The sequence below is a fragment of the Natator depressus genome, chromosome 4, assembly GCF_965152275.1.
Source record: "Natator depressus isolate rNatDep1 chromosome 4, rNatDep2.hap1, whole genome shotgun sequence".
In the NCBI taxonomy this organism is placed as follows: Eukaryota; Metazoa; Chordata; order Testudines; family Cheloniidae; genus Natator; species Natator depressus.
This window is the reverse complement of record NC_134237.1, coordinates 15,928,254-16,163,849: the sequence shown is the minus strand read 5'-3', so window position 1 is coordinate 16,163,849 and position 235,596 is coordinate 15,928,254. Positions and strand designations below refer to the sequence as shown.

At 41.5% G+C, this 235,596-nt stretch overlaps 1 protein-coding gene across 2 annotated transcripts; it reads left to right on the top strand.

Moving 5' to 3' along the window:
• Positions 1-40,926: 40,926 nt before the first annotated feature.
• Positions 40,927-213,055, top strand: ANTXR2 (ANTXR cell adhesion molecule 2). 2 transcript variants are annotated; one of them, XM_074950469.1, is made up of 18 exons: positions 40,927-41,033; positions 41,634-41,800; positions 44,891-44,962; positions 48,281-48,352; positions 53,685-53,766; positions 54,966-55,073; positions 55,181-55,249; positions 56,205-56,285; positions 80,114-80,174; positions 81,854-81,949; positions 86,272-86,341; positions 112,920-112,998; positions 119,735-119,830; positions 128,943-128,984; positions 132,450-132,545; positions 138,536-138,703; positions 142,612-142,692; positions 211,173-213,055. In XM_074950469.1, exons 2-18 carry the CDS (start codon positions 41,661-41,663, stop codon positions 211,209-211,211), a joined length of 1,452 nt encoding a protein of 483 aa, XP_074806570.1. In that variant the 5' UTR covers positions 40,927-41,033; positions 41,634-41,660; the 3' UTR covers positions 211,212-213,055. The 2 variants fall into 2 exon arrangements, with proteins under 2 accessions (XP_074806570.1, XP_074806571.1); XM_074950470.1 differs by lacking the exons at positions 40,927-41,033; positions 119,735-119,830 and having other exon boundaries at positions 41,505-41,800.
• Positions 213,056-235,596: the final 22,541 nt, after the last annotated feature.

The window sequence follows — 235,596 nt, the reverse complement described above, 5'->3', positions numbered from 1 at the left end:
CCCTTCATGCCCACGTACATTTCCCCCAGCGTTTCCGCCCAGGGGCTAGCAAGACTATTCTCAGCAGAGGATCTCCACTGCCTTTTGGATTGAGCTCCACACCCAAAGCAAGAACAACCGCAAACCTATGGCAGGCCTACTAGAAAGAATCCCCTGGATGTAACCTCTTCTCCTCTGGTTCTCAGTACCGGTCTCTCGTCCGCACTGAGGTCCGGATGGAACGGACTGAGCCCGATCGCAAAGGAGAGCGGTGTGCATGGCACACGTGTCTTCATTCGCAGCCCCATTGTGGCTGGAAGCCCAAGTCCCTCCCCGTTCGGAGGAGAGAGAAGGGACCGGGGGAAGGAGGGGGAGATGCTCCTCCTATTAGGTCATCTTGTCCCCCCCCCCCTTGCCAAGGCAGGAGTGTTGTCTCCTCGATAGTGTCTAAAGAAAGCTGGAGGAATATAATGAAAGAGAGAGGGGTGTGTGTGTGTTTGTGCAGGAGAAAGAAAGAAAGAAAGAAAGAAAGAAAGAAAGAAAGAAAGAAAGAAAGAAAGAAAGAAAGAAAGAGAAGGAGGGAGTGGAGAAGGAGGAGAGCCGCCCTGGTGCTGCAGGGGGAGCCGGGGAGCCAGGGACCCCAGCCTCTCTCGGGACGCTCTGAAGGGAGGGGGGAAGCGGATCCCCCCGCTATCTGCCCATCCCTGGAGCGGGCAGAGGCGTCAGCCCGCAGTGCCGCGAGCCCTGCAGCCACCACCGCCCTCCCCAGCAGATGTCCCCGCTTACCTCGCGCGCCGCCGCCCGCTCCCGGGGCGGGGACCCGGCTCCTGCCCCCGCAGCCGGGCAGGGCGCTCGGGGGCCGGGGCTGCGGGTGGAGCCGCCATCCGGAGCCGCCTAGTCCGCAGGGAAGGACGGGATGGGCAGGAGCCGGAGGGAGGCCGGGGCGAGACTGGACAAGGAGCCGGGGCTTGGGTGGGGGGTGGTGGGGAGACGCGCCCAGGTCCCCTCCACGGTGCGAGCTGGGCGAGCTCAGGGAGCGGATGGCGAGCGGGGAACCGGGCCAGCCCTGCTGGCCACGGGGAGCTGGAGGGGCAAGCCTCCGCCTGAAACAACTGCCCGGCGTGGGGCCAGTTTTCTCCCCCTCGAAGAGCAGGAGCAAAGCAAAGCAGAGCGAGCCCAGCCTCCCTGTGCGGAGGGAAACAGAGAGGCACAAAAAGTTGGACGTTGTCGCTTTTCAGTTGCCTCTTGTCTGCCCCTGTTATTCCTACATCGATCTCTCGCCCTCCTCCCCCCAACCGTACCACACTGTCCACAACAGTCAAAGCGTCTGGGAGCACAACTGGACTCTTCGGTGCAGTGCAACTTTCCTCTCCTTTAGCCTCTGCAGCATAAATGTTCCCTATTTCCGATGGAGGGCAGAAGAGGAAAGACCAAACAGAAAAGGCTGCCAAGGGGGGATGATTTATGCATAGCAGCACACTTGGCTTCCAGTGTATTTTGGAAATTTCTTTTATAGTTCCACACTCAATGATTTTGCTAATGTTCTTTTGTTTAGACCGAAAGCTGAGACCTACCTGATTAACGTGGGAACCTATAAATTAAGCCGAGCCAGTTGTAGTGTAGTGCTAAGGCATCTGAAGAACCAGCTGGAGTTAGTACTGGAGGTTAAAAGAAAAAAAGACTTCTCCTTTGGCATAGGAGAGAAATCGACACCAAAATGATTTAGTCACAGATCTGATATATGGGCTTGGGAAGGGGAAACCACCACTTTATTACCCTCCATGCACAATTTCGTCCCTCCTGCAGAAATGTGAGCTAGATGTAATTTTATACCAAAGGCAATACAATGATGCCATGGTTTTCCCAAGCAGTATTGTGTCCAGCAGTGCTGTATTATGTAAAAGATCTGGCATAATACTTAGTGGCACATCTGCTAGGTGTGGATGGCATTCATTAGCCAAGACTTTCTACTAAATGACATGCCAAAGTCCTGACAGTAATGCCCAATGCCAATCTGCTGCCAGTCCAAAGGCAAGCCCAATCCAAGTATGGCTTCTTTCCACACTGGCACTAAAAATATAGGAAACAATAGGTTTAGATGTCAGAGATGAAAGTGAAGCTGCACATGTGAAGCACCAAACAGATGTATCAGAAAAGGAAATAAAGTTGCTAAGTATCATTTAGTAATGCAGCATATGGGGGATATAAGGACTGTCCATGGTTGGGAAAGGAAAGGGTTAACACCCTTCATAGTCACAGTACAAATATGTTAGTAGATAGTTTTGATGTCAGACAACAGTAACAATAATCCTGATACTGGGTCTCATTCCCCATGAGGTCTGTGCCCCGACAATCAGCACTAAATGTAAGTGCAGAGAGCCTTCCAAAGAAATTGACTACTTCAGTCATATTGATATCTCCTTGTCACACCTCTATTTCTGACATTGGTATCCAGCATGTTTCCCAGTGTTTAGTGATTGTTGTTGTTGTTTAAAGGTAAGGAATTCAGTAAAGGAATACAGATGTTTACAGACTTCATTACAACATAGTTGTACACTAAATTACATTTGCAGGACACAGTCCTTAGATTGTCCATGTGGCTAGATCTACTGGAATCAGATTAAATAAAGTTGTTCGTCTGTTTAAAAAATCTTTGTTTGTTTTGCAAGTGCCATTGCTCAGACATCTAAACGTGGATTATTGTCCACTTTACTATCGGAGGCTGCCTATTTCCCTCTTCTTTCAGAGACTGACTCAAAACTCCTTGATATCAACATGAGTCTTCCCATTGACTTTAGTGGGTTTAGAACTAGGCCCCTTGATCACTTACATTCCTTCTAATTGTGGCAAATGACACTGATATGGGGGGTAAGATGAGTGGCTTCCTGTCCACTTTCCTTCTTGGGTGGAGTTTGGACAAACCTTAGTACTTGTTCTTGCTTACAGGATGGTTCTTCATAGTTTGGAAATAAAAACCAAGTGGAATTAAAGGAAGATGTTTTGCCTGTGAGCCCTCTTGACCACTGTGTCCAAAAGCTATGTGAGGGCCAAACCTAGTAGACCTCACAAATCCAGCATGGAAAATAAAGGTTTTGGGGAAGGAGCTGGGTCAGACTACACGTCCATCTAATCTAGCATCCTGTCTCCAACAGTGGCCAGTACCAGCTACTCCAGAAACCCTGCAATCAGGTGCAAGAAACCCTGCAATCAGCAATTATGGGATAACTTACTCATAGAGAAAGTTCCTTTCTATCCTCCATCAGTTAGTGGTTGCCTTATGCCCTGAAGCAGAAGAGGGTTATATCCCTTCCGGTATTTTTTTAAATTCCTTGATAATTAATGTAATTCTAGATGTTCCTCATATCCATATGTCTGTCCAACCCTTTTTGGAATCCTGCTGAACTATTGACCTCTACAATATCTTGATGTTCTCAGTGAGATCTCCAGAACCCTTGTTTGCATTCTGCAAACAGAGGCCCAGGACTGAGTGGGCATGGCGTCTGAACTCACATCTAGTGGCTTGGGGATGGGGGTTGGAGATGGGGGTAAAGTCGGCAGCTGGGGCAAAGGATGCTACTGACACACAGGCTTTCCCTGTTCTGTGAGTAGAGACAGTCTCCAGGACTATTAATATAGAAACTTTCAAAAGCTCTACACCCACTAAAAAGAATTAAGATATCCTACAACCAACTAATTAAAACAAGACATTGAAAAACCTGCCCCTATGACAGCCTCACAGCTGACGTGGTGAGCAACATGGGACTTGATATAGTAAGGTTGGAGCCTAGGTGAAGGACACAAGGTCTCTTCCCATTAATGGTATTTGGAAATTACAGTGACATCCACTTTAAGAGCCCTGTACACTGACAGAACTGTGTAAAGTGGCTTTAGTGTAAGTGAGAACCTATAAAGCAACAGTGGCTTGCTGTGCCAAGAAACTGTGACTTTAGGGCTAGCCCGGAGATGGTGACTTTTCCTATCAAATATAGGCCTTGCTATAGTTATCCTTGCCTTTGTCATCTCCCATCTGGATCACGATATACAACTTCCTGGGGGTAGTGGGTGTGAAGACATACAACCTGTGCCTTTCACACTCTATGGGCTAACTTCCATTCGAGTTGCAATTCAAGGTGTTAATGACTAACTCTAAGGTCCTACATGCCCTACAACACGTTTATTTAAGAAACCACTTTGTTCCCTATGTCCTATTGTTACAGTTGTGATCCTCCCCAGTGACTTCGCTGACTGTTCCTGGAACTCTGCTTTCTGATACCATCAGTGTAGTGTTCTCAGTTGTAGACCCCAGTCCTTGGAGTCTGCTGCTCTGACTGGCCTTTTCGGTTTTCTTGTCTAATCCAGATTTGCACTGAGCATGATTTCATTTCTGTTTCTGTTCTGTTTTTGTCCTTCTTCTGGTTAGCTAGTTGTCCTAGATCAGGTAAGATTTTATAAATTGCAGGATACTTTATGAGTTAGTTTTTAGCTCTTCATGTTTTCAATAATTATTGTGCTGCACTTAGGTATTTTCGTTCTAGGTGATATAAAATCAGCAAATAAAAAAATACAAAGGCAATAGAGCCCATGACAGCTTAAGGACAGGAAATAAATGAAATAATAGGTAGAGAAAGACTTAGGGTATGTCTATACTGGAAAAAAGATGACCGGGTCAACTGATTTGGGCTCATGGGGCTCAGACTGTGGGGCTAAAAATTGCTGTGTAGACATTCATGCTCAGGCTGGACCCTGGGCTTTAGGACAATCCCCCCTTGCAGGGATCCAGAGCTCAGGTTCCAGCCTGGGCCTAAACGTCTATACAGCAATTTTATAGCTCCACAGCCCGAGCCCTGCAAGCCCAAGTCAGCTCACCTTGGGCCAGCTGGGAGTGTTTAATTGCTGTGTAGACTCACCCTTATTTGTTGTAAACCCAACCCTGTAAACCCTTATGTACAGACTTAACTTTAATATGTGAGATGTCCCATTGGCTTCAATGGACCTACTTTTGTGCTTAAAGTTAAGCAAGTATGCAGGGTTGGAGAAGAAAGATGGATGAATCAGAAGACTTGGGAAAGAAAATAGGGTGACATTCTTTGGACCAGAAGTTTCATTCCTCCCTACAAGATAATCAGTGATGAAAACCATCTTATTGCTCTCCTCTTCCTAAGGGCAACAAACTCTTCTCAAAAAGAAAAGGAGTACTTGTGGCACCTTAGAGACTAACCAATTTATTTGAGCATAAGCTTTCGTGAGCTACAGCTCACTTCATCGGATGCATACTGTGGAAAGTGTAGAAGATCTTATTATATACAAACAAAGCATGAAAAAATACCTCCTCCCACCCCACTCTCCTGCTGGTAATAGCTTATCTAAAGTGATCACTCTCCTTACAATGTGTCAAGTTGGGCCATTTCCAGCACAAATCCAGGCTTTCTCACCCCCCCACCCCACACACAAACTCACTCTCTTGCTGGTAATAGCTTATCTAAAGTGACCACTCTCCTTACAATGTGTATGATAATCAAGGTGGGCCATTTCCAGCACAAATCCAGGTTTTCTCACCCCCCTCCCCCACGCACACAAACTCACTCTCCTGCTGGTAATAGCTTATCCAAAGTGACCACTCTCTTTACATTGTGTATGATAATCAAGGTGGGCCATTTCCAGCACAAATCCAGGGTTTAACAAGAACATTTGGGGGGGGGGGTAGGAAAAAACAAGGGGAAATAGGCTACCTTGCATAATGACTAAGCCACTCCCAGTCTCTACTCAAGCCTAAGTTAATTGTATCCAATTTGCAAATGAATTCCAATTCAGCAGTTTCTCGCTGGAGTCTGGATTTGAAGTTTTTTTGTTGTAAAATAGCGACTTTCATGTCTGTAATCGCGTGACCAGAGAGATTGAAGTGTTCTCCAACTGGTTTATGAATGTTATAATTCTTGACATCTGATTTGTGTCCATTTACTCTTTTACATAGAGTGATCACTTTAGATAAGCTATTACCAGCAGGAGAGTGGGGTGGGAGGAGGTATTTTTTCATGCTTTGTGTGTATATAATAAGATCTTCTACACTTTCCACAGTATGCATCCGATGAAGTGAGCTGTAGCTCACGAAAGCTTATGCTCAAATAAATTGGTTAGTCTCTAAGGTGCCACAAGTACTCCTTTTCTTTTTGCGAATACAGACTAACACGGCTGTTACTCTGAAATCTCTTCTCAGATGCTCATGGTCGTATATAGCTTTGGCATTCTGCTCTCTGCATGTGTGTGGAGCTCCTATAGACATTCATTATGGAAATTATATTATAAATGGAGTTCTGTGCTTCTAATGAGAGCAGCATACCAAAGCTGAGAACTTCTTATGAGGATCTAAGAGGTGAATTTTGCCAATAATTACCTGACTTCTCTTTGGGACTGATTCTGCAACCTGAACCTAAAATTCCTATTGAAAATTTTGTATAAAGACAATTTTTGGAAAAAAATTGATGAACATTTTCAATCTCAGTGCCTAAATTGAGGCACTCTGATTCATATTTTGACTCCTAAATATAGGTGGCTTGATTTTAAAAAGTGCTGAGCACTCCTTTATCATAAGCGATAGTGAGCCCAAGAGCAACGAAAGTCAGGATGATCTTATTAATTACTCTTACTATCATCTTCAAGTTTTAAAAGGCTACCATGACCCTTAAGCATAAGCCTGTATGTTTTGGCCAGAGATTTTAGGGATCTATATAACTGTAAAGACTTTTTGTGCCATCATAGTATATTTTTCCATTATGGTGCAAATCTGATCCATTGAAGTCAAAGGGAGCTTTGCCAATGACTTCAATAAGAGCAGGAGCAGGTCCTATAACAGCCTTGTAGCAATGCTAATTATTCTTTTCTCTTATAAGGCCTGATCCAAAGCCCTGTGAAGTCAGTGGAAAGATTTCAATTGACTTCGATTGTTTGGATCTGGCCCTTACAGCAGAGTAATTGCTCTTGCCCATTTCTAGGTAATTTATCACTGTCTATTTTTCCATTTTTCTATTTCTTTTTTAAAAATTATTAAATTAATGACTATTTTTGAAATAGTCCGGGGCAGTCTTCCTTTTAACTCACTTTACTTAAGAATGGGCACCTTTTGTGGAGATTATGAAACCAGGCTTGGTAGGGTGCGATTGGGGAAAAATTGGACGGAAAAAGCAACAAAGAAATTTGAGACTCTTCAATGAGAACGCGTGGTTCTTCAGTGCATACTGTGAATGGATGCAATGGTTTTATTTGTTTTGACCCTGGTTCAGCAAGGTCCTTAAGCCCATGCCCAACATTAAGCTGGTGAGCACTCCCATTGAATTTAATGATTCAAAACCAAAAGAACTACTTGATTCAAGTCAATGGGCAACTCACATGCTTAATGTATCTTGTTGAATTGGGGTGAATCTCCCAAGTGGACTGACTCTATGCCTACTGAATATCTGATATAATTTCCATTATCGTTAATGGGAGTCACATGTATCAATGAAGGAACAGATTGCTTAAGCTCTGATCCTATGGACACTTACACATGTGAGTGATATTATGCACCTGAGTTGGCCCACTGAGCTCAGAGGCCATTCATGCACATAAAGATCCTGATGTGCATAACTCTTTGCAGGATTGGGGCCTAAATTTGTGAACTATTTTGAAACATTAGCTTTCATTTAAAACATTTTAGAGGGATCTAACTAACTTGGACTATGTTTCTCTGTGTTATAAAATAGGTCAAGAGTGATTTAAATCCATTTTGTAAATATTGTACAGTATGTATCTTAATGATCATCCTTGACAATTAAACACAAACTTTCATCTGAAGGTCTCAAAGCACTTTACGTACACAAATTAAATCTCATATCATTTCTGTAAAATGAGAATTATTATCCCCAATTTTAGGGTAGGTAAACTGAGGGACTGAGGGAGTTGAGAGATAAAGCAATATTCCTAGAGCGATGTCTCAATTCAGGAAAATACTTAAGGATGTGTTTAACTCCTATTGGCCTCCGTGGGGCTTAAGGGACTTTTTTCTCAATTGTGGCTTGAGTCCAAAGCAGAGTTGGGAATAATACATCCATGGAGTCCTTTGTTCTAACTTCTTGCTCTAAGCACAAGATAACATTCCCACCTAACTCTTGGTCATCAAGAAAAAAATAGTTTTGCTGTTTGATATAATAATTGGTGTGAATGCCTTGTAATTCATAAAACTATAATTTTTTTTCTTTTTAATTTGCTTTTCTTTGCTACATATTGCTTGCACAATGTTTTGTGTGATCTAATATTCTTTGTTCAAAACTGCAAGAAATCTAAATAAAGACTATAGTATGTTGCTGCCGTAAAGGCATCAGCTAACATTTTCTATGGCATATGGTACTTCAGAAGCCATATGTATCACTGTTTAGTGATTCTGGCAAAGAGGCACAGAATGGTGAAATCCAACTGCCAGAATTTCTGAAAACAAATATGTAAATGCTTCAGTGCTTTTGTTATTCATAACATACCTCTAACACAGCACATACAATATGCTGTTCATTCTGTAACTAGTACAAGTTTTCATTTTTAAAGATTTTTCATAATCTGTGTCCCCCCCCCATTCCTTTACTCCCTTCTCCATAGCAATTAATATTAAAAAGCAGTTTTAAAAAGAAGTTATTCAAACCGATTTTGCCTATTTGTGGGGCTGTGACACTGTACCCCATATTCTTCATAGTGATATTGTTATTATATGGTTATAGCATAATTATGATGCATTTTATGCAAGATAAGTCATGTGGGGTTTCATTGGAAAAGTTATGATTTTCTGAATATGATTACAGTATTTGTGTGCATGTATCATTTTTGTATCTGGAGTTATGAATATTGACTATGTATCTGTATTTCAAATGTAGTTACACCTGAGTAATACCCACTAAACAATTAGTCTAGATAGCTGGTTGGGAAGGGCCTATTCAGGGCAATAAGCCATTAGGGAGAACAATAGGCCTTAGGAGATGCTTATCTCCCACCTGGTGAGCCTTCCTGAGAACACTGACAGACAGCCTGTAAGTGAAAGCTGCTATGACTCTACAAGGACATGTGATCAGGCCACACAATGCTGGACTCCACCTTGGGATGTCAGTATTTTTCCACAGACTGGTCTGGGAACCAAGCTTTGGAACAAAGGGTTCCCGCCATATGCAAAAACTATATAAGGCAGAGAGTGACATCATCTGTGGTTCTTTACTCCCCACACAAGACGAAACACCTGAGGAACAAAGACTGAACTAGGGGAAGTGCTGGCTGGAGGGCTTTGCAACTTGTCACAGCAGTACAGTATGAGAGGAGCCCAAGCTGGTGGGTCAGGGGGCCCAGTGGTACCCCAGTTCCAGGTGGCACCCTGGGGAGAACCCATCACTGGGACATCTACATTTTTTATCTGAATTGTATGTCTTCATGTTAGTCTAACTGTGGAACAAAGGGACAGTGTTGCAATCAGTTAACGAACACCCATGATAACTAGGAATAATGGAAGGAAATCAAGAAAAGAAAATTATGTGTTTACTATGCTGAAAAATTCTGCACAGTGAGCTGGGACTAGTCAGCCAAGAAAAACTGTCTCATCACTTGATTCATTTAAAACTACTAGGCTTGCAAAGCCCATGAGAATAAATTTCCCCTCTGTTGATACTCACACCTTCTTGTCAACTGTTGGAAATGAGCGACGTCCACCTTGATTGCATTGGCCTCGTGAGCCCTACAAAAGTCATTTCCCCTCTCTTGATATTCATCCCTTCTTGTCAATTGTTGAGAATAGGCCACTTCCACCTTAATTGAATTGGCCTCCTTAGCACTGACGCCCCACTCAGTAAGGCAACTCCCATCTTTTCATGTGCTGTAATATTTATACTGCTTACTGTATTTTTCACTGCATGCATCCGATGAAGTGGGTTTTAGCCCACAAAAGTTTATGCCCAAATAAATGAGTTAGTCTCTAAGGTGCCATAAGGACTCCGTGTTGTTTTTATATTCCAGGGAACAATCACTGCGGGGGACCCAAGGCCCTGAAAGATCTTTTCAAGAAGTGGTCCAGAGCTGCAAAATTCCTATCAGAATCTGGAATCCCCCCCTAAAATCTGATTTTTGCAGTTTGGTCATTTGTAGAGAAATAATAGAGGTGCAGCCAGAGATGGTGCCAACTCTTCTTTCAAAGAGGTGCATTGACATTGATATTGACATCATTTTTGCAAAATTAGGAGCAGTCTGTGTATGGCCATTAGATGTATTACACAGCTGCTGTAATTATTGGCACCATGTTGTGTGCTGTTTACTTGTATGGGTATAACTTGTAGGCAGCAGCTGTACCTAAGAAAATAATTCAACCAGAGAGAGAAACTCACATCAACCAGAATTTATCAAGTTTACTTGAGATTTTGCTCTAACTAAATATTTAAGAACTTTGCTATTTAATTCCAAACTGGAAAGGCTTCCTGCTGAACAATGTTATGTGGCCTGAAAATAGATCTCCTTAAAGCATAATCAGAACCAATAGGATTAGAATTAATTCCCTGCAGTTTGAGCCAATGTCTAAACATTCCTTCATTGGCTGTTTGTACTGAATAGGATTTTAGTATGTGTAGTTTGGCTGTGATGGTACTAAGCCAAAACAGCATATCCTTAGCCCTGTGCTTATGCTTCTCTGCCCTTATGTGTCCAGAATGAATGATTTCTGCCATTTCCAATCTCAGTGACTGTAGAACTGCAAGTACTTCACCTTTAAAAATCAAATCATCCCCCAGAACGCTGTCGCTCGTGCTGGACAAAAATATTTTTCTTATGGCCAACAAACAGTGATAGTTTCCACCAGTGTGGAAAACTGCGGTTCCTGTTTTATTGCAACTGTAATGTACAGGAATTGGGTAGTACCCTTTTCAATGGTTTGGGAACTGTCACAGGTGACTGTCCCCTTTAAGGGGAGATGGGCACAGCCCCACCGGTGATGCATCAGTTGCCTCCCAGTTGATGCTGTGTGGCTAGTGAGACAGGTGATAACCTGAAGAGCACTTAGTCCTTATAAAGACCAGGAAGAGTTCACTTGTATTGTAGAATCTCGGGGTTCAGAAAGTTCCTAGCAAAAGTTCTTGTGTTAGGGTAAGGCTCTGGAGGGGGCTGACCGAGGGAAAGGCTTCTGCTTTGTTTTGGGTTACTTTATGAGCTGTGTTTGAATAATAAATTGGGCCCTGAGGCAAAGGCCTGAAATACATTTGGGTGCGGCATATGTTGCTCCTTTCTGGACTGGTGAGACAGCCCAGGAACTTTCCAGTGGGCCTTCTGTCTTCCTTTGAAGAAGCTAACAGAGCAACTATATATATGTAACTGGCCTTGTGTGTGTGTGTGTGTGTGTGTGTGTGTGTGTATATATATATATATTTGGAACCCAACTGTATCTGTGTGGCTTCCTCATTCATAATGTTGTGTAGAGAGCAAAGATACACCAGCAACCCTTAGGTCTGTCAGGTTCTTGTCAGACACAAGTAAACTAGGCATAACTAGAGGTAGTTGAAAAGTGGGAAAATATTTTGCAAAAACTTTTGAAAAATGTGTTCTTTCGGTAACCAGTTTCTGAAACTTAACATTTTCAAAAAACGGGAGGAATTTTTCACAAACTTTCACTTCGGCTGACAATGTTTGAAACTTGAAGGGTTTTTTGAACATCTCTAGGCCTAACGAAATAACTTGACATCCCAGTTCACTTGTCCTTGTTGTTGTCAGACCCTCCCAGAAAGAACTTGTTCAAGATAACAGGCCCCGCTCTACTCTTCTGTAGTTGTACTTAACCACAGTATCACATTTCTACCGGCATGATACCATGCATTGTCATTTCAGAGGTGCTGCTGCAAGGTGCTTTCCCTCCCTCCATGATTGCTTTCATGTTTTTATGGTCAGACGCACGGTAACTCTTCTAAATGCATTGTTAGTAGTGCTTACAGCTGAAAGATATTGCATATAACTGCTTTCATCTGTACATAGCGCATTACTATGAGGTGCAAGAGATCTGACTGCACAAACACTCACTTTTTATGGCAGTGTAAATAAGGATTCTGTTTAACTATTAAAATCAGTGGATTTACAGAAGTATAAAACTGGAGTGAGGGAAAGAGTATACACTGTGAATAAAAGATTAAAAGGAAACATTGAGTCTTTGTTACTAATCTCTTTTCCACCAAGGAACCAGCCCTCTCAACTAAAAATTCCCAAATGCTGCCTGGAACTCAGCAGGGCGGGACAACAATATAATCTGGGACAAGTTGTGGAACCCTCTCTCATATTAGTGAGCATTCACTCACGCAAGTAGTCCCAATCACTTTGGAGTCATTCTGCCAGCATTAGGGAGGAAGTCATTTATTCAGGGACTGGTTGCTGTTTCTAGTTTATTCTAACTAGCAGGTGACAGCTTCATGGTGAGGTGTTCAAGGGACCTGGGTTGGGATTAATAGGGAAATTGAGCATGAGGTGGAAACAAGCCAAAACTCAGCATAAAGCAAACAAAAAATACCCACAAACAAACCAGCAGAGAAAGCCATTATCAGTTCCCCTAGCGCCACACAGAAAATAGTTCTTAAACAGTGATAAGAAACATGAAAAACAAGAGGAAAGCCCAATGCACTAGCAAAAAGCAAACCTCGCTCATCGTGATGAAAAAATTAGACTAGTCAGTTAAATACTTCACATTCCAAAAGCTGCATGTTGCCAAAACAATATCAGAAAATGAAAGGGAGTGGGGGGAGTAAGGCAGATGACACGGTGCAGTTACCGGATAGAACATGTTATGCTAAGAGAAGGATGCTAAAGAGAGCAATCCAAGGAGTTCATTTTGAAGGAATCACTTCTTGAACGGGGGAGGGGAGCATGCTGTAAAATAAAGGCTCAATCCTTTATTATTCATGTGAGTAATTCTCACCTGAGCTTTCCTAGTGCCTTGGTAGAACAGGAACATGGGATTATGCACAGAATAAAGGTTGCAGGCAAACAATCACTGATTTGCACAGAGTATATGTTTTAGAAGGGGTGTAGAGGTAGCCAGAGTTGCCTGCTTATCAAAAAGCAAAGCGGAACTTGTCCCAGAGAGTTAATTGGTGTGTATTATACCAAGCAATTCTCTTTAAACAGCAGCAGATGGTGCAAGAGCAAGTTTGAAAGTAGCCACCACACTTCTTATTGGCTGAGCAGCTGATTCAATCACAGACAGGGAGGACTGTGAAAGAAGATTGTTAGAACTACTGGTGCATCTGGGTTATAGTGGTACCATTTGGACTGTGATTACAGGATCAAGAGATTAAAACCAAATACACACACTGACACACAGTACCTTATGTAAGTGATGGACAAATAGTAATGGCTCATATATTTTAGGGGGAAAGAGTCCCTTAAATTTGAGATGTATCTCAATGAAATGTCTTGTTCTTGCTTGATTACAATGGGGACTTGTGCTTAAAAACTAATGATACGTCAGACCCTTTTTAACACATACACTGTAAAGAAAAAGACTCAAGGACATATTCTCTCTCAACGTATTTTTTGGAGCAGAGGCAATTACCAGACTCTTCATGTTGGGGCCTGTCTCAGCTCAGCGCCTCTGGCCCTCCATCTGAACATTTCCCCTAGCTGCTTTATACATGAATCAGTGGGATTTTTTTCTAGCAGCTATTTGTGATTCCTACTGCGTGCAGCGCTTACTGGTTCTACAAATCCGAGATCAGACTTGAATCCCAGTCTCCTGCATTTCCATAGGAACAGGTAAAAGACTCCTGTGAGTCTGTATTTTATTTTTACACCTAAGGTTTTAGCACATTTCAGTTTTCTGCTTTACTAGTTTTTGTTTCAAATGCACCACGCTTGGTCTTATAGTTAAAGTGCTGGGCTAAGATGCAGGCGATCGAGCTTCTGTTCTTTGCTCTGCCACAAACTTCATGTGTGATCCTGGGTAAAACACACAATCTCTCTGTGCCTCAGTTCCCCCTCTGTACGTCCTACCTCACAAGGATGTTGTGAGGATAAACCTATCAATCTGTGTGGGGCCCTTATGTACTAAGGTCCTGGGAACTATAAAAGAACCTAGAGAGAAACCCCTAATGCTAGTTTCTTGCAAAGTGAATTAATTCATTTCATAGCTGATGTCATGGCTTGCCCTTTCATAGCTTGCCCTTTGTCCAGTTGCAGATAGTATTCTTTTTTCTGATAAATGCTCAAGGTCTGCCTTGCCTTCAGGTCTCGACTTCCTTCGAGTGGAGGTATTTGTCAAAAGGAATGGAGGAAATATTTTGAAACTACAGAGCATTTGCTGTGTTATGGGAGTGGAGAAGTAAGAAAAAAAATCTCTCTTGTGGATGTTCTTTCTGATGAAAGTAACAGTGGTTGGTACTTTTCTTTGCTTTACCTGAGAATTCCCATGGGAGCACGCAAGGTTGTCATGACAGTGAAATTTTAAACAAACATAAATTTAAAAAAACTTCTGATTATAATATCTGAGTCCTCAAAAGCTCAGCCACTTGTACGTATGGCTTTGGTACCTTATTTGCATTCACTGCTATTTGCATTTGTGGGAGAATACTTATATTAGGATGCTGAAATTATAGCTGTTTTACAGGAGCATGTAGAAGCTCAAACTCAGATCAGAGCTGCATTGTGTGCAAGGGAGAGTCCCTTCCCCAAGGAATTTGCAATCTAAATAGATAAGACATAAACTGAAAGAGGTGACGTGACCGGCCTAAGGTCACAGAGTAGGTCAGCAGCAGAACTGAGATTAGAACCCAGGTCTTCCAAATGCTAATGTTCAGACTTATCCACCAAGCCATATTGCCTTTATAGTCTAATCTTTAAGCAAATGGAACAAGGCATGAGGACATTTTAGTACAGCTTTTGACACTGTCCCATGTGACATTCTCATAAACAAACTAGGGAAATGCAATCTAGATTAAATTATTATAAATTGGGTGAACAACTGGTTGAAAGACCATACTCAAAGAGTAATTATTGATGGTTCGCTGTCAAACTGGGAGGACACATCTAGTGGGGTCCTGGAGGGGTTAGTCTCGGGTCTGGTACTAGTCAATAGTTTCATTAATGGCTTGAATAATGGAGTGGAGAGTATGCTTATAATATTATGGATGACACAAAGCTGGGAGGGGTTGCCAGCACTTTGAAGGACAAAATTAGAATTCAAAACAACCTTGACAAATTAGAGAAATGGTCTAAACTCAACAAGATGAAATTCAATAAGGATAAATGCAAAGCACTACATGTAGGCAAGAAAAATCAAATGCACAACTGCAAAAAGAGGAATGACGGGCTAGGTAATATTACTGCAGAAAAGGATCTGGGGACTATATTGAATTGAATATGAGTCAACAATGTGATGCATTTGCGAAAAAGGCTAATCTAATTCTGGTGTGTATTAACAGGAGTGTCATATATCAGATATGGGAGATAACTGTCCTGTCCTACTCAGTACTGGTGAGACCTCAGCTGGAGTACAGTGTCCAGTTCTGGGCACCACACTTTAGGAAATATGTGGATAAATTGGAGAGAATGCAGAGGAGAACAACAAAAATGATAAAAGGTTTAAAAAATCTGACCTGTGAGGGAAGGTTAAAAACACTGGCCATGTTTAGTCTTAAGAAAAGAAGACCGAGGGGGGAACTGGTAACAGTCTTAAAATATGTAAAGGGCTGTTCTAAAAAGGATGGTGCTAAATTGTTCTCTAAGTCCACTGAAGGTAGGGCAAGAAGTAATGGGCTTAATCTGCAGCAAGGAAGCTTTAGGTTAGATAATAGGAAAAACTTTTTAACTATCAGGGTAGTTAAGTTCTGGACGAGGCTTCCAAGGGAGGTTGTGAAATCCATATGATTGGCGGTTTTTGAGAACAAGTTAGACCAGTGGTTCTCAAATGTATTTGACCGGGCCCCCCTTCTTTGTGTCTGTAGTCATTTACGCCCCTTGCCCCCCGTTACATATACCACCACACAGCTGTGAAGACAGAGTGGAGAGCAGCGGCTGCTGGCCACATGCCCAGCTCCGAAGGTAGCACCGTGCCAGCAGCAGCACCGTAATAAGAGTGGCAATGTGCAAAGTGATATTCGTCAATATCACTTATCACAGCAGACTTAGTGCCCCATTGCTACCCTTCCTTCTGCACTGCTGCTGCCACCCACTGCCTCCAGGTGAGGGACTGGGGCGTGGGGAGAAGGAGATCCTGAGACTGGGCTGCCCTCCTGGTGAGGGAGAGCCTGAACCCGGGTGACAGGACTCTGGCTGTTCCCTTTTCCCCACCTCTCAGGTGTGTACAGCCCTTCTGCACGAGCCCCAGCCACCTGGGACTGTCAGCCAGAGCTCTTAAAAAAACCAAAAACACACAGCTCGTGCCTCCCTTGACACATTCCCATGCCTCCCTTGGGAGACCTGCCCCACAGTTTGAGAACCACTGGGTTAGACAAGGACCTGTCAGGGATGGTCTAGAGATACTTGGTCCTGCCTTATCACATGGGTTGGACTTGATGACTGCTCCAGGTCCCTTCCAGCCCTACATTTCTATGATTCTGTGACAGCTGAGTTCTCTTACTGCCCTGGCCACTCACGTACTGCGTGACATTGGGGATTGTTGGGGGAGTCTTACATTCCCCAAAGACCCCACTACTTTGTGTTGCCTCACATTTCGAGTGTTGAAGGGTTCATGTTTGGTCCATCCACCTGGAAACAGTCAGGGCACACCCTGACCGTTGTGTAGGAGCAACACATTGCTCCGTCCAAGGACGAGGACCAGATATGAACCCTGGGAAGTTAATTAAAGGACAGTAATCGTGGGAAGCTTCCTTGGCCTGGCCTCAAGGCCTGAGAATTAGGATTGTAGTAGATAGAGGCTGGAAAATAAGAATATTAATCAAAGTCATGTATTCCTTTGTTGTGTCTTTTTGCGGTGGAAGTAGGTAATGCGCAGGGGGGAGAAATATAATAAAAGGGAAGGTGGAAAGCTGACAGGCAGCAGCCCATTTCAGCTGACCAGCTTGCTTGCTTGGATAAATCTGTGTTCTGTCTCATCATTGAACCGCCACAGAGTGTCCAGCTAGATACTCAGCTCTCTCTAGTGGGGGAACCCAAAATGTGAGACAATACAAATGAATGGGCACTTTTGGAAATGTTGGCCTTCATCCACTTTGCCTCCATTTGTAAAATGGGAGTAATAAAATGCCTCTTCACAGGGGTGTGGTGAGGCTTAGTCGGTAGGCCCAAATCTTCATGAGGAGCCAGAATAACATCAAGAATCTGCAAAAAGAGAAGGAGTACTCGTGGCATCTTCGAGACTAACAAATTTATTTGAGCATAAGCTTTCATGAGCTACAGCTCACTTCATCAGATGCATGCAGTGGAAAATACAGTGGGGAGATTTTATATACACAGAGAACATGAAACAATGGGTGTTACCATACACACTGTAACGAGAGTGATCAGGTAAGGTGAGCTATTACCAGCAGGAGAGAAAAAAACCCTTTTTTCAGCAGTTGACAAGAACGTGTGAGGAACGGGGGGCGGGGGGAATAAACATGGGGAAATAGTTTTACTTTGTGTAATGACCCATCCACTCCCAGTCTTCATTCAAGCCTAAGTTAATGGTGTCCAGTTTGCAAATTAATTCCAATTCAGCAATCTCTCGTTGGAGTCTGTTTTTGAAGTTTTTTTGTTGAAGAATTGCGACTTTTAGGTCTACAAGCGAGTGACCAGAGAGATTGAAGTGTTCTCCAACTGTTTTTTGAATGTTATAATTCTTGACATCTGATCTGTGTCCATTTATTCTTTTACGTAGAGACTGTCCAGTTTGGCCAATGTGCATGGCAGAGGGGCATTGCTGGCACATGATGGCATATATCACATTGGTAGATGTGCAGGTGAATGAGCCTCTGATAGTGTGGCTGATGTGATTAGGACCTATGATGGTGTCCCCGAATAGATATGTGGACACAATTGGCAATGGGCTTTGTCGCAAGGATAGGTTCCTGGGTTAGTGTTTTTGTTGTGTGGTGTGTGGTTGCTGGTGAGTATTTGCTTCAGGTTGTGGGGCTGTCTGTAAGCAAGGACTGGCCTGTCTCCCCAGACCTAAAGGTGCCATCCTTTTCTTTTTGAGGATACAGACTAACACGGCTGCTACTCTGAAACCTATCAAGAATCTGGGCTTTCATGTTTGTAAAACACACTGAAAGACTCGGAGGACTAGTGCTCCAGGAATAGAAAGTATATTTTTTGTTCTCACAGTAGGACGCGGTGAGGATAAAACTTCCACACAACAGGCACCAGATCATTGGTGCCCACTTTCCAATTTGTGCCACTCTGGCAGTGCAAAGCACACACCTTGGGAGATTCTGGCTAGTTGTATGTCCAGTGTAGACGTACCCTCCGAGAAAGCTTGGAATCTGGGCCCATACAGTCAGTCATGGCTAAAACAATCTACATCTTTCAATCAGTGGCATGCTTTCTACAGGAGACCTCTCACCACCACAGAGTGTCTTCTCACACACAGACAAACAATTTCCCTTCAACTATTAAACCACTGTGTCCATGGGAGATATTGGCTGCAGTTTACAAATATAGCGCCTGATTCTGCCACCTGCACATTGAGTAGTACCAAATTTTGAGAGCTGTCTCCCTGAAAACTCACATAGTGACCTACTGTACAACTCAGTGTGCATAAGAGTGGCAGAACCAGCCTCTCAGAGCTTGCTAAAATGATATGTGGCCCTTATCCTGTGTTCCTGGGAGTTCGGTTTATGCAGTGATGGCAGATTTGGACCCCTGGCATCTGATGAGTTTTACTTAACCGGCTAAGAGAAAACAGCTATGGTATATGCCTTTCCAATGAAACCTAATGCACTACATTATTTTTGTTTTGTATATTCACACTGTACTGTAACAAATCCATACCCTGTTATGTTGCCTTCTATTGTTAAAAAAAATAAAATGTACCACTTTAAAATATATGCTTCGACAACTCAGAAAGCAAAAGCAGTCATGAGATGTCAGTACTGTGAAAGGAAGCTGTAGTAATTCATAGTGAGCTAACTCTTGAAATGACAAAGAGCAATGATAGCAGAATTTGGTCCATATACGACGATGCACGATATGGGAAATGTGTGAAATGAGGAACCAGTGCATGTTTTCAGACTTGGATTTTCATGACTTTATTCTTACCACAGTAACTGGTAAGTTACATCATTTCTGATTGTCATGAGTTGTTCCTCTTAAAAATCCAGAACTTGTGCTTAAATTGTGGCTACATTTTCATGTGTTGCTATAATGTGTATGGTGTATTTTCCCCATTGTAAAGTCCCCTATGGCTATCTCATCTCATTGCAGGGCCCAATTTTCTACTGGTTTCCACTGGTATATTTTCACTGAGCTACAGAAGTGTAAAACTGGTGGGAGGGAGTGGAGATTTAGGCCCAGTGCATTTTGCTCGACATTAGCCTGAAGTTATTTCTCTGTAATGAACGAGGATAAAAATATTCAAAGGCACTGAAGTGACTTAGGAGCCTTAGGAGCCTTAGGCCTACACTGTGGGCCTATAGAGGCAGAGTTATGGTGTCCTAGCTATGCTGGCATAACCCTGTAGCGTAGACAAAGCCTACAGTGGTGGAAGGGGTTTTTCCGTCACTGTAGAAACACCACCTCTCTGAGTGACAGTAGCTAGCTTGACAGAAGCGTTCTTCCAGTGACATAGATGCTTCTACAATTGGGGATAGGTCAGCATAGCTACAGTGCTCCAGGGTGTGGATTTTTCACACCCCTGAGTGCAATAGCTATGTCAACCTAAGTTCTAAGTGTAGACCAGGCCTTAGTGCTGTTTTCAAAAATTGATTTACAGTGGGGCTTAGGCTCCTAGGTCATTCAGATGGTTTGGAAAATTGTATTTGTTTATGTATATTTTTCAAAATACGTTCTTTGTGGCAGATAGCATCCTGATCTTAAGAGAACTGCAGCACTGTAATTCACACTCTTATCAGCCTCTATCACTCTGATTGTAATCTCTAATGCTTTTTTAAAGGCCATCAAGATGTCCTGTATTGATCCGATACATTTAATAACTAAGTGTCTGATCCTGTGAGATGCTGAACGCTCCCTGCGAGGTTCGACGCAGGCTCAAATCTGAGAGGAGGAAAGATAAGAAGTATGGTTTTGGACACCTAGCTCAAAGAAATGGTGGGATATCGGGGGAGAGATTCGAGTCTGCTCAGAGTGACAGAAGTCAGGAATGGTGACTTAGATTTGAAAGTCATTATCACAGTAATGGTAACAGTGACAAAAGGAGTCGATAAGTTTACTGATGATGGGTGTAGTGAGAAAAGAGAAGGGATCAAGGAAAAACCTTTGGATAACAGCAGAGAAGTGGCCCACTGAGGTAGGAGGCGAACAAGGAGAGGACAATTACAGAAGTGCCTATTAATTTCTGTCTTGTCCTGCTTTTATTTATTTCTGTCATTGTATTATTTATCTGTATAAAGGATTTTAGCATACAATTTCTATTACAGACTGTGATGGATGTTAGATTCTAAGACCCTACATGAAGATACAGAGATATTCTGCTGACTCATGATGACCGAGAGACCAGAAGGGTCTCATTAGCTTCAGTCCAGTGTTTGCATTTCTCTCTCGACTCAGAGGGGAGACAGAAACTCTTGTGTGGAAAAAGATTAGAAACAGCAAGCTCAGCGACAAGCTCAGGCTAAGATTTGTATCTTATTCATAAGAATAAAGGGAGAACACAGGTAAAGGACTGAGTTTTGAACACTAACCTAGTATGTGTGTAGAGCAGGTAGGAACTCAGCTTGCTCACACAAAATAAACTATACAAAATAAACTATACAAAACTATACAAAATAAAGTTCCATTGTATTCTTTTGTTATATATTTCCTCTAATGAATGTATTGAAAGACTTAGATGTTGATTAAAGTAAATGATTAAGTACCAGACAAAGACAGCTAGAGTAAAGAGCTTCATAATGCAGTTCTTCAAATGCACATCAACCCTGGTTTGCAATTTATACATTGCCATCCAGAGTAAGCTTCCTTAGGCTTAGGCTCCTGTGCCTTGACTACAAAGTGAATTCAGAGAGCTGGAGAGGAAAGTAACAGACTTGATAGTCAGGATTTTGGGTATTCTTCTACTTTCACAGTCCATGTTTCACAGTCCATTTTCTCTTTCTCACACTGTCTCTCTGGCGACTGTATCCCTGCTAAAACGTTATCACAACACAGGCAGACACACAGACTCACCCACACACGCCTGTCACACTTTCTCTGCCCAGATGGATGTAACTAAATGAAGTTGGGAGCCCTTGAACACAATCAGCACTCTCTCAGATAAACGAGGATGAAAGAACGGCGATTTTTGTGAGGGGGTTCACAAAAGCTTTTCAGGTGATTGGCAACAAGGTGAGAACTCTTAGCTGGTGACTCAGCTCTGTGTTTCACTCGTGGTCACTAAGGATGAAATGGCTTAAAAGAGTAGGGGGTTACATAATCAATTTGTAGCAGGTAATTGCCGCTAGGTATTCTTTACTTCCTGTAGTAAGGATGTGTTGATGTCTGATATCAGAGAGTTGCCACATTTCACTCCAGAAGTGGCTGCATTTCAGTGGTGAATGAAGTGATTCTTGCATCCAGGCTGCATTTCAGTTTGTCGGCACAGTGATTTAGAACCCTTCCCGATGAAATGTGCTATATGGAGTATATGTACTAGGAATTACCATTGTCACTGTGTCACTGATATAATAAGGCTACGGTAATAGAAGGTGCAGAAGGCTGGCTTTGTGGACATCTGTATTCAGTTCTTGGCTCTGTCCTAGATGTCCTGTGAGCTCTTGGGCACATAATATAATCTCTCTGTGTTTCAGTTCCCTGTCTGTAACCTGGGGACAATAATACTGCTAATCTCCCACCCTGTGTCTGCCTTGTCCTACAGAGCTTATAGTCTATGTAGACAGTGATTGTCTTTTAGTGTGTTTTTGTACAGGGCCTTGTACAATGGGGCAACAATCATGGCACTGTAATTATAATACCAGTGACAAAGACTCCCATACGTTCCTTGCAGGAGAAGCCTTATGCTTTAGTTTAGCTGGTAAATAGGAGGCCAAGGACATTACATTTTTAAGGGGCACCGCTGGAATATTATTGGGACCACACTGGTTACTCATCTATAGGTTAGTCCCAAGCTATTCTATTTTCACTGCAGAACTTCTGTCCTTTCTCCAGGAAGGGGTATCTGCGTTGCTTCAGTTGTTTACAGCAAGTACCTTTAGGTCTTAGATGCGCATCTGCCTCTGAATTCTTTATGCTAGTGACCATAGAACCCCTCTTGAAGTACAGTCGCAGTTGTTTCAAAGGGTTTTTGGGTACGTTTAGGAATTGGAAGATCTAACTGCACAGAAAAAGGGCCAACTTTTCTGGAAAAAAGAAAGACCACAGGTAGGGAACTAAGATGTTTGTTGGGCTGAGTGGCTCGGTGAAAGCAGAGAACAGCTGAGGAGTGCGTCCATCAAAACCTGTCTTCACTTGAGCTAGCCTTGCTTTCCTCTAGTTGAGATGTCTCAGAGCTCTCCAGGTGAATGCAGCTTTATTTACTCTATTTCTGATTCAGAGGCTGGAGCTGCCAATTTCTTATTTTGTTCAGTTTCAGCAGTGGTGGTGCCAAGCACACCTGCTGAGACACATGGATCTTCTGAGAAACATGATCACCCACATTTGAAATAACTATAGATGTCAAATTTTACTGTGGTGATAGTCTTGAAAAGAACAAAAACAACAACAAAAGCTGCTTCTGCAGAGAGAGTGGCACAAACTTCTGAGAATAGTCAGTGGCCAGTTGGTGGAGATAAGCTGCAACTGACTGCACAGTCACCGCCATTGATTTAAATGGGGCACCGCATGGATGCAGGAATCTGCTGGCATGGATCTGAGTGCAGGATTGGGTGGGTCTGATGTCAGCAGATGAGTTTTCCTTCTAGGATGCAGCACTAAAATGGCAGTACACATTCCATCTAGGATGTGTAGAACTGGGACCAAAGATTCTGATGCATGTAGGAGATGCTGAGCCCACAGCGGGGGCCTCTGGCTGGGTCTACACTACAAACGTAGGTCGACTGAAGCCGCATTAAGTTGATGTAATAACATGTGTCTACACTACCGAGTCCCTTCCGCCAACCTAAGTCACCTGTAAAGTTGACGTCTGCACTCCACCTCTGCGAGAGGTGTAGCGCTTGAATCGACACCCGTGTGTCGACTTGGGGATAGTGTAGACACTGTGTCGTGTAATTGAATGAATTGGCCTCCAGGAGGTGTCCCACAGTGCTCCGCTGTGACCACTCCTGAGAGCACTTTCAACTCCACTGCACAGCAGCCAGGTACACAGGAAACAGACAGGGGAACTTTTTTGAATTTTCATTTCCTGTTTGATTGCCGTGGAGAGCTCACCCGCACAGATAATCATGGAGACCCAAGGCCGCAAACGCGCTCCAGCCTGCAGTACACAGGAGGTGGTGGATCTTATTTCTGCGTGGGGAGAAGCGTCTGTGCAGGTAGAGCTCCGATCCAGCAGAGGAAATGCTGACATCTATGCCAAGATCGCACGGGGCATGGGGGAGAAGGGCTACACCAGGGACACGCAGCAGTGTCGCATGAAAATAAAGGAGCTCCGGCAAGCGTACCAGAAGACAAGGAAGGCGAACAGTCGTTCTGGTTCTGCCCCACAGACATGCCGCTTTTACAAGGAGCTGCATGCGATGGTCGGCGGCGACCCCATCTCTACCCCAAAAGGCATACCTCCCAGGAGGAGGACGTTGTTGATGAGAAAGAGGAGAAGGAGGAGAACGGGAGGCAGGCAAGTGGAGGATCCATTCTCCCCAACAGCCAAGAACTGTTTTTAACCCCGAAGCCCATCCACTCACAGGATCAGGTGACGGCCGAGCGTGATGCCGGGGAAGGCATCTTTCCAATCTGACTGTAGGGGCTAGATTCTATTATTTTTTATGTTTAATCTGAACAAAAGAGGAGGTATAGTGGGTATTGGTAGCCACTCCAGCTACGCAAAGGGTGCTCTCCGAAAAAGACAGTTTATGTGCACAGGGATGGCCCGGGAATCCTCCATGGAGATCTCTAGGAAGCTTTCATGGAGGTTCTCTGCAATCCTTTGCAGAAGGTTTCTGGGAAGGGCTACCTTATTTCATCCACCATGGTAGGACACTTTCTCACACCACTCCGGTATTAACTCTGCTGGCATCATGTGCTGCAATGCTGTGTGGTGCAAAGGACTAGGTTTGTACCCAGATGCTTGCAGCATCTGCTCCCATGCTGCCACTGTTACCCTCAGGAGACTGGATCACCTAGGGGAAATGGGGGAAGTTTTCAATGCAAGCCCTTGAACCGCGAACAATAGAACAAGTAATCCACCCACCTTTGGTGAAATCTGGGTCACACAGCCATGCTTTCCCTAATGTGTCATGGCTGTGGTTGGAAGGGATCACTGGGTATTGCAAGCAGCATTGAAAAAAGTGGGGGCATGGCTTCCTGTGTGCATCCCTCCCCCCGAACCCGGTGCCACCTTTGTAAAAAACAAACTATTTGGGGAGCTTTACACTGGTGCCTATCTTCAAGCCCCATCCAGGTTGCTAGGTGGAAGGGGGCGTTTCTCAAGTTCCCAATTGTGCTCCCAATTATGTCTTTACAAAAGTAGCAGCACAAGACCTCTTGCCCATGCCTCCTGGCCTTACTCACCATGGCTGGAACAGCAAACCAACTCTTGCAATAGCCAGCGGTGGTGATTACCTGGTGGCTTGCAGTGAAGTGCATTAAGAGGTGTATTTTTAATAAAAATAATCAACCTTGCACCAGAAACAATGTATGCACTGTCAATGGTTCCCTTGTGCTTTGTATTCCTTGAACCAACAGACAAGGTTTCAGCTGAATCCTCCAAACCGGGACAGAGACTTTCCCAGATTAGAAGGTGGAAAAAGAAGACTTGGGAGGACATGTTCCATGAGTTAATGCACACCTCCGAGAATGATAAGGTGGAGCTCAGAGCATGGAGGGTTTCACTGTCTGAATACCTGCCATGGACAGGGAGGACAGGAAAGCATGCAGGGAACAGGAGTGTGCCAAGCAGGAAGAGATGCTGTGGATTATGAAGGAGCAGCCAGACACGTTGAGGCATCTGGCTGAGGTTCAAGAAAGGCATCTGGATGCTAGAGTCCCTCTGCAGCCTATGTGGAACCTGCGGCCATCATCGCCCAGTTCCACATCCTCCTCCCACAAATGTCCTATGAAGCAGGTAGGTGTGGGGAGGGGAAAGTTTGGTATCCCTTGCACTCAACACCAGGGGAGGGTACAAGGACCAGAAGGTACCCATTCCCACACCTTTGGTTGTTATTGCAGTGCATCTGCAGTCAAGCTTTCCTTGTTTCTCCCCTCACAATGTTATCAGCCCTTTTGCCCCAGGTTATCTTACTTTTCTTTGCAGTCTCGGTATGTTTGTGTGCATAATAAAACAAAAAGGGTTGAGGAGAAAAGGCTCTTTATTCATTCAACACATGATGGTTGGTGGAGGTGGAGTTTACAGAGGAGAAAATGCAATGGAGGGGATAGTTTGGTAAGGAATAACACAGATAAGTTTCACATTACTCTGGTTCATTGCTGAAACTGGTTTTCAAAGCCTCATGGAGACACAGAACTTGATGGGCTCTTCTTATTGTCCTGGTGTCTGGCTGCTCAAAATTGGCTGCCAAGTGATCAGCCTCAACCCCCCACCCCAGTGGAAACTTTTTGCCCTTTGGTTCACAGATATTATGGAGCACACAGCAGGCAGCAATAACAATGGGGATATTGCTTTCACTGAGGTCTAACCTAGTAAGCAAACAGCACCAGCGACCTTTTAAACATCCAACAGCACATTCCACCACCATTCTGCACTTGCTCAGCTTATGACTGAATTGGTCCTTATTGCTGTCCAAGCGGCCAGTATACAGCTTCATAAGCCATGGAAGAAAGGGGTAGGCTGGTCTTGCAGAACCACGATTGGCATGTCAACATCATCAATGTTTATTTTGCGGTCTGGAAAGAAAGTCCCTGCTTTCAGCTTTCTGAACAGACATGTTCCTAAAGATGCACGCGTCATGTACCTTTCCCGACCATCCCACGTTGATGTCGGTGAAATGGCCCCTGTGATCCATCAGTGCTTGAAACACCATTGAGAAGTACCCCTTTCAGTTTATGTACTCCTTGGCAACATGGTGCCAAGATAGGGATACGCGAGCCGTCTATTGCCCCTCTGCAGTTAGGGAAACCCAAAGCAGCAAAACCATCCACGATGTCCTGCACATTGCCCCAAGTCACTACCCTTCTTAGCAGAAGTCTATTAATGGCCCTGCAAACTTGGATCACAACAGATCCCATGGTAGATTTACCCACTCCAAATTGACGCCCCACTGACTGGTAACAGTCTGGCGTTGCAAGCTTCCACAGAGTGATCACCACTCACTTCTCCACTGTCAGAGCTACTCTCATTTTAGTATGTCTGTGCTTCAGTGCTGGGGAAAGCTCTGCACACAGTTCCTGGAAAGTGGCCGTACGCATTCAAAAGTTCTGCGGCCACTGCTCATCATCCCATAGCTACATAACAATCTGGTCCCAGCAGTCAGTGCTTGTTTCCCAGGACCAGAAACAGTCCCCCAACCGTGTTCAGCTGATGCCCGACTGTCACCAGCAACTGCAAATTGTTTTGCTCTATGGCTTGCAGCAGGATGCGTTGACGTTGCATTGTTCTGTGCTGCAGCTCCTGTTTCAGCTGTGTAAATACTGCAGGATAAGGCGCGAGGTGTTTGTAATGCTCACAACAAGAGTGTACAGCTGAGCAGGGTCCATGCTTATCATGCTATGGCATCCACGCAGGTAACCCAGGATTTCCAAAAAAGGCTTGGTTTGTTTACTCTTGATTTCAGGGAGGAAGGGAGGCAGGTAAGTGCATCACGGGAGGCTAATGCAAGGTCCCCGTAACCACTTGTGACAATGTTTTGGTCCCATAAGGCATTGCAAGCCCTCCCCAAAATTCCATTTGGCTATGTGCACTGTGGGATAGCTACCCACCGTGTAGTCCTCTGTGCGTCGATGCTTGCACTGCTAGTGAGGACGCACTCCGCAGACACAATGAGTGTGGTGTGGACATGCAAGATCGACTTGCTTAAATCGGAGGCTCGCTATTGACTTACATAAAGTCGACTTAACTTTGTAGTGTAGACATGGCCTCTGAGACCCACATAGCAGGTGGCTGCGATGGGATATACAAACCTCACGCTGGGCAACACAGGGTTAATGATCTAATGTGGGAGCAGGTGGCCCTGCCCCACCACACCTGTGAGAGATGCCAGAATTGGAGGGAGGAGTTTAAAAGGTAGAAACCCAGCTCAGTTGGGGGCAGACCAATGAAGAGCACAGGTCTCCAGTCCTCAGCTCCTGGAACAAGGGCTGGCTAAAGGCAAGAACTCCTCAGATGACTGGTTACCCCCTGCCCTCAGATGGACTGTTACAGATACCCTTGTGACGGGGTGGTGCCTTTACACTAGCCAGTGAGCCTCGTTGGGCCCACAGCTTTACAGAAGCCTTCTGAGGGAAGAGAGCTTTACCATATCTCTGGGATGATTGGTTTGCATTTATGTCTTTTGTGTTTATTGATAACCCCCTAGAAGGGATGGACTATTCAGGGCTAAGCTGGGGGGCTGAGCCTCTTAAGACTGGACTGGTATGGTGGAACACCCAGACATGGCACAGGAGAGGCCTGGATAATGCTGGGGCTCAGTCGAGAGCCAAGGGGGTGCCTTGGTGTGGGAATTCGGGTGACCGTGACCCCATAGTGCTAGGCACTGTATTTGAGTAGTGCCTAGAGAGATACCCCAGCGGAGACAGCCCCATAGTCCGGGGTCCTTTACAAACACAGAGCAAGAGACAGCATCTACCACAAAGAAGTTATAGTCTATAGGCAAGACATGCAAAGGGCAGGAAGAATTATCTCCATTTCATAGGTAGAGAGCTGGGGCACAGAGCGATTAAATGGCTTGCTTGATCTCATGCAGGAACCCAGATCTCTTCAGTCCAAATTTAATGCCTTAACCTCAAAAATCATTGTCCTCTTATAGGTAGCCATCAGGGGCATCCTGGGAGGATCATTCTTGATATCATGACTTATTTGTTTTCCTGTCCATCTGTATTAAATTAGTTGTTTTGCTCTATTAATATGAAAACTGAGATTATGAGTGAATTTTAATGTTAATAAAATATCGTCTTACTGAAATGACAATATAATGCTGAAGGTCTTCTGCTTTGAGTATTACTGAGCAGTTAATTTTTCTGTCCCAAAGGCAATCGGTCAATATCTTGTATTTTATTTCCTGAAATCTTTATCCCTATATATGTGTATAAAGCCTTCCAGCATCTGCCTTTGTGATGTACTTTCTGATTTCCAAGGCACTATTGCAAAGTGTAAATGTATCCTAGTGCTGCTTCAGCTGATCATCTCTGTATAAAGTCACCATCATTCCTGTCTGTGTCTTAGAATTGTATTTACTCACCGGCTTGCAGCACTAACTAAAACAGATTGTGGAACCATGCTTTTAATACCATTCAGCACTCTTTTCTAGAGCCACCTGGTCCCGTAAAGAACAGATTTGTATGTGCCAGGACATGCCAGCATCGCTTGCTTTATAACATACACTAGATTCTTTTAAAAATGGTGACCATTTGAAGAAAGGGTCATGAAAATGTGATGTTAGTCTATTAAAATGTGTAATAACTATGTGGCTAATTGTTTTTCTGGGGGCCAACACAGATACAATAATTGCACAAAATCCTGCTCCTCTCATTCACAGGGTTATTGGAACTGCTCACCTGAATGTGGCATGATTTGGCCCATACTATGTATTAAATGCCTGAACTTGTTCTGTCCTATGTCTGGAAACAACCAAAGAGGTATATTAGTACATTTATGACACAATTTACTGCTGTCATGTACTCTCTTATAAGTGGTGGTGTAGCAAACAATGAAAAGGAAGACTGGTTGTGGTAAGAATCACTATACATTGTGTAAACCAAAGTCTTCTCCTAACAAAAGCACTTTAAAGTTTGATGGGGTTTGCAGCACCAGTTGCTAAGAGACAATTGGATCCATTTGGAACAAATTTATAACACTTTGTGAATTAGGATTGTCTCCACATGCAAATTAATCTGGAATAAGGTAAAGCAGTGGTTTTAAAACTGCGGGTCACAACCCAGTACTGGGTCTCAAAACGTAAAGCACTGGGTTGTGGCAGCTCTGGTCAGCACTGTCGACCAAGCTGTTAGAAGTCCTGTCAGCGGTGCTGCCTGGCTAAAGCAGGCTAGTCCCTACCCGTTCTGACACCGCGCTGTGCTCTGGCAGTGGCCAGCAGCAGGTCTGGTTCCTAGGCGTGGGGACCACGGGGCTCCGCGTGCTGCCCCTGCCCCGAGCACCAGCTCAGTACAAGTGTTTCCACTGACTTCAACAGACTTTGGATCAGGCCCTAAAATTCTGGCCACATTTGGTAAAATCATGGCCACTGAAAAATTTCTGCTGATATTATTATGTTATAAAACTGAACCTTAGGTAATTAAATGTAGGTGAAATTAACCCCTGTGCAAAGGGCATATACACAATGTAAATCCCACTAAGCCACATTTTGAGGGTTTAAGTGGAATGTAAGTGGCATACGTGCCTTGTGTTGGCCCTTTGTACAGGAGTGAATTTCAGACACTGTAAACATAACTATAACCTTGTTGGTATCTGTGTGTTTTATGTGTCTTATTGTACTCTACACTGTCAATGGAAAGAGTGCTCACAAATTGCATCAGCAGCAGCCCTTGTTTAGTGTTATTGCTAAGCTTTAACTTATTTGTAGTTATTTTGTAGCTGTAACTTCCCAGTGATTGTGTACTGGAAACAGGTTGCACAGCTGACATCTGAAACAAAATTAAGAGTCATACGAAGACAGGACATTGCCACAGCTCTGGCGTAATTAGGACTCATCATAATCCAATACAGGAAATTGGCACATCTGCTTTTCAGGCTGTTGATCCAACTGTGTTGCTGAATGTGCGCACCGGCAATGGGAGTTCTGATGCGTCTTGCTGTGTTCTGCAAAGCTGTCTTTGCATAAATATTTACATAATTTTCTCCAAACATCGGTGTAAGCAGTTGTTTTTAACACTTTTCCTCCCATGTGTAATGTTCGGTTTTTCTTCCCTGATCCTGAGAAAGAAGTGTTGACTTTATGTTACAGTGTGTCTCACTCTGAATCAGGTTAAATAAACACTGGTAAATTTTTAACCAATATACTCAAAAGTAGAGCAAAGGTTCACATCCGGCTTTTTGATAACAGTAATATGGGCCTGATCCTCCTTCTGTTGAGGTCAATGACAAAACCGCCAATGAATTCAGTGGATGCAAAATCAGGGACTGCTTTGTATTTGAGCCCACCTCTGTTTCCTTTTTCAGATCCCTCTTCCTTGATTTCAGGAACGCATTGCCTTTTTTATGAAATAGATCATTCCTCTGGCTATAGGGAGTTAATGTCTATTGTTCAAGGTTTGCCACCTGGCATAGCCAACTGTCTGCTGGGGAAGTCAGAAATGATCATCACAACAATATTGTCACAGTTAAAACAATTTTTTTTTACGGCTGGATTGTCCCTTCACAATTTGCTCTGGGTCATGAGTGGTCCCAGGAGCAGCAGACCAGGGAGGGAGTTGATATTCTCAGAGTCACAGTTCCTTCCCTGGTTCTGCCAATGGGCACAGGTCAGAAGCAAGTTACTTCCTGCTCTGTGTGTCGGCACCTTGGCTCTTTCCTTTCTCCGCCTCTGCCCAAACATTCTCACCTCACCTGAGCAGAATGGAGAGTAGCAGTCCCACTGAAGTGGCTTTCCCCCTCTGCTGTGAGGCATGACCTGCAATGCAGGTAGCCCATGTAGGAAAACAAGTGGGGCCTTCTGCTTTCTTATGCTTCTGTATGATATTGTAAGGACCTATGATAATGTGGTCCTTGCCAATTTTGACCATCATGGTTCCATAAAGATACCATATGTGCCTAGCACAATATTAATGTGCTCAGAAGTTTCAGATTTGCAGAGTCTTTGTTCGGGTGATTTCAGAAACTTCTCTAGTTGTCCAAAAATATTGCTAATATTTGCATTCTCTTGTGCATATCTTGCTTTTAGATAAGATCTCCCCCAACCTGCATTTTCAAGGAGTAGTACAGACTGCAATACACAATGGTTCCACTTTAATTATTTTTGAACGGAATGATTACTGAGGAATTTTGAGTTTGCATAAGGACTCAGATTTGTCTAGACAGATCATTTCCATCTGGATGATACGTGCAATGCGCACAAATAATTATTTAAAAGTTCCTGTTTTGCTTAACTCTACCCTCTTTATTTTTGGTTTGGTAAAGAATAGCTGTAGGCAACATCTATAACTGAAAAACAAAAGGTTTCTATTACTAATCATCCTGTCTGCTATTACACTTTTATAACTCATGCCGTTTACTTAGTTTCTGTTCTCCCATTGCAGGAGATGAGACTCTGACTTTCATCATTGTTCCTCATATCCCATGATGGGACAAGAGGGGTATTTGGTACAAGGTGCCTGGAAACAGGTTCTGTTTTGGTCGCTAAAGGGGTCCTGTATGTGGCAGAACTGGTCTCCAGAGGCTACCCCTGAGGGCAGCATGGAGCTGCTGGAACAACTCTCCAATGCTCACCCCATATGCCCTGCAGCTTCTGTGTCTGGGGAAATGAGGGTGTGTGGCTCTGACTATACTTGCTTGCTAGAATGTCCCCTCAGGTACTGCTGCAGCTCACTGTGGGTTAGAGCAGCCCTAAGGCTCCTCTAACTTACATCCAGGGTTGAGCAGACCCCAGAAAGCCCCAGAATATGGGAAGGACCAAAAGTGTCGGAAAGCCCCCTGTCTCTCGCCCTATTCCCATACCAAACAGGGATCAGGAAGAATGGAGAATCTGGCCCTTGTGTATATATAGTTAGTTACAATTATGATTTAATTCAGAAGCCAAATTTCCCTCAAAAAAACTTTTGCCTCTATTTACATATCCTACAGAGAGTGAGTTGTCTCACTGTTTACAGTCATCCTGGAAAACAAAGTGCAATCAACCAACCTTCCAACATCTTGGCTAGAATTTATATTCTATAATTAAACCAGCAAAAAATTTGTTTTGCACTCGCTTGATTTTGGCTGACCATGTTAAACTCCCCTCTGTTGAGCCAACCTAGAAGCTGTGACAAAGGGGTGTCTTGCCTTGTTCAGTAGTGTCCTACTGAGCCATTTAAGGAGTTGTGTTGACATGTATCTAAGGATGGGTCCTTGCTTAGAGTTGGGACACATGAACACTCTCAGGATGTTAAAATGTAAGGGGCATCTCTAATATTAGGGGTGAATATTTCTTTCCAGTTGCTTTTGTTTTGGGGTATGTCCACTTCAGTCTCTCACAGACTGCTGTTTATCCAAAGGTCTGGCCAGTTATCACCACTCATCCCCTATGGGCCAAAAGGAAAGTAAGCGTTTGAGGTGGGCCATGGAGAATCAAAATTAGGGAACAGATTGTGTTGGGTGCTAATGGGGAAAGTCGGGGGGTGGGGGAAGGGAGGTGGTGTATCTATCTGTGGTGTTAAATGTTGAGCAAGGAGAAAAGATATTTCAAATGGTACTATTTGCCACTTCCTGTGAGGTAAATTTTGATGCTGATCTTGTGATTGTTTATGCATTAATCTTACGTCTGAAAGCTTTTGCTGCTGCTGCTGTTGGGTTATTTTTCTTAATGTCATTTTGAAAAGCCCCATTTTAAAAGAACATTGGTTTCCCTGTTCTCCTAGATCCAAACAACATCCACTGCACGTAATAATAAAGATCTGTTATGAACACTTTTCTCTTAGATTAATTTACCATAGACAAAATGTGATTCCTTTGCACTGAAGTAAAAAGATGACTGATCATTTCTTCCTTCGTTCAACAATTAATTTCATGTTTAAATTCATTAAACACATGCCTAACTTTAAGCATGTGAACATCCCCATTGCCTTCAATGGAACTACTCATGTGCTTAAAGTTAGGCATGTGGTTAAGTGTCTTGCTGAATCAGGGCCATACTCTATTAAGTGTACAGTGGCAGTGATTAAATAGAGATGTTCAAATCTGTATTGTCAAACCCCGCTAGCTAACAGATATATTTTTTCTAAAGTAGGAAACGGCATTGTAGAATCGTTAATGAGACTGATAGTGCTAGAAGAGAGAAAAAAATCACTTATTCCAGTAGGTTAGCTGTCTGATGCATGAGTAGGGGTACCAAGATTTTAAGTGACCTCATCCTGGTCCTGGGACTATCAGGAAAAGGACAGGAGCTGGTGCATGTCACTGATGCTCTCCCCACTTGTTGACAAACCACTTCATCTACATCTTGGCTGATTGTGGTTATTCCATTCTCCTGGCAGTAGAACGACGAAGAAACATGCAAATCCACATTGCAGGAGAGAAGTGGCTCATGAATAGAGAAAAGTGAATCAAGTCTGGATAAAACATCCATGAACCCTGATCTCTTTTGCCCAGATTTTTTAAAAAAAACCAACACAATATTTTGGAGATCTGAAAAAGTTCAGTTCTCACAAGATATCCAGCCCTGTTTTGTGGACGTATGGAGTGAAAGCCTGCCCATATTTAGGTAGCACCAGGTTTTCACTCATGAGGTTTAGATACTTGAAAAAGGGTATGGTAAGCATCCAAACTTTTGGTTCCTTATCTGAATGGAACCTCCAAACCTTTTGAGTTTCACCCTTCGCTACTCACAAGTGGAAATTAAACTAGCAGTTTGGTGGTCTCTTGCTAGTTATAAGAACATAAGAATGGCCCTATTGGGCACTTGTATTTCCATATAACCCGCATCCCTGTGCAGCTCCACTCAAGCCTACTTCTACAGCTGGGGTGCCGTAGGTCAAGAGTCGAGGCTGAGAAGTAAAGGGCAGCCAGCATCTTCCCACACTATCCCAAGTTCTATTTGTCTTTCAATGTCATCCACATCACTTTTTAAAAAAAGATTAAGCTTTTCTTCTTGCCTATAAGGAACAAGGGGAAGAACGACATTTTAAGTTGCTTTGTTAAATCACAGTAATTTCAGATTAAATCCCTGAGTGTTTAATAACCTGGGGCCATACTCAGAAGAGATGTGGAAGGTGGTATAAATTGGAATCTCATATCCTAATTAAGGTTCTTTTACACTCACTTAGTCTCCCTTAGATTAATTTGTAATCTCTCTGCCTATGTCTAAAAGAGTTTAATTTACACGTTGAGGAACAGGAAGAAAGTGTATGTTTATTATTTATTACAGTTATTTATTTGTTTATGCTTGAAGGCACAACAGACATCAGGGCTCTGTTGTGATAGGCACTCTACAAACAGTAAGAGAAAGTCCCTACCCCGAAAAGTGTACATTCTCAATAGACAAGAGAGTGAGGGAAAGGAAGTATTATTATCCCCATTTTACAGATGTGGAACCAACGCACAAAGAGACTGAGTGACTTGTCCAAAGTCACACATGAAGTCTGTGGCAGAACTGGGTCCTGAGTTCCAGTCGAATACCTTAACCATCCTCCTTCTTCACTTTAACATATACCTTTTTCGGGCTCCTTGGCTTTTAAGTTGCACAATTTAAGATTCACTGAGTCTTCAGTAAACTGGGTGTAGGTAGCTATAAGGAAGTGTATCTTACATCACCTTTTGCACCACTCCTGAATTTGGCCCCACACGCATATTTATTCTGATGACTATGTGTTAAAAGCCAGTGAGGCCAGCAAAATTTACTTAAATTGCACTGAATAGTATGGTGTTCAAAGAGATAAATTAATCTAACTTTGAAAGCATGAATTTATTTGTGAACTTCTAGGTAATTTCTAGAAGGGGGGGGGAATTTTTTAATAAATTCTGGGAATTGAAAAAGAAGTGCTGGTCATTGTGTGGGCTGTAAAAGGAACCAAAAGAATAAATAACCCTGTGCTTTTCTTGTGTACACAGTAAACAGCCATATGCTTGTCTTATGTACATAAGTCGTCATCTTTGTATCATCTAACCACTTCAGCAAAACTTGTTTGACTCATCTGCAAAAGAATAAAGGAATTCCCACGCTTGGAAACAAGAAAACAGCATGGGTTTAATAAATATTCACTTGGCAGACAAGGTCAGTATAAAAATATGGATAGTCAAATGCATTTGAAATAAGGTTTCCTGACAGACTGGATAATATGACAGATATACTACAGGCCAGACCAAAATTCCTGGGCCTCCAGGCTGGGTTCTAGAGTACTAAAGACTAATTTTTCAGCATTATTTTGATTATAAGACTTGACACTCATTCTCTGGTACATCAAATGCTAGTTCATAATGCTGCTGGAAAGACAAAGGCCAGACTTGCCTCAGCATTTCTTAAATTTAATTGATTATAAAGCAGCCATCTATACTTATCTAAAACTTGTCTTAGTTTTGTTGGTTATTTGATAAATCACAGGCTAGTCATTCCTTAATCCTTTTTAAAGTTCTTGTGTGTCTATGGGAAATGAGCAATATAGTTTATTTGCTCTTTGTCTGGCAAGCTCAAAAGCCCTATAAAGTTCATGGGGCGGATCCTGAGGGAGAAGACTAAAGAGGGGGAAATCGCCATAAGGTTGCCTTCACTCAGTGCTGTCCTTACTGTTCAAGAGGAGGGGGGGTTTACCATCTTCTGTGCAACAGGCTGCATATCTGGTCCTGCGATCTATACAGACCCTGCAAGATCCACCCCAATCCTGAGGGATCAGCAGTAAGCCTTGTCTGCCTCCATGCCAGGTGTGAGTCTCCAGTGGTCCTTCCCCACCATGGCTCCAATGGGTATATTAATATTCCTGTGGAATTGTGTGTGTTTGTGTGCATTCCACTGGCCTTCTGTGCTGCCCCATTGGCTATGCATGGAAGATCCTTTGTGGGTCCAGCGCCAGCAGTGGGGACAGGTCAACTTGGGGAGGGATCACTCCTTGCCTGGATTCAGGGGTCATGACTGGGCCAATTATCACTATCTTTTATGGTTTAATGAATGTGGGCTCTTATAGATTGCTAGTGGCTCTTGGACCTACTTCTGAAGTCAATGGCAGTTGTGCATGTTTATGGGAAGAGATTATTGTGATACTAAGGCTCCATTCTATAATTCTTGTGCAACCCAAACCCATTGAAAGTCAATGGCAGTTTAGGGTATACGAGTATGACAGGATTGGGCCCTGAGTGTGTGTGTATAATACATATATAACTATCCATAAAGTAATATATATATATATATATATAAAACTTTATGGATAGTTAAAGCTATTTTTCATTATTCCATTTTTTAATTCCTGTCAAATATAGGCACTTCATTCTGTACTGCTGCATTTGTTCTCAAGCCAAAAATAAACACACACACACACACATGTAATAATGTCGGTACGTATTTTTCCCCCATGGTAACAGGGCTAGTTTTGAGATTGACCTATGGCATATAATGACACACAAGGAATGGTGACAGTAACCTGCAAAAGTCGCTCTTTTAATAAGAAATGACATTTGTTAAAATGTCTGTAGTTCATAGTTTCTGTATTCCCTGATGCCGTCTTATTTGTTTGATCTCACAAGAGTGAAATTGTGTTGTGATCCCCAGCAAAAATACAATTTAAAATTCTGTGTGAAGTCCCACTATTTTGACTATCAGTTCAGTGGGGAAAATGGTTGTGTTAGAAGTGTCAAGGAAATGATGGATGTTAAAGACATCCACTTTGCTAGCTTATGGTTGGTGTGATTCTTTTCGTATTTTACCATGTATGAACAAGAAAGATGTTAATTAAAAGACGAGAGATTCAAGGAAGATAAAAATATCAATCCATAATACAGTATATTTATCTCAAATACATCTCAGTGACATTTATCTAAAGACTCATGTTGTCAGGATTCTCTTGAGTTATATCTCCGTGTTTGCAAAAAGAACAGGAGGACTTGTGGCACCTTAGAGACTAACCAATTTATTTGAGCATGAGCTTTCGTGAGCTACAGCTCACTTCATCGGGTGCATGCAGTGGAAAATACAGTGGGGAGATTTATGTACACAGAGAACATGAAACAATGGGTGTTATCATACCCACTGTAAGGAGAGGGATCACTTAAGATGAGCTAATACCACCAGCACACAGCACAACGGAGATCCCATTGTGAAAGCATGCAGTTAGCAGCCCTTTCGTAATAGCCGCATCTAGACTCGTGAGAGAGAAGCGTAAAAGATGAGGTTTTTCCTTTGAACATTTTTCAGGATTACAGACAATACGCAATTGTTCTTGAACCGAAGATGCACAATGTTTCGCAGGCTAGGATGAAAGTCTATTTATCCTAAGGGTGGCCCTGTGGTACAACAGCTAGGACATTGGCCTGGTTGCCAGGAAACCTGGGCGTGAGATTGTATGCTGTGTCTATCGCGGCACTGCACACACAAGTTCAGCCTAGGTGGAGGCAGGGCGTTAAGATACTTTTTGGCTTTGGCATTTCAGGTTGATCTGGGGCTGAACATTCCAGCAACCTTGCCTGGGCTCTCTGTGGACAGGTCTGCAACCTGGAACAGCCACAGCAGGGCTTGCAAGCGGTCTAACAAAGGGCACTCTCTGCTAAGAACATAGCCAGCTATGAGGTTTCTATAGCCCTTGTATAGCAGGGCAGTAGCAGAGGGAATAATTCCTATCCTGGTTCTATTCCTGGCTCTGCCCCTGATCTACTGGGTCATTTAGGGTCATTTAACTGCCCCGTGCTTCAGTTTCTCCATCTTTAAAATGAGCATAACAATACCTATCTCTCTTTGTAAAGTGCTTTGAGACCTACAGCTGAAAAGTGCTACATAAGAGCTAAATAGTACTAAAAGCAAATTATGGGTTAAAATCTGCCATCATTTAGACCTCCAGAGTTCCATTGAAGGCAATGGTGTTACAGGGGTTTAAATGAAACCAGAATTTCCACCAATGGTTCTTAATCAAAGAGAATCTTCTGAGTTTTAAAGGATGGAAAGTATAAAACACCAAAGGGCCAAGTTACATGTGAAGATGGATTATAATGGGGAAATTAGGTGGGATTACTAATTCTGGACTAGTAATTGTAGCCTAAAGACAAATGAAAGCCTCCTGAAAACCCAAATAGAACCAGTATCACAGAAACGGAAACAAAAGGGTCAGGGTTAGAAATCCAAGCATCAAACATGTTAAGTGTAAAAATGTTTTAGGATCTTGGGAACAAATGGAGCTTTTAGATTGCCAGTAATGTCATATCGATATGTATATTTCCCAGTATGTACAAATGTTCCATACAAATTCAATTTCACAATAGCCACAAGGCAGTACAGCCTACTGCTCATCAAAGACAGAGGTTTATGCACAAATGACTTATTTGACAATAGGTGGAAACAAAATCAGTGTGGTAAATTGCTCCCAAATAACATCTGACATTCTCCAGCAGGCCACTCATTTCAGAACAATTGTCAGGTGGTTCAAGTCATTGGGCTTTGGTCTTCCATCATATATTACCATTGAGGTGTACAATATTCCCCTACAGCCGCATGGTATAGCTTATTGACTGAATATTCTTGTATATGGAATTTAAACTGAAGACAGGATTTTGGTCAGTTTATTAAACAGGTATAGCAAATATGATATTAAAAGTCAGTATTATAGTGACCATGCTTTTTGGGGAAACCATCGTTTAATATTTTAAGAGGGAATGCTCATTTTGGGCCTCATCCAAGGACCACTGAGGTGAATGGGTTTGGGATCAGCCCCTTTACGTCTACACTAGGGCTACATTTAATGTAGTAAACCCGTACAACTTCATTGACATCAGCAGCATTACATCTGCATGCACCATGGTTGAATTTGGACTCCTTCTTGCATTAAAACAAGTCTGTTAAAATGAATTTGGAGATGCATTAAGGCAGTGGTGTTCCCGAGAAAATGAAAGCTGTAATTTTGACCCCTTAGGCTTAGTGATCATAAGGGGCTGTGACTGAATCTCACAAAAATGAAACAAAGAATTAGTGGTTAGATTAATCTATTTTTAATTTTACAATAACTTTAATTTACCCAATACTACTTGTGATTTGGCATTGTCATATGCACAGAATTTTCCATCCAGTAACTCACATGTAATGTATGCATGCTAGCCTTTAGATAATATTTTAGGACTATTAATCATGTTTGCACTTCTGTAAAACTCTGAAATCCCAGATGGAAAAATCTAAAAGGTAACATTCTTGTGGTACAAAACAATGCTTTTTACAATACCTCATGTTTGCGGTGAATCCTTTAGCTTATGGTCCAAAACAAATGTTTGTTCCACATTTAGCTGCGCAAGGTCCATCTACTGTACCTTATCACATTTTGGTGGTTACAGTTTGCAGAGTACCAAGGATACAGTTTTGATCTACTCTAGCTAATGTGTAGTTGAAATAATAAAATAATTAAAAATTGTCTACAGAAAATTCACAAATATGACATGGGAGTTGTTGGAACAGTAGTAGAGAGAGAGAGAGTGTGAGAGTGTGTGTGTGTATTCTACATCTACAAAAGTGACTAGCGATTTAGAGATGAGCGATCAATTTTTGGTTGAATCCTGGTTTTCAGGATATGCCGAACACCCACCCTCTTAATATTGGGCCTCCTTAAGATGTCTTAAATTGTGCACCCAAATATGGAGACACCAATCCATAAAAAGTTGGAATTCCAGTCTTCCACTAGTTAAATCTGATCTTGGCAGTTGGCATACATCTGCTCTGATACGTTATTTAAAGTCATGAGTCTTCTTGCTGAATAGGCTTAGATCCTGTGCTGCCAGGACATCATCCCTTCCCTGAATGTAAAGGACTTAATAGTCTCTGGGACCAAATTTCTACCCTTCTAAAAGGCAACACTATTTTAAAATGCCTGAAAAAACAAGGTTTTCTTTAAATTAGGGGTTTCATAATTAGTATGGGTTTAAAAAATTTCCATAATATAAGTAGCATTGCCCTCTCCTGCAATTTTAGCATGGGTCTCCTGGTAGTCTCATGCTGTTCTCTCCTTTAGTCATTGTAGAACATGAGAATCTTACTGTTCATATTTGAAAAATAAGTTCCCGAGCCTCATGGCTGCAGAAAAGAACTTGAAAATGTGAATCCTACAGGCTCCCAAATCAAAAAGAAAAGAAAAAGAAAATCAGTTTGTTTTTTTAAAAAACTCCATGATTTTTTCATGCTTGGGTTTGTCAACACCTGTAGTGTTTTCTTTAAAATGTATGTCGGGAGCATCCAGAGCTTTGTTACTGTAATAGATGCCCTTTGCTATTAGAATGATTGATTGATTTTTATTTTAATCTCCAACTGTTGCACTCTTGCTTGAATTTTTCACAGCATGGAATTGCACTGACAGCAGAGTGAAAACCCCAGATCTTTTCTGTGCAGAGCCACTTACAAATTGCAGTTCCCATTACAGTTAAGCTCTGCTTTTAGGCCCGGGTCTTGCAAGGTACTGACCACACTAGGACCTGCCCTCGCCAGCTACTTAAGCACTCCCTTGCTTCAGTTTGAACACTGTTTTAAATGCTTTGCACGATCAGGGCCACAGGACTCAGCACCCAGCAGGATGGAGCCCTTAGAAAAAAATGTTCTCTTGAGGGTGGGGAAAAAATGACTTTTGTCAGGCTTCTGCTTTACTTATGGCACAGATTTAAAGAGAAAACCAAACCCCTGACTCTGGGCTTGTGGGAGGTCTAGTTTCAGCCTGATGCTGAATGATAAAAGCAGAGTCATACATTTTTTTTTTCTTCAGCCCGTGGTTTTATATTTTTTGAAATCTGGCCACTGAATCAAAGCCAGGCGCCTCGGGGATGAACCTGGAATGACTCCCTTGTAAGTACATGTGTGTGCGAGAGGCTCAGTCGCTCCCTATCCCCACCCCTTTCAAAGAGACACCCCAGGAGGGGCTGGCTGCTTTTTGTTTGTTTGCTTGGTTTTCTCTTCCTTTCTTCCGAGGTGATCGGTGATCGGTGCCCGGGGAGGGCGGGGAGGTCCCCGGGCGAACGGAACCAGCGCTAGGGCACATGAGTCACATCCTGAGGAGGCCACAAAAGGCGGCTCCTGGCCAACAACCCACCCCCGAAAAGTTTCAGCGCGGTTTGTTGTGGGGAGGCGCTTCGCTTTGACTCCGGCGTGGGGTCGCCATTGCGGGAGCGTGTGGCCAGGAACCTTGCCGAGCCGAGGACGCGGGCAGCGCTGCGCACCCAGGGAGCCCGGCCTGCCAGCCCCGCGCCAGGGAGGGAAGAGGAGGAGCGCAGCAGCTGCCAGCCAGCGCCCCTCGTCTCGGGGCCGGGGGGGGGGGGGGGGGACACGAGGACACAGAGGGATCCTGCCTCCTCCGGGATCCGCCAGGAGTTTTCTGCAACTCCCTTTGTCCTCCGAGCGCCCCGCGCTGCCTGCGGCCGCCGGACCCAGCTTCTCTGCTCGTTGCAGGGGCAGGCTGCGGAGAGGAGCGGGGCGATGGTGCCGAGCGGGGACAGGATGCGGCCCCGCCGGGCGGCCCCGCGGCTGCTCTGGCTGCTGCTGCTGCTGCCGGCGGTTCGAGCCCAGGACGAGCCTTCCTGCCACGGAGCATTTGACTTGTACTTCGTGCTGGACAAGTGAGTGGGGGGCGGGCAGGCGGGCTCCCCCCTCCCCCAAGGGCACGGGGCCTGGGGAGAGGGCGTGGGGGTGTAGGTGTGTATTGGGGTGTGTGTGTGTGTGTCTCTGCGTGGGGTGTAGGTGTGTATTGGGGGGGGTGTCTCTGCGTGGGGGTGTGTGTCTCTCTCTGCGTGGGGGTGTAGGTGTGTATGGGGAGGGTGTGTGTCTGCGTGGGGGTGTAGGGGTGTGTGTGTGTCTCTCTCTTTCGGTGCGGGTTCTGGGACAAATTGCACAGTGGGGGTACTGAGAGCCACTGAACCAATCGGTAAATCCTGGGTATGATGAAACCACTTCAAGGCAGGGAGTGCTGCCTGACCCCCAGTACCCCTAATTCCAGCACCTAGGGGTGTAGTAGAGGTGTGTGTGTGTGTGTGTCTGCATGGGGGTGTAGTTGGTGTGTATGTAGGTAGGGTGTGGGTGTCTGTGTGGGGTGTAGTTGGAAGGCTTGTAGCTCCATGGGATGTGTGTCTCTATTTGAGGATGTGGGTTGTGTGTGTCTCTGTATGGGGGTGTAATTGGGGCATGTCTCTCTTTTATGAAGGTGTAGCGGGAGTCTCCCTTTGTAGGGAGTGTTGTGTGAGTATAGGTGGGGTGAGGATGTGGAGGTAGGCTTTGTGGGTGTGGAGAATAGATGGGATGGTCGGGTTGTATCTCTGTGGAGTATAGGTGGTCGGTGGAAGTCTCTGTTTGGGGTTTGTGTGTGTGTGTCTGTCTGGGGTGTGAGTATCTGTATGGGGGTGTAGTTGGGGTGTGTGTATAGAGGTTGGGTTTGTGCCTGCCTCTGTGTGTGGAGTATAGGTGGGATGTTGGGGTTGTATCTGTGTGCGGAGTGTAAGCGGGGTTTGTGTGTACGTATCTGCATGGGATTGTGTTGGCAGGCAGGGGTTGTGTCTGTGGGTTGTTGTAGGTGAGATGTGTGAGTGGCGTTGTATCTCTGTGTGTGGGTGAACAGGTGTGTGGTGAGGTTACGTTCTATATCGTGTGTCAGTGGGTGATAGCAAAATGTGGTGAACAGTGGAAGAGGGGTTACGGGTTTAGTTCTCTTGAGATTACCACAGGGTGTATGGGGAAGTGACTGTAGATGGTTAATTAATTCAGTTTGGCATTGTCTTTGGAGGTCTGAATTTCCCTGTGCTGGAAGGCGGTGAGGATATCTGCCTTATGGCCTTCTGTGAAAGAGAGGAGGATTCTCTTTTGCCAAGAGCAGTCTGAGCTCTTACTGGAAAATGGCTATCTGTAGAGCTGGTCAAAGAATGGAATGTCTGTTCCATGAAAATTCTGATATTCCGAAATTTGTTTTCAGTCCAAACTAGAACAAAAAGCCAAAATTTCCCACAGAATAAAAATTCTGCAAAAATTTGATTCAGAGCCATTGAAATGTTCCATTTCAATAATGTCAAAATACTTTGTTTTGTAAAGTAAACCTTTTTTGTTTCAATAATGGCAAAACATTACAATATAATACAATATTAAATACCACCCACAAATGTAATATTAAATTAATATTTTAATACCATATAAAAGCATCTGTGTTTGAAGATCATGGTTTGAAAGTAAACACAAAACAGATGGAAATTATTCAAGTAGAGAAAGAAGAAGAATACCTGTTGATTGAAGTTTCAGGAGAGAAGCTGAATCATGAGAAAGAATTTGTCTACTTGGGGGAAGTACACTTGGTGCCATCGGAGAGAGATCTGGAGAACTGAAAAGAAGAATCCAGTGTGCATGGGCAGCAGTGAAAAAAGGAGGCAGGAATACTGTAGAACTGACAACTGAGTAAAAAACGACAGAAAAGTGTATGCCACATGTGTTTGGTTGGGAAATGATGGGCCTTACAGAAATGGAAGATAAGAAGATACAGGTAGTAGAAAATAATGTACTGAGGAGAATGGCGGGCACGTGGAGGGTAGATGGAGTGTGCATGGAAGAAATGAGAGGGAAGATGCACTTGGGATTCTCCGTGATCAATAGGCTGGAGAGTGCAAGGCTGAGGTGGGCTGGACATGTGATAAGAATGGGAGAACGAGGACCAGCAAACAGAGCGTGGGAGGATGAAGATCGCAAGAAAGGATGTGGAAGACCAAGGATGGGATGGAAAGACTCTGTCAAGAGAAGTTTGAAGAGAAAAGGACTGGAACTCCAAGACCTATGAACTTGTGCCAGGGACTGGAGGGAGTGGCAAAGAATCATGAGCTCCTCTGACCTTCTGAACCTGGGAAAAGGAGTTGAGATGTGTGAGAGAAGTGAAGTGATAACAGCATAAAAGAAATGAAACAATAAAGTCAAAATGGAACATTTTTACTGTATTGAAACATCTCAACATTGTAAGTTCTCTGGGGTAGGGACAAGTCTTTTTGTTCTGTGTTTGTACAGCGCCCAGCACAAGGGGCCTGGTCCATCACTAAGGCCCCTAAGTGCTATAGTAACATAACTATTTTCTCATTTTGTTTCGATAATCATCATTAAAAGTGAATCATTTCAACTTTTCCCATTGAAAATTTAATTGTAACTGACACATTCCCACAAAATGTTTTTTATTTTTGACTAACTGCGTTTTCTGACCGACAACTGTGCCGTAAACTTTTTTTTTGTTTTTTTTAGACCAGATCTAGTTATCTGCATCTCCTGCCATCCCCTTTTTTGGGGGATAAAGTTTGTTCATAGTGTGCTACAGGCAAAATCGTAAGGTAGAAAGGCGAGATGCAGGCCCTCAATTTGCAAGAGTGAACATCTCTGTTTTAATCTGTGGACCTGGGCATCCCAGAGAAGCACATTCTAACAAAACTGACGTGCAGTTTCCTATATTGTGCTGTATGCTAAATGTATTATGCTATGCAGTAGATTGACAGATTATCACAGGAAGATGATGTGGCAGAACCCCCATGAACCTGCTGGAGATCATTTGAAATAATGTAGTAATGTATTATGGCAATAGCTATTCCTGCCCCCTTCCCCTGAAAAAATTAAATGGATGGAAGTATTTAAGTTATAATCTTTGTCTACTTTCCCTGAGCTAAAACATACTAACCTGTTTTTTGTTTTCTTTTCAGATCTGGGAGTGTAGCACAGAACTGGATTGAGATCTATGATTTTGTAAAACAACTCACAGACAGATTTGTGAGGTATGTTTTCACTTTGGTAGCTTCTGCTTTTAATTGATACTGGGGTATGTTACAAAACAAATCTTTCTGGAAGGTTATCAGCTGTAAACCCTTCATAAGCATATAAAGCATTTGAACTCTAATGTTCAGATAAACTGGACGATAAACTCTCACTTTATGATGTCACCATGTTTGGAACTTAGTAAAATGTTAATCTGCAAACATCTTTAAATATTGGATTCTTAATTTGTTGTTATATCTGATTTGATTATTTTTTTTTAACATTGCTTCTCCCATAAACAACATCAGTGGATTCTGATATATTCTTTTTTGCGTCGATTGTTTAGTGTTACCCTAATTTTAGAGGTCACGATAAAGATATCAGGAAATTTAAAGTGAATATGTGATCCAGCCTAAAAGTAAGGGAAAGCTTTTGCTTCTCAAGTGCAGGCATGTGTTTAAAGTTTGCGCCAGTTTAATATATGCATTGTATATATGCAACAAACTTTACTGATAAATAGCAATTCTTCTCCTCTGACAAATGTTGCTGTTACAAACTGGCTTGTTATATTTTAAATTAAGAATTGGTGTAATGAAACACCTTCCTTTTAAAAAAAAAAAACAAAAAAAACCTCACAGATACAGGATGTTATGGGGGTTAATTTTTTCTAGTGGAAAATGAAATGCAGTAGTCAATTGTAAGCTTGGCCAGCTAAAGAAGAGGATGTGAATAAGGGTTGCGTAGTTAAATATTGCTTCCATCCATCTTGCTAAGGTCAAGTTTTATGTAAAAGAACCCTGGGTGACAAAGTTGAAAGTCATTCTGGAAGTTTAAAAAAGAGAGAGAGGCCTTGGCCATTCTTACTTTCAGCTAGTGGTGGAAAAAAGGGTGTGTGTGTTCATTACAAAGCCACTGGTGCATCCTCTTCTGCAGCCAAGTGACACTCCCTTTCGCAACAGCTGGATTAGAATGTTGTCTGGCTGGATCAGCTGAAGAACACAGAATATATGAGCCTGATATTCTAAATGATTTACACTCCTATTAAGGTTTCAGAGTAGCAGCCATGTTAGTCTTACCACAAGTACTCCTTTTCTTTTTACTCCTATTAAGGCTCTTTTACGCTGTCTGAGTAGTGTAGAGTAGTGGTTCTCAAAGCCGGTCCGTCACTTGTTCAGGAAAAGCCCATGCCAGGCCGGGCCGGTTTGTTTACTTGCCACGTCCGCAAGTTTGGCCGATCGCGGTGCCCACTGGCTGCGGTTCGCTTCTCCAGGCCAATGGGGGCTGCGGGAAGGGCGGCCAGCACGTCCCTGGGCCTGTGTCGCTTCCCGCAGCCCCCATTGGCCTGGAGCAGCGAACCGCGGCCAGTGGGAGCCGCGATTGGCCGAACCTGCGGACGCGGCAGGTAAACAAACCGGTCCGGCCCGCCAGGGGCTTTCCCTGAACAAGCAGCAGGCCGGCTTTGAGAACCACTGCTGTATAGTGCCCTTATTATACATGACAATCAGACCATCTCCTCCCCCCCCCCCCTTTTTTTTTTTTAAATTAAAATATTAGTTGTGGAAAGAACAACAGAGAATTGTTTAGTAGTTGTCTGAGGCTGTTCAGTTCAGCATGCAGTGAAAACATTGAACAGGGTCATTCTAAAAATTAGATGATACCAATGTGAGCTGTTTTCCATTTTGATTGGTTGGCAGGATGTAGGCCTGCAGCAGTAATATCACTCATTTATTTCCTGTGTTACATGCCTATGACTGTGTATGTCTGTAGGTATATTGCTCCCACACATCACTCTAGAGTCTGAAGGCTTGGATAGTGAAATGAAATAAAGGATGCTTGCTGAAGAGGATATTTTATGTGTTTCTTAATGACCAATTCAAATAGTCAAATCCATTCGTAACTTTGAGGTAACTCAAAGGACTCACATCTCAAATGAAAAGATCCCTCTTCTGATCTTCATTATCTGCTTATGTTATCCGAAGTATTTCAGACTGGAAGCATTGTATTGTCTGTTTGACAACTGCTTGTGACAACTAAATGGACTTAAGGGCCTGAGTCTGCTGTCTTTTCTCAGGAAAACGCCAGTGGAAGGATTAGGCCAGTGCCTTAAATCAAAGTAACATGTAACAGATCTGTCACATATTCACATTATATTTCTCTGATACGTATGATAAAACAAAATTTTTTAAAAATTAGTAATACACATGAACTAAAATATAATCAAATTATACTGATGTTTATCCTTATTAATGTTAACCTAATACATTCGCATAGCCTCACAAATATTATGAATCTTATAACAATTTTCAATGTATATTTCTCTGATACATTTATAAATTAAAATGTTACAATTTCAAAAAGGAGAGGTGAGATGCTGTTAGAACCCATTTTACAAATGTCACTGTCTTGGCCATCAAAAGCATCAATCAGTCTTAGGGAGGGACCAGTCTTCAGCTGATGTCTGTTGTATAATTCCTTTTAACATTAGTGGGAGCTAAGAATATACATCAACGGAAAAGACTGATCCTTTATTAAATTCGTGTTTAGGTCATATTGCTGATTATCGCATACATTTGCCCAATAATCCTTTTGAGAGAATTGCTTTTAGCTATTACAAATATCTTTGAAGAACATTGGAACCTGCTCATTGAGAAACTGCAGATAATGAAACCTTGTTTTAAATGAAATAGCCAAATTCAGACCTGGAATAAGTGGGTGCTGCTACTTTTAATATTACTAGTGTTGTGCCTTCTTACCTCAGGTATGAATTTGGCCCAAAAGTCTTAAATTGTGTCAGGCCCAAACTTTTAAAATGTAAGCTCGCTTTTGCACAGGTCCATAAATGCCCATAACAACCAGTGCATGTGCATAAATTAGAATTGCACATGTGCAAAAATGTGTGTGTGCAAATCCTCAAGTTGCATACGCACTCATAGTTGGGTGAGTACAAAAATCTGCGTGCATGCCTTAAAAATTTGAAGCCTCATTATACTGCAATATGCAAACTGCAGTTTGGTGCATGAATTTTTGAGGTTAAATACCTCATTTTAACCAGTGTTTATCTACAGCCTATGATAAAGCAAGAAGGAAAACAATAATTTTTCTTCTGCATTTTGCAGAACACCAGTGGAAGAAAGGTATGAGCGCAAGAAGTAAACAGTTCATGAATTCCCTTTTTCTTCTCCACCTTCTTAATTTGTAGTTTGAAAGTGTATGCTTTGGAAATAAGATGATGAAAATAATGCTAATAAAGAAAAGCAAAAAAATGATGAATGGATATAACTGTACAAGGCTCTCTTTTCATTTGTCTAAAATGTATGTATTTTTCTTTTCTTTAAAAGCCCCCGGATGAGATTATCCTTCATAGTGTTTTCCACCCAAGCGCAAGCCATTATGCCATTAACTGGAGACAGGTTAGTTCATTATTCCTTTTCTTTAGGGCTTTTACTAAATCAGATAATGTTAGCAAAATGATTGATACTTTCAAGAGGTAGCCAGTATGGAAATGTCAGAATCATAAGGCAGCAGTTCATGTCTGTGTTTATTTTTGTGAACGTTCCAATGGATGGTCCACTAGGTCGGAATGAGTCAAATGATCTAGGTTCTTTGTCTCAACTCTGCCATTATCTTGATGTGTGATCACAGGCAAGTCACGTCCCTGTGCATCAGTTTCTTCATTTGCAAAATGGAGATCATGATGCTTAATTCTTTTCAATGCCATATTCCTTCCTGAACACTGACCGTCACGACTGATACAGTAGTTCACACTATTTTGAATGCCTAGGCGGGATTTTGGCATCCCTCCACATAAGCACAAGTGCTGTTTCAGTGAGTCGATGTACTATGTTCTCAGTCATGTGAAGGAGTTAAAACATATTTTTCTATGAAAATAAGCTCTAGAAAGGAGAGTTCTGGAGGAGCACATTTTGTTGTAAGTGAGTGCCTCTTCCTTTCATTTCTGTCATCCAATATTTCCTGAGGCATCGCTGCACGCAAATCGTGGAAAAAAAAAATCACCCTTTTGTGATTCACTGGGGGTTGCGAAAGAAGATGAGGAAGATGGGTAGTAATAACAGGAACTGTACATACATGACTGATTAGAGAGATTTTTAATGCAGATACACTTTGAACAACTTTGATTCTAAATATAAAGGGGTCGACAGTTGAGAACAGCTCAGCATCTTTGACTCCCATTGGCTCCAGCAGAAGATGAGGGGCTCAGCACATTGCAGTATTTGGGACGTAGTACCATTTAGTGACACAGTATCTTTGATTTGTTATGAACTGTGCTTTGTTACTTGCTAATTCACAAATCTCAGTGAAGCACAATGAATTTCCAGTCATTCGTTCAAGTCAGTGAAGCTTTACTGTATTTTAATGAGCTGAGTGCTAATCCTTTACAAAGTGAAGTTCATACTGATTTTTACAATGTATTTCAACTGTATTGACACGCCATAGAAGTAAAAACCTGAAGTTAAAGTGAATTTTGTGTTGGTGAGAAGTGCCATATTGACAGCCCTGGAGACTAAAATCCTCTTTAGCCACAGAAGAGTATAATTTTATCAAAAACCGGTGGCTAGGAAAAGCACATGATACAGGCATCACAATATACTTTGTATACTCCTGTGGCTGACTGTGTGCTGGCAGATATAACTGTAGTTTCCATATACTAGCTTCTGCCAACTATAATTAGTGTTTGACTCAGACCTTTGGCCATATGTATGGTGTGATCCTGCTGTCTTCACTTAGGCAGAACTCCATTTGATATTACTGAATACTTTCATGAGTGAGGACCACAGGATCAGGCCCACAGTCTTTATGTATGCTTTTATGGTACTTGCCAGCATGGGCTTCTCTCCGTATTCTGTTGCACATGCATATGATGAATACACGCAAGTCCCAACCCAGCAAAGCATTTCTGCATGTTTATCTTTACACTCATTTATTTTAGCACGGAAGGTCTGCCAAAATGTAGCCAGCCAGAGCAGTATATAGACTGTAGACTCTAGAAGGGAGTTTTGTGGGAAGTTTGCATTTATTATCTGAGCAAAGATGTGTAAAAAGCACATGTAGGTAGAGAGCTTCTCATTAATTTATGTGATTCAGCTGAGGAGGGTGATGTGTAGGGGTTATTCTAGGTTGTGCGTGGAGCACATTGTGCACAGATGTGGATTAAAACTTTACTGTTTTTGTCAAATGACACATCTGTTTTCCTTCAACAAGTATGTGTGCGCTTCCTAATACACCTGTTGGATTATAGCAGTTTTGTGGCACAGCTGCATTTTGTTGGAGAAGACGTTGACAATCCCTCATACACATTTTTGGGTGATGTACTTATTGGGACTCAGAATGTACTCCCAGAGGCCTGTTGATGGTGATGTACTCAAGCTATCCTGATTAATAATGTGAGATGCCAGCGTGGGATGGTAAATAAATATGAAATTGGAACTGGCCTAAAAGAACTTGGAGCCCCAATTCGAAAAACTTTAGAGATTTTTATGCAAACTCAGGCTCACAAATTAGAGTAATCCTCTGTCGAATTTAACTTGTGTGACCTGAGGCTCGTGCAGCAGACAATTCCAGCCAACACTGACCTCTGCAGTATTAATTTCCCAGGACAAAGCCTTTCGCTAGCAAGAACTGGCATTCAGCAGTTTCTTCAGCATATTTTTTCAGATGTGCTCTCCATCGCTATCAAGCAACATTTTGTTCCATCTCTTTGGGCCTGTCAGAAATACAGTTGTTCACACTAATGCCAAGGAAGTTGGTCTGTGCTACGTAGTCAGTCTGTTTCTTTTTATGTGACATATCCTTGTAGGGGCTGCTGACACCATTTTCAGCACGATATCAAGGCAGGGTCACATGGCACGGTGTCAGAAACGGTATCAGTAGCTGTTGGGTTGTCTGGACTAGGGCTTCCAGTGTTGTCAGCACCTGTTCAACTGATAAATACCATGTAATAATTCAGTCCACATGAAGAGTTGCATAGCTACACTAGACCAGCGAAAGAGGGAAAGCCAAGGTGTGTGCTCAGCCAATGGCAGATGCTGGTATGTTGTAGTTTATTTTACATTGGGGCTCAGTGCTTAGTACTATTGCATCATTGGACTGTCTAGACCAAATTCTGAATTGAGTCGTATACCACGCAGTCCCAGTGACGGCAGTGCTATCAGGGCAGAGTTTGGCTCCCACGTGAAAAGTGTTCTTTCAGTCTTACGTAGGACCTGAGTCAGCCACCCTTACTCATGTTAAATAGCATGAGATAGACCTCATGAATAGACCTGTTGAAATAAATGGGCGTACTTCTGGGAGAGTACAATTCACCATGAGAAAGGGAAGCAGAACTGGGACCACAGAGAGGAAAGACATGAGGTGAATGGCAGAACTCCCATTGAATTCAGTAGGGCCAGGATTTCACCGATGGTCCTTGACCTGAGGAGTTTACAATCTAGGTTAGACAAGACATGATGGAAGACTTGTAAGAATGGTGTTATTTGCTTTATGCTGCTTGTGGAGGAATTATCTAAGTAATTATGAAGCGCAGAAGAAAGAACAGACAGGGTAGCTATTATGGATTAAATGTGCCTTTTCTAAAAGACAGAGGTGTGATGCAGCACATACGTTGAATTGAGAAGAGATGTTATATTTGTAATCATTCAGCCCAAACACAGACAGGCTGCAAGTTACAGACTGTAGGGAACGGATTAATTTCCGCCGCCCCCCCTCCAAAAACACCTTTTATGTGACTTAAATCATAAGAGAGGCCTGCAGAGCTCTATAATTCATTATTATGATTATTATTTATTTGTACAGCAGCAGGGCCTGGGGACCCCCACCAGCGATCCTAGCCCCATTATGGTAGGCACTGTACAAACACATAGAAAGACACTCCCTGCCCTGAAGAATTTACAATCTGGTGGCTACAGCAACAGGTACAGAACTGGGGAGAGCCACAGAGTCCTGGATAATTCTGGGGGTACAGGAGTGGGGGGGGAAGGTGATGGTAGCATGAACCCCCTTGTTACAATGCCTGCTTTGGTACTGGAAGATAGATGGTGACTTGCTCCCTGCTGCTGCAGAAGTTACAATTTATGTTGCCAAAGATTTCACCAGTACCAACTGCAAAAAGAGGCCTGGAGGTGCCAGAGTGTCCTGTAAGGCCTGGTCATGAGACATACTGGATAAAACTGAGCTGATTGTAGGAGAGCTATTTTTGCAATATGAAATCTGTTTCAGAAACTGGAACTTCAGTTGTTGTTTGTTTCTTGGCAAGCAGACATTAATGCCTGTGGACATGCTGCCACTCATTTCTGGCAAGCACGAAATATGTGGTTTATAATCGGCATTCATACATAATCAGTTTCAAGTTGTTTCTATAGATGCTGAATGTAAAATATTTGGATCAAACAGATTGTGTTGCTTTACGTAACTTGTTCTCTTCCATCTATTTAACACAGAATCTCTTCCTTTGCAATTGCAACTGTCAATATGGATATCAGTTGCTGAATGCAAATTGAAATTTACATCTACATATTGTACTTCTGGAGTAAAGCTTCTAAACATGGAGAAACTTAATCAGCGGAACAAATTACGTGGCATTGGCATTCGGGCCGGGTGGCATTCCAGTTCTTTTTTTTCTTTGCCTGCCTTAAGGAAGGGTTTCATGCAGTCTGAAAATACTTTCCTAGCCAATCCCTTGCTCTTCCTCATTGTCATCTGTATTTGTTGCGTTCTAGGCCAAATGACCATCTCCTTACTAGGGCAAATGCCCATTGACTTCATTAGAAGTTTGCCCAAGTGAAAACTAAGAACCTGAGGCTATGGCCTTCTTAATGTAATCCTTTTATTTTTGCTACTACTGACTGTATTCAAAATATTACTTCTACCTACTTGCTTCTACAGCCCCATCCCCCTAGTATCTGAGCACCTCACAGTCACTGGTGGATTTATCCTTTCGGTTTTCCAGTAAAACAGAGAAACAATGTTGTCCCCTTTTTACAAATGAGGAACTGCAACCCATAAAGGTTAAATGACTTCCCTGAGGTCACGCATGAAGTCTGTGGCAAAGCCAGGAATTGAACTCAGCTCTTCTGAATCCCAGTTAATTGCTTTAACCACAAGAACATCCTACAAATGCTGAAAGAATGAACAGATTTTTTTTATTTAGTAAACAGACTTTGATTAATTATTGTAATCCTGTTTTAGCACCTTCTGGCTCATGAATGACCTCCTGTCAGTATTTATGAAGGTATATCATTCCATTGTGCTGCTTGCAGAAATCAAGTTGTGGATCTTGGTGGAGTTATTTTTTAATTTACGTGTGCCTGGAAGCTAAGTACATGCAGGCAAGCAAGCTAAGTAACCTTCAAAAAGTATGACACTGTTGCCAGTGAACTGTTTTAGAGTTGGTACGTGGACTTTTGTTTGCAGTATAAGCTCCACCTGAAACAGTCCCCTTGGATCTGACTCTTTGAGTCACCAAAGCATAGCGTAACTTAGGCATACCGTATTTGTTACCCCAGCACAGCTTTGCGATTTTAAATTTGTCTCTGCGCAATGTTTATGAGCTGAAATGATTTTTTTTTTTTTTTGCATGTTTTAAAATTTCAGGGTCACATTGTAGCCCTTTTGTACAATGTGACATACAGAACATCAAACCTTATTCATTTTACCAATTGTCAATATGATTTTTAGCATCATTTATTGATTGAACAACCTTTGGTCTTGTTTTCTAATTATTCGCAGAAGCATAATCGAGAAAGGCCTTCAAAATTTACGGAGTGTAAAGCCAGCTGGTGATACATACATGCATGAAGGATTAAAACTAGTAAGTTTTAATACTCTTATAATTGAAATAAAAGTGTGTTCTCCTATGACTTGAATGCCCCTTTGAAGTAACAACAAAACAATACGCATTTAAAACATTTTGTATGCATTTTTTGTTACTGGATCTTACATCCAATAGTCTTTAAGGGCCACATCCCAAGGTCCTTACTCAAGCAAAGATTGTCCTGGTAGGAGGAAAAAACCCATGTAGGGGCTTGGAAATCCTGTGAGGTTTGCCTTATGGAGGTTCGTTTGTATTGTTTCCGAGAGGCAAGAGGTGGACCTTAGTTTTCCCACATGGAATAAGTAACTAACACTGTATAACAGTTAAAGAAATTAGTATAGTAAATAACCACAAACAGCTTTATATTTTATTATTATTACAGAACATTAATAGAGCATCTAAAATTTTCATGTTTGTTTACAAACATAGATAAAGACACAGGCCAAAATGTTCCATAGGACTAGTGGTTTTAGCTCCCTTAATTTTTGGGTGTCCAATTTGCAGTGTGGTTAACTCTTGTAAATTTTATTGTGAGTCTTAGAATATTTGATGTTTAATTTAAAGACCCAGGTCCTGGTGACCAGGGAATCTGTGAGAATCTAACATTTCATCAAAAAGAAAAAGTAAGTTTCTAGCCATCCTGGTTGTGGAGAAAAGTTTGACACTGTGACGTGAGTGCATCCTAAGGGCTGAAAAATTAGAAGACAAATAAAAAGAACCCCAAATTTGTTGTTTAAAAAAACCTTATTATTTTTAATCTGATTTCATTATATTTTGCGGGCTGTCTAATGATTTTTGAAGGTTTGGAGTTGGCAATATTGAAAGTGAGACCCCTTAAAGGGACATGATCATCAGAAATGGCAGAGTATGAAAACCATACCGCTTTAAATGTGTGTCAGTTTGAGGACCCAAATACTGGGGCTCTTAAAGTCAGTAGTAACTTTGGAAAATGTTGGTCATGCTCCTTCTCCTAAACAAATTACAATCCAAGGCCGTGGTCTAACTCCGGTTTAAATTAATGAAAGGATGATAGGTAGAGGGGAGACGGGATTGTTTTGAAGAGGTGAGTTTTAGGGATGGATTTGATCATTCAGTCTTATTTGGATTATTTCAAATGGCTGCATTCATTTAGTAGAAGCACCTTGGTTATAAGTTTGGGTATGACTGCAAACTGGATAATTGTTGTTCATTTTCAGGCAAATCAACAAATTGAGGGTGCAGGAGGCTCAAAGTTCTCCAGTATAATAATTGCTTTGACAGATGGTAAATTGGATGGTCAGATCCCCTTGTATGCAGAAAAAGAGGTGAGTACTGAACTGCAACTGTCTGTTACATTCTGCTATGTTTTTGTATGTGTGTGTAGCCTGGTGTGTAAACAGTGTATTTCTTTCTTCATTCTATTTTGGAACAGGCAAACAAGGCCAGAAGTTTAGGGGCTAGAGTTTACTGTGTTGGGGTCCTTGATTTTAAACAAGATCAAGTAAGTGCATTGTTGTTGTTATTACTAATTAATGGTATCTTACAAGTTTTTATAAGGCAGCCATCGCTGCGGTAGATGAATGTACTTTACTTATGCTGGAACACTGCAGTATGTTCTCCAGAGCAGGAAGTAGATACTTAGACATTTGCTTATTAATAGAAGTAAAAAGAATGAGTGGATGCCACCATTCTATTACAGAAAAGATCTCTCAGAAATTAATTACACTTATTGATAGGCGCCTGAACCAGATCATTTAGGGAAACTTTCCATTCAAATGTTAACCAGCTTAGACCACAGCTTGCATGAGTACAGTGACTATAGATAAGCTTTGAGTTGACAGGGGACAATAGTCTTTGCTTTGGAAAACAAAAGGACTATTGTTTTTTTTCCCCATCAACTGAAGATTTATCTATAGGTCCTGTACTCATATAAGCTGATCATTTGCAGAATTAGCACTACAGAGCGGATGGAAATGGAGTAGGAAGACTTGGACTTTAAATGGAAAAGTGTACAGAAGGAACCTTGTACAAAGGGTATGCAGAAAGACTTCGTAAAGTAAGAGAAAGCAAACAGGAAAGCAGAAAAGTTTGCACCACCTCTCTCTCTTTTTTTAGTTTTAGTGCCAATTTTTAATTCCACTCCAAGAAGAGAAGTAAAATGATTGTCTGAAACGGTCTGGATTTAGGGATCCTCTTTACTCTGGTTTTGTTTGAATTTGAGTGGTTATCATATAGTGGGATTAGCTGCATATCATTTTGCAGCAAGTGCTTCTGGTCAGAAAAAACATAACTGCTCTCTTTAACTGTGGGCCAGAAGGTCCATGGGATCCAGGATTTTTATTCTCTTGCTAAATGATAGAGCCTGTTGGCTTTTAGACCTTTGTTTAGATTTTCAGGCTGAAAAATATTGTGCAACATGTTTGGTCTGCCAAGTTATTTGTGTTTGTTTTCCAAAGCTTGAAAAAATTGCTGATACAAAAGAACAAGTCTTCCCTGTCACTGGAGGATTCCAAGCGCTTAAAGGCATCATTAATTCTGTGAGTATTATTGAACACACGTTCTCAGAACTTTTGATGGATTTTTGAAGGAATTTCTTGATTTCTGTGGTGGCTTGGTTTTTGCCAGGAAAGCAATTACATTATAATTAGCTAGGTTTAGTCTAAAGGCCTGCAAGGAACTGATTGCCTCCTGAGAGGTGCCGAGAGCCATCAATTTTGATTGATTTCATTGAGCCGAATTGGGCCCTAAATTAATAGTTCCCAATCACTGGTATCTGCAATATATTTACCCTTCTTACCTTACTGATGCATTTCCATACATTGTTGTTGCCTGCCATCCACTGAATTGCATGTGGTCTGGCTCAGTATAGAGTTAGCACAATGCAAGTTTAGGTGAGTTTTCCTAATTCAAGGGGACGAAGTGGAAACTTTTACAGTTAAGGGCTTAGTCTGGTGAAGTGGTACAGCCAATCAAAATAGTTTGAGAACAACTGGTTTTAAAGTATTCCATAAGCTAGTTCTGGTACTAACCAGAAATTAGTAAGAATATGCAAGTATTCTGGAAGCATCACTTTGTTTTTCTTACAGGGGGAAAAAAGGTGGCCAATCTTTTAGTTTGGTTTGTTACTCCTGCATTTATGCATTTCACCAAAGGGTCCCGTTAATGAGTGTGGGTGAACGAACTGATTTGCAGTGATTTATTTGAAAGGGATATGAAGGGATGAAACCAAGAGAAGTGGTTCATGATTTTGATGTGGTCAGGGGCGAGGCTATATTTTAGTTGGTTCGGTCAAGTAGGCATCTTCAGTTATATGGACCATAACTTATGTGTTTGGTTTTAGAGAAAATTCTGTGTATTTTGGATAATTGTCAGAGCACCAGTGCCTCAAAAGATGATGTTTGTTATTGTTATTAATTATTTGTGTTGCGGTAATGCATAGGAGCTCTGGTCATGGACAAGGACCGCATTGTGCTGGGTGCTGTACAAACCCAGAACAAAAAGACTATCCCTGCCCCAAAGAGTTTACTATCGAAGTATAAGGCAAAAGACAACAGATGGGTGCGGACAGACAGAGGAGTAGAAGGAAACAATGCGACTGTTGGTCAGCGGGATAGGCAGTAATCTCAAGCTGGTTTAAGCTCCTCCATATGTTGTTCGATACAGCTTTTATTCATAAAGGAAAATAGTTCAAACTGAATGTCAAATGTAAGGCTATAAATATACTAATGAATGAAGCTCTCTTCCCAAGACAGACCCCACTGCTGTTCCCCACCCCCCGCCGCCCTTTATTTTAACAAAGGACACTACTTATAACTAAGTTATGAAATCGTGAACTTGTCACTACTCTTCCATTGAATAATGTGTTTTTTCTCTAGAAGTTACTGGTATAGATTAAACTATTTTTTCTTCTCTTTGCTGACGATGTATTGTTTCAGAAGATTTTTCGTCCAGTCTAAAGAGATGCAATCAATCTGTTCAGGCTCTTACTTCATCTCCCTTAAAAGATAATAAATCCATGTGGCAAACTGTTCGTCATTATTTTGAAGATTTTAAGGGACAGTTCCTCTGCTGATGTAAATCGGCGTAGCACAGTTAAAGTCAATGGAGTTAAACTGATTTACACCAACTGAGTGTTGGGCCTTAATCGTTTAATGTCCTTGGAAACCCCATGACCTAAAAATTTATAAGGTTTTTCAACTTTATATGGCAAGATTCAACCTCATACATACAAGGAGTGTCAGTTTGCACCTCCTGGTGCTAGCAGGGGCTGCTGTTCCCTTGTAAGAGGCCAAGTGGTGGTTCCACCATGCTCCTCTCTCAGATTTTGAAGGGTAGGGGAAGTATAGTTTCTCTTAGGCTTTCCTTAGGAGCCCAACTTGTGGAAGGTAAAATTAGGATGTGTAGAGTCATTGCATCCCCTAGCTGTTTTGGCCACCCACTTTAGCTGGTCAGTGACCCCCACTTTTGAGGCTGCGTTTGTTGTCTGTCATACCCCTGGCTGAGATGGCTGAGAAGAGGGTCTGCGTACCTGCATTATTTCACCCCAAGAACTATCAGCCACCATGGACCCTGTGCCGTGGCAGAAACTGATGCACACTGGGGTGAATTTAATCTTTAATTTTTCAGGATGGGATTTCAAAAGCACTTAAGGAGTTCATCACCAAACTCCCCTTGAAATTCAGTTCCCGTTAGTGCTTGTGAAAATCCCATTCTTAAACAATGATGTAAAGAGTGCATCATCCCAGAAATACTGTGTGGGATTGACTGACTGACCTTTTTAAGGAAGATCTAGTCTAGATCATAAACACATGGACTATTCCTTATAAGCTGTAACTGAGTGCTTGAATAGCGTAGATTTTTATGTAACAGACAGCAGTTTGAACAAATGTTTCAGGGCTTAGCTAATTGCTTGTGTGTTTCCATGAAAAGCTTGTGTTGTGGCTATTCAGGTTGTCTGGAAACACAAAAAAGGGCTCATTTCAGCTGTTTGTTGGGATAAACAAAAAAAAATCTGGTTGTTGATTTGGTGGTTTCCAGGAGTGTTTAGATTTTTAATTTTTGTTCTTAAGGTCCTGAAAATTTCTGGCTTGACAGCCACTGGCTCTAACTTCAAGGATTTAAATGCTTTGCGAAGCAATCTGAACAATCCATTTTCCCCCTGGACAATGTTATCCCTATGGAAGCTGGACAGTGGGGCACTGTCAATGTCACTTGCTCATTTCTAGGGCAGTGATTGAAACGTCCATAAATTGATAATGGGTCTTTGGCTAACTTTTTCCACCACAGGGAAAGACTCCGGTAGTGGGGAAAGGCTCTGACAGAGAGAGGCAGTGGGGAAGGGAAAGGCTGCGGGCAGCTGCCGGGACCTTTCTCTGGTATCTCCCCACTGCCAGAGCCTTTCGCTGAAGCATGTAGCCACCCACCGCTGTGTGGACACCACCTGCCTTTCACTGTGATGTGTGGCTCCGTGTACTCACCATGCTGCCACCAGTGGTGTGCAACACAACACAGACATAACCTAAGAAAAATTCTAGCCCAAATCTTGAAGTTCTTTCTTAGTTTTTACTTGCTCCAATTCCCAATGAAGTCAGTAAGGATTTACCCATCTGTGTATTGTGCCACATTTCTTTTGAATAATATCCCCATATACTGTATTTGAACAATTTATTTTATTTATGCATACTTCTGTGTGGTGGTAACTCACATGAAGTTCTGTAAGCTTTTCTGGCATTGTTAATATCCAGCTTTACAAAGTATCAAATGAACAGAGTTGTCAGAGTAAATAAATCTATGCAGAAAGTCTTGTAGCTTAAAAGAAAAATGCTGAAGGCAAGTTGGTTACCCTATCAGGAATGGTTTACTGATTTAGTTTGGCTGATAATTATATGGAAGTATGGCTTCATGAGCAAATGGAATAAATAAAGTGGCAATGTGAGATTTAAGAGTTTAGGAGTGCACAGTTGCTTTCACAGTGTGATATTTTGGGACCATATGAGGAGCTCAAATCTTTTCTAATATGGATGGGATTTAATTACGATATTTCTTCTCCATTAAAGCACCATTCAGGAATGGCCATTTAGAGTGTGATAACCACATCAGTGTTCTAGGGACCAGTGTTGCAAGCTGCTTAGCACCTCTTGTGAGGCGCTGACCATCTTGAACGCCTGTCGTCTTCCTGGGGAGTTGAAGGATGGTGAGCGCGTTTCAAGGAGATGGCTAGTACATTGGAGGATCCGTGTCCTGATTCAGGAAGCATTTAACTTAGAACACTTCAGTGGGACTTCAGTATGTGCTTGAGAAGTAGTCCAGGTCCTTTTAAAAAAAAAAAAAAATAACCCCAAGCAAAGCTCTGTAGGAGATCATGGTGCCCATTTCCATTAAAATGAATCGGAATTGAGTATCCAGATCCCTTAGATGCAACTTTGAAAAATCTCAACCACAAGTACAACTGTTCTTCATGAAGTCGCATAAGAATCAAGCTTGTTCTAAAAAAAAAAAAGTTGTATTTCAAACATTCCTATTTATACACATCTGGAAATTTTACAGCTTTAGCTCTATTTTCTTAATGGGTTCAATTGATTCTGAAATGAACATTGTTGTGGAAGCAGTCTACTGAGAAGAAGCAGCAGGCTCTAGTGATTAAAGCACAGAGCTGGGAGCCAGATGCGCCCTACATTTCAATCTCTTTCCCTCCCTTCCTCCCCCCCAAAGCCTAGTATTCCCAAAGAAGATCTTGTGCTGGAGCTCCACAGAGTTGGGGTTCTGCAGGCTTATGGGGCAAGCAGGGGAACAGGCGCTCACTGAGATGTCCTCCCTGGCTGAGCCTCTGTTAGTTTAGTAGATAATCCAATTGTAAATCAAATCTGTTTGAAAACGGAATTCACTTTGCTCGGACCATCTTCCCTGCTGCCGGTGTACTTACTGGGGACTCCACTCCACTGCTGTATTGTTCTTCCAGAGGGGGATAGGTGACAAAGATCTCAAAGGAAGGGGGCCAGCAAGGAGGCAGCAGTCCTTGGACATCTTGGCCTGCATGGGAGTGGGTCTCTCCCTGCTTGTTGTTCCTCGGGGCCCACATGATTGGGAGGCTGCACCCCAAACCTTAAACCAATCTGACCTTGTCTAGATTTTTCTCCGGCTTGCAGAATGGCTCACGTTTTGAGTTTCGCCGGCGTTTGTGGAATGTTCCATTACGTACACTGTGCACAGTTGAGCATGTGGTCTTGAGATCTAAATTGCTTGAATAAACCTGGTTCTGAAAAACAAAATAAACAAAAGGGTCCTGATTCTATCTTCACATGTGCATGCAGAACTCCCACTGATCTGGGTGCAGTGAGTGGAAGTTGCATGGCTCTTTCTGAGAGCAGAATTGAAACAGAGTATGCTTTTAAAAGTGGCATTCGTTTTAAAATATGGATTTCTCTTTAGTAACTTCACTAAAGTATGTGACCAACTATAATTAGACATCACTTATCTTTCATATTATGAGTTTACAGTGCATAATGTGGGAAGTAAAATATTCTCTCATGTTTAAAACAACCCCAAACACTTATCAGATAAGGCTACAGGAACTTGATACTTAACAGACACTACAAGGGAAACAGCTTAAAAAACCCCCTCTATCTGAAAATTTTTCTGCTGTAACAGGTGGTACCTGAGATTATTATAACTGAAGGAGATTAGAGAGAGAAATATTTGTCTCTGTTGTTTTAATTGATTATTTTGTGTATAGTCAATTTTACTGTTTCCCCTGTAGGGTAAGTTCGAGGCTTTCATACAGGAAGAAGGGAGAGAAAAACATAGTTTGAAAAACAGTCCAACATGATTGTCAAACCATATGAATTATTTATAAACAACTTTTAACTGAATCTTTTAAAACTGAATAGATTCTAAATGAACCGTGTCCATTTAGCATGGGATGAAACCCACCCCATTAAGAGAAAATTGTAGCTTTCTCAGAAAACAAAAAAATTAGGCTTGAAATGCAAAATTAAGATGACAATTTATATATATATGTAATAGTCTGTCTATATACTGCTCTAGCGAAGCTGTGCCTTGAGTCTTGCAGTCAGTTCTGCACACCACACTACTGAAATGATATTGACAAATTGTTCAGCAAAGAGCAACAAACATGATTGGGAGTGGGAGAGCCTGGAGGGATTGATTTATGGAGTGTTGCTAATAGAGTGAAATAATGTGGGCCAGATTCTCATGCCGTTACTCTCACTGGGTGGTATTTTACTCTGCCAGCGGTCCCTCTGAAATTAGTGGGGCTGTTTGTTGGGTAGTAGGTAACTCTATATGCACCACGCTATCAGCATCTGGTCCTGTTAGCACTTCTTGACGATGGGCTTGTCTACACTGGCACTTTAGAGCGCTGCAACTTTCTCACTCAGGGGTGTGAAAAAACACCCCCCTGAGTGCAGCAAGTTTCAACGGTGTAAAGCACCAGTGTAGACAGTGCACCAGCGCTGGGAGCTACGCCCCTTGTGGAGGTGGGTTTTTTTTGTTTTTTGTTTTTTGGATGGATGGATGAATAAAATACCATTAGTGCTGGGTTTTTGTTTTTTAATCAGTAACAATGGAAAAAGGCATAAGAACAGATCTTATGCCTGGACTGGTAAAATTGCCATGCAATTTTCAAGGCTCATATATACCGATACACACACAATACTGTATTTAAAGCATCTTTATTATAAGTTCAAAGGTATTAATGCTCCCTGAGGCAGAGATCTGGTTTGCCAACTTTCTTTTTGGAGGAAAATTTTATAGGCAAGTTATAATCTTGTGAAAAACTGGGTTCATACTGGACATGCTGACAGCCCTTAGCTAAAGTGGTGTTAGCAGGCACTGCTATAAAAGCTTATGGCTTAATTGTAGAAGCTCTTTCTGGTGCAACTCTCATTTATTATGGGGATAAAGCCTGATCTGACTGCAATGACCAGTCAATAAAACCCCCGTCTATAATTCACATTCACTTGAATAGCAGAAAAGGATATCTAATTAATGCTTTCAGTCAAACTCTTCCTCATCTTATATCAATAAATGGTTGTGTAAGAATACATTTCTACCATTAAGTTATAACCTAGATTAGTGAGAGGATCTGAAGGAAAACAGCTGTGTAAAATAATGCTTATGCAGCCAAATTATATAACACCTCTTAACATGTGCCTTGAACACTTCTTTCCTTACACATATCCACAGTTGTTATTTTAATTATTACAGTAGAACCTAGAAGTCCCAGTCCAGATCGGGGCCCCCATTGGCACGGTATTGAACTCTCGGTGAGCGTTCCTGTTCCAAAGAGTTTACAGTCTAGATAGACATGATAGAGAAAGGCTGGGAGGAGAAACAGAGGCACAGAGAGGTGGGGTTAGTGCTCAAAGATAGACATCATCAGTGGCAGAGCTAGAAATAGAACTCAGGTCTCCTGACTCCCAGTTCTTAAGTCTTGTGTGCCATGGAGACATTTACTATTTAAAGTCTCACCCCAAGAGCACTTGTGAAACACCTCACCTTTGTGCACAAAAGTGTTCCCACGAGTTCCAAGGACCATTTTGACCAGACTTGCTTTTAGCTGGACTAAGAACTGTTTCCATCTAATCTGAATTGTTTTGGTGCCAAAGTAATTGTAGATTAGTGAATTTCCACTGTTGTCCCACAATCACTTTGCCAGATCTGCCCAGAATCAGCTGACGTGGGCGGATGTGCTATGATCTATAGGATGGGTAGCCTGTGAACATCTCAGGTGAAAATGAATGGTTCAGCATAGCCTTGGTGGAAACACAAGTAGTTTTAAACTGAATCCGTATGGCTAGTGTGACTGCATTGAACCATTTGTGTATACACGGTTTCTAATCCAACTGGTTCAGTTATATGCAGTTCAGTTCTGTAGTACAGACACAGTAATTAGAGACAAGGTTGTTTCAAGGTAGTTGTCACTTGTGACCAAAGCCATCTCACCCCAATACAGGTGAAAAGCTAGTGCCCTTACTAACTTGTCCACCTAGCTCCTGACTGCAGAATTTATTTAAATAATTGCCCTGTTTTTCTAGTTGCAGAGAAGTAGAAAGCACAAGTTTTGAAAGAGGTCAGTGACGTGCATGCCGCTAAGGATAGCCTTGACGTTTCATAGCCCTGAAACATTTTTCAAGAGCAAAATCAACTTAAAGAAACAGCTGATTACCAATTACAAATCTTCCTAATTGGAACATTTCCTGTAGAAGGAAAATATGCTTGGTTTCTGTACTGGGAAGCCAGGAAGCGAGCAATTAAATGTTTAAACTTTAAGGGGCAGGGTGAAGAAAGAAAAGCAACAAGTTGTCATTAAAAAAATTATTCCGATTAGATCAGTCTCTTCCTTAATCCACATGGATGGTCTAATACTCTTGCTGCACTTGGTGCAAGCTTTAGAACTAACATTGTGCTATGGTTTTCCATGTGATTGAGATGACGAGAAGATAGTTTTGGGAATTATTGTATGTAGTTGTTAAAGAGACTCAATGGCCTGGAATCGAATGCTTTCTGCGCTACTCTTCAGTATTGTACAGCCCTTAATTTTACATTCTCTGACATATTACAAATCATATAATGTTCTCATGTAGAACAGTGAGCTTGATAAGCCAGTACCATAACTGACAAGCTTCCAATTTTTTTTCGTGTGTATGCCCGTTGCGTGCCTTATGATTTGGATTTGACTTGTCAGATATCCCTAAACTGTTATCAGTTACATTACATAACTGATGCTGTAAACTGTTTTCACAAAATGAAGCATTCAGAAGTCCATCTGAAGTATAGTTAGAGTTTCCTTAGTGATGAGTTGTTTTTTAAGGTTAGACTTCCCTTAAGAATGTTTTTTTAAGTTCCCTTCTGCTATTGAAGCTAAGAATTTGTCATGGCCTTTGTAATAAGTAATGTTTCATAAGTAAGGTTGTTTTTTTAATTTGGAGGAAAAGACTGATTCTGTTAAAATATGCATCCCTTATGACCTGCAGTTGTGTAATCTATAGCTACTCTACTAAGTAATTGCAAAATGAGGCATTGCTTAGACACTGTATAATTAGAATAACCTCACTAATATTATGATATTACATCACTGGTTGTTTTATGCAGTCCACTCTTCCCATGTATTTTCTTTTTTTTTCATTTAGGTGGGGGAGGGGAAGGCAGCCTTCTCCCCCACCTTTTTTAACTTCCTCTTGGTTTACACGCTACACTAATGTAACCTCAGGAAATAGCTGTAATTGTATTGAGTATTTGGTGCCCTTTGAGAGTACAGATGTTTGGCAGAAGATAAAAAGTAGGTTCCACAGTGTCTGTGATTTCTGCTGTTGCTTTTCTACGGCTTCACTTGAGTGCAATGTCAAAATAGTGTTTCACCATGAATACACTTGATAAGTTTCAAATTAATTTGGATTGAGCGTCTAACATTTAGTGTTGTGTGGCCATGTTGCCTGATTGCTTTCCACACCGTATTTGCACAGTAGGTAATAAGTGGCAAAGACACATCCTGGGGCACAAATGGGAGATGCTGGGGCTTGTTTTAGCACTCTGCTGACATAACTGAGCGCTGACTATCCCACAGAAGTTACGCAGAATTTCACCTTGCACGGGCTGCAGTGTTTGGTCTGGCTCTCGCATTTTTAAAAGGGAGCTAAATTCAAAGTGCTAGGCTCTTGGCTTTGCAAAATGCTACACTGAAGAACCAAGTCAGATCTTTTGTTTTCAAGTGATTAACAATTATTTGGCATGGGGAAGAGCGCAGCCTGGCCAGAAACAAGATCTGCTGTAAAACGTAAGGCACATACTTACACTTACAGGTCCCATGGTAAATTAGGTCATGTAATCCACAGTACTCATTTACTCTTATGATCTACAATGAATTTTTATCTTTGAAGCCAATTTTGGCCATGGCAAGAGAGGGTATAAGTCCCATTAAAGTCGAGAAAGCAAAGTAATTTAGAATTAAATGTTTATCTTCCCTTTGGAACTCCAGGGATAAATTTAGAGGTGCACCCGCTTATACCAGGGCTGAATAAAACAGTAGGGCCCTGATCCTGTGAAGACATATTCACTTACTTAACTTTACACATCGTGAGTAGTCCCACCCAAGTCAATATGTAAAAGTCCATAAATCTCTGTAGATTCAGGGCCAAAGTCTCCATAGGTGAAAGGCTAGTATATTAACCCATTGCTGTGTGTTGCACCTCTTCCCCCTTATATTTAATTCTCTATTCTTTTCCCCACCTTACAGTTGTGAAAATATTATTTCAACTAAGCTGAAAAAAGTCTGCCAGTGAGGCATTCTGTGACTCATGTGAAAACCACATGGAGACCTGGGTTAAACACAGTCCCAGTTTAACCAGTCAGTGAGAATGAGGCTGAACCATTTTAGAACCTGGATTAAGCACATTTGTAAACTTGGTTCTAACATGGTTTGGCTCAATCCAGTCTGGCTTGTCCGACGCTGTGAGAGAAAACTGTGTAGCTGGAAATGAATTTAACCCACACTAATTCTGTATAGTGAAGCTCCGAGGATTTGAATTTAACAGCCTTACTATTGCCTGATGTTTCAGCGTGGGATAAGATGCTAAGAGAGATTTGCAGCCGTTTAAACATTACATTTTTGGATTGCGGGGCAGGTTCTTGGACAGCGCGGGGGCTTTGTGCTGCAGGCAGGTGATTGAAACAATGTAACAAGCCATAGGAGGGTCACCCTCAACTAGTAGGGATGCTCCAGTGTTGTAGAATCAACACAATGACTCCTAGGCCAACCTCCTCTATGCTGGCAGCGTAGGGGGCGTGGCTGGAGAGAAGGAGGTGTGCTAAGCCTACTCTGGCTCCTCTTTCAGTCTGTTGGGAGCTGATGTAGCTTAAAGCAGCCTCCAGGCTGCTTTGACTTATGCCCGGCACCCAGTGATTGCAGCGAACTGCGAAGGCTCCCTTTTGTACCACCTTTGCACCACTCCCCCTGCCTTGGCTGTTGGCAGGTTGGATCCTGGCCCCTTCCCCGCCTATGTTTTATTCTCCTTTATGGATATTTTCTCTGTAATATGTGCGATGTACCCTGAAACATGTTATCACGGAATCAGTCAACAAAGCCATCAGTGTATGGATGAATGCTTTGTACAATGTGGGCTCGGGACGGGAAGCTATGAAGAGGGTTCCAGTTTAAATTCTAAATGTCTTGGCTTCTGTGCATATGCCATACTACGGACGTGACCGAAGCACTTCTCATAGTTTAATTTGGTTTGTATTTTGTCATGGTTCATAGCGCTGCTTTCGGTATGGACCCACTAATACTCAGCTGTGTTTTGCTCACTGTTCGTATACATAGCATTCCTACAGAACACCCTAAACTCTGCTTTAGTGGGTTGACATTTTCTTATATTGATCACTCTTGGGAATAGTGTACACGGGTAAACTGGCACTTACCGTATTCCTTGTGCTTTTTTTGTTTGGGCTCAGAATTGTGCTTTTGCAGGGAACGGACACAAGACTGGCTAGGAGGGCGTGGTAGGCAGCACTCCAGGGTCCCTAAACTGCAAGTGCAGTGAACAGGAGTTAATCGTTCCGTGAATATGTTTTTGCACACGGATTGCTGGGCGTGACTTTAGTGCAAGTTACTATGCTGCAATGTCAACATAACTTCACATGCATATTTAGGTTATTTGTAACGAGTGGTCATTTTTTTTCTTTCAAAAATTGATTGTGAATGTACAGCAAGAATATAATTGTACTTAAGATGCATTAGTTATGTTGTTTTCCACACAGTTTCGCCTGTCAAGCTGTTGGCTTCCTTTGAAAACAGTAATGGCCAGTCTCCCTGGGGAGCGGCTTCCATTTTCCAATGAGCGATAATGAAGACAAATGGAGGTGTAGATTAGAAATAAATCTGCAGTGAATAACACCCACCCACCAGGAATCTTGAAAAGCTTGCATTGTTCAAAATATTGATGTGCTGAGTGTGACTAAAATCTCTCCGAGCTCTTCCTCCAGTAATCTGTGGTATGCTAATCTCTTAATTTAGGGAAACAAATCTCTTGTGTGCCCATCCCATTTATTGTTTTCAAAACATTAAATAGACTTGAAAATTGATACGGTTGCTCTGAAAAGAATCCAGCTGTGTTTGATGACCTGCCCAGAATCCTGAACTCAATGTGTAGTTTTATGGGAGGAACAGATGCCAGGAGAGTTATGATTTATGGTGCTAGCGGCTGCCAAAACTTTTGAACTGCAGACTGGGGCTAAGCAAAATCAAATGATGCCGTGAAATGAATTGACACTTAACATATTTTGTTAATTGTCAATGTACAGTTATGTCGATCACAAGTTGTTGCTAATGTACTGTTTTCTTAAGGGCCCCTGAACATGAAATGTGTTGAAACAGTGACAGGAAAAGATATTTTTAGCAGGGTGTGTAATACCATGCAGTACAATCACATTATGTAGTACCTTTCATAAGAATTTGTACCTGAAATACTTCACAGCTTTACTGCAAACTATCTAGTTGCTCTGTTACATGTATAACGGCAGCAGAGGGAGAGAACGTTAAGAGGAACTAGCAAAGGGGAAAATAGTTGTGTTTAGCTAGGATCTGAAAAGAGAGAAGCCTCGGTTCTCATATCACTTACCCCAATATACACTGATGTCAGTGCAATTATTCGTGATTTACGCTGGTCTGAGGGGAAGCGATAGTAGCAGCTTGTTGCAGACAACAGGGGATCCAGAGGAGAAGGTGCTTGCCCAAGCAGTGTCAAGGCTGTGACAAGACTGAAATGAGGCAAGTGTAGCACAAAGAGGTGGCTGAGAGGGGAGTTCCTAAAGGCTAGAAGCAATGGTGATCTCTATTTTACTTGGCTGCCTTTTCATAGCTCGTCAGTTCAGCTTCTGTTTTTATGCAACTGCTAATATGATTATTGGTGTAGGTGTTTTCCCCCACCCCCAGCTGAAATATTTTTTACCAAACATGATACTGTTTTTAATTTACTCAGCTTTAGGCTCCTCTGGGTTCAGTGTACAGGGTCAGGAACTGACTGTGTGTCTGTCAAATGCCTCTGATTGAATTAAATCCTATATGAATGATGTAGAATGGCTAACCACTGTGCTGCTTTATAAAGTGTACAGTGAGGTAAACACGAGGCTGCAGAACAGGGAAGGGTTAGAGCAGAAACTGTGAAGAGCTACACACTGCAGACATCCAGTCTAACTACTGTACTTATAAACCGCTTATTTGGAATCCAGTTCAGTAGAAAGGAATTGCCCCCAAATTCAAGGGCTGACATAGCTGTTGGGCTTTTTTCAGAGGCTTTAAATAATGTCTAGTTGTGAACTTGCACGGCGCTTCAGATATCCCTGAAGGAGCTGAACCTCTCCTGCACATAACCCTCCTCTGTCTTGGCTGCAGCTGAAATTACTTGAGAACGAGACGTGATAAACTACGACTGTGGAACTTTCAACTTATCAACTTTCCAGAACAGAAAAAGTTTCTTAAAAAGAGAGAGAAAAAACTAAGCAGTCGGTCACAGTTCAAAAGAGTCTGATTACCAAAAGCCTATGTATTAACGAGTTAGTAAACCCAGATCAGACAAGCTTGTAATAATATTAGATAGATTATTCTATGTAGTGGCCATACAAGGGACAGTGTTTCTTAAAATTGAGCGCATCCGAAGTACTGCACTTCTATGACAGAATTGGGTGTGCACCTTAGTCTTGGCATATGACTTTAAAACCCTGATCCAGCAAGGCACCTGAGCATGTGCTTGACTTTAAACCAGTGTGTATTCCCAGTGAAGTCAGTGGGACTGTTTACACGCTAAAAGTTAAGTATGTGGTTAAGTGTTCTGCTAGATCAGGACCTAAACGCCCAACCTCCTGGCTGAGAGGCAAAATTGGACTGAACCATAATAGCACGACTGAGGCCTGGTCTACAGTAGCAAATTAGGTCACTATAACTATGTCTCAGAGGGATGCAGGTAAACCAACCTAACCCACGGTGCAGACAGTGCTAGGTCGATAGGAGAATTCCCATCATTCAGTCCTGATGTAATGTTATTAAGTCAGTGGAGTTACAGCAGAGATGAGTTGGTGCTCATGTGCCCGTGGGTTATCTTGCATATCTTTACTCTGATAAACTGTATGGACTCAGAAGTGCTTAGCCCCTTATTACTAATAAACACTTCTGACTGTGAAAACTGTTTTGTAGATTATCCATTCACTTAATGGCCATATGTGACTTCATGAAAGTTCCAGCTTTGTTGCCTCGAACTGTCTCTTGAGATCTCTGCAGTATCTCTCTCTTGACGCTGAACATGTGATGTATTGATGCTGTTTGCTTTTAAGATCGCAGTGATAACGCTGTTCTTTAAAATGACAGGTTTCAGAGTAGCAGCTGTGTTAGTCTGCTAATATTTAAAATTCTTTAAAATGCATCCTCTGGCTGCTGGAAAGGACAAGGAATTTGCTGTTCACCTGCTCAGCCAAATAAATTGTGTGTGTTTGGGAGAAGGGCAGGGGATGTTCCTACTACTCCCAGCTTCCTGGCTTTTGCCAGATGTGTCTCTGTGTCGGGTTCTCAGATACACAACCTCTCTTTCATGGTTTGGGTCCTTTTCTCCCATGAATAGTTCCTGTTGCTGATTGTGCTATTGCTCAGAGTGACACTGATGTGATTCTTTGTTCTGATTTACAACTCTGAATAGCTGTGTGAAACTGATCACATCCTTGTTAGTCTCACTCTGCTTCTTTTTTTGTGAGATCGGAGGAGGAGCAGCGGAAGTGCTTGTTGTTATAGTTTGCAGATTCAGGAAGACTTCCCTGCATTGGCTGACATTGGAAGGTTATCTTCCAGCCATCGAGGGTAGAAACGTAATCGTTTTCAACAATGAAGATTTAATTCTGCAGAAGTAGATGGTTTTAACTGCTCACTTGTCATGGCACGTTTATTGCTCGCTGCTGGTGAATGTTCAAAGCCCTGACCATTTTCATGAAGGACCCAATTCTCATGATAACTAAGGGCATGGTTTCTAAAGCGCGCTAATTGGTCCATGCAGACCCTACTGGTGTGCACTAAAGGTTCCTTAGTGCACTTTAATGTAGTACTGTTGCAAACAGCACTATGTTAAAGCACACCAGCAGGGTCTACACAGGCCAGTTAATGCACAATATGTTAGTGCGCTTTAGAAATCACACCCTTTTAGAGCATATCACACCCCCCACATGTAGATAATCCCTACGGCTGCTTAAAGTGGGTGTAAACTACATTTACCCTCCCTTTAAAACCCCTTCACATTTACAGAATGGTGCAACATGTCTAAATGAGGATCAGGCCCTTTAATTGTCTTGTTGCCCTGCAAAATCCGACTGCTGATCAGACCTGGTGATGTATTTCCTATCTTCAACCAGTGAATGCATGTTATGTCCCCACAAGTGGTGGTGGTTATATTGAGGCAGCATCCGAAGACTCCAGTCAGTATCAAGGCCCTAGTGTGCGATAATCTGTCTGGACATGCATAGGGTAGCATGATCTCTGCACTCAAGAACTTACAGTTTAAAAAGAGATGGGGGGGGGGAGAGTGATCAGAGGGGTGATGGGCACAGGTCTCGTTCGTGCCATTTCTTTTTTCTTTTCTTAAAATTGTACATAAGGGAAAAGAAAACGTTGCATTATGTGCAGGAAAAATGAAGAAGTTAGTTTGTTGAGCCATGGAAATCCCCGAATTTCCTGAAATTTTAGCTTATGCAGAAAGTTTGTGGTATAAGCTCCCCGCTCTGATATTTGTAGCCCCTACCATCCCCTCCACTTCGATAGCAGCCTGTGCCCCTATATTCAGGCCGGGGTACAAGAGCTGCATGTACGTCTGTGGAGTACCCTGGAGGTGCTCCTCCAGATCCTAGAAGATTTCCATGAGTGGGGACAGGGCTGGAGGGAATGGGGCTAAAGGGAATAGTGAGTATCTACTTGATTCTACACTATGGGCTATGGGAAAATATGTGTTTGTGGGGCAGCTGGCAGTCAGGGAATTCCTTGGAAGCAAGGCCTTTATGTGCAGGGGAAAATAGGGCTCTGTATTTGGCATGGAACTCTGGAAGTAGAATAGATGACATCAGCTCCTTGAGTCTCTCCCCTGCATGCAACTATATCAAGGAAGTTTACAGTTGTTTGAATTTATTGTATGTTGGCAGAGTACTTATTCAAGCAGAGTCCTATTCAAGGATGACCTTATATAGTAATTATGTCAACTTGAATTGTGTGCAGTGAATTTGTAAATAATGAATTTGCAGCACAAAATCATTCTGCTTCATTGTCCTGAGCCAGGAAAGAATGGAATTCAAAATTACGGATTGTCTTTTGACGGTGGCATCGCAGTGTTGCGGACCTATTGCACTTTCTGTTGTGCCTGAGTTTTCCACAACAAGTGAGTTTCAGAATAGATTTTTCAAAAAGGGGAATGAAACTATTTATCTGTTCATTTGCACGTTACACTCTTTCAGGTAAATTGGAGCAATGGGCGAAAATGCAAAAACACAGTTCAAGTCATTCACTATGGGGCAAATCCTGCCCATCCTCCTTGGTCCGAGAGAATTCCAGATGTAGCAAAACCGTCGTGGTTCACCTGCAGGAGGAATTTTCAATAAGCACTCTGTGTTGGCCAAACTCCCCTCCTTGTGAAGTCTATGGTAAAACTCCCATTGACTTGAATGGGAGTAAAGTAGGCCAATGCTGGGTGCTTTGGAAAATCCTACCCTATTTGAGGTGGGAGGAGGATTTGGGTGGACTGCTCAAGGCCTGTGTCGGGGTTCCCTGTGTGGGGAGGTGCAGGAGTGTTTAGTTGTGGGACAAGGGAGGGCCAGTTAAGGTGTGGGAGTTCTGTGTGGATCTACTGCTAGCATATCCTCTGTCCATTGATATCCCATATGGCTGGGGACTACTACAGGCTCTGGCCTTCAGTGAGAGCCCTGCAGGGAGATCTGCAGCCTGGCCTGTGGGGGAGGATGTATTTCTTAAGGGGCTAGGCAAAGTCCGTTGAAATCAATGGGAGTAATTGGGATTTGGCTCAGGTTCCCCGTGCATACCTAACAATGGATGGGGCACCAAGGAGACAAATTATCAAACCTAGTTTGGATCAAAGAGTTTGACAGCATTTAGATATTTTTTTGAAAAAGGAAAGGCATGAGCATTTTAGTGAAGTGTAGGTGCGCTTTGTTGACTTCTTCTTCCTTCTGCAATGTTATTTCATAGAAGAGAGAGAACCAGAAAAAAGAGTGGGGGACAGAGACAGAGGAGGGGGGGGAAGAAAGGATAAGACATTCCCATACATCCTTTTAAGGGGCAAATATCTCTCTCTCTCCTGAGTGTGACAGAATTAGTGTGGCTTGCCTATCTTTGAAGACATTTTCTTTTTCCCATTATGATGGCTAGTCCAGTTGCCTTACACTTAGATGAGCAGCCCCGTGAAGTCATTGGCACTGCTCATGTTCATGGGTAGGAGTAGCAGGATTTGCCCCGTTACCTGGATGATCCTTCTCACTTCCACTCTGTGGAAGATGGGGAATCTGGCCCTGTGTGTAAGTATTGCTGTGAAGGAATGACCAGATTTCTGGTAAAATGGGAGAATTGAAGCAGGAAGGGAAAACTTATTTTTGAGGAAAGACAATAGGCTGATGTTTCTGTTTCCAGTGAGGTCCCATATGTTTGTAATATCAAATGATTACAGGGCGGTTTTTTCTTTTTTTTTAAATTCTGCTCCTCAGGGGTGTGTATGTGAGGTGATTGTTGCTCCACAGAAGGAAGTTTAGGGATGATAAAGTAATTTTCTGTAATGCTGTTAATTTTTTTTGCACAGGCCATTAGGGACTGAAGATTTTTGAAGTTTGGGAACAGCCTAGTTTGAATGTCCTAGAGACAGCAAGGTTAAGTACCTTTACATTGCAAGTCAAAGCGAGCCATGCAGGTTTTATCCTTTAGGAAACCACTTGGCCTTCATATCGAGAGTTAAGAAATAAAGTTGAGGAATCGTGCACACCCAGACGTGTCTTTGCCAAGAACTTTTGAAGCTCTTGGGGAAGAATGGGGGCTTTCTCAAGCCAAGTGAAAGAAAAGAATAGTTTAAGTTATGGAAATTTTGTGTCAAGGCAACTGTTTACTTCTAATGACAGTATTAAAAAAAAAAAAATCTTTTCACACTTGGAGTCAGATTGTCCCAGCAGGACATCTACTGTTGGAATTGTGAAATAACTGGTGCCAAGGGGGTGAATATAGCCTGAATTCTTTACTAACACTCATTTTTTGTGCCTCAGATCTGATAAATCTCTCTAAGCCGTATCTTTATCCATATCTGCTTTTGTGCTTTTCGGTTTTAAGAAAAAAAGGAAATTGGCACATGCAGCTATTTTGTAATTGTCCCCGCTTGGTCCTGGGTCTGGAATGCAGCAATAGAAACCACCAGCAAACAGGGTGGAGTAATAAAAACAAAACCTAAAAGGAGGTGTGAGGGAGGGAGTTTTTCTGACTTAAAGGTGCCATATGCACAAGCACACGGAGAGAATCTTGACGAATTGCTGTAGGCTGGGATTTTCAAAAGTGCAGTATGATCACCTGTTCTGTTCACTCCCTCTGGGACACCTGGCATTGGCCGTTGTCGGAAGACAGTAGGGCTGTTCTTATGTGTTGCCCCAATCCTTCTCCCATTGTTTCTGGTAACAATCCCCTTGACTCTTATGAGAGCAGGGTTAGGCCAATACTGAGCACTTTTGAAAATCCGACCTTTAGTATACAAGGCCCCAACCCTGCAAACAGTCATACATGTGTTTAACTTTAAGCAGATGAATAGTCCAATTGACTTAAATAGGCCTATTCATGAGAGTAAATTTCCTTATAAGAAAAAACAGTGCTTTTACCGTGAATTTTTAACTGAAGGAGTACCATGCTTTATTTCATTTCCTCACTTTTTTTTTTCTAAAAGAAAAAGGGAAAAATGCCCATATTCAATAATAATCCCATTTAAATGGTCTCCACCTTTTCAAGTCCACACCTGGGTGAGGTGAGTAGAGTTAGTAGGAGGCAGAATGTGCCCAGAAGTCACTGAGATGAACGGAGTTGGAAGTGTTCGCACGCTTGCTGCTGCTATTGTGGGACCAAATGTGTTTTTAATTTGATGGCTCTGTATTGGAACAAGAAAAAAAGAGACCCAGATTCTTCCCTGTGCAACAGTCACTTTGCACGGCATCACCATTGCAAAGCCTAAAAGCCAGGGTAGCCAGCAAAGAAGGATCATCGGTGATGAGACTCTTCTGATGGTGTAGAGCCAGTGTTGCTGTTCCTGCATCACTCTGCCTGCCTGAAGCCAGTTTAGTGGGTGTGGCAGGGCCTTTGGTGTGCTCTGACAATCCTTGGCTGCTGTAACAGGTCTCTTAGGACCACTGGCAGCTGGCATAAGCTAGAGCAGCTTTTTGGCTGCTGTAATGAATATTAATCATTGAACAAAACTGGAGCTCTTCCTTGCCAAATTTACTGTTACACAACTGTGAAACCCAATTTAAATGTATATTGGATTTAAGAGGATGAGATTAACTGGCTACACACTGAGAAAATTGCTACATAGTATGGCTGAGTGAAGATGGCACCAGACTGGGATTCAGGAAGGCTGGGTTCAATTCCTAGTCAGGCAGAACTTGGGCAGGTTATTTAATCTACCTGGTGCCCCTGTTGCTTCTCTGGTACCTGGGGATGGTACCTCCCTAACTTACAGGGCTGTTGTGAGGATAATAAAGTCGATTTATTGGTTGTGAGGTGCTTAGATACTGTAGTAATGAGGGCCACGTGTGTAGATAGATTTATCTCTTGCAACATATGAACATGTTGGGGGCTCGATATGTCGCTCCCCTTCCGTGACTGTAATCCTGCTTAGCCTGGCAGAACCAGCTTGTACTTTTGACTGACTGACTCTTGCGGTTTCCACTTAATCTACCATTGAGTGGTCCAAAAAAAAATATTAGGTGTTGAGGAGACTGTATCTGAATGACGTCCACCCGACTTACACAATGTAGCTGTGTTGGTCCCAGGATATTAGCGAGACAAGGCGGTTGATGTAATATCTTTTATTGGACCAACTTCTTGTCTCTCTTGCCAACAGAAGTTGGTCCAGTAAAAGATATTACCAAATCCACGTGACTTGGCAGGCTCGTTGTATGTGGTCACAAAATTGGACCCATGTCAGAGCTAGATTTATGATTCAGTTAAACATAGGATTAAAGACTCAATAACTACAGACACTTTTTTATGGTCTTTTGGATGCCTATGGATGGATTGGCACGGTGTCTGCTCATGAGCTGGCTGGGGCTTTGTCTCATGGAGTAAGAACTAGGGGCTGGTCTACACTGAAAACTTACATTGCCATAGCCACCTCTCTCTGGGGTGTGAGACCTACCCCTCTGTAGACGCAAGGCAGGTGGAAGAATTCTTCTGTCGACCTAGCTCTCAGGGAGGTGCACTACCTTCAGCAAAGAGAGAGCCCCTCCTGTTGTTATAGTGTCCACACTGCATAGTGGCAGCTGTAGAATTTTAAGTGTAGACACAGACTAGGCAACAGTGGGTTTATATGACTGGACTGTAGAGAACTTCCAGGACCATTTCTTTTGCAGGAAATTTATCTGTGACTGTGATAGATACTGGAATAGTGTCTCATGCTCCTTGACACAGTGGCTGATACCACTAGGAAGTGGATTTTTCAAGCCCTCGCCAAGTGGTCAAGAATGGTTGGTTTGCATGCTGTTTTTGTGTGTGCCAAAAGAGAGAAAGAAAATAGTTTGTCATTCCTGAGATAAAACCCTGTTTGTGGCAAATAGCCAGGAAGGTGGGTTATGTGTGTCCTTTTCACAAACAGGCAAAATAACCGTTGATCTCTCATGATCCACAGCCTTTGAATGATGATATTTGGAGCTCAGGCAGATAGAAGGAGTAAAAATGTTGAAATTTGTCTCAATGTGGCTGTTATCCACTGATAACTTTTTCTCCTGTATGGATTAATGTTCTCTTTGAACATGCTCACTTGGGTGATTTTTTTTTTTATCATCCTTTCAGGGCATGTAGGAAAACCTGTGTTTCCATACTGTGACAAAGTTCCTCCTCTACCTTGGTGGGTCTTGCGCTTATTGGAAGATTTGCTCGCCTCAGAGATTCACAGCAGCCCTCAGTTGGGCTGTTTTCGTGAACCCACAGTCCAGGTCAACTCCTCCTGTGTCTGACCAGGAGTTGGGAGATATGGGGGGAACCCGGGCCCACCCTCTACTCCGGGTTCTAGTCCAGGGCCCTGTGGAATGCAGCTGTCTAGAGTGCCTCCTGGAACAGCTGTGCGACAGCTACAACTCCCTGGGCTACTTCCCCATGGCCTCTTCCCAACACCTTCTTTATCCTCACCACAGGACCTTACTCCTGGTGTCCGATACTGCTTGTACTCCTCAGTCCTTCAGCAGTACGCGTTCTCACTCTCAGCTCCTAGCACCTCTTGCTTCCAGCTCCTCGCACGCATGCCACAAACTGAAGTGAGCTCCTTTTTAAACCCAGGTGCCCTGATTAGCCTGCCTTAATTGATTCTAGCAGCTTCTTAATTGGCTGCAGGTGTTCTAATCAGCCTGTCTGTCTTAATTGTTTCCAGAAAGTTCCTGATTGTTCTGGAACCTTCCCTGTTGCCTTACCCAGGGAAAAGGGACCTACTCAACCTGGGGCTAATATATCTGCCTTCTATCACTCTCCTGTAGCCATCTGGCCGACCCTGTCACGATACCTGTCAACCCTTAAGCCTGCCTGTTTGTGACAAAAGCAATCAAAATGTGTGACAATGACCAGTATGTGTAATACCTGTGTTTTCTTTGCATGTCTTGCCAGAATTGCCAGAAAATCCTGGTTTTTAAACTTTTTAAAGTTCTGTTTTAAGGATGCTTTTTTCATGGTATGAATTAAACATTTAAAAACAGAACACTGGAAAATCAGATTCCATCCTGTAGAACTTGAAGGCCTCTGTTCGTGAGTCATCAGTAGTGTTGGAACGCGTATACGTCACACGCCAGCACTGATCTCTACCACCTGAGCTAAAGGAGAACAATTATTCGGTTGTGGACCAGCTACAAACATTTTGACAGCAACTTACACTAGTATTTGCTAGACATCAGTGGAATGCTGGAGACTGGGAATCTTGGGTTCTGAGCCGGACTCTGGTGGGGTGTCAAGGTTCCTTCCCCACTCTGAACTCTAGGGTACAGATGTGGGGACCTGCATGAAAGACCCCCTAAGCTTATTCTTACCAGCTTAGGTTAAAAACCTCCCCAAGGTACAAACTTTGCCTTGTCCTTGAACCAGTATGCTGCCACCACCAAGAGTTTTAAACAAAGAACAGGGAAAGAGCCCACTTGGAGATGTCTTCCCCCAAAATATTCCCCCAAGCCCTACACCCCCTTTCCTGGGGAAGGCTTGATTATAATATCCTCACCAATTGGTACAGGTAAACACAGACCCAAACCCTTGGATCTTAAGAACAATGAAAAATCAATCAGGTTCTTAAAAGAAGAATTTTATTTAAAGAAAAGGTAAAAGAATCACCTCTGTAAAATCAGGATGGTAAATACTTTACAGGGTAATCGGATACAAAACATAGAGAATCCCTCTAGGCAAAACCTGAAGTTACAAAAAGACACAAAAACAGGAATACATATTCCCTCCAGCACAGCTTATTTTACAAGCCATTAAACAAAAGAAAATCTAACACATTTTCTAGCTAGATTACTTACTAACTTTACAGGAGTTGGAAGGCTTGCATTCCTGATCTGTTCCCGGCAAAAGCATCTCACAGACAGCCCAAACTCTTTGTCCCCCTCCCTCTCCAGATTTGAAAGAATCTTGTCCCCTCATTGGCCATTTTGGGTCAGGTGCCAGCGGGGTTACCTTAGCTGCTTAACCCTTTACAAGTGAAAGGATTTTGCCTCTGGCCAGGAGGGATTTTATAGCACTGTATACAGAAAGGTGGTTACCCTTTCCTTTATATTTATGACTAGGGGGAGTGTTGACTAATGGTTAACATGGTAGTTGCAAACAGCCTTGCAACAGGATAGCCAAACTTTCTATAGATATGCTAGGTGGCTGAGTTGGGTAAGACTGAGGGCTGCCATCGTAGAGACCTGGGTTCTAGTCCTAGCTCTGCCTTAATGATCTTGTTTTTTAGCCTTGTCAGTCAACCTGTTTGTAAAATGTGGGATGATACCTTATCCTAGAAGTGAGTCACACACAAAGCATTAGTTAATAAAAAGGACTCTGAGATGCACAGACATATAAAGAGCAGTCAGTAGAGGTGAGATCAGAAACTTTGGTCTTCTGGCTCCCAGCTGAGTGCACCTTCCCCTAGATTTACGAGCATTCTGTATGTGAATCATTCTCTCCCTCATCTCTGGGTGAGCATTGGTTGATTTATTGGTGTAGCAGAAAAGGCTGCCTGGTTCAACTGAAATGCAGAATCTCCCATAAAATCCAATACCCTTGAGAGCTCTGGGCATTCCTATTCTGCTCTGCATGAGGATTAATGCCAAAACTTGGTATATGTGCTTTGACACTGACCCAAAGCCCATTGAAAGACTCCCATTGACTTCACTGGGCTCTGGATCAGGCACTTTTGGATTGTACGTTAGGATTAGGATCCATAGGAAATAAATTTAGGAAGCTACACAGAAATTCCAAGGCCAAAACCAGACATTAATATTTGTTCTGAATAGAGTCCCAAGTTAACATATTAGTCCCTGTGGTACAACACTTAGGAAATATTACAGAATAAACAGGTGTGTAAGAATTTGCAAGATCGGGTCCTTATTTTTATTGCAGAAACATCCATCGTGTTCTCACAGAGCACATACATGTGAAATCAGTACATTTTAAAAAAATATATGCATGTGACAGGGGACCCACTGCTCCCATCCTCAAAGGCAGGGGAAGAAAAGGCTTCTCTTCCCAGCGAACTCCCTTTTGTCTGGGCCTATCAGACTCTTTCTCTCTTCTGCTTCTGCCCCCACTGCACTTTCTTCCTGTGCTCTTTGATCCGGTCTTCTTGTTAATGGACCAGTTAGCTCATTAGCTGCCCAATCACGATCCGACATGGTAATCAGGAACTCCTCTCCTTAATCAGGCCCTCCCTGTGGCCTAATTGGTTTAAACAGTGACCAGAGTGTCGGTTGCGTTGCTGATTCCGAGCACTGCATTTGTGAAAAACATGTGCATTGTTCATTCTTGTCTCACTGGTTGGTGTGATCTCAGTTGCTGATGGTGTATTTCAAAATCTTATTCATATTTTGATATTCTCTCCTCTCCCTCCCCAACCCCCAATAGATACTGAAGCAGTCATGCACAGAGATTTTATATTTGGAACCATCAAGTGTCTGCGTGGGAGGTAAGTGATTAGAAATGGAAAATAATATACAAATAATTATGATAGTGCTGTTTTCCTCTTTGTGTAAAATGTGTAGCTAAAACTCCACTAGACAGAAAAGGAATTAAGGAAGGATTGGATTCTTCCTTCTCCCTCCCTATTGGGATGGTTGTTCTCGAACTCCTCCACTTGTAGCCTAGGATAAATGCAGTGTAAGAATTTTGGGGGATGGACAAACAGCTCCCACTCTCAATCCTGTGTCTGGCAACTCCATGTTGTCCAGTGAATAACAACATTGCTCAGTTTGTCACTATCATTATTAGTAATTATTTGTATTGAGATAGCATCTAGGAGTCCAGTCATGGACTAGACTCTGTACAAAGCACTGTACAAACACACTATAGTCATAGTCCAGAAACTCATGTGGCAATACATTGCACATTCTCTAAACCACCATGCTGGTCTCAAAGCCATGCATTTTACTACCCAATTGTCCACCTTAAAGGTATATGCAATTTTCCATATCAAATGAAATGGATCAAGTTACATTTCAAGTCACAGAAATATGTTATGTAAACAAATACTGTAACCCTGTAATTAGTCAAAAGAAATCAGAATTACAGTAAATCAGTTTCCTTCACTAAGAGACTAGCAGAATCTGTCATAGAAGCTATACTGTTGTTCTTGCATTCAGGGTAATGATATATTCACATGTAACTCCATGTACAGCTGCAATGATCATTTTTGATTTTAAAAATCCTGATAAGTGTAATCACATACATTCATCATAATTTTCACTATGCCATGGACTTATGGACTTTCAACTTTTTTCCACGTGATTCTGAAAACAGCAGTTTGCTGATTTTGTATTACTAGAAGAAATATATGTTAAAATGCTAGAGAATAATTACACAAAATTGCAGGCCAGACTTGAAAGGCAGTGCAAGTGTTAATTTCCCCTGAGTCTGACCTATTCCTAACTTTTTTTCTTTGCCTCTTTCTGATTTCACAATCCACATATGCTTTGAATTCAGGCAAAATAAGGTTATTGCAAAATCTTGTTGTTCTGTTGTTTTGTGTAAAAAAAAAAAAAAAAAAAAAAAAAAAAAAAAAAAAAAGATTACAAAAGTGACTGGATTATTTGATTCCGAGCAATGGTTTAAATAAGTAAAGACTCTTTAGTCACTCAAAGAGAACTTCATGATCACCGTCCAATTTTCAGAACAAATTCAAGCCAGCCGATATCTGATGCTCTCAAAGGGCCTGATGCAAAGTGCATTGAAGTCAACAGGAGTCTTTCCACTGACTCCAAAGAGTTTTGTCTCAAGCCCATATACCTTTATATTGTAGGGCTCAATAAGAACTTGTAGGCTTGCTGTGCTTTACATAATATCTTGTTTGTGGGGCTGAGACTCATGAAGTTGACCTTTCTATTGCAGAGCATGAGGATATGGCCTCGCCTTAGTTGCTAGGTGGTCTTATGCATTTCAAAGTCCTTTAAGCATGGAAACTAAACTACTCTCTCACTGCAGACTGGTTCTCTCTAGGGGAAATGTGAGGCACAGTGGGGCACTGTAGCAAGGCAGCATGAGTAGGTTTGCAGTGTTACTGCCTCTGCGGTTCCTGTTTTGTAGCTAGATGACTTGTATAAACCGGGCATCTGCCACGCCCACTCAAGGCTGATAATTTTGTGTTTTCAGAGGAGTTTCATGTTGTCCTCAGAGGAAGTGGCTTCACACTGGGCAGAAGACAAGATAGTGTTACTTGCACCTACCATGTAAATGGCACCACCATTAGTAAGTATGAAAGTCTAAGATAAACTGCAGTGAATCCAGGATAAATCACCACAAGTGTCTGTCATATAAGTTTATTTTTACTGTTGTGAATTTTCTCTGTCACTTCTCTATTTTATGCAAATCAGAAGGGAGGAGGGATGAAGTGAAATAATAAAGGAGGGTACTGGGATGGCTCACAGGACTGGTAATGGGATATAAGTGTTTTTGCCTCTTGGTCAGTGATTTTGAATCCAGTCCAGGTTGGTATTAACGGCAGGCTGTTGTTAATGTTTAGCCGTCCAGCAGCCTGTAGGAAATAAGTTGGTGGTGTCAGTCTAGCTCCTAATGGGCAGGTGTCAGCAGAGAGGCCAAGGAATGGGCCCACATTCTCAGCCCAAGAGGTGGTGGTTCCAGGTCACACTTGAGTTACATTGGTGGCTTGTGTTGTCATTGTCAAAGTGTCACCTGTTTGAGGTACACAGAAGCAAATCCAGTTCCATATAAAAACGCTGGACATCCCTGCCTGGCAGTGGAACCGCTGTGGTTCTGCTCAAGGAGGTGGCTAAGCCACATGTATTATGCAGGAAATGCCTGCCTCTTTTGGCACGGGGTCCAGCATAAAAGTATTAGCTTTATTAGTATAAGCTTAGTACTTATTCCAGTTCAGGAAGCAGACTAAGCTATACCAGAGTAAGGCACCTTTACGCTGATGTAACAGTGTTCACACTAGGGCTTTTACTGCTATAACTATTTTGTTTATAACAAAAAAGCATCGCACTCCTAACTGAAATAATTATGCTGGTAAAACTTTTAAGTGTAGACCAGGCCTAAGAAAAGCAACAAGAGAGAGGGAAAAGGGTTTTGCAAAATGCATTAGTGCATACAAGTTTTAACTGATTGTACATCAGGATAGAACTACATGGGTTATATAATAATTATTTCACTTTTGATGGTAAGAGGTAATGGGAACATTGTAGTGCAAATCTTATGCACAGGTGAGAGTACATAACAAGATTAACAGAATGGTATGAAAATTATTTTAACATTGCCATAATTTGTGTAAAAATAATTGACATAAGTGACCTGCTGGAGCTCTGCTGTGAAATTCCCAATAATTATAGCAAATAATTAGATCTGTGCATGAAAGTTCTGCTCAGCAATTTGAAAAATGAACTCTACACAGCCATAGGGTGTGGATAGCAGTGGCTTAATGTGCTAGTTTCACCTCGAGGATTTGTGTATAAAAAAGGTGATTGCAAATAAAAACACCTTTCTGTGTGCATGTTTCAGTACCAAGGGAACAGTTTTCTACATTATATTTTTTGCTTTTATTAATATTCATAATTGGCCAGATCCAACAGTGTTTAGTTCTTACTCAGGCAAAACTCCAGTTGACTTCATTGGGAGTGATGCCCGAGTGAAGGACTGCAGGAGTTAATCCATAGTCAGAAAAGCTCTTAATGAGAGAGCGAGCAGATTTAATTTTACACAGCTCTTAGAAACTTCAGTTAAACAAATATCATAAGGGAAAGAGAATGTAAAATTTCAGGAAAACACTCAGGGCCTGATTCTTTGTTGCCCTTCATCTTGTGTGGTCATTTGCACCAGTGCAAAGGGAATATAAAAAGCTGCTGTTTTGATTCAGTAATGTTTTCACCCACTTTGTTCTGGTACAAATGACTACAAGTTGGGCCCTCCTAGTAAACATCCGCTATTTTTGGTGTTCGGGAACCAAAGTGAATAGCTAATGGATTTTGCCTTACGAAGTAAATATCCTTAAAAATAAACCATGATTGAGAAATGAGTTAAGAGTAGGCGTATAGAATAAAACACAAGGATTTTGAGTAGTTTCTAGTTTATACAATGCACTCACTTTTCCCCAGATTCCTATCTTACTGTACACAAATGTGTTTCCATCACATTTGTTCCATTCTTCAGGATATGAGGTCCTGATCACATGTGTTTGTTAAAGATCTCGCAGAACAGTTTGTAAGAGTAAATGTGCTAGCCCAGGTGGTCTGGCTAAAGTCAAATGGGGTAATTACATTCTGTCTATATAAATTGTCCTTCAATTTCAACTGAATATGACATTCTGACTTCCTGTCATAAACTTGTGCTGATTTGCTCTGACTGTAGAGTATAAATAAGTTGCTGTGATCTAGGTCAGAAGTGGCTACCATTCAGAGGAGGGTGGAGTAATTCTTGCACATGTGACTACAGTATTCTGGTAAAACGCAATTATCCAGAAGGCTTGGGGAACATCTGAAACATTTAGATCATTGTAGATGCAGAGGAACAAAATTGACTTTCTTTATTCTTTATCCACATTTCAGTTTTGGGAGAAATATCTGAAGGTTTTGGAAATATGGGTACTTTGGATATGAATATTTGCATCTACATGCAGACCAGCTGCCTAGTGGTTAGGACTCCAGTGTTCTATTCCTGTCTCTGCCACTGACTTGTTCTGTGACCACGGGCAATTCACCTAACGTCTCCATGTCTCAGTTTACCCATCTAAAATAACAATAATATTACAGACTTCCTCCATTTTAGCATTTATTACTAATAATGCTACTACCAACATGCAGTGCCAGAAGTGCTACTGATGCATGACATCAGATGTTGTTAGCTCTTCTAGAATTGTAGGCCAGTAACATTAGGCTCTAGGGGCCTGATTCTCTGATGCACTGCACCTTGTTCGGTCATTTACACTCTTGCAAAGTGGATGCAAAACACTACTAAACCAGAATGATAGTATTTTACACCCTGGTGTAAATAACACCACCAGATACAGGAGTGGCTTGGTGGTGTGCTGCATGGTGCTGCCACGTTGCCTGGGGCAGGGTAGTTTTGTACCAGAACACAAGCAGAAGAGAATGACAAAAACCTAACGTGGGCTGATGGTGCTTTGAGCATGGGCAGCAAGAAGAGGAGGAAGACAGCCCCATGAAGGGTACTGAGTGAGTTTCCTCCTCCCAGTAAACTCCCACTACCCGTAAGCCTAATGAAAGGGCGGGTGAGAATATACACTCGAGTAAGTGTTGATCAGGGTGAACAGTAGTGATAGAATTGAGCCCTGTTTGTGTTGCACACACACTGTCTTCCTACTTTGGGGTTGCCTGTAGGACTGACCTGGGGGCAAACAATAATTTTGTAGGATTGTTTGGTTTTAGATGTTCGATTTGGTGGGTTTGTTTTCTAACATTTGCAAAGAATTATTACCAAATGACTACTAAACTATAAAATGTAACCTTAAGACAAAAGCATGTGGCCATGTGCTAATTACTCCCCCACCCCCCCCGCCATTGCAGCTAGCCCCGTTCTGGCATGAGCAGTTGGTGCAGAATGTGCCACCTACAGATGTAATGTGCGTCTCCCACGACCTAGCAACAGCTTTCTCAACCGTTTCTAAGCCATTTGCATATCTGGCTTTATTGATCTGCAGGGTGGAATTGCCTCAGAGCTTACTCCTGCAGATAGGTGGTTTCCTGATTGTGTGCTGAGTTGTGCCTTTAAGGCCCAGTCCCAGTATGGCACTGCCCAGGGTGAGTTATGAGAGGGACTTTGCCTCCAGCTGTCAGACGTCCTCCCAGAGTCCTTTGCTACACATGATGGGAGAGCTCCGTTTGCCCTTTAGAGAGTGTTGCATAGGCCAAGTGTGTATGGGGGTGGGTGGGACAATGGCCTTCCTCTCTGACCTCTCCCACCTCTTTTGGGGTATCTTGCACCCCAGGGGATGAGTGGAAGGACTGCAGTGTTTCCCTGCTGCTGTGCAGGGGCTTCTTGTGTCCTTCCATTACCCTTTAGCACCTGCAGAGCAAAGCCTGACATTATGGTAGTTAACCTTGAGCTATAGATAAAAATGCATACTTTGTAAAGCAGCCATGCTTTGGCGAGAGCTTTGGGATCCTTCAGAATGAGAAACGCTACAGAATTGTAAGTCATTGTAATAATGGTCATTGGCTATAATGGATAGAAATTAGGAGTACAGGCCTGCTTATAAGAACCCGCCCTTCATCTTCTAATTAGTAGTGACTCTGTCAATATTATTAAAAACACTTTCTCACTAAACCCCAGTTCAAGACTGCACTAAAGCTCACACTTAACTTGAAGCAGTCACTGGCACTTAAAGTTAAGCCTAGGCACAAGTGTTGTCCTGTGGATTTACACACAAGTGCCTTCCTGAATTGGGGCCTGAATAACGTACAAGTCAGGGCAGCTTTGAATCAAGCCAATATCCGAAATTCATTGAAGAAAACTAGATTGCATCATATTCAGACATGTCAGCTTCCCATGTAACTACAGTGCAATATGTTACGCTCATGTGATGCTTTCTTTTTCAGATGAAAAACCAGTAAGGGTGGAATCCAGTTTTATGCTCTGTCCAGCACCTGTCCTACATAAAAGTGGCCAGTAAGTACTTGGTGAAAGCTTTGTTCTGTATCTATATCCACTGATGTGGAATTTAATTGTGTGGGGTTTTGTTTAAAGGCAATTCTATTTTTCTTCCTTGTGTTATTTCCCTGGTGTATTTTCCAGCTTTGGAATGGGCTTTAAATAGTCAGCTGCGTCCAAACTGATTTGGACGGTGCTTTAAAAATGAATATTCAGCTAGTTTATTAAACCTTGAAAAGGTCTGGCTTGTCATAAGTTTTATGCAGATTAGCTACTCTTTAATAGGACTTAAGATGCTTTCTTCTGGATAATCTTTGGGCTCATTGTTAAACCTCTGACATTATCAGTGACACTTACAAGCTATTATTAAAATTATGTGTCAAGATATGTACCATTGCTCAACATGTAATGATAAAAGGAGGCACTAATTTAACAACTGCAGCAGGCTTCTAACAACATCATGGTCTAAACCAGCCTTATTCTAGATGTCACTGGCTGTACGTTATTTCTACAGCCTTGAAATCTCCACCTCCCAACTTCAGACATGCCCTAGGCTTTTAAGATCACTTTCGCTTAAACTTAATTTCTTTTACTTAGGTTTTCTGTTTAATGCTACCATGCTCATCAGGAATCAGAACTGTGTGGCGATTATAATTAGCTGTCAGGCCTTTACACTGTAAGGGGGGAAGACTCTCCGACCATTAACCCTTAGAGGAGAACAACTGCTACAGTAGGAAAGAGGAGTTTGGGATGAGCTTTCTGTTACTAAGCCAGTACTCGGAACAGTAGTTTACTGCCTTAGGGGGCTTCGCTGGCCCTGTAGCATGTGTTTAAAATGTTTCCCTGAATCAGGATGTGTAAGGTGCTGGCTTATCTGCAGCCCATGAAGGATCCACTGTCACACCCAGAGTCTCTTTCTTGGCACGGTTTTACTTCGCAAGCACAAAAACACCCTGGGCTACAGCTCTCAGGGGATTTTCCCCTTTGCCTTTCTCAGCCCCTCCTGTTTCCGGACCTTTGGTAGGATCCTTCTGTGCTCTTTTAACTGAGCACTGCCTGCCAGGGCTTTCTCCTCTTTTCTGCATTACTCCAGCTTCCCACTGCCTCCCCTCCCAGGGGACTTTGGCAGCCTCTCCCAGGGAACTTCTGCCATGCCTGCCTCTGGCAGCTCTCCTCTGCTTACTGACTGCCTGGCTCTTTTTAGCCCCAGGTACTGCCCTGCCCTACTAATAGCTGACCATTGGATGCACATCTGTTTTGTGTATTGAATGGTGGTTTGGAGGAGAAAAGTTGCAAATGAGTAAACTAAAATACTTTCAAGGGATGAGCTGCAGTGGAGGGGTGAGAGGGAGCTTGCATTATTTTATAATGGTGGAGAAATGTTGAGAATTAGGTTATGGGGAGAGGGGATGAGTTTGTAATCCAGTTATGATGATGTCCTGGCGATGAAATTTGCTTTTTCATGTCTGTATGTGATGTTGATGTGTCGTAACCAAGATGTCCGTTTGTTAGAGCAGTTCTGCTTGGATATGACTCTAGTGTAATTCCCACTGATTTCAGTGGAGTTTGGCTGGCATATCACTGGAGTAATGCGGCAGCCAATAAGGCCCTGAATCTTCAGCCATAGCAAAACAGATTTTGATCTCGGCTAAGATGAATTGACATCATGCAGAGCTATGAGAAAACCAATTTGATCATCAGGAAGGCATAAATTAATCGGGTTTAAAAACTCATCCCCTCCTCACCATGCATAGTAAAACTGGAGTAATGCAGTGGTAACTCAGGCCCACAATGTAGCATAAACACAGGAAATCCTGAACTTGTAACTAATCACCACCATAGCTAGTACTAGCCTGACACTATGGCAGTTGAACATGAAATGCACAGAATATTTATCGATCGATATTAAAACACAGTGTAAAGTATTTGAACATGCTGTATTTTTGTTGTTCAGGAAAGGGCTTGTTGGGCTGTGAAGTGTCACAGCAGAAGACAACATGCCATATTGTAATTGCAAGGCAAACAAAGTACCTAACTGCAGGGCAGTTCTTTCCAGCAGCGTTCAGAGGAAATACAAGCTGTAGATTAAAATATGTACAGATTCGACATAGCACCACTTTGGAAAAGTTATCCAGCTATAACATGTACGTCCAAAACACTGCATGGAAGAAAAAGTTACAGGTTTTGGCCTAAAGATAAGCAGTACGCGGCAAGTCAGAAGATTGACAGCTATGAAAGAAATGTACATATTTGAACTCTTGACTTTCCATTGGCACAGCTCAGACGGTTGTTGGATACCTCCCAGTAATTCCTTATGTAGTGGATCTAATATTACTTCCTAATATAGCAGCAATCTGCATGCTGTCTTCTGGAGTTCTTTTTAATGGAATTAGAAATGTTATATAGATTAAGTACAACAAAATATCAGACTAAGTTCATTTTGTAATTTAACTTGCCTTGAGTTGTTTCCTATGTGGATGGGGGGGGAAATACAGTAGTTTCCCCCTTCATTTTTCCTCTTCGGTACTTACACAATCTTTAATTTTTGTAGGCTGATGTATTAAAAACGTTTATAAGTACGGCAACATCTATACGGAGCTTGAAGAGGCAAAAAATTCTTAAAATAAATCCATTTGGTTGGCAAACCACTGGTTTTATTGGATTAATGCCAAACATATTTCTGTTCTCTCTATATCTGGCTGCTGGCTGTAGTTTGTTAGATACCCACAAAATACTGCCTGGAGATTTATAGTGTGGCATTTCTGACAAAGTGGTACATTTTTAGATAGCAGCATGAAGCAGGGTGATGTGGCAGTGTCAGCTGATGTGGCAGTGTGCATACAAAATTCCTCTTCATCACAGTTATAGATGGTATGCAAAATGATGTGTGTACCCAGATAAACTTTTTTTTTTTTTGGTAGGTACCTGGTGTGCTAAAAGGAGATGTGACTTGGGATTTTTCTGTCTGTAAATATGAAGCACTGTGTTATGCGTAACTAAGAGCTCAGGGTGAAATTCACACCTGGGCAGAAGGCATGAGGCCTGTGCACCACTTAAGTCACCATGAAAACAGCTAAATTGGGACTTAAATTCACTGAGAGTGAAATTCACCCCTGAGCAGAGGAGGTCAGCAGAATAGGTATGAGTTTTACATGAGTATTTCTGTTTGATAATTCTTGTTACTTTTTCATTTAAAAGTGAATTGAATTGAAAACAAAAACTGATCAATAACTCAGAGCAGTTATAGAATCTACATTTAGGGCCAAGGTTGCCCCTGGTGTAAACTAGTGGAGTTGAACCATTCATTCCAGATTCACCAAATTGGCACAATTTATATGGAGGTATAAATTGCCATTTTCCCTACATTGGATTCTCTGTCCATAAGGGACAGTTTTAATTCCTGTTGAGGACTCCATAGGAGCCCATCTGGTGGAGTGCACTGAACCCCATCTGTCCTGACTATGCTTCCTTCCCAGGCACCGTTATCCATATTTTGCAGTGTGCTGGTCCCTAGTGGGCCTCCTGGTGGGGATGGAGGTTGCATTCGCTTTGTGACACAGAACCTTCCCTCTCCCCCAGCAGATTTGGGGCTTTCAGGGACCTGTGCCTGAGTTTGTTAGCTGATGCTAATATAAACCCTGGCTGCTTCTGCCCAAATGTCTGACCCTTAGAGTTTTTTAAAAAAAAATGATACCCAATTACATTTTTAAATAAAATATTTGAAAACCATCTCCCCTTCTTTTTAACTGCCGAAGCCTGAACTTAATTTTCCATGATTCTCCTTTTGTAGCTGCAGGATATCATAAGCAGCTAAAGCAGAGCAGAGATTTTCCCTTCCTTCCTTCCTTGCTGTAGATATTTCTGATGTCATCCATCCTTGCAGAGAAAACCCAGAGCCTTTGACTCAGCTTCTCGAAGGCTTGCACAGGAGGAACTGATGTCTGTTTTAAAATAAATTATTGTTATTAATATCTCTTTTTATTTCTACTCCTTTAATAGGCAGGTTTTCAAATGCAGGCTTTGAAAATATCTTTGTAGTTGTACCCAGCACAAACAAAGGGTTCCCATTCTTTGAAGTCAGTGGCAAAATTCCCATTAACTTCACTGGGACCAGAGGCAAGACCATATTTTTCTACCTTTTTAGCATCTTAAACAGCTTTTGAAGTCATCTCAACTCAGCTTCCGCATTTCAGCTGATGTGTATGCAGAGGAGATGGCAATAATAAGATCAAATAACTTTTAAATTGAAGCAGTGCTCCCACACAGTACCGTATTTTATTGAAATTAAACAATCTGAGTAAATATCTACTGACATAAAAGTTCAATTTCCTGGTTTACATGAGTTATGTATACTCTGGTTTCTTGCTGAAAGATTACAGTAATAGATTTTGGATGTACAAGCTCTTCAGGCTAAAATCCTGCTTGGTTTACTCATGCAAGTATTGCTGTAAATAGGGCAAGCAGGATTTGGCCTGTGCAGTGAATTCCAGGCTTTTGTTTAAATGGAAGTAATTGAGAGGTTGTAGAGTAATCGTTGCAATCAAAATAGACTGGCAGAGAAGTACAGGGCTTCCCATAATGCAGCTGCAGCATCATTGGCATGCTTCCAGAATGGATACTGTGCTTTACATATTCTGCATTTAAACTGACATAGCGTATTTGTACTTAGCTCATGCCATAAAGTGAAATCAGAATGTAGGTCTCAGTTCAGCAAGGTATTTAAGCATGTGCCTAACTTTAAACACATTGAATAGTTCTGTTGAAGGCATGGTGTTGCTCACATATTTAAAATTGGTTATGTGCTTAAGTACCTTGCTGAATAGGGACAATATGCATGCGTGCATGCATGCTAATAAGTGTGTGTGTGTGGGGGGGTAATAGTGACAAAGATAAAAGAAGGGATCTCTGAAAGGTCTGATCTTATTTAATAATTTTATTAATGATCTTGAAGTGGAGCTTATTTATGTAATTCTCAAAGGACTCTGAATAGGAAGGTTTTGTATATGAAGACAGAAAAAGATTACAGTGGCATTTAAAGACTTTAGAAACAGTAGCAAAAATAAGAAAACAAAATTCAATTTGGGAAAATGCAAGCTAATGTGTATGGGATGAGATAAAGCAAAATACAGATGTTCAGTTGGTGGGAGAAACCGAAAAAAGCAGCAATATTGAAGAGACTTAGAGTGATGGAAGATGGCAAATTATATCTGAAATTACCCGGCAGCCCAAAAGGTCAACTCCATTTTGAGTTGCAGGCCCAGAGGCACATCATATTATGGAGAAGTGAAATGATGATAATTCCTCTTGATACAGGTCTACACCTGGAGATTTTGCATTCAGTTGTGGGAACTTCATAATCAGAAAGCTACTGACAAACTAGACAGATTTCAGGGAAGAGGCAAGGGATTGACCTGTGAAGAAAGGGGATGTAACTAGGAGTAATGGGGATGTAACTAGGAGTAATGGGCCAAAATTAAGAAAGAAGAGGTTTATGATAAATATCAGGACAATCTTGTGGGCAGCCAGAGTTATGAGATTGGCATTGCCTAAGGGAACTGGTGGAAGCTGCATCACTTGGTACAAAACACTGATAAATGTACAGAAGGGAACTAACTAACTTGAATTTTCAGGGAGATACGTTGGCTGATGTCCTAGGTGGTTTCCATCTTTAAATTATTTGGGCTAGATTCTGCCACACCCTTCCATTGAGTTTCCTTTACTCTGCATATTCCCATTGATTTCAGTGGGATTCCTTGTGGAGTTAAGTACTGTTCAGCATAAGTAAGTGGCAGAATCTGTTTGCTTTTATGAACAAAGCAGAGCACCAAAATTAAGATACATTTAAACGTAAACTGGTTTATCTGAATGTAGGGGCAGCCTTAGTCCTCTTGCTCCCCTGAGCTTATGGAGACCTAGTCGCAATGCAGAGATAACATGGGCTGACTGCACTGCATGCTGTGGTTATAATGACCTGACTTGCTCTGTCTTCAAGTGATGTTGGCTTCATTTCTGGGTCTTATCGCTTACAATGTCCTGTCCAAAATGAATCGCGGTAGTGGTCTAAGACAAAGGGAGAGGAAAATCCAAGTAAAGTGTTGTTGTGGTGGGGTAGGAAGGTAAAAGTTCGATTGTATGTATCCCCAAAATTGTACTTCAGTTCCAGTTTTGGAACATCTTTCTTACATTCGAACCTTTAGTCTGAAAAACACTTACATAAAGAGGCATGCAGGAGAGGGAGGCTTTAAATTGTTACAGCTGATCAGTTTGTTTTTAATATATAGTGACCAGTTTGAAGATCATTGGAAGGAGCACAAGATAGGATACTTTTCCTGGTAAATAATTGTAAAGGTATTTTGTACAGGCATCACCCCAGTAATTAGCTAGAGAAAATGAAACAAATTATCAAGTAAGTCATGTAAAACACAGGAGGTCATTGTATCGCTGGGGCTCTTTTAAAAAACTTTTATAATAGTTAATTGTCCCAAAAGGGCAACAAACGTGGTGGAAAATGATTTTGCGTGCTGCTAAGATTGCGTGAACCAGCTAGTGCTCAGCACTTGGTTTGATATTTTTGAACTGCAAGTACCAATTGAGAACATGCTTTTAGTTGGATATTAACCAGACTCCCCGACAAGAGGAGCTTGTGTCATTGAAATCTTTGTTCTTCCTGTTGACAGCAGCTGCTTCGTTTGTTTTTTCACTCACTTGTGAATGCTAGGGAAGCTCAGAAGGACCTATGAAACAAAAACAGCATTGTGCAGCCTTACACTGCCATTCCTCAGGTCCTTAATTTTAATGTTTCTTTCTTTTGGGCCATCCCTCTTCCTTCCCTTGACCATTTCTTTGTAATTCAGTTCTGTCTCAATCCTTTCATATAAAAAATCACAGAAAAGAGTCAGAAAAAATCTGAGTTAAATAATACAGACAAAAAGCCTGTACGTTAGTTATAGAGGATTTCAGAACATAGCCTAACTGGGATTTTGAAGTCTAATTTTTTTCCCATTTCCAGAGTACAATATCTTACAAATTTCTAAAACTGTTTTCTAGGATGAAAAAACGAATATTCTACTGGCATTTTCCCTTGAGAAATTCAATGATTTCTCCTAATTTCTTTTGAACTGATTGGGAAATAAGTCCTACTTAGTCTTATTAGGTCCTTGATGGTTAAGGACCATCTTGCTTTTCCTTTTTGCAGGTTCCCCCATTTCTCCTGATCTTTGTTGTTTTTCCTTTATTTAAACAGTTTGTCCTCAAACCTGGACCGACTCATTTATTTTCTTTTCTGTTTTTGGCGGCATGTGACAACACAGACAATCATATGTATTTTCTCACCCTCTGGTCTGTAGTGAAAGTTTGTGGGAACGTGCTACTTGCATCCCTGAAGCACAGATTTAAGAAAGAATTAACTGCTCTGAGCAAAAGGTTTACTGGCTTTTTGCTCTGAGTCACATCTGTAAAAGGCCTTTCATTTCTGGGTTGTATTTTGTTTAAAATTTCTCTGAAATCTATCAGTTTATTACAAAATTAAAAAAAAAAAGATGAAAATCAATGCAAAAAATTAACTTCACAGTATTCTGGGTAAATATTGAGGTTAATATCTGGGGACAGGAAGCCAGAATAAAACCAACAAATAGAGAAAAGTAAGAATATTGAAAGTAAAAGCAGTTTGAGCCTTTATCTTTTTATTTTCTTTTTAAAATAGTTTACTACTGTTACGCTTGATATAAGGGGCTTCAGTACAAAAGATGTAAGTACTGTCGACTCTCTTAGCAATTTTTTCAAATGGTCTCTTCTAAGGCCTGCTTTCGCTCCTGCAGGCCTAAAAAATAGTCTCTCCACGTCAGCCTGGTGGGACACTGAGGATGCAGGAAGCAGCCTGGTTCATAAACACATCTACCCAGTGATCCAAAACTTGGGTGAAAATTGGTTTAAAAACAATGAAGGATAGCTTTTGTAAAACCTGGGAATGCTTTGGGAAAAATTGGTAAAAACGGAAAACGAAGGGCTTTGCCTATCTAGCGTTTCAAAAAATGCAAATTTACTAATTATGAAAGGAGCCAAATTAATAAACCAAGTTATTAATATTATTATCTGGTATTGACTTAACTTCTACAGACCTCAACTTAGATTGGGGTTCCATTGTGCTGGTCACCGTGCAAACACAGAGTAGAGACAGTCCCTGCCTTGAAGAGCTGACACTCTACATTGTCAGGAGAGAAAAAGGGTGGGGGAAGGGAAGTCCCCATTTTACAGATGCGGGAATTGAGGCATGGAGAGATTTTAAATGATTTTCCCAAGATCACACAGGGAGTCTGTGGCAGAACTGCGAATTTTACCTACATCTCCTGAGTCCTAGTCCACAGAGTAAAATCCTTTATGCACAGAACAATTACAGCTCTGCAGTAGTCAGTGATGCCAACCATATAATGCACCAAACTTTGACCCAGGGGAGTTTAATTATAGGGGTGAAAGGGGCTTTCAACCTCCATGACTATTCAGCCTCTCTGGTATGGAGAATTGTGCGTTTTTGTGGGTGTGAATGTGAATGCTGCTTCACTAAGGGTTTGTCTATGCTGCAATTAAAAACCCGTGGCTGGCTTGTGCCAGCTGACTTGGGCTTTTGGGGATCAGGCTATGGGGCTGTTTAATTGCAGTGCAGACGTTCGGTCTTGGGCTGGAGCCTGGGATCCAGGACCCTGCAAGGTAAGAGGGTCCCAGAGCTGGGGTTGCAGCTCTAGCGTGAATGTCTACACCACTATCAAACAGCCCTGCGAGCCCGTGCTCCATGAGCCTGAGTCAGCTGGCACAGTACTATAGTCTCAGCCCAGCTCTAATTGCATGTGTAGACATACCCTAAGAGCTGGGCTGAGAATATAGTTAAGTCCTGGAATAGGCTTTCAGGGGAGGTTTTGGTGTCCCCGTCGTTGGAGGCTTTTAAGAACAGGTTGGCCAAACACCTGTCAGGGATGTTCTAGGTTGACTTGGTCCTGCCTCAGCACAGGGGGATGGACTAGTTGACCTCCCAAGGTCCCTTCCAGCCCTACCTTTCTATGACTGTATGATCAACTTGTGTCACAAAGGGTACCCAATAGCCATTAGGTGACAGTGATTTTCCCTCACTATAGAACTGGGCAGGATTGAAATTGGTGATGGAGCGTTGAAAAGCTCTGTATCTCATTTGCCGCCTCTTGAGCTGCCCAGTTCCTGCCTTTGAACCACTTAGTCCCGCTTCTTCTTTCCCTGTTTTTTTATTGTATTGTTTTACACCATTCTTCAAATAAGAAGTCCGGCTGATTTGAATGAGTCTGCATACCCCTGGATTGGCATGTAGGTAGTGGTACATACTTCCACACTCATGCCCTGGGAGAGGAAGGCATCCCTTTGCAGGAAGGGTGCTTCAGTTCTATTGAAATGAATGGGAATTAAGCACATGCTTAACATTGAGCAGGTCTTTTAAAAACTTTTCTGAATTGGGGCTACAGAACGCTGACGTGGTGGTGGCAGCTCCTAGCTTTACCTGGACTCCCTGCCACTTACCAAGGAATGGAATGATCTCGGTGATTTCTGAACTCAGGGGTTTCTGTAAGAAGCTGAGGCCCAGAGCCTATTTATGTACCTCACTCCCATTGAAACCAATGGAATTTAGACACACTCTGAGGATTTGGCCCGAGTTCTGTTCTGACACTATTCTATCCTCTATGGTCATAGCTTCATTTTAATTGAAAACACTTGAAAATAATATAGTGAGAGTCTCTTTAAAATGAATTTATTTATTGCCATCAACAGTACCTGTCTGCTACGTTGAGCACCTTGGACATTTATTTAAAGAAACAATGCAAGAAAAACAAAACCAGCAGAAAAGCTCCCGCAAGATTCCACCTCAAACCCATTCCAGTAACTGGGGCCGTCTCCACCAAACCTCTGTGCCCAGTAAATGAGCTTTCTGTAAGTGGAAGCATACAACTCTCACCCCACCATTGCTTTGTACTTCCCTTTCTTTATAGTTCCTTGAAGCCTATCAATGAAAAGTGTTGGTATTTTGAGCCCTGCTTCCTGATTTTGAAATCTAGTCTCGGGTGTTGGCATGCAGCACCAGATTTAAGAGGAAGAGTAGGAAAATGTGTGATGTAAAGCCAGACACAGCTGAGATGTGTGCACGGGGGTACTTGATACTGTGACTGCTTCAGTCTGGTTTTCAGACAGTTGTCCTCATTGTCCGGCTATTCTGGAAGAAGGACAGGAGACTGGATGTGGTTTAATGAGGCTGCACTTTATTCCTAAATGTCTGGAAGTACCCGGCAGATAAAACCGGACAATGGAGGTAATTCCATAATCATTTACATATAGCCGGGGGGCTGCTGGCAGCCCTTGCCCTTGCTCATCTTGTGAACCCACTGCTGGGACCTCGCCAATCCTCCCTTCGAATGAGAGTTAAGGGGGGAGGGGGACTGTAAAAAGAGGGGGAGATTGACTCAGAGGTGGACAACACCCCCCCACCCTACCCTCGCCATTTCCGGACCTTTAAAGAATCCTGCCTTTAAATCCTTTCCCAGTCTGTTCTGTCTGATCACCGGATCCATTCCCCATGGAGTACCCGCACTGGACAGCTGCCCCAAGCTTACCTAATGAGTCGCGATATCGTAACCTAACTCCCCATTATACCCCCAACCCACTGCGGGGAAGGTGAAACTCCCCCACCTCGCGTTGGCCAGGCTGGTGGTGAGGGGAAAAAATTCTTTTTCTGCCTCCTGAGAAAGGAGCAACTAGCATAATAGCCACAATTGTTCGTGATGAAACCTGGCATTTCAATTACTTCCAAGCGGGGGAGGGGTGGGTTCTGTTCAGCCTGGTCCAGGTGAAAAACAAGAGGGCTTTTGCTGCACAGTTGTGGGCATAAATAGCCCCTTTCTCTTCCTGGCATCTAGGTTGGTGTCCCCACACTGACCAGGTATGGAGCTGTCTCCATGTAGCAGGCAGCCCTCTGGCTTCCCCCCCAACCTCTTAAAGGGGAACACACCTTTTCCGACAACCCAGACAAAAGGGCGCCACCTGCTTAATGTGCGGTGAGGTCATTCACGGTCAGCCAAAAGGTGTTCCATAAACTAGCTGGCAGGGACAGTTGCTGCTGAAGGAGACTGGCTTCCCTTTTCCATCCCCTTGGACCCCTCTTGGAAATGAAGCATGTCATATCTGTGCCCCATTCCTGCTTTCAGTCACACTAGTCTGGGAGCCAGAATTTTAAAATTGCTTCTGAATTTAATCTCCTGCATAACAGCAGCATGTTACATTGGCCAGTCACATTTGTGGTAAGTTCATTACACAGGCAGACTGCCACAGTAGTGCTTGTGTCTTCTGGGCTATGTATAATATATGCTGAACCAGAGCAATCCATCCTTTATAAAGTTTCTGACTTGGCTCTGCTCAGTAGAACTTTACCTCCCCATTACTTCAGATTACTCGAGCAGTAGACACTTTAACAATTACCTGTAGATGTAAACCTCCCATTTCTTCCTCCATATATTAGTGTATTATTTAAAGTGTAGTTGTAGCCATGTTGGTCCCAGGGTATTATAGAGACGAGGTGGGTGAGGTAATACCTTTTACTGGGCCAACATCTACTGATGAAAGAGAGAAGCTTTGAAGCTCACACAGAGCTCTTTCTCAGGTCTGGGACAGGTACTTGTCTCTGTCTGTATTATTTAAAGCAGTAGAGAGACCGCTTCTTTTGTGTCCTTAAAAAAACACCAAGTGTACTGCTGTTTTCATGGGATGTTAACATGTGGCAACCATTTTGTTTGTAAGTATTCAGTATATCACTATCACTTCATTGCCTTGTGGTTTTGCTTTGTTTTCCTTATTTTATTTTTTTTCGTGTGGGTGTTAAGAACTCCTATGAAAAGAAGAGGAAGAAAAAAAAAGGGCTGCCACGTAATGTGACTGATGTTTAATATGTTTGCCTAATTAACTTTTGGCTAAGGATTCTAACCCATTAAATAGCTAGTTAATATATGTTTCGAATAAACACATCTGGTCCTGCAACGAGTGAAGGTTCTGCCTGTGTGGGGGTGACAGATGTGGCAGTCTTTTCCCCAGTTCTCTTTTTTAAATAATTAACACCACACTGGTGAAGTAGCCATAGACAGACCGCCTCGAAGCCAGCTGTTTAGTCTCAGAGCTGTATCTATGGACATGTGCCTCATCTCATTAGTCTGCTCTGTCTATTGCGTTCCCTCTTCTTTGGCATTTCAACAAACATGTTTAGTTCTCAGAAACATTTAAAAAAAACAACAACTTTGGATGCTTGGATTTTGGTCTGAAAGGCAGCAGGGAAGGAGGGAATATACATCAGGCCACCCATGGGGCAGATAGGCCTGGCCTCTCAAGCTTTGGAGATTGTTTGGAGATGCCAAACAAAGGGCATTTGAACTAGTCCCGCCCAGGTGTTTCATTATTTGGAGTTGCTGAGATGGGTTTGGAAACAACAGTCTTTGAAAGACACAATGTCTTGTGTTAGTGTATTTCTTTGTTTGATATATGACTGTACTGCCTGGAACAGTTGGAAATTCTTATCAATTTCAGCAAAGAGAAAAACTAACATTAGCTGTATACGTAAGGGATTGGACTTCGCCGGTCAAATGTTCTTTGATTTTTCATATCTCCATGTTGGTGGTGGTTTTAAAGTTCTTTTTCAGTAAAGGGTGGGAGGAAAAAAGGTCACTTGCTGGTCTGTTTATTTAATTTATGTATATATTTTGCAACAGGCTAATTTGCACAAAAATAATTTCTTAAAGTGAGATTTAAATTCATGTTATCCAAAGGGCATGGTAAGATTTATTCTTACTTTCAGAGGTCCATGAACCCTGATCATTGCATGTCCGTACCCTAATGGTTAACATGCAGCTGTCATTAGTTCTAGTGATATGGGCTCAGTCTGTGACCTTTGTTTTGTAAGACATCAACAATAGCACAGCTGCCCCTGCATAACTGGGATCTCAAACCTGCAATTTGGCAAGAAGAACAGAACAAATTGGATAAATATACATAAACGCATTGAGAAAGAAGGAAGAACAGAATGAACCAGTGCATTATTCTACAACTTGTTTGATGGGGATGATTTAAGTAGGCATATGGTATAGTTAATGTGCTTTCAAAAACATTGGCCTGATTCTTCACGCAAATATGTAATATCTAAATAAAAAGAGAGCTGATACAGTATCAGTAGTTCTCTTGAAGGAGACGTAGGAATGTTTGTAGAAGTGTGTGTGTGTGTGTGTGTGTGTGTGTGTGTGTGTGTGTCGGGGGGGAAATGGTGGGGATGTTACATAGATTTAGATTCCCACAGAAAGTGTCATTAATTTACTTTTGAGATTATGCAGTTGTTTTCTCACAACATTGTATGCTTAAAAAAGCAAGGAAGTAATAAGTTAAGGCAACCATCACACCCAACATGATGCCCATTTCTAAGCTTTAGTTGCCAATTGTTATCGTAACGCTAGACCACAACCCCCTTAAAATCATCTTTAAACCTACACACTTTTTCAATTCAACCATACTGTCACCTTTAACACACACATTAAAGAACTGAAAACCACACGGCAATGCACATCCTTAATTTTGACCTTCTAATGCTACATTATTTAGTAACTTAATGACAATGGTAAGTTAAAATTAGTCTTCGTATTTCAGCATTCCAGATGGAGAGCGAATTCAAAGCAGATTATATACTCCTTTTTTAGCTTATTAAAAAAGCACTCATATATATTTAAATTGTGATGCTTAAAAATATCAGATCAGCTAATCATCACACAGTACTTCACAAAACTATACAAGAATACTATTCAAATTTTATATATATATATTCACACACACACAGATATATAATTTCTATATGCATTGCTAAACACATTAGGTAATTATGGATCAAATTCTCTGCTTGTATAAATGGGTGCAACTCATTTAGCGCTGCACCAGTTAACACTCGCAGAGCATTTGACCCTGTGCATTTAAGAGGCTGGAGTTAAATGTTGTGTGTTTGTTTTAGCTTTTTTTTTTATTATGACATGTAACATCTAAACAAGAAGGGTGAGGATGTGAGGTTGGAGATAATTAGTGTTCTTTAGTGGGCTTATTTCTGGAGTAACCATTTAAAATGACAATATTCTGAATACCCCCCCAATTTTTTGCCCTGGTTGCAAAAATGAGAATTATGAAGAGCACACATCAAATATGAAGGATGAACCTCAAGGAATAAACAAGATAGGAAGTTGGTTGTAATCTGTTGTTTTGGTTCAAGGACCTTTTTGAGTCCTATAGGAACAAATGACTGAATGCTTCCTAGGAAGTGCTGAGCATTATCTTTTTTTGAACTGTTGAACTCCTGCTTTGCTGGATTAGCAGTGTTAATGTAGCCTAAGTGCTTTTTACTTTGAGTCCAGTTTTGCCCACAGAACAAAATCCCTCATTAACTTCAGTGGGAGCTGCTGAGTGCTCAGCACTTTTAAAAATCAGGTCATTTTATGTGCCGAAACCCGGGTGTAGGCACACATTTGTGAAAATCTTAACCAGATTGACCACATGTATTGTCAGAGCTGCCTATCCAAAACCTACCCTATCACCTTTCCTATAGAAAAAATTATCAATACAAATTGATGATTGGTAAGATTGTCAAGTCAAGACATGGTTTCTTGAGCCATGGTCTAACAGGTGCTTCCTTAAGGAAAGCAGGCACCCTGCTCTACATAAGGGAGGTGTCAACAGCCTCCTGTAAAACTGGTTTCAGCACTTCCTCTCTGACCCTCACCATCCATGAAGTGGTGCGAACCAAGATCATAGGTTGTTGTCTGAAGTTCCCCATTTACCTTCAGAACCTCATTGGGTGAAACCTTGCCAAAACCTAAGTAGAGAAGACATTTGATTTGTCCCTTTCAGGCACTGTTTTGCTGCCCTCCAGAGCCAGATAGTTCATACCTGCATGAACTATCATTTCCAAAAAGGAACATGAAAATTTCTCATATTAAGAAAAACTCGTCTCTGTCACTGACAGTCCAGCAGCTGGAGCGATTCCTCGATGTGGGTCTCTACTAGAAGCTATGGTGCGGGTGCCGAATGCCTTGAGCAATCCTGCAGCGTATAATTCAAAACCCCTTTTATTCTGGAATCGGTCATACTTGGCACATGACTTCGGTCACTAGGGCTTTAGCTGCCTTTTCTTTCAAAGGCCTCCTGTACCATGAATGTTGAGGACAAAAATTTGGAAGAGGGTGTTTGTGTCATCAGGCGCTCAAGTTGTGCAAACCTCCCCAAAAGCAATTTGGGAGATTAATTTGAGCTGGAAGCCAACAGGGAGTTTTTTCTGAGGGCTGCAGGATAGGACCTAATATCTATTATAAATATTAACTTCTGAAATATTTTAAAAAGGACATTTAGTTTGACAAGATTAGATTATAATGGGAAATATTCACAGATGGAAACATCTTCAGTGAATTGTATAGGCATGCTGGCTGTTAAAGACATGTGGATCTTATGTTAAGATCACTAGTAATTTCTAATGCAGTCCTTCACTGTCCTCACTAGGGCACACAGTGTTCCCAATGCATTAGGAAAGACTGCATGAGCAGAACTAAGTGCTTAATATTATGCAGTGGCCATAGAGTCTTGAGCTGAATTAATAGACTGATTTAACATAATAATGACTCTTCATAGCATGGCACTGCAATTTCCCATGATTCCATGAGATCAGAGCTATTGCACTGCTGTCCTCCAATTCCCTGTCTTAAATTCACAAGTACTGCCAAGCGGGGAAGTGTTTAAGGACCTTTGAACTTCTACCAATTCCACCAGTATATCAAACAGTCTGCAGTGGAAGCTTGGTATTGTTGGGACTCCACTGGGGACACAAGTTACACTTTGGTAGTGTTTTATGCTCTGCTCAACTAAGGGGGTGGGAAAAGACTGCATTCCGTTTTTAATTCTTTAAACATTACGAAATTGAAATCATTGGCTTTGCATATGGGGTAGGTAGTGTTGTTTTGGGAAAAAGTCAATATTAATTTTTATACCCTCAGCCAGTGTCAAGAATCTGAGCAAAAATATCACCATTGTAGAATATTAACCATCTGCAGTACTGTCGGTGCTCACTATTGAGTAAAGTCTGTCCCAGCCTTCTCGGACACAGTAGAAAGATATCAAGGTACTTGCATGGTTTGAAGCACAGCTCTGCAGGAGCTCACTGTGCTCCGCTGCACCTGCAACTTTTGGAGCTGCAGCAGGGGAGCTGCACCAATCACTCCTCCTCCTCGAGGCAGGGAAGTGAGACAGCAGGAGCAGAAGCTTCTGCACCAGGAAGGAGAAGATTGGCAGCCATTCAAGAGCTTGCAGAATGGAGGAGTATGCTGTTACCTCACAAGCCAGTAGATCTCTTGATTGCACAACCTGCCCCCCCGGATACACTGTTCTTCAAGTATCGCTTTGACTCTTGCGTCCTCTGGAAACGTTGCTGTTTATTTCCTGCATCATGTGCCTATGCAGTACCTCCTTGCAGTGGGACCATGATTTGTCCCTAGTTTCAGACAGATTAATGGAAATTTCATAAATAGTTCTCTGAACCACTGCATATTATGGTCACTAGGGCACACAGTGTTCCCAATGCATTAGAAGAGACTGCATGAGTTTTCAAACTGACACCCAAATCCATACTAGTATTTTTTGACACAAACATTGAACAAGTAGTAACTCTGAGTTGTACTGCTCCAGGGCAGACGAGGGACCACAGTGTGATTCAAGGAATCAGAACGTGGTCCCTGATTCCTTACTTGTTCCAGGAAGTAATCTGCTCCAGCCTATAGCTGCTGCTGATTTCCTTTCTCTAGGTGTCAGGCACCCAATATTGCAAAGGCTTCAGTAGAAGGTATGGGTGCTCAGCTCTTCTGAAAAGCAAGCTGCTAATTCAAGTGCCTAAGCATAGGTTTAGATCCCTAATTAATCTATTCAAATTTGAAAATTGTGGTCTATAACAGATTCATGGAGCTGGTTTTATACAGATATGAGACCATATTTTCTCTGTAAGAAAGTGGCCTTTAACCAGTTGAAAGGTGTCAGACTCAATCAAACAGGGTAGTATTCGTGAGAAATGGAATCTTCCAAATATATGTTCCTTTAGAAACAGTGTTGGGGTTTTTTGGGTGTGTATGTGTGAGGTTTTTGTGTGTGAGAAGGACAGATGTATTCAGAGATTTAAAATGTCAATGGAGGGGAGTGAACTGAAGGAGACAACAGCCAAGCATGCAACTGATGTGTTTCTTTATAATGGGACCATTTTGTGTGTGTGTGTGTGTGCGCGCGTGCGTGCACATTAAACAAAAACATTTGACATACGTCCTCATCCTGTGATTAGATCCACCCATGTGGACTCTTGCACTATCAGGGATCTGATTGTGGGGCTGGGACCATAGTACTGAACAAGATTACTTGTCCTGCTAAATCGACCGCAGATCACTCTCCCGTCAACGCCTAAGAGAAATAATAACATGCTGTCATTTAGCTCAGCCAAAGCCTTCCTCCATCCCAGTGCCTGGTTCTGAGTGTGACACTCTCTCTCTCCTGACTTCTAATATCAAATATAAGGTAGAACTACATGCAGTTCACCGGAGGTAGTTGCCTTAACAAAATCCCCCCTTTTTAATGCATAAATCTATTCCCCCCCCAAAAAACTCTGTGCAGCGTTTTAGCTCTTTTAATGCTGGCACTTGATTCCAAAATATCTTTAGTCACCATAATTTTAATAACTTTTTGAGCAGTTGCCAGTTTAATTTTCAGTGTGTGAAAATTGGAGGTAAATTATTTATTACTTCCAGCAAATGTCTTTCATGATTTTATTTAATTTTTTCATCTTTTTTAATGGATTGTAAAATGGCAGTCTTTTATTGGATACTCATAAAGTAAGGAGCAAATGAATACTTTGCAAATAGGTTACTGTGGATTGAAATGTCAGCAATATTTCACAGGATATGAAATTCCTCAGACCAGAGCTGACCTGACATACGGCAATGGGCCATATTCCTCCTGTGTAACCATAAAACATAGCCGGACGCAAAGAAAAAAAAAAAGTTGTGACTTCTAGGACTTTTCAAGTTGCATTTGTTGTTCGTTATTTAGAATAGTGACCAGTGGTTATGACTGTTGCAGCTGAAGTTGTAAAACACTTTCCATTATAAAATCATGTTTACCCTGAACTGCCTGAAAAAGGAAAAAAGAGTCTTTTCGGCTGAAGTTTTCCACGTGTGGTATCTGGAAAAGTTCTGCTAAATCCTCATCGGCTATTTTGGAGCACGGGGGTGAAAAAATATGCCTTTTCCCATTCTAAAACAAGCTCAGAAATGTGAACTATTGGGAAATTGCACCCTGGACATACGCAGCAAAAAATACGGTTTAACCTGTGAATACGTGCACACCTAGGTAATTGTACATCCTTATTGGTTCAGCGCTTACAAGCTCCTCAGGCCCATCCCCTTGGGCAGGTGGCTAAAGGAGGAGACCATTAGACAGGAGCAGCACTGCTGGATAAGTATCCCACTTAGAGATCAGGGGAATCAACTGTTGTTTTTTCTTAGCCTATACATATAGATCCCCAGGAGCAGAGCTTGAAGGAGCCCAGCAGCTCCACCACCAGCCTCTAGAGGCTCACTCCAGCAACCCCACTGAGCAGGCTGTGCATGGGGAAGCCAGCTGGCTTGCAGTGAGCCAGAGGAAATGGCAAGCAGGGCTTGAGGTCCATGGTTGGGGCCAGTGGACCTCCATTTCTGAATCTCTGATGATTGTCCCTTGGGACTGCTGAGATAAAGTTGCGGTGGTAACCTTATCTACAGTGCCGGACTTTTTGTGATTTTTAACTAGAGCAGACTGGAGTGACTTCTAAGGTTTTCAGAGTTTGTTTTTGTTCCCCATTGGAATGAAAACAAAACCTTCCAAATGTTCTTGCAAAAATGGAATCCTGTCCAAACGTCCACTTTCAATTCAGGAGGAAGTGTCATGCAGGCTGGTGTTTTAGGCCCAGGTTAAAGTCCTTGCCCTTCCAAATTCAGAGCAGAGTGGGATGTGGGTCTCCTATCACCCCAGGCGAGCTCTGGGCTATTGAACGTGAGAGTCTTTTGCGCTCTTTCAGCCCTTGACCCACAAAAAGATTTTCCACAAAATGTTTCAGCTTCAACAACACCAAATTTCATTTATTCAAAAATGTTCCAAACAGCTTTTTATTTTAACTTCAGATCATTGTAGTTTTTTTCACTGTTTCCATAGTTGCTTGTAAAGATTGTGGGACAGATCCTCCATTGGTGTAAATTGGGTTACATCATTGATGTCAGAGTTATGCTGATTTACACTGTCAGAGGATCTGATTCTGTTTTGTTTCCTTTTTTAAAATTTAACAAACCCTACTTGTTTTGATACTACTTTTGTCATCAGTATGTTATTTCTTCCATTGGTTTGTTAGGGAGCTTCTTGTCCGTTTTATCTGTGGTCATGTTTGGTAAATGTCTATATGTTAAGTGAGTGGTGTTTGGCAGCTATGAGATTCCAAATGTCTAGGAAGAAATTCTAAACCGTACTAAAGTAAGGAGCTTAGCGTATTGGGCTAAATAAAACTGTGCATGTCAGAAATAAACTTTCAAAGGATGTAACTGTCATAAGTTGATATTTGAATGTACAGCTAGTTACTTGGGCGCACTTAGATATCCTTAGATTGCGAAGACACAAAAGCATAGACGGTCCTCCTTAAACGTTTGGAAAGCAGCTAGCACACTGTAGGTGCTCTCATAAATAAATAAATTAAATATTTGTTTGAAGATCAGTGTATCTGTTCAGATTTACAAAACCACTTGTTCTAGCAGTCAGGCATTTGCAGAAATGTTACGTGGCAGTTTAAGTCATGTGTTCTCTTAAGCTTCAGTCATGTGCTCCCTGGGACGAAACCTTTAGTAAAGGTCTAAATTCTATAGCCAAGATTTTCAAAAATTCAATAATGATTTAGGGTGCCTCAGCTTTGGGTGCCCCAACCTAAGACACCTTTAAAACAGTTAATATGTCATGTTAATGTGTGTAAATCTTTTCTCTTGGGTGTTTGGGAGGGGGTTGAAGGTATAGGTTGATATATTGTGAGATCATCATCATCATCATCATCATCACGACAGTGGACTGGCACTGTGTGTTTATGGCCAAGCACGTCAGAAATGTTTTCTGGATTGTGAAGGGCATAGGCAGATACCAAAAATCAAAATAAATACAACATTGCTTATGTCCCTCAAACATGACAACTGCAGGAAAGAAATTATTTTGTATCTTGACATGTTGATAGTTTTGAGGATGAGACAGTTATCTGTCTGAGTTCACTCTGTAGCTTCAAGAACTGAAAGAATATGATCAACTCCTCTGAAAATCTTGAATGGCTTGTCCCTGCAGCTGTATATCAAGAAGTAAGCTGATCTAGAAACTGGTTCTTCTGAGTTGGTTAAATTTGATTTGATAGCTGATGTGTTCAGTGAGCCTGTTGCTTGAGATTTTTGTCAGAGCATTTGACAGCTAAAGGTTGGTGGAACATGCAGCCTGGCAAATGGCACTAGGAACCTGATCCTGCTCAGATTGAAATCCATGGGGATTTCACCTTTGGGCCTGACATAAATGTAATCTATACCTGTTGTAAGGATACGACCTTGCCATGTAAAGAGACTTTATTGTAAGTGGAAATCAGATCTTTTGTCTTCAGTACGGGAGAAGGATTAAGTCGTAGATAGTGTCAATAGCAGCCTTGTCAGCAGTGTCCACACAAGAATACGGGGTGCTCTTTATTTTAATAACTGGCTTTTGGTTTTGTTTTGTTCTGAGTAATGTAGGCCATGACAGGAAACCTAGATTATGCTCCCATTCAAGTCACTGGAAAATTGTGTCTTTGACTTCATTTATCCCACTTCTGAGATCCTGTTTCCAAATCACATTTAATAATAAGTATTTATTCATGTACCGTGTCAGTTGTGCGTGAGATGCGTGGTGCAGTCTTCTGAAACCAAGCGTAGGAGCCTGAAACTCTATCACTGACACCAGCTGCTCACCACAAACCCTGTGTGGCCTGGGGCAAATCATTTAGGGTTAAAATTTGCAAAACTGGGTGCTTTCAGTTCTGCTCCTAACTCTATTGATGCAATTAAGGGATCTTATTTAGGTAACTAACATTGGCACCCAAGTTTGATGATTTTGGCCATACCCTTTGCCTTAGTTTTCCTGGTTTGTAAAGGGGTAGATAATAATCCTTGCTTACATCTCAGGCATGTCGGCAGGACTAAGTCGTTAGGCTGAACTGCATGTCCCTCATCTTCTCTCAGTGAATTGCAGTCTGCGTGCCCCTGTGCCCCTCGTGGTAGTAAGCCTGCTTGGAGCAGGTACACAGAAGGTCACCATCTGTATACTGCTAGGCCTCTTGACCCTGCTGACATGGGTCACAAAAGGAGTGGGTGGAACCAGAACCCTCTGGAGTTGTGCTAATTCAGCAGGTTCCCTGAGCAGTCCCTTGCTGGCAGGGCTGGAGTTTAAAACCGCCATTCCGGGTGGAAAGCAGTGATTGTGTTGCTGCCCATTCTCACTCTGGGGTATGAATCCCTGCTTGAGCTCAGCTGCCCCAAAAGGCACGAATGGATGCCCTCTGCCCCTAGTATAAAAGTATTAGCTATTATGTAAGATTTTTTCGTATGTCCTGTTTGGTTAAAAGGAGTTTCTTGATCCACAGCGTGTTTCTTGTAATGATTGGAGAAGCTTCTGTACTCTTCTAGAGTATTTCTGCCATCTTCAAGTTTCCTGTGGTGTTCAAAGTGCTGACTAATGTAACCAGAACAGAGCTTCACCTATTCATAACAACACTGTGTGACCCTACCATGTTCCAGCAGATGCTCGTGAGGCTCCGAGCTAGGAAAACGTGCCTCAGGAATCACAAAAACGTGGAAGCTGCAAAAGCCACCACCTGGAAAAAATGTTAAAAAACCCCATAAGAAATCTAGGGAAAGAACTGGCCCTTCCAATTACTTGTAGATTAGAGGCTGATTTAAAAAAAACCCAACACCAACAACATGCATTTCCCCACAATGCAGAGAAGGGGAAAAAGACTAAATGACTGAATGTTGCTTCAAACACTAAGTTAGGGCAAAGTTTAAGGGGTTTGATTATAGTCTTTAAGGTTGGGATTTTCAAAGAAACCTAACAGAATAGAATTAGGCACCCAACTCCCAATTCAGTATGTTTATGAGACTGTCTCTCTCCCCATGTATTACTACAACAACTGAGCTCATCTGAGGTGTTTGAGCTAACAATACCCTCCTTCAGGTTGTTCTGCAAGCTACACCTGTTTGCTCTTGAGGAGAAGAGAATGTTTGTGTGTTTGTGTGAGGGGTTTTCTGGGAGCAGAAAAAGGGAGACTAGTGTCAGAAGGGTGCCTTTGAGCTGGGAAAATGTTGAGGGAGGTGCTTTTCTGGTTGGATATTTACAGGTGTTGCCCATGTCTAGGAGCCTTGTTTTGTGGTGATTCTAATAAAATAATTACATATTCATGTCTTTGTAATGAGTTAAGAGTTTTTAAGGTAGGTGTAATTATAGAAGTGAATAAATAAAGAAACAAACATTACCAAACATTAGATACACATGCAAAGAAGAATACATCTGCAAAGATTCAGTTGCTTGCATGATTTAGTTTCTGATGTGTTTATTTTCTAGTAGCTCAGCTGAAAAAATTAGAACCTGGATATATTACTGAACTTTCAGTTACTAGGGTTGAAGATGGCATTCTGTCATTTTTTTCCCTCTTATTGTCATGTGTGTCTTGGACTGCCACTAACATATTGAACAAATCAGCTACCTTCCAGAAAGTACAGAATATGATGAAATACCATTAGAAAGTTTTACTGTCGTAACACACACGAGTTTGGTAGGAATGAAAAAGTTGGCAAGTCCCAGAAGGGAAAGACTCAGGTGAAAAAAAGAACCAGGAGGTATTCCAGGCTCACATTCAAATTTTAAAAATAAAATACATAGGAAAATCAAGCAACTGAAAACAGTTTGAATCTTTCACCCATAAATCTATAGGATGCAGTAAAATTTACAATCACAGGCATCCTTGCAGTCTCCTTGCCAAATCCAGGAGTTCTCAATCCTTGCTCAGTCAAAACTCCTGTTGATCTCAGTGGGAATTTTGCCCATGAAAGGACTTCAGGATTTGTCTTAAAAATAGTAAAGAAAGAGTTGAGAGCTCTAAAAATGTAACTTAAACAAATTTCTAATGTCACTGAAGATTAAAAAAAATATTTTAGTGGGTATATTATAGCACAGGTTCTCAAACTTTAAAATCCTAGCGTGTTATATGTAAAACTCAGAGGCATGTGGAGGACCATCTTTGGAACTTTGATCATTGTAGTTGCATACTAATACTTCATTGTGTTGCTATACTTTAAACCAACCTGCATATCTCCTGTGTGTGGCCCCTACTGGTTCATGCATCACAGTTTGAGAACTGCTGCTATAGCGTCTCCGGTCTGTGGGTGAATCCCTGGCCCCAATGAAGTCAATGGAAGTTTTGTTAATGATTTCAGTGGAGCCAGGATGTCACCTTATAGAGTATTAAACCAGTCCAGTGGCTTGACTACTTGAAGATTCCTGGACCCATTCTATTCTGTTGTGGATGTCTATTATATTTAAAAACCAACCAATCAAAATTTCACAACAGGCCGAGCATAAACTTCTCATTTAGAGAGGTCACTATTTGAAATGGACGGTGAACACTTCAGACATTAGTATGGGCATCAATTTCACCTCAGAATATTATCGCCCAATGTCTTAGCTAGTCAGAAGTCAGCCACCGTCTCATTTCAATAGAAGTCCCCTCAGTTTTGTAAATGTCTGTGTAAGAAGCCAAAGTCAATCTTAGGGTGATGAGTGAAACAGATTGACTCACTCATGAAGACTGGGGATGTTGACTTGATCTCTGCTGACTGGCCTCTGATCCTGAGTTAGGTTGATTGGGTTGTCTCTTATTAAAATTTTGTCATTGATAAACACTGTCACTAGACCCTCAGCTGATGTGCCAAAATAAATTAAGATGTACTTCATTTTTTTCCCCAAATAGTAAGACTAACAGTACTTATATAGTGCTGTATGTAATCAAAACGCTGTACAAAAATGAACTAATTAATCTGCACAACCTCTCAGGTGAGGTAGGTATGGTAAATGTTGTTCTCCCTGTTTTATTGATGCTGAAAGGTGAAATGGCTCACCCAAGGTCACCCACCACAGCTTTGATTAGAATTTAGGGCATTGTGAGATTTACTTCATTAATGCTTGGGAAAAGCTTTGAGACCAACGGATGGTATACACTGTAAAAGGGAAAAGCATTCATGAATTAATAATTATTTTAATTACTACTACCAAAAAGTTCAGTAAATGTTGAAGAGGCAAATTGTCTGTTACGCTCATGAAACATAACAGAAATTAAAGCTGTTTCATGGGTGTGTAAATAAGCAAAATCTGGCCTGGAGTCTGTATGTTTTATAGCACACGTCTCTGTGGAACTAGTGCTTTAAATGGGCAAACAAAGCGAAAGGGAAAAAATGAAACACGGTGTTATGGACGGATAATCTTTTCTCTTGGCATTTGTGCTCAGTTAAAAATTCACAAGTCAGAAAGGGCTTCCCTGTGCTGAGGATACACATGAGCACTTATAGGTTGAATTCTGCTCTCAGTTACATCTGTGCAACCCCACTAGGGTTACAAGGCTGTAAAAGGACCTGATCCAAGTCACTGAAGTCAACGGAAAGACTCACATTAACTTCAAGTGGGCTTTGGATCAGCGTAGTGGAGAACAAAATTTGGCTCTGTATTTTAATGTCATAGCTGGCATTTAGGATGGGCAAATTTCAAAAGGTTCAGGGGGGTAATTCAGATAAACATCTGGAGTTTCTCTGATCACCTGTCAGGAATTTGGGCCAGTTTCAACAAAACACTAAACAAATGCTTAACTTTAAGCATGTGCCTACTCATCAGAACACTTAGGGTGATATCCTGCCCCACTGAAGTCTATGGATATTTTGCTATTTACTTCAGAGGAGTCAGGATTTCATCTTTGTGCTTAAATGTAATTACATGCTTAATTGATAAGTCAGGGTTTTGGCTCTATACATTTATCCAAATCTTAACCAAATTCATATGTGATATTGAAATCCTTCTTGGAAATCCTCATAGGCTTTCCCATGAAACTCCTAGCGTTTTCTCTGGTTTGGATCAGAAATAGTATAAGAATTGAGTATTTCAGTTGTTTTTTTCCTAGAGTTGTCTAGAATTGTGATGTATGGGGCAAAGGGAGGGGAGGAGGGATAGCTTGGTGGTTTGAGCATTGGCCTGCTAAACCCAGGGTTGTGAATTCAATCCTTGAGGGAGCCATTTAGGGATCTGGGGCAAAAATTGGGGATTGGTCCTGCTTTGAGCAGGGGGTTGGACTCAATGATCTCCTGAGGTCTCATCCAACCTTGAGATTCTATGATTCTATGAAAGTGTAGAAAATTGGAAGGGGATGAGAAAAAAAAATGATCCAGACTTTTCACTTGCATCTATTTAGAATGATGCATAATATAAAGAAAGATATTCGGGATTTTTATTTTATAGCACAGACCATTTAAAAAAATAAATTGAGTGGTAGAAGCAACTTAATACCTTTTTACTAAAATCTGAAACAGAAACCAGCTGAGACAAATTAGTTAAGAGTTTCAAATTCAATATTGACTAAAATGCTTGTGCCAGAATAAAAAATGATATCTATGAAGAGCAGTATAAATGATTAATCATTTTAGTCCAATGAGATCTATATTTCAAAACATACATACATATTGTGAGCTTTCTGAATCATATGAAACAAAGACAGAGAATTTTGAGTCCTTTCTGTTTAATATTCACCATATCATTTTCTTTTAGGATTAATTTGAAAAATGTAAACTACTTAATATTTGTATAACTGTAATATCAGTGTGCTATTTATAGAAAGTCTTGGCCACTTATAAATAGCCAGCATTGTTAGCCTGCTGGTTACATATTGCTAGATATATTTTTATTGAACAGGGTTTACAGTATTATTTGTAACAGTAAAACCCTAAAAAAGTATGATTGAAGAGGAGTTAATATTTTATAATTAGGTAGGTCTGTTTACCAAGGATATCAAGCTGGTCTTCAAATATTAACCCCTGTGAGGTAGTTAACTATTAATATGTCCATTTTACTGTTGGGTAAACTGAGACACAAAAAATGAAGTGCCAATTACCAAACTTTGGTTACTAGAGTTAGACAGCTAAATCTATATCCTAATTGAATGGCTAAAAATACTGGCAAATTGTAAGGAGTCAGGACTATCTATAAACAGTAATACAACATGTTAGCTTTAGAGATGTCCACATCTTGTCTCCCATTCTCCTGGTCTACCACGCTTCCTGCTCTATTTTAACGGAACCTGACTGATGCAAGATTCCTGCTTAATGTGTATGTGCTGTGATTCATGTATATTTGTTTGGCTTTTTTTAATTTCCAGGACACTAGAAGTTTTGGTGAGTTTGAATGAAGGACAGTCTTTGATCTCCAGCTCATTAACAATCACTGCTTCGGAATGTGTAAGTCAATGACTGACAGCATTTCATGTAGACGTTGAAATTGTGAGACTTACCGTTTTATCCTTGCATAACTTTTTGGGTGGGAGAATCTCTAATCAGAGCAGAGCCTATTAATAACGTGTGAAAAGGCATAGCCGTGAAACCGTACTTAAGCACAGATGCATATATCTTCTAAATCATGAAGTGTTGTGAAATGCATGTTTATGTTCTTCATTTTATTTTTGTGCACACAAGCAAGCTTTGCTGATTGGATGTGCTTAATGAAACGATTGGTATTTGGCAGATTTTTCTGCAGTTATAGTATGTGAAATGACTTATTTATTATTGCCCATTAAGGTGGCAGACAGCTATATTTAGTTAGCATTCCAGTCTACATAGGGTTGCCAGCTTTCTAACTGCTGAAAACTGGACACCCCTGCCCCGCCTCTTCCCCAAGGCCGTGCCCCTGCCCCGTCTCTTCCATGAGTCCATGCCACCTGACCCTCACTCTTCCCCCAAGGCCCCACCTCCTGCCTCTGCTCTTCTCCTCGAGGCCCTGCCCTCTTCTTGCTCTCCAATCCTAGGAAGTTGGTGTGATGGAGCAAGTTAGCTCTGATTCATGAGACTTAGATCAGCATGAGAAGTTTAAAAGAAGTGTGTGTTCTTTGTCTTTTGGAAAACCTTTTTTCTTATACTTGATTCCTTTCTACAACAAAACTCCACAGAAAAATCATGTAGAGAAACCCTCTAGCCTTAGAAGCGTTCATTAAATGTCTCACCTGTTCTGTAGGTAGGCTTTCCACACGCACCTTCTCAGGGACTTCTTTATTTTTAAAAGAGAAAACTGATTGCATGCTCAAATGAAGCAAACCTAATGAACAGATTCAGTGTGGTATCTGTTTGCAATTGTGTCCTAGTACTTAGGGCTTGTCTATATTAGAAAAGTTGTACAGTCTTAACTAAATTAATTGGAAGTCTGTACAGTTAAATAGGTGATACTCCCTAATGTAGACGCACTTAAACCCATTTAATCCTTGTTTAGCATGTACTAGTAAATTACTAAATTAAACTAAGCTAATTTAAGTGAAAGTTAAACAGGTTTAAGTGCATCTACATTAAGGGAGAAGTACCACCGTCACTAATATCAAAAAACAAAGTGTAAAAATCTTCCTATAACTTGGTTAAAAACCCATCCTGCCTCTTTTGTATGAATTATTAGATACCAAATGGTACAGAAATGTGAGTTTTTTCTTGCGGCGAGGGCGAATGAGACGTTCCACAAACTTAGAAAAGGAAAGTTTCAGCTGTATAAACAAGAATGCCTTGCTAAAACTTATCCCAAGATAATGCCAAACAAACCTGGCAGCATTTGTAATTCTGCTATAAAATGCAGCAAGCCATTTGCCAGGCTGCTGCTAGCTAGCCGTCCCTTTTTCCATAGTCCTAATCATCTTGTTTCTGTTTTAGAATCTCTAAATTTGGTCCTTTTTTGGGGGGAGGGGACTTTTGGCATATTATACACAGTAAGATTTGTTTTGTAGAAATTAAGTCTTTTTAGGTGTCTAAATAGTTCTTTGGAAAGCTGGCAAGTGACTTTTGGCTGGTTAAGAAAGTATTTTATTTTAAAATCAGACTTATTTTTAAAATTGTCACTAGATAAGCATCTGAGAATATTGTTTGAATAGAAATGTATTAATCCACACTCTTGATAACTCACAAAAAAGTAGCCTTGCCCAAAGGTGTGAGGGGGCAGTAACTGGCATTGAGGGGTTCTGGGATTGTAGAGGCACTAACTCACATTGAGGGGGAATGATGTGGGGGGGGCACTAGGATTTTGGGAGAGCAGTAAGAGTCATTCAGGAGGTGTCGGGGGTATGGAGGGAGCAGTAACTGGCATTGATAGGGTGTGGGGGGGAGGACTAACTGGAACTGATGGGACATGCCGTGCTGGGGGCACTAAGTGGCAGAGAGGGGCTGCTGGAGTTGGGGGACCACCAACTGGCAGCAGGGGGGTGCATGGTATGTCTGTGTGATGGGGAGAGGCGGTAAGAGGCATCGGGGGGGGCGTGCTGTGTGTGTGGGAAGAGGCAATAATGGGGGGGGGGAAGCACTGTGTGCAGGGTGGGGGTCAGTCTCCAGAGTGGGAAAATTGGGGCACAGTGGGGTGTGTGTGTGTGGGGGGGCAGACAGGATCCACCCCCCTTCTCCCCGCCCAGCAGTGGCAGTGCTGGTCCCTACCTTTCCACTGGAGAGGCTGGAGCCGGGTCTGGGAGCCAGCCAGTTTTCTCCATCAGCAGCAGCAGCTGAGTAGCTGCTGCTCTTCCTGCCCTCTCAGCCGGGACGCTGATCGTGGTTACTCTGGTAACTGGACTTTTAGTGTCCGGTCAGCTGTGCTGACCGGATACTGCCAGGACTCCTTTTCGACTGGACTTTCCGGTTGAAAACTGGACACCTGCCAACATTAAGTCTTTGCGTGATTCTGTGCAAAAGGAACGTTACCATATGTGTTATGCTCAATTTCCAGATACATACAAAACATCTTTTTCACTAATGCATGATTAACTGGTTCTCCTCAACCCTGACATAGACGGTCTATAAAGAGCTTCCCTCCTTTTCCATCACCATTGCTTCTGTATTGCTAACTACTTCAGAAACTGCTGAAGACAGACCCAGGCAGAGAGCTATTTGTAGAGGGGAAAGCCAAGGAAACCTCCCTTCCCCTCTGGGCAGTGTCTTTGCTGCCTCTCAGCATTCCCTAACTTGCCAGTTAAGGAATGTATGTTTTCAATATGTACAGTGCATATGGTTTTCCTATAGCTATGCATTATTATATGCAAAATGTATTGCAACATATTATTTACTACAGTCTGCTGCTGCAGCTCTGAGGCCTTTGGATGACTTCCCCCACCCTTTAGGGACCTGCCTTCACTACAAGTATAGTTGTATCAGAGGACCTAGTTAGGATACAATTGTCCACTGACTCAGTTAAACTTGGTTCCAGTTTATAGTGTAGATGGGTCCATAGTGGTGATATAAAGCCTGAGGTTGTATAGGTGGAACCTCAAGACTTTAGCCCAGTTACGGAAGACCCTAACCCTAAAGCATGCCCGTACTGTGGCTTTACTTTCAGGTCGGTAAAAAAATGAGACCGTGTGTTCTGCTATTCGTTGTGTGCGGGCATGCCCGGTTCCGACTGCAATCGGTAGGAGTTGTGAGCACACAAAGTGCAGAATTCGCCATTTGTGTTTGTTAAAGGGAGAGAAAAGGAATATAAATAATATTCATGACCTGCAAAATATAGACGAGTTCCCCAGGAACCTGGTCACTCTGTACTTCCAATGTCCCCACTTTTTAACCCATCATTTTGTGTGGTTTTCCAACAACAGATTGTTGTTCACAGGGAATTAACCTGGAGAAGCCAAGCTTATTTTTCCCCAACCCTTTTAAAATTGCGAATATGGATAATTTTGGGGGGTTGATGTCAACACCATCTCAGGTTTTATGATTTGGGGTGGGGAGTCTGAATGACACTAGAATTGAGGCAGCTCACCAAAGCTAAGACACTTAGATGAATCCATTTGTAGCCTATTTCCACCTGATGTCAGGATGTTGTATCAATGGATGATGATGATGCAACATCTTGAATTAATGACATAAGGATACAGGAGGATGCTCTGTCATGACACCCGATATACTACTCTTCCCTTTTTCTTCATCCTTTCAGAAGGGTGAGTGGGCCACAACATGCTGAAATTATGAATTTACCATGACCACATATAAATCTGCATGCTGACAGTGCAAACAAACTTAAAAAAATACAGCATCAGTGCAAAACAAATCATACTCAATCATGTTATTCCTCTGCTCTGTTCATGGCAAAACCTTAACCCATTTTGTTTCTCTGTGGTTAAAAGTTTCAAGTAGCAGGAAGCAGAATAACTACGGAAGTGAACTGACAGGAAATCCAGCACCGCTTCTGCTCATCCTTTCTTCTTTTTTTTTTCTTTGTAAACCCTCATGTCATGTGTTGTGCAGAGAAGGAAGGGCCGTACAAGGAGAACTGTTGTTTCCGTAGTAGCAGATGGGCAACTGCATAGAAATGGGTCACAGCTAGAACACTGAGCTAATTCTAATGGCAGGGCAGCTGATGGCTAACCTGGTACAAGAGAGTGAAAAGTTGCAGCCTTCCACAGCAAACTGAAGTTGCTGTAAAGAAAAACAAACAAGAAGAGGTGTTGCAGCGAGGCATGGGCATTATTTACGTGTGATACCATCTTAAATGATCACCGAACATTTACACATTATTAGTCATCATTCGAGTAGGGCTTGATTCTCCTGTCATTGACACCGGTATAACTTCACTGACTGCAATACAATAACTCCTACTTTACTCTGGCTTGAGAGGAGAATCATGCTGTATCCTTTGCCCCTTTTTTTTGGTCCCCATATGAAATGTGAACAGGTCTCATTCGCACAAAACACATCCCTGATTTCCCCTTAATGTTGTTCCAGATCAGCATGCCGTGGAGCACGCTATACCAGGGTTTAGAAAAGGTGTGCAGAGGATGTGGGTTTGAGGCTTTTAGCCTCTGGGCCACTTCTGTTCTCCACGTTCTTCCTTCAAAAATAAGCTTAGAGGTGCAGTCTAAGCTTTTGTGAGAGTCACCGTTCATGCTCATCGTAAAAAACATAGTGACAAAAGGGCTGACCGTTAACTTGATAGGAGGCTAAGCATAATCCCTCTCTGTGTGCCTCTGAGAGTGTGGCTCGTTAAGAGCCTCATGGCACAATTAACCTATGCCCAAGTGGCACCAGTTAGCCTTCGGCCATCTTTGCTAGCATGCAAGAGCCAAAGCAGTGACTTTGTGTGACTTGTAGGACCTTGTGAGACGATCTAAGTTTACAAGTCTCAGTGGAGTATCTGTCTATTGAGAGAGACAAGATGGGTGAGGTAATACCTTTTATTGGACCAACAGTTATAGCTCTTTAAAATTCCACCTGTCCCTTTGGGTTAGGAGGAAACTTCTAGTTTATCCCATAACTGTCTGCACTGGGCTTCTTTGCATCTTCCTCTGCAGCAACTGGTATTTGCCACGGTCAGAGACATGACACTGAACTTGATAGACCACCAGTCACATCCAGGCCGGCAGTTCTTATGTTTTTTCCCCTGCAGGGCAAGATGAGCATTCAGACTTCAGGACTAGAATTAAATCTTTATTTTTGGAATACCAAACACCACGGTATAGGAGCCCTATATATAGGTCCCTACCAAATTCACAGCCACGGACCGTGAAATCTGGTCTCCCCCTGTGAAATCTGGTCTTTTCTGTGCTTTTATCCGATACTACACAGATTTCGTGGGGGAGAGCAGCATTTCTCAAATTGGGGATCCTGACCCGAAAGGGAGTTGTAAGCGGGTCGCAAGGTTATTTTAGAGGGTTTGTAGTATTGCCACCCTTGCTTCTGCGCTGCCTGGAGAGCAGCAGCTGTTGACCGGGCGCCCAGCTGTGAAGGCAGCCCCCCTCCAGCAGCAGCGCAGAAGTAAGGGTGGCCATACCATACCATGCCACCCTCACTGCTGCTGGCGGCGACTCTGCCTTCCGAGCTGGGCTCCCGTCCAGCAGCCGCCGCTCTCCATCTGCCCAGCTCGGAAGGCAGCGCTTCCCCCAGCACCAGCACAGAAGTAAGGGTAGCAGTACCGCAACCCCCCCACAACTCCTTTTTGGGTCAGGACCCCTACGATTACAACATTGTGAAATTTCAGTTTTAACTAGCAAAAATTATTAAATTTATGATTTTTAAGATCCTATGACCATGAAATTGACCAAAATGGACCGTGAATTTGGTAGGGCCCTACCTATACACCTCTTCTGGGATTCTACTTTCTTCTTCTCTTTCCTATCAATGGTTGCAGACTGCATTGATGATCAGGCAAACAGCTTTCCTTAGGCAGCTCTTAATGTAATCCTTTAAAGTCATTAGTCACTGGATGCTTGGTGTACCTGTACCAGTGACTTTTTTTCCCTTTCTATATTAGGCCTGATTCTCCTCTCACTTATGCCAGTTTCACATCAGTATAACTCCATTGACTTTGTGGAGTTACTCCTGACTTACACTGGAGTAAGTGAGAGGAGAATCAGGCCCATTATCTTCCAAGCGTGATTTGTGCAGTGACGGCCACGCAGTAGTCTGGAACACAGGTCCATAAAATGGCACAGGTACGTGCCGTTTCAGTGTTCTTTGTTTTACAGTTCAAAGTTTTGTGGCCCATCATATTCTGTATTGATGCTCTGTCCAGTCCTTTAAAATAGCTTACGCACCCGAGTTTCTCCAAAACCAAGAATATGTAAGGAACTGGGGAACATATACATTACCTTTTAATCTCCCTTCTGCCCTGTTTTGTAGTCGACACACATCATTCATTTTATCACACAGCTTTTTAAAAGCATCCTGGTTTACCAGGTACATTCCTCGGCTCACAGAAGAGGAGGGAACTAAACATACAAGGAGTCAGAGGAGCTAACTAGGGGGTGAATTTGGCCCAGAGTGGGCCTGATACTATAGGCTTCATAAAGAGTTTTGTCTGAGTAAGATCTGTAGAAGGAGGATCCAGCAAGTAGGAATCCTCTGTATGTGAATCAATATGTAACTGTGTTGGGTCGGGGGCGGGGAAGGAAGAGATAAAAACATTTATTAATGAGATAGAAATTGTTAACATCATCCAGTGACTGTCTTTTCCCTTCTTGTTTCTCCATAGTCGAATGGCATAGCTGCCCTTATTGCCATTCTTGTGCTGTTACTTTTGGTGGCTATTGGTCTTTTATGGTGGTTCTGGCCTCTTTGTTGCAAAGTGGTAAGTAAAAAAACGTAAATGGCTAATTCGGACATATGACCTATAACTGTCACCAAACTCTTGTTGGGAAATATAGATTCTTTTTCATAGATGTTTCTGGAAAGCAAGTGGTAGAGCAGCACAGTTGCTGTAGAGAATGGATAAAGTACAAGAGTGTATATAATATATCAGACATAGGTTTGGGGTATCTTTATCAATGGTCTATTGTAAGCCATAGAAAAGGTCAGTCTAATAACAGTGAAGTAACTGTGTTCTTTAATGACCGGTTTCAGAGTAGCAGCCATGTTAGTCTGTATCTGTAAAAACAAAAGGAGTACTTGTGGCACCTTAGAGACTAACAAATTTATAATAAAATTTATAATAAATTTGTTAGTCTCTAAGGTGCCACAAGTACTCCTTTTCTTTTTGTTTTCTTTAAAGCATTTGCTGCTTTGACAGAAACATAAGCACAGATGAACCAGGATAGGAAGATTCGGGTCTCTCGATTTGGCTTTTACCCCAGTGCCATATTCCTGTAAAATCTTTGATTAAAAGCTTTTCCTCTATTATTTTAAAGCTGCAGGCTATAATGGTGTGCAGATGTTTTTTCTGAAATCAAGGACTATTTTAAAAGCACTAGCACTAAAATTGATATTTGTAGTCCATTATGGACTCTCAAGTTGCAAATCCTTTATTCTCTTATTAATCCCTTGCAAAAAATGAAATTGCCATCCTGTCTATATTACATCAACTTTCATCTGAATAATGAACGTTCTTTATTCTTCTAGCAGCAGTCAACAATAGTGCTTCAATTCCCCTCCCCCCCCCCCCCCCCATTATTTGCAGGAGTTTGAGATTGGTGGAGTTTGATGAGATGGCAATTTCTTCCAACCTGGCACTGTATTCCGTCTACCCAGATTTGTCACAGGGGCGGTCTCCTGGGAGTTGGGACAGTGAAATATCTTCCCTCTTCTCAAATGTTCCAAGGCTGTTACTGGAGCACTGAGGATGCAGTAATTCCCATGGCTAACCGGAAGCAGGTTGTGAGGATGAGAGGGCCTCAAAACTGGCATGGAGGTTCGGGGCCTCAGCCTTCTGTGGATCCCCCATGTTCTGTGGTTTCCAAGAGCAGAGCCAATGGCCCTTCTCTAATGGGAAAAATCCCTCCTCTGTCCCACTCTTCACAGGATTGTCCCAAGACATCTCCAGGAGGATATCTTTGGGTCATGTTCTTTAGACTCATAGATGTTAAGGTCAGAAGGGACCAGTGTGATCATCTAGTCTGACCTCCTACACATTGCGGGCCACAGAACCTCAGCCACCCACTCCTGTAATAGAACCATAGCCTCTGGCTGAGTTACTGAAAACCTCAAATCATGGTTTAAAGACTTCAAGTTACAGAGAATTCACCATTTACACTGGTTTAAAGCCGCAAGTGACCCATGCTGCAGAGGAAGGTGAAATACCCCCAGGGTCTCTGCCAGTCCGACCAGGGTGTGGTTTTAGGGCCTAGTGCTACAGTAGTGCTGAGTTCTGAATACTCTGAACTTCTTACCAAATACCGACACTTCAATAGTTTTTGGTTTGATAGCCATATCTTTACATTAGAGAGTCAAGGCGGGTGAGGTAATATCTTTTATTGGCCCAACTTCTGTTCTGAAAGACAAGCATTCAAGCTTACACAGAGCTCTTCTTCAGGTATGGGAAATGTACTCAAAGTGTCACAGCTAAACACAAGGTGGATAGTTTAGCATAGGTAGTTAATGCATATTTTGAGGGGCCATTCAAGGTGAGGTGTCCCATTAATACTTCTTCATTCCTTGGGGTGTGGGGGGGGGGAGCTGTGTGTGTTTGGGGGGGTGGTTAAGTGGCTTATAGATTGTTGTAATAAGCCATAAATCCAGTGTTACTATTCAGTCCTATTGAGCTCCAAAGCTCATCTTTTGAAGATGTTGTACAGGTTTCCTTTGAGAAAAGAGAGGTCAGATACAGAGTGATCTCTTTATGAAAAGTGTTCACCCACAGGTGATATGGTGTTTTCATCTTTTATCATTTTTCTGTGTGAGTGTTGTTTTCACCTATATAGTAGTGTCAAGGTTCCTTCTGCACTCTAAACTATAGAGTACAGATGTGGGGACCTGCATGAAAGACCCCCTAAGCTTATTCTTACCAGTTTAGGTTAAAAACTTCCCCAAGGTACAAACTTTGCCTTGTCCTTGAACCCTATGCTGCCACCACCAAGCGTGTTAAACATTGAACAGGGAAAGAGTCCACTTGGAGACGTCTTCCCCCCAAATATCCCCCCAACCCCTACACCCCCTTTCCTGGGGAAGGCTTGATAAAAATCCTCACCAATTTGTACAGGTGAACACAGACCCAAACCCTTGGATCTTAAGAACAATGAAAAATCAATCAGGTTCTTAATAGAAGAATTTTAATTAAAGAAGAAGGTAAAGAATCACCTCTGTAAAATCAGGATGGTAGATACCTTACAGGGTAATCAGATTCCAAACATAGAGAATCCCTCTAGGCAAAACCTTAAGTTACAAAAAGACACAAAAACAGGAATATACATTCCCTCCAGCACAGCTTATTTACCAGCCATGAAACAAAAGGAAATCTAACGCATTTCTAGTTAGTAAGTAATCTAGCTAACAGAAGTTCTGAGACTGCATTCCTGATCTGTTCCCGGCAAAAGCATCACACAGACAGACAGACCCTTTGTTTTCCCCCCCTCCATCTTTGAAAGAATCTTGTCCCCTCATTGGTCATTTTGGTCAGCTGCCAGGGAGGTTATCTTAGCTTCTTAACCCTTTACAGGTGAAAGGGTTTTGCCTCTGGCCAGGAGGGATTTTATAGCACTGTATACAGAAAGGTGGTTACCCTTCCCTTTATTTTTATGACAAGTGGTCATTGAGGCATTTAGTGCACTGGATGAGGTACGCCACATAATAGGCATGTGTAGTACCCATGTATCTTGAAAGGGGTGTTGTGTGGGGTGTTGATCATCATAGCAGTGGAGATGTGTGTCCAGGTTTTGCATTTGTTGTTCTGGCATGGTGTGGTGCAGCTCTGAGTTGGTGTGCCCTGGTCTGTGGGGAGCTTGCTTCTGATAATGAGCTTGGAGAGGTTCGGGGGGAGGGGACTGTTTGAAGTTCAGAAGAGGGGGTTCAGGGAAGATTTCTTTCAGGATGTAGTCCCCATCCGGTATGGGTTTTAGTTTGCTACCTCACATGGATTCCAGTGTGGGATGGTAGGGGATGACTAGGGGTGTGCAGTTGGAAGGAGTTTTATTTCTGTATTCTATATTGAAGTTGTGATGGAAATCTTTGATGGAGTTTGGAGCATGTCTGGAATATGCCTGTTCAGAGGATGAAAATATCATTGATCTAGCTCAGATATCTCATTGGTTTCGTGGTGTATTTGTCCAGAAATTCCTTTTCAAGGTGGCCCATGAAGAGGATGGCATATTGGGTAGCCATCCTATTACCCGTGGCTGTTCCCATGGTTTGGACTAAGTGTTTGTTATTGAATGTAAAATTGTTATGAGTGAGGATGAGTTTGACGATGTGTTTTGGGTGGATATCTGTGGGTTGTCCATTGTCTTGTAAATATTTGAGGCAGACAGCGATGTTGTCATTGTGAAGGATGTTGGCGTTTAGTGAAGTGACATCCATGTGGCAAAGATGATGTTCTGAGGGAGGTTGTTAATTTTGCGGAGATTCTGGAGGAAGTTGATTGTCTTGGAGGAAGCTGGTCCTTTGTATGAGTGGTTTGAGGATGCTTTCTGTGAGACCCAATATTCCTTCAGTAAGAGTGCCATGGGCAGCTATGTTGGGTCTTCCTGGGTTCCCTTGTTTGTATACCTTGGGAAGCATGTAGAACGTCTCTATGTTCGTGGGGGATGAAGCTGTAGAGTTTCTCTTTGGATTTGTTTGAGGAAGAATTTGATGATATCCTTAAATTCCTGGGTAAATTGTGGTGTGGGGTGTTTTTTGAGTTCTTTATAATGGGTGGCGTGAAACACTTGTCTATTGGACTTGTGAACATAGTCATCATGTTTGAGGACTACGATTGTGCTCCCTTGAACTGTCACGGAAAAATAAGACAAAAATACCATATCAGCTCTGGGTGAACACTTTTCATAAAGCGATCACTCTGTATCTGACCTCTCAGTCCTCATCCTCAAAGACCTGCACAATTCTTTCAAAAGATGAGCCTGGGAGCTTAAATTCTGAACTTTGCTAGATACTAAAAATCATGGACTGAATAGAGACACTGGATATATATTTCAGAGTAGCAGCCATGTTAGTCTGTATACGCAAAAAGAACAGGAGTACTTGTGGCACCTTAGAGACTAACCAATTTATGGTGCCACAAGTACTCCTGTTCTTTTTACTGGATATATAGTTTATTATAACAACGTATAACCTACTTGACCCCCTCCCACAGCTTTCCCCCCCTTTTTCTTCCCCTTTCCCCGCCACGACTAGGGAGGTGTTAATGGGACGCTTACTCTTGAATGGTCTTTGAAATATGTGTCAAGTAGTTATGCTAAACAATCTGAGCCCCTTTTATTTAATTGTGACATTCTGAATATATTTTCCAGACCTGAAGAAGAGCTCTGTGTAAGCATGAAAGCTTGTCTCTCTCGCCAACAGAAGTTGGTCCAATTAAAGATGCTACCTCACCCATCTTGTATCTGTAATATCCTGGTACCAATGCAGCTACAACAACACTGCAAATCCTTAGATTATGATAATATGCTCTTACTCCTTCCTTCTATTCCACATCCAGTGTATTAACATAATGCATTATCCCAGTTTGTGGCCTACTACTTACTGCCTTCGATGTAAATGTCCTTGACTATTGATCACTCCTTCAAGAACTTTGGAGAAAGGGCGGATAAAATCACAGACCTGGTTGTCTTGCTGATGGAAGTAAGTATTTAGTTTCATGGGACAGAGAACAGCAAGCAAGAGAGCAGCAGAGCTCCCACGCCTGAGAACTGTTGTATCGCCAGAATCAAAACAAAAAGGGATAAAGTTGGTACAGACTTCGAACAAAAACAAATGAGAACTGCAGAAGTTCCTGCCTTCTATTATCTGCAGACAGTTGGTGTCCAACATTTTAGATGACTTAGGTATTCTGCTTAATCATTGGCAGGAGTCAGTTCTCAAAATGTTAGTTGATCTGCAGTCTGTGTACAGTACCAGGGGTTTTTTTGGCTGCTTTTTTTTTTTTTTTTTTTAAAGGGAGTTCACTGTTGACAGTTCTTTCACTCTTCCTTGAATATCAGAACAGATGATTGTATCAAACTGGCTTCAGGCTCTCGTGCTGACATTTCCTAATGCCCACATCACTGGAACATTTGAAAAGTGTTAATGAGTGGATCAAAAGGACTGTTGCCTGAAGCAGCTATTTTTCTTTTTTTTTTATTATTATTAAAGAAATCGGCTCGACTTAGTTACAAAGAATGAAGTCAATGAGATGCAGTCCTCCCTGATGATCAGACCAAACCAAACCAAACAAAATTGGAGACAAATCAAATTGTACATATGGTTAAGACAGAGAAGTGTTCTTCAGAACCGTCAGGACTTCATTTTACTAATGTGAATGAAAAAAAAAATGCAGGCAGTCTTGCAATAGTATGTCTTTTAATGTCGGCAAATTCTCATACTGCATTTGAATAATTGACTACAAAAATTGCCTAAATTCCCCTGACTGTTTTTTAAAATTGCATTTAATAATGGCTTCCCAATGAACTTTGCTTTACAAATCAAACTGGAATCAGTACTGACAGTGTGTGTGTGTGTGTGTGGCCTGTCGAAACATAAGGATGGGAGCATTTTCGTACCACTTCTGTCAACAGGGCCAAATATCTGTTACTCAAAGCAGATTATTTTCTCACACCATTGTCACTTAATGGCGGGGTACATTTTCCAACAAGTTTCATCTTCTGAAGCTGCTAGTAACTGCAGCTAATTAAAGCATTAGCTAATTTTAAATCTAGTTTATCCTACAACTCCAGTGAGTTTAGCAGCACCATTTTAGGGCCTGATCCCATGTCCAGTAGGTCAGTGGAAAGGCTCCCACTGACTCACAGGCTTACAAGGCCCATTGAAGTTGTCATGAGTCTTTTCCTTGATTTTAGTGGGGTTTAGATCAGGCCCTTAATGGGTTTTGGATTAGATTTTTTTTGTTCAAATCTTGGTCCCATTGAAATTAATAGGCATTTGGCCCTAATGAGCATTAGCCCACATCATAAAACTAATACATATTTTGGCACACTTAGTTGTCTTGGCTTAGGAGAGTCTCAAGGGTGTAAGAAAGAAATGAGAGTTATGAATTATTATAGATAAATATTTATATAGGGCCATAACTTTTTCTGGCATTTTACTGACATTAGAAAGGCCTCAGCTCTGAAAAGCTTAATGTACATCAGACAAATAGAGAAATTTAAGGTAATAGATAAAGAAAGTGGAAGGAAAATGGGATGGGAGTTGAAACAAGATAATGTGAGTTTTATAATATTGAGAGAATCTTTTTGGTGTTGATCTTTGGATAAACTTCAGTGCTTCTCAGTGCCTATGCACATCTTCACGTGCCTAAATGCCTTTGCCAATCTGGTCCATAACCCCTCTGCTTCACGTTTCCCCATCTATAAAGTGGGCAGAATGGTTCTGATCCATCTCACAGAGATGTTACGTGGATTAGCTAGTCAAGGTTTGTAAAGCGCTCCGAGACCCGGTGCTGGAATGCACCGCAGGAAGCCTTATTTATTCACCCTTACGTTAAAAAGCAGAGGAGGGAAAATCATGTTCTGACCCACTTTGGCATGCACCAAACAAACATCCTCCTATTGAAAATCCTTAATTTGTTCTCCTACCTGTTGAAGGTTCCAAGAACTAACAAACCAGTTTAATATTTTAATTCTGAAGTATTTGGTAATAGGTTTCCAGTTATACCAAGCATTTACTTCTAACTATATTCATTTGGTGGCAAATTGCCAGCACTACTATGGTGGGTCTCGCGCTTTCTCTTCTTGCGGGTTGTTCAGGGCACCGTTTCTTGCCCCTGAACTGAGGTATTAACTGCCCCACTAGTGTCCGAGAGGGAGGGACCCGGGCCCACCCTCTACTCTGGGTCCCAGCCCAGGGGCCCTGGGGATAGCGGTAAACCACTAGAACTAGCAGTTCCTTCCCCTGGGCCACTTCCCTCTCCTGCCCTTCAGCTTGTGGGGCTTCCTACCCTCCCTCTGCACAAACCAGGTGTCCCTTTACCTAGGGTCTTGGTCTTCTTAGCCCACCGCAGCACTTCTCCAACTCTCCTCTGCTCCAACACCAATCCACTCTGCTTCAACTCCTCCAAACTGCTCTTTGCTCCAACACCAATCCACTCTGCTTCAACTCCTCCTCTTGTCTGATTGAAACAGGAGGTTTTTATCATGTGACTGGCTTCAGGTGCTTTAATTAATCTATAGCAAACTTTCTTCCCTCTGCAGGGAAGAAGGCTCCCTTCTAACACTTTCCTGCTGCCCTCTGGCCATGCTGTGTCACAATTTTAATCTCATTCATATATGCGATGCCCACATTTATTTGGAAGTGAACTATTTTGGTGGCATTACTATCTGAGATGTCAGTGGTGACATCCAAGTTACTTTTATCAAGATTAAAAAAAAATTCTTCTACATATGATGCCGTGAGTCCACTTATTTATTTGATATTCAGAGGCACTTGTGAAGATAATTAAAGTACTGGAATTAATGGCAGGGATAGGGATAAAATGATATCCCTCTATGATATCTCTGAAACTAACATAACTAGTATTTCAATACAAATGTAATTTTAACAGCTTTTTATGTAGCCATCATTTTATATATTTTAATCAAATCTGTATTGTACCAATGCACAAAACAATCATGAGTCTTCGTATAGGTGGAGTATTTCTTTTTTCATATCTGAAAAATACTGAGGCACAGAAAATCATGACCGTTTGTATAGATAAAGTATTTCTTCACTGTTAGCTTGGCCACAGAGCGAGCCCACTTGTAGTCTGCTAAGTCCAGCTTGTTTCTGTTTTGCAGAAAACTGTTTCTGACTTTAATTTTTGCTATCATCTAATAAATACATTGGTGTGTTTTTTCTGTTTAATGGCTTGTTGGGGATTTTGAGGTGAGTAGCAGGGGAAGTCACAGAAGTTCATGCAATGCATGTGTGTAAGAGAGCAGAAAGAAAGTGGAAGGGGTGTAAGTGGCGTAAGTTTGTTTTTTATGCTATATTGCATATTGAATTTAAGACTAAGATAAAGTAAGATTAGAGTGAATAGAGGGCTTTTATTACTAACTGGAAAATCCCCTGGCGTGTGCTCGCTTTCCTGTGTTCCACTCTGTTGACAAATTGTTAATATTTATGTGCCAGAAACCCCATGGATGGCTATAAATTAGAAACAAACCTCCTTAACAGGAGGGATTATTTTCCAATAACAATTTAAGAATGTTTGTGAATGTAGCAACACCACACTGTAGGCATTCCACACTGAACACCATGAAGGAAAGCCATTTTCAAATTTATAGATTTGAAATGTGCAAGCTGCAGAAATAATTTGGGTGGATAGTTTAAAGGCCTAGAGTTGATCTTGAGTTTCCAGAAGGCATTTTGCACTTGTCACTGGGCCAGAAATTCTCCAGATGCATGGCATGAGAAAACTGGTTTATAGTTAGGCAAGTTCTGAGGTAGGCTTTTGGGCTGCCTTTTGCTGAGGCAAGTCCTGAGGTAGGCTTTTGGGCTGCCTTTTGCTGATACTGTCTAATTAACAACATAGGACTTCATCACTGGCTCTTACTTAGAATGACTGAACCTCATCCAATTAGTAAGTAAATGGGCAGGCATGTTTGTCCCAAAGAGTGCCTGTCAACAAGTTGATTTTATTTAATATTAGAGGGATGGTGTTAATTTCCACACAAGTTTGGTAATCAGGAGTCCAGGGAGTTGCAACAGTAGTTGCTAGTTTGTGAAGAAACATTGGTGATTCGTAGCGGAATGGTTAACAATTAAGATACTCTATCAGATTTTGAAGGTCACTTTCAGGCTCTGACTGCTGTCACTCATGCTTGTCTTTGTATTGTTTTTAGGTCATCAAGGATCCTCCACCACCACCTCCAGCTCCAAAAGAGGTACAGTATGAAGGTGTTTGTTGACCTGTACAATAAGACATCATCCTAGCGCACCATCAGTTACATTAATTACATTACACCATCCCGTTAAATATTGCTGTATATTACGAACCAGCTCTTTTCCCCCAGTTGCTGGAGAGAAAAGATGGCACAGTGATTAGGGCATTTTCCTGGCATGTGAGAGACCAAGGTTCAGGTCCCAGATCTGTCAGAGACTTCTTCTGTGACCTTGAGGAAGCTGCTTTTGTTGTGCCTCAGTTTTCCATCTGTGAAACGGAGGTAATAGCACTTCCCTACCTCGCAGAGAGGTTTGGAGGGTAAACACATCGAAAAGATTTGAGGTCCTCAGATATTACATTGGTGGAGACCATATAAGTACCACAGACCACTAGATACTTTAGCCACAATTCCTCCTTAACCAGCGCCATCCCCTCTTTGGGCTGTATCTGTCCCACCTTTTTAAAAAACAAATAAAATAATCAAAGGTACTGTATTTTTGATGCTGATAATAATGATACTTGGTGCTTATCCACATGAGATGCCCAGTTTTATTTATTTAAAATAACAATAAAACCCATTATAACAAGAAACTCGAGGCTTCCTAACAACGAACTATCTTAAGATAACCGTTCATGACATACACTGAATTAACTCAGCCAGACAGTAAATTAAAGCACCAATAAAACCCTTTAACCACCCCCCGCCCCCCCTGTTGTCCACCAGGTACATAGTCTAAACTTCCTCCCAAAATTCTTTTAAATAAATGGCTTTCTGTTGCGTGTGTGCTCCCACACAGGCCAGGCTGCTAGAATTCTGGGCTGCATCTGACCCACCTTTTTAAAACAAAATAACCCAAGTTACTGTATTTTTGTTGCTGGTAATCATGATACTTGGTGCTTATCATATGTGCAGAGTTCTGTACAAATAACCAACTACAGATATTGCTCTGTTACTGAATATTAAACTTGTCTTAGAAATGGAGGGCACGTGGTAATTCAATGCCTTCGCCTGAGAAAACACAAAAAGACTTCATTAAGGCAAAATTAGGGTTGCAGGCACATACCAGTGTTTTGAATTTATCTCACCTTTGAGGAACATTACAGTAAACACCCCTGCCCTCACCCCAAAGCCCTAAATATTAGAAATCCAGGGAATTCAGTGCTAAGATGACCGCTTTCACAAAACCACACAGTCACACACAAATGACAGTTAAGGCCCTGATCCTGCAAAGACTTAGGCATATGCTAAGCTTTCTGTAGTGTGAGCCAGCAGGCCTGATTCTCATTTATACAGAGGCCCCTTTTTACCATTCTGGCATTGTAAAAGGGCCTTAAACTAAGCAAAATTGCAGTTAAGAAAAGGTAAAATCCTAGTCAAGACAAGGCAGTTTGTAGTTATTACACAAGTTAGCAGGGCAAGTTAAAAACTGTTTCATTTTGAAAAACTTTGTTTCAGATTTTTAGGTTTTTTTCCCCCTTTTCTCTCATTTCTTCCCATCGTCTTCTAGTGGGGGAAAAAAAGTAGGATTTCCACCCCCCTCCCCCCGTGTAAAAAATTTTAAAAAAATTGTGCACACAAATGCATGGCTTGGTCGTATATCTGGATAGAAATGGATTGGGGGGGGATTCCTGCTCTTGTTACATATTAAAAATGGCAGATGTTCAAAATTAAAGGCTGTAGACTTTATTATACTTGTATATACCAACAGAAAACAGTTTCAAATAATTGTTGGGGACAGATGTTCTCGAAAATATTGGACAGCTAGCCCAGGATTTAAGCCATCACTTTCACCATCACTCTTTGATCTGAGTTCTCTGATTTAGAGAGATTCAGCTGAACAAACAAATTTCTTAAGAGGAACTGTAAAAAGAACTATATGCATTACTTCCAAAATCGATCTGAGAACCCTACATTGCCTTGGGGGCAGAGTTAAGATTGGGATTGTAATTTGAGAATGACTGTCACTTGTGAAAGGGAAACCTTACCTCTGAATTTCCTGGGGTTCTAATTTTTTTCTCCTAACTTATAAGTCACAAAAGTCACTTAAGCCATTGACAAATGCTTGCAACTTTGACTTCCCTTAACAAAATGTTTTGGTGTTAGAAGTTCCTTCTGTTTGGAAATTGTCCAAACATGGGACTGGGGAGGGATGAAAGCTTGGGTTGGTGTCAGAGTCTGGTGGCGACATTCTCCCCCTTCCAGTTGGTTTGCTGAGATGTACAGGAGAAGAGCCTGTCGTTTGTACACTTCCTAATATCTGCAGGAAAAAGGAGATTTTACCAGAGAGGGAATTCCTTTCTGAGGACCTCATGAAGTTTATGGAAGTGGGATGGAAAAGGGGACAGCAATGGGGAACCACACTGGAGGATTAGCCTTCTATTCCTGTGGATATCAAGAGCTTCATAGGAGCAAAATCCACTCCTGGGGTATAAAGAAATAGGTCTTGCCTTGGTGAGCACCTTAGGGAATATCCAACAGAATGTCCTTGAGCTGGTATCTGGGTTGAAGGGGTGAGCAGGAGAGCAAGGAGGGCTGCCCCTGAAACTGACTGGATGAATCCAATAAGTTTAATCATCTGCTGTCTGTTCTCAAGCGATGATCTGCCCAAAAAAGGGTGCTACAAGACTCTTCTATCTGTGAAGCCCGCCACTGTTCGCAATGTGGCTTTGTGTCCAAGCAGCTTTGGAGAACCTTTGTAGGCTGATTCTGCAACCTTCTGTGCTCTGGATAGCAGACCAGGTCACTCAGTCCTGGGGAAGTGGGTGTTCTGGGAGAATCACGAGTGGGTCTGCACATGGGCCTTGTTTCAGATAAGCATTTAAGTGTAAGCTCTAGCGTGTACTTAAGGCAAGCGTGTGCGGCCACAGCTCAGGATCGCTTGGTCCAAACTTCACGTGGGAGACCAGCGGAATGTGCCTGCTACCCACCCTTGGCCTTCACTGAGAGCTGCAGATCTGTTGCAATCAGTCTACTGTAGGCTGTTGATGATTCTGCCTCTCTGTCCTTTGGCTATTGGCCTGGGTTTTGTACAGAGAGCAAAGCCATTTTACTGGAGCAGGCCTCTGTGGCTGAGAATCTGGCTCTTCAAGCACACTATATTTTTAAAAGAGGGAAACAATGTTAATGATTTTTCTCTCTGTGTTTTGTTTGTTCTCATCACTGGAAAGGAGGATAATGGGGTAAATGAGCTCTGATTAGTGGAAAGTCCAGTTTATTAAATGGCTTGAGAATGCTGGTCACGGTTTGGGACACTTCTAATGGTTGCCAGAGATGTTCTTCCATGTGCAAAAAACGTTTCCAAGGGTGGCCAGATAGCGCGTGAAATAATGAAAACTGCCTTTACAATCTGCTGCTGTCACATTAGAGCTATATTTAAGTCTGGAAAACTGTTTGTGAACACTAATAAAAGCATGTGCTAGAAAAGAACTTAGTGCAAAAAAAAAATGTTTTTGAATTTATGGACAGGAAGAAGAAGAAGATCCCTTGCCTAACAAAAAATGGCCGACAGTGGATGCTTCCTACTATGGAGGACGAGGAGTGGGAGGAATTAAAAGAATGGAGGTTTGTACTCTGGAAAGAAAGAGAAACACTGATGCATGAAAATACAAGTTTTCTGAGGTTCAGTTGATGGCAGCAAAGTGTGCTGGAAATATAATTGTATCATCTTTGCTTGCTTCCCACTGACGTCAGCCTCCTAAAATTTTTACCCTCTAAAAGAATTCTAAGTGTATCTCGGTCGATTATGGAAGAACTGATTTCATTAGTTCCATTTGATCTGAACTCTAAATAGATGATGAAAGGCATGCGGATTCCATCAAGCTAATGAGGAGGAGAGCGAGAGCCTTTTTGAGTGTTTTGGAAGAAATTGCAGTGTAACATAAGTACTCCAACTGTGGGCCAGCCAAACGCACCAACCATAGTGACATTAAGGAGAGGCTTGATCCGTAAGGAATGCACAGCTACAACAGTGCCTGTCTTTGAAGAGACATGATAGCACCATGTTAATTAAAACAGAATGAAAACTGTGCATCCGTATGGCTATGTCCCTTATGTCACACTTTATAGTTCAGTCAGCCTATATGGAATTTGCAAGGCAATTTTCTTGTGCATTTTAACATGATTCTAAAAAACGGTCATTATCCAAGGTATCAAAACCACAACGAACCATAATGGGGCCCAGTCCTCCTTGAGCGCTCCTGAAGTCTGCTCCTGTAAGTGAGGGCAGAATCAGGGCCTTTGGCAATTCTAAATGATTAGTTTAGAGGAATGTAGATGGAAAAACTGTTTTATGCAGCACCTTTCAAATCCAAGCTATCTCAGAGGGGTTTACAAAGTACACTCAGGCCTCGATTTACGCTGTGGTTATGTTCTTGAAAAAAACACCGTGCAAATAGAAATCGTGTAAAAAGATACCAAGGGCCTATGGGAAATAAGGGTTTAGGTTCCATGCTCACAAGGTGACCTCCCTAATTTATCCGATACAGGTTTTCTTAAAAAAATTTTAATGAATTTTAAATTTTGCTATTAGCCTTTACTGATGTTGAGGATGAACTTGAAATTCCGATAATGCTGATGTTGTTGAAGTCAGAACTCTGAGGGTTCACCTGGGGTGTCTGGGAAGGCCGGGGTGTGTGGAGCAGTGGGGTGGGCCCCGACTTTGGATGGGTGGGCAGTGGCGGGGGAGGAAAGGCAAGAAGGATGGGGTAGGAAGGATCACCTTCCCTCACCCCTTCCAGACTGCATTGTGGAGGGCCATGGACACTCTGGCCAGGGCCCCCCTCAGGCCAGGCACACGCCCGGGGAGCGGGGTCGGGGCACGGGGGCTTGCCCAGCTCCACCCGCCTGGCATTCCAGCTGGGAAGCGGGCAAGGCCGCGCGCCCCGACCCTGCTCCCGAGCTGGAGCGCCGGGTGGGTGGAATGGGGCAAACCCCCACTCCCCGACCCGGGGTCTGCACCTGGGGCAGGGGTCCCCTGGCCAGAGTGTCCATCACCCCCCACAAGGCCACCTGGAGGGGGTGAGGGGAGGCATCCCCGATCCCTTCTGCCCCATTCCTCCTGCCTCCCCTCCACCGTCATTGTCCACCCACATGAAGTCGGGGCCTACCCAAGTGTCCGGGCCTGGTTATGCCACTAATCTGCGCATCTTGGCGACCGTGGTGCACTGTGTAAAAGTGAATCCAAACAGTGTACAAAAACAAAGGGTCACAATTAATTGACTGTGCATAACTGAAACCGTGTAAAAAAAATATTGTGTAAATCAAGGCCCGACTGTAATGAATTGGACTCCAGAGTGTGGGTCTGGATTCTCAACTGGGGTCATGGTGAGTCTTCAAAGAAGGTTGCAGAGTTTAAATGATAACATTTTGAAAATGGGGCATTTTCCTATTAAACAGGAACCTAACACCTAATTTAACATAAATACACACAAGTTGCAATTAAAAAGTTTACATTTACCACACAGCAATATTTACTGTTCGAAGTATAGAGAAAAACCAGTTGCATCTCAGATACCCATGTGTGCAACTATGGGCAGATGTTACCTTATTAATAGTAAGCACTGTGGACTAGATTTTTAAAGGTAGGTAGGTTCCTATCTGCATCTTTAGGTACCTAAATACCTTTAAAAATCTGGCCTTCTCTGCCTAAATTCCCCATCTGTAAAATGGGGATGATAATGCTTCTCTATTCTTACAGCACCTCTCTGAGGCTATGGTCATTATCTGATGTTTGTAAGACAGTGAGGTGCTATGGTGATTGGGCTTATATAAGAATCTAGCTCAATAGATGATAGGACAACGTTTAGAAATCTTCAAGTTAGACAGTAATAGGCCAGTGGTTGTGCTGGTAACAAGAAAGTTGCATCTGTGATTTTTAAACTGTTGCAAAAGGCTGTATGAACAGTCTTAATTCAGTTTTAACCAGGCGTGTTTCAATTTAGCCTGAGTCAGTTAGGAAGTAACTGACAATAAGAGTACCATGCATCTTTTCCACTAGTTTAACTAAATTGGTTTAAAAGCTGATTTAAGTTAAAGGAGTGCAACTTGCTCATGTGGACAAAGTATATTGCAAGCTCTTCAGAGCTCAGATCCTGTTCTTTGCTTGGTCTGCGAGTTGTGTAGTGCACTTCTGGCACTAAATTGCATGCATAATAAATTACAGTGAGTCTTAGCTCAAACACAGCATTTAGTTACAAGACATGTTTTAATTTATAGCTGGAATTTTGGCCAGGACACAGGGCTAAAAGCTGAAATCTTTTTGAAATTATTGTTGAAAACACAAACATGGTACAGCCATAGTCAAGGCCCTTTTAGGGCCTCTCCTACATGGTACTCAGGCCCTTAGGCCCTCTGTGGGAGCTGAGAGTACTCAGCACCTTGCAGAATTGCCCTCTGATCTTTCAGTTACCTTCCCCCTGCACAGCCATGTATGGCAGTGGAGTGTGAGACTTCACCTCTGACTGGTAATATGGGATTCAGTGGCCACTGTTAACTGAACAAAGTGGCACAGAATATAGGGGAGGGGAATCCTGACTTTCAGATCATATTAATCGCCCCTTTCTAGTCCATCTGGGGGAGGAGATATCCACCCTTAAACCTTTCACTGGGTCTGGGCTGAATGTTGTCTGTCCGGTGACTCAGGTAGGTGTAATTGTGGAGGTAGGAGGCAAAAGGAAAGATTTCTAGGAAAAGTGAAGCTGGTCACGGTGACTCCCGGGAACATTAGGAAGGAGGGTTCTTTTTTACTTGACATTAAATGGGGACACAGAGTTTACTAGAAACTTGGGTAAATTAAGGAAAAATAGGCAAGTTTTTTAATTTAAACATTTAAAATTGAAAAAGACCAAACCCTTAGAGCTTTCTAAAAAGCGTTGTTTCTCCTACTTGATTCATTCTGGTGACATCAGCCCCTGCTGACTCTTCTTTACTGTCACTTCTCTTCTTAAACACTGTCCTTTCTCTGCCCAGTGTCCTGCTGAATCTTTCTAAAATAAAGTTGATTCTGTATGGAAGGGCTCTGCCCCTTCATTGCTTCCCCATAGCCTGGTCTGATCTCTGACTCCAGTGTCTGTCTCCTTTTTGCTACTGAATGTGTTACTGCCTCTAACTCGGTCTATCGCCTCAGCTCCATCCCCCTTTCCTGTCCTCCCTTGCTCCTTGTTTCGTCCCCTACTTCTCTCTCTCGTCTCTTCTGCTGATAAGCATGTTTTTTATCCTTGTCAGAAAACTCACTTCGCCACTGAACCTGCCCTCACCAAGGTCCTGACAGCCTCCTCCCGGTATGTCATAGAGTCAAGTCTGTGTTCTGTTCCTCTGAGTTTCTGTGCTGTTTTCAGTGCATATGGTCATTCAGTCTTCTTCCACTTTCTCTTGTTCCTCTGTTCTCTCCTGATTCTCTTGCAATCCTGTAGGCAGCGCCTTTACTGTTTCCTTAGATGAGGAGGAAGAGATAAGAAGGCAACAATCTTATAGTGACCCACAGTGTGTCGTTTTTCCTCTCCTCTTCTCTTTCTATGTCTATTCTCTCATTAGGCAACTTCATTCACTTCAGCAGTTTCAGGTACAACCTCTCGGCTCATGACTCTCAAATTTACTTCCGTAGCCTTGTCTTCCACCCCTCCAGCCAGCCTCAGACATCTCGGATGTTCTGACATCATTTTGAAATTCATCTCTCCCAAACAAACTTCTGCCTTTGCTCCAGATCCCTTTCCATCACCACAGACATTCCCCCTGTTCTTCCCATTTTCCAGGGGGTTATCGTCTGTGTCACCATAGGGCCCTTTTTCTCATTCCTATTTTCTACCATGTCCATTTCTCACTTTGCCACCAACTCGTTTCCTCTGTTAGGAAGGTCAGATAAGAAGTTGCCTTCCCAGGCAATGCTATTGCTCCTCCATGAGAGTCCAGCACAGTTTAGCCACCGTTAGCTAACTCTGAGAAATTCTTCCCAGCTCTGTGTTTCGAAATTGCCTGAAAGTTTTCTGTTGCTGCATTGGCAGGCCCAGCCCACAACAGACTTAAGTTTTCTTATCAAATTGGGATGTCAGACTCCACAAGTTTCAGGTTCTTCTCAGTGAAGCTATTTTAAGCTGAAGGGAAGATCATTTCTTCTATAAGGAATACACCATCTAGCACTAAATGGTTTTAACAGTGTTTAAAACATGTATTAACGACTTCATCAAAAACACTGTAAAAGTACTGAAAGATACAGAAACGTTTTTATGACTCATAGGGTCTACTTGGAAATGAAAGCCCAGTCTAATACTGCAGTAAGAAGAGTCCCTGTTTTTGTTTGTTTGTTTGTTTGTTTTGTCCCTAAGTAACCTAGCAGAAAGGTTCAAAGTAATCCCCTGCCCAAGAAATAGCAGCCTGTATTTTACCAGGTGAGTTATTAGCGTACGCTTGGACTACCTCATTCACTGCAGTGGGGTTCCACTAATGTAAGTGATTAGACTTTGGCTCACTGTTTAAATCATGTTTTTTTCCTCCAAGACATTTTTCTTCCTTTGATGGGGCCAGTGTTTCTTCTGTTCTGTATCCTTACAGCATATTGAGTTCACTTTTATATCACAATGCAAATACATGCCTTTCTTACCATAAGCAATAATACAGATTTTCTTTCCATTTGAAATATTCACATATATATTCTATCCAATGCGATGGAGATAACCATGTCATTCACATTTGGCCACTTCATCTGCATCCTGCCCGCTATCTGTCTCCCACAGAACTATTGCTAATATTCCAAACCTCTGAGCAGCTCCAATCAGCTTCCATTTAAAAAAATACTGTTGAAGAAATAGTTCTTTCTTGTCCATAAAAACTACCATGGGTCTGAGGTTCAGGACGGGTAATAGCCAGTCCTGCGCAGACAGGTTTAAAGTAGATCTCCGAATATATCTGAACTAGAAAAGTCAAGTTATCAGAACTAGAGTAGATTTGTACCTTTTAGTAAGGAAAGATTTCCCAAATTTCCAGTGTCACAGCCTTCTTTTGATATATGGTACAACAGTGGTGGGCAACCTGTAGCCTGCCGGGGTAATCCGCTGGCCTGCTGCCAGACAGTTTGTTCACATTTGCACAGCCGCCCGTAGCTCCCAGTGGCCGTGTTTCACCGTTCCCGGCCAATGGGAGTTGCGGGAAGCGGTGCGGGCCGCAGGGATGTGCGGCTGCTGCTTCCCGCAGCTCCCATTGGCTGTGGTTCGCTGTTCCCAGCCAATGGGAGCTGCGGGCAGCTGCGCAAATGTTAACAAATTGTCTCGCAGCCCGCCAGCGGATTTCCCTAACTGGTCTCAGGTTGCCCACCACTGTGGTACAACCTTCATTTAATATTTTGTTTTACTTTTCCAATATTGAGAATTAGCAAATTATGTTTCAAGACATATCTAGGAGAGCTGGTTAAAATCACGAGACATGTTAGTGAAAATGTTCATGAATTTTTTTCCTCTTTTTCCCCCCCCCCATAAAAAAATTGGAATTAATATTTTTTACCCAGTCCTATTATTTAGTACACATATGCCTATATTAATACCTTATATTCTCATTTTGTTTAGGTTCGTTGGGGTGATAAGGGGTCTACAGAAGAAGGCGCTAGGTTAGAAAAAGCCAAAAATGCTGTGGTGAAACTCCCAGACGAACCAGAAGAGCCCTTTCAAGCGAAACCTCCTAAACCCAAGGCTACCTCACAAGCTGCTCAGGAAAAGTGGTATACTCCAATTAAGGTAATCTTTTAATCTTTAAATGAATGTCACTTTGCTGTGTCTTTATATTAAAGGCCAGATTTTGCAGCCCTTACTCGTATTGAGTAGTACCTTACTCCTCAAGTAATCGCATTCAAGTGAATTGAACTATTTTGGAGTAAAGTACTACTCAGAGTGAGTAGAGGTGGCAGTATGTGGCCCTTAATTTTAAACTTCATTATTCTGCACCAGATTCTGATACCCTTACTCACAATGAATTATCCTTTACACCAGGGATCGGCAGCCTTTGGCGCGCGGCCTGTCAGGGAAAGCTGCTGTGGGGCCAGGCCGGTTTGTTCACATGCAGCATCAGCAGGTTCAGCCGATCACAGCTCCCACTGGCCGCGGTTCACTGCTTCGGGCCAATGGGCGCTGCAGGCAGCAGTGCGAGCTGAGGGATGTGCTGACTGCCACGTCCCGCAGCCCCCATTGCCCTGGAACGGCAAACCACGGCTAGCGGGAGCTGCAGTCGGCTGAACCAGCGAATGCTGCATGTAAACAAATCGGCCCAGCCCGCCAGCAGCTTTCCCTGATGGGCCACGTGCCAAAGGTTGCCAATCTCTGCCTTACACCATGAGTAAGGCTAAGATTTAGTCACAGGCAGGCCTGCCGACAGAAATTCCAGGCCCCAGGGCCAGGGCCGTCCCGGGGGGGAGGGGGTTGGGCACTGCAGCTCTGGAGGGCCCTAGGACCAGTCCCACCAGCTGCTGCTGCTGCTTGGGCCATCCTTGGGGTCAGGGGCTCCATTTGCTGCTCAGGCGGTCCTTGGGGCCAGTTGCTCGGGCCATCCTTGGGGTCAGCGGCTCCATTTGCTGCTCAGGCGGTCCTTGGGGCCAGTTGCTCGGGCAGTCCTGGGGTCAGCCACACTGGCCGCTGTAGTTGTGGAATTTCACGGGGGTCCCAGAAAGTCACGGAATCCATGACTTCCGTGACAGACCCACAGCCTTAACCATGAGTCCTGAAATCAATGGGACTACTCTTACAGTAAGGTACTACCAACGGAAGAGTATCAGATCATTCCCTTTTATTGATGTTTGCTCTGTTCATTTCACCATACATTTGTCATCTGATGGATTAAAAATCTAAAGCTGTTTTGTTTACAGCTTGTACTAGTTTTTCTAAACAATTTGCTGCGTCCAAGATATTCTTGCAAGAAAAAAAGTAAAAAATAAATATAGGCACAGAGTCAACAAGAACAAGAGTCAAGTACAGAAACCTGACTAAAATAAATGAAAGCAAAATAAATGGTTGATGCTAGTAATATTATTGAATAAAGAGATTTCCCTTTGGAGACTGCATGAGCAACCTCCAGCCCAACAGTAACCTTCTTCTCAAAAGCTGGATAGGAGTCTTTGGACATCTTTGATTAAAGTGTGTATAGGCAAATGTCCAGACAGAAAGCATCCAGGTCACATGACGATTTAATTTAGATGCTCTGGTTTACATAGTAACATGATTTGGATGTAAAGTAAACAGAACTTTTCACCAATGCTAACCCTGGGGCACTGGCACGCAAAGCTTTCTTGATACTAGACTTAATTACAGCCCCACAGGGTTCTCAGCATGCATCGTTTCAGTACCGCATCCTCCTAGGGATTAAATAGACTGAAAAGCATATTCTGTAAAATCTGCACAACTTAAATATTTTAAAACATAAATGCTCAAGAAATAGAATGGTTTGGATTCATTTGTATCACGAGTACTATAAAGGGCAGAAAAACAATGCAATGCAAAACAATCAATAGTTTCTTTTTAATACACTATGAAAATTATCTTTTCAGAAAAAAAAATCGAAGTACCCAAACCTACTGTACTATGTAAGAGAATTCATGGACAAGTCAGGCAGGTTGATAGCTACCCATTTTTGTTGCAGAGCATCAGACTTAAAATTTTCTTTCATTTTGAAAGACTCATCTGCCTTTCTAGTTATTGCTAGTACACAAATGGGGAACATCTTTGAAACTGGTAATTTCACTTGAAACAGAAGATACTTTTTAAATGGGTCAGCTGCAGTTAGCAAACAGAGAAATAAACCATACAAATGGCTAGTCAGTCCTGCAAAATATCATCTGACCAGGTCATGTAACCTGGTGAATAATAATAATAAATAAAAATTAATAATTTATAATAGCAAATAGACATACAAAGGGTTCGGGTACCTTGCAGTCAACAATGCAACTGGGGCTCGAACTAGCAAGGAGCTGGGCAATGGGAGCTGAGGGTGCTCAGCGCCTTGCAGGACTGGACCATTGAAGAGCGGGTATAGCTCTCCAGGGACCTGGTGAACGGCCCGTTTAGCATCACTCTCAGTTAAGTAAAAAGCTGTTTAATAAAGAAGACTGAAAAAAAGGTCATCTGAATAAAATAATGCATAAAAATACATAAACAAAAAGCAGTTTATCTTTGTTTGATTATCATGTTTTTTCTTTTAAGGCCTGCCTACAAACAGAAGTTGGGTTTACCGTAAATCAGTTTATAATCCCATCTTTAGTTAAACTAGTGCAACTCTTTGTATAGATGAGGTCACAGTGTTAGGGCTTGTCTACACAGGAGATTATATATAATTATACCAGTATAGTTAAGTCACTATGGTTATACTGGTATAACTCACCGTGAGGCACTCTTATTCTGGAATAATATTGGGTTTTTTTGGTTTAGTTTAAACTACTTCCAAAGTGACGTAAACTAAACTGGAAATAGGCACTCTCATTATGGAATAAAAGTGTCCATATGGCAAGTGATACCGGTGTAATGCTTTAAATTCATACCTTACCTCACACCAGTATAACTTCCCATGTAGACAAGCCCTTATATTGGAAAAGCCCATAGCTTAGAGCTTGTCTACACTTAAAGCGCTGTGCTGCTGTAGCACTTCAGTGAAGACGCCACCTACACCAACGGGAGGGAGTTCTCCCATTGGCGTAGGTACTCCACTTCCCTGAGAGGCAGTAGCTGTGTTGATGGGAGAATTCTCCCATCAACCTAGTGCTGTCTACACTGCGGGTTGGGTCGGTTTAACTGCGTCATTCAGGGGTGTGGATTTTTTGTATTCCTGAGCAATATAGTTATAGCAACCTAATTTCCTAGTGTAAACCAGGCCTTAGAATTTCCCACTCATTTAACACTTCAGGTATGTCTATACTACCCGCTGCTTTGGCAGGCAGCGATCGATCCAGCAGGGGTTGATTTATCGCGTCTAGTCTAGACGCGATAAATCAACCCCCAAGCATTCTCCCGTCGACTCTTGTACTCTGGCGCTGCAAAAGGTGCAGGCAGAGTCGACGGGGGAGCGGCAGCAGTCGACTCACCGTAGTGAAGACACCTCAGTGAGTAGGTCTAAGTACGTCGACTTCAGCTACGTTATTCACGTAGCTGAAGTTGTGTAACTTAGATCGATCCCCCCACTGTGTAGTGGAGCCACTACTTAATCATTTGTCCCTGGCTCGGTTTGTTCCCATTAATTAGGATCTACGCTTATACTGTCCCACTTAAGCAGCACTCGTCATTCACTGTTATTAGGGGATTGTCTGCACACAGACTTGCACCAGTGTCATTAGACCGAAGCAAATTCTGGGTGGGCAATCTTATTTTGGTTTAAGGGGGCTTATTTCAGTTTAGCTTAAACCTTTTCTTATTTGGTTCATCTAAACTGAATTAATCAGGGCTTAAACCAAAATTAAAGTGTCCATACAGATTGCTGCACCCATTTAACTACACATGTTTAAAATCATACCTTAAGTTAAACCTGAACAACTCTGCATGTAGAAAAGTCCGTGGCTAAATCAGCTCCCTGGCAGACAACACAGGACAGCAGCTATCTCGATTTAAATATGTCCCTGTTAATTGATATACACTGTAATGCTCAAAATCAACCTGCTCTATTGTTACAGGGTCGACTTGACGCACTGTGGGCTCTGTTGCGACGGCAGTATGACAGGGTATCTTTGATGCGACCACAGCAAGGAGATGAGGTTTGTGTGTGTGTGAGTGCATTTAGTGGTGGTGGAGGGAGAGAGGGAGTTGGTTCTATTTCATAACACCCCCTGGTGTATTTATTAAATTAAGCCTCTGGGCATAAATAAGAATGAACATTGATAATGCACTCCTCTTAGCTAAACCAAGTTGTACAATCACTTTATAGTATTAGTTTCTTTGTTTTAAGGATGGAAGCTGTAAGATTTGTAATTCAGCAGGTCAGATCATGACAGGGGCTGCTCATGGCACCATCCAGAAAGCTCCTACTGAGGCAACAGGATATTCTTAATAAAGTGCTTTTGTATTTCATATATTGTGTCTCTGTAGACTGGTTAGAAGAACAGTCTTCATGTTCTTAACTCTTTGATTCTAAAGCCAAAACAAACTGATGAACAGAGAAACAAACAATCATTTAAAAGTAGTGCCATTAAAGAGATGCATCACCAGCCAAAACATGCTGCAGACCCTTGGTGTCCTGAAGCAGTTAATTAAAATGAAGAATGCTGTAAGTCTTTTGTCTGTCTTAAATGGGTGGGGTGGGGGGGAGATGGTGCAACTCCATCAAGAGCAATACTCCCCAAACTTGTAGTGTGGGTGATTGATTTCTGGTCTCCATGTCCTAAAGAGAGTGTCACAAATCCATCTGATGTCTTTTTATGTTGGGATCTGTGACTTATCTTTAAGATATTTAATATTTCATTATACTCCTTATTGGCTAGAAATCCGAGGAGGAGACTTAGAACAGGTTATTCCAGCTAAATGCAACAATAACTTATACTCAGTAAAGTTGCTCCAATGCACCTGTTAGAGGATACTCAGTGCATGTTTTTTACGACATCTTCCACTTACTGACCAAAGCATATCCCCCTTGGAGGTCTGCCAGCACAAATGCAGATTTGCTAATCCATTGAAATCTGTGGACCCACTCATTCAGACATGGGCAGAATTTGGCACGGAAACGCTATACTCTAGAAATATTCTCCCTTTCAACAAAATAAATATCCTTTTATCATGTAAGCAGCAGTACAAGCTGACAGTGCAAGTATGTTTTTCCCCATTAATTCCATATCTCCTTTCTTTTAACTTTAATTTGCCATAATTTTAAAACAGTTTATCTGTTAACTTTCTTCCTAAGCGGTTCACTGACTTAGTAGAACTCTCATTCAGAAATTGATTTTATATATAGCAAAATTAGGGCTTTTTGGAAACTTATGTAAAACTTTTTTAATACATGTCCTTGATGCAGAGTACAAATGTGCAACCTGCCTGTTGTTTAATACAAGCCCATTTATTATGCATTGTCATCAGTAGGCACTATTACTGATATTATTAGGTACTGTTCCTCAAGATACTTTGGGGATGTATCACTATCCTTGAGTAAAGAGTAGTGTGCATTGATACTGTTCCAGAAGCAGACCAGGTTCAGTCCCTGCTTCCTTCCTTGTTCCAGAGGGGAAATAATCTGCTCCAGGCCTTAACCAGCAGCAGATGATCAGATAGCAAATGTGAAAAATTGGGATGGGTAATAGGTGCCTATACAAGACAAAGCCCCAAATTCCGGGACTGTCTCTATAAAACTGGGACATCTGGTCACCCTAGCCATTTTGTTGTGGTTTAGTTCACTGACTGGCACAAAATGGGAGTGGAATGGAGTCAAGGTTCTGCCCACTCCCTACCCCTGCCTGCCTCTCTGTTTGTGACAGGAAGCAGGAGCCCCAAGAAGCCCCACTCTTCCCTGCACTGCCACTTGTAAGGCAGGTAGGTCGCACAGGGGAGAAAAGGGGAGAGGCTTATGTCCTCTTACTTTCTGCGCAGGTGCATAGGACAAGACTTGCTCTAATTCAAGGAGCACCTTAGAAATATCTCTACATTAAAAATTGTACAGGGGCATGGATGCGAGACACTTTGCAGGGAAATAAAGCTGAGAGGTCCTCATGCCGGGACTTTGCTGTCTACATTACTCATTACAGCAAAGGTTAACTATGAACCTGGCATAAATTCTGCACCAGACAAGGGTCTGCTCCAAGGTGTAGGGCCAGAGCTCTGCAATGCATTGAAGGTGAGGATGAATGTGGTAGAGAAGGAAGCTGAAAGCTAGTGCAGGACCTGAGGGTGATGCTGGAGGTGATATATATAGTGTACACTAGAAGGGTGCTATGTGAAAATTAGGGAGGTCAGAAGCAAGAGGGTGCTGCATTCAAAGGCCAGGGCGTGGACCAATTTTTTTTTTTAATCTTTTTTTTTTCCTCATAGAAATGGATGGTATAGGATGGATTTTGGAACTATTCTAAATGGAAAAATGGCAAGATTTTGCTGGAATGGAGGCAGAGAGTGGTGGTGGAAGGAATAAAATGTGAGAGAGGAGAGTAGGAGGTGGGGATAATCCTTTTATAACAATGTACAGCTTTGTACATGAACATTTTCAATAGATTTACTGTAGTTGCAAGATTGCTACTGTTAGTGTGTTGGAAATACAGTTAGGTATAGTAGATCCACATGGCAAACGTATGTGCCATATACAAAACCGGACAGTCTGACAGGTAAATGCGGTATGAGAGTAGAGGCACTGATAAAATAGTAACTGAACAGGCTGAAAATTATGAGTAATTTTGCTGCCAAAGTTTGTGGTTTTGCAGGTGTAAAAACGGGACTTTTGTAAACTGCTGCTGCCATAGAAATAAGCAAACAAATTTTTGAACCAACAGGAAATGAGACTTCTATTTTATATGAACCCGAGAAGGCAGTGACCAGTGTCTTCCTTTACAAGAAACAGAGAGAGAGAATGAGAGAGAGGAAAAGATCTGGCTGAATTTCAATTGACTGAGAGAGGGGTAGAATTTATAATGCTGGATGAAGTCATTGTCCTTGGGGTATGACCCGTGGCAACATAAGAACACAACTTCTGTCTGGCTATCAGCATGTTTTATACCCCGGGAAAAAAAATCCTTTTATTTATTCATAGATTGTTCAGTGCAGATCTGCTGCTATACCTCTTGTGAGTTCAAGTCAGTAAACAAACCAACTCTCTCTCTCACACACATACTGGAAGTACTGTCATGCTAAATAGCAGGCCAAACAAATGTTTTTCTTTTATTGCTTAGAAACCTGGTAGTTCTCATTTTCAGGAGAATTCACTGCTGAATTCAAGTTCTTGATCACGTAATTCAAGTTTAGGCATGAAGTATCAAAGCAGAGACAGCTTTCTTCTCCGTCCCACTCCCTCCCTGCACCCTCCACGCCTCTTCTCTTTCCTACAAGCCAGCTAATGCCGAGGGTGGCCCAGTTTGAGGGCCGCACACAGTCAAGTCAAGAGGCTTTGATTTGTGGATGGAACTCCTTAGAGTCATAAATTTTTCAGCTAGCAATCCACAAGGTTAGGGAAGCTTGTCCAGGTGTGAGCTAGCAGGTTGTCGCCGACATCTGTTTAGAGCATAGACACAGGTCCTCACCAGCCTGCAGTGAGGCTGCTGGATTGTCAGCAGATGTAGTTAAGAGTGGCAGAACAGTTTTGGTCTCACATTTGCCGCCTGGGGGGCTGAAACACTAAAGGTAGAGTGGGGGTGGACACAGCTGCACTCCCAAACATGCCTCAGGCACAAATAAAGAGATCTAATATAGTTTGACTCTGTTGTGGTGGGGAAACGAGGGCAGAGAGCCACTTCAGAGACAACTTAACGCGGCAACATCTGCTGCCAAGTTTCCAGGGAGTGACAGGGGACAGCAGGTACAGATCGAAGTCCCCACGTAAACAGCCTCCATTAAGCCATGAACTCTTTTGAAGGGGTTCCATCAAACAGGCTAGAGTCTGCAGCAGGAGTTTGTTTTGTTTTCAAAGCCCTGTTTTGTTCTGTGCACTAACAAGGTAATTTATAAATGATGCATTACCATGCATTCATACTTCAGTACTTTTGGGGTTGCTCCATAAACCAGTTAACTGTCAGAAAAGCGTCTTGGCTTTAATTGAGGTTATGTTAACCTTCAGACCACATCTCCACACTCTCAGCCACACAGCAGAGCTGAGTTTGTATTCTGTAACAGAGACTCCTCGTAGCACCGTTGTAAAGGGGGGATGTCTGTCATTGTCTCTGTTGTGAAATTCCTGTTTTGTGGGGTTCATTATTGCATCTGACAAGAAACTCGGCACAGGTTTGCACCGTGGCTAAACAGGGTCTAAACTGTTCTAAGTTTGTTTGCTTTTTTGTTTTGTTTTTTTAAAAAGGCAAAATAAAATTGTTCGTTTTCAAATGCTCCAAATGACCGTGCTGATTTGCAAAATTTGATACTCATTGGGCTTCTGAGCCTGCAAACACTTCTTATGCTCATGAATAACTCTAGGTATGTGAATAGTTCCATTGAACTCAATGGGTTTACTCATGTGCTTATGATTGAGCAACCATATGCATAATGTTTGCAGGATTGGGGCATAAAAATGCATGTAAAATAAATAAATAATACTATTGATGGGCTTGATGAAAGCCGTTACTTTTATTGGGGAATTCTTCTTAAAAAAACAATAGTACAGTATGTCCTAGAACATACGATACTTTCACCCTCTTTTAAAAAGTGATTTTTTTATAATAAAAGGTAATGTGCATGCAAATTGCATAGAACAAGAATACATGATAAAAGCTAAAGAAGTAATACCGATATGGCTGCTAATGTATTTTTTTTCATGATAACATTATTTTGTAAGCAACTATCCGAGCAAATAAATCATATTCCATAGAAAAACTGTTAAAGTAACATAGCTTTACTGCTATGAGCAGTTCCATTGAAACACTTTTTCAAGTATATGCTCAATGGGGCAGGGACTTTACCTCCCTTTGCACTTGTTCATCACGTAGCAAATTGTGGTTGTTACAGGAAGCAAATTCTAAGTAGTAATTAGTCAGAAGATTGTGCCATCAATTTTTGAGCAGAAATCCCCTTTGGTATTTATAGAGATTTTGGCTTAAAAACTGATTGTAGGGTAGCTAGTGTTAGTAAGATTGGGCTATAAGTGTATCTTGTATAAGAGAAACCCCACGATTTTGAGCCAGACTAATCACAGATTTTTTGCAGGCAATATACATCACTGTTTTCCTCCCCTTCAATCTCTTATTGAAACATGAGAGGCAGAGAAAGTTAGCAAGATGATTCATTTTAAAATAAATTTGAAATGTCAGATGATTACGTTTACCAGTTATATTTGCACATATAAAAATTGTATTTAGCTGGATGGATCATTTCTTCTGATGCGGCCGATTACCATAAGTTATAGCATCTTTGGAAGCTGCATGCCACAGTGTACTTGAGTCCTACATTAAACCTGCCTTTAAATGTGTGACTGTTTTGACCAGGACTTTTAGTTTCTGCAGAGTTTTAAGATAATAAATTGGAGAGTATTATTTTGAGTAAACTTGCTGTAGAGAGAGGCTTGTGTTTGCATTTGGAATTCTTTAAGGATCATCATATTTCACTATAGGATATTTGTGTATTAGGGTCAGAGCCCGGTCCTGGTGTGTTTATGGCATGGAGCCTAAGTAGACCTGTGTAGTCAAGCTGGACTGTATGGTCTCAGAGGCCTCTTCATATCCTGAGGGGTTGTCCTCACTCAAAGGTGGACTTGTAAGGGTTTTGTGAGCTTCTTACTCTCTCCCCACCCCAGCGAGGACTTCACAAGGACAAATTCGGAGGTGGCGTAAGTGGCAATATAAGTTGCACCTTGATTGGTATAAGCCAGTGGAAATGATGGAAGTAAGTAGACCAACTTACTCTTAGCTCTGCCAATTGACCCATAGGCACCTTCTGCGCCACTTACGCCACCTCTGACTTCGGCCCCCAGAAGCTCACCACAAGGCTGTGGCAGATGCTGTTGAAGAGGCTGCGTGTATGTGTCGTGCCTCCCTGAAGTCTGGGAGCTGTGGTTGACTCCCAGCAAGTGGTGTTGTGGAAATTTAAAAAGACTGTGCACCCTACGACAATTCTCTGCTGACAACTCTGACGTGGAACTATTAGCCAGGTGAGGGGAGTGGCCAAGAAACCAATTATTCCCCTTCAAAGGTGGTCAGGGTGTTAGGGGAAGCAGTTCCTCCCCAAGAAACCTATCTTCATGCCAGTAAAAAGAGAGTCCTTTCTTCCACTCAGCCCACAGCAACTCCGCAAGGTAACAGCAACTGCCTGCACATTGTTACTCTGGTGTATGGCTGTGTGCGTGTATATATGTACTTGCATTGGCGTTCCACTATATTCACGTTCAGCAAATATCAGGATGTTTTTTCCTCTGTATGGTATAGTAAGCTGCAGGCTCTGGTCTAGGCTCCTATTAGTCCTAGATGCACTAATTTTAGTAACTCATTAATGAATATTCAGTGCCTACTAGTATCATAACGGATTGTTCCACATGATGCTGTAACTTCATGGGCCTACAGCCAGTCCATCATCATACATTACAGTGGTGCCACTGAGTCTGCCTGCGTTCCCATTACAAGCCTAGTTTTTCAGGGAAGAGGGTATTTTCTTGATTCACTCATGAATATTTGTGTTAGTATTGAGGGATTCAAACCAGAAACAAGGGTTGGAAGCAGCAAGGCTTGTTACTTTATTCTTGTCTTTTAAAAAAATTAAACATCTTGACTATTTTTATGACATCGGTATACAAAATAAGAGTTTGGCTGTTTGGGTTTGGCTTGTATTATTTTTACATGGTTACAATTCAAAATGTTATCCGTCATGTAGATGAGCTCACAAAGATTAAAAGAACAGAGTAATCGTCGTCAGAAAATTGTTATTGTTTCCTGAGTAATTTAAAAAAATAATTTACGCAAATTATTTTTTTTCTTCTACATCAAACCAAGCCCAGCAGCATTTTCAGATGTGATACTGACAGAGGGTCAGATCCTGCCCCATTGAATTCAACGGGCATTTTGAAGCCCAGGATGGCTCTGCCACTGATTTTTACATAAGGTGGAGATCTGATTTGATTTCGTGAAACATGGAAAGGATTATGTTTAAAAAGTGAGATTTTAAAAAGAATTTTAAATATTCCTTTCTGTATTTAACAAAGTCTATGTGTATTTTGAATTTCTGGAATCTCTGTACTGGCATGGGAGTGCAAAAAGAATGATATGTGTGGGGTGAAAATGCATCGCTTTCCTGTACATGTTTTCTGTCAATTTGGGTACCCTCTGGCAAAATATCACAGTTTAAGGCTCTCATATTTTTTAGTGGGAGCTGTGCATGCAGACTGAAGAGCAAAATTTGGGCCTAAGCTTTTTCTGAAATTTCAGCAGACCAGCAGCTCATTTAAAAATCTCTAGGTGCTCCTGTTCAGTTCTCAGGAAAGTGGAAGGAAATGTTTCAAGAAAGTGGAAGTAAAACTAGTTTAGTGCATTCTTCTGAAACTCCCCTAGTATTTCCGATTTAAATTCTGAAGTTGTGGTCAAATCTAAAATAGTGTGTAAGGCACAGGACTAGAATTCAGGGTTCCTTTCCTGGTCCATGCCTTTAGACAAGTCACATCACCTCTCTGTACCTCAGTCCCCCATCTGTAAAGTGGAAATAACAATACTTCTCTCCTTTGCAAAGCACTTCGCGAACGATAGATTGAAAATGCTAACTATGAGCTAGGCATCATTATGGATTATTAGTTGTTGACATGTGTCATCTGTTTAGGGTTATGTTTTATTTTCGGGGAGGCAACGTTCAGTAACTGGTGCATCTAAACAGTAACAGTTTCTCAGCAGAGAACTCAGCAGCAGTGTAAATTGTATTGCCCCATAGCAGTTTTTAAAAATATTGTAGCCTAGAGGCTCCAGTCCTACCAGGTGCTGAGTGTCCACCTCTCCCACTAAAATCAGCATCAGGAAAAAGGACCCTTGTAAAATTGGCCTATAATACATCATTCTGGGAATATAAGGATCATAATTTCTCAGCTGTCAGTCAATGAAGGATCTGATAGGTGCTTTTAATGCAGTGGTCTCTATTAAAAGCCAACATTTGTTAATGAACACTAGTTATTTCTTTAACTTGCAGGAAACTGAGTCATTTCAAACACAGCTACATGATAACTGTTGGCACATCCTGTCATTTTACTGATGATTACTGCAACTGTGCTTAGAATCAGCATTTAGGAGTCGTCTGGAAGAGTAGGCTGAAAAATTGACCTGAAATAAAGAGACGTGTACATTTTGATGGTCACTACAGTTTTGAAATGTTTGTCTGGTGAGCCCATACAATAAAAATGGGGAATCCTGCTGGAACAGTCCTTGGGCAGGCCTTTGAAATCAGAGTGGACTTTTAAATGTAACCACCGTAGATAGGCTTTTATAGCTTTTATTAAGAGTACAGCGAGTTACAGCTTAAAACACACAAAGGTCTCAGGATGCTTTCCTCCCACAGCATGAGATGTGTCCTCTGAATGCGTTAAGTTTTTTATTTTTAATTGGCCTAGAGTTGCCATGCTACCACAAAGTGTGGAGCCAGAGCCATTCTTGCTGTCTTCATTAGTTTACAAACCACTATGGGGAAGCTGAGCATTTTAGGCCATTTAGCACATAGAGCTTGATGAGTATCAGGGCCACGCTTGCTGTGCGGAATGCATGGGGATAATGCCTATTAAGGAAGATAAAGTCAATCTTTTCTGGGTGCAGTGTGAATTGGTTACAGTTACAGCTGTCACTTGCTGTCTCAGCTGCCATGAAGAGCATGACAGTGGTTTTTTTTTTTTTTTTTATAAGGTTGAGCTATATGAAGAAATGAACATTTTATTTTCAATTTGGTTTTTCCAATAATTTGTTTGAGTGAATTATTGTTTGTTTGTTTTTAAAAATTTCACATTTGCTTATTTGATTTCTTTAAAACACCTTTGTATGGAAGTAGATGGCAACAGAACAGTTATGTTTAATCAGTCTTCCAGGATTGAAGAGCATGCAGTACATATCTAACCAAGCTCAATCATAAAATGCAAACCCCAACTCCTGCACAGCTATTATGTACTGTGGGGGCTGACGTGGTTTATGTTAATGCTGAGTATCTCATTAGTCCAGTTTACGGAAAGGCTGGCTACCCTCAAGAAACAGCAAGTAGAAAGCTGACAGTTTAATTCAGTTGCTACTCTCCAGAAGAGACGTGACAGCTTTAACTGTCTTGTGCGCCCAGATTTATGAACTAGTCCTACGCTCTTAACCAGATTAGTTCCTTTTCCATTAACTGCTGAAAGTAGGGCAGCTGTCCAAGCGGCTGGTTGTAAATTCGATAATGGCGGCTGTGTTAATCTGTAGGCTTTTCAGATGGAGAAGGCAGCAGATAACAGGATTAAAGTTTCACGACCTGGGGTTTTCACAGCCCGAGATGGGGGCATAGGGGGATAGAGGATGACTTCTGTCATTAATCTTAATTGATTGCCAAGAGGTTTTAATTGAGGTTATTAATTAGGAAGAGCCTTAACACACTGTCTACACATGAGCATCAGATGCTCCTTTGTGAAATATGGCTATATTGCACATATACATACACACCAACACATACATATATCGTATTTCTGTATGAAATATGTATGTGTGTGTACAGAGAGAGAGAGAGAGAGAGATGTATTTGTCTGTAAATATGTATATAAGCATCTGGAGTTTTTTGTGAAATATGATATTGATACACACACCCATATTTCTGAATGACATATGTATATCTATAGATAGATAGATAGAGGTACCTGTGCATATGTCTATGGGCCTCTGTTGCTCTTTTATGAAGTATGGGGATTTATATAAATATCTATCTTATGTGTAGATGTATAAATCCGTGTATTTCACCAAAGAGAAGCTCATGTCCATCTGTATCTGTAGGTAAACAGACATCCATACATATTTCAAACAGAAATGTTTTCATTTGCATCTTTCTTAATGTCTTTGAACTAATATTTACCTGTTCGGTTCATTCCCTCTGGGGCACCTGGCATTGGCCACTGTCAGAAAACAGGATACTAGGCCAGATAGACCTTTGGCCTGACCTAATATGGCCGTTCTTATGTTCCTAATATTCAATCCTTCACTTTTTTTTTTTAACAAGTTACTGTAGGACAGTTAGGATAGATAGACAAATAACAGTACATCCTGGTACAGCCCTGGTTAGGGCAACAGTAATAAATTTCAGTAATGTTGTTTTCATCTTTACCAAAATACTGTACACCAGAGGAAATATTAAATTAGGGATTGAGCATATAAATTAGGCAAGAGGAGAAAGTGCTGTTATGAAGTCTCAGCATTTGGGTTTCATTTAGATTCAGACCACGTTAGAAATGTCTCCAGGCTGAAGGTCCTTCATGTCCAAACTGAGCTGTGAACTGATGCGGCCTTCTTCTGGTGAACCATGTTACCCTCCACTGCAGTTCGTGTACTTCCTGCTTTGGCGAGCCAGGAGAATCCCTGTTTGTTGATGAGCATGCCAGGCGGTCTTATCATGCCATCATCCAGTTGCGGTGCCATAAGTGATCTATATCTGCTTTTGTTAGTGAGCCCAGGAAATCCTCCTCACTGGTTGGTGGAAGGTGAGATTGGGAGTGCAGCTACTCATGGTTCGATCTCCAAGTAGGGCATGATTTCTTTCACTTTCTCACTACCTTGGATAAAATGGCTGTAGCGCCTCTACCCCTTGCTTACAGCCTGTCTCTTCCCCTTGAGTCGCAAAGTGAGGACAATATTCATGGGCCAGACATATGAAGTAGAAGATGAAAACCTTTGCAATGATGCTGTAAGAAAAGTAGACACCAGAACTCAATGATGGTTTTTTACAAACATTCACTCAGATTTAAATATGAATATGCTTTGGTCATGATGTCACCCCTTTTGTTTTCACTTTCTGTGAACGTTTTAATGACCTAGCTTTATTTGATGGAATTAACACACACAGCAGTTTTCAGCTTTCATGCTCAAATAATTGCACTGGAAGTAGTGGGATAGCACATTTCTCAACACACCTGGAAGAGGAGGTTCCCCAAACCTTCAACACAGCGCTGGCATAGGGACAATTAAGAGAATCAGATGATCTGATGGCATCTTAGCAACTAGGACTGCATATGCATCCACAAGTACTTTGTGCCAACAAGCAACAGGATGCTAGAAACTTGTTGGTCAGCAAATGCAGTGTATTTGGGATGGGACATGGTTTGACAAAGCAGTGGGAGAGGAAAGGGTGTGGTTCAAGATTCCCTTATTAATTGGGCATTGTGTCAGGCCCTAGTGCCCTCGAAAAAAAGAGAGAGAGACAATTAAGGCACTGATTCAGCAAAATATTTATTCATGTTTTTAATTCTAAGCAGGTGGTTAGTCCCATCAACTTCAATGAATGTAGCAGGAGAAAATTACATTTAAACTCTGTTCCCAGCCCATCAGCTTTAGCTACCATTCTTCCTCCTAGGACAAGACCTGTATGGGACAGAAAATAAGTTTTTAAATATCAGAAATGTCCGTAATAAAATATATTTTAGCAGTTGCCAACAGTGTGACAAAATGTTTGGTGAGACTTGGCATATGAGATCTTCACCTGGACATGCTGTTTTGAAGTATGCATACCGTTGAAAGTATTATTACTGTTAATGCTAAATAATATTACGGTTCCTTACATTGGGACTGTGCCGAGCACTGTGTAAACACAGAAGAGAAGATATTCCCTCCCTTGAAGAGTTTACAGTCTATGGACCCAGCCCTGCAGAGAGTTGCAGATCAATAATTTTAGGCACACGAATAGTCCCATTGGGATTAATCCTGAACCATTAAAATTAATGGCTGTGGAGGGGGGCAGGGCAGAAAGAGGGTTGAAGATCATTGTCTTGAATGCGAGCAGGACCAAGCTCATTGAGTTCAATAGATTATGCCCAGTTCTTTTCAGGATCAGGCACAAATGGACAAACAGTTGGGGATGGGAGGTAACCTACAAACAAATGTACATGGTGGTTGTATGTTGCAGGTGGACAGTTTAAAAAAAAAAAAGTGAAATTCATCACTTCTTTTTATTCCACTACTGTGATTCAAAATGATGTTCTTATTTTTACAGATTAACGTTTGCATGCCCATAGTCCATAATGAGCTATGGATTCATTGAGAATTAAACAGGTGATTTATTAGCACTCTGTACTAACAACTTAAGAATTCATTTTTGGGACTCCCTCAGAAAATCTCTCTCTTAAATCTACCAGGGATGGTAAGGGCTTTTTGGTTTGGTTTAGTTTGTTTTTGTGAAAAGGGAAATTGCTATATAATAAAAGAATATATGATTGTTGCATAAAATGTCAAAACCCAGTAGGGTTTTACGTTCAAGCTGTCATCCCATAACTCAGAACGTTGTGCTATTATTTATTGTTTTTGCCCAACAATGTGACACAATGGAGTGTTGTCAGCCTAAACATTTCAACACTGAATGTGCTGCCTTTCGATGGTTTATGTCTTAACCTTAATGGAATTTAAACATAGGTTTAAAAATTAATTCAATTACAGCTAATAGTGTATTAATGCTGCTTTCTGTCACGAAGTATATATGGCTCTAATCCTGTTGGGTCATTCTGAAATGAATTTTGCAACTTCCACTAACTCTGGTGGACAAATGCTAAATGAAAATCAATCACTTTAATTTAAAATAGCTAAACACGCTGTCTTTATTAAATTGCCTTTGTCAGACAGCTAACCGGATGACAAGTAACAGTTTGACTGACCTCTAGCCTTTAAATGTTTTTAACATAACACTCTGAGGATAGTGGTTTCATTATTATAGTATTCCTTGTATTCTAGGATTCAATATTTCTGGTTCACACATTGGAATCACTTTCCTTTTGATCCACATAGATGTAGACTTCGCTCTACATTTCTCTTCCATAATGTTATCATATTTTTATTATTTACTTTACTAACACAAGGCCTGTAATTTACATCAATTTGACTATTATTTAAGAGGGTTAGAATTTTTAGCTATTTCTTGGGATCTGCTAGTGACAGTTCCCTCCACTGGAAACAATAGAATACATTTTAACCTTTTTAAATATAAAATTCCTTGCTAGATGCAAATATTACTGAATGATCAGAAAAGGGTAAATGCAGGTAGGAAATACAAGGTAGCAATAGATAATTTTATATCACGCTGTGCCAAAGGAGATGAGAGTATTTTATGTTGTGTTATAGTACAACATAAAACCTGCAAAAAGTTGGAAGGGTTGTAAAGTGATGGGCAGATATCTTTTAGGAACTTTTTAGAAAATGATCCCAAAAGAATGTTGGTTGATGTTTTAAGGTTGAGGTTTTCATAAGAACCTGATGGAGTTAGGCAACCATTGAAATTCAGTGGGGAGTTGAACTCCAGGCTGTCTTCCTTAAGCTCCATTGGAAATCCCAGCATCAGTGCCCCAACTAGTGGATATGGCATCATTGTCTTTGTGAAGTTGCAACAAAGGACAGTTAGATTCTGATCTACAGAAAACCAAAACACATGGTCACGTGAATGTGTGCTGTGTTCAGAGTCCGTATCCGAGTATTTTCATTACTTATTACTGTACACATTCTTATTCAGGCATGGTTCAGAAGACACTTAAATACATGCTTAAGACCATCCTTATTCAGCTCCAATGGGACGTGTGAGGGAGTTAAGAATGTGTTTAAGTGATTTCCTGAATTGGTACGCTTCCCTGTTCAAGCCTTGTATTCTTACTCGGTCCAAACCAATTCAGTCAATGGAGTTTTGCCCGACTAAGGACTGAGTCCAGCTTTCATCTCAGTGTTTCTAATGTCCGAAAGATCAAATTATGAATGTAATGCACTGAGGCGTGGCACTGGCTGGAGATCTGTGGTCGTGGCCTCAGTGAGTTTGTGTAGCCTGAGAAGAATCACCTTCACTGGGTGTAGCTGGTAGCGGGTCTCTGTGGTTAACAGTCCTCCGCAGAGGGTTTGTGGGCCTCTGACAGTGCCCTTCCAGCTGCCTGGGAGAGGGACAGAGCTTCGCTCAGCACATCTCTCCCTGACTCCCGCTCCCTCCCCCCATGGAATCCATAGGTGATGGGTAAGGACACAGAGATCCTTCTCTCCTGATTTCCCAGCTATCACTACTTACAAAGGCCTGTGATATTAGTAGTTCTGAGGTACTTAGCTTTCTCCTTCTGCAGCAGCTCTGTGGGGATTACAACGGTTCCTCTGAGGCCCGTACAATGGGAAGGGAAAAGGGCAGGAATACATGGAGCGTTGCATGGGGAAAGGAGTGATGGTGGCAGGAAGTCCATTTGTATGTGCTCCTGAGTGGATCCATGGGCCACCAAGCTCTTTCGCATCCCCTTGTGCCCTGGCCCCAACAATCTCTTCAAGATCCTAGAGCTGGCACACGGATGAATTAGATGTTAACAAAACATGCTTCTCAGTCCCATATGAGAATTTAATCCTGACGGTTTGTCTTTCCTAGCAGACCCAGACCTCCGTCAACATAACACATTATAACAGGTCTCTAAACCAAAGTATCCTGTGCCTCAAAGCTAAAAACTGAAACTTACTAAAATAAATGGACTCTGTGCTTTGAGGCACATAATAATTTCAGGGACACTTGCTTTTATCTCCTGGTGCCTTCCTTCTTGTCCCTCACACTCACCATGCCCATCAGTAATTCAGAGGGCATTAGTTATTATCATGATAGTATTGAGTTCATTGGCCAGCTTGAGTCTCTGACTAATATTTTGGTCCCTCTTTAGCCGGAAATACTTGCAGGTTATTTTATTTGATTCCACAGATGAATGTTTCTGCTTGCTAGTAGCCACTTCACATCTCAGGCAGTTAATGGAAATGACCTTCTATTTGTGCAACTATTTTCATATTGATATTCGAAGTTGTGTCTAGCAGCCAAGCATCATTAGTAGACATCAGTTGCTTTTGATAATGTGACATGAATGCACCTAAGCAGATGGACAGAGATCATATGTGACTAATGAACTTGATGGTGCATTTTATTAAGGGTCTGATGGCAACTAAATATGTTGTGTCCCCCTCGTCCTCATGTAAAAATTAGTAATGAACGTTGCAATGGAAGATTTTAAAGAGGCAGTATGCTATTGATTTATGGTTATGTGAAGGCTGTTGAATCTCAGAATCTTTTGATCTCACGGCTTTTCTTTAAAAGGAGCCAATGAACACAATGGGAGAAATACTTTCTCACATTTAATTGCAAAGGAACCATTCAGGGAGTAAGGTACTACTCAAAAAGAGTAAAGGTGATAGAATTTGGCCCAGTGCTGATCCTGTGGTTCTATCCTCTGATCCCCATACCCTTGACATTAAAAAAAAAAAAATGGCCTGATTTTCATCAAGTTTGTGACACACGTTCATGCAAATGTATGCGCGTTTAGCAAGAACAAATCCATGGCTTGCCTGCGCACTTGGCTCGATAGCCACCTGTCTGTCAGATACTAACCTGCACACACAATTGTGTGCACGTACAGCCTGCACAAAGGGAGTGTTGTTCAGTGTCTCCTTCTAGTGGCTGATCCACATTACCGATGAACGAGTCAGTTGCAGCTGCCAGGTATGGGACTTAGTCCGTGAGCTCAAGCATTAAAGGCTCATGGTTTTAACCCTGAAAATCCTGGGTTGGTACACCTCCTCCGTTGGCCCCGGTGGGGATGGTTATACACATACGAAAGGCACTGAAAACAAAATCCCAGGGTTTGATTCCCCCCTGCAACTCATTTGTCTGCTTTCACGTCCAGCTTCCACCGCAAAGATTTATAGTTCTGCATCAGTTCTCCGGGGGCTTAACTCTGAGCGGATCAAGGGAATTGCAGCTGCTGAGCACTTTTGAGGGTCAACCCCAAACCACTGAACAGCATAAAGCCACCAAACATGAAATAATGGTGTTTTCTGTATTACAATTTAAGATCCTCCCAATTAAAAATTTACCAGCTGAATAAAAGCAAAACTGATCAGTTTTTGCCTGAGAGGTAAATACTATGTGTGTGGGGGAGGGGGACACTCTGTAAAACCTCCCATCTCTTTGGTTTGATTGTGGCTGGTAAAGTTTGTGAATATTTTTTTTGCGGGGGGGGGGGAATTAAATGAAATTGTGGAGCGGAGGCCACTGGCAAATGAGTGTTTAGGGTGAGGCAGGCCCATTAAGAGAAGTCTGGTAAGAGTTTTGGTAACGCTTGTATATTTTTAAATTGTGCGGGGATTTAGAGTTGATAAATGTGGTTAAAAGCTTGATTTTTTTCAAAGAAGGCAACTCCCATTGAATTGGGGGCACCTAGCCGTCTTAGACTCCCAGCCTAAATAGAGAATTAAAACCAACCCTACTTAAAATATCATCCAGTTATTTGTATCTGTTAAAGAACTGGCAGCTGTTATAAGACACTCATTTAGTAATGCCTGCTTACCTGATTTACTGCATATATTTTCACTTAAAAATCTGTTTCCAAACTAGTTCTCGTCATCACGTTTTAGGTATCAGTGAGATATATTTGAAGTTTGCCATTTCTCCTGTCTTACTTGAGATGTTGCAATGAGCTATGAAGCAACTGATTCTGCCTGTCAGCCTTCCTCCTAGATCCAACAAAACAAAGGGGACTTGACGCAGTCTTCAAACAAACAGAAAGATCTATTTTAGTTTACAGCACCTGCTTAGAGGTGCTAATAAGAACTGAGATGGTAGGTGGGGAGGATGTGGGGTATGGAAGATGGGGACAAGGAAACTAAGCAGGAGAGTAAGAGTAAGGGTCCATTCCTGTATTCTCCTATGACTGCAGGATTGTGTCCTTAATTTTTAAAGACCAGGATTACATACTCCCTTTTTGCAATCAGCAATAGTTATGGTTTAGTGAAATTTTGTGACTACTGCACTGAAGAGTACCTAAAATTCAGCTTTAATATATTTAAATAGTATCCTAAAGAAATGAACTGAAAGAAATAGCTACAATTCCTAGTTGTCTAATGTTAGTTTTCTATGTTGTCATACATTAAAGACCTAATCCAGGGCAGAATTAGGCATGTACCTAAAATTGTACGTGGTGAGGAGTGCTCCAGGCCACTCACTGTACAAATAGTTGTACTCGTGCATAATTCGGGGCAAGATTGGGGACTGGAGGTCAAACACTGACATTTTTATTCATGCAAAACCCTCATTGACTATAAGAGTTTTGTCTGGATAAAATCTGGGGAAAATTAGAATCATAGAATATCAGGGTTGGAAGGGACCTCAGGAGGTCATCTAGTCCAACCCCCTGCTCAAAGCAGGACCGATCTCCAACTAAATCCTCCCAGCCAGGGCTTTGTCAAGCCTGACCTTAAAAACCTCTAAGGAAGGAGATTCCACCACCTCCCTAGGTAACCCATTCCAGTGTTTCACCACCCTCCTCGTGAAATTAAGGAAAGATTTCAGGATTTGGCTCTAAAGAGAAAAGCCATACTATAACAGGATAAAACAGGGATGCCAAATCACTGAAGCAGTGCTCTTTCATTTGAAAGATTGCTCTTTATTGCCACACATAGACTAGAAATTCTTTGGGGCAGAACCGGCCGTTTTTGTTCTGTGTTTGTACACCAGCTACCACAGGGGGGTCCTGGCCCATGACTGTGCCTTTTACGTGCTGTGATAATACAAATAAGTATTAATAATAATAGTAGTACTTTTCCACAAACATAATTAAAAGTACAGGTATTTGGCCTGAATCTGCAACTCTTACTCATACAAGTCATTCTTACATATGTGAAATTTTGGGACTGTTTTGGTGAGTGAAGATTGCTGTCTTGAGCCAGGGTTGCAGGACTGGGTCCCTTATTTTAACATTTGAGCTGTATTTTGGACCATTACTTCAGAATGGCAGTTTTGTTTATAAGGGCAAATGATCATGAAAGTTGGAGTGAGTTGGCTCATTACTATAGAGCATTGTGGGTTTTTAAAAATGTCTTTTAACGTTTCATCTCTTAATGGTAGCGCATCATTCCTCAATTCATAAAATAAGCTCCATTAAAATTATTTATTACTAAAGGAAAAGATGAGCATGCAAACCATTCCACGTAATGTCATAATGCACAGCATAAAATGACAGAACATTTGTGAAGGGCAGTATTATTTATCAGTTGCTAAGCACGAGAGAACAGTGCTGCCTACTGCAGGCTCATGTCACTGTGTTATGGTGGACTCCAAAGCCTGCCACACATGGTAATTACTGTCAGCAGTGACTACTGTAGTGGAATATGTGGGGGGAGATCCTGAGCTAGTGTACATTGTCATATCTCCACAGTGGTGCTGAGGATCAGCTCCCCGTCCTGTTTCTTTCTGCATATGTTGGCTGGATTTCCATTTAAAAAGTAGCTTTCTGACCTCTCTTTAGTATGCTGTACGTACTTTCCAGGATATTGTCTCCTTTAATAACATGAAACAGATATATACTCTGCAGATTACAGAAGGGGAATATGATTATATACATATGAGCGAGTGTGTGTGTGTGTATGGGGAATGAGAGAAATGGAAGGAATGGCTTTGAACTGTGCTTCTAATGGCTATTTTTAGCTTGCCATTCAGCACTTTCCAGCAGCTGGACCAATGCTACAGATCCAAGTTGCAGGTTCAGTAAATGCTGCATGTCTCGTCTTATCGAAGCAGTAGGGCTTTCCGAAAGCGACAGTGGGAGTAATTAAGACACAAGAGAGAGGGGGCAGCAGGTTTCTAAGGGTTACATTGTCTGAAGAAGAGGGAGTGAGAAAGAATGAAGTCAATGATGATATCTGACGTTTTCGGAGGGATGATGCAAACAACAACTAATGAAGGCTAAACAGCTTAGGAAAGGATGTTAGCCCCCCACCCCCCGTCCCCCTTATCCCTGTGCTTTCGTATGCTCCGTGAACAACAGCTAGGGACATAAGGTTATTCGTTCACACAGGAGACTTTGGATTCCCGTATTATTGAGAGAATGTGAGAAAACGAATCTATTACACCTGAGGCCGTGCGTCTCAATCCAAAAGTGCCATACGATCAATGGACACATTTTCATAGTTCTGTTGTGTGCAGCTAATTGATGCAATTTATAATTGAATGACAGTGTTGGCATTACCTTTGTGTTTGCTCATTTTCCATATCAGTTATGTATGTTTTAATACTAGCATTAGTTAATAATCTGGGGGGAAAGTAATTGGCATGATTAAATGAAGGTGTTGTTAAAAGCCCTGTTAGAGAGCCCAGGTGTTCAAGTACTCTGGTGACGAGTGTTATGGTCGTGCCTAACTGATAAATAAAACTATACTTGCCATTAAACTCATCACAACGATTTCATCTTGTGCAAAAAGAAAAAAGAAAAGTGTCTGATCTTGCCCAGGACTAGATAGGACTGTGTAGAGTCATACGTATTTAAAAGAGACGTGTGGTGCTCGGTGGCAGATTTTCAAGGCATGAAGGGTTTATGTCTACGCTGCCTTAAACAACAATTAATATTATTCATGTCTTTCTTACCTGCAGAATGGGTCCTGAGCCGTGCCCAGTTAGGCCTCCTTGGAGACTAGAATATGGCAAGATGGGGTCAGCGCACCTGGGAGGGAGACAGCTGTTACAGCTGACTCCAGTCTTTGTCAGCATTAATGACCTGTATTTGACACCTCATTCCAGCCGTCCTCATTTTAGTGTACAATGTATTGTATTAGAATAATTACTACCTGTCATCCTCTATTTAACAGACACACTCCTCTTAGTCAGCCCAGGCATATGAGCAATATGTGATCATACACTAAACCAGTGTTGCCTACTGATCTATGTGTGCGTGTGCGCGCGCGCGCATATATATATATGTCATCTGTGAGTGCACTGGTCAGTATATAAACATGCCCTGTTAAAGTAACATGGATTTGTTACTTTAAATTAAGAAGGGGGAGGTTGCTCCGCTCCCCTTAATTCACCCTGTGGGGTGTCAATAGTGCAGAACAGATAATGGGCCCAATTCTGCTGCCATTGAAATCAGGTCTACCACGAGCGGACTCTTTACAAGATCACATTGTGCTGTAAGACTCATTTGCACCCATCAGCTTGAGCCACCCAGGAGGAAATCACAAAGGATCTCCGCATGGAATTTTACTCAGATAGTTCTGTCAGAGGAGAAGATGAGGTTGCCTCTTGGATTTAATTTAGTCCTGTGCCCAGGACATATGGGAGTCTCGGAGAGCTTCACAGATTCTGGAAGATCCACAAGGTCATCCATGTGAAGACTTCATGCCTCGACAGCAGCTCAGGGGAGCCTTGTCCCCCTCTAACTCCCAGGCAGTCCCATGCTGCAGTGGATTTTCCTAGCTTCCCCTCCTCCCCACCCTTCAGTGTGGATATGGGGGACCACACAAAAGTTAATGCTGCTGATATTTTGTTGTTGTTGTTGTTGTTGAGTGAGGGGATTGCATTGCAGTGTGAAAGACAGCGTGTACATTCACCCTCATCCCGCCTCCTCCTCCTCCTGCACCGTCCCATGTTAATATCCCTGAACCCAAAGGTTCTGTGGAGGTGGCTGGCCATCCGTGTGGGAAGGCGAAGGTCTGCCCGTTGAGGCTACTCTCTCTGTGCAGGTCCTGAAAGAACATCCCCTTCGCCTCTTCCCCTTGTAGTCTAGATTTCGCTACACAGTAAATACTTCATTTAGCTATAAGAAAAAAGAAAAGGAGTACTTGTGGCACCTTAGAGACTAACCAGTTTATTTGAGCATGAGCTTTCGTGAGCTACAGCTCACTTCATCGGATGATGAAGTGAGCTGTAGCTCACGAAAGCTCATGCTCAAATAAACTGGTTAGTCTCTAAGGTGCCACAAGTACTCCTTTTCTTTTTTCTTTTTACGAATACAGACTAACACGGCTGTTACTCTGAAACCTGTCATTTAGCTATAGACATTTGAACACGGCGCGCTGTAATGGTGACATAGCCTTAACTACAGCAGCCCTGTAGCTGCTGTTGTCTGTTCCAGCCCCCAGGCACGTTTTATATAAAATCTTTATTTTCAACGATGGCTTGTATGCAGAGCACCATAGATCTTTGGACAGCCCGATTAAGGGCAGAGGTAGAAAGGACACCAGTTGTGCTCTTACACACCCTAGTGGCTGGTCTGTGGAGAACCTTTGGTTATATCTATGAATGATGCTAATTGTCTGGCTGCGTGGCCAGCAAGATCGGTGTTGTGGAGACATACGTTCTTGGATGGAGAAATAGAATATTGTGTTGGGCAGTCTCTGTAAAAGGCCAGTCTAGATCTCATATTTGCTAATCCCGCAAATAGTTAATGTCTTACTTCTGACCCTGACATGTTTTGCACCTTTCCCAAATGGCATCTGATAAGCTCAGGACTTTGTCCATGTTATGAGTTCAGAATTTGTGCAGGCGGCCACAACAACCGAGACTTCTGCGGTTCTCTGGGCTTGACTCTGCTTTCACTGAAGCCAGTGGCAAGTCTCCCATTGATTTCAGTAGATTCAGGATTGGACCAAATGATTGTAACTTCAGCAGCAAAAGAGCAAAGCTTTGGATTGTTTTAAATAGTCTGATCCTATCTCTAATGTCCCGGGGTGCAACTTTTTGTGTTACTCTCAAACATCACTTTCACAGGAGATTATCTGATGAGGACGTTACCTTGGCATTATAGGATAAACAGTAGTAGAAGATGCAGTGATTGTGACAGTGAATCAGATTCTGTATTCAGTGGGCCTTTCAGTTTAGGATACCTAACTCCCATTGTGGTTCATTATCTATCCTGTAGAGCCTGCAATTGAGGGAAATTTTACTTAATAATACTGCTTCCTTAGTACTATGACTATAGAACCTGTATCCTAGTACTGAAAAAGAGAGGGGAAGTGGATATTCCCAGCTGTCCATTCATAATATTCATAGGCGATCAAATTATTTGTATTTTGGATTAAGTTTGTATCATATAAGAAATAAAATGGCAGTGGGGTTGGGGAGAAGGGCCAAACTGGCTTTTGGCATAAGTGGATGCAACACCATTGACTGCAGTGGTGAATTTGGCTCCAGTTGTGAGCCTGATTCTTTCCAGCTGTACTATTCAAATTTACTGTATGGAAATTTCAAGCCATCGTTTTGAAAAGAGCCTTTATTTAGAGTTTTAAAACACTGCTCAGGAGGTAATTACCAGTGGATATTAATTATTGATACACCACTACATTCTGGAAAAGTTGTATAGTCACTGGAAAGTGACCTTGTTAGAAGAGAGAGAGGGAAAGAGACGTACAATGCCTCTTGAGATCAAGTGGAGTGATGCGTATCAAGAGAAGACACTAAAGATTTATTGTCTGTGGCAAAAGAAACACAGATCTCTGCTTGTGCAGTAAGTGTTTTTGACATCATACACAGTAAAGGATGATTGGATACTGTAGCTTAGAAAGTGTTTCACTGCAGGAAAATACTAGACATTTTCACGTTGCTGTTTATATTAGGAGCGTGATTGTCTTGCTGTTTAGCTTTGCTCGTCTTGAGAATTTTATGATGTCCATATTAAGCCAGCTTTGTGTTAAAAGGTAGTTTTAACTTAAGATTTCAGCTGTTAAAATGAATTTTCAAAATGTATCAACCTTAAGTAAGAAAGAAGTTTAGTTTATGAGCAAAATCTCTATTCTTATTTTGCTTTTTTGCCTTTTTAAAATTTTTTTTAACTGGGGCATAAATGTTAATGAACAACCACCTTACTACTGTTGGGCTTTTCACAGCGGGTATTTAAAATGTATGTTGAGTAACGTGATAGATTGTCACATTATTGATTTCTTTCATTTAAGTGCAGGTCAGAGTACCTGAATGTAAAGCCTATTCTGCTGTTGATGTTCTATATTGGGTTGGCTGGATTCCAGCGGTACACTTGCAGACCAAAGGAGAGAAACTTCTGTGTGGTATAATAGCTCAGTTCCCTGCAGTTGTATCCTGCTTTGTGAAGGATTTTGAAGGCAGTGCTGGCTTTGGTGATTGTGTTGGCTTGCTTGGCTGAAGATCATGGCCATTTCAGAGCCCCATCTCCTTTTGAAAGCACAGTTACAGGTATCTCCCTGCGTAAGTTATGCTCCCCCTTCCATGTGTTTGCACATGGAGCCTGACACTGCATCCATTAGTCAGTGGCAAATCTCTCACTTACTTCAGTAGTGCAGGATCAGGCCATGGTGGGGGTCTGCCACTGACAGATCAGTGAAGTATTAATTGTGTTTATGTTTTAAAATGAGAATCGTTCTATTTACAGCCCCAATGTAGCACCTATTGACGTAAACGGAAAGGCTCCCATTGACTTTCATAGGTGCTAGAACAGGCTCTGTATTGTATGACACTTAACCCTGTGCAGGGGGCCAGTACAAAATATATTCACACTGAAGTCCTACTTGGTGGCCTTAAATGGCAGATAGTCCTTGTACTGGCCCCCTGCACAGGGGTGAGTTTTAGCTGCCCCCGTGAATAGTGGTTGGCCGCTGGTATTTATACTGCATTCTGCATGGTTTTATGGAATATCGCACTTCGGAATGTTCCCATTTTCCCAGCCAGATCTGCTCTTTAATTTGGTGAAAGTTCAATGGCCAATTAATTTAAAATAAAAATTAAGAAAAAGACTCTAGATGGTTCAAACTCTGAGCTCTCCTTTGGTGACACTGGAAAACTAAACAATACAATCAGAGCTCTTAAATAAACCATAATTACTTACACGTGCAAATACATCAACTAAGCAGAGGCGCACAATTAGGCACCTAATTATGTTGAAAATGCAATTGCACACTGAGCTAAATAACCCCCCACCTCCCCCTCCCTCGCCTGTCCATTGTTACAGTACTCTCGTTTAACCATGCATTGATGTCTTTGTCCTTAAGCGCCACCTGTTGAAAATGCTACAGTGCATGCACTGTGTATCCAATTGGGCATGCAGTTGCTGACCTTACTTACTTCCAAGCATATCTTTTGGAAAATGTAATCCTAAGCGGGGGCAGGGAGGGGGGATGTTTAAAGCCAACTGCTTGTGGGGCTGGGGTTTTCAATAACCACTTATTGTGCATCATGTCGTATTTAACTCCCATTTTTAGTTTATAAGGGAACAGGTGTGGAGCATCCACAGAGGTACCCGCAACACCAATGTAAACGAATAGGACATGTCAGTGCTCAGCATTTCTGAAAATCAGGCCATCACTGGTCTTGTTTTAGCTCCTTGTTTGATAACAAGGAAAAGAAAAAAAAAACCCTAGTGATTTGTGATGCAGTGGACAGATAAAGTGAAACTGAAATTGTGTCTACGTTGACTCCAGAAGAAAAACACAGTTTTAAAATAAAATTGCAGTATTCGGTGACAACGCTGCTGTTAGCTTAAAGAATTTACTTTAAAAGCTAAATCAAAATCATTACACATGGGGACTTTATCCTTCTCCCTCTGGATCAGTTCCCCAGTGATTTATGAGAGAGTCAGATCAGGTCCAAGATGTAGGGTTGTAAAACTAAAAAGTAACAATTAGAAGGGGTAGGGAAGCAATGGATGAAAAACTGTTAAAAATCTTGTCTTGGCTAATACTGGGAAGGAAGTTGCTTGCCTGTTTGTGTGCGTTCTTGTGTATTTGAGAGAAAACATTTAAACTTGGATACCTAAACTTAGATGCCTAAATGAGTAGCCTGATTCTCGGATGTGCACATTTCATACAATTTCAACTGAAGTCAGCACCTTTGAAAATGCAGCCAAGAAAAAGAATGCAATCTCTTGGTCAGTGGTAGATGAAGAAAGGTGTTTCTGGGAGTCCATTCACAGAGAGGAAATGTGGTTATCTCTAGCTGAATTCTCCCTCCCTGCCCCAAATATTTAGTTGTTATTTGTTGCTTCAGTTTTGGCATAGATTTCAATGTGATTCAAGTCTGTTGAATTTCTAATTCATTACAGAGGTGCAGCTCCTTTTTTTAGATTTTGCTACATGAAGCTTGAGTTTAAAGTCTGTTTTAATGGCATATGTAAGCTGACTAAAGAAGGTGGCACATGATAATTCATTTGTGCTGTGGTATTCTGCGAGGTAAAGGGAAGGGATTTGTTTCACTCTGCATGGAGGGACTCTAGCCTGTTTCCTGGTAATTTCATCCAACTTTTTTTTTTTCCAGTTTCAGCTTGGTAATATTAATTCATAACTTCATACAAGCAGTTCATGAGAAACGATTACAACATCCTAATGGAAATGAGATGCATTTTATAGGGTGGGGGGGTGTTTCCTGTGATTATTCCTACAGGTGCAGGAAAAGTAGCTTTGGCGTATTTGATAATGCTCTTCCTTCCTCTAATTTTCAATTGCTTGCCTTGACGGTATGGATCTCCGTCTTAGATATATGACTGTGAGAAGTAAACCAGATTTAACCTAACTTTCCTCTTCACCCATATTTTAATAGATTCTGCAGGGGGCAAAGCTACTCAAATGATTAATTATTCCCGATTCACATTTTTGTGCTATATTGGACGTATTTGTAACAGGCAAAAAATAAGGTTGGTTGGTTGGTTGGTTGTTTGGTTGGTTGGTTGGTTGGTTTTTTTTATCAAAACAATGGTCCAGATGCCTTTTTCCTCATGCCTGTTAATCTTCAAAATAATATGAAACCTGTACAACTCCTTTTTGTTGTCAGCCTTCTCCTGCCTTTTTGCTTCCCTTTGCTCCCCGTACCGTAGCGGAGAGAGGAGCATTAGACCCTAAATGTGGCTTCATTACTAGTGCTTCAGAAGTCTGCCCTGAGAACAGAAATACAACAGGGGGCCCCAGTTTGCTAACCTTATGATCTCCAGAGCCACGTGCAGAAATGGAAAAGGATGAGGCGTTGTGATACAATAGGGGATCTAAGAAATAGTTTAAATATCTGTGAGGGTTGAAAACATGAGATGGTTGCCAGACAGCTGTAATTGATAATCAGCAAAAGAGTAGTTTAGAACCCTGTCGTGGAGACAGATGATGAGACACCATCAGGAAGAGGAAAAATAAGAGATGTACGGGAGTGATAATAAAGCAGCATAGAAGTCAATAATGCAATGTCTAAACCACAGCATTTAGTCTGGCTTTTCAGATAGCTGGGAGAAGACAGCAAGAAAAAGCAGGGTTTTAAGACGCTTCTTTAAAAATTGAAAAGTTTAAATGAAGAAAAGACCACCAGAAATGGCAATATATATAAATGCATAAAATAAAAATAGGAAAACACCCTTCCCCTGAAGGAAAAGAACTACTGTATATTCAGGCTGGTGTGAGTGAATTGCAGTCTGACTGAAGGAAATACTTCCCAGTGGGGCCTCAAAGTCTGGGGAGAGAGCAGCATGCACTAAGTGGTAGAATCAAAGACATGAAAGATTCTGCCAGCAGTGGTGGCTATGCTTTAATGTGTTTAAGAGCTTACCGGCGTATTGAAATTAAACTGCAAATGTATTCCATATTGTGCTAAAGTCTTATGTATGTACCATAGTCATGTGTGATGCTTTTTCAAGCTACTAGTTCTGTTGCCTTTGTGACATTCACAGAAGTGCAAATTGTTTTTTATCTCCTTGACCAAAATGTTTTAAATTTGTCACGTCTGGGGAGAAGATATAATTTTGTGCAATACTTAGTCACACCAAGTCTCTCTCTTAACAGGACTGTTCATCTTTTTTTTTTTCCCCCTTTTCTTTTTTTTTTTGACTAGTCTTGAAGTGCAATATTGTAAAACTCTGAACTTTTTCTCCTACGGCAGCATTTTTTTTAATGTTCCTGTGATTTAATAATTTTTATGATGGTAATAGGAGTAATTATTCCTGTATAGTGCTCAATATATTAAGCACCCTGAATAACAAAGAAGTAACACTTAGAATAAAGCGGCCACTTTCTCTCCTTTTTTAACACCATTAATTCCTCTGTAGGATCACTCAGGATCTGTTGCTGAGAGCTTTCTGTGGAAGTTGTGCTGTGTATGTGGAGAATGGCTTGCTTGATAAGCTTCTCTTAGGCTGAAGAGTGAAGATGCATTCTTTTTTATATTGTCAATTTCCAGAACTGTGTTTTCTATTTTTTAGACCTTGTCTAAACTAAAATGTCTTATAATTTGTACAAGGAGTCCTGCTAAGGATGTTAGATTTCTGCACCACTGGCAGGTGTTAATTAGCTTGGTCCAAAAGCAGAAATGAAAGGGACACTGTTCCCTCTTAGACTCTACAACAGAAGTTGCCCTTATTTCATTTCTGCTTATTTCTCTCCCACTTCCATCTTACTGAGCCATGCAGCTGGAAAAGAAAATGTTAATTGGTTTAGATTTAATAGTTGCTTTCATAACTAGTACTAACTGCTAAGGAAAGGTTAGTTTGCTTGGATAAAATAAGAATCCACTCAAACTTCACACTTGCCTCCTGTCTCCCCCACATTTCAACAGAATGTTTGTACATCAAAAAACTGGTTATCGATTCAAAATCGTTTTTCAGTTTCATGCAACTTTTCATTTCCGGGTTTTGGCTGGGACTAGAAATATCACGAGTCTGTTCTTGTGAGATTTCCAATTTGAATTGAAGAGACCAAAGCCAGAGGTTTGGATAGCTCAGACAAGCATCATGAAACGTTGGCTGTTTCTCCAAAATATATATCCAAACTTTTTTTGCTTTGGGGTGGATAATCCTGGCAGAGTTCAAGGTTTTGCAAGCTTCACAATCGTTTTGGGTTTCATGCAATGTGTAAGTCTGTGTAGAGTTACTGGTCTATTGAAGAATGACTGGCAGGAAAGAACAGGTGTCCCAGCATCTATCTGTCTTTGTCTTTAGAAGGAAATGAGGAACACAAGTGCACAACCCTAAAAGCAGTAGTGGCCCAAGTGGATACACTTATTAAGGGTTGGCTTGTGCCCTGCTGCCCCACAGGTGTGCAAGAGTGAAGAGAGAGAGCACAAGGAGCCTGAACCCATTCTGTGCAGTGGCAGAGAACAACTGCAGCCCTGTGCTCCCCGGGGTGCAGCAAGGACTCCCTCTGTGCAACACCTGGGACACCAGACACGGACACGCATGAGGCAGAGCTCACCAGCGTAGGAAGGCATGTGCTGTACTTCCTAAGGGGTGTAACAGCAGGGTCACTCCTTTTTTGCAGTGTGGAGTGCCAGGAATAATTCTAAATTCCTCCAGGACTTCTCTCTTGGGTGTGGCACCTCTGCTTTTCGCCCAATGAAGCCTTAGAGCTAGTCTATGCTAGGATTGTTTTTTTCCTAAAATTTTGTGGTGAGGCTGGACTGGCAACAGCAACAATGGACAGTTTTAGGGGAAATTTCCTAGACAGCTGAGCGAGCAAACCTCTAACTTGCCGGCCACAGCTCTTTGGCACAGCTAGTAGGTGGCCACTAACAAATTGAAGCTCTTGAAGCCTTTTCCAAAACTTTCAAGAGCACAGACACGATTGCCCCATTTTCTAATATCTTGTGTTGGTCCTTTTCAGCAGCTGCAACACAGAACAGCACCAAGAATGGCAGGACACTCTGAGCAGTGGCAAAGCGAGCATCTTCTATTAGATGTCTCTGTGGCTGTGCATATGACTGACATTTACAGAACTCCTGTCTTTAGTAAGGAATTTGTTGTCCAGTGTTCTCCTTATCAAGCTCACAGACATACATCTGGTGTAAACTGACATAGCTGTGTTGAAGTCAGCAGAGCTAGATTGATTTACACTAGCTGAACAATCTCTGTTTAATAATGGACTCCCCACCCCCCTGCTCCTTTTCCAGCACCTCGGCTTAGGAAAGGGTTTTTCTCTCCTTGATTCTACACGTGCCCTTTCTCTCCATTATTTCTCCCTCCTCGTCCTCCTCCATTCCTGCTGCAGCCAACACAGCCAGCCTGGCAGCTGCCAGTTCATATCAGGGAAGTGTCTTTGGAGTTCTTACCCCACTTCAGACCAAGAAGTAAAAGCAGTTTTCAGCCTGGAACTTGGAGCCTGGAGTGCTGCAGCCCAATTGCAAACTTCTGATGCTTGAGTGAGTTCAAAATTAGGCAAGATACTTTTACCCATTTCACCTCTTGAGGTTCACTCATCAGTAGTAATTTCCTCTATTAAAGAGGAGGAACAGGAGATGTCTTTTCTTAATCTCACTACCGACTCTGCAGTGATTGATTCTCAGACTTGGTTACTGAATTAAAATCTTAATTAAGATTATGCCACTTTTTAATTAGGTGTAGCCAAATCAGGTGTCTGTAGGAGGAAGGAAAAGAAGGGCAGAGACAAGAAGCATTTTTTCCTGATCTGTAATGCCAGCTGAAATGTGAATATTATGAAGCTTAAATGAGAATATTTCCTACTTATGCCTCTTAGACATATATAAATGTTTGTATGTTAATGTTGAGAATCTATTCCTTCTACAAAAATTTTAGTTTATTATCCTACCTTACAGCTATTCTATTCAATGTAGGTTCTTTTACCACATTGACCACTGTAGTATCTGAGCAGTTGTGCCGTAAGCTATGTGACTAGCATCAGAACAAACAAAGTGTGACATTCATCATCTTCCCCAGAGGGAGAGGTTTGTGTAGTGGAGTGTCATGTTTAGGTAGGGGGTTTTTTTTTGTTTTGTTGGGGGTTTTTGGAGGGCGGGGCGGGAGTTAATACGCATGTTGCTGTGTGTTTATCTCAGAAAAGGCAAAGTCAAAGAAATGTGTCTTTCACTTGGAGTAGAAGGTGGTAAGGTTTGTGATGGTCCTCTACTACTTGGCGGAAGTTCATTTCACAATCTCAGACCAACCCCTGGGAAAGTTGTCTCCCTCACGGACAAGCTTTACCCTTAGTCTAGACTAGAGCATTTCATTGTGCCAGAGGAATGAAATTGTCGAACATGGACTTTACCCCAGAGCATTAGGTGGTCTTTTAGGTATCCTGGGCTCAGGCCAGGAAACACCAGCTGTATGCTGAGGAGTTAGAATTCTCAATAAAGGTTCCAAACTCTCCCACAGACTCTGACAATCATGGTCAGTGACCCTCATCTTCAATGCAGGAGAAACGGAGATGCTAAAGTTGTAGAAAGGACAACTCAATTTAACAGACACAATGTAAAATTGAGTTTAAAATAAACAAACATGCGTGAGCGCAACTCAGGAAAAATGCTTCGTAAGACACAGGAGATGGTCTCTGAACTGCTACTCAGCGGCTCTCTCAGTCCCAGCTGTGGTTGGGCATGCCCAAAAAGGGATGCTGAAGAGACAGGGGCCATATAAGGACAGAAATGCTTCCTAGTAGCACTGGTCAGATTCTTCACATACAGGCCATAGAGCTTCCTTTCCCCCCACTCCCCCAGGACATTTTTGGAACCCCACTATATACTCCCAGACACTTCCCTTTTACTGTCCAACCAGTTTCTTTTTTTAATGCTGTCAAAAACTGGGAAACTTTGGCCAGGATTTTTAAAAAGCGGTTGCCTGAAGTTAGATTCCTAAATCCATATTTAACAAGCAAACTGATTTTTATTGATCTCTCTAGGAGCTGCTGGGTGCTCAGTAGTTTTGAAAATCAAACTACTTACTTAAGTGCCTAATCATGGAATCAAACTATAGGCCCCAGGTTTGGAAAGTCTTGTCTTTGTTTACCGAACATTAAGATTGTCGTTCAAAAACTAGGACATTCAGAGTGAAGGCTGACACTCAAGGCCGAATTCAACCCTGGTTGAAATGTTTCAGAGTAACAGCCGTGTTAGTCTGTATTCGCAAAAAGAAAAGGAGTACTTGTGGCACCTTAGAGACTAACCAGTTTATTTGAGCATGAGCTTTCATGAGCTACAGCTCACTTCATCGAAATGAGTGATTGAAATGAGCACAACCCCAGTGAAGCCAATGAGGTCAGTCCCACTTACAACTTGAGTGTTCATGTGGGGAAAGTCACTTTCTTTTAAAGTGATTGAATTAGGAATGGCTCTTTCTGAAGAGAATCACAAATTCATAACAGCTTATACATTCTTAGTTTGCACAGGTAAATTTTGTGGCTGTGTGGAATTTATAAAGTTTTTTCCATGCGTAAGGCACTCTAGATTTCTTGAGTAATTCATAGGTACCTTTTCCATTATTTTAATTAGCAGATGGGATAATAAAATATATGTTAAAAACTGTCTTAATCAGTGTATTAGAATGAACAGTGAGGACCTGATTTTAGAAAAATGCAAGTGCATAATTTCACATCTGGTAATACATTATGGCACTTTAGGGCAAAAAGTACACATGTGCATGTGCAGTCATAGTAATTGTGCATTCTGAGGCAAAAACATATACATGAGACCCGCACTGGAGCATGTAGCAAAGAGACATTTTGTTAGACTCCTGAATTCTAGACTACTGAATTCACAATTCAGCTTTGCAGCAGCACCCCAAATATTTACTAAGGTCAAGGAAACCACCAACTTCTAAAGAAGGGAATGAATAGACCTATGTCCACTTCTGAACAACATCCTTATCAGGGATGTTGACTACCAGAGGGCAAAGACTACCACAGAGTTTGCACCACGCATGCTTGGGGCATGTGGTTTTGTTGTCAATTACCAGAGTGCAGCCTGACACTTGGAATAATAATAATAATAATAATCAGTTTTGAGAAAGGAATAACATACTTGAGTCCCAATTCCCTACAGGTTCTAGAAATCCCAATTCACTATCGACAACATCTGCCCATCACTATGGAACTGGCTGACCCAGGAGGCGCTGATTCTCATAGATCCAACTCTTAATCTTCAGTTTCACTGGGATCTCCTGGTCAAGGGTCCACAGCACACTGAGATCCTAATAGCCTAGGGCGAGCAGCATGGCTGCTGAACAGATAGAAGTGAGGAAAGCAGATTATTCCATCATGGTAATCGTGATCCTGTTCTTGTTTCACAGAAAGAATCTCCCATCTAATGTCACGTGTGTGTCATGAATGTTTCATAGCCAATCACTTGTCATAAAATAGTTTATGCTACTTCCCTTCAACCAGTGTTCACAGGGAAAATAATCTACATTAGACTGCAGTGGTGATGATGGATCCTGCAGAGTGAGAAGCTGCTAGCTGAAAAACAGCTCCAGCCTTTCCAACCTCGAGCACCTGCCCACAAAACAACTGGGTCCTCAACCCAAGAGCACTAACTTGGAAGAGGGAGTCTGTTGGCAGCCAGTAAAATAACCATTCCAGCTTAGTACATTTTCATTGTTTTTCTAGATGTAACCTCATAAGAACTGGTCTGATCCAGTACGGCCAATGGTCCATCTAGCCCAGTATTCTGTCTTCCGACAGTGACTGGTGGCAGATGCTGCAGAGGGAACGAACAGAACATGGCAATTTATCAAGTGATCCATCCCCTGTTGTCCTGTTCCAGCTTCTGGCAGTCAGAGGTTTAAGGACACCCAGAGCATAGGTTGCGTCCCTGACCATCATGGCTAATAGGTATTGATGGACCTATTCTCCATCCTCTGCAGTGAAGACTGATGCAGAAAATTCATTTAGCTTCTCCGCAACTGCCTTATCTTCTTTGAGTGCTCCTTTAGTGCCTCGATTGTCCAGTGGCCCCACTGATGGTTTGGCAGGCTTCCTGCTTCTGATGTGCTTAAAAATAATTTTCCTGTTAGGGGTTTTTTTTTTGTCTTTTACTAGTTGCTCTTCATATGCTTTTTTGGTCTGCCTAATTATATATTTTACACTTGACTTGACAGGGTTTATGTTCCTTTCTCTTTTCCTCTGTAGGATTTGACTTCCAATTTTTAAAAGATGTCTTTTTGACTCTAACCACCTCTTTTACTCTGTTTAGCTACGATGGTATTTTTTAGTCCTTTACTGGGTTTTTTAAATTTGGGGTATACATCTAGTTTGAGCCTCTTATGATGTTTTTTAAAAGTCTCCATGCATTTACTCATCCCCACAGCCAGCTCTCCCACCAGCTCCTCCTCTCTCCAGAGCACTAGAAATACCCCCCATGTACAATATGTACTTACAAAATGTCCAATAAACCATACCTTAGTTGCTCTATCGAGAAAAAGAGTAAAGCATTTAACATATATAGAAACCTGCATCTCTAATAGGCAAGCCCTGTCTTAAGTCACTGTTGTAAAGTGTGATTTTCTGATTGTCCCTTTAATGATGGTGGTGGTTGCTTAAGGCTGGTATACATTTAATTTGATAATCTGTTATCTTCAAAACCAAAATGGCATATCCAGACTGGAGTGTTTTTGATTGAGCACAGTGACTCCATGCAGTAGGAGTTTTGAACCAATCCCTCCAAATAAGACATAGGCAACACAAACACAATAGATTTGATAGAAAAATGTTTCCCTTCACTTTCACTGCATCACATTTGAAATGAGAGAATTTTATAATTGCTCACAGTGAAAGCCAGTTACAGGGCGATTCCTTCCTCTTGAGAGAAGGTTGGCGCACATACAAGACTTTGACGTCCAAACAGCTAATGTTTGAAATATTTACTGATTAAGTAATAATTACAAGATGTTTGAGTTTTGATCGTGATGGAACTTTTCCCCATAAAATAAAACCCAAACGTAACAACGGAGAGTCTGTGGATTTGCTTTGTGATTTATGAAATATTTAAATTAAACCCTTTTACTTTTTAAACATCCTTGCAACATTTTCATTGACTATGCCTCAAATTAGTCGTCATTGTCAAAACATGTACTTGCAAGAAAATTAAAATATTTTGGACACCTCAACACATTTTGTTGAAGAATTTATATCAAATGTGTTGTCAAAAAGTCTTAAGCACATGTCTCCAGTGATTCATTCACTTTGTCTGTTGCTGAAAGAGATGAAGTATGACACCAGTTTGATGACACAGCTGAGATTGAGATAAATAGTGCATTTGTCATGTGTAGTGTATTTTTTCCTGTCAAGGCATCAACCCACCTGTTAAACCAAACAAGATGCTTTAACTCAGTGGTCTATAGCAAATTCATTCATGGTCTTCTAAAGACATTACTGGCCTGCGCTGAAGGGTGAATTTACTCTTTTTGCTGCAGCTCAGAGTAAATCCACTCCCATCTTTTACCCCTGTAAATTGTTCATAGTAATAACACATTCAAGTAAGTGTGAGTGCAGAGGAAACCTTAATACTTCACAAAAATATGCTAGTGACTCATCATAATCATTGTTGCGATTGTTATTTACCGTAGGTAAGAAACCTCGAAATGACACATTACAGCAACGGAGTTATTTATGCCAGAAATAATCCCCAAATAAACATCTCTGCCACATAGAGCAATGAATCAGAATGAAATTTTGGAGAGCAAATTGAGCTGCTGTGGCCCATATTGTTCTACAAAGGTCTGTCATGGCTATACAGAGAACCATTAAAATCTGAACAGAGTATGTAAGAGTACGAGATCAGCAGTATCTCACCCAGTGCTTTCTCCAAACATTTTCCCTCTTCTCCTGCTTGCTGACATTTCAGCCACACCAAAAGTTGCTCAGATTATAGAAGGTTTTCTCCAACTAAATTCGGAGGTTGTACTAAGCTATCTAAAAATATCAAATGCTGCCATCAATAAAGTGTGTAAGTCCATGTTTTCCATAAAGAAAAGTGGGTTTGGTTTGGTTTTCCTCCACTGTTACCCATTAATTTCACTTCTGACTGTATTTATCCTTTGCCATCAAAGGCTGTATTTTCATGGCAGAAATTCAAGCCAATTCTTTTTGGGGATCTGATGGCGATGTGGATACACTCAGCAAAAGTATATCATTTCTCTTAGCAAAAGTAACACTGACTTGGATTCAGCTAAAGCTTTTGATCAGTTTTGGTTTGGGGGGGAAGGGGTCAGGATGTGTCTCTTTAAGAAGGATTTCAAATTGAGATGAAGTTGAAATTCAGACTTTCCATCATGATGCAATTTTTGTGCATCCCCGTTTCTCACATAATTCAATTTTTTGTCAGTATTTTTTATAGTAAGTGCCTATTAATGAATCCTGGGTTTATGCCCCTCAGATTTTATGCAGAAATTGCCAAAACCCGTAGTGTGGCCTTTATAATGGAAAAATGAAAGTGGGTTTTTTGGGGGGTGGGGTTTTTTTTGTTTTTTTGGGGTTTTTTTGATATAGTCAGGTATTTATTGTGAGACCTTTTTCTAAACAGCCTGTCTCTTGCAGTCATCACCAAAAACATTTCTTTCCACATTAACCTCATGATTTGAGTTTAATCTGTGCTACCCTTTGGGAGAATAGGAGTTCTGGCAAGTGATGGTTTTAATGTCCAAGTGGCAGACTTTCAAACATGCAAGCACATCTCTGTCTGGACAGCTTACTTCAATTAAGGCTGACACGCTGTCCTTAACTCATCCCCGTGTGCATAGGTATTGCAGCACATATGGTATGTAACATCGTGTGCTGCTCTCACCTAGAGAGAAGCCACGTAAGTGCTGTGGGGGTGATTCTGATCTGACTTATGCTTATTTTACACCAGAATAATTTCACTGGCTTCAGTGGAGTTACTCCTGGCTTACACAGCTGTGAGCGAGAGAGAAGAATCAATCTTTGTCAGTTTGGTCTAGTACTGCAGAAGAATATATTTGCTCAGAGCACACCTGGCTATTTTAGTTAATTAAAATATAGGCCATGATTAAAGGAGTTAGGCTCCCAATGATCATTTCATTTAACTCTTTGAAGCGCCTTTGAAAATCTGTTGCTTCACATTCATTTATTGATGTTTCGAGTTAGTGTCTCTGTAGGCTTCTCATACACTTAGCATAGCGTGACCTGATGTCCCAATTTTATAGGGACACTCCTGATATTTGGGGCTTTTTCTTATATAGGCACCTATTACCCCCCACCCCCATCCCGATTTTTCACACTTGCTGTCTGGTCACCCTAACTTAGCATGAAGCTGCAGTATTTGGGTTGCAAACACTGCATGGGAATTATTAAAAGTCCTTAATTTGGGGCCAAATTTCACCCTTGGAAATCATAGCGTAGAGATTGACCACCTAGTCTCTCTCTAGCAACTTTGCTTGTCTCTCATTTGCTTTATTTACTTGTTCTTCTAGATTTACCGCATCAAAGGGTATTTTCTAACTAGATGTATCTGTGAGCCTTTGCATCTCACGGATTTCAGCAAGTCTTACTGAGTCCAACTCCCACTGAAGCCAACATTCATTCTATTGACTGAAAGGTTTGCCCTTGTTGTTCTCTCCGTTTACACCTTTGTAGAATAATTGGGGTTTCAGTAGACAGAACCAAAATCTTGAATCAGGACAAGCAGGATATGGCCCCTTGGCATTTGTATTATTATTTAACAAAGTCCTCACACACAAAAAACAAACCACCCTCCTTATTTGTGAATAATTTTCTACCCTCAGTTAAAGGCATATACAACTCCCATTCACATCAAGGGCCTTAGAAGTTAGTGCATTATCATGAATTATAAGACCAGTGCTTGACTGTTGGGTTTTTTTTTTAAATAGCTAATGAATGAGAAGGTGCACGCTGCATTTCAGCATTATCAAGCTTGCTGAAAAGTCCTGTGGCCAGTAAATATTTTTACTCCACTCTGCAGTTTGCTAGTTAAACATGATTACTTTTTGCTTAGTTCTAATGAATGGTTGTAAGTTGTGTTTGTCCTGATCTTGTATGCCATTCAGTGAATATCACTGCAAGTGAATTCTGTTGGAGTTGCATTTGAAAGGGCATCAGGATTAGATCTATAGTAAATTACATATTGGATACTACTTCAAGGATTTTGAACAAAACTTGAAGGATTATAGACAAAACTTTCTGAATTTTAATTATTACCTCCTTGTTAAGTCAGTTCGGCAAATGACATAAATTCAGGTGAATAAACAGACAGAGTACACTGAAATACAAAATGCAGTGAGTGGCGCATAGTCCAGTTGGTGGAATGTGGGAGTGGGACTCAGGAGAATTGGGTTGTATTTCCAACTCTTCCATGGCTCCAGATGTGATCACGGGCAAGTTTTCTGTGCTTCACTTCGTCAAAAAGAATGATGATGATCAGCTTTGTGATGTACTTTAAAAAATCAGTTGGTGAAAAAAGTTTTGCTAAGTATTATAATTATCTGTAATTTGACCCATTTATCATGTTTGCAGCTGTATTTTTATAGTCGTTTGTTTTAAAAAAAATTAAAAACTTCAATTTTATTATGGTTTCAGTCGAAAATAGCTTTCCTCTCCAGCAGCAATGTGTAGCTGATGTTTTTAAAAGTCACCAATCTACCTGGATTAGAATTAAATTAATGCTTAAGTGTGTATGTGTCTCCAGTTTTAGAAGATAATTGTGCACGCCTCATTGCTTTTTACTTCTAAATGTTGCTGTGATAATTTGTCGCTAATTTCAGAGGACAAGTTCTAAATTACTAGTCATTTCGTAAAAAATAAAATATTGATACATCCTTAATGGGTAAAGGGATGTTCACCTCAAACATGCAAAATTTCAGGAAAAACATCTAAAAACAATTACAACAAGGAGTGTGTGTATTTTGAACTCCACTGAGGCCGTAAATTTTCACAGTTTACAGTGGTCTACAACAAACAAGTAGTTGCCATAGCAATGGCCAGAACACTTGGTATTTACATTATAAACTACAAACTGCTTCCTTACCTACATTCACCAAATTCAATTTAGCACACTTTTTTTAAAAAAAAAATCTTTTCAGTTTTAAGATGCAACATTTTTTTGATAAAAAGAAAAGGAGGACTTGTGGCACCTTAGAGACTAACCAATTTATTTGAGCATAAGCTGTAGGTCATGAGAGCTCATGCTCAAATAAATTGGTTAGCCTCTAAGGTGCCACAAGTCCTCCTTTTCTTTTTGCGAATACAGACTAACACGGCTGCTACTCTGAAACCTGTCATTTTTTTGATAGGGACACTGTCAACCTGTTCCTCTTTCAGTTTCTTTATTAATAAACATTCCAGTTTCTCAGACAGCTCTCTTTAAACAGAATGCCCTGATCGTTACTATTACTTTAAACACTATTACTATTATTTTAGACACTTTTGTAAGGATTTTTCTCTTCCCCACTGATGTTTATCAGAGTCATTTTTTTAGCTCAGGAGAAACCAGCTAACTAAGGCCCTAATCCTGCTTTGGAAACTGCTCATTCAGATTCCTTCATCAGTGTAGAATCCTATTCATGTCAGCGGGACTAGTCGCGTAAATATATATATCAGTGTGTAAGTGTCTGCAGGATCTGGCCCTTAACGAACCACACAATACAGACAGCCCCCTTCCATAGATATAAATAACATTAGTAAGAGTAAGAAATTGGTCAAAGGCCAAGAATGTTAAAGAATCCACATTAACTCCATCCATGACTCATGCAGCAGAGGCGCCCAGAAACCAGAATGATGGGCACAGTAGAGAAACTTAGAGATACATAAACAGATTGTGGAAGGAAAGAGGTTTGGAGGGTGGGGAAAAGGCAGCATTCGCTCCACGGGTGCAACTTCTTTTGTTGCTACTGACAGTGCCATGCATAGATCGAGGGCAAGATACGGATGCTTGATGTCCCAGGCTCCATATTAGTTAAATACAGGGTTGTGGGTTTTGAATTTCTCTTTCAAACAACTGAAGAATTAACACTTGACTCCATCCTAGAAGCCTGTGCTCTATCCCTTTAAGGGTTGATATTTAGGGGTGGGGTGGGTCTTCTCTGATGGCTCGTAAAATCAATGAAAGAGTTATAGGGTCTGTTGCTGGTTGAGATTAACTTTTTTTTTTATGAGGTGACCGGGCACCTGCTCCCTTTAACTGAGTGGTTGTTAGATGCCTGCTCAAGAAGGGAAATGTGCCTCATTTCCCTCTACCTTGCCCTTTGTGCAGTTATTTACCCTTCTGCAAAGTGGGTGTAACCCATTTTGCACAGCAGTAAATGATTGCACAAGGTGAAAGGCAGTGGAGAATTAATCCCAGCAGTACCTTGATATTCATGATCTTGCCAGCTGTCACCTGGTTGCTACGCTCCCTTTTTTTGGAAAAAGCTATTAAGAAGGTTTGGGACAAGCAACTTTAACATCTGGAGTCTTCAGATTTTCTTGGCTATTTTCAGTATAATAAATAAATATCTAGCTCCTTACATAGCACTTTTCATCAGTGGCAGGCTGTGTCAGTTTTAGTAAGGCATGCAACAACTCACTTGCATGCCTTAGGCGGCCCAAAATGGGGTCCTCCATGTGGCGTGACCTCACATGTATGGTGCATGCGAGGTCATACTCTGCAGAGGATGGACGGAATTGTCCCGTGGGCGAGATCGGACCCGTGGGCTGCCAGATGGACAACACACAGCCAGTCAGGCATACAGGCATGCATACATAGATTGCATGCTGCTGCTTTTCATCCAGAGATATCGAAGTGCCAAGGCTTGGTGTTTGGCCTGGGTATGTCAAACACTGTATTATCCAGCAGCTTAAGATCTGTGTGGCAGGGCATGAGTGGGAGTATATGAAATTATGTCTGAGTGGTTCCACTCTTTTTCTTCTCTGAGAGATCTCAGATGGTGATTTGGGTCACTTGCTCATCACTTTCTCACATGTAAGTGCCTGTAGGGTTCTGACCCACTCTAGTTCAGTGCTCAGGTGAGGCTTCTTGGGAATGAGATGGTTTGGGTTGTGATGTCATCAGTGTTTGGATGACGTGCAGCTCTGTATCTCTTTTTCTTGTAAACCAAGACACAGTATCTGACTGAATTAGAGTCTTAGGTGAAACTGAGCCATCTGAGTTCAGTCCAGACAAGACAGAAGTCATTCTGGTAAGCAGCTGGGGATAGTCCCTACACCTGTTGTTCAGGGCTTTGCTCCCCACCCCTTTCCCAAGAGGTTCACAATTCAGGGGTGCTTTTGCATCTGGCTTCCCCTGGATTCCTAGGTGACTAACAGCAACTTTCTTATCTCCATCTGGTAAAGCATTGGATACCAGTTCTCTTGGATTTGACACCACCAAAATTATCAATGCCCGTTCGCTTTTAGGGCCTGCTTCGGGTCTCACAGTGTAAACCAGGAGTAACTTTACACATGGTAGTGTAAAGCCAGTGTAAATGAGATCAGACCTGGATTATTGCCTTATGGATTACCCCCACGGGTAGTGTCTCCACAGTGCTGTCTTTGAAGACTGTTCAGAAGCCCTCCTGGTACAAAATGTGCTGCCCCTGCTTGGAGGTGTTCGCCGCAAGAATCCTATTGCATCAGTTCCGCAACAATTGTACTGGTTTCCTGTCTTCTGGGAGAAACTCAAGGAGTTGACGTTGAAAGTCCTACATGTGTTGCGTCCTTGCTCTCCAAAATACTGCCTTTCTCAATAGGAATCATTGCCACAAGTGAGGTCTGTTGAAATACTCACAGTCCTTAGGTTTGAAGTGGGCAGGTCGTTCTTAGTGGAGAGCCTTCTTCCTGGAATTCGCTTCTCTCACTGCTCTGATACAGCCTGGCTCCATTGACCTTCAGGCTGCTGCATAAGGACAATTAGTGTGTTTTGGTAAAGGGAGAGCCCCTCTTTGCTTTTTTTTTTTTTTTCTTCTTCTTCTTTTTGACATGGATCAATATGATCTGTGTAATGTTTTTTTCAGTATTGTACATATGCCCAGAGACCTTGGTATTAGGTGCATTTTATAAATTAATAAATAAATATGCTCATTTGTTTTAGAATGTCTATTGTTGATCTGGGAACAGTAAGCTCTTGCAAATCTCAGTTTTAACCTTGCCAATCACTGTATCCCTGTAAGTGCACTACAGCTATTTGGAACCTTTTCTGGGTTGGCGTTGGCATCCTTTTGCTAGATTACATTTATGCATTAGTACCATCTGTGCCTGCTGTACCTTCTGTGAGTCAGCCCTAGCCAAATGACTGGCATTTATCTGGAAGTGCACTCCAAAAAAAAAAAAAGAGAGAGAGAGAGAGAGAGAAAGAGTAAAGATGGTACCCAGAGCTTTTTGCTTGCTGCTGACACTAATGGAACTCAGGGAAGAAGGTGCACCGGTGAGCACAGAACATCTGCAGCTGGTGTCCCTCACTTCAGCTGCTGATAAAATCAACTGTACTCTTTAGCCTTTATCTGGAGAAAAGAATCTATTTATTTTTAGCATGCAATGTAAGCACATTCCCTATCCCCATATTTTAAAGAAGGAATACATGGGCAAGGACTTAAATAAAAATAAACTGTAGTTTAAGGGATAAGTATTTGTCATGGGATTCGCTCATTTACGGCTTGTCCTCGTGGCTGTGTTTGGAGAATCAGCTCTCGTCCAGTCTGGCACCCCCTTCTGTCGTTCACTTTTCCCATGGCCTCTCTCTCTCTCTCCGTCTGCCACTCTGGGTGCTCTTTCTCTTCATGATTCAGCGCTCCACCTAGGTCACTATATAGTCCCCCTCTTCTGGGATATCAAAGTCCCTTCGTACCAGCTGTCCCGCTGGCGTCTCCCACAATCCTGTGCCACATCCCAGTGGCTGGTGGGAAAACCCAAGCCCGCAGACTACTCGGGGTTCCAACCCAGGAGAACTACCATCAGCCGCCAAGGTCTCCACAATCTCTAACCTCACTGCTCTTTCCCTGGGCTGCTTTCCGCTCCTCCCACATGCTTTCTTCTCCACCCTTCTGGGTAAACCCTTCCCTCATGGCCAGGATCCCAGGGCTTCTGTCTCTCCCTGGACTCACTCCTTTCCCCAAGCCCAGAGAGTAGCTTCCAGCTTCCACACTGCATTCTCTTTCTGCTGCAAATTTCCTGGCTTTATACCTTAGCCAGCTTCTCCCCACTGCTGGGCTTTATCAGCCATTGGTCATTTTCAGTCAAGCCAGGTGTGGCCGATAAGCTTAATTAGCCCTATCTACTCCCTCATAACTCCATTAGGGCTGATATGGGTTGAACATCCCTATCACAATTTATTTTATACATTCTTGATGCATTGCCTTCAGTTTGATGTAACAGATAACTTGGATTCAGTTGTGCTTTAAATAGGTCAGTTAATATCTAAGGATATTTTCAATAGCTGAATACTTAAAGGAGTACAGATGTCATGGTGTTTGCTACTTCTTTTGTTTCTCCTTTGAGAGTAAATATGTAGATTACAAAATTAAGTAGAAGATAGCCTGGTTATTTCATTTTGGAAGGGAGAGGCAAGAATTTTATTCTGTTATTTAAAATTTAAAAATTGTTGCCTCGTTGCCTTCTACTATGCTGTCAAATAGCTGGTCAAAACTGTAGCTTAATATCCAGTTTAAAAGCTAAAGCGTAATAATAAATAGTAATTAAATCATCTTTCTCCAGGATTCCTGAGAGACTGGAGAATTTTGCATAATCCAAAGCTTTATGACTAGCCCCACCAATGTAATATATCACTACCACACAATATGGTAAAAATTTTAAGACCAACACTCTGACCAAATAGCAGAGCCTGCCTCTACCCTGTCTCCCTTCCTGCCACCACTTTCCTTGTCCATGCTACTGCATCAGGAGCTCCAACAGAGACAAACACCGTCTTGCTAAGGACTTGCGTATCCACTGCCCAGCCCTGCAAAATCCTACCAGTCTTCCCTTTTACAGCAAAACCACATAGTTCCTTTTCAAGGAGACCTTCTATATCTATTGTCATTTTAACAGGAACTCAGTGTTATTCAGTGGAACTTACCCGGCAGTGAAGGAAATACCAAGTATGGTTGGTGGAATTTTAAGGATGTCTCTCTCTATATTATTCATTCTCCCGGGTTTCATTTTTTCCTGATATTTAGGTGGTGGTGACATTTTTTCAAAAGCAATGAGTGATACAGAGAAATTTGCAATTTAAGATGAAATGCTCCTAGCCCTCAGGTTCCCTTTTCCAGGTAAATACAGTCCATTCATTTAAGGGCTTGTCTTCAGGGAAGGGTTCCACCAGTTTAACTAAAGTTGTGATTTAAAAGCAGTTTAGTTAAACTGGTGTCAGAGACCATGGAGATATTCTTAGATTGATATCAATTAGATTTAAATCAATTTATCTTAAGCAGATTAGGAACAGGTTTATGCTAAATCAAAATAAACCACTTTATAAAACAAAATAAGAGTGTCTACACCGAATTTTAAACTGGTTTAACTAAATCGGTTTAAAAAATTATTACATTAAATCAGTGCAACTTCTGCAAAACCTGGAGAACTTGGACTTTCCCATCTCCCTCAAATGAAATATATTAAAATTAGAGAGAGAGAACAACTGGCAGATGAGCTCAGAAATCATCTCTGAATCAAATAACATTCCTATGGAGACCAATCAATTAAGCTCTCCATTCTGAAGTGGGACACGTTCTTGAGGTTGTCCAGACAGTGCCAGCATTGATGAGGATATCTCTGTTTCTCATAAGTTAATCATTTCCTTCCCTTGCCTCTCCAAAACTAGGGACAATCTTACAGCAGTCCCTCCTGGCAAGAAATGTTGTTGGATTACGGATTGTATTACAACATATCCATCACTGTGCGCTCCCCCCTCCCCATGTTTTTACTGAAAACCTGGCATCTTAGTGTAGAATAGTTCTTAGTTTATACGTTGTGTCTTATCCCTGGACCCTTTTATCTCCAGCCCCAAGAGTGACATCTGCTTTTCACTATTCACTTGTTTGCTTCCAAAGAGCAAACATTGCACGACAGGAACACTCACGATCATTCAGTTCATGTCAGTTAAGCTGCTGTTTGTTACCAGGCTATTTATAATTAAACTAAAAACCATAATCTCAGTTTGTTTAATTACTAGCTCTTCTTGGCCTGCTATGGATTGGCCAGCCCTTCAGGAATGCTACTGGCAATATGCTGAAGGGTTTAATCAGCTCCCTTCTTGGTAACAGCAGTGTGGTCAAGGTCTTGGCCTATTCCACTCACTGAGCCTCTAATCAAAGGGACTGTCATTCTTTAAGGCATTGGGTTAAATCATGCCCACCTCTGGAAAACCCCTTGAGAGGCTAGGGGTAAAGCTAAAGGCAGGAAGTTTCTAAGGCATCGTCTCATCACTGAGACTGGGTTCATAGCCCCATAGAATGGGTAGTGGGGAGTTGTCTTCCAAGCCTATGAATTGTGATCCACATGGAAATCCCTGAATAGGATGGTGCTTCTTTGCTATCCCCTGGGCCCATCTCCCTACTATCCTCATGGAAAATGGTCTGGAACTATGCTGTCAGTGTCTTCCTGCCTTCACCTGGTACCTACTGACTTCATTTGAGAGACGTTCAAAGTACGTAGTAGGAATTAATTTTGTCGGGGTGAGTTTCCTGGGAAACCATTCCAATAGATGAGCAACACATCTTCAAACCAGCAGAACCTCAGACATGGGTATTTGTGCAGAGGGCTTTCGGTATGGATAGATGGGGGGTGAGTGATTCCCCTCTCGTCATCAGATATCGGGCCATTTTAATAGATTTTCTGCTATGTCCATTCCCTCCATGTGAAAGAGCCCTTTTATTCAGATGTCCCTTGACAAATTGCTGCCACTGTGTTGCTAACTATTAGGGTCAGAACCCTTACACAAAAGGGTAGGATGGGCAATAAGTTTATTTACCCACCAAAAGTACTAGACCTGATTCTACTCTGATTTCCACCAATTTTACACTGCTGTAACTCCATTAACTTCAGGGGAAATACTGCAGATTTGCACCAGGGTAAGTGAGAGGAGAATCAAGCCCTTTTAATATTTAATTCTCCATTTCCAGTGATCACATTCATTTTTAAATTATCTTATACTGCCACTTTCAGACAGTGGCAGCTTTTGTACCAAGAGTATTTTGCCGAGAATTCAAGACTGACTTTTTCTTATTTCCATATGGTCTGTGTTAAACATATGCTACACTTTATATTTAAAACTAGCATCACTATATAGATATATATAACATCTTCATTATCAAAAGCTTCTGTGTCCTCATTGTAAGGGGTGGGGAGAAAGAAACTTGAAGATAACTTAATGATGTAAAACTAACTTTTTATAGCTCTGGAGAAAACAAACATCTGGTTCTTGTTTCACAACATGTATCAGATTTGTCAGAAAAGCCTAAAAATGACCGGTGATCCAGTTGTCCATCTTTGGAGAGGAGCAGGGGAAATTGTCTGGTTATTTTATTAATTCAACCTTTGAATGTTTAGTTAAGACTTGAACCTGGCTTTGCTGAAAAATGGCAGTGATATGAATTTAAAATGACCAACCTCTGACATATGAGTGCAGAACCATTCACTACACTGAGATTATTTATCAGGCATGTCATCTGAAGGCAAAGAGACCGCATTTAACTGTCTTTTCAGATAAATCCTGTAACTGTCCATACTGGTAAGACCACAGGTCGGAGTGACGGGTCAGCTCAGTAGTTCTAATGCCATTGTGCCGTGTCCATGGTTCAGTTGACAAGGTGATGAGATGCACTAGGTTTTTGAAATAGGACATGCCAGAGAAAAGGTGACTTGATATAGAGGGATATGCTACCGATTTCCCTTCTGTGCCACCGCAGGGAAAATTTCTCCTCTGTGATCCACACTCTGGATGTCTGTTGCCTGTTCTCCTCTCTGCATGCTTCCTATTCTTCACAATGGAAGTTCCAGCCAAATTGAGACCCGGTGTAACTGAGGGCAAATGCACACCAGGAATAAATGTAGGCCAGTGACTTCAGGATGGGCAAGAAAGAGATCCATCTTGCAGAGTGGAGATGTGCAACCGAGTATTAACGGGCAGCATTTTTTGTATTTAAGTCCAGCCGAATATTTTTTGTGTTTTTGCAGGGTGAGGGGTGGGGTGGTGAGTGTGTTTAAGGGCAAGATTTGGCATTTGGATGTACATGCAGCTCTCACTAAAACCATACTCTTTCCATGGGACCTGCCCATGTGTTTCGAAAAACAGATTTCAGACTTAGATTTTGTGAAAGATCATAAAAGATGCTAGTCGCTAATCTGATGTACCATCCTTTCTGCTCCTCCTGTTCATGGTATTTTGTCTCTGTACGTTCCGGTTGATTGGTTTCTGGTCACTTGGCTGTTTCTTCACGAAGCACCAAAGACTGCCCTTGCACCTGTGATAGCCCGTTACAGTCAGAGGTGTTTCTTAGTGTACGTGAAGTCCGACTGTGGCCTGTGATTATTTTTTGATGTAATACATGTTAAGGTTGCGTAGCTAAGCCCCCAAAGGTCAGGAAATGTCAATAGTAAGGTGGCACATGTAACCCCTTTCTGTGTATTGTTACAAGGTAGTCCTCATTCCAAAATCACATTAAAATTCTCAACTAATTCAACACATCAGAGAGTATTTTCTACAACCTTAGATTCACATTTTGTTACTGTGCAGTTCTCTGTTTGTGCCGAACTGAGACTATGCAAGTCTTTTGTACACGAGGGTCACAGTAGTTGGGTGCTGCTGCGGACCATATGGTGCAGCTTATTTCGGAGGGTAGGGGCGTGAAAAGTCACCTTTACATTCCCCTGATCCTGTGCTGGCTGTGCACTGATCCTGGTCTTCCAGCATACGTAAGAGCAACCTAAAGTCTGCTTTGATTTGTGCTAATTGTCCTAAGAGGCTGTTACATCAAAATGCAGTAAAACCCTGGATATGCCCCCCTTTTCTGGGCCTGTCCCCTAAATCATGCAGATGAGTGGTAGCCTGATCCTTGAACACAAAGTGCCAAATCCTGCCTGCATTGCTTGGGGGAGGTTGTGCTAGTGGATAAATGCTCCCTCCTTTCAACTCAATTCAAATCCTAGATCCCAGTCACAAGTGAAAATGGGTTTAGTAATTTCATCTTTGTCTCCATTTGTCAGCATCACAAAACCAACATATTTACTTAGATTGTAGCTGTTCAGAGAAGGGTCCGTCTTTGTGTTCTGTGTTTATCCAGTGCCCAGCACAATGGGGTCCTGGTCCATGGTGGAGGCTCCTGTGTGCTGGGGTAACACAAATAATTTCTAATAATAATTTAGCATTGTTCGAACTAGATCCAGGATTGGATTAACGGAGAGATTTGCGGGTCAGGAAAAAGGTAAATTGGCAGAGATGTGTGTGACCCTTCACAGCACCTGGCAGTATTCTATTTAAAATCAAGGTAGTTCTATACATCCTCTTTCATAAAAACTATTTGTTCATAACAGGAAAAAAAAAAGTAAGTAAGGGGTTGATTTGGCCCCAAGCAAAAATATATTCGGCATAGTTATCTTCAATGTGGCTTTCCATGGGAGTTTTATTGATGAAGGATTTAAGGCTTTGGCCCAAGCAAAAAAGTTTTAGCACAAAAAACTTTCAGCACAGTTCAGAGCAGAGAGGATATTTTTTGTCCAATATCTCTGTACTTCAGATATGGAAGTTTGTGATTGCTAATCCACTTGGGTTAAAACACATGCCTAATTATGCATCAGGGGGGTTTGTCTGCAGTTAACATAGGAGGGAATGTTGAATCTTGGACGTGTGCTCATTGTACCAGAAAAGCCGACATTGGTTAAGCAGGGGGAGGGAAATAGCTTGGCATTCAGATTCTTTACTGGACCCAGTGGTCAATGTCATTAACTCTGAATTCATTATAACTGCAAGGGATCCAGTTATCGGATATCACTGTAAAAGCATTGGTTGGTGAAGGGACAGCTGGATCACAGTGGCATCTAGAGGGCTGTTATTACAGTATGTGTTCATGTGTTTGTGCGGCAGAGCAAGATTTCTGCTGAGACTGTCTTTCCAGCCACAAAGCAATCCAAGTCTAAGCTGTTTAGAATCATGTTATAGCTGTGTCTTACCTGCTATGCCAGTGGGCTTATAAATCACACTCACAAATAGGAATTCATTGAGGTCTTGTGAACATTTTGTAGCAGCTACACATTTCCCCACCATTTCTTGAAATTATTTTTTCATAATCGTTACAGAATTTATTAAAATCACCTGCTTAACATTATAAATGTGCATGCCTCTTTACAAGTATATAATGAGAAGCTTTCTCTGCCTACAAAGCCTTAGCATCTAAGGGCCAGATTCTGTAAAACTTTATGGACCAGATTGTCAGCTGGTATAAATCACTCTAGCTCCATTTACTTCAATGAAGCCTACGCCAGCTGAGAATAGAGTTAGTCTGGAGAAGAGAAGACTGAGAGGGGACATGGTAACAGTTTTCAAGTATGTAAAAGGTTGTTACAACAAGGAGGAAGAAAAATGTTTTTTCTTAACCTCTGAGGATAGGACAAGAAGCAGTGGGCTTAAATTGCAGCAAGGGAGGTTTAGGTTGGACATTAGGAAAAACTTCCTAACTGTGAGAGTGGTTAAGCACTGGAATAAATTGCCTAGGGAGGTTGTAGAATCTCCATCATTGGGGATTTTTAAGAGCAGGTTGAACAAACACCTGTCAGGAGTGGTCTAGATCAGTGCTACTGAAAGTGGTGGTCCACGGACCAGTGCCGGTCCGCGAGCCATCGGCTGCTGGCCTGCGCGCACATTGGAAAAAAAAATTGCCAGTCCCCCATATCAGATAGCTGGAGAAGCACTGCTCTAGATAATACTTAGTCCTGCCACGAGTGCAGGGGACTGGACTAGATGACCTCTCAAGGTCCCTTCCAGTTCTGTGAGTCTATGAATATAGCCCTGTGAGAGTCAATGGGATTAGTTCTCTGAGTAAGAGTTTGTAGGATCTGGCTCTTAGACATGAAAGCCAAACAAAAGTATAAAGGTTCAGGAACAGTAGGGTGTGGAGAGAGAAACGAGGAGGAAGAGAATGCAGTAAGCATTCCTGGAAGAAGTGGGATTTAAATAGGGATTTGAAGGATGAGAGAATAAGACCGTGTTTCTATAGGAGAGGGAAACTGTTCCAGGGTTAGGGATCAGTGTGAAGTAAAGTGTGAAAGCAAGAGTGGGAGATAGATAATGAAGAGAGCAGTAGTAATAACAATTATATCTAGCTTTTATGTACCACTTTTCATTAGTAGATCTCCAAGCACTTTACAAAGGAGATAAGTAATAATATCCCCATTTTTAGATGGGAAAACTGAGGCACAAAGCGGTAAAAGTTTGGGTGATGCACAAGAAGCAGAGGGTAAAAGAGCAGACATGTTAGTTATGCTCTAGAGATATCTGCTCCGGGAACATTATCACCATGAGACCGATTTGCCATTTTCCACTTATACAAAAGAACAGAGGGGGCCTGATCCAAAGCCCATTGAAGTCAATGGAAAGACTCCCCATTGACTTCACTGGGCTTTGGATTGGGCTCATGTTCCACTTCTACAGGGCATACAATTTTATGAGCGTGAGAACATGTTACTTTGCTACAAAATGTACTGGGATCGTTTTTTAAGTTAGCTCTGGAAGCTCATGTAAAAAGACTGCTTTGCACGAAAGAGCTGTTGTCACTATTTCTTCCTTCCTTTTTGGCAAAAAATGGAAGTATGTAATGTAATGGAGGGGTGAGCAATCTGTTTTGTGAAGATGTTTTTTACAGCTTCTGTTGTGGCTTTTCGAAGCTCACGTTATCTAATAGCGTATTCTCACACTTTCCAGCGTTCAGCCTTTGCAGATATGATTGTAATACACTCCACAAGGAGCTGCAAAAAGAAAATAATGAAATTATAGGAATAAGGGTGAAGTAGGACCCCTTTGTTCATCTGCAGATTGGTTCCAACAGGGAGCCCTCCCTACACTGAATGGGACCTCAGGTTGTTGACATTCTGCTGCCCTTCCCAGCACAGGGGCTGTGAGTGGGTGTGACTCCAAAGGTCCTTAAATGGACAATGGGAAATGAGCAGATAGATTCTGTTTGTCCTGCTGATCGTTCCTCCTTAGCCTGCTTAGCCTGAGCCCTCACAGAGAGTCAGAGTAAAAGGGTCTGAGAGAGCTCTTCTTCCTGCCAAGGAAACCCTCCCAGAAAAGTTTGGAGGAGGTCGGGAAGGAAGACTTCATCTATGAGAAAACATCTAGAATTCTCAGATATTTTCAACTTCTTCTAGAAATCCCCAGAAGATGTAAAAATTCCTCCAAAAGAATGCAAGGAAGAGTCCAGGAGATGTCACACGGAAATGAATTCCTCTGCAGAATCCTACTCTTCCACTTCCTCAATGAAGGATGGGGAACTTCCCAAATCACAGCCCCAAATATCAGATTGTGAATCACAGGGGAGAAAATTTTGCGCAAGTTATTTGACCCTATGCCCTCCATGACTAGACACTTTCCCTCTGACAATGAGAAGGAACTTGGTCTCGCCCGCCAAGGGCATACTTAAATCTGAATGGGAAGAACCCTCCATTAGTAGTCATTTAAAGTGGTGATAAAGTCCTGTATATTTCAGAAGGGTCAAACTGTGTCAGAGTATTGAGCATTCTTGTGGAGGCAAAGTGTTCCCTCGTGAGGGAGCCTTTCTGCCAAGGGATCAGATGCATGGGAAAACAGAGAAACTGGTGGGACAGAAACATGGCCTCCTCATCCTTCCCCTTTGCATCAGCAATACGTGCCTGGTATAAGGAAATCAGCAGACTCCTGCCCCCTAGAGATAGGAGACCTCGAGCTCTGCTGAATAAAATATTCACCACATCCTCCTTTTGAAGCAGATGCTACAAATGGATAGAGTTTGATTCTCCCCTCGGAACCAGACAACCCACCTCAGCAGCTTGTCGGTGTGTCATCCTCTAGACCCGGAAGGCTGATTCACAGGAGAAGCAGCTTGTCACAACCATTTCCTTCTAATGCAGCAGATTATTTGTAGAACTGCTGAAGAAAGCAGTTGCAGAAAACTTGGCAGAGGATAAGAAATTCCTCCCCTCTCCATCACCAAAACCTTTACAGGCAATTCAACAAAAGCAGGCTGAGCTGTGCCTGTCATGTGGACCAATACCATCTCATTGTTTCCTTGTGCTCCCCCTGTATCCGCCTGCCTCCCTTCTTATACTTAGATTGAAAGCTCCTCAGGAACCCTCTCTTTATCATATGTCTAGCAGGATGGCACTCCGGCTTCTAGATGCAAACAAAGACAAATAATAGTAAACAAGCTGGAGTTCCTTTCATTCGGTAGATTAAGCAACCCTTACTCATACTGGTGAGCATTTACACCCACAAGTAGTCCCACTGATTGCAATGGGGCTGGTCATGACTCACGGGTGATGGCACTACTTGTATGAGCTCACCAATCTCAGGAAGGGTTGCTTGTGTCTTACTCATGCTAACTTTGTAAATGCTATTGGAAGCTGGAAACAGTTTGGCAGAATTTTTCTGCACTGTGTGCGTGCATGTATGAAATTTTAGAGTGTGGGGGGGAATAAGTTTGAAACTATATCCATAAGTTGTGGCCTCTTAATGATCAGAAATCTTGGGAAAGGTTGTAAGTTTGGTGCTGTGCGATTTATCAAACTATAAAGCCTTTTCTGTCCGGGTGTTCACAAGGTTAAACCACTGATAAATGTGTACATGAGGGTTTTATACGCTGCAGCAACAGTGTTGAAATGTCCATATGTCCAGTTACAAAATAAGCATTATTAGTGGGGTGGAAATGCTGTTAATAGCATTTTCCAAAAGCTACCAGTGTTCTGAAAACACTGGAAATAATGCTCCCGATTCCCCGCTGCCTTGCACCAGATTTTGTCCTTTACATCTGTACAAAGTGGGCATAAAATACTACCAGATCAGAATGCTAGCATTTTACAACCACCCACTCACTTTGTACAGGTGAAAGGCTCCAATGCAGCAAAGCATATAAGCACATGCTTAACTTTAGACACATCTGTACGTCACACTGATTTCAGTGGAACTTAAGCACATGTTTAAGATCTGTGCTGAACTGCTGAATCAGGGCCTAAATGACTTTATAAGGAGAATCAGATCCAACGGTGCTATTCTCCCCAACAGTTGTTAAGTAACATCATAAGATAAGAATGGCCATACTGGGTCACACCAATGGTTCGTTTCACCCAATATCCTGTCTTCCAACACTGGCCAGTACCAGATGCTTCAAAATTCGGCATCGTATTAGTTATCCGCCAGTCATCTGATACAGAGGCTGGTTTAAGCGATAGGTTACATACCACAGTGAGTACTTCTGCAATTTCATATTTGAATTCCTCCAGAACTCTTGGGTGAATACCATCTATTCCTGGTGACTTATTACTGTTTAATGTATCAATTTGTTCCAAAACCTCTTTTACTGACACCTCAATCTGGGACAGTTCCTCAGCGTTGTCACCTAAAAAGAATGGTTCAGGTGTGGGACTCTTCCTCACATCCTCTGCAGAGAAGACCAATGCAAAGACTTCATTTAGCTTCTCGGCAACTTCCTTCTCTTCCTTGATTGCTCCTTTGGCACTGTGATCGTCCAGTGGCCCCACTGAATTTTTGGCAGGCTTTCTACTTTGGCAGGCTAAAAAATAAAATTCCTGTTAGTTTTTGTGTCTTCTGCTAGTTGCTCGTCAAATTATTTTTTGGCCTACCTCATTATACTTTTACACTTGACTTGCCAGAGTTTATGTTCCTTTCTGTTTTCCTCAGCAGCCTCTTTTCCTCAGATGCCATTAAACTTATTTTGATCTTATCTTATCTTGCTTGGTGACATTTCAGCCAATAATTAATTTTTAGAGAAAGGGGTAGTTAAAAAAGAAATGTTATCCACAGTTTCTTTAGTACATAGGCAGCTTCAGAAAATAGTACTCATGCCAACTTTTTATAGCAGCCATAATACTGGGAACTTTGGGCAGTTCAACATCATTGTTGCTACAATAGATTCATTGCTGAGTTATTCTGTTAAAATACTGCACAATGCTGCAAGCCACCGTTCCCCAGGTACTAAATATCCACCAGAGTATAATGGTTCATGGTTCAGGGCCTGATCAGGTCTTCAGATTAGTCTCGTTCGTTCGTTCTTTCGTTCAAGTTGCATGGGTACCTAATGAGAGTATCTCTATAGTCAGAAATAACAGCTGGCAGGTATAGAACTCAATGAATGTATGGTGGATTGTCTTGTGTGTAATAATAAAACATACACAGGGATTGGAAATTGAATATTACAACATATGTCAAACAGTTGAGCTTCAGCTATAACAGATACTTGCAGCAATATGCATCTGCAAGAGTGGTAATGTTAACACTAAAACCTTGGTAGTGCAGTATGTTGTTTTTTATCAACAAAACTGGGTGATATGATGTTCCCACTTGGTCAGCCCTTGACACTGGGGATTATTTGAACCTCTTTGTTAGTTAGAGAGTGCATAAGGCAGTGAGAGATACAGAAAGGAACACCAATTTAAAACTTTAAACACTGTTTACAGCTGTATGGAACATGGATGTTCAGTAACCCCCTTTCCAAAGTAAATGTATAAATCAGCTATTGGTATTTTTAAAAAACTATAAACTGAACTCCAGTTGTATGCTCCAGCTTGTCAACAGATATTTACGAGGTGAGTGTAATATTATAACAGTGAAATACATCCAGTGCAGGGAGCTAGTAAAGAGCACAAGAATGTTAATGCCAGTAGAATTTTAATGCCCTGTAGACCAGGCAACATGACACTTGCTCTAACTGATATTGCTTTTGTTGGCTACGTGAGAGAGGAAATCAGTGATGTCAGTTTCTAAATGCTGTAACACATTTGGAGTCTGGTACTTAACCTGAAACAGATACGTCAGCACATACTGTTGTCCTGTTATCAGTCTGGAGCTTGATCTGCACCACAGACTTAGGTTGATATAAGGCAGCTTATGTCAACCTAACTGTGTCAGTGTCTACACTACAGCCTTGCTCCCACCGATGTAAGTGCCCTAATACACTGACGTCATAACTCCACCTACACGAGAGGAATAGGGCTTATGTCGTTGTAGTAAGAGCAACACAGTGTCTGTGTAGACGCTGCGTTCCTTACATTGGCTCTTGGCTGTCTTGGCTGGAGTCCTGAAATTAACAAGAAAGCTGGCTCCCCAGCCAGCTTGCTGCCCGGCCTCCATCCAACCCAGACTACCACCAAGCCTCCCAGTTTGGGCTGCCACCCGGGATCCCCACAGGGAGCCCTGCTGCCCCCCAGGTCCCAGCTCCCTGCTCCCCACTGGGAGCACAGCAGCTGATTGGACTCCCAGTGTGGATCTCCCTGCCAGAGGCAAGAGGTTCTCCAGCCATTGTATTCCATGTCTTTCCCTCAAGAAAAGACCTAAACAACCCAGACCCTCTTGAAAAGAGCTAGATTTTGGACGTGGCTGACATGGATTTGACCTTCCCAGTGGTGACACCTGCCAGAAAGTGAAACTAAGTCCAAGTGTTGTTTGAGTGATGTGGACGATGCTCAAAAAAATTAAAATTTGGGGGGGTCCAGGTTCTCAGCTGCTGGAAATCAGCATCGCACCAGTGATCCCAAGGGATGTATGGAAGAGCTGTAGAGAGAGGCCACTTTTTTGGGTTTTGAAACTCAGGCTTAACAGAAAAGCTCCTTGATGAAGAACTACAATGACATTGTGAGAATAGGGTTTATGTAAGAGACAAATCAAAAAAGCTGATTTAAAAGAGTAATAGTCCAAAATATTTTCTTTTATTTTTACTGATATATCTCATGGTTAGATGGTCTTTGAGGAATTGGCTTGGATGCACAGAGCTCACGTGAGTAATGGGCACCAGCAGCTGTGCTTTAATCCACAGATCCAGGCATAGTGTACCCCAGGTGTGATCCTCCCAGGTTCCAAATACCTCCTACAAAATGTCCAGCATCCTGAGCTCTCACTGAACTGGGCAGGAAGGTTGAATTTGGACTTGGGAGTTGATGGGTCCTATCTTGCTCCCAATGAAATCAATTGGGGTTTGGACATTGACGTCAGCGGGAGGAGGGTAAGGACCTAAGTGAGCCAGGCTGCTAGAAAACAGCTGACATATTGTATGGCAGAGCAATAATTTTAAAAAAACCCAACAAAATCTATTGTGGAAAACAACAGTAACAAAGAATTCAGTAAATGAAGCTGCTTGAAGAATGAAATTGTTTCCATAAGGGATAAACTGCATGCCGAACCATTCAGTCATGAACAGGGAACATTTTCCTAGGCTGACTGACAGCAGCTCAATGTATTAAAGCAGCAAAATCAGATGCACAAAGGACAATGTACAGTTGTGTGACTCAGTGCTTGAGATTATACAGTTCAGCACTGGAAGAGGGATGGATAACATAATCCCTTCCATCCCTAGCTTCCATGATTCTCCAGATTTTCGCCCATGTCCCCACCCCTCCTTTTGAATTACTAGAGAATATTGCATGTGAAGCAAAACATAGAGAAGAAAAAATATTCAGGGATGGTGGGTAGGGAGTGTTTCTTAAGACAAGGCTAGGCAGGAGGACTAGGCAGGAGAGTCCAGCTATGTAAATAGTAAGAGAATGATTTCAAGACCTATTCAGAGTTGAGCGTAATTGCTGCATTCAACTTTCTGTGGTGCTAAAAAGGAGTATGGGGCTGTCAGCACAACTGCACTTGTAGGATGGTGGTGTGATAAAGGGATAACAAACTAAAAGATCTTATTGGAACCCTTGTAATAACATTAAACAGCCAGCTGTGGGTGCAGGGTTTTGTATAAGAGATTCTTGCTTGTTTTTACTACTGCAGCCACATCGTAGATACCTTTTTAAAACATTTATGAAACATCCAATAAAGAAAAGCAAAACAGAAAACTTAAGATATTTGGTATTCACAAGTTAAATAATTATTGATTTCAGGATTAGTGTTCCTTTCTTTCATTGCCATTCGGTAAAGTCCTTCATGGGGAAAGATGTTAAATTAAAAAGTCTCTTGCAGGTACTAAAAGTATTTCTTGGAGGGGGGAGTCCATCTACTCCTGGATTTCAGCTTAGTAGTTTTTATTGTGAGGTTTATTGTAAATATGACAAAGGCAAGCACAAGGGGAAATGAGAAAAGATAGGAAAGGGGAAACATCTGTCTCCCTGGTGCTTGCTTGATTTGTGTGCAGTAGGCAAGATACAGGGCGCCGCCTGGTCAGTTACAGTCAGGTGTGCTTTAACCTCAGGACCCTGCTGGTTTCCTGGTCTGGAAGGACATCTGGCTGGCATACTGAAGCCATTCCCACTAACCCTCCTTCACTCTGCGGAGAGCTGATTAGTCTGCCTTAGCTGTCATGCTGGTCTCAAATCATGAAATTCATTCACTTCCAAAAATGGTCAGGCTTGGAATTGATTAGACAGAAGCTAAAAAATAAGAATAAGAAAGGGAGGAAAAAATAGGGAAAGGAAAGCACACGAGGGAGTGGGATATACCAGGAATCCACATCCCAGAGGTTGCTTAGGGTTCAGCTGCTCCGGTGGCAATGAGCTGACGTCCACACTGGTCTATTTGTGGCCTGGATAAATCAAGGGATTTCCCCAAAGTCCAGAGGGTAAGGTGCTGTCACTTGAATGAGATTGAGATTCCCCAAATCTGAGGGTTTTCAGAGTCCCCCGAAGACACTGACCATGTGTCTCTCTCAAAGACATCCAGACAAGGTGTTTTGTCAACCACACCATCTTCTCAGTTTGACCAATCAAAAACATTTTCAGGTGCCTCAAAGTTAGACATTTCTTTCTGTTTCAAGAAATTCTTAGTGTCCTCCCCCCCCCCCACCACGTGTTTAGTATTATACGTATGTATATAAATCAAGAGTGCCTAGAGTTTATGGATAGACATCTTTTCAATGTTTTGCATAAATGTAAATATATATAAAAATTAGTTAATGTACAGTGTTTTGGGCAGATAGGGCACAACTCAACTGAAGGCAATGGAGTTTCACCCTGTTCCTCCACTGTGAATTTGGCCTCAGAAGTCTTATATAAATGCTAAATGATTGTTATGAGTCTTTGGGATCAAAGAACATTTGTCCACTACACACACACACACACACACACACACACACACACACACAAATTGTGATTCCTTTATAGTTAGAGTCAACAGATTAGTTGAGTTCCAGGCTTCTAACAAAGTGCACTCCACAAGGTATTCCTCCCCAGTATACTAATTGCGTTGTTCCAGTGTAACAGCTGTTCTGTAGGTCACGCAGGAAAAGGAATATGGCCATTTCAACAATAGACATTCTTTTGACTTTTTTGCATTGGTACCTTGTGCCCTATTGTGCACTTTGACACATTCATCCGTTACCTTTGAAAGCAATGTGTGCCAAGGACGTGTACCCTTATTGCCCAGTCAGCTAAGAAGAAACATTATTTTAAGATATTCAAATATAGCAAATGATTTCGAAGTGACATAAAATGATCATTACTGCTGTCTGCATAAAACTGTTACTGGATATCTCTCTCTCTCTCTCCCTCTCCCTTTTTTAAATGTTCAGCATATTCTGTTCCTGTAGTTCCTACAGGAACTACAATTCATCCACAAAACAGTTCTGGTTCTTTTTTTAAAATGTTGACCCCAATGCATCCAAGCAACTCCCATCTCCTGTGGGAAAATCATGGAATGCTTGCATAACTCACTTTTTAATTACTGTAGCCCTAAGACACTAATTTAGTTCAGTTTTATACTGATTACATGTTGGTATTGTTAAGGTTTATGACCCAATGATTTACAAGGCATGATACATCTGAATTCAAATTGGTTGTATTGATTGTTTAATTGAGTACGGTAACATGAGTGAAACATTAAGCCACCACATGGGCTGGCAGTGGGAACATGGCTGTGATGATAATTCATCTATGTTATTAGGTTCGTAGTGCAAGCAGGCTTTAATACTGGATGCCAAAAATAACTTACGTTTTATACACTTTAACCAAAGTTCAAATTGGTCAAAACAATAATTTAATATTCTGATGTCTTATTTTAATTATCTAATAAATATCACACCCTGTTACATGAGGGAGCCTTTCTGCTGATTTAAAGCAGGAACCTGGGAGCTGCAACCAAGACTCCTGGGTTCTTTTCACAGAACCAACTCTCACTCACTGTGTGATATTGGGTAAATAATTCACGACCTGATTTTCAGAGCCGGTGTGCACCTGCAGCTCTCCATTGACTCCATTTGGAGTTACAGGTGCTCAGCATCTCTGAAAATCAGATTCTTACCTTCTGGATGCTTCAGTTTGCCCATCTATAGGACATTGTATTTTTATGATTTATTAATATTTAATATTGGCAGCACAGGGCTGTTTTGATAGTTAATATTAATAGGATGTTATGAGTCCTCTGATGAAAGGTGCTGTACAAATAGTCAATCCAATCCCCAGTGCCCTACCTGAATATCTAGCTGAGAGCTGGGATCTGCACGTGAGAACATGAGAGGAACCTTCCTCCAAAGATAGCTTTGTCTTTAATCTACTGGCCCCATTTTGAGCACTGAGGGCAACACATCAGCTAGAAAAATTTCATTGCTACCGCGTTAGGCAGGTGTCTGGTAGTCACCACTAAGGTGGATGGAGATGCTGGAAGTGGTGTAGTTTTTCTATATCATGTAATGTTTAAACGTTATCAGGTGCCCAATCCAAACAAAATCATAAAATCACAAAAAGGGCCGTAACTCATAGAAATGTAGTTTAATTTTGACCAAAATTGGTAGAAAACTTCTAAATACAATTGATAATCATAGAATCATAGAATATCCGGGTTGGAAGGGACCTCAGGAGATCATCTAGTCCAACCCCCTGCTCAAAGCAGGACCAATCCCCAACTAAGTCATCCCACCCAGGTGTCAAGCCTGACCTTAAAACCTCTAAGGAAGGAGATTCTACCACCTCCCTAGGGAACCCATTCCAGTGCTTCACCACCCTCCTAGTGAAAAAGTTTTTCCTAATATCCAACCTAAACCTCCCCCACTGCAACTTGAGACCATTACTCCTTGTTCTGTCATCTGGTACCACTGAGAACAGTCTAAATCCATAATGCAATTGTTTACTCAAAATAGTACTGTTCTGGAAAGTTTGGGAAATATTTAGCCGTAGATATATATATATATATATATATATATATATATATATATATATATATATATATATGCACTATCTGCTGGGCCAAAGACATAAGTATAACCATGTGCTCTAATGTAACCATTACATATAACTATGAGCTGCTGAATGTCTAATGCAACACCCTTCTGAGCTACATTAGTCACAAAAATAGTCACAGTAATTTGCAGATAGTTGAAACATTTCTACCGCTCCCCTCAGAATCTGTGTCTGACGTGGTCAATGCTCTGTTGCTACAGTCGTCACTGTCACATGTATTGGAGCACATCAGACTTCTTGCATTTGGACATTTCCTCCGCAGGCGCTCTCACCATACTTGATTGATTCTTCGTTTATATAATTCTCACCACCACCAACAGTGTATTGACATTTTAGTCATAAGACCATAAGACTAGCCATGCTGGGTCAGACCAATGGTCCATCTAGCCCAGTATCCTGTCTTCTGACAGCAGCCAGTGCCAGATGCTACAGAGGGAATGAACAGAATAGGGCAATTTCAAGTGATCGATCCCCTGTCTTCAAGTCCCAGCTTCTGGCAGTCAGAGGTTTAAGGGACACCCGGAGCATGAATTGCATCCATGACCATCTTGGCTAATAGCTATTGATGGATATATCCTCCATGAATTTATCTAATTCTTTGTTTTAACCCAGTTACACTTCTGGACTTCACGATGCCCCCTGGTAATGAGTTTCACAGGTTGATTGTGTGTTGTGTGAAGAAATACTTCCTTAAGCTTGTTTTAAACCTGCTGCCTATTAATTTCATTGGGTGACCCCTGGTTCTTGTGTGATCTGATGGGGTACATAACACTTCTCTAGTCACTTTTCCCACACAATTCATGATTTTACAGACCTCTGTCATATCCCACCTTAGTTATCTCTTTTGTGAGCCGAACAGTCCCAGTCATGTTAATCTTTCCTCATATGGAAGCTGTTCTATACCCTGAGTCATTTTTGTTGCCTTTGTCTGTACCTTTTCCATTTCTAATATATTTTTCTGAGATGGAGCAACTAGAATCACATGAAGTATTCAAGGTGTGGGCGTAGTCCAAGGATAAATGTTCATCAGCTGATCAAACAGCTCCCCAAAAGTTTTGTACTTGGCAGTATCAGTACGTACCATCTGCAGAAGCACCATGAGGTCAATAATAGCTAATGTTGGCTCCTCAGATGCTGATAGCTCAACTATTGACAGATTTTTTTCCAGCCAAGACTGTGTGTTGCTCTTTTGGGTCTTTCTTAGAGATCCAAGTTGAAGTGGGACAGGTGCCAGTTTATACTTCATCAAACCCTGGATATCGGCATCTCTGGACTAGCCAATAATTGTCCACCTGCTGAATATGTGACGATCAATAGTTATTGCTTGTGCTGTGTGCATCTTCTTTTGTTTGATTGTTCTGTTGAGATTTCCAAATGATTTGAGATTATGCCCATTTATGGGATCAAAGAGGTCTACCTCACTCCTTTGCAGTCTACTGCTTACAAACTGCTTTGCTTGTTGTGTACCATTCTCTCTCATAATGCACAAACTTTCTGCAGTTTCAGGTGGGTCCACAGTAGACATTGCAATGTTCACAAGTGACTGTTCGTTGTCTGAGCTTGTTCCAGGTTCAATGCTAAAAGGATTCATCATACTTTACGTCTCAACTTTTATATTATCTTGGACAACACTTTCATCTGCTGCCACATACTTTGTGGTAGCTTCTTTGTGGAGATACGTTGCTGAAGGCTGCATTCCACACATTTGTTTTGTTAGCTGTTACAGCTGCCTTAAAATGTGCAGTCAGATACTTGGTCAGAGCTTTATCTTTTATGCAAAGATGATGGTGCTTCCCACAGTCCTTGTTGAGAGACTGCTTGATGGCCATGTCATGCCATACGCCATGGAAGGTTCTGGCAGTCCAGTACACTGCTCCCTAACAATGAGGGCATGATACATATCTGGCTTCTGCTCCTCTGGAAGTCTGTTTTTTGCTACAATTGTACAACCCCATCTAGTATAATTTACATGGCCCCGCTGGAAGTCAAGTGGAATCATCTCTGCAAAATATCTCAAGCTCCATGGACTTGTTATAGTCTCTCTTTGCTGCTACATAATCCATCAGTAGTTGGGTGGGAGAAATCCATTACATAGTTTTCCCAGAACAGAAATGTATCTGAACAATACTTTTCTTAAGTAACGCAAGTGTCCATGGGATGGTGGAGTGATTGGGTATTGTCATGAAGTCTGCCCGAGCATTCTGTGCTTCCACTCTGAATGCCTTGTCCACATCTTCAAATACTTCAGGGCATGTTCAAGCTTTCTGCAAGCTGCATCTCTACTCATCTTCTGGAAGCACATCATTGTTTATGGAATTGCCTAGTGCCATCTATTTCAAGCAAGTCATTGCCTCATTCCTAAGCTTGTGGATTCTAATGCCATGCTTTCCCCTTATATGCTTTCCCTTTTAGAGCATGGCTGATGAATGAAATGCCATAGATATTGCCTTCTACAAGGATGTCTTCAAACCCATTTTCCTGCATCACACTGCCTATATATCCATGAAATTCGTTACACAATGCATGTTCCCATCTCAAGGTGGTCATTGTCAAATTTGTGTTGATTCTTCCATTGAATCAACTGTGCTTTGCAGTAAATTATTTCATCATGTACGACATAGGTCCAGTATTGGCCCAGAGAGTGGAATGTATCCTGAAAGCATTTCATCATGGTGTACGCTATATTAAACATCAGTTGCCGGTGCAGGGATCATTGGACAGTAGCCAGTATTCATAAAATATAAAACAGACAGACAAACTTTTCTCAAGTCAGTCCATTCTACAAATGACCACTATTCTGATGTATTACATGGTACAAACACATTCATACAGTCATGTTACTCCAGAACTTTGCTTTAACTGAAGACAAAAAAGTATGGGAAAATGCATACAATATATCACCCGGGGCTAAATATTTCCCAAACTTCCCAAAACAGTACTACTCTGAGTACATAGTGGCATTAGCAATTGTATTTAGAAGCTTTTTGCCATTTTTGGTCAGAATTAGAGTATGTCTCTTCGAGTTATGTTTCTTTTTGTCATTTTTTTTGATAGATTGGATACCTGATAACATTTAAATATTACATGATATATGTTCCTATCATATGGTAGCAATGATATTTTTCTAGCTGATGAGTTATCCTAACTCATTAATAAGACCCCTTTTAAAATTTGGCTACTACATCCTGGAGGTTTACTACAGTCTGCCTGGCCCTAGAGCCTCAGTAGGGTGGAGGTGAGCTAAAACTGAAGGATACAAGGCCATAATAAATAATAGGGCAGATCCCTTCATCCACCCCAAAGCTCCTTGCTCAGCTTCTGAGGAAGCCACTACAGAACTGAGCACCTTGCCGTGCTTCCCAAATCTCACCACTTCTAGCACTGTGGAACAGAACTGGTCCCACTCCAAGGGGAACCTCCATGCTGGAGAAGGCGGGGCAGGATTTGTAAACTATACACCCAACCCTGCAAACCTGCAAGTTAAAGTCCTTGCGTGAGTATGGGTTTGAAGGATTCCATCATCCTTAAAAAAATAAAAAAGCACACGATATTACATATATTCAAAACCTAGCTTTTTATTGAGTGTGTTTATCTAAGTGATCTATTTACTCTTAGGTCATTTCCTTTTAACTCCTTGCTTCCCTTGCAACTATAAGAATGATCTAAATGATTGAGCCTCTTTTTTGTATGTTTTCCTTCTGTGATTTAAAATTATAAAGTCAAAATGGCTTATATTTTCCTGTAAAAATAACAAATACATTTCAGCCATTTAAGTAGCAATTTCAACTTGCCTAAATAGGAAAAAAAGTAATAGAAGGTTATTGTGGTACCTGTTAACATAACGAAGTGCTAGCCATGGGCCTGGATATCCTGGTAGCAGAATAAAGGGGGAGAAGTTGTTTGCTAGCCAAGTGGAAAAAAGAAAGAAGGGAAAATTGTTTTCAGAAAACTAGCCTTTCAGGTGTGGCCCTGATTGCAGGCACACCGATCAGGTGACCCTCGGTGGCCTAATCCCTCAACTGATAGTTCTGCATCCTTATCAGGGGACAATGCCATTGTCCATCTTCCCTGTCTGATGAGGAGGGCTGATGTGTAAAGGAGAGGAATAAAATATAGCCCCAATCCCTGCTTGCTGTTCACTGTGCATGGAGCACCACTGATGTCAGAAGGGCTCTCTGTGCAGCCCAGGATTAATATCAATTTGGTAAACATCTTTGGAAGCGAAGAATGTTCCACAGATGTTTTGGCCATTTCTGTGGCAATTTTAACATATCTAAATTGGGGGAAAGTCATGATAATCTGCATGTTGCAGTTACTTGTAAGAATTTGCTTCTTTCTCCTCCTCCTCATCTGTATTGTATATAAGGCAGCATTCAGTGGAAACAATTATGTAAATGTATAAAACTTGCAAAGAAGATCAAGAAAAAGGTTTGCTAGCCTTCCTATTTTTATCGACAAATAGTAATTGATAACGTATGTACAGTAAAACACTACATGTTAAACTGTTTAATTACAACAGGCCACTTACATTGGCTTCCTTTGGTACCTTTTAATGTGCCCTTAGTGTGTGGGCATTATAAAGATGCACTCCTTGTCACATTCTATTATCTAAACATGAAACTTGTTCTGTACAATGTTGGCATGGAGTACTTGCAGTTACATTAATGGCAGTACAACATTTCTGACCTTCAAAGTAATTAGCATTTTCACTGTTTCATCCTGATTTCAGCTGTCTTATGTGAGCATCAGACTGTTCACAAAAGATTGCTTATTATATATATTTTTTCCATTTAAAATCTCTCATCCGCCACTTTTTCGATAAGAAAATAAGAATAAAGTTTCAGGCAAATAAATAATGACAGTTACAACTCCAGGTGCAAGTACCTGACGATACATAAAATACGCCAGCTAGCATGGTGATAGCCTAAGGTACTACCAGATGTGGGTTCATAGATAAAGACTGAGAATCAGCTCAGGCCGTAACTCCAGGGGTAGATTGGCTGTGTAGGCAGAGGCCAAACTTTTCAAAACTTAGGCACTAATATCCATAACTTTCAATACCCTCATGACAAAATATTGGCCAGAGTTCTCAGCCCCGTAAGAAGGAGAGTACTTGAATACTTTCTAAAGGTAGCACTTTTGGCTAACTCAGAAGCCGGGTTGGTTGGCTCTGGAGGGAGTTGCATCCAGTGCTCCATAGCCTCCAAGATGATTCAAGGTGGAGACTTGAGCCTGAGGAGCTAAGGGTGATCTCAGTACTCTTAAGAGCTTGAAAGCCCTTTCCTGCACCTAGACCACATGTCCTTTCCTGCAGTCTGCAAAGTTCCTGTGGGCCAGAAACAACGCTTAGGTTGTTTTTACTCACATGCAGGGATTTCAAGTCTGATCTCATTCTAGTTGTTACATACTGCTTCCTTCTGCGCTGTGTGACAGAGGGGAATATGTGACTCTGTGTCATCTTAGGATACTTTCTCTCTCTACAGCCATTCTTTTGCTGCAAGTCTGTGACACTGTAAACAAAGTTACTTAAGCCCATCTTATTTCCTTTGTTAGATTTTGTTAGAAAATATTTGAAAATAACTTTGGGGAAAATGTTCTGGTTGAACCATATGGATCCAAAATTCCCTGTTTTCTCATCCTGGAAGTATGAGATAAATTAAAAAGTAGTAATATTTTTTTTAATAAATCTTAGCAATGGGCTGTTCAAACAATATTTTAGCCATTTTTGAAAGGCCATTGTCAAGAAGTTTGCATAGATTGTGTTGTTAAAAACCAAACAAATGCTTAATTTTTTTCTTAATTTCAGTAAAATTAAAAAAGCTATGTAATGAAACCAGTGTTTAACCTTAAAAGGTCATGAAAATAAACCCAAATTAAAAGTAATGTGACCTTAATTATGATGATAAAATAAAATGTTTATAGTATTCTAGGAGGAAAAAGTTAATCCTAGCCATTGTTTTGGCGGTATCCTTTGTACTGCTTTAGTGAAAGTTGTAATTGCTGTGTTTGTAGTTGTAACATTGTTCCTGTTATAAACACCTATTCACAAGAAATTTGTCCATATAAAATTATTTGACCAAATCACACCAGTTGTTATTTTGTTCTTGCTGTCTAGCCCACAGTAAGAATTTAAGACATTCCTGTGGCGTTTTTTTAATTACTGAATTTTAATCAGAATTAGCTCTGTTTCAGGACTGTTTTGCTTTCAGAATAATTTGAAATATTTTTTAATCAAATAAGGAGCCAAGCACACCTCCAGTTTGATATAAAAAAGTGGCAGTGGGTGGCCATCAGTAGGTCAGGTTGCAAAGCTGCCACAACTCCACTTACCTGGGGATGGGTGTGGGCATCAGAAGTCTCAGCAGCCACAGAGGTGGGCAGTGCTGGCCACAAAGAAGACAGTGCTAGGGATTTCATTGTCATAGCAGCTCCTCTCAGAGGCTATTAGTGGCACAAAGCAAACAGAGCCATGATAAGAGTTAAATCTAACCTTTCTTGTGGGATCCCAGTGAGAACAGAGATAGAAATACAAGTTGCCCTCTGCCAAAATTACTCCTCATAGTATGCTATGATTTTGGCTGGTGCAGGAGGGTGGAGTTTACCAGATTTGCTGAACATGGTCCACACTTTGAAGTCCCTTATATGGTTAGATCATGTGTCTTTCCCTATAACTAAGGAGTTATTTTGTATTTAGAAGTATTAAAGCCAGGTTTTTTTTATTGCTAAGCAAAGTCTTCACAAGGTCTCATTGATTCTGTGCAAGAAGACCTAGAGTAGCATATTTTACTGAATACTGTCATTTTAGTCTTTAAGTAAAATGTTGGTGCACTAAAACACATTTTAAAGACTGACCAAGAATTGTCCCTCCCTGACTACATTTAAATCTGCATACTAAAGCGAAAATAATCTAAGTAGTTATCCAAAATTCATATACATTCATGCACCCGTAAATATATCTAAAGAACTACAAGGCTGTGACACAAAACAATCAAAAGCAAGAATTTTGCAGTGAAGGGTAAATTCCAACACGCTTGTCTTCACCTAAGGTACACTGGGCCTCACCTCAAAACTAATTTCTGTAAATGTTTTATTGTGTCTATTTTTCACATACCATATCACACTTTGGTGTGAATTTCCTTGCTTTTATTGTTTCTTTAGTGATAGCTTGGTTATGGGAATTTGCATAGAGCTTTTGAGATTTATGCTCAAGAAATGCTTTGCCTTTTACTACAGCACTCATTTTGTTATATTTAATTTTTTTTAAACTGTGACGCAAGATGTGAAAATGTACGGTGCCTTTTTATCTTCTACCTTCAATGGAATATTTTAACGCTCACACACTTTATCTTCTCTCCATCTTCTCTGCATTTATAAGCAACATTGTAGCAGCAAGGAAACACCTCAATTAATCCAACCTTGCATTCACTTTGTTATATTTATCACAAGAAAAATAGGACAGAGACTCATTAGAAAAGCATTATGAAAAAAAAAAGATTTCCTTGGTCCATGCTGCACTGTGTATTTATTCTTCCAGTTGATCTGGAGAACACTGCCTCCTCACATACCACTCAAAGTCTGACATCTGTTTATGCTTGCTCGAATGGTGCCAAATAATGCTAAGTTACTGTACCTAGTACCCAGGTACCCTTATTGGTAGAAGTATTTTAACCAAAAAAGTTATAAAATAAATGAATTAAACATGAAGCTTTGCCCTGATTTTCCTGAGGACCCAGTGCATAGTTTTTTTTTTTTTTTTTTTTTTTAAAAAGGAAAGAAACAGTAATAGTGCCAACAAATCATTTAAAAAAGGATCAAAACACTGGTATATCTGTTTACTCAAAAACTAGCTCATTTTACCTATGATTTACTTTTAAATGTCTCTTTTAAATGAATTCAAAGGCATCATTAATTATTATTATTGTAGGATAGCTCTAAAATGCGCTGAGTGATACAGACAGTTAAGAAGACAAGATCCCTGATTTCTCCCCCCGCCTCCAAAAAAGCTTAAAAGCATCTATGAACTAAAATTATTTTCGAAAGGCCCTAAGGGATTTAGGAGCACAAGTCAATGAAACTCAGTGAAACTTGTGCCCCTAATTGCTTTGGCACTTTTGAAAATCTCCCTCTGAGTGTGCACAGATCCTTTAATACAAGATTGTTCTAAAAATGCAGTTGTGGTTAATCTGTAAGCGAGATGGGGGGAGTTTGCTCAGCACTCGAAAATGAAAATGATGTCCAACCTGGGTGCTTTATGGCAAAGGAGACGCTCTATGGCAAACACTTGAGTACTGGTGCCTGCTGGAAAGCCCCACACTGCGTTGACTTCTGATTGAGGAACCAGACCATGATTTTCTATTGCACAGCCGTACCCAACAGTATCAGTAGGTGAGGGGGGAAAATAATCTTTTCACTAGCAGAGGACCTTGAGATGAAATATTCCACCAGTGCTGTGACTTAGGCCATGTCTACACGTACAGCGCTGCCGCTGTACCAATGCGGCTATGCCCCTGCAGCGCATCTGGTGAAGACGCTCTATGCCGATGGGAACAGTGGAAGCTATGTTGGTGGCTGACATAGTGCTGTGCACACGAGCGCTTACGTCGGTGTAACTTACCTCACTCGGGGGGTGGTTTATTCACACCCCTGAGTGACATAAGTTACGCTGACATAGGCTGTAATATGGGCATAGCCTAACTAGCAGACGTTAATGACACCGTATCCATTTTCGGAGAATACTAGAACTGTCCCTAGCAGAATTCTGAACTAAGCTTCAGTCCAACTTTCACTTTTCCATCCTGGAAAAGGAAGGTGTTGCTTCTTTGCAAGTGAGACATCTTCAAAGGGAGCTCCTTCTGGGAAGAATACAACACAGCTGAAGAGTGGCCATCAATGAGTGCTCTGGCCGTGGCCTTAAGTAAAAATTGTTTTCCATTTTAAGCTTTTGGAAATAACTAGTCTCTTCTCTTTGCTCACCTCCCAACAGGATGAATGACTTTTGGACCAAATTCATCCCTGATTTAAACTCTCCTAAAGTCAGTAGAGCTACACCAAGAATGATTTGGCCCATTGCATTTAAGTTTAGATAAACCAATCGAGATAAACCTGACAGTATGGGGAACAGTTTCAGTTTGGTACAAAAGGCTGGGTGTAGATGTGCAGCTCTGGTTATTTTAAATAAAATTACCAGACCTGCATCGACCACACAACATCAATGCTTTACTGGCAGTCATGTTTATTTGGAGCAAGTTTAATGGGAAATATGTTGTCCGTTACAGGGAAGATCTCCAATTTTGAACATGATCTAATTTTATTGTGTTTAAAACAGAACAACAATGTTGAGTTTGTGTGTGTTTCTAGCAACTATTCAGAACGTGTAGACTTGTTAAATCTTCCTTAACAATGACCTCTGGAGGATCCAAAACATGGCAGTTCTCTTCTCATTGCTCTTAATAAGGAAAGTGTATAATAAATATGTACACCAAATGTGGTGGAGTGCCATGGATGATTTCCATCATTAAGTTTTAACATATTTGTTTATGCGTGTTATTTCCAAAAGCATACACATTTAAGTCATTGTTTGTATGTGACACGTTAGCACTGATATTCAAGGATCCTTACTTTGTATTTATTACTTCACTCACCAATAAAAATTGTCTCTTTGTTTTTTCCTTCAGGGCCGATGTGTTAACTTTACCCGCGTTCAGACTCAGTAAAGGAAGCTAAGAGGATACGAGGACGAAAAACTTCCACACTGCCATTTTCTAAGCAACCGAAGACAACTGAGCACGTTCCAAATTTCTTCGATCAGCTTGAGCCCCTTAGCTCAGAAGAGTTTTCCATTCCACTCTTCCACAAGCCAGTGTTATTGACCAAGCTCTTGTGTTCGACTACATTTCAACCGTACTCCATGATTTGCAACAGTGACAAAAAGAGAAGCATTGACCTGCATGCTTAGGCTTTGATAGAAAATCCAGTACGCATGTGCGGGGGGAGAAAAAAAAACGACCAAAGATCATTTTGCTTTGTTTTGATTTTAAAAGGACTGCAGATTCTCAGGACGCAGTGTGCTTGTAGTAGAGATGCAAAGTCTCTCAGATGCAACGATGGCACTCGTTATTTAAATAGGAACTATTAGCCATAGGCGGAGAGTAAAAATTCCCACTAGGCTAAGCAAATGCAAAAGTGCCTTACAGCTATGTCAGATCACAAAATCCTTCTGAGTCCCCCATCGCATTGTGCCTTACGGGAACCTTCTGACTGGAAATCTTGTCATTCTAGCACTGAAAAGTGCACACACATGACAAAATGTAGACAGGGTGCCTCAAGGTATTGGTAGCAAGCAAGACTTTGCCCTTTAGTTTTGGAAGACACCTTTCTTTCATTATGCACCCAGGACAGGAAGAAAATTAATAGAGCGTTATTCTACAGGAAGACAGCCTGTAACCAGAGATCTTGAGCAGAGTTTGAGGGACTGATGCGTCAAGACCTTGACACTGTGGCTGGTGGTTTTTTCCCCTTTCTTGCATTCAGAGTTCAGTAGCGCATAAAACATCATCATCTATAAACATACCTAGCAGTTCTAGGCTTATGTATATTTTTTTTTAGATTAAAAAAAAAAGCAGTAGCCACAAAGCTGGTATCTCAGGGGGTTTTTTCCCCCCCAAATCTCCAAGGGCTCTTCAGCGTCACAAGCCAGCAACTCTCTTTGCATGAGAATTTCAAAGTTTAATTAATATAATTAAAAGCAACAGCAAGCAGCAGCCTGTGAAGATTTTGCTCATCTTTTTTATGCCTTTTGACATTGAATGACCTATTACTGTATGCGCATTACCCGGTTTTCGAGGGGGCACTGTGCATTGGCTACGATTCAGCAGTGAAAAAAGACCTCCTTTCATCAATTTACAAATTAAATTTACAGGAGCGCTGGCCATCACAAAACATTGACAATGTATGTATTATAATTTTTTAGAAAAACCAGCGTCGTGTCACGTCGCCAGTGCCAAATTATGTTAGCGTGAGCGGAAACACTGTGGGGGAGGAAGGAGGCAGCAGCTGAAGAAAAAGGCTCAAATGATCCAGTCACTTTCGATACTGTACTTCAGATGCAAAATGGATATTCGAGTCGAAACCTGACAAAGCGCGCCGGCTTTGATGTGAACTGGTATAGACAATGACCAGTGGCTGGGTCAGTGGGATGTCTCTCTGCGAGCAGGGAGGCTTATCAAATGACACTAAAAATAAGTTCAACAACCATCACATTGGAGGGGAAAAGGCGAACATTTCACATTTGGTGGGCATGCATGTGCGCAAGATGGAAAGAGCGATGCAAAGCGTCCTGGTCTAATTATCCCCTTTGTGCTCTTCATCGAAATTGCAAGGGACACAAATAATTCTCTTGGTCGATGTCCAAATTTGCGGCACTGCCGAAAGAAGCCTTTACATATATCCACTTGCTTACATCTTTTGCTCGAGTTTATTTATGTCACTGGTATCATCATCATCAGCCATGTGTGCACAAAGATTATAAATAAAATTCTTAGATAAGTTTCTGTGATCGCTTCTTTTTTTACTCCCTTTGCAGTTAAAGCATGATTTTGCTGGCTTTACAGTCTCCCTAGCTACCAGCTTAAAGCGATAGACCCACCTTCCTGTGGCATCACGTGTGTTCCCAAGAAGGCATGTCACAGGCTAACTCAAATGGCTACTGTCTATCCCACAACTATTTCAGATTTGCCAGATGCTCCCGTATGTATGATATGTAGCATTAGCAATATAAATAGACCAATAAAATGCCAAAAGAGCTTTCTGTCGACTGTAGCATTCATAGAATTCTAGCTCCCATTCCAATGCCACGGTGGACTTCTTCTTCTTCTTCTTCTTTTGAAGAGGAGGAGGAATGACTTGCTGTGCGTATGTACAAAAGAGTGATTTTGTTTTTCATCTCGACCAAACGCAAGCAAATCTTCACTTGATTTCAAGCTACTGGTTAAATCGATACACTTTTATCCCTTGATTCAAGATGACAATCCAACTGAATAGGTTTGCCAAACCGCAGGTGCAGTCCCACACTCACCTCTAGAATGGTGAAGGAAAACAGGCAAACGTTCTTGGGTCAATCAGGCAGAAAGTTAAAATAAACCCTTGTTTTCAATTTTTAATGAGATCCCACATCTATTTTAAGGTACCTGGAAAATAGTCTTTATTTACCAACAACAGTGCACGTAGAAAGCCAGGTTTTCTGGATGAAATAGTCTATTTCAAACTAAAACAAGTAATTTAAGAAGATTTCTTTTCTAACATATCTTCTGTGTATAAAATAATTTATCTAATATATCCATATACATATACATGTAAATTCCATGATCATGTCTTGTTCTCTATGGTTGTCTACCCAGAATTATTAAAAAAACACAACATTTTGAATTTTTCATAGAGCAGTTGATGCTGAGCAGAATTTTTTTTTCAGAAATCTGCACTGGTTTCCCGTTCTAAATGCTGTTATGTTATGATATGTTACACTTTTGACTCATTTGAAGAGCAAATCTTAAGATCTTCATTATTCTATAAGATGGAATAACTGTCATTAACACATTTTTGGGGAAGAAATTGATAGCACAAGTTTAAAACCCGTTGATTTAAAAAGACACAAAGTAAGATTTATTTGACATGGTAGCCAAATGTGTACACACTAACTTTAATCAAAAGAATTTGAATAAAACTAAAATAATTGATTTAATGCAATTTGTGGAATGAAAACCTTGGTATCACTTTATGAAATACACCATGTTCCGTTACCAAAGTCTTAATATTTATTTCAGACTGCACAACAGAGGCACTAGTACCTTGGGGAAATAATCAAATTAAAATGGAGTCCAGAGAACTGTACAGCTAGAAGTAGCTCTTTAAAAAAAAAAAAATGAAAAAACTTGTTTGGGAAGATGCACACTGCTACTTCAATATCATATTTTGAAAGCAGGAAAGAGGGAAATATAGATGACAGCACATCTAGAGGCATTAGGTGATGTAACCCTTTACATGTGAAATTACTTTAGGTCATCCATTCCTGTGAGAGTTCTCATCACATTGTAGAAGGGGGAATGTAAATAAATACATTTTCCCCATGAAGAACATACACTATTATCCATGAATGCTCTGGATTCCATATTATGTAAAGTAAGCAGCTAGTTGTAAAAGGCTCAGATGGTTTCTTACATACGTAGAAAAATAGACCATAGGAATACCATTCCAATGCAAGCTTTAAAATGAATCCAGGCTTCTGTGTGTTATACATTATGGTTTGGATACTGTAATCAGCTATTGGGACATAATATTTTGGTCTTGAAGGAGGACAGAGAGTATACTAAAAACATGTAATTAGGCATTTTTCTATAATACTCAGTTACCATTTTTTGCAAAACATAAAAATCAGGAAAAAAAAAACCCAAAGATTTTAAACAAAAGAAAAATAGGTTTTAAAAATTAGATTCCAGTTGCATTACAATTAAAAAAATACTTGAGAGGGTATTAATCATGCATATTGAGATTGCATGTTACTTCGCTTACCTATAGCCTCGTGCAGCACAGACCTTTACCATCCATTTTGCTTCATTATAAATCTAATTACTAGTTCTGCATCAATACCAGCTTTGTAAATGAGCTCCATTTTCATCACAAAGACTGTATTTACAACATACTGTGGATGTATAACAATGCAAATTAATTATGGAGTGAAATGGCCAGTTCCAGGGGACAGGAAATAAAATGAAATGGTTTTTTACACAGATGCTACCGGTTAAATTAAAATAGGTTTCAGATAGACAATCAGATTTGGTGTAACAGCTCAAGAAACAACTCAAATGTTAGCAAAATGGAAATCTGGGGTCAGTGTCTTTCTGTTGGATTCCATAATAATCTAATATGTCCACAAATCCTATTCCTCTGTAGGAAGCTACTTTACATTCTAAAGTGCAAGCTATTTAAACAAAACTAGGTTTAGAAGATTCATATACTTACACTCTGTAGTTTAATTTGTTTAATTTGAAAAAGGACCAAAATTCACTGATGCTCCAAATCCTGAGAAAGGTAGGAAGCATTACTGCATCACACATGAGAATGACACCAAGAAGAAAGGTGCATCTGAGAAATATCTTTTAAAGGGAATAACGTACAGAACACGTAGAAATGCTACCAGCCTATCCTGTAGGAGCTATTTTTTATCACCAAGAAGAATAAACAATTATGGCATCTATATCCTAGAAAGAAACATATTTTAAACAAATAAGGCATCCTAAACGTGGTAAGTTTGCTTTTATTGTAAATGTTTTGATAATATGTGGATGTAATTGGCCAGAGATAATCGGAGATACAATGAAACGGAATTTTATAAGCATTCCATTTCCGTCAGTTTTTAATTTAACAAGAACTACGGCTTTCACCAAATATTAATCCATGGGGCTTAAAGAAAAAGAGAGCGTTCAGGCTGATCTTTGTAAAGTAAAAAGTAAGGGAATTTTTTGAAATGCCACAACTCAAGTGCATTCTTGGTCACAGATATTGTGTGAAAACCAAGGCTGACTGGTGGGAAGTCCATGATAATCTTTTATACTTTTGTGAACAATTGTAATTTATTTCTTTTGTTCGAATCATCCTTAATTCAGCACCACAACAATATTTTTTTTTGGTGATATTAGTTTACTTAATATTGTTGCCTTTGTTTAAAAAAGAGGTTATATTGTAAACACAACCTTAAAATTTTTAAAGAAAATGTGATATAATTTTTCAAAATGAAATGATGGCAGAATTAAGACTTCCTGAACAGCTGTTCAGAGTCAGGTTTACGTATCCTTCCTGTAATTTTGATAGACTACCATTGCTCATAATCAGTGGAGCCACAAAATTGTACTGTGTGTTGTTTTCACTTTTCAGCACATCTTTGTAATTAAAATCATAATATATTTTTTTAAAAGTGAAAGCCACTACGTAGGTTGTGTTTCGCCGCCTACTGCCTCCTTCATGTGCTGCTTCAGGAAACGCAGCTCTTAAGAGAGAGCTTGCAGTCATTTTAGCCATATATAATTTTCCAGCAGCTGGAGAAATGCACATTCCATTCTGGCCTGTAGTTCATTGCTGCTTTGAGTTCAGAGAAATGTAGATCTAATGGACAATACTGATTATATTTTTTATAGGTGGAAAGGCAGAATATGTTTTCTCCCATTGCTTTGAAGGGGGTCTCATTATTAAAATGACAATGATAATAATAGTCTTGTCTTCCATAGAATTGTTTTATTTTTCTCGCCCATTGGAAAGCACTGATGGTAAAAACCACCACCTGGCTTTATATTTTTCTCTTGGAATTTTTATAATGCAATAGAACCTGGCGCTAATGCTGTGAAATATTACAATGTAGTGATGTAGGGCCTGATTCTGAGAGGTACTGAGTGTCTCTTGTGCAGTGCCGAATGCTCTCAGTTTCCATTGCAACTTCCACACAACTTTAAACACGTGCTTGAGTGCTTTGCTGAACTGGAACATCAGTACCCAGCAGGATTGTGCCCTGAGGTACAGAGCATCTATAAGTCCCATTGAACACAACAAAAGATAAGAGAGGTCAGAGCACAATCTAAAACTCAAAACATAACACAAAAATACTTTCAGCTTTTATTTTGGCACATATAATTCACTTCAAATTGTTTATGGTAACTTAATAGAATGAGAAGTTCTGGAGTTCAGCCCTCAGTTCAGGAGTACATCCCTATTCAGGGTAGCATTTAAGCATATTTTAAGTCCCAATGGGACTGAAGCATATCTGAACTGTGCTTAACATAGGCCTGAGTGCCTTCCTCAATAGGGTTAAGCACATGCTTAATTTGTCTCATGAATTGGGGCCTCAGTTTGCAGCAGTAATTAAGATTTATTAATACAAGACCACACTAAAGCACCCAGCTATTAAATCCTTCAGGTTTTTTGATGAGACTGATCAGTTTTGGAGGTTAGCCAAGCTAGACTTGTGAGGCTCTGCTGTAAATCAGTTCTCCATGTAAAAAGCTCTGAAAAGGGAAGATACAATCCATTGCAGGCTGCTGTTGATTTTAAAAGTCAAACCCCTTGCCCTAAAACTTCATGTAATCTGACCTTGAGGTAATAATTATGAAAAGCAGAGATTGGTTCAAGCCACACAATTCAAATCTGGATTTTGAACGTCCCTAACTTTATGGGGGTTTTAGGTTTAAAATTTTGGATCGGACCCATCTCTAATAAAAAGAACATCTTTCACTTGTTACAGTTATTTATTACATGCAATATGGAAAGCCAAAAATAGAGAGACAGTTTAGCAATGTCACTTTATAGACATGTATAAAGACAAGGGGCAAGATTTGCTGTGGTGTAAATTCAGAATAACTCTACTACCTAAAAGGGAGTGATTCTGAATTTACATTGGTGTAATGAAGGCCAGATTAGGGCCTTTAAATATACAAATATTTCTACAATTCCCTTAGATTTTCCTGCCCCAAATGAATATATGGTCTGGCGCTGAGAGAAGAAATAGCCCAAGGGCCCAGCGACAAAGAATCTAATGTATGTAAAGAAAAAACAGGAGATTGGGAGAAGAGATGCAACATAAAAGCAAAATGTTTTACCAGGTGGTGGCCACAAAGTATGACATGTCTTTTATTAGAGCCAGATTTTATTTATGAACAACCCTCGAGATTTTTTTTTTTACTAACTCAAAAACAAAAACAAAAATTTTGCCTGCAAAAAAGCCCCCATTGATCGCCAGCACGAGGACTACAAGATCAGGACCTAAGAGCTTTGTCTTCAACGGGAGCAGAGTAGGGCCAACACTGAGCACTTCTGAAATTCCCACCCTAAAGATGTCAACTTGTTGGGGATTTGCAGCAGCAGAATGTATGTTCCTCTTATGCTGTACATCTTTACCCTGCCCTGTGCTCTTTGAACAGGAGAAAATAGTGAAATGAATTTCTGTGAAACCCACTCGTATGCTTTGTCCCAACTGGTGGGTCCCATCCAGCTCCCTTTAAAGTAAATGGGAATTTTTGCTATTTGACTTCAGCAAAGAGAACCAAAGAGCTGAATTTGAAAATGCTATGATCCAAATGACATCAAATATCAAAACATAGCGAGAAAAATGATATCAACCTGAGAAAAATTAAATCAGGTAGAAATGTCTGTATCAAGAATGTAAAGTGATTACGCTAAGCAAGTAGTAAAGTAAATGTTATATTTGCTAATGAATGTCTCCTAAATATCTCTCATGCTGTTGTAGAATGACTTTGTCATAATTTCTAGTAAGAGCCTTATTAGACCTGGCATGCACTATTTTATTTCACAAATCTGTTTTGTGTTGGCTCAATTAAAATTGTTATATATTTTTGGGTCTTGAGTAGGTGCCATCTGTTTAACGGTACTAGTGGGTCCTGTGATGCACTTGTCAATTTCCTGCTGTAATAATTATTTAAATGTAATGGGAGGCTTTGAATACAAGAGGCCCGGTATATTCTGCAATTTATTTTTTGGCAGGAAATTTGTAATAATTCTTACCATGACATGGGTGGCTCCATATCCTGTGCAAAAGCAAAAGCATTCTACATGTTTGCAACGTACTGATGTTATTTAATTCTGACTTGCTTTTTCACTTGTTATGTTCTGCACCGTTTTCCACAGAAACTTTTTCATAAATGGAATCCTGGGGACTCATTCTAATCTCCCTTATAGCTTTATATGGCTGTAACTATACTGGCTTCAGTGGAATTACTCATAATTTACATCTGCATAAAGTCCCGTGCTACAGACACTCAAAGTTAAGCACATGAGTGTTTCCAGGATCGGAGCCTACGTTATGGAGTATCGGGCATCTGATGTTTGTTTCAAGAAAATTGATCATTTGTACCATTGTTCTGTGTTCTGGTCAAAGAAAATATGGCAGTCAAGAGCCATGACCAGCTGGTTCCAATCTAAGCTCATAAAAAGTCCATGTCTGCTAAATTGTTCCTTAATCCACAAGTATTAACACGGAAGTCAACTTGGTATGGTATTACTCAATATGAGTATTTGTGTCAGAATTGGCCACCCAGATCTCCTTCTAGTTCACATAACAAAACAACTACACAATGTTTCACCATTGGCAGTTCCTGCTCTAGAGACAGATGGTACAAGTCACAAGCAAGGTCCATTGGGAGAATCTGGATCTCAGATACTACAGTGATGGATGACCTTATGAAAACGGAGGAAGATTAGACAGGGGACGCTCACATAGCACAGTATCTGCCCGCACTACTCAGTTCTGGCTGGGGGGAAAAGGGACACATTTTTGTGAGAAATTTGTCCCTTATTCATTGAAAAATTTTGAAACTCAATTTTTTTCATCTAGCTCTACAGCAACTGTTCATGAAAAATGGTACCTTTTTTGTAATTTTTCTGTAATTTTAAGGTTTTTTTTAACCAGCTGATGCTCACCAGCATTAAAATTTGTTCCCAAAATGCAAAAAATAAATGATAGTAAAACTAGAAACAGAAGGAATTTTTCTTTGTTTTGTGTTTTAAATTCTACTCTCCAATCTCTTGTGTAGAAGCATCTTTTTGTGTTTCTCCAGAAGTGTTATTTCCAGTAGCATGGAGCTGTTGGCTCCCATACAGACTTGCTCTTTTTTTGTCCCAGAATCTGGATCAGACTCTTGAGTGCAGATATCAGATACACACAGATTGAATTTTTCCTCTTTTGCAGACCACTTGGGACTGTGTAAGATAATCATGTTGATCAAACACTATATATGGTATTCAGCAAGATAGTCTCTCCTAGGATGAGGTTCCAGTAACAAATACGGCTGCTTCGAGAACTGGCTCTACACGGATTATTGATGTGCGGGATTATACCTTTGCTATTTCTGGTGCCAGTACACTTCCTCTGACCTTCCTTATTTAGAGGAGATAACCAAGGAAGTACACTGAATTTTTACATACCTACATGTGAAAACTTAGTTTCCCTTCACAAGAGAAGAAACGGAGTTGTGGAGATCACAATAAATATTTACTATAGGTACAAATTCCAACAGCTTCTAAAAAGTCTTAAAATCTGACCCTCCAAATAAAAATCTGGAAGGAAGAAACAGTTATAGATAAGGTCATGCTTTGTATATTTTTTCCAGGCACTGGCAGAGAGATGGGCATACTTGAAATACGCTGTCATCTATTTCTTTATTTTACTTGGAAAACTGAGCCTTGTGATGAAAGATTTTTTCATGATTAAGTCAGTGGCATGTAATTTATTTTAGACAATACAAACTAAGCGACATATTTTCCAGTGACCGGCTAATAGGGCAGTAAGATGTAGTCTGTTTCTGTTCTTAGGCTTCATATATGGTACAGGAGAACATTTTGGGCTATTTAGATTGCAATTTTATAACAAAACACTTTTTTTAAAGGGTGGCTTCCATTTCACAAAATTTCAATATATGATGTAAAAAACTAGCATACGCCATGAACACCCATTGATTCCTTACTTATTTTATTGTGTTAATATGCAGCATTCTGTAATGGTTTCCCTCATTCAGCAATCCTATTCACATTTTCCATATTCTTCCTCATTATTTGATGCTTTGGACAGCTGCACAGGTACTGTCAAACCCCTAGATATAGAATCTATTGACAGCACTGTAAAATGCTAGTTAAATTATGTGCTTTAGCCAACAGAAGTGTGTAAGGAACACTAACTGAGCTACCAAACTGATGGGCTCAGTGCTGCCCTGTTAGAATGGGGAGGTTGGGCTTTTCTAATGTAATGCTTGATCTGATTTTATTTGATTAAGCAAATTATGAAACAACAGTGTGAAATGTGTTGTTGTACTCATATGATGTCCAAAGTGTAAATCTCAGTGCAGCTTTTGGCCTGCTTTTTATTTTGATTCTATGTGAGCTGTGCAAGCTTAAGTTGGCCAGAAATATTTTTTTTAAGAATACTCTAGTAAAATTGTGCCGTAATAAACACTGTATTAAATACAGTTTCCATTCACTGTGACCTCTACCTATCATATATGTCTCCAAGCTTCTGTAGAAATTAATGCTAGCTAAATTGAAGGTGAGATGGGAGACGCTGGGGGTGTGGCAGAGATGCAGAATTTGTTATCTATTGGTATAAGGTCCTTTATTGGTATAAGCTAGAGCAGATGCTCAGCAGCTGTAATTTATATCCGAGGCAGGCAGCACAGGACCAGAGAAAGACAACTGGCTCCCTGCTGCCGCTCCCCTCCCCTGGGTTCAAGGAGAGCAGGGCTCAGACACAATGGAGAACTGAGTCCCTACTCCTTTAATTCAGATCACAAAAAAGTTCCCTTTAGCCCACTGTGAAGGCTCATTCTATGCTTTTTATTTTATTCCTGAACTCTAGTGATACCTGAAAGTATTTTACTGTGACATGCTTCTTTTCTAGGGTATGTCTGGCTTCAAGGTCAGTTTGATGAGAACGAACATATGGTATAAAAGTAGAACAACACCAGGATTCTATCTGAGGAAGTGTTTTCCATGAAGATCCAGTTGTTCAGATAAGTTGGTAAAGGGTCACTTCACAATATAGTCCTTTCTCAAATTGCAGTCCAAACTCAGAATTAATTATCCTTTAACTGTCTTGGGTTTTCTTTTCTTCTTTGCTCAACATTAACTGCAGCTGAAATTATTTTAAAGCAATGATCTTGAACATCATGTCCTTCAGCTGGCCCTGAAAACCCATTTTCCACGGAAAGCCTCCTTTCTCTTCCAAGATTTCTGTTAGCCTATAAAGCTCATCAAGGCTCAAGTTCTCTAGGGGTGCAAAATGCTGGAATCACACTCAGGTGTCTGCTGGCTGGACCAATTCCAAAGTACTCTATTACAGAGAATAGGCCAACTTGAAAATAGGTTAACCCCTTTGGCTTTCTCAGTTGTGCGGTGTGTCCAGTGACAGCAAAATGAGGCACTCAGATATCTATTATAATAGGGGTCATATCTTGCCCTGGCCAGCACAGCTAGTAGACCAAGGATGATACTCAGTGCATCTTCTGTTGAGGAATCATGCTAGCTGGTGCAGGGTTCCACTCGGTAGGTCTTGGGGTGGGGGTGGGGGGCGAGAAGTGGGTTGCACTTTGCTACTGTTCTAAAATGGAGCAGTATTTGCATGCCGCTAACTGTAACGTGTTGGGAAGTTGGAAATGCCCCAAACCTGGCAGACCAGAGCACATGGGCAGTCATGATAACTTGGCCACCTTCTTCATGCTTTCCCATGGGCTAAATAGAGATCCTGCCTTGCTGCTCTTAGGGTAGGAAGGAAAGGGAACACCCGGGGTGTAGAGGGCCAGGATCTGCAATGTAGAGTGTATGGATGAGATTTTCACAAATGCTCAGCATTGGCTGAACTCCACGTTTCACCCTTGACTTCAGTGGGAGCTGAGTTAGGGCAACACTGCATGTGTTTGTAGATCCCAACCTACATGTCCTGCCATCACATACATTTTCTTGGATCTTCTTACAAGCCAAGGGTTTGACATTGGCTGTGCCAATGTTAAATGAGGACTGGATGACTTGATACTGATGGAAGGTGATCCAAGAGTTAACATAATTACTTCATGAGAGAGGTGTGGCCATTTTCTTTTGAGAACATGAAGTTCCCAGGGTCAAATCTAAACTGTCAAATGCATAAGGAGAACATCCACTGGTATTAATGGCAGACTTCCATGGTCTTCAGTTAGAAACTGGGGTCCCAGGTGTTAAAAACAGTCATGCTAGAGATTTGTCTTCCTTCATTTCCTGGTCTGTCTGATTATTAGGTGAGGAGGGCTGATGACAACCCACATTATCTGTTCTATCCTATGGAATCTTTTCTTTCTTTAAACAATGGATAGTTGGGCATGCAACTCTTAGCACATCAGGTCAAGAGTGAACACAGTACATACTCATACACCAATTTTCTTCAAGGTTTTAAAGTGCAAGCAAAGATTTCAACAGGTTTTGGAGGCAGCGAATGGAAAAAAACAGATACTATTCCTGTGGTAACTGAGTTTTGGCATCTTACTCGTCGTTTCTGTAGTTCAGGGAAAGTGCTACTGTCAATGGAGCCTTCAGAGCTAGTAGTTTATCAGAATTTTTGCCAACAAACTACCAAAGGGAAGGGATTGTTAACCTCAAGTTAGCCCTGCATGTTGCTGTTGTGATGTTGCTCTCTTTTGCTTGGCTTCTTAGGGAGAGATTGGCAGCTCCAGGCTTGAAAGAGGGCTCCTTCTTCCAGAGACCAATGGCAGCTGTGTTATGCTGACCACCAGGAACTTCTGAGTAACAGCTTTTTCATTCTGGCACTGGCATCAGCTGGAGGTTAGAAATCTTTGGCAGCTATTGGTGGTAGTTTGACTCATGGTGCTGCTTCCTTTGGTCAAGACTTTTAGGGTGAGTTATCTTATCTTTTCCCCCCCACTTTGCTGTTATGCTGGCTTGGAAGCACTGTAGAAAGCTGTTAAGTTGATAATAGGAAAAAATAGAGTAAACTCAGGAGAGTCATGATTGAAAAATTTCCAATCTATAGAAAAAAAAGGGGCAGAAATGAGGGCGCAAAATATGGCGGAAGGGACTCCCATGTCAGGACAAGCCCTCTGGCCTTTATAAATATATTGCTGAAAGGGCATAAAGTTTCCACTTCTATAGCATCTTCCATCCAAGGACCAGAAAGCTCTTTATGGACATTGATGACATAAGTTTCACAACATTCATGTGAGGTCCATGAGATTGTGATTCACCCTGGTTACCGAAAAAGCGCATGGAAAAGCTGGGAGGGGAATTCATCTTCTGACCATCACTCATTCCTGACTCAGTCCTTCTCCAAGGTACAAATATGTATTGCAAGTATGCCCATCTTTCCAACCAGACTCTTCATACTAAATGTGATTTAGATCCACTGCAAATGGTAAACAAAAGGCAGACTTTAACAAAGAGATTGATTGTAAAAAAAAAGAGTAAAAATTGTGCACTTGTTCGAATACTGGTTCAAAAGAAAGGAATCCTACATAGGAGAACTGAGAATATGGGAAATCCCTTGTGCAATTATAATATAAGGATCCTTGATTTACTAACTAGTGCTGTGTATAAAGTTCCAGGGTCCGTCTGTATCTAATCTGTCTTCTGCCAGCCAACAAACCCAGGGTATTTCTAAGACACCAATCAATTTAGCATCTGATAGCCTATACTTGGGACTTTCAAAGATTTGTCTCTAGCACAGTTTGTTTTAGCATGTCCTAGCGGTTTTGTTTCCTCATTGCGGCCACAATTCCTTGTCGTCTTTTATTGTTGGGGGCTTTTTCGGAAAAAAGGATCTTGCAATATACTCTAAAAATGGTGAGCCTTAGTATCAGTCTTCACTCTTCCAGAAGTATGCCAGAAAGTTGTCCCTGGCCATGTCTTCTCCTGCCCAGCCAACTCACCCTAAACCCACAGAGGCTCAAAGTGTGGAAACTGAAAGACTGCTGGCCAGATGTTAGAAAATTAATGTATGTGTTAGTTCATGGAACTGTTGGTCCCAAATTCCTATTACTATGATATTAGGAAAATCTGCTGATAGGCTGAAATGAAAACAGCTTTAAACCAGAGAGAAGCTCTCTCATATCTCCTTTTTATAGAGCAAACTTCTATTCTGAGGAAAAATGCTTAGTGTCATTCTGTAAGATGAATAAACCAGTAGAGCTTTTGGAAGCACCATGGTCCAGTGTATAGGCTGTTTGACTGTGGTCAGGAAACCTGGATTATTTTCTCAGGTCGGCCACTGAGCTTGTGTGTTACCTTGCGCAAATAAGCTAATCTATTTCACCTCTAACACTTTCTTTCTTGTCTATTTAAATGCTAAGATCTTCAGGGCAGGGACTTTCTGCACCTTTTGCATGGAAGCCTTGTAGTAGACCATTCCAGCAGGCATGCATTAAATCCAATGTGCCATAAACTGCTCCAAAAAAATCAATCCCTAGATCCCTATGGTTTTGGGTTTTTTAAAAGGGCACAATCCTGCAACATGCTCTCATAAAAGCTCATAGAAGATTGAGCCCTAGAAGTACAAATAAGATGAAAGTACATGTTTTTTTTCTAGATATCACTTCTTTCCAATGTTATCCTCTACAAGTACAAATATGCTGCCTGTAGGGTATAGGAATAGGGCAGCATTCCTTTAAATAGTTTGAGTCCTCTAGTGGTGCTCACCATGTTCTGTGGTTTTTGGAAGCCACAAAAAACCAATCAGAGCAGCAGTGTGTATATAGTTAGGCCTGGCATGTTTGTGTATAACTAGTAGACATGGTTGTTTGAGACCCAACTGTGGCCAAGCGGTTTCTGCATATTGCTGATTGTTGGTAAAGAACAAAAGAAACAATACTGCCCTTTGTGGAAAATAAATTTTACAATGGAGTATTTCAATCTGCATTTCTACATGTGTCATAAATATAAAGGGAAGGGTAAACACCTTTAAAATCCTCCTGGCCAGAGGAAAAGCCCTTTCAACTGTAAAGGGTTAAGAAGCTAGGGTAACCTCGTTGGCACCTGACCAAAATGACCAATGAGGAGACAAGATACTTTCAAAGCTGGAGGGGGGAGAAACAAAGGGTCTGGGTCTGTCTGTGTGATGCTTTTGCCGGGGACAGAACAGGAATGGAGTCTTAGAACTTAGTAAGTAATCTAGCTAGATATGCGTTAGATTATGATTTCTTTAAATGGCTGAGAAAATAAGCTGTGCTGAATGGAATGGATATTCCTGTCTTTTTGTCTTTTTGTAACTTAAGGTTTTGCCTAGAGGGATTCTCTATGTTTTGAATCTGATTACCCTGTAAGGTATTTACCATCCTGATTTTACAGAGGTGATTTTTTTTACTTCTATTAAAATTCTTCTTGTAAGAAACTGAATGTTTTTTTCATTGTTCTTAAGATCCAAGGGTTTGGGTCTGTGGTCACCTATGCAAATTGGTGAGGATTTTTATCAAACCTTCCCCAGGAAAGGGGGTGCAAGGTTTTGGTGAGGATTTTTGGGGGGGAAAGACATTTCCAAAAACTCTTTCCCTATAATAAACCCGGTTAGACATCTGGTGGTGGCAGCGAAAGTCCAAGGGCAAAAGGTAAAACAGTTTGTACCTTGGGGAAGTTTTAACCTAAGCTGGTAAGAATAAGCTTAGGAGGTTTTCATGCAGGTCCCCACATCTGTACCCTAGAGTTCAGAGTGGGGGAGGAACCTTGACAACATGTAAATGATGAGCATAATGTTCCCAGATCACTGCTGTTCAGTCAAACAGTTGAACTGGGTTCTGCCATCAGATGAGCATCAGTGACCTCATATCGGAGCCATGACCATGCATACATCAGAGCAGACTTCAGCCCTTTACTGATGAGCACAGGCATGTGAAATAACACAGGGATTTTTAGGGTGGGTTTTTCCAGAGCGTCCAGTGTTGGTTTAACTCTGCAGTCGCTGGTAAAACTCCCAATGAGTTCAATGGGAACAGATTTAGACCAGTGCTGAGCACTTTTGAAAATCTCACCCGTGAAGTATATTTTCATTTTTCTTCTCTCAATCTTTATTTTCTTTCACGGGAACAGTGAAATATAACTTGGAAGAGGAGAGCAATGCAAATAATTCACCCAGGTTGTGAGTGAGTGAAAGTACATCAACAAGAGTCATATATAAGCATTTTAATACAGAGCAGTTTGACAAGAAAGAAAAGTATTCCTGAGCCGGTTGATTTTATGTAAGTACCTTCATTACAAAAACAGAACTACCCTGGAGTTCACACCTTCTTCCTGAGAGAACAGGGTAAGGGTGGTGTATCTTTAAATATGAACACGGTGTAGATGAATAGAGCTGCCTTGAGATAAAACTAATCTTTGTTCCTTACAATAAGAGCCATCTTACTCTATGGATGATAAAAGGCAAATGTTCAAGGAGGTCCATTTTTCATCTCATTAGATGTGGATATAGTTATTTTTTTATATGGCTGCCAGTGAAAACCAAGTAAGCAAAGAAAACCCCAAGGCCATGTTTTCGGTTCTCATCATTGTACCTTTACAGTATGACAAGGTTGCATATTCCCCTACATGTATATTAGCCTAGAGTTCATAAATGTATACACGACAGACTGACGTGATCACAACGTGCAGCTCAGTAATCCAGACAGTCACAGCAGAACATAAAGCGCTTGCTCAAAAGGATGAGAAATGCTTGAGTAATATCTCACATGTTCTCATTTCAAATTGGGTCGGCCTAAGGAAAAATGAAAATATTTCCTTTTTAAAACCTACAGATCTACAGTTACCTCTTCTCTGTTCGTGAGTCTCTTCTACTGTTTAATAATCAATATTAATCCTGCTAGTTATTACATAGCTGTCACAATGATACTACATGATACAAGAGTAGGGATACTTGATTTTGTGGGTAAGGGATATCAAATTCAATGCTCCTTATGTTTACAGGTAAACACAAGTGCATATGTTATACACTGTATGGTGTGGGCTAATTTAAAGGCATGAGTACCTGGACGGAGCCTGCCAATCTCATACTTGGCTACTTGATTAAATGATTAACATAAACGGAGAAGTTAAGTATATGCATGTGGAATTTACATTCCCTAGTGAGGAGCTCATGTTTGCAAAACTGGACTCCCTGCATTTGTGTATGTATGAACAAAAATAGGTAATTGGGTCACTGTCCGCTTTCTAACCCAGTCCCCCTTTATCTTGTACTTGTTTTCCACAATGGCATTTTATAGTCACACAAAATGTATAATAATTTATAATTTAAAAATTTATAATAATAATACTTCCTGGATTCCATTTTTATCATTATCTACTGATGTGAGATATGAGCCTGATTCTCCTTTACACGATGACCCCTTAGCGCTGCTCCTCTAGGAGTCATTCTGCCTTTTAATGACTCTCATACTACTTCCTTCAAGTCCGTGAGGCTCTATGGGAATAACTAAGGGCATAACTTGTTCCTGCACATTGGTTCTGTCCTGCAAGGTTGTTTTAGTTTTGTAATAAATGTATTTTTAAAAAGCTTTTTGAAAAATCCAAGTAAATTAGCCACTGGAAGCTAACATCCACGGGTATTAATGGCAGTCTTCCGTGGTCTTCAGTTAGAAACTGGGATCCCAGGTATTAAAAACAGTCACACTAGAGGTTTCTCTTCTCTCAAGAAGAGTTGGTGAGTCGCTGTTTATAAAGAGAAAAGGAGGACTTGTGGCACCTTAGAGACTAACAAATTTATTTGAGCTACAGCTCACTTCATCGGATGCTCACAAAAGCTTATGCTCAAATAAATTTGTTAGTCTCTAAGGTGCCAAAAGTTCTCCTTTTCTTTTTGCGGATACAGACTAACACGCCTGCTACTCTGAAACCTGTTTATAAGGAGATGCACTTGGTAGGATTTTCCAAATCGCTGGCCTGACTGTGCACCTGCTGAAATCAATGGGAGTTCTACCATTGCATCAGTCAGAGCAGAGCTGGGTCAGCGCCGAGTACTTTCAAAAATCCAACTCCATATAAACTCTCAGCTATTTCTAATATTGGGAATGATCCTTTCCCCTGATAGCTACCCTTCTACACCCCTGGAGGTGGCATAGGGTTGGCAGAGGTGATTCTGTGCCTCACCACTCTGGGTGCAGTCTCTGGAAGAGGGACTGCCAGGGGCGCAGCCGGGTGTGTCAAAGGTAGGAGGGGTGCCTGGTTAGAGCAATGTGAGCTTCAGCTAATTTGTGTGGCATTCATGGCCAGCAATCCACGTGTGATTTTGTCGGTGGTTGTATCAAGTGGCCCCTTTGCATTGCTGCTGACTGCGAAAAGGAAAAATAGTGTTTAAAAAAACCGAATAAACTGTTGGTGCCTACCATCGCTCTGATACAGAGAGAGAATACTGATGCTACTTTCTTTGTGGGGAATGCCCTCATTTCCCCTCCACGCACCCCCCACTCTGCATGTTGACAGCACTTAGGCTTATATGACGAGAGACTGAAAAAATTAGCCTGGAGAAGAAAGCTTTTTGATGGGACTTAATTGTGGAAGTTACGATGATGGAGCAAATAGTTAAAACCAGTTGTTCAGCCCTTCCCTTTTTGCACTTTCCCATGGCATAAGAACAAAAAAGGGGCCTGGTGATACAACTGGCAGCAGACACATGGCAAACAAACACATTCGATTCCTTTTCACAGTACGTAGTCAGCAGGAAGTCACAGGGTTGAATACGGTAGCTGGTATTTATGGCTGGGTAATTTTCTGAGCTGCAAAAATATTTGCAGCTACCCATGCTATAAGGAGGGGTAGAGAGTGAGGTGCGACACATTAGGGAAGCTGCTGATCATTGCAGGGGTGGAAATGAATTCCTGGCTCAACCTCCTTAACCCCATTTTGAGGTTTGCGCTATTAGCCACATGGGGGAGGAAGAACCGTGGTATGATTTCTTCTGAAGCGCCAGTTGGGGGCCAACCTGATATATCTGTTATTTTATCTGGTATGCTGCAATATTATCGTGCTTACAGCTTCTGCGTGGTACAAAACCTGTGAAACTTGCTAAGTATTAACTGGATTCATGATGCATTGTTCGCACTGCATCCTTAAAACTCGACTTACAGCAGATTATAACCCTATCGCTTCTCAGTAATGATTCCTCACTGCCCTCAGAATCTTCACAGCAATGTCCCTGTGCACTGACACAAGCATCTGGCTCCACTTCGCGTGCAAAGATGCTAGGTTATAAGAAGCCTGAACTATACATCAGCTGGACTTTCTGTTCGCCAATCAAACTGCTATGTAGTTGGCCATTGGTTCCTATTAAAAGTGAAAAATCCTCAACCAAGCAGAGACTAGTTTATAAATAACAGTACAAAAATGTAGAGTTGGTTGAAAATTTTCACATGAAAGCTTTTTTCACTGGAAAATGGCTTGTTTTTGTTTGTTTTTTTTTTAAAAAAAACCAAATTTTTACAGAAAACTTTCACTTCGTCGTTTCTGCTTTTTTTGATGACTCCTTCCCCCCAATTTTTTTCAAAAACTAACAAACATTTTCAGTGAATAACTTTTCCCAAAAAAATACCTGAACATTTTTCCATTTTCAGTTTTCAAAAAACTGCATTTTCTTGGGGGGGGGGGAATCACATTCCACAATTTTATTTTATTTTTTTTTTAAAAAGAGAATATTGTATGTGTTTAGAAAATTTTCTCCAAACCATTTACATTTTTGTAGAGCTAGTCAGGAAAAGGTATCTTTAAAGGTACCCTGTCAATCAGGCATCTTCTTAAGTTCTGTTACCACCTCTCTCACTGGCATTGGGGCAACTCAGCATGAGTAAGGGTGCATGAATTGGGCTTTTATTTAGAAATTATATACACAGTGGGCACTTAAGAAGTTAATTCTGGTTCTGGAGATATAACAGGTTTCAGAGATAATGCCATTTTCATTTTCGGGGGTATGTCCTAATGGATAGAGCAGGGATCTAGGAGATGAGCCTCCTGTGTTGTCTTCCCAATTTTGCTACTGACTTGCTATCTAGGTATGTTGGTTAGCCAACACTTTCAAACTTTGAAGTTGTTCATGGCTAGGCTCTTAAATCAAAGTGGCTTGATATCCAGAGGTGGTGATGGGAGATGGTAGTGCTCAGAACCACTGTCAGTAAAGCCACTTCTGGGCCTAATTCTAGCGTGACTATATTGGACCCAACCATTGTGAACCTCAGTTTTCCCTATCTTTAACATGTGTATTATTGTTAATAATAATGGGCAGTATCCTCAGCTGGTATAAATCAGCATAGTACTGTTGATTTGAATTTCTGGCTCCTTTTTTCCCATTAAGCATTTATATTGTAGTTGTGCCAGATGTTCCAATCAGGAATGGAACCCAGTTGTGCTGGGTACTGTGCAAACATGTGAGGTTGGCTTAAAAGTTATGAGATTTTTTTTTAAAAAATGAATACATTTGGGGGTTTTTTAATTTGCCTTCTGGTCTGAGAGTCCTTATGGTTCATATTTTCACATAGTCATATGACTCCAGGAGCTGGAGCTTTAAGAAGAACACCACATTTTCTGACCCTTGTGATAAACCTAGAAGACAACAGAACAACAAATTGCTTCAGGCCATGCTCCTCCCACATATCCCCCATACCCAGCACCAATAGTAAGAATTGTGTTCCTTTACAAATGATTAGTCTACTCAATCTGCATCATCTGTAATCAGTGGCAGATGTACTCTCCCGACTAAATGAGTGTACTTTAGTGAACCAGTCCCGGTTACTCACAACAGCGAGACAGACCCTGCCAGGGACACCGTGGAGGAAGCAGCTCCACTCAGCATCTGGACTTGGCTGCTCAGGGCAGGGAGAGGCCCCACCATGAGCCCAATGCCGCCCTGGCATCTCTCCTGCCTAGACTCCGTTCCCCTTGTGCTCCCGTTAGCAGATTTTGCCCTACAGGCCTCCATAGAGGCATGAGATTCTGAAATCTTTGTGCAGTGACTTGGCCAGGAGTGGTGCCCGAAGATGCAAGGCCCGGGCTATAGAACCATGCATTCCTTCTGTTGGTGTATTTGGATTCATGAACTCCCATTAACGCCATCCCTGCCTGTAATATAACCATACCTCAACCTTTTCTTCTCTCCAGACTCAGTGATACAGCAGATGTTAGCGCACTTCCTGTTTGTGACTCCTCCAAAAATTGTGTACATAGCCTTTAAGGGAAAATAAATGATCAGATAACCCAGTTAAAATCCAGGATGAAATTCTAAATCAAATAAATGTAGTGATCTCAGCTTAGTGCTCAATGAACTACAGTGGGCACCAAACAATCCCCAAACCTGTTTTTTATGTAACTAACAAATCCAGGCAAGATTACTATAGAATAGGGAAGTTAGTTCTGCTTCAACCTCACTACAGCTTGGGTTGTTTCATAAAGTGGGGGATTGGTTTACTAGATTGTAACCTCGTTTCCTGACAATGAGGGACATGAGCCATTTGGCCTGGGTTTTTTAAGAGCTGGTGGGAAGTAATTACTATAACACAATTTCCTACAAAAACACAATATCTTGTTCACCAGTACATGTGTTAGTGAGTCAGCTGAAAACCACTTTCCTCCCCTGAACTTGGAGTAGGGTAGGTGGTGCTCTGCTACGCATGTGCGAGGCTGTGAAACAGATTGCTAGACAGTCAGTCCTTTGCTTTTTAGTTTCCAAAGCAGCTTGCTGGAACGGTAATGAAGGGGCCGAAAAGTTCGGCAGTTCCCCGAGTGGCAGGGGTGTACGTGCACTGTTGTTTTAAGTGAGCGATGATAGGCAGTGTTCACACCCTCGAGTCCACAGCTGATAATTTTTCTTTTTGATCACTGACGCAGTCTCAAATAGCTCTTTGCAAAACATTCCTTGTTCATTCTACCCTCCCATCCCCCAAGCCCTTTACTTTTTCAGCTGGGGAGATGGGCCGTCTATCAATCTACCCTTGTGTCTACTTGACCCGCACCTGTTACAATGCTTCTCATACCAGGCGCATCGGCTGCTTGTTAACAAGCAAAAGCAACGTATGTCAAGTTACTGGGTTACAAGTCACTTCCTCTTCTGTCAAGCCAAACTATTTCAGTTCTTCTAAATACATCATCCATCCATCCATATCTGCCTTGCAGCCAAGACAGAGACGGTGAACTTGTGGCAACAGGCATCTTGGCCAAAGAGTGAAGGAATTCATTTTCTCCTGGACGAAGCATTGCTAGGGTGTTCTTTCTCCCCTTCCCGCCTTTTGGGGATAAAAAAATAACATCACATAGCTTGGGCCCAAACCACAAAGATGGGCCCAAACCAAACCCTGCATCTGAACACCTCTGAGTTCTGGGGAAGTTTGGCACCAGATCTTACTTTGTGGGTTCTGCTGCATCTCTGCTTTATTTATATCAATGGAATTACACTAGGAATGAATTTACGCCATTGCAAAGACCATGCCTGTTCTTCAGTCCCAAAGACATTTCAGGAATGGTATGAGCAAACAGACGTCTGATGGGTCTAAGGCTCTGTGTCGTACAATTAGAAAAAAATCTAGTATGCTGCAAAAGCTGTGTGTGCAGGATGTTGAAGGGATGGGTCTCTGTCTGGGACGCTCAGCCCTGAGTGGTGCAATCCTCAGCACAAGCCAAACTTTAGTAACAATAAACACTTAGACACCAACATTAAAGTAACATACAATTACAAATACTTATAACCAGCCTAATAACTAACCTTGCTAACACTCTTTGAGGTAGCCTGTGCTGTCACTTGGACCGATGGGGCTCCCACACTGTCAGGAGGCAGCAAGTCCACTTACTTTGGTTGTTCCATATCTGGGGTCTCTATTGTCTCAGCCTGCTGTGGTGGCTGGCTGTATGAGGCCGTCTCTGGCAAAATGGCAGAGTCACTGTCCCGTATCTCCCTTTGTTCCATGTCAGGCCCCGCTCGGGTTCCCCCTCATGGTAGGAAGGTGCCAGGCAGGCATGCAGCCTCAGTTTCTCCCCTTCTCAGGGTCACGGCAAACACTCCCCAAACATTTTCTTGTGCTGAGAACACCTCTACATGGGGTACTTTGTGATTACACATCTCCCAGATATAAACTAAAGTACCATATTGCAACTCAGAACACCTCCGGCTCGACCACCTTCTTTCACTCTTGGCTCTTCTTCGGTCTCCAGTCTTTCTTCAAACAAAGCAATAGCAATGTGCTCCCACCCTGCACTTAATGCAAGTCTCATATCCCTTCCAGGTTCTTTCTCTGCTCTCTGGCCCCTGTATTTCCTTCACCCCAGTACTCCCAGAGATGAGCAGGAAATATCCCCTCTGCCAGGCCTTCAAGCTCAGTTCTCTCCCACTTCTCTGCCCCGTATACGAGAGAGTGGCTAGAGGAGCGCTCCCCGTGGCCTTCCTTCCTGAAGTCTTCCCTGATCCAGGGACTACAGCAGAAGACTGTCCCTTCCTGCAGCTTCTGTCTGCAGATGCGACACCAACACCTTCCCCGCTCCCTCTTGCTGCTTCCTGCAGCTCTTCATAAGGAAAACTGTCCCCTGTTCAGCTGGATCTGACTAATGAACTAGGCTGGCTGGCCCAAGGCCTCTGGCCCTGAAAGGAACATACCACCGGGTTACACCTGCTCTTCTGGGAGTGGGAGATGGTTGTTTGTGTTTGTCTTGGATGACAATCTCATATGACCACGTGGCAACCGCTCGTCACACTAGTGCTGTTTGCAACCATTGCATCTCATCACAGACACACAGAGGGTCATTTTCATGAAGTGGTGGCAGGTCAAATCATGCTGAGTTCTGTGTCTGGCTTTATCTGTCTCTTTATTTCTCTGCACATCCCCAGTGACTCTGGCATCAATTTCTAACAGCGTTCAGTGATCACTCACTGCTTAAGGTGCTTGCGGGAGATTTGCTTTATTCTGTGTCCAGTTCCAACTGGCTGTGCATTACAACAAAACAGTGCCTTGCCTGGATGCTCTGTCTGGGAAATGCCTCCCGTAAAGACACAGCCCCTAATGCCGCCATTTAAAAGTCAACATTTACCTTCAGATACCACATGGTACTATGCTTTTTTTTCCTATTCTTTACCACTGAGGAAACTATGGTAGCTTAGAGGCCACTTTGAATTTACTATTGGCAATGGCTTTTTACAGAGTCCACTAAATTTGTATCATGCAGTTTTAGGGGAAAGTATCCCAGCTTACGCACACAAACTTTTCACCAGCAAGCATACAAGTAGAGATAGAAGGTAGAGAGAAAAAGAAAGAGAGAGAGAAACAAGGAAAAGCATGAACAGGAAGAAGAGAGGGGGCAAGGAAACAGAAACTGTGTTTTTTACAGTCTTAATTTCCTCAGTGTATTGTCTTTTTCTACTCCTTGGATAAATACATATACTGGAGCCAATTAAAAATATTCATGTGTGTTTTCATGAGCCTGCTTAGACTATATAGAGGTTCTGCATGTTATTGTTCACAGACCTCCAGATGAGGCTTTTGTCTGAACCAACCTCTCCATCTCTACTGGAGGAAACATAGCTGCCCTTTATGGGAATCTGCTGATTGGCAGGATGTAACTTGATTA

What these genes read in the sequence shown, in the direction of transcription:
- ANTXR2 (XM_074950469.1), top strand. Translation starts at nt 41,661, where the DNA reads ATGGTGCCGAGCGGGGACAGGATGCGGCCCCGCCGGGCGGCCCCGCGG. An exon ending in TTGTACTTCGTGCTGGACAA is followed by an intron (nt 41,801 to 44,890) that starts GTGAGTGGGGGG and finishes TTTTCTTTTCAG; the next exon opens with ATCTGGGAGTGTAGCACAGA. An exon ending in ATCAAGTGTCTGCGTGGGAG is followed by an intron (nt 80,175 to 81,853) that starts GTAAGTGATTAG and finishes TTGTGTTTTCAG; the next exon opens with AGGAGTTTCATGTTGTCCTC.